The sequence below is a fragment of the Lepus europaeus genome, chromosome 21 (genome assembly GCF_033115175.1).
Source record: "Lepus europaeus isolate LE1 chromosome 21, mLepTim1.pri, whole genome shotgun sequence".
Taxonomy (NCBI): Eukaryota; Metazoa; Chordata; class Mammalia; order Lagomorpha; family Leporidae; genus Lepus; species Lepus europaeus.
In genome coordinates, this window is record NC_084847.1 from 54,658,136 (window position 1) to 54,901,928 (window position 243,793).

Sequence of the window (243,793 nt, forward strand, 5' to 3'; positions counted from 1 at the left end):
CCCTGGCTATGTCCCCACCCCAGCAGGCCTGCCCCACGTGTCCACCCTCAAATTCACCCTTCAGGGTCTTGCTCTCCTTCTTCACGGACTCGAGGGACTCCAGGGTCTCCTTGATCTTGAAGCTCTCAGGTGTCCATGTGGTGCAGCTTCTGTGAGCCGTGCCCCTCCACCTGCAGCGCCTCACATGCTGCTGCCGCCCAGTCAGCATCGTGGTAAAGGTCCATTGCTTCTTGTCCAGGGTGGCAGCTGCAGTGTTGGCCTGGGGCAAGGTAGAGATTGTGTTCTGGGACCAGACATTTCTGTCTCCTTCCCCTTCCTTCTGTCTCCTACCTAACCTCCTGTCCTTCCATCCCTCAGTAGCTGTGGTGACCATAGACTTCTTAGGAATTGGGATATAATTCAGCGCTCATGGTTTAAGCACAGAACAAAGTCTGCAAATAGCTGGATTCAAGTTCTAAAACATTTTTTTAATTGTTTACTTATTTGAGAGGCAGAGTTACAGACAGAGGGAGAAACAGATTTTCCATCTGCTGGTTCACTCCCCAAATGGCTGCAGTGGCCGGGGCTGGGCTGATCCGAAGCCAGGAGCTTTGTGGGTGCAGGGGCCTAAGTACTTGGGCCATCTTCTACTGTTTTCTCAGGCCACCAGCAGAGAGCTGGATCAGAGGTGGAGCAGCCTGGACTGGAACCGGCGCCCAAATGGGATGCTGGCACCGCAGAGGGAGGCTTAACCTTCTATGCCTTAGCACTGGCTCCCAGTTCTAAAACTTCTGCTGATAGATATGTGACCTCAGACAATCCACTTTATTTCCCCAGGCTAGAATTTTCTCAAACCTTCCCAGATTTATGACACTCGATCCAATTTGCCATAGCATATTTCTCTAGAACACAGTGATATACATTACACATCACTAACTTTAAAAAAACTGACTATTCTTAGACTTTATTTCTGCATGGACTTTTCATGTTTCTCATAACTCCCCAGCAACTGCATATGTATTTACTGTTGTGCAAAAATTAGATTTTGTAAAGTTTTGTTTAACTTCTAAATTTGAGGAACTTAAACTAACCTTTTGGGTTTCAGGCCTTCCCCCCCGCCCCCCGAAGCTTTTTGTGTGGATGGGACCTTCCACCTGTGTGACCCCTGAACCTGGCCACATTCTCCAAATGGGCTGAACATGGCCCCTCAAGGCCTGAATCATGATCCTGTCCAGACCAGACCCAGGTGGGTGTGTGCCAGTGGAAACCTTACTGAATTTGGGAAGGGTCTGGCACATCAGTCCGAACCGGGGGTGCATATGGAGTTATATTTAGCAAGAGAAACGGAGAAGATGCGGCACACCACTTCCTGGGAGCACATTTGACTGTCCTCACGGACCTGTGTAAATGCTGCGGGCCCTCTGCATCCGTGGGCTCTGTGTCCGCAGAGTCAGCCTGCGTGGAGGCTCCGAGCAGCTCCCGATGCAGCTTCTCAGAGCAGGAGGTAGCGATTACAGGAAGGCAGATTTAGACCACTGTAGGAAGGAGCTTTAGAAGGTGTTGCTAGGGCTGGAAGGCACGGCGCACCGGTGCTGCTCGGATCAGCTGAAACTGGAGGCACCAGCAAGCTGGCTGGGGTCCCCTTGGCGCCTGGGCCCTGGGTGTCCCACACACAGGGTCAGCGAGAGTGTAGCTCAGAGCCACAGGCACAGGTCTGCCCTTACTTCCTCAGGGCCATCAAGCACGGTATCTGTCTGCTTCTGTAGTTTTTGAATGGGGAAGAAAGCTCTAAGGAGATGAGGGTGCGTTGCTACAGAGCTGGCAAGCTGGCAGAGCGGAGATCTGTGCCACTGAGCATGGGCCCTGTCCTGCCAGCATTGCCCCCAGCCCGCTGGGTTTCAGTGAAGCCTGGGGATGATTTTTTTTAAGATTTATCTATTTTTATCTATTTATTTGAAAGGCAGAGCTACAGAGAGGCAGAGAGAGAGAGGTCTTCCATCTGCTCGTTCACTCCCCAAATGGGCACAATGGCCAGAGCTGAGCCAATCCAAAGCCAGGAGCCAGGAGCCTCTCCGGGTCACCCACACTAGTGCAGGGGCCCAAGGACTTGGGCCATCTTCTACTGCTTTCCCAGGCCACAGCAGAGAGCTGGATCAGAAGTGGAGCAGCTGGGACTTGAACTGGTGTCCATATGGGATGCGGGCACTGCAGGCAGCGGCTTTACCCACTATGCCACAGCGCCGGCCCGAGGATGCTTCTTGAGCACCTCAGAGTCAGGGAAGCCCTGTCTGGAACCTGAGCCGCAGCTCCCGATGTTCCTGCAGGCAGCCTGAGGGCATCGGGCAGTCCTTAAAGGGGAACCTCAGAGCTGGCAGTGCACAGAGTGGACTCCTTGTCTCATTCTCTGTCCTCTTACAGGAGCCCATCTGTGCGCTTCCTTCTGCTGATCTTGATCCTGGCCCCAGCTGTGGCTGGTTGTCTTGAGCCACCCATGAACACTTCTCGGCCCACCTGTCCAGCCCAGGAGGATGCTCACTTGGTCTCCTCCAGCTCCTCGGTCCTCTGGATGGCATCGGTCTTGGCTTGGTGCTCCAGGTGGTCACCTAGGCTGAGCTTGGACATGAGGTGCTGCAGCTCTGACTTGGCCCCCTGCTCTTCCTCCAGCAGGTCCAGGTCATGCTTGGTGTTGGTGAGACTCACCACAGCCATGCTGTGAGACTGTGGGACAAGCTGGGCAGAAGCCACTGCTTAGGATATACATGACATGGCTCCACAGTGACAGCAGGTAAAGGTGTGATTGTGCGGTACAAACTGTTGGGTTTTGGCCGGCACCGTGGCTTAACAGGCTAATCTTCCGCCTTGTGGCGCCGGCACACCGGGTTCTAGTCCCAGTTGGGGAGCTGGATTCTATCCAGGTTGCCCCTCTTCTAGTCCAGCTCTCTGCTATGGCCCGGGAAGGCAGTGGAGGATGGCCCAAGTCCTTGGGCCCTGCACCCGCGTGGGAGACCAGGAGAAGCACCTGGCTCCTGGCTTCGGATCAGCACAATGCGCCGGCCACTGTGGCCATTGGAGGGTGAACCAACGGCAAAAAGGAAGACCTTTCTCTCTGTCTCTCTCTCTCACTATCCACTCTGCCTGTCAAAAAAAAAAAAAAAAAAAAAAAAAAAAACTGTTGGGTTTTATTTTCCTTTTCTTCCAAGTGTTGGCCATAAGAGTGTATAATTCCGGCCAGCGCCACGGCTCAATAGGCTAATCCTCCGCCTGCAGCGCCGGCACCCCGGGTTCTAGCCCCAGTCGGGGCACCGGATTCTGTCCCAGTTGCCCCTCTTCCAGGCCAGCTCTCTGCTGTGGCCTGGGAGTGCAGTGGAGGATGGCCTAATTCCTTGGGCCCTGCACCCCATGGGAGACCAGGAGAAGCACCTGGCTCCTGGATTCGGATCAGCGCAGTGTGCTGGCCATGGCGGCCATTGGGGGGGTGCACCAACGGCAAAGGGAGACCTTTCTCTCTGTCTCTCTCTCTCTGATTTACTAACTCTGCCTGTCAAAAAAAAAAAGAGTGTATAATTCCATTTAGTCCTACCCATCACATGTTTCAGTTTTGTGGTTAACTTTTTACCTACTACGGTACAATATTATTTTTCATGTTCCGTCTGCAGCTTTATAACCTATGACTTGAGCAGCTCTGTCACCACCAACTCCATCCCCAGATAAACCTTCAACTTTTCATCCAGCTGGCTTTTGTAATCGTCCACTTGCCATGTCAGAGAGGTCTTTACCCAGAGGATTTGATTGAGCCGGCTCTGGGAGTCCTCGTTTTCCCAGCTCAGTTCACTATTTTCGGCTGGGTAAAAAGGGGATGGAAGGAAGAGCAGGTGGAGAACTCTCCCCAGCCAGATCCGGGTTCCCCAGGGCATTTGCTCCTAAAGCACCCAGTCAACATGGTAGCTTGGCCATCCGAGCTGGAAAGGGAGCACAGTGAACCACAACACCACCGCCTAGGTAAGGGTTCCCAGCAAGGGAGCAGTGCCCAAGGGTTGTAGGCATCCATGTCATGTGGGGCCTCAGGTAACAAAGCCCCAGCCCCTGTCAGGAGATACAGCAAAGGACTTGGGACGAAAGAGCGGGGCAGCGTTTACCTTGTCACCACCCCCCAGCCAACTCTCCCGCCAGAGGCTGGGGGAGGTTCACGGTGTGAGGTAGAAGAGCCAGGGCTTCCAGTCCCACTCTGAGTCACGTCAACTCCCTGAGATCTGCTCTTCTTACCCGTCAAGTGGGGATGTTGGTTTGTGGAAGTATTCAGAACGTGGTAAGCCCGGCCTTAGGGAGCCCACAAGTTCTCTTCCTGTCACCGAGCCCTTCCTAGGGCCCCCAGGGAGTACCGAGTTCTCTCGGGGAAGGCACCTCTGACTTTCTGCTTACTCCTGAGGAGAGCAGGGCCTCTGCAGAGGTGGACGGTCACTTGTGTACTCTCACATTGCAAGTGGTTTTTGTCAGAGGCACAAGCTTTCTTCTGTCTACCAAGCTAATCCCAGAGGAGCCAGCGTTACCGTCCTGTAGGCCACAGGGCAGTTTTGCGTGTTTCTTAACCATTCGTTTCCCAGCTGACTGTGTCAATCTCTGCTTCTCAAATGCTCTTTGAAGGCAGCTTTATCCTTTTTCTGGTTCCCTCATTGATGAATTAAATAAAGCCTTGACATGTGTGCACTTTGTATGAGTCTGCCGGTCATATCTTAAAGTGTATAAAAATTGTATCCTCTCGGTATTAACATCCCTCCTGCTGATCTCCTGGAGCAGGTGAGAGAGATCAGAAAATGCTTGCAATGGAGTTCCCTTTTGTACGTTGTGAAGGTGTTACCTGGAGCACTCAACAGGTGGGATCCAGTCCCCTTCTGTCTTCCCACGGGCGTAGGATGTGAGGACCCAGGTACTCCTCCGGTTCCCCTGAGCATCTCTGTTTCTTTCCATGCCCTGCAACTTGAGAACATGGCAGGGAGGAGCAAGCTCACCTTGGAGGCAAGTCCCAATGGTGTTAATTTCCACCTGGTTTCGCTCCAGCTCTGCCACCTTGCCATTGGCTTCTGACAAGCTGTCTTCCAACTTCCCGGCTTGGGCCTCAGCATTCATCAGCTCAGGAGGAGTGAACTCCGTGGAGAGAAGGTGGGGGATAGGGAAGCCACGCCCTTCTGGTTCCTATCAGGACTCTGCCCTGCCTCCCAGCCCTTCCTCCTGGGCGGCCTCCCAGAACGTCCTGGAAACGCCACAGTGGCTCACCGTTTTCTACAACATGAACCCAGAGCCTTTCGGTTGACTTATAGCTCATCATTCTCTGGCCCATTTGCTTATTCCCCCTTTCACAGCCTCCAGGGCTCCTGCAGACCAACCCCCAGTACGATGCAGTGGGCTGATTTAAGAAAACACACCAGGAATAGCACAGGGGTCTGTGGATAAACAGGAACTGTAGATGCCTCAGGCCTGTGGCTGGGCCTGAGATCCTTGAGACATCATCTTCACTTACTTTAGTTTTTTTGTTCTGTTTTATTTTTGTTGTTTTGACAGGCAGAGTGGACAGTGAGAGCGAGAGACAGAGAGAAAGGTCTTCCTTTTGCCGTTGGTGCACCCCCCAAATGGCTGCCACGGCCAGTGTGCTGCGGGTGGCGTGCTGCGCCAATCTGAAGCCAGGAGCTAGGTGCTTCCTCCTGCTCTCCCATGCGGGTGTAGGGCCCAAGCACTTGGGCCATCCTCCTCTGCCTTCCTGGGCCACAGCAGAGAGCTGGACTGGAAGAGGAGCAACCGGGACAGAATCCGGCGCCCAGATCCGGAACTAGAACCCCGGGGTGCCGGTGCCACAGGCAGAGGATTAGCCTATTGAGTCGCGGCACCGGCCCAGTGTCCTGTTCTAATATATACCCACCTGTCTAGAGCCCACCCCTACAGCCACTTCCTGTGTGGGCTTCTCACCTTCTACTACCCACCTCCCCCGGTCACTCTCCAATAATAGTGGATAGGCTGTCATCAACCTGCCCCAATCACTGTCCAGTAATAGTGGATAGGCCATTGTCCACTTGCCCAATCATTCTCCAGTAATAGTGGGTAGGCCTTCGTCCACCTGTCCTAATCACTATCCAGTAATAGTGGGTAGGCCGTCATCTACCTGCCCTAATCACTATCCAGTAATAGTGGGTAGGCCTTCGTCCACCTGTCCTAATCACTATCCAGTAATAGTGGGTAGGCCATCGTCCACCTGCCCTAGTCACTGTCCAGTAATAGTGGATAGGCCATCGTCCACCTGCCCTAATCACTATCCAGTAATAGTGGATAGGCTGTCGTCCACCTGTCCTAATCATTCTCCAGTAATAGTGGGTAGGCCATCGTCCACCTGCCCTAATCACTGTCCAGTAATAGTGGATAGGCCCTAATCGTTCTCCAGTAATAGTGGATAGGCCGTCGTCCACCTGTCCTAATCATTATCTAGTAATAGTGGATAGGCCGTCGTCTACCTGTCCTAATCACTGTCCAGGAATAGTGGGTAGGCCGTCATCCACCTGCCCTAATCACTGTCCAGTAATAGTGGATAGGCCGTCGTCTACCTGCCCTAATCGTTCTCCAGTAATAGTGGGTAGGCTGTCGTCTACCTGCCTTTATCATTCTCCAGTAATAGTGGATAGGCCGTCGTCCACCTGTCCTAATCACTATCTAGTAATAGTGGATAGGCCGTCGTCCACCTGCCCTAATCGTTCTCCAGTAATAGTGGATAGGCCGTCGTCCACCTGCCCTAATCACTATCTAGTAATAGTGGATAGGCCGTCGTCCACCTGTCCTAATCACTATCTAGTAATAGTGGATAGGCCGTCGTCCACCTGCCCTAATCACTATCTAGTAATAGTGGATAGGCCATCGTCCACCTTCCCTAATCACTATCTAGTAGTAGTGAATAGGCTATCATCACCTTCCCTAACCACTCCACGGCTGGTGCCAGACTACTAGGCTCATCCCTACTCCCCAGAACTCTCCGGAATTATTCAAACCAGACAATCCTATGCATGCCCACCCTGCCTTGCCTACCCCGCAGAGAGCAAGGTAAAGGCTGTTGCCCACGTTCCCCATCTCTGCTGCCTCGTGACCAACGCCAGTGCTTCCCAGTATGGCCCTGCATGGCGTGTTGGCCCCTTCCTCTGGGGAATGGTAGCACTTATCCCCTGACATGCTGGCCGTACTCTAGCTCACACGTTCTGTTTATTCACTATATTTAAAACACCTGCCGGGCCGGTGCGGTTGTGTGGTAGGTTAATCCTCTGCCTGTGGTGCCACCATATGGATGCCGGTTCATGTCCTGGTTGCTCTTTTTCCTATCCAGCTCCCTGCTAATTCACCCGGGAAAGCAGCGGAAGATGACCCAAGTGCTTGGACCTTTGCATCCACGTGGGAGACTCAGAAGAACCGCCTGGCTCCTGGCTCCAGATTGGCCCAGCTCTGGCCATTGCAGCCATCTGGGGAGTGAACCAGCAGATGGAAGACCTCTCTCTCTGTCTCTCCCTCCCTCTGTGTGCAACTCTGCCTCTCAAACAAGTAAATAAAGAAAGAAATCTTAAAACAAAACAAAACAACACACCTGCCCCTGCATCCAGCTTGTCTCATTACTGAACTATGGAGCCCCAGCAGAAAGCGGACTGAGTCAGCCCCTCTCACACCTACTCTTTCTTTCCATTGGCTTCCCCTCATGTCAGTCCCAGGAACTGAGCAGTCACCAGCTGGTCTTTGTCCTACTGCTCACAACTCTGCCTTCTCTTCCCTTGCAGGCAGGCAGGGCTGGGCACCCCCAGGCCCCTTGGGGATGAGTACCTGAGCAGACGTGACTCCACCACCCTCCTCTCTGTCGCAGAGCTCCGCCAGGTGCCAGGAGAGGTCACTGTGTTGCCTCTCCCCCTGGGCGAGGGTGAATGATGCTGCTGGGAGCCAGCTAGAGCTCCCTTCTCTCCTGTAAAGGCTGTGAGGGCCACCTCATATCTGGGAGGCAGGGGCCTGCACCGGGGGAGCCCTGCACACTGCTCAGTGACGGATGCTGCTCATCTTTCTCCCCACGGGGGTCTGCGCTCCAGCCTCATCTGGCTGAATTTGGAGTTTAGGCGCATTAAGATTCATCTCTCAGCAGCTTCCTGGCCACACTCCCCGAAGGCTCCCCGCCTTCAAGCCTCCCTTCACTCTCTGTTCTTCCTTTTTTTTTTTTTTTTTTTTTTTTTTAAGATTTTATTTATTTGAGAGAGTTACACAGAGAGAGGGAGAGACAGAGAAAGGTCTTCTATCTGCTGGTTCGCTCCCCAAATGGCCAGAGCTGGGCCGATCCAATCCAAAGCCAGGGTTCAGGAGCTTCTTCCAGGTCTCCCATGTGGATGCAGAGGCCCAAGCACTTGGGCCATCTTACACTGCACTCCGAGGCCATACCAGAGAGCTGGATTGGAAGAGGAGCAGCCAGGACATGAATCGGCAACCGTAAGGGATGTGGGCGCCACAGGCAGAGGCTTAGTCCACTATACTTCAGTGCCAACCCCTCTTGCTCTTCCTTAACACATGCTTTCTCCTTTTCCATTTTTTAAATTTTATTTTTTTAAAATTCATTTTATTTGAAAGGCAGAAGGCCAGTATTATGGTGCAGTGGGTTAAGCTATAACCTGCAACACTGGCATCCCATATGGGTGCCGGTTTGAGTCCCAGCTGCTCCACTTCTGATCTAGCTCCCTTCTAATGTACCTGAGAAAGCAGCAGTGGTTGGCCCAGGTACTTGGACCTCTGTCACCCACATGGAAGGCCTGGATAGAATTCTAGGCTCCTGGCTTCAGCCCAGCCTGGCCCTGTCTGTTGTGGCCATTTGGGGAGTAAAGCAGTAGATGGAAGATTTCCCTCTCTGTAACTCTGCCTTTTAAATAAATAAGTAAATCTTTTTTTTTTTTAAAGGCAGAGAAACACACACACACACACACATACACACAGATCTTCTGTACACTGGTTCACTCCCCAAATGTCTGCAACAGCTGGAACTTGGCCTAACCAAAGACAGGAGTCCAGAGCTCAATCTGGGTCTCCCACATGGGTGCATGGGTTGCAGGGGCCCAAGCCCTTGAGCCATCACCTGGTGCCTCCCAGGGTACACATTGACAGGAGGCTGGATTGGAAGCAGAGGAGCCAGGACTCAAGCCAGGCACTCTGACACAGGGTGCGAGTGTCCAGGCAGTGACCTGACTGTGCACCAAATGTCCACCCCCTGCCTTCTCCCTCTACACCTTTGTACCTGTGAGGAAGGTAGGTGCTATTTTATTCCCTTTGCCTAGAAATTCCTTCTACTGTCAGCCTGCTGAATTCGGTTGTCAAGGACAAATATTTCCTCCTTCCAAATGCCCCAGGTAGAACAGGCCTTTTCTTTGGACTCATACCACAAACAGCACTTTTGCATTTCACATCATAATTGATACATGCCTAGCGCATAGCAGGTGCTCAGGAGACAAGTAGGCTTTGTAACTGTCCTCTCTCTTGGTTTCCACTTGTGGTGGGACATGTGCCTGGCAGTAAGTCCTTTGACTAAGAAGTGGGTAAAGGTATTTCGTTTACCGTGGCCGGCATTGCCGTCTCAGCTCCCAATTCTTCCTCCAGCTCTTCAGTTCAGGGCTGGCAGACACACAAGGAGACCAAGGGCAGGATTCATCTGTTCCTTGGGAAGCTAGAAAGTTGCCTGCTTGGCCGAATGGAAAACAGGGGTGGAAGTTGCGGAGGGCACGAGAGGAGCAGGAGCAGCACAGAGGCAAGCGCAAAGGCCTTGAGGCAGGTGTACGTGAGACCCAGTGAGGGGCCAACCTGTCTGGACAGAGTCGGGGCGGGGGAGCAGCAGGTGACGAGGTCAGGCAGGGAGCCGAGATGAGGTCGTGGAGGGCCTCATGACCATCGTGAGGACGTTGGATTTGGCCATGAGTTGATCTCTGTGGCTGCCTTGCTCCTGAGCCGCTCATTGGCAGATGTGAACGAAGGTGCGTTTTGAAGCCTTGGTTGGGGTTTCTCAGTCCTGGCCATACCTGGCATTCCTTGAACTTCTGCTGCAGTGAGGAATTTAGAGACTGTGCATCCTCATATTTAGAGTTGACGGGAACGATTTCCACGGCCCTCCTGCGAGGGAAGAAGGTTTGATCTCCCGATGAAGGGCTCCAAGGGCGGCCCAGCAAGTCGGCGAGGGAGTGGAGCCTGGGCTGCCAGGGGAGGCCTTGAGCCCGTTGAAATCCTCTCATCTTCCATGGTCACAGCCATGGGGTCTCACCCTATGGAGTCATAGCCAGGCCTGTGGAGTCTGCCCCTCAGGCTTTTCATCACTCACTCACTCATTCATTCATTCACATGTTGATCCATGTGACACGTGTGTATTGAGCACCTTCTATGTGCCAGTCATGGCGCGGGGCTCCAGGGACACATCCGTGAGCAAAGGGGACAGGAATCACCACTCCCATGCGGCTGTCACTCAAGGGGCCCACAGCCCCAGTGCTGCTCTGTCTTCTTGCCCAGACTTTCCTATAAATGCTGTGCACCAGGGGCTCCGCCTCCTCTTCATGTGTGCATTGCACGTCCCGAGAGCCACGTGTGAGAACTGAGGTGCCAGGGACCCAGTCGAGGGAGGGGGAGGATGCACAGGGTCACTCACTCTTGCTGGGCGTGCCGAGATACGGGTTTAGCTGCACGTGCCCCTCTGAGCAGTCTGGTGTGTTTTACAACTGCCTTGACCAAATACACTTCCAGGATGCACCATCCACGTTCCACTCCCTAAAAGCTCTCCATATCCAACTCCTGATCTCCATCCCCTCGGCCGCTTAGTTCAGTTCCCTGTCTCACTACCGCAGTGACCCTCACAGCTGACTTCCTGCTTCCGGATTTTCCACACTCCACCTGTCCTCCACATCACCGCCCCTCCACGTCACCGCCAGAGTGACAGTGGTCAAAGTCATCGTTATCCTGAGAGCCTGGTCCACAGGTGTCTGTGAAGTCTCCCTGCCCTGCTTAGTCCTTGGGGTTCCCGGGGCAGTGGATAGGATTGGTCTCACATGTGAGACCGACTGGCAACTCCCTACAGGCACAGCAGCGCCCACTCCTTTGTTTATCCTCCCTGCCAGGCACAATGCCTGGTACACAGCGGGTACTCGAGACGTCAGCACAGTGCCTGACACCTGGCCCCACCCAGGAAGCCCCCACCCCTGCTAGCGTTGTGACAGGCGACGTGCACAACCGTGCAGCTGTCCTTTTGCACCACTCCCTCGAGACTGAGCTTGGAGTGCTCTGTCTCCTGGAGGTTGTCGATGGTCATCTTCAGCTTTCTGAGCCTTTCTCACCTCCTCCCAGCTTTTCTTGCCCTGCTCCCAGGTATCCTCCAGCTACAGAGCCAAAAAAAGCATGGGGAGAATGCAAGGGGCCAACAGGGCTGCTCTCTTAGCTGTGGCATCAGAACGTTCCCCACGTGCTGGGGAATGTGTCATGCTGGTTCCCTGTACCCTGTACCCTGTGTCCTGGGCTGGACCTGGTCCCCAGCTGTAGAAAAGGCCCTAGGAGCTGGGTGTTCCCTGTAGATCTGGGTATTGAGCTTGCTGGTGCTCTTGGTCAAGTGTTTCGTCTTGTCCTCCTCAGCTCAGAGGTCGTCTAGGGTTTCCTGGAAGGAAAGATACACGTGTGTGTCCCATAGGGTACAGCAGGAGCTGCTGGATACACCAGGTACCGGTTGTCACTTCTTAGCTGTATGGCTCCTAGGACTTGGGGACTTGAGTTGAGTTAATGGATAGCTACTGAGCAGCAGCCCTGGGCACTGGGTGAGGCTGGGATACACAGATCTGGGCAGCTTTTGGCTGAAAGTGGGCCCTCAGAGGTCCGTTGGAGGCTCTGGTTCTCCAGGGGACATTTTGGAAATCCATGGGGGTGCTTCCGGTTGGCACAGTGATTGGAGGTCCCACTGATGTTTACTGGTTGATTCCAGGGACACTGGAGGTTCCGCCCTTCACTGGATAAGCACCATGAAGAATAATACTACAGTCCACATGCTTGGTGTTCCACCCAGGCCTTCAGGTGAGTAAAACCAACTGTTCACTTCCATCTAAACCCAGCACCCCAGCACCCTAGCCCACCTGGCCTAGCACATTTCTTTCTCATTTACAACACACTGCACATTTAAAGAATGATTTGCATAAAACCCGGGCATTCTGTTTGCTACTGTTCAAAACTTTCCCAAGAGTTGGCCACCGTTCTGTGATCACGTCTCTGCAGCAGCCATATCTTCCCATCCGATTTGCACCACACCCTCCCGCGCCCATCTGCAGGTGGAGGTGTCTCCTGGTCCATCTGCCCGGGCTCTGACACACTGATGGACGCGTTATTTGTTATGAGTGACTTTGCGTTCATTTCTCGCTTAGATCAAATGGATCACTATTGATGTTTTTGAAGTTGTGTGTTATTTATGTTTTCTATTTCTGGATAGTAAGAGGGCGTTCCAAAATACAGTTGATCCTCATCACTCGTGAATCCTCCGTCTGCAGTCCCAAATCCGTTCTCACGGTGCTTTCCTGGCCAATCGTGCACGTGGCACACATAGGGGGATTCTGGAGTCATCCACCGTGCACGCTCCCAGCTGAGGTCAAAGAAGGCAACACTCTGCCTTCTTACTTCAGCTCCCGTGCTGTGAACAGGGGTCAGTTCTGTGCTCTGTTTGGTGTCATGGCTTCTGCATTTTTCACGACTAGGGTTGGTGATTTCATGGTCTCAGTGGCTCCCAAATGCAGGGCTGAAGTGCTGGCCTGTGTTCCTAGTGCAAGAAGGCTGAAATGGACCCCATGGAGAAAATCTGTCTTTTAGATGTGCTTCACTAAGCCCTGGGTCACAGTGAGTCCAAAGTTAGCAAATCAACCGCGCGTGTTAAAGCAGGCGTCTTTGAAGAGAAGCCCACACACGGGGCTGGCATTGTGGTGCTGTGGGTTAAGCCACGGCCTGTGACATTAGCATCCCGTATGATTACCGGTTTGGCTCCCAGCTGCTCCACTTCTGATCCTGCTCTCTGCCAACGTGCCTGGGAAAGCGTGATGATGGCCTGAGTAGTTGGCTTGCGACCATCCATATGAGAGACCCGGATGGAGGTTCTGCTTCCTGGTAATGCATGTGTTGTAATCATACGTGTTATGCATTGGTTGGTTGACAAAAATGTTAAGAGCAAAGGCTCACAGGAACCTAGCCCTGTACTTCCCCTAGGAGCAATGGTTCATGTTTGCTGACCGGTGTCTGTGGCACCTTTACAGAACACGGCTCCTGTGGATGACAGGAATCGGCGTGTTTGTTATAAAGGGGGCTTCGGGTGTGATGTGGTCAAGAACCACAGTCTAAGAGAGAGGAGCTCAGGGGACGTGTTGTGGATTCATGGTGTCAGCAGGTGCAGCAGTGAGGGTCCCCTGTCCAGCTAGGGGCTTCCACTTGCTCTGTGACCTGTGTCTCCCAGAGCCGCTTTGTGCCCTGGTCAGCCCAGGTGGCCTGTCAGAGCCTGAGCCTGGGAAAGTCGTGGGGGTCTCCTCGTGCCCTCAGGAGCTCCTGACCTGTTGTTGCCGTGGTGTCACTGTGGCTTAGAGCACACGGAGCGCTTCCCTACGCTCCACTTCATGCTCGCAACTCTGGCGAGCACTCTCAAGGTAGCTGGGCCCAACCTCATTCATAATTACTGACGGCTTCCCCACTTCACGCCCAAAGCTCTCCTAGTTGTGATGATAAATGACCTGGTCACCCTCCTGATGACACACCTGGAAGGAAGGTGACAAGCTATGGCCACGCCCACTTCACTGATGAGGGAGTTGAGATGTCATGGAGCCCCCAGCCGAGGGTGGCAAGGGCAGGATTTGAACATGGTCTCCAGCTGCACGTGCAGAGCGTGTTGGGCTAAGCCCCGCCCACCTGCCGAGGGGAGCCCACGGGGGACCCTACCTGGTGCAGCTCCTCCAGAGCCCTCTTCTGGAGCTTGGCCGTGGAATCTTGATGGTGAGAGAGGTCCCTGGGGGGTCAGGGTGCCTGGAGACCTCGGCGGGGAGACAGCTTTGGTGGGGGAAGAGAGGAAGGGCCTCAGCTTGGTGGCAGCCTCGGGTCTCCTGGGAGCTTAAGTGCTGAGGCCAGGGCACATCCCACACCACCCAGGTCAGAATCCCGGGGTGGAGGGGAGGCATTCAGAATGGGGTCCTCATGCCTTAGCAGTTGCTAGGAGTGGGCCAGAAACAGACCCTCGGTTCCCGCCGGTCCTGCCAGTCCAGAGTCCACAGCTTGCCGGTACCCCTGGAGGCATGTGCGCACATCAGAGTCCAGAAGCCGGCGGCTGGTGGTGCGGTGCAGTGGGTAAAGCTGCTGCCTGTGACGCCGGCATCCCACATGGGCGCCGGTTCATGTCTCGGCCACTCCACTTCTGAACCAGCTCCCCGCTAATGTGTCTGGAAAAAGCAGCCCAAGATGGCCCAACCTGGCTCAGCTCTGGCCATTGTAGCCACTCAGGGAGTGAACCAGTTGATGGAAGATGTCTCTCGCTGTCTCTGTCTTTTTCTCTTTCTATGTAACTCTTTCAAACAAATAAATAAAATCTTTAAAAAAAAAAAAAAGCTGAGGAGCACAGGTTGAGGCAGAATCCACCTACCTTGGCTCAGGAAGTCCACCCACTTGTGAGGGCAGAAGGCCTTGGGGGTTGAGGGCAGGCCGATGGCATCAGGAGCCAGAGATCCCCCTCCCCGCCGGGAGCTCCTCAGAGGGGCAGCAACTGCTTGTTTGGGCAGAAACACAACGGCTGAAGGTGACCCCTTCACCACAATGAGGACAGCTCTCAGTCCGCTGGGCCAGCTGCCCGTCCAGCAGAACTTTGTGCAAGGATACTGTGTTGTCCAACGCGGCAGCACTCAACACAGGCTACAGAGCACTCGGCAGGAGGCTGGTGTGGCTGACGAGCTTGTAAAACAGTGCTGAATGAAGTTAAAATAGCCCCCTGTGGCCTGGGGCTGGGGCACTGGGCATTTGCACCAGGGGGCGGGGCATGCACCAGGTGTGTGCAGGTGAGAGGGCTGGGGTGCCCTGGTTCCTCACCTGCTTCTCCCTGTCTGGGCTGGCGTGGTTTCCAGACCCTCCAGGTCCCTCCAGCCTGCGCTTGGTTGCGCTCAATGAGGCCGACGTGCAGGTGGGAGATCTGGCTGCCCAGCTCCACCTGGGTCCTCATCGTCTGGGACAGGCCCTCCTGCGCATCCATCAGGCTGTCTTGTTCCTGTTGGAAGAAAGGGCCCCAGGGAAAGACAGCGTCCTGGGCCCCTCAGGGGACCCAGAGAGCATCATCAATGGAGGACAAGCAAGCCTGGGCTGATGGCCCAAGCAAATGTAGCCCAGAGGCTGGGCTGTCTCAGACTCCATCACCTGCAAGCAGCAAGTTAGGCCGTGCCCCAGACCTGCTCACTGGAATCTGCATCTTAACGAGCCCAGGTGGTGGGAGCAGCTTGGGTCAGTGGGGAGATCCAGGAGAATTGAGGGCGCTCAGGTGGGATGTCACTGTTCGTCAGGCTCTGCCATCTCACCCGCCGACCTCGCAGTACCTGTGCTGGCTACCCACCCAGAATCACACCAAGCTTTGTTTTAGCACCGGCTGTGAAGGAACCAGCCCTGAACTAGGCAAGGCGAGGGGCACCATCAGCTAAGGTTGCAAAAAAGAGGGGATTGAAATTCCAAGGGAGGGCCGGCGCCGCGGCTCACTAGGCTAATCCTCCGCCTGCGGCGCCGGCACACCGGGTTCTATTCCTGGTCGGGGCGCTGGATTCTGTCCCGGTTGCTCCTCTTCCAGTCCAGCTCTCTGCTGTGGTCTGGAAAGGCAGTGGAGGATGGCCCAGGTCCTTGGGCCCTGCGCCCGCATGGGAGACCAGGAGGAAGCACCTGGCTCCTGGCTTCGGATAGGTGCAGTGCGCTGGCCTCAGTGGCCATTTGGGGGGTGAACCAACGGCAAAAGGAAGACCTTTCTCTCTGTCTCTCTCTCTCTCTCTCACTGTCTAACTCTGCCTGTCAAAATAATAAAAGAATAGAAATTCCAAGGGAGATGGAGATTTGCCCAGAGGGGAGGAGGTGGGACTGCCTGGGGTTTCGCAGGATGGGCTCAGAGGTATAAAATAACACAGACCACAGAGTCAAAAATCAGGCCCAGCGCTGTGACTGTGGGCACGTGGCATGGCGAGGCTTCCCTGACGCCGAGTTCTCTGCATGCAGAATAGAGGTCTTCATCCCGAGCCGTAGAGGGATGGCATACTCAGCCTCAGTGTCCACAGACACAGAATGGGGTCAGCAGCTCGAGAAACTTCCCCAGGGTAGGATACAGAGAAAGGAGGTGGGCGCCAGCCCGGGGGACCATGGACAGAAAACGCCAGATGCCCATGGCAAAGCAAGAAGGACCGGTGATGGGATCAGGCCCCTTGCAGTCCTGGGTTTTTTGGTTTTTGTTTTTAACCCATGGGCTTGGGATCTTACTCAGGTTTCTAAATGTTTTCCCTCCCTATAGGATGTGGTGACAGGCAGGCGTCCAAGGAAATCTTTGCAAGGGCCCGGCAGTGAGTGACCGCTGCTGTGCAGGGGCCTTGAGCGAGGATCCCTGCGGAGGCTTTGTCATCAGTACCTCCCTGCTGAGGGTGAGCTGCTGCCGTCACGTGGCAGAGATTGACTCTGGCTCTAGGGGGCGCGCTTGCCACCACATCTTGATGGCATCCCCGGACAATCTCACAGGCGCCCAGCCTGCTGCTAAGTGCAAAGAATCTGATGATTCTTTTTTGGCATTTGAGACAAGGGTGACATTGTAATGAAGGGAAAGAACAAGTCAGGGGATTTCCTTATGGTCTAGAGGGACATGGCTGCCCAGAAAAGCTTCCCCTACCCCCTCCCTAGGTCTGACCGGAGCAACGCTCCGGAGCAGTTGCCAAGGCCGGCCAGCCCCCGCGCTTCCCTCCCAGCACCCGGCGTGCAGCCTGCAGCTGGATGGTGAGGTCATTCTTTTCCTGGCTAAGCGAGGCCAGTCTTCAGATCCTTGACCTTGGGGGTCAGCTCCTGAGTCTCGGCCATGGCATTCCTCAGCTCGCCCTCCTCGGCCTTCATCTCCCCCTCTTGCCGTGCCACGTTCAGGAGCAGCTTGATCTGGGCGATGAGCAACATCAAGGTTCGGAGAGGGGGGCTTTGCTAGGTGGGTAGGGACGGGCTGCAGGGTCTCTGCCTCAGACTTGACCTGGCACCACCAGTATGGGGAGAGTTAAAGAGAAAGAGGCAGAGACAGACAGAGACACACCTACACGCGTGTGGAGAGAGAGAGGGAGAGAGGGAGAGAGGGAGAGAGAGAGAGAGAGAGAGAGGGATTCTGTCTGCTGGTTCACCCCCCAAATGCCCACAGAGTTGGGGCTAGGCAAGGCCAAAGCTGGAACCATCTAGGTGTCCCATGTGGATGGTAGGGACCCAAGAGCTTGAGCCATCATCGGCTTTCCGGGTGAATTAGCAGGAAGCTGATCTGGAAATGTAAAATAGCCAGACCTCAAACCAGGCACCCCAATATGGGATGCAGGCATCCCAAGTGGTGCCTTAACCCACTGAGCCACAAGGCCCACACAGGACCGACTGCCAGCATGCTCTTAACTCTGCGAGACGTAACATTAGGCATTCCTCAGCCCCCAGGTGCCCAGTGTGTCCATCTTTCTGAACGTGGGCATACAGTGGAGGCCCTCCCTCTCTCTCTTACAGATGCCTCCGTCCTTCTGTCTCTGACTCACTGTCTTTCTCTGTTTCTGTTTATTTGTGTCTCTTGACTTTCACTTTCTCGTCAACATGAAGTCCCATCTCTCAATGTGGCCTTCCCGGCCTTCTACGCTGTCGCCCCTGCTCACCCCCTGCCATGGCTCAGCTGATCCTTCCTGCCTCTGGCCTGTGCCCCTGGTGCCCCCAGGAGTGCAGGGCTGAACCTTCTTTGCTGTTCGTCTGGGAGCAGTGACTCCGCTCAGCACCCAGCGTCTCTCTGGACCTCTCAATGCACTTGGCACTTGTTACCCTGCCCCTGAGTCCAGGGTCCCTCGGGCCCCGTCACCAGTGTTCCTCTGCCTGTTGGGCTGCAAGCTGCTTGAAGTGCTCCCTTCTGACCCCTCTGGGTCCCCACAGTACCAAGCAGAGCCTGCTGGACCGGCCCTCGGGGGTATTTCCTGAGCCCATGGGTCCATTTCCCAGGAGGGCAAACACTATGGAAATGGATTTGGGAGGAAGGATCCGCTATCCTGGAAGAAGGTGAAGGCGGTGGGGATCGGGGATGCCACAGTGGCAAAGTTCATGTGAAAGTTGTCACACGTGCTCTGGCAACCGGAAACAGGTTCTGTTCAGTGGATGCCCGCTAAAGTGTGTGCTTTTTTTCGTTGACCCATCCTCTCAGACTTAGTTAAATAAGACAAGAACTTGGTTAAAATACTGAGAGTAAAGGGTTTTTTGAACTAATTAGGATAGAACCTTCTCTGTCACGTATTTAATTAGTAGGGAACAGGGAGGTTCCCAGCCTCTGCCTCCTTGTCACCTGCTCCTCTGAGCTCTGCCCAGAGGCTCTTAGAGGCTGTTGGCCCAGGGCTCTGTGAAGGGGGATGAGCACACCAGCGGCAGGTGGGTTGGATTCAAGCACGACATAGAAGCCCTTTGAGGCTGGGTGCTTGGCACCGTGGTTAAGACACTGCCTGCATCCCATAGCAGAGTGCCTGGGTTCGAGTTCTGCCTCCACTCCCAATCCCAGCTTCCTGCTAGTGTGCACCCTAAGAGGCAGCAGGTGCTGACTCAAGTAGTTGGGTCCCTGTACCCAAGTGGAAGACCTGGATGGAGTTGCTGGCTCCTGGCTTTGGTCTGGCCCAGCCTCAGATGTTCTGGCATTTGGGGAGTGAACCAGCAGATGAGAATTTTTCCTTCCTTCATTCCTTCCCCCTCCCCAAATAAATAAAATAAATAATTTTTTAAAGTAGGGACCCTTTTGATTACATACAAGAGTACTTTAAAATGTTTGTGGGATATTTGTGATGTGAACCCAACTATTTGAGCCATCACCCACAGCCTTCCACTGTATACATCAACAGAAATCTGGAATTGGAAGCAGAGTTGGATTTGAACTCAGGTCCTCTGATCCAGAGTACAGGTTTCCCAAGTGGGTCTTAACTCCTGCACCAAACACTTGCTCCAGGAGTTTGAATGTTTTCACCAAAAAGGAATGAGAAATGTTTGAGGAGGTATCTGTACTTACCCTCATTTGAACTTTGCACCATGTATACATGTATTGAAATATCACATGGTAATCCCATAAAAATGTACATTTTTCTGTGTCAATTAAAAATATTTTAAAGAAGAAAAAAATGTGGGAAACTGGAATTAAAAGATACACTTATTTTTGGTGCAAAAAGCCTTTTGAAATGCATGTATAGTTTTTTCATATGCACATTCTCCATCAACTTTTGAAGACCCTCGGCATGTACAGATTTTGAAATTTTTTGCACTTACAATACAGTTATCTTTTGATTCCACTTTTCCATGAACTCTCTGAGTTGCTCCCGTAACTACTTTAATGAGTAATTAGAAATAGGAAAAAGAACTCGTTGAATCTTCGATATTTGTGGATAATGTTTGTTTAGGATGAGATCCAAGCAGGTCAGGGTACAAATAAAATGTGCAGAATAAAAAAAAAAGTGAGTTGATATAAAGAAAGGTCAGTCGGAGAGCAGGTGGGGCAGCGGCCATACTGTCTGCCAGAGACTGTGCAGTCCCTCCCTTGGTCACATAGCGCTCACCATTTCTCCCTGTCCAGCTGTGATCAGGAGCCAGTGTTGTGGCATAGTGGGTAAAACCGCCACCTGTGACACCAGCATCCCACCTGAGTGCCAGTTCAAGTCCTGGCTGCTTCACTTCCGATCCAGGTCCAGGCTAATGAGCCTGGGAAAGCAGTGGAGGATGGCCCAAGTGCTGGGGTACCTGCCACCCATGTGGGGGACCCAGATGGAGTTCCAGGCTCCTGGCTTCGGTTGCGGCCATTTGGGGAGTGAATCAGCGGATGGAAGATCCTTCTCCGTCTCTCCCTTTCTCTTTGTCTCTCTGTAGTTCTGCCTTTCAAATAAATAAGTAAATCTTTTTTTTTTTTTTTTAATGGAGGGCTTGGGTCACCCAAGAGGACACAGAACTTGTCCCTGTCCCCTGTGTGGCTGCCCCAAACAGGGCTGTCCTCCTCTGTCCTGAACACAGATGCCCTGTGTCCCGCCTCCCTCTCCTGCTGGCCTGTGGCATACTTCTTCTTGATGGTGACCCCAGAGTGGGCCTGACCACCTGCTGTGGCCTGCTCGAGGCCTCCCACATTGGTCGAGGGTGGCCTGGCCTCCCTGGGGTGAGGGCCGGGAGAAAGCAAGCCAGGCAGGGGTTAGAAGGCCACAGATCTGCTTTGTCCAGACGCCCAGCATTGTCCGTGTGGTCTGGGACAGTGAGACTTGGGCTGGGATCAGAGCCCAGCAGCACCTGCAGGAGGCCAAGATGGAGCCTGATGGAGCCAGGCCCCTTCTAGGCACAGGAGGCCGAGACCTTCCACTCCCTCACCAGGAACCAGCCCTGGGTCCCTCACTCCCATCTGTACATAGAATCTAGCTTCTCCTCTCTGGCAGCTTCAGCCATCCTCTCTCAAACCCTTGAGCGCCAAGGCCCTGGGCTGAACGGGGCCTACATCCCACCGCTCAGCCCCTGACTGGCATCCCTGCCTTTGGTAGGGGGTCGTGGAGGGCTAGCCAGAGGGTAATGGGGATCCGTTACTCACTGTGCGTCCACAAAGAGCTGGCGTCAACCAAAGGTCAGTGGGTTGGGCTGGCTACTTTCAGGTGAGCACATTAGGGAGTTGCTAGAAAAGGTGGTTCCCAGTACAGGAGTCTGCAGTGAGAATCCCTGACTCTAGTCCTGACCCTGTGTGAACCAAGCCCAGTCCTTAACCCCACTGACCTGGGTTTCCACATCTGTCCAGTGGGTGTGCTGGCGCTACCACGCCCCAACACCATGTCGTACTATGGGTCAACTGAGGGAAAGGCTGTGAAAGTGACCTGCGAGCTGTGAAGAGAAGGTTTGCATTGTTGGTCCCTGTCAGGGGTTGAGATTTATCCCCTTGCCAAAAGCTGTGTTGAAGTCTTACCACAACCCCACCCACCCCGGACCTGTGACAGTGACGTTATGGGGAAATGGGGACTTAGCAGGTGTAATGAGTTAGAATGAGGTCACACTGGTACAGGGTGGGCCCTTACTCCAACATGTCTGGGCCAGCATGAAGACACAGAGTTACAGGAGGAGGCCATGTGAAGACAGAGTTGTGAGGGAGGCGTCTACAAGCCAGGGAGCACGTGGGGCCATCAGGACAGGAACAGGCAAGAAACCTCCTGCCCCAGAGGCTTTGAGGGGAGCTCGGCCCTGCCAACCCCTGAGGCGGGACTTCCGGCCTCCAGAACGGTAACTGTGGGAGGACAATTTCCTGTTGTCGCCGCCCAGCCCCAGGACCCCGATACTAGCCCAAAATGGGGCTCTTTGGGCCAATAGCAGACACTGATGTCCACCCTTCTCACCACGTGGTGGCGCTATCGGCACTGACCACTGTGTGTGTGTATATGGGTGTGCATGTATGCCTGTGTGCGCATGTTAGTGTGTGTACACGTGTCTCCAGCGGCCCTTCCTCGCTATGTCTGTAGATGCCCCCTTCGTTGCAGCATCTTCTTGACCTCAAGGTTCATGGGGACATGGCAGCAGCATCAAGATCCCGGCCAGACGGTCGACCCTGATGTCTTCAAGCTTGGCCAGGATGCCCGCTGGAGAGAACTCCTGGGGAAGAAACTCTCTTCTGAAAAAGGCCGGCTCTACCCAGGAGCCAGGAAGTCAACTGAGGTCTCCCATGTGGGTAGCAGGGGTCCAACTATTCCAGCCATCGTCACTGCCTTCAAGGGTGCTCGTTAGCTGGAAGCAGGAATCAGGAGCAGAGCTGGGAATCAAACCAGGTACTCCTGTATGGGTCACAGTAGACTGAGCGTCCACCCCGAGGGGGGTTTAAATCAAAGAACCCGAGGGTTGGAAGGGGCCTGAAAAGGTAAAAGGTGATGCTGAGGTCCCTGAAAACAGCTGGCCGCAGCCTGGACACCTCCTGCAGCCGCTCCCCGCCCCGGCCCCAGGACGGCTTCCCTCTTGCCAGGGTTGCCCTCAGATTCGCCGAGAGCCAAACCGGGCTCTAGTCGCGGCCTCACGCTTCCCAGCCGGGCAGCTTGCACACGTATTCTCACCTCCTTGGGCCTCAGCTCCTCACCTGAAGTGGGGGTGCTGATCCCTGATTAGAGATCGTGGGTGGAAAAGTGCTCCGAAGCGCCAAGTAACCCTCACTGTGACGGTGACTGCCCCGTGGCCAGGGTGCCGGGGCCCGCCTTCTTCCCCACCAGACAGAGTCCTTCCTTGGGGAGTGGCCCCATGGGAGCAGGTGTGGGGAGCGGGAGGTGGCGGCGGCGCTGACTTTCTCAGAATAAAGACAGAGCTGTACCAGTGCCACACAATTTCAGGCTTCAAGCTGTGAGGCACCAATGGGACTCATGCCCAGGAAAACCAGGCCAGCTTTGCAGTGTGTGGGAGTGTGTGAGTGTGTGAGTGTGTGTGTATGTGAGTGTGTGAATGAGTGTGAGTGTGTGTGAGTGTGTGTAGGCATGTGTGTGAATGAGTGTGAGTGTGTGTGAGTGTGTCTAAGCGTGTGTGTGAATGACTGTGTGAATGAGTGTGTGAGTGTGTGTGTGAGTGTGGGTTCGTGTGTGTGTGTGTGTGTGTGAGATAAAGAGAGCTGGACGTGCCCAGCCTCGGGGAAATGCGAACTAAGGTCACATGATTCATTTCTTCTCCCTCTTCTTGTAACATTGAAGACGCCTAATAAAACAGGTGTTGGTGGGGATGTGGACCGCGGGGAGAGTGAATTGGCACAAGAATTCTGGAAAAGAGTTTGGCATTCCCTTGCCAGCTTGGAGGGCACCTGTCCCCTGCGGCCTGTGTCTCAGCCCTGGCAGTGCGTCCACACCTGCCTGCAGGGCCTTTGAGAGATGCCGATGCTGGGGTAAGGGATTTCAAACAGATCTCTGGAGTGAGGCTCAGCCATTGCCATTTTTGGAAATCCCTCCCCACGCCAACCCTGGATGATTCCAGTGTACAACAAAAGATGAGAACTTTGTTCTAGAGAAATTCCTAGGCGGAGCGCCGGGCAGGGGTGTTCATAGCAGCATTGTTGGTAGTTGCAGAAAAGGACGAAAAAGCAGGCAACTCACATGCCCACAGACAGAGAAGGGGTATGTGTGGTGTGGCCATGGCCACCGAGGCAGTGTGGTGCAGCAGTGGCAGCGAGTGAGCCTCGTGTACCAAAAAGGACGGGTCTCAGAGACACGACTGGGTGACAGGAGCTCGGCGTAGACGAATGCAACAGAACAGCATCCAGGGTGAGACTCTCAAGATGTGCAAAACCAAGCAAAACCTGGGCCTCTATGCTTCGGTGATACATTTTTTTAAGGCAAGGAAATGGTTAACGTTTCAGGACAGAAGTGCACGCGTGCAGAGGTTATCTTCTGGGTGTTTAAATGGGCTCGGGGACGCTGGGCTGATCGTTATGTCTCAGAATGTGACATCTTTTTACATGCTTCAAAATGAGGCGTGATGGAAACTTCCAGAAGGAGAGAAGACTCCGGGAGACCCACACGCTGGCCTCAGCCCGTCTCAGATGTGCTCAGCACCCTGTCAAGTCGCCCTCCCTTGGGGGGCCTTGGCCTCCTCTCCTGTCCCATGAGAGCCCCAACAGCAGGACCCCTGAGACATCCCGGCTCCGAGAGCCCAGATTCCACACGTGGAGCCAGGGAGTAGAGCCCCCAGCGGAGTCCCGGTGGGAAAAGGATGGGAGAGAGTGCTCCACTCCCTCCACTCCCACCGCCAGAAAAGCACCCCAAGGAACTAGGCTTCAAGTAGAGAAACTGGCCTTGGTTTCCTAAAACCTTTCTTGCTATTTCAGAATTCACTGGCGTTGAGATTTGGTCTTTGAGGCAAGCACGTGGCTGTGAGCGGGGCCCCGTGAGCCGTCATCAAGGACAGGGACCCAGTTCACAGACAGAACCGTCCTGCTCCTGCCGCCAGAGTCTGCCTGCCTCTGGGGACAGCTCAGTCCCCAGCAGCCCCGAGCCTCTCCCCACACCTGAGGTGCCCGAGGCAACCTTGAACCACAGCCAGGCGCCGTCTGCCTGCCCCGGTGATCGCTGTGCCAGATTCCGAAGGTCTCAGCTCAGCTTCCCAGACCACGTGGCCCGCGGCACTGGGGCCTGATGCCTGCTGGGTCCTGCCTGCCTCTGTGAAGTCGGGCCTGCCGCCCCCACCCCTTCACCAGCGTTTCTTAAGCTCTCCGCTTGTCAAAGGTGGGTGGGGAAGCAGGGGCTGCATCTCCAAGGTTCTTTCCGGCTGAAGTCTTCCATGCTGCTGTGATACACCCTCAAGTGTTGCCCCTAAACCCATCCAGCTGTGTGCACGGCAAGTCTTCACCAGGAAGGAGGCCAAAGCAAACAGTGCCAGCAGTGCCACGATTCTGCCAGCACAGAGTGTGATACAGCAAGCCCCAAGAGCTAGAGACTCGTTCTGTTCTCACTGCGAGTCCCTCGAGCCTGGAACCACGCCTGGCACATGGTAGGCGTGCTGTAAGCATTGGCCGAGTGACCAGATGCGTGGGAGGCACAAGCACGCTGGGAGTTCCCACACCAGGCGATGTCACGCGTGAGAAGTGGGGAGGCAAGCCTTCTGCTCCAGGCTGCACAGAGGCAGGCTTTGAGCCCGTCACTCCTGGCCGTGAGGTCCGTGCGCCCGCTCTGCCACCCTGGCTGCCTTGCTGAGTGTAGTCTGATGGGGCAGCTGTAGATGGACACCTTGCGCTGCTGGGCTGGCCAGCTCTTACAATCCCAACCAAACTCTGCGCAGGGCCAGGAAACGGGATAGACGCGGGGTGGCCCAGGCACCGTGAGTCAAGATCAGCCGGGCGCTCTGCCTGAGTCAGCCCTGACTCACCTGCCCGATCAGGGTTCAGGACTTGCCGTGTGGATGGATAGGGAACGTGCCGCTTCGTCACCCAGGCCCTGACCGCTGTCAGGCCTGGCGGGGAAGACCCAGGACCTTGGGCTCTTTTTATTCTCAGAAACTTAGGGCCTACGTAGTGCTAGGAAATCGTCTGCCATTGAGTGGGTGCTTGTTCTGTGTATACTGGGTTCCAGGCACATTGCTGCTGCTCACCCCAGTTCCTGTGAGGTTGGCGTCATTATCCCTGATTGTTCAGAGGGAGGCAATGAGGCTGCCGAGGGACTTGCCCAAGGCAGATGGTTGGCCGACGGCCACGCTGGAATTCACAGTCTGAAGTTCACTGTCTTGGGACAAGGCTGAGCTGGCATAGAGAGGGAGCACCCAGCGGAAGACCCCATCTTGGTGTGTCCAGTTTTGTCTTCATTGTGTCCAGCTAGATGGACTTGAGAAGCGGTTCTTAGACCTTCTTGTTGTCTGTGAACCCTTGGGGACTCACGGGGTCCAGCACTTGGTACCTGACGGGAGAGAGAGGCCTGAGCGTCGTCACTGTCTCAAAGATGCTCCAGCGCATTCAGTTACCCAGTGATCTCTGGGATGGCCTTCAAGACGGGAACTAGACCTGTCTCACAGATGTCCAAGGCAGGAGGGAGACGAGGTTCACAGGAGGCTTTGGGGCCAGAGCCACAGCTTGGGAGAGAGAGCTGGGGCTCACGGAGAAGCCAAAATCCTTTCCTTCTTGGTGGAGTGTGGAGTAGAGAAGAGAGCAGTGGCCCAGACACAGGAGAACAGCTTGCTTTTCTGACCTGTGGGCAGCTCTCTGTGTGACCTTGGGCAAGTCCCTCCCCAGTCCAGGGCTTAGACTGCGTGACCTCTAGTGACATTTCCTGCTTCTTGCATCTGTGGTCAGGTATTCTAGCAAGTGGGGCGTGCAGCAAAAGATCATGCAAGTCGTGTACTTTGGAGGCGGCAGGTGTGGGAAGTGGGCAGGTGGCCAGTCAAAGGCGTGTTATCAAGGCCATTGTCACACGGGGAACTGGGGAGCCTTGGCAGCAGCCATGGCAGCATTTATAACACGGGGATTGGCAGATATGACCAGTCAGGACTTCTCCACCTCCCTGCCCCACCCCCTTTTTTTATTGGTAAACCTGGAGAATGCTTGTTAAACATCTACCACGATGTTGCCCTCTGAGAGCCATTTGGAAAATGCCTCAGCCTTAGTCCATCAGTCATTGGTTGGAGGGTGCTCCTGGAGAAGTGTTAATTCCTGGGACTTTCCACCTGCCAAGGAGGGGCAAAGCAGGATCCGGAAGCTAAAGAAATGCAGGAACTGGGCTGTTGAAAGTTGGACCAGGCCGGCGCCGCGGCTCACTAGGCTAATCCTCCGCCTGTGGCGCCGGCACACCGGGTTCTAGTCCCAGTCGGGGCACCGGATTCTGTCCCGGTTGCTCCTCTTCCAGTCCAGCTCTCTGCTGTGGCCCGGGAAGACAGTGGAGGATGGCGCAAGTGCTTGGGCCCTGCACCTGCATGGGAGACCAGGAGGAAGCACCTGGCTCCTGGCTTTGGATCGGTGCAGCGCGTCGGCCGTGGCAGCCATTTGGGGGGTGAACCAATCGAAGGAAGACCTTTCTCTCTCTCTTTCTCTCTCACTTACTAACTCTGCCTGTTAAAAAAAAAAGTTGGACCAGCCTGCACTGAAGCAGTGATGGTGAGGTGGTACTGACAAGACACCCATAGGGGCCGGCGCTCTGGCATAGCGGGTGAAACTACCTCCTGCAGTGCTGGCATCCCATAGGGGTGCCGGTTCAAGTCCTGGCTACTCCACTTCCGATCTAGCTCTCTGCTATGACCTGGGAAAGCAGTGGAAGATGGCCCAAGTCCTTGGGCCCCTGCACCCACGTGGGATATCTGGATAAAGCTCCTGGCTCCTGGCTTCAGCCATTTGGGGAGTGAACCAATGGATAGATTTTTCTTTCTCTCTGTCTCTCTGTCTTTCTCTCTCTGCCTCTGACTTTCTGTAACTCTGCCTTTCAAATAAATAAATAAATCTTTAAAAAAAGTCACCCATGGGGTCTATGCCAGTGGGACTACACTGGGCAGCTCATCAATCCCGGGAAGACCGAACTCTGCACTCGGGGAGATGCCACTCACCTCTGTTTGAACTCTGGACACTGCGACCTGTTTGGGAAGCCCTTCCTGCAAACACGGATGCCCTCCGGGATGCCATTGCAAGCCAGCTGGTGCATGATCAGGTGGGTTTCCACGACACCCGCCAAGAGGGTGAGCGTAGGGTGGAGAGGGCAGTCCTGCCACTCAACGAGGCTGAACTGAGCGTCTGTGCCATCGACCCTTGTCTCTCTCTGCCACTGCGTGGAGAGGGGGGAGCCCAGACCCCCACAATCCCACCAACTCCTGAAGGCTCTCTGAGTGTGATTTCAGATAACGCAGGCATCACTCTGCTTTATAAAGCAGCTGGGATGTGATTTGGGATGACCCATGGTTGAGGATTCTCTCAAAGACGATATTTTTAAAAAATTTTTTATTTATGTAAATCAAACAGATTTCATGTATCTCATAATACAGTTTTAAATTTTTTAAAGATTTATTTATTTATTTTAAAGTCATATTTACACAGAGGAGAGGCAGAGAGAGAGAGAGAGAGGTCTTCCATCCACTGGTTCACTCCCCAGATGGCCGCAACGGCCAGAGCTGCGCCGGTCCAAAGCTAGGAGCCAGGAGCTTCCTCCGGGTCTCCCATGCAGGTGCAGGGGTCCAAGGTCCTTGGGCCATCTTCTATTGCTTTCCTAGGCCACAGCAGAGAGCTGGATCAGAAGTGGAACAATAGGGACTCAACCAGCGCCCATATGGGATGCCAGCGCTTCAGGCCAGGGCATTAACCCACTGCGCCACAGCACCAATCCCAATGCATACAGTTTTTTAAAAAAGATTTATTTATTTATTTGAAAGTCAGAGTTACACACAGAGAGAAGGAGAGGCAGAGAGAGAGAGAGAGAGAGAGAGAGAGAGAGAGGTCTTCCATTCACGGGTTCACTCCTTGATTGACTGCAACAGCCGGAGCTGTGCCGATCCGAAGCCAGGAGCCAGGAGCTTCTTCTGGGTCTCCCACGCCAGTGAAGGGGCATAAGGACTTGGGCCATCTTCTACCACCTTCCCAGGCCATAGCAGAGAGCTGGATCAGAAGTGGAGTGGCCGGGACTCGAACCGGCACCCTTATGGTCTGGTCCCAAGGTATGCCACAGTGCTGGCCCCTGGAAGCCTTTTGAATCCACAAACTCCTTCCTTATTTAGGCGAGGCCATAAGCAAAGTGGAAGTTCCCTCCTCCCTTCAGAGAAAAGTCATCCTTCTTTGATGGCGACTCCTTTCCACTGGCGTCTCAGAGACTTCTTCATCAGCCCCCAGGTGGTGAAAGGTGGCCATGATTTGGAGCAAACGTGAACTTCACAGACCCTCAGAACTTTCAGCAGAGAGGCACGACCCCATAATGTACTACATGACTGCTGGAACTCACTGGAGACAACACCACAGACAGAATGGGGGGTGGTGCCGTGGAGGGTGGTCATCAGCTTGTCCCCTGCTCCTGGGGAGGGAGGGATATAGAACAAGTAAGTGAAGGGCAGCTCGGTGTGCAGGGCGTCCAGGCTCAGGAGAGGTATTCCTTGAGTAAAACTAGAATTCAGTGCCTCAGCCACTAGCCCTGTGGCATAAAAGAGACCACTCCCATCACTGCAGAAACTCCTAGTGGCACACATGGTCTCCCAGAAGCAGGGCTGGTTCCCTGTAGAGTCTTGATTCTAAGAAGAAACCAGAGGTCTGTGGGTCAGGCCTCTGGCCACTGTTAACCTCTGTACTGGACGCTCATGGACACACACTCTACCCAGGGGCAGCCCAATCCTTGGGAAGTACTGAAATCTTTCTTTGTGTAACATCTCCCCATTGGTTGTGTGTCTGCACCTTGGAAAATATTTCCCGTCACGCGCGAACTTCCCAGAAGATCTGCCAAACCAACTCCAGAATACAAGGTCTTGGGGGCACTGAGATCTTTTTCTTTTTTTTGACAGGCAGAGTTAGTAAGTGAGAGAGAGAGAGACCAAGAGAAAGGTCTTCCTTCCGTTGGTTCACCCCCCCCCCCCCAAATGGCTGCCATGGTCAGCGCGCTGCGCTGATCCAAAGCCAGGAGCCAGGTGCTTCTCCTGGTCTCCTATGCGGAGAGACCACTGCCTTCCCGGGCCACAGCAGAGAGCTGGACTGGAAGAGGGGCAACCGGGACAGAATCCGGTGCCCCAACCAGGATTAGAACCCGGAGTGCTGGCGCTGCAGGCGGAGGATTAGCCTAGTGAGCCACGGCACTGGCTAGGCACTGAGGTCTTGATTTGTTGTGGTGCTCCAGTTCACCCTCCAGGTTTTGGTTGGGTTGGACCTCCTCTGAGGGCCTCCTCCTCCTCCTCCTCCTCCTCCTCCTCTTCTTCTTCTTCTTCTTTTTAAGATTTATTTATTTATTTGACACTCAGAGTTACACAGAGAGAGGAGAGGCAGAGAGAGAAAGAGAGAGAGGTCTTCAGCCCAATGGTTCACTCCCCAGATGGCCGCAATGGCCAGAGCTGCGCTGATCCGAACCCAGGAGCCAGGAGCTTCTTCCAGGTCTCCCATGCAGGTGCAGGGGCCCAAGGACTTGGGCCATCTTTTACTGCTTTCCCAGGCCACAGCAGAGAGCTGGATCAGAAGTGGAGCAGCTGGGACTAGAACCGGTGCCCATATGGGATGCCAGCGCTTCAGCCCAGGGCGTTAACCTGCTGTGCCACAGCGCTGGCCTTGAGGGTCTCTTCTGCCTAGTGGTCCTGTGTGATTCTGTGGCCTCTTCAGAGGGAGAAGAGTTGAGTTACAAAGGCGATTGTAGAGGAATGAAATCATCCTACCCTTGGCCATGAAGCAGCAGTCTGACCACAACACGATTGAAAAGGAGGGTTGGGGCTCCTGGACCCCAGGTGGTCCCTGGGGCAGCCCCTATTGACCCTGTAGAAGTTGGAGTCTGTCATGAAGGAGGACCCTCTCTGCTTCTTGCTTCCAGCTGAGGAAGAGACGAGCATGTTTCTCATCAGGACCCGGCCCAGCAGGGCTCTGTGCCCAGCGCATGGCTTCCCTGGGTTCAAAAAAGCTTACCTTGGGACCAGACCAGTGGGAACCCTCACACCAGGAAATTGAGACCTATTTGGGAGAGGGCAAACGGGCTGGCTGTGGCATCATTGTCAAAAGGGGTGCCGTGTCCCCTGGAGAGTGTGGGGCTGGAGCGAGCTGGCACACACGGCCTGGGGAGAAGAGAGAGTCCACAGACCATCATAGGGAATGTTGCTGAGCCCCAGGAGACTTGGCAGGACAGCCTCCGCTCAGGGCATTCCCCTAGGGGCCACATGAGGGCCACATGGTCCTTACGGGACTACAGGAGGTAAGGCTGGGCACAACAGGGGGTCAGCCACTCCTAGAGCCTCCTCTGCTTTGCAGCAGCGTCAGTTTTTGGAAGACACCCACCACGGTTTCGTTCAGGGGCTCTTTGCTGTCCTCCGGGCAGCCCGTGATATTGTATGTAACCCACCTAGAGGGCAGCAAATGCCAGTGGGTGAGTCTCGGGCTGGTGCTTCCCCACTCAGGCCTCACCGCGGTTCTGCCCTGCTCTGGACTCCCAGGACCCACCCACCTTCAGCCCCTTCTCCTGGACCCACAGTTCTGTTCTGATGACTTGCCTGGTGTCTGGGATGTCCCTGGGCCCAAGGTGGGGCGTGGTGGAATGAGAAGGCCATGCCAAGATGGCCCCTCACAAGTGAGCATCAGTTATTCAGGAATGGCTCGAAATCCACCTGGCAACGGAGCCTGCCTGGCAACAGGCTGTGATTGGTTAGGGAATAAACCGCCCCTTGACCGGATTGGATGCCTTGGCTATTTAAGCTGCTGTACCCACTGAAGTAAACGAGTCTGCAGGCTGCTCGCCTCTGGCCTGCTTTCACCTGGCTCCCAGGGTCTGTGTGGTGACTCTGCGCCTCTTGCCCCCACCGCGCTCCTCCTCTCAGAACAAATCAACCTCAACAGTGGGGGCCCCATCATCTGATTTGTAGTTTGCATGTCTGTGACACCCCGTCTCTGAGCCTTGCCCATGAACCTGGACGCCCTGGCTGCTGTCTCCTGGGCTGTGTAACCTCTTGCGCAGCTTGCTATGCTGGCCACACAGAGCCTTCCTGACTCTTAGTCTCTCTCTGCCCAGGTGAGCATGCCATCAGTGGCCGGCCGAGCCACGGGAAGACATCTCTGCAGGGCTCTGGGTCTTACAGCAGGAGGAGCCCACGTCTCTCGCAGCTCAGCAGGTGGTGGCTGGTAGAAAGGCGTGCTCCAGCCATCCAGACGGGGCTCTGCACACACAGGGGCTGAACGTCTGACAGTGTCTGTCCCATTTTTGCCCGATGGCCCTGGCTGGACGGGTAAGGAGGAAGGAAACTTCCAGTTCCTTCCACCGAGCACAGAGGATGGAGGAGAGTGAATACTCATGGATGGGAAGACCAACTCTGGGCTTTGCATCTCCCACTTGGTATTGACATTCGTCACCTCTGAGCCTCACCTTAGGACTTTTGTGGAAGTGGGCAGGTCCCGTTTGACTTGGAATATTCCATTGCTGTAAAGACAGAGCTCCATGCAGGGAGGGGACATGGAGTGCTGGGATTGATAGCCCCACACCTGCTGTTTGCTGACAGTGGGGGCCTGTCCTCTTTGTGAGTCACGGGCACTGTTTTACGGTTGATAATACCATACGATCCTGACTCCTGCCCTGTGCAACCGTGGCTTTCCTGTCCTCAGGTTGCTCATCTCATGGAGGCTCAGCAAACTCTGTTGGCATCAGGGGCACTGGCCCTTAAGGCGTATTGAAATCCTGAGAAAACGAAACGGGTTTCTTACAAACAGGCTGCACAAAATGTTACCCACCCTGTTAATTATACCAACGGAACCTGAGTCCTGGCTGCACTCAATTTCCCTCCTTCCTGGGGCCGACGCTGTGGCGCAGCGGGTTAACGCCCTGACCTGAAGCACCGGCATCCCATATGGACACCGGTTCTAGTACCGGCTGTTCCACTTCCAATCCAGCTCTCTGCTGTGGCCTGGGAAAGCAGTAGAAAATGGCCCAGGTCCTTGGGCCCCTGCACCGGCGTGGGAGACCTGGAGGAGGCTTCTGGTTCCTGGCTTCAGATCAGCTCAGCTCTGGCTGTTGCAGTCATTTGGGGAGTGAACCAGCAAATGCAAGACCTCTCTGTCTCTGGCTCTACCTCTCTCCGTAATTCTTTCAAATAAGTAAAATAAACCTTAAAAAAAAATTCCCAACCTTCCCAAGGACTAAGTTCACACGAGGGAACAAGTCTCCCCACAGATGTCTCTGTGTGTGGTGGCCACAAGCTGTCAGAGGGGCGACTTGACTCAGTCGGGGGTGACTAGTGGGCTGGTGGAATTTTTTTTTCTTCTTGCAAATGTCATCTCTGGGCGAGGTTGGAATTCGGCTGTCAAACCGAGGAGGGCCATAGACAGTGAGTGGCCCTGGCAGGTCTGACAGTATGGGCCGCAGGCTGCTCGCTGATGGGCCTCCTTGGCTGGATTGCGTTGGCATCGTCAGGTGGAGAAGGGGTGAGGAGGGGGAAGCCAGAGCTGGTTTCAACCGGCTGTTCACCCTGTTATGTCCTGGCTGTGCTCACTGCAAGCAGGAAGCCTCTGGGAGGGTGTGTCAGGTAGACCGGAACAGCAGGAACACACGGTGGCCAGCAGGTGGCTACCGAGGGGGCTCCAACAAGGTTGGTGCTTATGGTGGCTGCATAGGGTACGAGCTCGAAGTGGGCCTCAGGCTCCTTTCCCTTGCCCCACCTGGGCTCAAGGAGGTTGCTGGATTTTCCCAGGTGGTTGTCGTTCTGGGCTGCCTTGAATGTGGCACCCATGGCTTTGTTCCTCCAAGATGGAGAAGATGCCCTTGGGCTGGGAGGGAAGGGGATGACATGGCTTTAGAGGAGGCTGCAAATCCCAAAGAGGCCACCCGGGCACTGGCCGTGGGCCTGGGGCTAAGCTGGAGGTGAGCCAGACACCACGTGGCCTGCCCGAAGCAGGAAACTGGGCGACGACATCTGAGGCTGGCGCCTGGGGCTTCATGGCCTGGTCTTCAAATGCAAGGTCTTTGAGACGTGGATGAGTCTCGGTCCCTTGGCGTCCATCAGAAGAGGCGACTGAGCTCTGAAGGGGCCAGAGAGCTCCTTAAATGTGGGTCCCACCGGAACAGTGGGCAAAGCCAACGACTCCTGTCCACTCCGCTTCTGAGTCTTTGCTGCTGCCCACCCAGGGGCCTTGCTGCTGTCCTGGGTCTCGCCTCATACAAAAACCAAGAAGTTCATCACTGCTGAAGGTGCTCTCTATCCATGGAGGACCTGGGTTTTAAATTTGTGCTTATTTGAGAAGAGGGGGGCGGGATATATTCAGATCTTCTGATTTACTCCCCAAATGCCTGAACTGGCTGGAGCTAGGCTAGGCTAAACTGAGAGTTGGAACTCAATCGAGGTGTCCCACATGGGTGACTCAAGTACTTGAGCCATCCCTGTTGCTTCCCAAGGTCTGCATTAGCTGGAAACTGGAGTCAGGGGCCAGAGCCGGGTGTGCAGCCAGAGACCCGCATGTGGGACAGGAGCGTCCTAACCAACTTCTTAACTGCCAGGCCGAACGCCTGCTCCAAAGAGTTCTGAGTTTTAAGAGAATTCTGGGAGAGGGTAATACTTCACTACAAAGCTCAACATTAGGACTTTTTAATTTTTATTTTTTAAAGATTTATTTATTTGAAAGAGTTATACAGAGAGGGGAAGAGACAGAGAGAAATCTTCCATCCGCTGGTTCTCTCCCCAAATGGCAACAGTAGCCGGGGCTGGACCAGGCCAAAGCCAGGAGTCAGGAGCCTCCTCTGGGTCTCCCACATGGGTGAAGGAGCCCAAGGACTTGGATCATCTTCTGCTGCTTTCCCAGGTGCATTATCAGAGAGCAGCTGGGATTCAAACTGATGTCCACATGGAATGCTGGCGCTGCAGGAGGGGGCTTAACCTGCTATACCACAGCACCGGCCCCATGGTCAGCTCATAAATGCCAATCTCCTTCACGCTGAAGCCCAGCACATCAAAGGCGTCCTGCAAAACTGCGGGGAGGAGCAAAACTGCAGGAATCTCGGCTTCTCATTCCGCATGTGGAGGCCGTTGCAACGTGGGGCCATGCCAGGGGCCTGCTGTGGCAGCATGCAGGAGTCAGAGACCCTGAACAGGGGCAGGGGAGGTCTGTCTGCCTCCAGGCACGCCCAGACCAGAAGCTCTGCATTTTACCTCTTTAACCTCCCTAGCCTCTTGCTTATTGTGTGCAAGATCGGGGTAGCAAGTGACTGTAAGGATAGGGCAGGGTGATGTGTGAAATGTTCAATCCGGTGCTTGAAACGGGCACGTGTTGCTCTGACCACCTTTGTTAGTAGTGGCGAGATCTCCTGACAGCTAGTGGGAGAAGAGAAGGCAAAGATGAGTCGGGCGTCGATCCTGCCGCCAAAGCAGAGAGAGGGCCTCGTGACCCTGCAAGAGGGGGCGCTCGAGGGTAAAACGGGGGCGCTGGGAAGATGAGGGAGAGGAGGAAAAGCCGGGGGTGGGGGAGCGGCCCCTAGGTCTCCATGGGGCTCTAGTTAACTCTGCAAAGAGAAACTGTCTGCAACAAGCGAACTTGGCATCTGTGCCGACAGCTGCTGCAGGACTCTCCAGGTAGAATCCCGCTCCCCGTGGCCCTGCACGGAGGGCTCCAAAGTTTCCGTCCTGGCCCTCCCTGTCCCTCGCAGCCACGCCGGTGTCGGGGATCTGCAGCTTCTCCCCGTTGTCCTTGCTGTCCCCCACGGCAATGTGTTGGCGCATCCTGCAGAATTCCTTTGGGTTGGGCACCACCGCCAGCAGCAGATGTCTCCTCCTAGGGCAGCAGCGCAGGTTAAATGCTCGGCGACACATGGGCTTCATCTCTTTCATTTCTTTTTTTTTTTTTCGACAGGCAGAGTGGACAGTGAGAGAGAGACAGAGAGAAAGGTCTTCCTTTTGCCGTTGGTTCACCCTCCAATGGCCGCTGCGGCCGGCGCACCGTGCTGATCCGATGGCAGGAGCCAGGTGCTTATCCTGGTCTCCCATGGGGTGCAGGGCCCAAGGACTTGGGCCATCCTCCACTGCATTCCCTGGCCACAGCAGAGAGATGGCCTGGAAGAGGGGCAACCGGGACAGGATCGGTGCCCCGACCGGGACTAGAACCTGGTGTGCCGGCGCCGCAAGGCGGAGGATTAGCCTAGTGAGCCGTGGCGCCGGCCCATCTCCTTCATTTCTAAGCAGAGCCTCTCATGTGCCAGGCGTCACGCTGGGCATCGTGGGGGTTCTGGAGTCTTAAGAGCCCAGCCCTCGCCTTCTGGGATCTCTCCGAGTCACAGGGCAGTGAGAACAGCGTCACACGATGAGTGTTGGAGGGGCAAGAGGGTTGTAGGCACAGTACCCAGCACCCCTTGGGCACCCGGTAGATATTTCGGGAATAAATGAATTAATCTCTTTCTCCCTTCTCCTATAAAAAGTGGGTCATATTCTAATGCAAAAGGTAAGACAATGACAGCAGCAGGTGATAGGAGGGCTGGCAGGGTTGTACGGGGAGCCATAGGTTTCCCGTGAGGATGGGCAGAGGAGATGGAGGGCCTCAGAGCTGAATCTCATCGAGGTCCTACGGTTTGGGGCATTTGTGGGGCAGAGGCTTGCTCTGCTGAGGTTCTCTGGACTTCTGCATAGAGGCAGCCAGCGTGGGAATTTGGCTGGGCCAGCAGCCCGGTGGCCAGGATCACCCTGCTGGGTCTCCTTCTCTGGACTTCTTCCTCTCCCTGCTGCTCCTGGGCCGTCCGCGCTCTCACCTGTTCCTCACCAGTCCCCCGTCTCTGCCTGCTCTTCCTGGGCCCCTCAGCCAGTGCACTGGGCCCAGCCCAGGGGCAGTCCTCGAGGCACCTGGGAGGCAGGAGGGCAAGGCCACAGCACCCCTCCTCTCATGGCTGCCCTTGGGTGGCGCTGAGTCCCTCTGTGACTCCAGCCCCGACTTGACTTGAGAATCCCCCACAGGCCCCTCTGCTGCATCCCTCCAGCCTGCACGGGGCTGCCGCTCCCTGCTGCTGCCACTCTCTGGCTCCTGCTGGTGTCTCCACTTCGCAGGCCCTTGATTTAGCTATGGAAGTAGGTTCTGTTTGCTGATGAGACCCCGAGCGATGCTCCTGAAACCTCTGCTGTGACTCCGCCTCCATCCCCGTGCCCGGAATGGGGTCCTGACATGGGTCCCAGCACCCCCAGGGGCCGCAGACACTGCTATTCCGGGTGCTGTTCTGGGTGGTGCTGGTGTTCCCGAAGGCCGCCAGCGCAGCATTGGTCTGGGTGATTCGATCCTCCAGGGACCCCTGGCCCAGACAGAAACCCGGAGTGGGGTGCCCAGCCGTTGTGGCCTGCAGACCCGGGGCCAAAGAACTGGGCTTAGAAATGATGGCGGCTTCTGTGCCAGGAACCCAGGAGGGGACACTGGTACCACGGGAGCAGCAGGCAGTGTCGGTGGGGTGGGGTGGGGTAGCACACTGTCTCTGTGGTCCGGGCTGGCGGGAGGGGAGCCCAGGGACCCTGGCAGCTACCCAGCCCTGACTCTCACCTGCCCGCTCCCTGCGCATTCTCAGGCTTTCTCTGGGTGCTCCCTGTGGCCCTGGGGTGGCCAGGGCCTGTGCAGCAGCTCCACAAGCCATTCTTCACTTAGCCCTGCTCCTCTCCCAAGCATGAACAGCTCTTCCTTGTCCTTCTGGGGCAGATAAGGCTTGGGGCAGCAGAACCAGTCCTGTGAGAGGAGGCTTTGGTCCAGGGCCACCTCGCTGTGTGACCCCACCCAAGTCACTTCTCTAGGACTCAGCCTTGTCATCTGTAAAAGGGGCCCTGCCCCACGGAGCAGCTGTGAGCAGCACACGGCTCTGCCGTGTGTGCCACAGAGGCCTGAAGACGGGAGAGGCCCTGCGTGCACCCAGGGGCCCTACCTTCCTTTCTGGGGACTGCTCGCCCGTTCCTCCGAGGCTGGCAGGGTGCTAAGTGACCTTCTTTGTATTCTCGGTGTCGCCAGCACTGTCCACTGGGAGTGGACAGTGAAGCAGGAGGAGGGGGATTGGCCTCAGAGAAGGGGAGCCACTGAGGCAGAAGGGGAGGCCTTGGGGGCATGGAGACCCCTGACTGGCATAGCAGGTGCAGCCTTACTTGCCCTGCTAAGGCCGCCTGCTGCCTGCTGTGCTCCGTACGAAGTCCCCCAATTAATTCCAAGAGGGCTTAATTATATGTGTAAGACACAGACCTAATTATATGTACATAGACTGAGAGACAGAAGAGACACTTACGTGATTAGCATAGACATTTTCACGATCTGCAGGGAAGAAAACAGAACAGGAAGATCTAATTAGGCAACATTTAGAGACCAGGCGTTTGATCGTACCCCAGCCGAAGAGCCAGTCCTCTCCCGAATCCCAGCGGGCTTGGAGAGTGGCCTCAGCCACACTCAGCCACTCCGTTTCTCCCAGACTGTTCTCCTCGGCCATGGAGCTGCCCGGTTATACGCAACATAGAGAGGAATGGTAATAAATCACTCCATGGCAAAAATCATACCGGTGACAGCTGAGGGCATTGACTTGCGTTCTGGGCAATTGCTTAACTCGGCCTCCTCTGGGTTTGTGAAGCTTGAATTCAGTAGGGCATGAGGTAGGGCTGGTGCTTGGCGAGTGCCCAGTATACTCTCAGAGCACGGGTACCTGGTGCAGACATCTTCACAGCAGAACTTGAATGTGTGTGCAGGCATGTGCGCGTGTGTGTGCACACGCAGCATCTGTTGGGATTGGGGTGCACATGGTCCTACTGCGATTGGAGCCACAGAGGCTCAGGAAGGCTTACCCGCTGCCCTCCCAGCCCCCCACCCCTTCTGGGGCAGGTCGTGGTTGGCATTGTCAGAGAGGGAGAAGAGGTGGGGCGGCATCTCCGTGCGTGTGGGCGACACAGGCCCGGAGCTGGGCAGCCACCTGGAGGGTTGACTGTCACGTAGGACAAGCCCGAGTAGGTCTGGCGGGGAGGAAGGGTGAGGGTTAGTCAGGTCAGCGCCTCTTCCTGTTGCCTGCTGTCCCAGCCGAGCTACCCTGGGGCCCAGCCTATCGCTAAGCAAGCCAAAAACACCACTGATTTCTCTGGAGAGATACGGGATACGGTAATTGATTTTCTTTCCGGGAGCAAAATCTGCAAGACTCTCTTCATTAAGCAAAACACACTTTCTCTTTGATATATATTTGCTTTTTTTTCCCTTTAGGTTTAATCATTCAATTAGCTAGCACAGTGACATACATCCACGGCAAAAAAGTGGCCCCACCTGCCTACCCCTCCCTCCTTGCACAGGTAAGTGTTGCACGTTCACTTCTTATACCCCCTTTGGTGGTTTCTGACTTATATGCAACCAAACCCAGAGGCACTTCCTTAGCCCCTTGATTCTATAGTATCTTGTGTCTCCCACTTACTGTATCTGAGGGATTTTCCATGAGTTCCCTGAGAGACTTCTGGGGTGTTTTAATAACTGTAGAATCTACGCTGCATGGACCCAGTCCCCTCCTGGTGATCATCTGGGCTTGATCTTTTCTTTTTTATATGATGTATTTGTTTGAAAGACAGAGTAGGGGCCAAAACTATGGCGTAGTGGGTAAAGCCGCCACCTGCCGTGCTGGCATCCCATATAGGCGTCAGTTCGAGTCCTGGCTGCTCCACTTCCGATCCAGCTATCTGCTATGGCCTGGGAAAGCAGTAGAAGATGGCCCAAGTCCTTGGGCCCCTGCACCCATGTGGGAGACCTGGAAGAAGTTCCTGGCTCCTGGCTTGGATCAGCACAGCTCCAGCCATTGCAGCCAATTGGGGAGTGAACCGGTGGATGGAAGAGGGGGAGAGGAAAGAGGAGAGAGAGGAGAGGGGAGAGGGAGAGGGAGAGGAACTTCCATCTGCTGGTTTACTTCCCAAATGGCTGCAATTGCCGGAGCTGGACCAATCCAATCCGAAGCCAGGAGCTTTTTCCAGGTCTCCCACTCAGGTGCAGGGGCCCAAGCACTTGGGCCATCTTCTACTGCTTTCCCAGGCCACAGCAGAGAGCTGGATTGGAAGTGGAGCAGCCAGGACTTGAACCAGTGCCCATATGGGATGCCGGCACTGCAGGTGGCGGCTTTACTCGCTACGCCACAGTGCTGGCCCCCAATCTAGTCTTTCAAAGACTTAAAAAAAAACTTCTTTTTACTCCAAGAGTGTAATCTTGTATGAAATCACCCCATAAAAAAAAAAGAACAAAAAACCCAATGAGGTGGGGAAAGAAGTCATCTGAGGGGAGGGGGAATAAGTGAGGACAGGAGGGGGTCAAACTGGTGGGTCCCGAGTCTTCCTTTCTTCTTGCTGGACAGTCACACTGACCACTACACTCCCACGAGGTAAGTCTCCTACTCTGTCCAAGTGGGAGTCCACCCCCTCCCGCAACCCCTGCTTAGCATAGCTGTGATGTGTTGATTCCTGAAGAGGAAATGTTCACTAGCAAATGATCCCGAGAGAGAGACGCAACGAGAAAACCCAGCTGAAGGATCGGGAGTGTGACCCGCCGTGTCTCATCTCGAGACTGCACTCAGTCACTGTCTCCCTGTAGCCCTGCTGCAGCTGGGGGTGGGCGTAGGAGGCGGGTGTGCACCTGTTCTGGTCAGGAGGGGTTCAAGAGGGAAGGAGCTGGCGTTGGGGGAACAGCCCCTGCCTACTGGTTCAATCTGGGTGCATTAATTTTGGGATTGACTCTCCGCCCTAAGCCCTCAGGCCACACTCCACAGAGCCTGCATTCCCTTAGCCCAAAGACATGTGTGGCCATCCACAAGGGACAAAACAAGGGCAGGCATTGTGGCGCCGCAGGTTAAGCTGCCCCTGCGACATCTTTATCCCATATCGGGTGCCAGTTGGAATCCTGGCTACTCTGCATCCTATCCAGCTTTTTGCTAACATGCATGGGAGGCAGCACATGATGGCCCAAGTACTTGGGCCCTTGCCACCACATGGGAAACCCAGACGGAGTCCCTAGATCGTGGCTTCAGCCTGGCCCAGCACTGGCCGTTGTGGGCATTTGAGGAGTGAACCAATGGATGGAAGATGTCTCCTTCTGGCTGTCCCTCTCTCTCTGTCACTCTGTCTTCAAAGGACTTGGCTGCAGAGTGGCCTCAGACTTGGCCAAAGAGTCCACCAGCATTCTCAGCTCAGGCTACAGGCTCAGCCAATGGTGGATGTGGCTCTTCTCAGACCCAAGATCCATGGTTTCTCCCACCAGGCCTAGATATACCTGCATGAGACTTCTTTCTTTTTCTTTTTCTTTTCTTTTCTTCTTTTTTTTTTTTTTTTTTTTTTTGACAGGCAGAGTGGACAGTGAGAGAGAGAGAGAGAGACAGAGAGAAAGGTCTTCCTTTGCTGTTGGTTCACCCTCCAATGGCTGCAGCTGCTGGGGTACCATGCCAATCCGAAGCCAGGAGCCAGGTGCTTCCTCCTGGTCTCCCATGCGGGTGCAGGGCCCAAGAACTTGGGCCATCCTCCACTGCCTGCCCTGGCCACAGCAGAGAGCTGGACTGGAAGAGGGGCAACCGGGACAGAATCCAGCACCCCAACCGGGACTAGAACGCAGTGTGCTGACGCCGCAGGTGGAGGATTAGCCTAGTGAGCCGCAGCGCTGGCCACATCTGCCTTTTTAGTGAAGGCATCCAGAGAGGCAGACGCCAAAACTTTCTTATCTGACTTGGAGTTTAGCCACCAGCACCTTCGGGAAATCATTCTTCTGTGTCAGGATTTCCAAGGTGCTCAGGGCCTTCCTATAACCTGCTGCACTCATAAGCCAAGACAAACAGAAATCGAAGTTCAAGTGTAGGCTGTCACCCTTCCCAAGTCCTGCAGGCTGCACTGAGATCACATTTCCTCATTGTTGAGTGAGTGGATGAATAGATGAATGGATGGGTGGATAGGTGGATGGATGGATAGGTGGATGAATGGATTGACAGATGAATGGATAGACACGTTGAAGGATGGATGGGTGGGTGGATGAACGGATGAATGGATTGACAGATAAGTGGATAGACAGGTTGATGGATGGGTGGGTGGATGAGTGGACGGATGAATGGATGGATGGATAGATGGATAGATAGGTTGATGGATGGATGGATGGAAGGATGGATGAATGGGTGGATGGGTGGATGGATGGATGGATGGATAGATGAATGGATAGGTTGATGGATGGGTGGGTGGGTGGATGGATATATGGATGGATGGATGGGTGGATGGATGGATGAATGGATGGATGGTGGATGGATGGATGGATGGATAGATGGATAGATAGGTTGATGGATGGGTGGGTGGATGGATGGATGGATGGGTGGATGGGAGGATGGATAGATGAATAGATAGGTTGATGGATGGGTGGATGTATGTATGGATGGATGGATAGATGAATAGATAGGTTGATGGATAGGTGGGTGGGTGGATGGATGGATGGATGGATGGGTGGATGGAAGGATGTATGTATGTATGGATGGATGGATAGATGAATAGATAGGTTGATGGATGGATGGATGGATGGATGGGTGGATGGATGGATGAATGGATGGATGGTGGATGGATGGATGGATGGATAGATGGATAGATAGGTTGATGGATGGGTGGGTGGATGGATGGATGGATGGGTGGGTGGGTGGATGGATGGATATATGGATGGATGGAAGGATAAATGGATGGGTGGAGGATGTATAGATTGGTGGATGGGTGAATAGGTGGATGAATGGATGGAGAAGGACTTTTAATAAGACACAGGAAGTCACTAGCAGGGAAATTATGTTTTCACTGGAGAGTTTGAGATGGGGGAGGGACATACGGAGAAGATTTCTGAGGCCATGGCAGCCTTCCTTGCCTCCCCTCTGAAGTGAGGATGACATCAACCTCCTTGGCTGGTTGCTGGGAGAGTCGTATGGCCCTAAGTAGCACCGTGTGAAATACCTTGTAAACTGTGACGCACCCTCCCTGCGCTACAGAGCACTCTTCCAGCCAAGTCCATTCGGGGAGCTGGCCAGAGCTTGATCTCGGGGACACTCGGCAGAGGTGTGACTCTTGGCTCTCGGCCTTGAGAATTAGTGGCAGCTTCATAACAGCAATGAACTTCCTCATTTTTAAAAACAGACTTTTTCTGGCTCCCACCAGTCCACCTTGGAGGATGACATTGAGAGCAGAGCAAAGCAAAGCAGAGCAAAGCAAAAAGGAGGAGAGTGGTGAGTGTTCGGCAGTAGATACGTCAGCTCCTGTGCGAGGCGAGCAACTCCCTTCCCCGCCCTGCACCCCAGTTTCTTCATCTGTAAATGAAAACCAGCACTGTCTCTTAAATTCCGGCATCTGGGACCAAAGCTTAGGACACGTGATCCCGAAAACAAATCTCTTTCAGCTGCCTGCAGCCTTCAACGTGAGGCCGGAGACAAAGAGGGAGATCTGGGACTTTTCAATCATTTACGAGCACCTCAGGCAGATCATTTGCCATCTTGACAGGTCTGGAAAATCCACCCCATCCTGGTGGCCACACCCCTACTAAATCAACCTGGCTTTTATTGAGAGTTCGTTTCCAGATCTCTGGGCCTCGCCCACGAGCAAACACTTCTCTTGGGGCTCCCGCAGAGGTGTGAAGGACTTTGTCTTGATCGTTAAGGTGAGTCAGTGCCAGGGACTCAGTCTGTTCTGTCTCCGACGTGTCTACCACCATGCCCAAAGAAGCCAAGTGTCGTTACCCTTGAATTTGCTTCCAAACTGGGTCTTCTGGGGCTGCCCTCCCATCCCCGCAAATGTTTCTTGCCACGCTGCAACGCTCTGCCCTTTTGAGAAGTATGTTTCCCATGAGAATTGAGCATGGCTTTCCTGCTCGAACCCACTTCCACGCAGCTACAGCCTTGTCTCTCTACTGCCTTCCCCTCTGGAGGCAGGTGTAGGGAAGAGCACAGCTGTTTCAAGTTCTGATGATCAAAGGTCTCTGGCTTCCTATCTGCATCTAACCACAGACCTCACACTCCCCCCCAGGCATAGAGAGCGTGTGGGGATGTGGAGGGGGCATGGGATTTGAGCCGGTTACCGCAGGTTCGAATCCCAGCATCATTTGCTGCCGTGTGTAACTGGGGCAAGGTCCCTAAAGTCCCCTTGATTTTTATTTTTCCATCTTTGCAAAATAGGGCCCATAAGTCCTACTACATTAGGATTAAACCAACTATAAATGCTTCACCAGGGGCCTCCCATAGAGTAGAGGGTTAGGAGTTTAATAAACCAAAAGTTCTACCCACTCTCAAGTCATACCTCACCATTTGATGTGTCGTGTGGACCAACGGACAGGTTGGTGTTGGTACAGCAGCTGTCTGGGGCAAAAAAGCAATCCCTGATTTGTGGCATTTGCCAATTTCCATGGTGTAAATACTCCAGCTGTGGCTGGGAGGCTTCTGAATGTTTAGTGTTGGGTTCCCAGAGCAAGGGGCTCAGAAGTCACCTTGTGTGGCTCACGGAGCTGAAGGGGTCTGTCTCGCATTCCTCGTGTTGTCATGGGCCGTTGGAACGCAGAGGGAGACGGCAGGTGGGAGGGATGCCTGCTCTTGTTATTGTCTTAGAAAACGGATTCTATCTGAGCCCTGGCCCTTGCACACAGGTAGTGTTTTAGAGTGCACAAAAGGTGCTTGCGTGTGTCCTCTCTACTGGGATGGAGCCAAGGCTCAGAAAGGGGACGCATCTTTCCCGGGGCTGCACAGCTTGAATGTGGTTGAGTCCAGGGGCATCGGTTTTCGCCACCCTGCCTCTTGAGCAGAAGCACGTAGAAGCGGCTGGGGTGCCTGCTGCTCCCAAAGCGTGGCTTCACCGTGGGAGTTACTCCCCATACGCCTGGTTGTTGATGTTCTTCACGGTGGCTCCCTCACCCCGCTCAGACAAAACCCCACTTCTCGTCTTTGACCCAGCAGGACCTCTCCATGTCATGGGGCTTGTTCACGGCTTCAGTCCTCTCCCTGTCAGGAGGTACCAGGAAGGGCCTAGGGTCCCCACAGTCCCCACATTCCCCTTTGTACCCAGCAGGCATCGCGGCCCGGCTGGGGGAGGAGCAGGAAGGAACTGAGGGCAGGGACCAGAACGTCCCTGGGTGCTGGGGAGGGAAGCAGAGACAGGCTGGCGAGGCTGAGGTCCAGGCGGCAGGAAACACCCCGACAGGGAGAGGCTTGCTTCTCTCAGGTCCCTCGGGATGCCGTTAGGGCTTCGTAACCGGGAATAAGAAAGATGCCAATAACTCCATGCAGAACGCTGTTTCTCTCACGTCGTGCATATCTCAGAGCACGGCTAGGAAGTAGCAGCCAGGAAGCCAGGGGTTTCTAGCCAGGGCCCATGAAATGGAAAGAAAAGGCAGTTACCACGCGGCTTCAGTTTTCTTCAAGCCTGAGCAGAGACCGCAGCATACCGCACTGCCCACAGCTTGCCCCCGGCAGGAACCACCACCATACCCTGCTCACTTCTGGGTGGTCACAGACATCTCGTCTCCACTTGGAAACTTGGCCCCGTTAGATGCTCAGATGTTGTTAGTTAGATCTATTTGGTGAAGATGGACATTTACTATTACTGTAGCACAGATTCAATTTTTTTAATATTTGAGAACAGTGTTTTCAATGTATTTTATGCATTTAAAAACACTATGGATGTTCCCTGACTTACGATGGTTCAACTGAGATGTTTTGACTTTACAACCATTGTTTTTCCCTTTAAAGTATCCAATAATCAGTGATATTTTCAATACTTCATTATAAAATAAACCTTGGGTTAGGTATTTGGCCCCACTGTAAGCGTTAGGAGTATGTTTAAGGCAGGCTTGCTAAATGATGGTGTTCAATAGGTGAGGTGTATTAAGTGCACTTTGGAGGATGGGTTTATTGGGACATAGCCCCATGGCACACTGGGGGACATCTGTAATCTGAGCGGGGTGTGGAGATGTTGTCAGACATCAAGCAGGTCCCTGGTACACAGCAAGTGCCTGGTCAATGATTAGCTCTCTCTGGTAATGAGGCCGGCCTGGGGTCAGGCCTGGCCCCTTTGTTTTCCAAACCCCAGACAGTTTCACCAGGAAGGAATGAAGCTGGGGATTCGAGGGAACAAAGAGAGAAGTCTGGGGTCTCCCTGGTTTGTCTTAGTGGGTGAAGGACCTTCCCGGAAGCTTAGGGAGCTTTTGACTCTGAGAGCAGTGCTGTTCTCAAGGCCAAGAGTGCAGCTCCATCTCTAAATAACCCAGCTGTGCCCCAGGGCCTCTGCTGTCCTGGGCTTAAACCCCTGGTGTTTCCAAAAGAGGCTGAGGTCAGGCAAGCAGTGGAGGCAACGCCAGACCCCTTCTCCTCTTCTCACGTCAGCTCCCTGTTCGCCTGGTGTAGAGTTCTGGTGAAGCCTGGATTCTGTACCCTCCAGGGTGGGCCACTGAGCAGAAAACAAGAATGAGAGGAAAAGGGTGGGGGTCTTGTGTCCTCTGGGCTCACCTGTTGATGCCTGTGGTCCTGCTAGACAAGATGTTTCAAGTTCAGGTGGAAAAACAGAGGCCTACCCAGGACACCAATGACATTGAAAGGTAATTATCAAAACACTAAACACGCAAGGTGTAGTCGTGTCTGCGCCTCTCTACAAATGCATCAAACAACGTGATTTAGCGGCAGGTCTAACGAGCCTGTAGTTTGGAAGCAAGAGTGAGAATTAACGATATTTGGGTCCATCTGTAACAACTGCCATATGCTACGAAAATAGTGATTTCTGCTGCCGAGGCAAGCGCAGGTACTGCTACGAAAATCTCAATCGAATTGTTTGCTCATTGAAGACTCCCGAGCCTCTATCTAATCTCTCCTGGGCTGGGAGTCCTGACAGCACTGAATAGTCTTCGTCTAGCACCTGTGAGACCTAGCTGCTGCCATGAGTCACCTTGGGCAGCTCGGTCACCTTGAAGAGACTTCCTCCTCCCCCTTCTAGAAGCTAATGTTGCTCAACATCAACCTCCTTTGGTCATTGGCTGCCCCGATGGCTCATCTTGTCACCATCTCATGTCTCTGTTCCACTTAACATATATGGAAGTCACCCTGGAGATGAGACTGAAACCCGAATGCAGTGGGGATACAGGTATCAGCAGTCAGGTCAGTGAAACCAAAAAATGTCTGTCCGTCCCCCGCACGAGCTGAGCTGCCTTTCAGTTGGTCCAACGTGGGTTGGGACAAGACATTCTCTGTTTTTTATACAAATTAGTCTGCTGGTATTTTTTTTAACGGTGACTCTGCTATGGACCTCAAGCTCGATGCCATTGTTGCTGTCCTGGTTGGGTGGCTTGTGCCACAGACAACAGGCAGGCCTCTGACACCAGCTTCCACATCTTCCATTGTCCACCTGCCTCCTGCTTGGGGGGAGATATCCTCTCCCAGGCCCCCTTGCATCCAAACCACTCTGGTCCTCCAAGACAACAGGCATCTTTGATTTTCAAGCCCTCCCCCTTCACACGTGCACACACACACACACACACGAGCTCAAAACACACAAAACATTTCACTTGCAGAAAGCAAAAGTTAAAAGGGTTCTTCTAGGGAAAAGACACATAGCTGAGTAGGGAAGGGCGAGGCTAGGGCTGAACCCAGTGTGAACTCAGCCCCCTATCTTGACTTCAAGGGAAGCAGGTTTTTTTTTAAAAGATTTATTTTATTTATTTGAAAGAGTTACAGAGAGAGGTAGAGACACAGAGAGAGGTCTTCCATCTGCTGGTTCACTCCCCAGATGGCTGCAACGGCCGGAGCTGCACCGATCCAAAGCCAGGAGCCAGGCACCTCTTCCGGGTCTCCCATGTGGGCGCAGGGGCCCAAGGACCTGGGCCATCCTCCACTGCTATCCCTGGCCATAGCAGAGAGCTGGATCGGAAGAGGAGCAGCTGGGACTAGAACCGGTGCCCATATGGGATGCCGATGCCTCAGGGCAGGGCTTTAACCCACTGCGCCACAGCACGGGGCCCGGGAATCGGGTTTGAACCCTGGCTGCTCGTGTCTCGCTGTGGATGCCGTGTGAGCCCCGGCAGCTCTCTGGACTTGTCACCTTACCGGGACATCCAAAGGGCAAGAAGTATGGGCAGCTGGTCCCCTCTGCAGCACACACTCCTGTCCCCCATACCCCCTGCATCCCGTGGTACCCGAGACCTCACTGGAATGGACTGGGTGCCTCACTGAGCCTGGCCTTTCCTTTTTATACCTGCCCAACAGGTCTGAACCGCAAAACCTTCATAAAGGAAAGAACCCTTTAGGGCTCTGAGACTAGCTGGCCTTGGCTTCCGGGGCCCGGCTGGATGCACCTGGGTCCCTCAGGGCAGACGGGTGAGTGCCCCGTGTCTAAGACACTCACCTTCCTCCCAGCGCCCTCGTGGGGAAACTGATGGCTCAGCTGGGAGTGCGGGAGGTGGGCAGGCACAGAACAGCCAGGGAAGGAGTTTTCCTCTGAGAAGCGGCAGCTGCTGCCCTCAGGGACGCCGACTCATGGGGGAATCCTGGGCTGACTCATCTGCCTGAGCCCAGGGAACCACCTGGATGGTGACTTTGCACCTTCCTGTGTTCAGGCCAGAGGCCCGGTTCAGCTTGGACTTCGCCCTTCTGATCACGGCCATGGACCCCCTCAGACCCCGAGGCTGGTGGAGGCCAGGTGGTGGTGTCATGGTGGCTTCCAGGCACGGTATGGCCTTGAGCAAGTCTCTGCTCCCTCTGGGCTTGCTCTTCCCATCTGTAAAATGGGTCTCTGGACAGATGGCTGTAGCAGTCCTCTGTGCACTTGTCAAGTTTGGAGGGAACAGCTGGCTGGGGGATGTTCTCCCTGGCACCCGCCACCATCGTATCAACCCTCCAAGTCCCCAATTCACATTTTCAAAATAATGGGCATCGGGGTTGCTTCCACCTGTCGGCTGCTGTGAATGAACCCTGCTGCTGTGATCAGTTCTTCCCGACATTTACGAAGGAGTGGAGTTGTTGGATCGGGTAGCGATCCTCTGTGGAGCTTTTTGAAGAGCCACCCATTGTTTCTCTGCAGTAGCTGAATCATTTCACACTCCCGTCAGAGTTCCAGCTCTTCTGTATCCTCTCCAACACATGCCAAGGCGTCTTGAAAAAGTTTGTGGAAGATCTGGGCTGTGAAAAAAATCATGTGTGGATTTCAAAAGTTTTTGCACTCAAATAGACCTATCTTTTAGTTCCGTTTTCCACAGTCTTTTTGAGGTGGCCTCATGTCATTTTTCATTTTATGGCTTACAGCCACCCTGGCGGGTGTGAACTGGTGTCTCAGGGTCCTTCTGATTCGCATGCCCTGAATGACCAGTCATGTTGAGCATCCTCTCCTGTACTTGTTCGGCATTTCTGTGTCTTCTTTGGAGAAGTGTCTACTCAAGTCCTTTGCCATTTATTTGTTTATTTATGCAAAAGACAGAGCAACAGAGAGAAAAAGAGACTAAGAGATGTCTTCCATCCACTGCTTCACTCCCCGAATGGCCATAACAGCCAGGTCTGGGCCAGACCAAAACCAGGAGCCAGGAACTCCACGCAGGTCTCCCATGTGGGCACAGGGGCCCAAGGACTTGGGCCATCTTCCGCTATTTTCCCAGGTGCATTAGTAGGGAGCTGGATCAGAAGTGGAGCAGCAAGACTCAAACCAGGGCTCTGATATGGGATGCCAGCATTGCATGTGGCACTTTAACCTGCTGTGCCATAACACCAGCCTCCTAACCCCCCATATAAATGTTTTACAGTGCTTTCTATTATCATCTGACCCTTTCAGCAATCTCTCTTTTTTTTAAATGATATTGACTCACTTTAATTTCATCTATTTTAATGTCCTTGTGAGCACATTCTTTCTTTCTTTTTTTTTTTTTTTTTGAGATTTATTTTATTTATTTGAAAGAGTTGCGGAGAGAGGTAGAGACAGAGAGAGGTCTTCCATCTGCTGGTTCAGTCCCCAGATGGCTGCAACGGCCGGAGATGCACCAATCCGAAGCCAGGAGCCAGGAGCTTCTTCTGGGTCTCCCACGTGGATGCAGGAGCCCAGGACTTGGGCCATCTTCTACTGCTTTCCCAGGCCATAGCAGAGAGCTGGATCAGGAGAGGAGCAGCTGGGACTAGAACCGGTGCCCATATGGGATGCCGGTGCTTCAGGCCAGGGTGTTAACCCACTGCAGCACAGCACTGGCCCAGCAATCTCTTTAGAGGCATGTTATTGTATTCTACTACTGGGATCTGCATTGAGGAATCATTAATAAGCAGTCGTGACATTAGCCCTTTGCCAAGCGCCTGCTCTGCCTGAATATTTCATACCTGAGGATGAACCACATAGCCTTTTAAAAAATTTATTTTATTTGAGAAAGAGAGAGAGAATGACAGAGAAAGATCTTCAGTCCCCAAGTGCTTGGAATAGCAGAGCTGGCTGGGCCAGGCTGAAGCCAGGAGCCAGCAACTGCAAAAGCACCCTCACATGGGTAGCAGGGCCCCACCTACCTATCACCTGCTACTTCCAAGGCCACACATCAGTAGGAAGCTGGAGTCAGGAGCAGAGCAGGAACTCAAACCCAAGCATTGCAACATGGGATGCTGGCATCCCAAGTGGATTCTTAACCACTGCACCGAAATCCCACCTCTGGCTGCAGAGTTCTTTTTTCTTTTCTTTTTTTTTTTTTTTTTAAGATTTATTCATTTATCTGAAAGTCAGAGTTACACAGAGAGGAGAGGCAGAGAGAGAGAGAGAGAGAGAGAGAGAGAGAGAGAGGTCTTCCATCCACTGGTTCACTCCCCAGTTGGCCGCAATGGCCAGAGCTGAGCTGATCCAAAGGCAGGAGCCAGGAGCTTCTGGGTCTCCCATGTGGGTGCAGGGGCCCAAGGCCTTGGCTCATCTTCTACTGCTTTCCCAGGCCATAGCAAAGAGCTGGACTGGAAGTGGAGCAGTCGGGACTTGAACCAGTTCCCATATGGGATGCTGACACTGCAAGTTGGCAGCTTTTACCCACTATGCCAGAGCGCTGGCCCCCTGCAGAATTCTTAATGGGCAGGTCCTTGTGCGGAGGTCTGCTTTGTAGATAGAAAACAGTGGAGAGCCTCTGGGTAAAGCAAGGGAGAGGCTTCTTCATACCTCATCCTTCCTGGGGCCTGTGAGGGCTGTGCCAGATATCCTGGAGAGGCTGCAGGTGCCTGGGGTCCATCCTTGGGACACCCTGCTCAAAGCATGGGCCCCGAGGTGCTGGCAGCCTATCCCTGTATGCCCGTCACCCTCTGGCTATTGAGAGCAGACGCCAGTGGGAAGAAACGGGACCCTGCCCGCCGTGACTCTGGGAGCGGGTGTTCCCAGCACGAGGTTTTCTTCCTGCCCCAATCCAGGTCCCACAGGAAGGAGCCTGCTCCAGTGAGGTCACTGCCTTGAGTGTGATGAGAAGACAGCTTACGAGCTGGGGCAGGGTTCCGAGAAGCCAGTGGGATGGCCACCACACCCAGAGATATGGCTGTAGAAGGAGGTGGCCCTCGGGGACAGTCCAGCTACCGCCCCCAGACCTTGCGCCTCCCTCAGGCTCAATCTTCTCATTTTTGCATCTTTCTTTAAAAAAATATTTTAGGAGTGGGCATTTAGCCTAGTGGTTAAAATGCCTATACCCCACTTCAGAGTACCTGGCTCTGGCTCCTGACTTCAGCTTCCTGCTCACATGCACCCTGGGAGACAGTGATGATGGCTCAACTAATTGGTTCTCTGCCACCCACATGGGAGACCTGGATAGAGTTCCTGGCCCCTGGCTTTGGCCTGGCCCAGTCCTGGTTATTGTGACGATTCGGGGAGTGGACCATCAGTGGAGAGAACATCTCTCCCACTCTCCCTCTGCCTTTCAAATACATAAATAAAGTTGAAAAAAGAAAGTCCATGGAAAGATAGAAGCAAAAGATGCATTTATGTTGGTGCAGAAAAAAATTGAAATCTTATTCACAGTTTTCTTCGTAATACACATTTTCCATGAACTTCTGCGTAAGTTCTTCTGTGAAGATCTCATAATCATATACACAGTGTATATAGTGATGAGGTTGGAGTAATTGATATATCCATCACCTCAAAAATTTAGCGTTCTTTCATGTTGGGAGACATTCATGATCCTCTCTACTGGCTACTTTGAAATGCGCAATTGTCAACCATAGTTGTTCTGCTGTGCTGTAGAATACTGGGAGCTCTTCTTATCCCACTGCTCACCTGCACCTGTTACGTGTCACCTCCCTCCTCCCTTCCCCCACCCCTTCTCTGGCTCTAGGAACCATTTTTCTATGCTCTACTTGGATCACCTTTTTAGCTTCCACATCCGTGAGTATGTGAGAACGTGCAGTGTTTGTCTTTCTCTGCATGACTTAATTCTCCCCACACTGTCTCCAATGGCCAAATCCAGCCAGCAGCCAGAGAGCAGGGACTGGGGCAGGCGGCCTTCCAGGACACAGAACAGGGCGGCAAGTGGACCCGCAGCACATGTCGGGCATTAAGAGCTGCCCCTTGGTTTCCTGTGGCTTGAGCTTCTCTCAGGGCAAGAGGGGGCTTTTACTGGTTGGCATTCTAGAAAGCTCCATCTCATAAAATGCACTTGTTTTGCCAAAGACCCCCAAGATGACTGCCAGGTGACGGGGACCTCCCAAGGGTGTGTGGGCACACCCAACACTCTCTGTGTCTGAAAACACAGCAGGAAGGGCACTGAGTTCAGGCCATCTGGGGAAACTCGAGTGACACTCTTCTTATTTTTTTTTAGGAAGCTTTTATTTAATGAATACAAATTTCATAGGTACAGCTTTAGGAATATAGCAGTTCTTTCCCCCATACCCACCCTCCCACCTCCTACTCCCTCTTCCATCCTAATCTTCACTAAGATTCATTTTTAATTATCTTTATATACAGAAGACCAACTCTATACTAAGTAAAGATTTCAACCGTTTGCACCCACACAGACACACCAGGTATAAAGTATATAAAGTACTATTTGAAGACAAGTTTTACTGTCAATTCTCATAGTACAACTCACTAAGGACAGAGGTCCTACATGGGGAGCAGGTGCACAATGTCTCCCGTTGTTGATTTAACAATTGACACTCTTACTTATAATGTCAGTGATCACCCAGTGCTCTTGTCATGAGCTTCCAAGGATATGGAAGCCTCTTGAGTTCACAAACTCTGATCTTGCTTAGACAAGGCCATAATAAAAGTGGAAGTTCTCCCTTCAGAGAAAAGTACCTCCTTTTTTGATGGACTCTTCTTTCCACTAGGATCTCACTCACAGAGATCCTTCATGTAGATCATTTTTTGCCGTAGGCTTTCCATGCCTGAAATGTTCTCATGGGCTTTTCAGCCAGATCCGAATGCCTTAAGAGCTGATTCTGAGGTCAGAGTGCTGTTTAGGGCATTTGTCATCCTATGAGTCTGTTGTGTGGCCTGCTTCCCATGTTGGATCATTCTCTCCTTTTAAAAAATTCTATCTATTGTTATTACTAGACACTTGGTCTTATTTATGTGATCCCTTTGACCCTTAATCCTATCTATATGATCAGTTACACACTTAATATGATCACTTTAACATGTAAAATGGCATCAGTACCACCCAGCTTAATGGGTTTTGGAGTCCCATGGAAAGTTTTTAGCTTTACCCTTAGGGATAAGTCTGTGGGAAAGTGTGCTGAACTATATACATCTCCTCCCTCTCTTATTCCCACTCTTATTTTTTACTGGAATCTATTTTCAATTGCATTTAAACATCTATGAATAATTCTGTGTTAAGTAGAGTTCAACCAATGGTATTAAGTAGAAAAAGAAAATAGTAAAAAAAAATAATAATAAACTCTTCCTCGACAGTCAAGACAAGGACTGTTCAAGTCATTGCTTCTCACAGTGTCAGTTTCACTTCTACAGGTTTCCTTTTAGGTGCTCAGTTAGTTGTCACAGATCAGGGAGAACATATGATATTTGTCCCTTTGGGACTGGCTTGTTTCATTAAGTTTGATGTTTTCCAGGTTCATCCATTTTATAACCAGACCTTTTTTTTTTTAACTACTGTGTAATATTCTGTACAGTACATATCCCATACTTTCTTTATCCAGTCTTCAGTTGATGGGCATGTAGGTTGATTCCACGTCTTAGCTATTGTGAATCGAGCTGCAGTAAACATGGAGGTGCAGACAGCTCATTTATTTGCTGATTTCATTTCTCTGGGTAAATTCCAAGGAGTGGGATGGTTGAGTCATGTGGTAGGACTTCATTCAGATTTCTGAGGAATCTCCAAGCTGATTTCCATAGGGGCTCAACCGGTTTACATTCCCACCAGCAGTGGATTAGGGTACCTTTTACCTACATCCTCGCCAGCATTTGTTGTTTATTGATTTCTGTATGAAAGCCGTTCTAACTGGGGTGGGGTGAAACCTCATTGTGGTTTTGATTTGCATTTTCCTGATAGCTAGTGATCCTGAGCATTTTTTCATGTGTCTGTTGACCTTTTGGATTTCTTCTTTTGAAAAATATCTGTTTAAGTCCTTGGCCCATCTCTTAACTGGGTTGTTTGTTTTGTTGTTATGGAGTTTCTTGATCTCTTTGTAGATTCTGGTTATTAATCCTTTATCAGTTGCATAGTTGGCAAATATTTTCTCCCATTCTGTCAGTTCCTCTTCACTTTCCTGTTTCTTTTGCAGTACAGAAACTTCGCAATTTGATGCAATCCCAATTGTTAATTTTGGCTTTGACTGCCTATGCCTCTGAGTTTTTTCCCAAGAAGTCTTTGCCTGTGTCTATAGCTTGCAGGGTTTCTCTGATGTTCTCTAATAATTTGATGGTGACAGATTGTAGATTTAGATCTTTAATCCATATTGAGTTGATTTTTGTGTAAGGTGTAAGGTAGGGGTCTTGCTTCATGCTTCTGCACGTGGAAATCCAGTTTTCCCAGCACCATTTGTTGAAGAGACTGTCCTTGCTCCAGGGATTGGTGTTAGCTCCTTGATCAAATATAAGTTGGTTGTAGATGTTTGGATTGATTTCTGGTGTTTCCATTCTGTTCCATTGGTCTATCCATCTATTTTGTACCAGTACCAGGCTGTTTTGATTATAACTGCTCTGTAGTATGTCTTGAAATCTGGTATTGATTCTGGCTTTATTTTTGTTGTATAAGTTTGATTTAGCTATTTGAGGTCTCCTGTGCCTCCATATGAATTTCAGCAGCATTTTTTCTAGATCTGAGAAGATGTCTTTGGTATTTTGATTGGTATCACATTGAATCTGTAAATTGCTTTTGGAAGAATGGACATTTTGATGATATTGATTCTTCTAATCCATGAACATGGAAGATTTTCCATTTTTTTTGGTATCTTCTTCTATTTCTTTAATGTTTTGTAATTCTCATCGTAGGGATCTTTGACATCCTTAGTTAAATTTATTCCAAGGTATTTGATTTCTTTGTAGCTATTGTGAATGAGATTGATCTTAGAAGTTCTTTCTCAGCTGTGGCATTGTCTGTGTATACAAAGGCTGTTTTTTTTTTTTTTTTAAGATTTATTTATTTACTTGAAAGTCAGAGTTAAACGAAGAGAGGAGAGACAGAGAGAGAGAGAGGTCTTCCATCCGCTGGTTCACTCCTCAGATGGCTGTGACAGCTGGAGCTGTGCCAATCTGAAGCCAGGAGCCAGGGGACTCCTCTGGGTCTCCCACGTGGGTGCAGGGGCCCAAGGACTTGGGCCATCTTCTACTGCTTTCCCAGTCCCTGGCAGAGAGCTGGGTCAGTTGTGGAGCAGCCAGGCCTCAAACAGGTACCCACATGGGATGCCGGCGCTTCAGGCCAGGGTGTTACCCCACTGTGCCACAGTGCCAGCCCCCAGGTTGTTGATTTTTGTGTATTGATTTTATATCCTGCTGCTTTACCAAACTCTTCTATGAATTCCAATAGTCTCTTAATGGAGTTTTTTTTCTTGATTCCCTATATATAGAATCATGTCATCTGTAAATAGGGATAGTTTGACTTCCTCCTTCCCAATTTGTATCCCTTTGATTCTTTTTCTTGCCTAATGGCTCTGGCTAAAAGTCCCAGGACTATACTGAATAGCAATGGTGAGAGTGGGCATGCTTGTCTGGTTCCAGATCTCAGTGGGAATGCTTCCCACTTTTTCTCCATTCAATATGATGCTGGCTGTGGGTTTGTCATAAATTGCCTTGATATTTGTTGAGGAATGTTCCTTCTATACCCAATTTGCTTAGAGTTTTCATCATGAAAGGGTGTTGTATTTTATCGAATGCTTTCTCTGCATCTATTGAGATAATCATATGGTTTTTCTTCTGCAGTTTGTTAATGTGATGTATCACATTGACTGATTTGCAAATGTTGAATCATCCCTGCATACCAGGGATAAATCCCACTTGGTCTGGGTGGATGATCTTTCTGATGTGTTGTTGCATTCGACAGGCTAGAATTTTGTTGAGGATTTTGGCATCTGTGTTCATCAGGAAAATTGGTCTGTAATTCTCTTTCTCTGTTGCATTTTTTTCAGGTTTAGGAATTAAGGTGATGCTGGCTTCATAGAAACAATTTGGGAGGATTCTCTCCCTTTCAATTGTTTTTGAATAACTTGAGAAGAATTGGGGTTAGTTCTACTTTAAATATCTGGTAGAATTCAGCAGTGAATCCATCTGGTCCTGGCCTTTTCTTTGTTGGGAGGGCCTTTATTACTGATTCAATTTCTGTCTTGGTTATGGGTCTGTTTATGTTTTCTTTGTCTTCATGGCTCAATTTAAGTAGGTTTTATGTGTCTAGGAATCTATACATTTCTTCTAGGTTTCCCAGTTGTTGGCATACAGCTCTTTGTAGTAATTTCTGATGATTATTTTTATTTCTGTAGTGTCTTGTTATATTTCCTTTTTCATCTCTGATTTTATTGATTTGGGTCTTCTCTCTCCGTTTTTTTTGGTTAGTTGGGCCAATAGTGTGTCAATTTTGTTTAATTTTTCAAAAAACCAGCTCTTTGTTTTGCTTATCTTTATATTTTTTGATTCAATTTTGTTGATATCTTGTCTAATTTTAATTATTTCTTTTCTCCTACTAGGTTTGGGTCTGGTTTGCTGTTGTTTTTCTAGATCCTTGAGCTCATTTATTTGGTGCCTTTCCAATTTCTTGATGTAGGCACCTATTGCTATAAACTTTCCTCTTAACTCTGCTTTTTCTGTATCCCATAAGTTTGATATGTTGTGTTGTTATCCTCATTTACTTCCTGAAAGTTTTTGATTTATCTTTTGATTTCTTCTATGACCCAGTGTTCATTCAGGAGCATGTTGTTCAGTCTCCGTGTGTTTGCATATGCTCTAGGGATTCCTGAGTTGCTAATTTCCAGCTTCATTCTATTGTGGTCTGAGAAGATGCATGGTATGATTTCAAATTTTTTTTTAATTTGCTGAGACTTGCTTTATGACCTAGCATGTGGTCAATCCTAGAGAAAGTTCCATGTGTATTCTTCAAGTGTAGGATGAAAAGTTCTGTAGATGTTAGATCCATTTGGTCTATATGTTGATTAAATCCACTGTTTTCTTGTAGATTTTCTGTCTGGTTGATCTGTCCATTACTGAAAGTGGAGTATAGAAGTCCCCAACACTATTGTATTGTAGTCTAAGTCTCTCTTTAAATACCTTAATATTTCTTTTAAATAGCCAGGTACCCTGTAATTAAGTGCATATACATTTATATTAGTTATATCTTCCTGTTGAATTGATCCCTTTATCATAATATTGTGCCCTTCTTTGTCTTCTTAAACAGGTTTTGTGTTAAAGTCTATCTTGTCTGATATTAGGATGGCTACACCAGCTCTTCTTTGGTTTCTGTTGGCATGGAGTATCTTTTTCCAGCCTTTCACTTTCAGTCTGCATGCATCTTTGTTGGAAAGATGTGTTTCTTGTAGGCATCAAATATAGATGGGTTTTGTTTTTAATCCATTCAGCCAGTCTGTGTCTTTTAACTGGGGAGTTGTGGCTATTTACATTCAAGGTGACTATTGATAAATAATGACTTTGCCTTGCCATTTTTCCAAAAATATTCCCATTTTTAATTTTGATTTTCATTTGAACTTTCACTGAGAGATTTTCTTTCTTTACCTTATTTTGTAGTGATGACCATGTTCTGTGTTTCAGTGTGCAGCACATCCTTAAGCATCTTTTGCAGGGCTGGATGGGTGGTGACAAATTCTTTCAATTTCTGTTTGTTATGACAGGTCTTTATTTCACCTTCATTCATAAGTGAGAGCTTTGCAGGATATGATATTCTGGGATGACAGTTTATTTCTCTTAAGACCTGGACTATATCTAGGCTTGCCCTCCTAGCCTGTAGGGTTTCTGATGAGAAGTCAGCTGTGAGTCTAATTGGAGACCCTCTGAGAGTAATCTGCATTTCTCTTGTGTGCATTTTAGAATCTTCTCTTTATGTTTTACTGTGGTGAGTTTGATTACAATGTGTCATGGTGAGGATCTTTTCTGGTCATGTCCATTAGGAGTTCTGTGTGCTTCCTGTACTTGGACGTCCCTTTCTTTATCCAAACTAGGGAAGTTTTCTGTTATTATTTCACTAAAAAGGACTTCTAATCCTTTCTCTCTTTCCATGCCTGCAGGAACTCCTAGATTATATATTGGGTCTTTTTAAAGTATCCTGTAGATTGTCAACAGTGTTTTTTAGCTTTCTAATTTCCTCTTCTTGTCTTTGGCTTGACTGTATACTTTCCTGTGCTTTGTATTCTAAGTCCGATATTCTTTCTTCTGCTTCACCAATTCTGTTGTTAAGGCTCTCCGCTACATTTTTTAGTTGCTCTATTGAATTCTTCATTTCATTTTGATTTCTCTTTAAGATCTCAATTTCATGGGAGAAATTTTCTTTCATGTCCTGTACAGATTTCAGTAGTTCATGCGTTTGCTTTTGATTACTTCTGTGTAATCTTATGATCAGTGTTTTGAATTCCATTTCTTGCATTTCTTCTATCTCATCATCTTCACAATCTAGTATTGAGTATCGTGTTCTTTTGGGGGCATCATGTTGTCTTCCTTATTTTTGTTTCTTGAATTGGGGCATTTGTTGTTTGGCATTTGTGGAGATACTTGTTGCTTTTTTTTTTTTTTTTCTTTTTCTCTCTCTCGCTCTCTCTTTTTTTTCTTTTTCTTTTTCTTTTTTTTTTTTTTTTTTTGCTGGTGGTTTATATTTCTATATCTCTGTACTATGACTAATGAGTGGAATGTCTGTTTTCAGTGAATATCTAGAGGCTTGTGGTAGGTGTGGCCAGAGAGCTCTGTTCAGTTCTCCAGGGCTAAGGGCGTGTCTAAGGTGGCACACCCAGGTTTTGCATGGTAAATCTTCTCTCTCTCTCTTTCTCTTTTAATCAGAAGGAAAATTTATTCTGCTCAGCTGAGCTCCTCTCCTCAGTGGAGACCAGTGCCTGAGTGCTAGCCCCAGTGCATGTAACATTTGTCTGCTCTGTCCCAAGGACCACACAAAGGATCTGTGCAGTCCTCTGTGTGAGTTCAGGTTCCCCAGCAATGTCTCTCACCAGGTAACCAGGAACCCCTGAGCTTGTGGAGTCTCCCAATGAGACTGCTCAAGGTCCCAGCCACACCGTGAGTGCTCCCACACACCCTCAGTTTTTTCACAGTCCCGGTTCAGAAGCTTCAACAGTCACAAGCTCCTAGCCCCCTGTTATTTCTCCCCACCAGTCAGGAGTCTCCACTCGGCTGGTTGCGGGGCGCAGACATGAGCTGGCGCAGCTGTTACATATGTCTAAAATGGCGCCCACTCTATCGGCCTGTTACAGGACGCTGTTGTAAAGTGACTGGGGAGAGAAACGTGTCCGTCCCATCCTTCTATTTTTTCTCTCCTCTAGTTTGGCTGGTACACTTTCCCCCATGGGGCTCCACGCTGGGTTCCCTCTAGGGTCTTCCTGCATGTAGCTTTTTCGCCAGTGGTTTGGGATGCTGTGGTATGGTCTCACCTCACTTTTCAGCACTGGTGCGTAGGCTCCTGGCTGCTGGAGTCCCGAGCCGTGGGCACCCATGCCCTCCACGTAGGTCCACCGTGTCTCTCTAATTTTGGTAGAATTTCCTCTGCCGTTTTCTCCCTAACTCTTCTCTGAGACTATACTCTCTCCACTTTTTTAAAACTATCTTCCCCTGGGCTAGAGCAGTAAGCTCCCTCCCTATTCCACTATCTTGGAACCGCCAACTGAGTGGCCGTCTTCTGTGGGTAGCAAATGGACAAATGCCCTGGAGGCAGCACTCCCTGGAGTCACAGGTTGGTGTCCAAGGGCTCCTGTGTCCAGATCAGCTCACTGTGATCCTTCCAACAGCCTGGACAGGGAGGCAGGTGGATGTGTTCACAGTGGTGTACCTATTTGCCCAGAGACACGCAGGGAGTGAGTCAGCGTCTGAGATGCGGCTCCCTCTCTGTCTCCTGCCAGCTTTTCCAGCACCCAACAGCACATTGCCTATTGATCATCCCACGGCTTGGCTCTTTGCCTCCCAGAGCTGCCCGAGTGGTCAGGGCAGGGGTTGGGCTGCGGGGATGGGAAAGCAAACAGTGCTTCTTCTGTGTTCACACCCAGCACAGCACTTATGGGGCCACGCGTGGGAAGGTTCTTCATGCTCCGTGGGCACCAACTGGGTGTCCAAAGATTCAGCCGGATTCTGACACTCACTGGAGTTAGTGCAGACCTCCAGGTTGAGGGCTCAGTCCTCCAGGGCTGATCCTCACGGCAGAGGCCGGTCACAAGCAGTCTTCCATCTACTGATTTATTCCCCAGTTCCCTGCAACAGCCAGGAGTGGGCCAGGCCAAAGCCAGGAGCCAGGAACTCCATCTGGTTCTCTTACCTGGGCAGCAGGAACCCAAGTAATTGAGCCGTCATCTGCTGCCTCCCAGGCCTGTTAGCAGGAAGTGGGATCAGAAGCAGAGGTGAGACTTGAACCCAGGGACTCCTGTATGGGATGTGAGTATCCCAGACCCACTGTATCACAACGCCTACCTCATATTTGTTCATTTGTGAATAAGTGGTTGGATTTATTATTGTTATTTTATTAATTTGAGAGGGAAGCAAAGGGAGAGGGATACGGGGAGAGAGAGACAGAGAGAGAGACAGAGAGAGGTCCCACTCACTAGTTCAGTCCTGAAATGTTTGCAATGGCTGGAGCTTGGCCAGGCTGAAACTGGGAGCTGGGAACTCAGTCCAGGTCTTCCACATGGGTGGCAGGGACCCAGTCATTGGAGCCGTCACCTGCTGTCTCCCAGCGTCTGTATTAGCAGGAAGCTGGAGTGAGGAACAGGAGAGCTGGGATTCGAACCAGGCACCCCTCCCCCCCCCCCCCCCCCAGCATCTTACCTGCTAGGCCAAATGTACCCTCCCCTTTTTTTTTTTAGTTTCAAGAGCTCTTTCTATATTCTAGATAAAATACCACTGCTGAAATGTGATTTCTAGGTATTTTCTCCTGGTCTGTGGCTTGTCTGTGACTTGCATGTCAAGGGTCTCCTCAAATGACTCAGAGTGGAGATTCCAAGACGTCCCAACTCCGTCCATCTCTGGGCCCCTCCCTTGGAGCACACTGGGCTCCCCAAGCCAGGTCAAGGGTTGGAGCCCTGAGTTCTGGTAACTCAGCAGAGGACTGGGCTGGGAGGGCTGGGCCAGGTGGGAATATATTTGCCATCCTTGTGTTTCTGGGGGGCCCCATGCATTGCACCCTGCTCCCCAGCCCTCAAGGGAGCAGCCACCTCGCTGACCTCTCAGCTCCACAGGCTTTGGATGTGCAGGTTATTGTCAGCTTGCTGGGGCAGAGACAGGCTGGGGTGTTCAGGTTCCAGACCACTCTGATATGGAGAAGGGTGGGGTGAGACAGGCAGGAGGCTGCTCATAGCCTCTTCCTCCTGCCCTGAGCCCAGCGCAGCCCCTCACCAGGCACAGCCCACCTTGGCCTCCCTCCTCTTTGGGAGACACCGAAATGAGTCCTTCCTCCACTTCCTCCCTCCTGCTCTTTATCGAGCACCTGCTCTCTCGAAGACACGGACGTGGACAGAACCTGACGAAACCCCTGGCTCTGGAAGCTTCCACCCTGGTGGAACAGGTGCACGCAGAGCCGGGAACGGGATTAGGGAGTATCGGGGGTTGTGCCGAGATTTTAAACGGGGCTCTCTTTGAGGGTGCCACGCGGGCAGGGACTGTGTGGAAGCAGAGAGGGAGGCAGGAGAGAATCCAGAGGTGCTGACCTGGGCAGAGCAGGTGGTCTGGGCTGGGTGTGCCCAGTGCTGGAGGAACAGCAGGGAGGCAGGGCCACTGGAGGACGGGCTGATGCTGGGGTTGGCAGGGGCCCCTGAGGAGTGGAGCAGGGCTGTGTTCTGCCTCCTGCCCACCCGCCGTGTCACCCCCAGTTCGGACGTGTTCACCAGATGGCATCTTGGTAACGAAGTCCCTTCCAGACTGGGCCACAGGAAGCCCAGTCACAGACCCAGGCTCCTTGACCTCCAAGTCCCTCCTCCATCCTCAGCATGTAGTTCTAGAGGGTCCCGGTCCCCAGCTGCAGGCTCCTAGCCGGGGACGCCTGCTGCTTCGAGTGAGCCCACAAGCCCCAGGGGTCCACCTGTTGTGGACTGTGTGTCAGGATGCAGATCCCCAGGCCACACCCTCGGCCCGTCAACTCAGACTCTGGGGTCGGGGGGCCCAGGAACCTGCATTCTCACAAGCTCCCCGGGATCCTCACATTTGGTCACCCTGATGACAGGACATGGTCGGTAGGTGCCCAGTGAGCAGCGTGACTGTAGGCACTGCCTCCACGTCATCTCCGTTCTGGGAACACTGAGAGGTGACAGGCCTGGAGTATAGCTGAGGCTCTATAGGGGATGCCTCGTGTGATTCTTACTATTTTAAACTTTTCCCTCGCCAGCCAGTCTGCTCCCCAAGGGCACTGCCCTTGTGCTCCCAGAAGCCGCCTACCTGGAGCCAGGCTGCAGCCCCACCACTGAGCGGGCAGGAGAAATCTCCTGAGCCCCTGGGTTGCTGTGTAAACGCTGAGCCCCTCCCAGCCCTCAGGAAACCCAGAGAGGAGGCCCGGGGCTGGTTTTGTGGAGAGGGGAGCAGAGGGAGGAATTCTGCAGGCAGCTGGGCCATCACACAGTGAGAATGCAAAGCTGGAAGCAACCCAAGTGTTGGCGCAGGGGGGACGAGTTAAATCAAAGTGCCTCCCTACCTCGGAACATTTTTGAAACGAGGATGTAAATGCAAGTTCCCTGATGTGGAACCAAGGCCCACAAACACTTGTTTTGTTTTTACAGTAGATTCCAGAACCACTCAATTCCATGTTTGCTTCTCTGACCAGTGAGGTCAGATCGGCATTTATCTGGAAGTCATTCAGCCAGGGAGCACACGGGTCCGCTCTGGGAGGGGGGAGATGGCATGATTTTTTTTTTTTTTTAATGTTCTTTAAACTTAATCAGGGTTGCCTGAAGTTTTCTTGAGAAGGACTATTTTTAGGATTTGAAGTTATTTTTAATAGAACAGAGGAAACAAATTCCAGCGATGCCAGGACGCCCCCTTTGGTTTTGCGCCTGCCCCAGGGACGGTTGTGGTGGGAGGGTCCTTCCTGGCTGGCACTTCGGAAGGCACATTCTCAGCTGTTGTTTGCCACCGTGGAGGGAGGAGGAAGGGGAGCAGTGCCCTCCCAGGAGGAGGCCTTGGCAGGTGCACCGTGTTCTCCTTGAAGGCCAAACATGGACACGAGCCTGGGCCCAGAAATAGCCCCTTGCCGGGAGACCCCTGGACTTCTGTGAGGTCATCCCCGAGAGGTGAGAGCCCATGCAGGCCGCTGCCAGAACCTCCCTTGGAACCTGGACGAGGAGTTCTCCAAAGTCAGCCCAGCTCGAAGAGTCCCCGTTTCCAGGCCAAATGGAGATTTCCCAACGGATATGAATTCCACGTGGAGGTCAAGGTCAGTCGGAAGATGGATTTCTCCAGGCTGCATTTGGATCTATAGCTCAGTTTGATTTCATTTGGCACCAAAGCACAATTTCCATTTTATTATCTTGAGAATATTCCCAACAACCTGTTGAATTTTTCAGCCCGTGCACCCTGGCATCAATCCCCTTGTGGAGAATTTTACTTTGTATTTTCCAAAGAGGGAGGCGCGTTACTTTCCACGTCTCTCAAGGGCAGACAAAGCCAGGCCCTGGGAAAACCCAGGTGGCTTCTCAGCCCAGCTCCGTTGGGCAGCTGGCACTGTGTGGCGCTCCTCCCAGGGCCTGGGGCTGGGCTGGAGTGAACCTTGGCCCTGTTCTGCACTGTGAGGACATCACACGGTGTCTTTAGGGCCTGCCTTGTGGGACAGTCTGCAAAAAACAGATGGAGTAGTGGATGTCAGGGCACATCCTACAGTGCTGTTTGGGATGCCCACATTCCTGATAGGAGTCTCTGGATTTGGTCCCGGCTCTATTCCCTATTCCAGCTTCCTGCTAATGTACACCCCGGGGGACAGCAAGGGATGCCCCCCGTGTGGGAGACCTGGATGCAGTTCCTCGCTCCTGGCTTTGGCCTGGTCCAGCCCCAGCTGTTGTGGGCATTTGGGAATGAACCAAAGGATGGGAGATATTCCTCTCTCTCTCTCTCTCCCTCCCTCCTTCCCTCTCAAATTAATACAAATATGCTTTTAAAGATTATTTTTTTTACACTTGATCTTAGCCAAAAGGCCAAGAAACGATTAAAGATTATTTTTTTAAAGATGTATTTATTTATTTGAAAGTTAGGCAGAGAGAAAGAGAGGTTTTCCATCCGTTGGTCCACTTCCCAGATGGCCACAATGGCCGAAGCTGTGTTGATCAGAAGCCAGGAGCCAGGAGCTTCTTCCGGGTCTCCCACATGGCTGCAGGGGCCCAAGGATTTGGACCATCTTCTACCGCTTTCCCAGGCCATAGCAGAGAGCTGGATCGGAAGTGGAGCAGCCGGGACTCGAACTGGCGCCCAAATGGGATATCGGCACTGTAGGCGGCAGTGTCAGCTTTACCTGCTATGCCACAGTGCCGGCCCCTTTAAAGATAATTTTTAAAAAGTCATGCTCCAGGGACCTGCCCTGTGGCACAGCGGGTAAAGCCGCTGCAGTGCCGGCATCCCACATGGGTCCTGGTTTGAGACTCCTCTGCCCCACTTCCAATTCAGCTCTCTACTATGGGCTAGGAAAGCAGTAAAAGTTGGGGAACCTGCACCTGTGTGGGAGACCCTGAAGAAGCTCCTGGCTCCTGGCTTCGGATCAGCCCAGCTCTGGTTGTTGTGGCCATGGAGAATCAGCGATTGAAAGATCTCTCTCTCTCTCTCTCTCTCTCTCTCTCTCTCTCTCTCTGCCTCTGATTCTCTGCAACTGTGCCTTTGAAATAAATAAATAAACCTGGGGTGAGGGGAGAGAAAGTGATACTCTGGACACATATGGCTCATGGAACAGGGAGACTCGTGGTACAGAAGTGAGGGCCATTGCCCTCTCCTCAACCTTGGCTCTGCAGCTTGCTCCAGGGCACATGGTTTAATCTGGTACCTCAGTTACCCCATATACAATGTGGGCACAGCAGTGGCTTGAGTGCCCCCCAGAAGTTCTTGTACTGGGCCCTTGGTTGCTCTGTGGGGTGTGTTGGGTCGGGTGGATCCCTCATGAATGGGCTGATGCTCTTCTTGAGGAAGGCGTCAGCTGTCACGGGGGCTCAGCTCCCTTTTCCTTTTCTGTAGCTTTTCACCAGCTTGCCTGGCCCTTGCCTTTCTGCTTTCTGCCATGAGTCGAAGCAGCAGGAGGCCCTCACCAGAAGCCGAGAAAATGCTGTTCTCATGACCTTCCCAACTGTGATCCAAAATAAACCCATGTCCTTTTAATGTATTTTTAAAGATTTGTTTATTTATTTGAGAGGTAGATTAATAGAGAGGCTGTGACAGAGGGGGAGAGAGAGAGAAGAGAGCTTCTATCTATTGATTCAGTCCCCAAATGGCTACAACAGCCAGGGCTGGGCCAGGCTGAAGCCAGGAGCCTGGAACTCCATCTGGGTCTGCCACATGGGTGCAGGGTCCAAGTGCTCCGGCTGCTTCCCCAGACAGATTAGCAGGAGCCTGGATCAGAAGTAGAGCAGTCAGGACTCGAACCTGCGCTCTAATATGGAATGCCGGAGTCTCAAGCAGCGGCTTACTCTGCTGAGCCACACAGCGGCCTCTCCTTTCCTTTTTAAATCATCCTGCCCTGATACTGTTACCGCAGCAGAGCATGGGCTAACACACACCCATCTCACAAACACTACTTCAGTGAGAGAAAACACTCTCCTAGGACACAGGAGGTGCCCTGCAGGGGTCGGCGCTCACTGATGTCAGGTGATGCTGGGTCACAAGTCTCCCAGGTGCCTCTTCACCCTTCCAGGCCCCTCTGCGTCAGGATGCAGCCCGAGGGAGAGTGGGGGCCGTGGATCGCTCATCTTGGCTAAAGGCTGCAAAGCAGGAACGTCAACGACCCAGCTCTCCATCACGATGCTTGGTGAGGTCAGTCTGGGCAAAGGAATCGAGTCTGCCTCTTCCGGCTTCTCGGTCGAGAAAGACCAGGGTGGCCTGGAGTGATGGAAACCAGGACCCATCACCACCATCCCAACTGGGGAAAGCATGTCCCAGGGTTCTCACATTTCTGTTTTCTTAGGGCGCGACCCAGGCTCCGTGGGAAGGGAGCCACTTTCCAGTTCCCATGTCTCCCCTCCCCGGGACCACGCAGAAAGCTTCAGGCTGAGCTGCCAGATCCCGTCCCACCCCACCCCAGGCTCCTTTGCTGCAGCCTGGTCAGGATCCTATCAGCAGATCGTCCGCTCCAGGAGCCCTGGGTGCTGTGTCCTCCGCTCCATGCTCAGGGCTTGATGAAGAGAAGGTTAAATTCATGAAATGATGATTTCACGCAGCCCATCCCACGCACCTCTCCAGTGATCACTGTCCTCTTTGGCATCAGCCCACCCGCTGCTCCCCACAGCCCACCCTGTGGGAGTTGAAGGCCAGGAGGACCCTCTGGCATGGCCGTGAGTTGACCACACTGGCCCGCTTTCTCACTCCTCTGCCGTGTCCTCTTGCGTGCCCAGTGTCCATGCATCTGCCAAGGTCATCCATCCCCGTACATCCCCCTTCCCTGTGGACAGACTCCTGACGTCAGCCCAACAGGGCGGGCACACACACACATGCATACACACAGCCTCTCATTTCTCCCATCTCTCTTGGATTCTCACAGTGCTTTGTGTCTCTGAAGAAACTTGCAATGGCCTACCTTGGTCCTGGCCTGTCGGAGTCTCCCATCGATTTCTTTCTTTCTTTTTTTTTTTCAAGATTTATTTATTTGAAAATCAGAGTTACACAGAGAGAGGAGAGCAAGAGAGAGAGGTCTTCCATCTGCTGGTTCACTCCCCAATTGGCCACAATGGCTGCAGCTATGCCAATCTGAATCCAGGAGCCAGGAGCTTCTTCTGGGTCTCCCATGTAGGTGCAGGGGCCCAACCACTTGGGCCATCTTCTATGGCTTTCCCAGTAGCAGAGAGCTGGATCAGAAGTGGAGCAGCCAGGACTTGAACTGCACCCATATGGGATGCCGGCACTGCCGAAGGCGGCTTTACCCGCTATGCCACAGCGCCAGCCCCTCCACTCAATTTTCAAAATGCTGGATGAGTATTTGGTGTGACAGTTAAGCCACTGCTTGGGACACCCTCGTCCCATATCAGGATGCCTGGTTTGAGTCTCAAGTCCTTGGTTTCCAAACCAGCTCCTAGCTAATGTGTGCCTTGGGAGGCATCAGCCGATGGCCTGAGGGTTTGGGTCCATGCCATCCTCATAGGCCCAGCTGGAGCTCCAGGCTCTTGGCTTCAGCCTACCTGGGCATTTGGGGTGAGGGGTGTGAACCTGTGGATGGAAGATCCTCTTCTTCTCTGGCTTTCCCTCCCTCTCTGTCTTTCAAATAAGTAAATTTAAAGTTTTAAGATAAAAGTACTAAAGAAGCCATCACCTGCTGCGTGCAGGCTCCCATGGTACAGGTGTGACTGTCCCAACAGCGAGGCCAACAGGCAGGTAAGGAGGCTGCAACAAGCATAAAGAATACAACCGTGGAAGCACGGGGGGCTTAGAGGGGCAGCGCAGAGGGAGCCGCTGGCTCGGTGGGGTGTGGGGGGTACAGTCGCCAGCGAGGAGTGGAGGGGTGTTCCAGGCACAGTGACCACCGTGGCAGAGGCGACCGGCACTGTGCCAGGCCATGGTCTGTCGCAGCACCAGACCGTCCTAGTTAGAGCCCTGAGTTCTAGAACCCTAGCCTAGCTGCTCACTGTGAGTTGTGAGCCATTGCATTTCTGTCATCCCTTGCTATCTGGAGGGGCCTGGGTCCAGGACTGTCCCACAGATAGTGACATGCACAGATGTTTGAGTCCCTGGATGTAACATGGTATGGTGAGGCAGGTGCCACCACACAGTGGGCTGAACTGCCACTTGCAATGCCAACATCCCACATCAGAGGGCCAGATCAAGGCCCGGCTGCTCCACTTCTCATCCAGATCCCTGCTAATGCGCCTGGGAAAGCCGTGGAGGACGGCTGAAGTACTTGGGCCTCTGTCACCCAAGTGGGAGACGCAGGTGGAATTCTGGGTTCCTGGCTTTGGACTGGATAAGACCTGGTTATTGCAGACATTTGGAGGGTGAACCTCTGTCACTGTGCCTTTCTATTAACTAAATAATTGATTTGTTTATTTGGAAGGCAGAGTGATGGAGAGGCAGAGGCAGAGAGAGAGAGAGAGATTTTAACCCATAGCTGGCTGAATCTTTGGCTGTAGAACACGTGGATATGGAGAGCTGACTGATCCAATCTCATGAGGTTCTTGTCGCAGTGGACAGAAGGACCCAGGTGACTCCTCACGTAGACCAGGTGCTGCAGCCCGGCTGGCCGTAAGTTCTAAGCAGCGGCCATGTCTGGCTTAGTCCTGCGCCTCAGAGACCAGCATGGAGCAGGCGCCCACTCCTGCCCCCCACCATGGAGCCTTGTCCATGACCTGGCTCCTGAGGTCAGAGGGTATTAGGAGAAAGCCACACTTGACCCTGGACACCGGGTGTGATCTGTGCTTCTGCTTTTCAGCAGCTCTTGTTATAGACTGCCCCATGCCCCAGCAAAGGAGCGGCTTGGGCAGTTAGGTAGGTGAGAAAGCTGGGAGAGGGGCCGGCGCTGAAGCAGAGCCAATGAAGCCACGGCCTGCAATGCCAGCCTCCCCGTGGGCACCACATGAAGTGCCGGCTGCTCCACTTCCAACCCAGCTCCCTGCTGATGTGCCTGGGAAAGCAGAGGAAGGTGGTCCAAGTGCTTGGGCCCCTGCACCCACATGGGAGACCCGGTTGGAGTTCCAAGCTCCAGGCTTTGGCCTGACCCAGCCCCAGCTGTTACAGCCATTTAGGGAGTGAACCAGCAGATGAAATCCGTCTCTCCATCTCCCTCTCTCTCTCCTGAGTCCCCTCAAGAACGCTGTGATCTGAGTTCGTAAGAAAGTTCTTGTATTGTTTTTTATTTTAGATTTATTTATTTATTTAAAAGCAGAGCAACAGAGAGAGAGAGAGAGAGAGAGAGAGAGAGAGAACACTCCCATCCACTGGTTCACACACCCTACATGACTACAACAGGTAGGGCAAAGTCAGGCTGAAGCCAGAATCTAGGAACTCATCCGGGTCTCCAGGTGGGTGGCAGGGACTCAGATACTAAGCCGTCACCTGCTGCTCGCAGGGTGTGTATCAGCAGGAATCAGGACCAGAGCCGGGACTCAAAGCCACGCACTCCAACAGAGGACGCTGGTGTCCCAAGCTGCAGCTTAACTGCTGTGCCAAATGCTCACCCCATTAAACCTCTTTTTATATTAATAACATTATAAATGAGTGTTTATGTATTAGCAACCTCTGGTGTACCAAGTTGGAGTGGCCGGAGTACTCGGCCAGGGGGGTACATGGACAGGGCAGGAACGTGAACCGAGCGGGCCACAGGCTGCCTCGTACACCCTGCTGTGGCAGCGCCAATGGAGTCAGCGCCACTCGCCGCTCCTGCGGGGGAGGACTGTGCCCACATGGCGCCATGCTGGGCATGACACAAGCAAGAAAACCGTTTTTGTTTTAGAGAAAGGAATCAGACGGCAGGGAATCCTACGCGTGCTCTGACATGGGCGGGCGTAGACACCATGAAGACACCGTGCAGTGAAAGAAGCGCAGAGTGCGTGGGTCCCAGGTACAGGAGGTCCCAGCAGGGGTCTGCTGTGTGGAGACCGAGACAGGCTGCTGTGCACTGGGGGAGCCAGAAGGGAATGTTTAATGGGTGCGGTTTGGGGAGATGAGAAAGTTCTGGAAACGGGCGGTGGCACCACAGTGTGATATGCTTGATGCCACGGAAACGTACACTTGAAAGTGGCCCACGTGGTAAGTTTGGTGTGCATGTAACCAGGGTCTCAGAAAAGGCAGGGGCAGGGCTGGCGCTGCCTTTGTGGCACTAACATAGCGTACCGACGCGCTGGTTCAAGTCCCTGCTAAAGCGCCCGGGGAAGCAGCAGCAGAACGTGGCCCAATTGCGTGGGCCCCTGCCACCCACGTGGGAGACTGGGGTGGAGTTCCAGACTCCTGGCTTTGTCCTGGCCCAGCGCTGGCTGTTGCAGTCATTTGAGGAGTGAACCAGTGGATAGAAGGTCGATCTCTCTCTCTCTCCCTCTCTCTCTCTCTCTCTGTTTCTTCCTATCTGTAACTCTGCACTTCAAATAAATAAAATAACTTCTTTTTTTTCAATTTTTATTTATTTATTTATTTATTTTTTGACAGGCAGAGTGGACAGTGAGAGAGACAGAGAGAAAGGTCTTCCTTTTTGCCATTGGTTCACCCTCCAATGGCCGCCGCGGCTGGCGCGCTGCGGCCGGCGCACCGCATCGATCTGATGGCAGGAGCCAGGTGCTTCTCCTGGTCTCCCATGGGATGCAGGGCCCAAGCACTTGGGCCATCCTCCACTGCACTCCCTGACCACAGCAAAGAGCTGGCCTGGAAGAGGGGCAACCGGGACAGAATCCAGTGCCCTGACCGGGACTAGAACCTGGTGTGCCGGTGCCGCAAGGCGGAGGATTAGCCTAATGAGCCGTGGCGCCGGCTATAAATAAAATAACTTCTAAAAGGAAGGCAGGAGGGCAGGAGGGAGGCCCGGTCTCTGCGTCCGGCAACAGAGTCAGCGTGAGAACACACTCACAAAGTCCTGGGCAGGTCACGCTGATGGGCGCCCCCTTAGTCTGCTGCTCTGTGAAGTGGGAAGAGGCTCCTGGCTCCTGGCTCCTGGCTCCAGATCGGTCCAGCTCCAGCCGTTGTGGCCAACTGGGGAGTGAATCAGTGGATAGAAGACCTCTCTCTCTCTGCCTTTCCTTCTTTCTCTGTGTAACTCTGACTTTCAAATAAATAAATAAATCTTTAAAAAAAAAAATGCATTGTGGGGCTGGTGTTGTGGCACAGTGGGTTATGCTGCTGCTTGTGACCCATGTCCCACGTTGGAGCACCTGTTTGAATCCCAGCTGCTCTGCTTCTGATCCAGTTCTCCGCTAACGTGCCTAGGAAATCAGCAAAAGATGGTCCAAGTGCTTGGGTCCCTGCCACCCTTGTGGGAGACCCAGATGGTACTCTGGACTCCTGGCTTTGGCTCGGCACAGTCCCAGCCATTGTGGCCAACTGTGGAGTGAACCAGTGGATGGAAGATTTCTCTCTCTCTGTGTCTATCTCTCCCTCTCTCTGTGCCATTCTGCCTTTCAAATAAATAACTCTTAGTAAAAGGCAGAGTTACAGAGAGGCAGAAAGAGAGAGAGATACTCCATCTGCTGGTTTATTCCCCAAAATGGCCACAACAGCTAGAGCTGGGCCAAGCTGGAGCCAGGAGCCAGGAGCTTCTTCCTGGTCTCCCATGCAGGTGCAGGGGCCCAAGGACTCGGGCCATCCTCCACTGCCTTCCCGGGCCATAGCAGAGAGCTGGATCGGAAGTGGCACAGCCAGGACTCGAACTGGCGCCCATGTGGAATGCCGGCACTGCAGCCGGTGGCTGTACCCACTATGCCACAGCGCCGGCCCCAGGAATGAACTGGCAGTGGTTCATCAGGATGTAACCCCACAGCGAGCAGAGGGACGTCTGACTTGGTTTTATTTGGTCTGATCAGAGTGTTTCGGCTTTAGCTCTCTGCTGGAGAAGCGTTTAGCGGTGAAACAATACATCTGAGATTTCCTCTCAGACAGACCCTCAAAACGCAACAAATACAAAATAAAGAAGGCACAGAAAAGGGAGCAGACCCGGACCCGCGCCGAGCTGGGCATGGGGGCCATCCGTGTGTGCTGTGTCCTGTCGCTCTTGTGGATCATCCGCAGTCACGACAGTGCAGACAGGCGCACAGCGCTTGCTCCCGGGAGGGGTCCAAACGCTGCCACGGACTTTGGAGCAAGGTGGCGTGGGCGCTGCCCGGCCCGCAGCTCCCTGATGGCGCGCCTCGATTTCGGTGTTCATAGATAGCCGGCGGACCCTTCGTCGGCTTTGGTACCGATTATAAATCCCCCGTAGACAGTGCGACCCCTTATCTCCTGGACCGGTGGGGACACACCCCGCTGTCTCTGCCCTGCACACCCGGCCATCTTTGTCCCCACACCTGGCCCCCTCATCTCCTTAGCAACACGAAGAGCCTCTTTTTCTAAGGGAAACCATGGCCATTTTTCTTGCTTCCATTCCCTCTGCTTGGAACATCTTTTTATTTCTTTAAAGGTTTATTTATTTGAAAGGCAGAGTTGGAGAGGGAGAGAGAGGGACAGAGAGATCTTCTGTTCACTGGCGGACTCCCCCACATTGGCTGTAATGGGTGGGGCTGGGCCAGGCCGATGCCAAGAGCCTAGAACTCCATTAGGGTCTCTCACATGGACAAGCGCTTCGGCCGTCTTCCGCTGCTCTCCCAGGTGCCTTAGCAGGGAGCTGGATCAGACGTGGAGCAGCCAATGCTTAAACAGGCACTCCTATATGAGGCGCTGGTGTCACAGGCAGTAGCTTAAGCCCCCGGCCCTTGGAGCGTCGTCTTTTCCCTCACGGTTTGTCATTTGCTAATTCACACTTTTACTAAGGACTTGGCTTAGGCATCACCTCCTCTGGGAAGCCCTCCCTGACTTCCCCTGTTGCCTGCCCGTTTGCTGTCTTGCTGTCTCTTGGCTAGGAGGTCCATCTCTGTCCCTGGCTGGGACCAGGTAGTTGGTTCACTTTTGCATTGTGGGGGCCTGGCACACAGGAAGGACTTGAAATAGTTGTTGGTGAAATACCTAAAGTTTTGTTCTCATTTCTGTTTCTCTATGAAACAGATCTCGCCGCCGCCCAGTATCCTCACCTGCCTGGGGGGTTTTGAGCCCAATGCCCAATTTGAAGAAGCGGCCACTCAACCTGGCCAGGTCTCAGGGGCTTTTTTTTTTTTTTTTCCTTTTAAGATTAATTTAATTTTAGGCCGGCGCTGTAGCTCAACAGGCTAATCCTCCGCCTGCGGCGCCGGCACACCGGGTTCTAGTCCTGGTCGGGGCGCCGGATTCTATCCCGTTACCCCTCTTCCAGGCCAGCTCTCTGCTGTGGCCAGGGAGTGCAGTGGAGGATGGCCCAAGTCCTTGGGCCCTGCACCCCATGGGAGACCAGGAGAAGCACCTGGCTCCTGCCTTCGGATCAGCGTGGTGTGCCGGCCGCAGCAGCCATTGTGGGGTAAACCAACGGAAAAGGAAGACCTTTCTCTCTGTCTCTCTCTTTCACTTTCCACTCTGCCTGTCCAAAAAAAAAAAAAAAAAAAAAAGATTAATTTTTAAAAAGACAGAGCAACAGAGAGAAAGGGTTGGTGGTGGGGGGTTGGTCCAGGCTGAAGCCAGGAACTCCATGCAGGTCTCCAGGTGGGTGGCAGGGCCCAAGCACTTGGACCATTGCTGCTTTCCCAGGTGCACTAGCAGGGAGCCGGACAGGAAGTGGAGCAGCCAGGACTCAGCTGGTGCACTGATATGGGCTGTGGGCATGGAGGGTGCAGCTTAACCCGCTGCCCGGCCCCGGGGCCTTTAACCATGCTAAATACAGATGCTTCCCTGGAAGTTGAAGCCCCCACCCCCTCTCACCTTCTGATAGTTTATCCGAGGCCTCAAACGGCTACAGCTGAGGAGGCCCAGGGTGCGTGTGCCTCCAAGGGCTCACCTGGGCATTGTCCTGAGGTGAGACTCACCTGGAGACCTGGGCCGCTTGTCTCTACCCAGGTGGTCAGGGCTCCCCAGGTGGTTCCTATGAGCATCCAGGCTAAGGGCCGTGCACTTGAGTCAGAAACCAGCCAGGCGGGGGAGGGGCAATGCTGCGAAACACCTGCATTTAAGGCTGACGTGGGGGCGGGAGGCCACGGTTCTCTGCCAGGTAAGTGAGGCTGCGTCGTGGCTCGTCCCTGTGCGTGTGGGTGCTGGGGCGCCTGGTGTGGCTGTCGATCCCCCTGTCTGGGAGCTGACTGCTCCTGTTCAGGGTGTGAGCTGGGCCGCTGTTTGGAGGCTGCCATGGCCTTGCCTTCCACAGTGGAGGCACCGTTCAGAGCTCTCCCCGCAGGTGGGGGGACAGCCCCAACAAGCTGGCTGCGGTCTGGCCTGTAGAAATTGGCCTTGACGTACGGACCCTGTGCTCAGCGGCCCGTGGTGAATAGGGCAGAAGAGGCAGTTGCTGGGTGTCCATCGGCTCTGCTGCTCCCAGGCCCGCAGGCTTGCAGGGGGCCCGAGTGAGTCTAGCCTCCCTCGCCCTGGCCTGGACATCCAGGGAGCCTGTGGCTATGTTCCCCCTCCCTGAGGCACCTCTCAGGGCGCTCTCACCTGTGGGGACTGACCCCTGGATTAAGTGCCCTTCCCTAACCTTGGAGGTGGCCTGGCTGGAAGACCTGGGCCCCTGCCTCCCTTGGTGGGCTCCCGGGAATCCTGTGTACTCCCCAGCACGGAATCTGGGCTCTGCAACTCTCAGGGATGTCCTGTCTATGTCACTAAATCCCCTCAGAGAGCTGGAGAACGGCCAGTGGGTCCTGCCCCCTCCCAGGCTGCCCCATTCTGTGCCCAGGTGCTACACCCATGTGTGGCTTTAGCTTGAAGCAAATCCAACTTATTATTCTTAAAAAAGATTAAACTATGTGCTTTTATTTGAAAGGGAAAGAGGGTTTCTATCTTCTACCTGCTGGCTCACTCCCCAGAGTGCCCCATGCTGGGAAGCCAGGACCCCGGAGTTCTCTCTGGGTTTCCCATGTGAGCAGCAGGGGCCCCAGGACTTGGGCCATCTTCACTGCTTTTCCAGGTCCATCAGCAGGGACTCCAGCCCATACTCCGATATGGGATGCCAGTGTTGGAGGTGGCAGCTCAGCTCCTTGTGCCACAGCACCGGCCCTGAGACAAATCCTACTTTGAAATCGTGGCTGCCAGTGATGTGGTTCTGAACGTATTGGCATCAAACGATCACCAGGGTGCAGAGGAAGTGGGGAAACCGCCTGGCAGAGCCGTGTGGCTGTCCGGACCCAGTTCTGTGACGTGGGATTGGTGCAGTGGGCAGGGCATGTATGGAGCGGTGTGGGCTTGTGTGGGTTAATTTGGAGGAAGGGGTCATTGGGAGTTAACGTTCCATATCCTTCCAAAGTCTTCACATTTGTAAAGCTGTGAGCATGCATTACTTTAAAATGCAAAGAATAGTGTTTGATCAGGGCCAACTCTCGGATGACAAGACATGTCTTAATTAAAAATGGTTCTTGGTTCATGCAAGATGGCGCACAGCGAAAGCTCAGGTCTGGGAAAGTATAGAAAAACCAAAAATGGCCTGAAATGCCCCAACCAGGGAAAGTGATTTAGCACCAATATTGAATTGCATGTTCCCTGGCATCTCCTCACCCAAAATGATTGAAAGAGCAGCTCGGGAGCCTTGGGAGATGTTGGGCATGGCCACAGTCCCTTGGCTGGGCCTCTGCCACCAGGGCAGGGCGGGGGGTGTCTCTGCTTGTGGCAGGGGAGCAGTAGAGCTGGCCTGAGGCTCCAGGAGGTGACCTGTGCCTAAATCCCCTGCGTGGCTTCTTTGGATCTCGGAGAACCTGTAGAGAAAGGCACTGACTGATTTTGTGCGTGGCTCATAGTCTCTGGCTTGGCACTTCCCAGACTGCTGGTAATGAATGGGGGGCGGGGGGCAGCCAGCTCTCCCAGACACCACAAGCAGCAGCGTGAGGGGAGGAAGCGCGTTCTGAGCTGTGTCTAGAGGAGCCTGCGGGTGGCAGGCGGGGTTTGCCGCAGAGTGGCCCCACGGGCAGTGCTCTGGCTAAATCTGTGACTTTGAACCAGCTCCCTAAAGATGCCTCAGGGAGAGAGGGGGCCCCTATCGGAGCCAAAGCTGAGCTTCCTCTGCTTCAGCCCTCCCGTAGGATATTGGGCTGGGAGGAAGGGGGCAAACATCTGAAGCCCTGAGTCCGTGTCCAGGGTTCCCTGCAGCCACACCTCCCAGGATGTGACGGAAGAGCAGGTGGTGCCCTTGGCCATGGTCCCAGAGCTGGGCACTGCCTTGGGGCTCCCCAGAAGCAAAAGCATTTCATCCCTTGGTTGCAAACTGGCCTCTTCCAAACTTGCATCCCAGACAGCCTTGTTCGTGGGGGTGGTCTTGTCATGTCCAGATGAGATGCAGCTGTGAGGTGGTCCCCAGAGCAGAGGGTTTCAGAAGTGGCTTTCGTCACCTGGATGGCTTGAAACAGGTGCCTTGGGCCAACATCATCCCGAGCATCAGGTGCCACCCACGATGGTGACTTTGGGCTTTCCTAATTGGACCTTGTTACAGACTTTAAAATCTTTATCCTTTGTATTTGAAAGTTAGAGAAACAAAGTTCCCGTCGATCAGTTCACTCCCCCAAGTGCCTATAACGGCCCAGGGCGCCAAAGCTGGAAGCCAGGAGCTCAGTCCATCTCCTGTGTGTGTGGGTGGCAGGAACCCAACTATTAAGCCATCGTCCACTGCCTCCCAAGGTGAGCATTTGCAGGAAGCTGGGAATCGGAGAGGATGTGGGCCTTCCAACTGCTGGGTCAGATGCCTGCCCTTTGTTGCAGAATATTGGCTGCCAAGGTCAGTGACCAATAGAATGGACGCAGGGGTCGGCCGTGAGAACTTCGGTTCCTCAGCCTGCAAGCTGGAGATTTCTCTGCCCTGCTGCTAGGTTTGCCTCGTTACGTCTTCAGCGCCGAGCATTCCGGGCACGTGATGCTGTCGGCCATCGCTCCCCCAGATAGGCCTGTGATTCTGGTCTACTGTGTAGGTTTGTAAAACACAGTGAGCGTTCACTCTTCCAGACCCAAGAGGGAGCTTCTCATTTAAAGCAAGCCTCCAGCTCCACCTGGCGAGCCTCCTGACGCCGTCGAGGACAGCGACTCGGAAAGGCGTTCTCGCGATGGTGTTTGAGGGGATGACGTAGCCACGGTGCAGCCCTAATAAGAGATGCTTCTCTTCACTGGGGGAGACGTCGTTACTTTCCGGCCTGAGCTCCCAGAGCTGAGCCTGTCTGACTACACAGTTCTCTCCTCTTTTGGGTGTGCTGAGTTCTGGTGTCCGAGCGCTGCGGAGGAAAGCTACCTCCACCTTGAACTTGTATAGAACTAACCTAGAGCCTGAGGTTGTCTTGGCCAATTTTTTTTTTTATTTTTTATTTTTTTTTATTTTTGACAGGCAGAGTGGACAGTGAGAGAGAAAGGTCTTCTTTTGCCATTGGTTCACCCTCCAATGGCCGCCACGGTAGGCGCACCGCGCTGATCCGATGGCAGGAGCCAGGTGCTTCTCCTGGTCTCCCATGGGGTGCAGGGCCCAAGGACTTGGGCCATCCTCCACTGCACTCCCTGGCCACAGCAGAGAGCTGGCCTGGAAGAGGGGCAACCGGGACAGGATCGGTGCCCCGACCGGGACTAGAACCCGGTGTGCCGGCACCACAAGGCAGAGGATTAGCCTAGTGAGCCACGGCGCCGGCCCAATTTTTTTTTTTTTTTAAGAGGCAGCAACTGAGGGACTTGGGATGGCACTGAGGCCCCATAGCACAGCTCTGACTGGGGCATGGGAGGCAGCCAGCATAACTAGCCGAACGATTGAGGGTTTTGTTCGGATTTGAACCGTGTGTCTCGCTGTGTCTCTCCCGCTCTGAGCTGCAGGGAGGGGGAGAGGTCGGTCAGTTCTAGGAAGTAATTTGCATTTCCCATTCTCAGAGTTGCAGACACAGTGTGGGCTCTTCTTGCCCAAGCTCTTGAAGGGATTAATGCTTTAAAGCAGGCACAGGAGCAGGCATTGGCCAAGCAGTTAAAACCCCGAAGGCCCACGGGGCAGTGCCTGGGTCCCATATCTGCCTCTGGCTGCTGACTCCAGCTTCCCTCTAGTGCAGACCCTGGGAGGCAGCAGTGATGCGTCAAGCGGTTGGGTCCCTGCCACCCACACGGAAGACTTGGTTTGAGTTCCTAGCTCTAGGCTTTGTCCCAGCCCTACCCTATCCATTATAGGCACTGGAGAGTGAACCAGCAAATGGGAGCTCTCTCTCTCTCTCTTTTAAATAAACCATTGATTTACTAAACCTTTTTTAGAAAAATATTTCTTTGGGAGGCAGAGTTACAGAGAGGAAGGGGAGAGGCAGAGATCCTGTATCTGCTAGTTCACTCCCCAAATGGCCCTAATGGCCAGGGCTGGGCCATGCCGATGCCGGGAACTTCATATGGGTCTCCCATATGGGTGGCAGGGGCCATGTTCATTGCTTTCCGAGGCCATTAGCAGGGAGCTGGATCAGAAGCAGGCAGTGGTTTAACCTGCTGTATCACAACACTGTCCCTAAATGATTGATTTAAAAAGCGGGCAGTGGGGCTGGTGCTGTGGTGTAGCAGATAAAGCCAGCACCTGCAGTGCTGGCATCCCATATGGGCACTGGTTCGAGTCCTGGTTGCTCCGCTTCTGATCCAGCTCTCTGCTATGGCCTGGGAAAGCAGTAGAAGATGAGCCAAGGCCTTGGGCCCCTGGATCCATGTGGGAGACCTGGAAGAAGCTCCTGGCTCCTGGCTTTGAATCAGCTCAGCTCCAGCTATTGAGGCCATTTGGGAAGCGAAGCAGCAGATGGAAGACCGATCCATTCTCATTTTCATTCTCATTCATTTCTCTCTCTCTGTAACATTGCCTTTCAAAGAAATAATAAATCTTTAAAAATAAGTAAAAGGCAGGCAGAGTTAGCAGGAAGAGGCCCCAGAGAGACCATGTGGGATGTTAGTTCTGCTCTGCCCTGAGACTCGGCTGCAGCTCCTGCCCTGCTGTGGTCCGAGCGTGGGTGGCGCTTTGCTTCAGGGACTTGGCCCAGATGTGGCCACCTCTGACACTGCCACGTTCTGAGTCCCCTCTTTGTGCTGCTCCTTCGCTGGGTCTTCGTCCTCGTGAGGCCTAAGGGAAGCGTCATCAGGTCTTGCTCTTATCTCACAGCTTGTCTTTTTTTCTTAAGTCATCCATCTTGGCTCTAAACTCACTTACACAATTCTCCAGGTTGTCTCCACTGGCCCTTCCAAATCCACTTGCTTTCCAGAATCGTCAGCTGTGATCCACTGAAGACTCGGATCTGTTGGCCTTCCTTGTGCAGTTCTGTCTTTGCTGTGATGTGGTCTGGACTGTCTTGCGTGTTCAGGAACAGGTGGAGTTCACCGCACCCGAGTGCGTGAGAGTCCCTGCTGCCTCACGGAAAGCTCGCCCTCCGCCTGCTTGCAAGAGGCTCCTCCCACTGCGCACCAGTTCCCTTTGCCGCTGTGTCCCCCACGCCCTCCTGCAGCCAGCATTCGAGAACCTCCTACCTGCTGTACATTATTTTTATATTTACTTATTTGAAAGGCAGAATTGGAGAGGAGGAGAAAATGTTTGATCTGCTGGTTTGTTCCCCAAATGAGCCAGCAACAGATGGAGCTGTGCAGATCTGAAGCCAGGAGCCAGGAGCTTCTTCCAGGTCTCCCACACAGGTGCAGGGGCCCGAGGACTTGGGCCATCTTCTATTGCTTTCCCAGGCCATTCCAGAGAGCTGGATCAGAAGAGGAGCAGTTGGGACTAGAACCGGCGCCCACGTGGGATGCCAGCACCACAGCAGGTGGCAGCTTTACCTGCTGTGCCACAGGGCTGGCCCCTTGTTGTGAAGGAGCCGGGGGAGTTGCACCTAAAGCACACATGGCGCTGCTGCCAACAGGAGCACAGAGGGAAATATGGATAAGCAAGAAGAGGTCCGATCACAGTGAACGCTGAAAGTCCAAGAGGCTCCTTGGGCAGCTGCCCGGACTTCTTGTGGGAAAGCCTTTCACAGGTGGTGACTGAGCTGAGCCCCAAGGAGCCAGCGACACCCAGATTCTGAGAGGAACAACTGGTTCCGAGGCCCCTGCAGGGGTGGTCACAAAGGCCCAAGAGTTGGCGCAGGCATCTGGCCTGGAGGTTGATGCCCAGGGCCGGCATCCGAGTGCCTGGGTTTTGTTCCTGGCTCTGATTCCAGCTTCCTGCCAACGCAGGCCTGGGGAGGCAGTGGTGACGGATTGAGTGACTTGATCCCTGCCACCCACAAGGCAGACCCGGATTGAGTTCCTGGCCATCAGCATTGGCCAGAGCCAACCCCGGCTTTTGGAGGCATTTGGGGGAGTGAGTCAAAGACGAACTCTGTGTCTCTTCTGACTCTTTGCTTCCCAAATAAAGAAAAAAATAATAAATCTTTTCAAAAAGTTTAATTTGAAAGGCAGAGTTGCAGAGAGGGAAGGAGACACAGATCTTCCATTCACTGGTTCACTCCCCACACGGCCACATTGACCAGGGCTGGGCCAGGCTGATGCCAGGAGCTTCTTCTGGGTGGGTGCAGGGGCACAAGCGCTTGAGCCATCTTCTGCTTTCCCAGGCACATTAGGCAGGGAGCTGGATAGGAAGTGGAACAGCTGGGACAGGAACCAGTGCTCAAATAGGATGCTGGCATTGTAGGCAGGAGCTTAACCCACTGTGCCAGAATACTGGCCCCAGGAAAAAAACGAAACATTCTTAAATCCCAGGAAAGCCAGAAGGCTTAGAGCAGAGAGATCAGGAGAAAGTGTTTTAGTGGCGTGGGCTGGGGCAGCTCCTCGGCACCACAGGGAGTTTGGGTTTTCTTTTGACATCCGTGGATAGCCAGGCGAGGGTTTTTAAGCTGGGGAGCTACGTGGTTAGATTCGTTCTTCCTAACCTTCTCTTGCTTTCTTGGTTTTTGTTGTTGTTTGTTGAGAAGCACAGAGCTCGCATTTGCTGGTATAATTGCCAAAATGAAATTCCTGCAACGGCAGGAGCTGGGAGCTGTGTGGGTGACACGAGCCTAATTGCCTACCTCCTCCCAGGGTACATGTGAGCTGGAAGTCGGAGTTGGGGAACAGGGCCAGATACTGAACTCGTGTAGTCTGACGTGGGGTGCAGACACCCTAACCACCAGGCCAGACACCTGCCCCCATGATCGGTGTCGGCTGCTGTACAGACAGCATGGGACATCTGTAGTAGTGAGAGCTGATGTAGCCTGGGACCCCCATGCTGGTGGGCTGGGTGTGAGAGGAGAGCGGTGTCTTCCTGGTGCACCTGCGTGGCCTCCTGCCCACCGGGCACAGGTTGCAGCTCCCAGGACAGCAGGTCTGAAAAGCTTCTGTTTTCTGTCCAGCGCACCCCAGTGATGGGAGGGCCAGCCTGAGCCAGACTGCTTCTAGAAGATTCTCCTTAGGACTGGAGCCCAGGACTGGTCCCCTCGTTGCCCCTGTGTTGCTTAGTGCTTACCCCCCCTTAAGGGGCTCCCGGGCCGTCGAGGGGGCTGGTGTAGGGATGCTTCTAGAAGCCGACATACTGAGTCTGCTCCACGGGGGGGAGCACACGCTGGGCTCTGAAGCGCCCCCTGGGGTTGTTCTTCCCGCAGGCAATTTCCTCCTGCCAGTGACCATGCCCACCTTGGACGTCCCGGAGGAGAGGCTGAGGAAGTTTAAGTACCGGGGCAAAGAGGCATCTGTGAGTATTCAGCGGTCTCCCAGGGACCGGAGGTTGAAGTGCATTAAACATGGGATGGAGCGGACTGGGGGACAGAGGGAAACCCAGCAAAATCTTCTTCCAGATAGGCTCGTGGTGGTTCACTGGGACGTTCCTGAAACTTTGTGGATGTATGAAATTTTCACAAGATGTTGAGTTGAGGATGGGGAGGAAGGACAAAAGGACGTGAGCCCGGGAGCCAGACAGCTGTGGAGACAAACCGGGGTTACCGTGTGACTGCTTTTTTTTTTTCCGTACTTTGTTAGAATGGCAGAGAGGGGCTGGTGGTGTGGCACAGCAGATGAAGCCACTGCTTGCGATGCCAGCATTCCACACCGGGGTGCTGGTTCAAGGTGCAGCCGTTCTGCTTCACCCCAGCTTCCTGCTAATGTGCCTGGGACGGCACCAGGTGATGACCCTAATACTTGGGCCACTGCCACCCATCTGGAAGACCACAGTGGAGTTTATGGCTTTGGCCTGGCCCAATCCAGCCGTTGGTGGCCATTTGAGTAGTGAACCGGTGATCAGAAACACTCGTGCAATCTCTGTCACTCTGCCTTTCAGATTAAAAAAAAAAAGAGAGAGAGAGGGACCTGCGCTGTGGCACAGTGGGTTAAAGCCCTGGCCTGAAGCACCAGCATCCCATATGGGCACCCGTTCTAGTCCTGGCTGCTCCACTTCCGATCCAGCTCTCTGCTATGGCCTAGGAATGCAGTAGAATATGGCGTGAGTCCTTGGGCCCCTGCACCCACATGGGAGACTTGGAAGAAGCTCCTGGCTCCAGATCGGTGCAGCTCCGGCCATTGCAGCCATCAGGGAAGTGAACCAGCAGATGGGAGACCTCTCTTTCTTTCTCTCTACCTCTCTCTGTAACTCTTTCAAGTAAATAAAATCTTAAATAAGGCAGAGAAACAGATGGGAAAAATGATCTTCTAACTACTGGTTCACTCCTCACATGCCTGCAGCAGTCAGGGCTGGACCAGGGTAAAGCCAGGAGCCCAGAATTCTATCCAGGTCTTCCCAGGGGTGGCAGGGACCCAAGGACTTGAGTCATCACCTGCTGCTTCCCAGAGTGCGCATCAGCAGGATGCTGGATTAGAAGCAGAGCAGAACTCGCACCCAGGCACTCAGATATGGGATGTGGGCAACCAAACACCCACCCCCAGAGCCAAATCACCCTTAACGTATCCTGTCCATCAAGTGTGGCTGTCTGGCCCTCAAGACCACCCAGATGAATGGAAACGAAGGAGCTGAACAAGTTTCAGAAACATGGTATTCGTTGTTAGGGATGCAACAGGCTGGAAGGATTGAGATCACACAGTAGCTGGGAGAGCAGCAGGAAGGGCCAGCTGATGAGAGAGAACTGCAAGGCACAATACCCTCTGTCCCCAGGGAGGGCCCCTTCAGTGAGGGGACAGCACCACGGCCAGCTCAGTGGGCCTTACCGTGCAACACCACGATGGCCCTATTTTCAAGCAATGATTGAGTGGATAGCTTGCTTCAGGAACCAGAGTATCTGATACAGATTGGCTTCCTTGTACAGTCACACGCCACATAACGAAGTCTTCGTCAGTGATGGGCCGCATAGACAGCAGTGGCCTCGTGAGATCCTATCACTTGGTGGTGTCAGCACTGCCTCGTTTGTGTAAGTGCGCTCTGATGTTTGCACAATGATGAAATCGCCTGATCATGCCTTTCTTAGAACTTATCTCCGTTGTTACATCATGCATGTCGGTAATTATCACCCAAAAGTCTTCGTCCTCAACTTGTCTATCCAGAAAGGTTAGGTTGTCTCCTGAATATTGGCAATATGATCCAGTCCAAGTTCTCGACTGATGTGAGCATATGTCCAAGAGTGTGTGAGGGCCGATGTTCTGGTGCGGCAGGTTAAACCACAGTGCATAACCAGCATCCCATGTCCAGCCCCCTGCTAATGTGCCTGGGAAAGTAGGGGAAGATGGCCCATGTGCTTTGGGCCCCCGGCCACACATGTGGGTGCCCTGGATGTATTTCTAGGCTCCTGGCTGTTGCAGCCATCTGGGGAGTGAACCAGCAGATGGCAAATCTTTTTCTTTCTGTCCCTTGCTCTCTGACACTCTGGCTTTCAAATAAGTCTCTTTTTTAAAGAAGTTTATGCAAAAATTAAATTTTTAGTGCAAAAATATTTGTAATCCATGTTTAGAATTTTGTTCAAAGATTTTTGTATTTTTATTTTAAAGTCAGAGTTACAGTGAGGGGGAGAGACAGAGATCTTCCATCTGCTGGTTCGCTCCCCAGATGGCCACAACGGCTGGAACTGGGTCAGGCAGAAGCCAGGAGCCTGGAGCTTCCTCAGGGTCTCCCAGGAGGATAGCAGAGGCCCAAACACCTGGGCCATCTTCTGCTGCTTTTCCCAGGCCATTAACAAGGAAGTGGATTGGAAATGGAGCAGCTGGGACTTGAATTGGCACTGATATGGGATGGTGTTTACCTACTTTGCAACATGGTCTCCTAGAGTTTCATTATATGCATTTTTCATGACTATGCATTATATTGTCATTATATTGTACATTTTTCACAATAGGGATGATTTCAAACTTTGTAAAAAGGTTTGCTTTATTGGAAAGGCAGAGTTACAGAGAGAGAAGAAGGGAGAGAGAAGAGATTCTATCTGCTCAAAAATTTTTACACCAAAATAAATGGATCTTTTAATTGTACTTTCCAGGAACATTTTAAAAATATTTTTTAAATGGGCCAGCGCCGTGGCTCAACAGGCTAATCCTCCGCCTTGCGGCGCCGGCACACCGGGTTCTAGTCCCGGTCGGGGCACCGATCCTGTCCCGGTTGTCCCTCTTCCAGGCCAGCTCTCTGCTGTGGCCAGGGAGTGCAGTGGAGGATGGCCCAAGTGCTTGGGCCCTGCACCCCATGGGAGACCAGGAGAAGCACCTGGCTCCTGCCATCGGAACAGCGCGGTGCGCCGGCCGCAGCGCGCTACCGCGGCGGCCATTAGAGGGTGAACCAACGGCAAAGGAAGACCTTTCTCTCTGTCTCTCTCTCTCTCTCTCACTGTCCACTCTGCCTGTCAAAAATTAAAAATATATATATATATATATTTTAAATGACTTTACCTGATTTATTTGAAAAGCAGAGAGAGAGAAGGAAAGAGATCTTCCATCTACTTGTTCACTCCCCAAATGTCAACATCCAGGACTGAACCAGGCCAGAGCTAGGAGCCAGGAACTCCATCTGGATCTCCCACGTGGTGGCGGGAACCCAAATGCTCAAGCCATCACCTGCTGCCTCCCAGGTGTGCATTAGCAGAGCCGGGACTGGAAACCCGGCATCCAACATGGGCTCCTGACACCACGAGCAGCGGCTTCATCGCTGGACCAAACACTCGCCCGACTAGGAGCATTTTGCAGTGCCCTCCTACAAGGGTTAGATTGAATCTCCTTCAGGCTGCTGTTGGACTTGACCGAGGCCTTGAGAGGCCTGTGGGCTGACTTCACACACAGTGGAACTGGTCGGGGCCTGTGTCTGGGACACAGGGACGTCTCTGAATCGCCCCCAGCCCCACCTATCTGCCTGGCCACTGCTCGAAGGCCCTGGGCCCATCCTGGAAGCAGCCAACTCGGGCACTCATGGGGCGATGGGTGGCTTTGCAGTCTTCACAGCGATGGCCGCAAGGATGCGCATGATTTTCCTTGACCTGGAGAGGAGGAGGAGGAGGAGGAGGGGCAGAGCCGAGTGGGCTCACTGTGATCTTACCTCTCCCAGCCGGTTGCAGCTACGTGCAGAGGCTTAGAAACGGTTTGGAAGGCTAAGCAGGGTGACCATCCTGTCTCTCCTGCTCTGACGCCTCCAATTCTGTCTTTTCCTTCCCAGGTGAGACGGCAGCAGCGCATGGCGGTCAGCCTGGAGCTGCGGAAGGCCAGGAAAGAGGAGCAGGCCTTAAAGAGACGGAACATCACGGCTTGCTCCCCCGAGCCAGCTTCTGAAAAACCCGCCAAAGGGGTGCGTCCCAGCACGGCGGGCGTTCCGGCAGCTGGAAACCGCTGCACGGTTCAGAGCCACAAACTCCCGTTCAGGGCCTTTAAGTGGGGGTGGGGAGACCGTGGTGCACCTTACCTGCCTTTCTCAAAAGCTAAGCGTTGTTTCCCTCGCTGTCGGGAGTCTGTGGGATCCGTGTTCCAAAGGGGAGTGGAGAAGGCGCTGCTTCTGATGGAGGATTTGCTGTGGGCTCTGAGCCTGGGGGCCCAGGAAGAGAGGGTCAGAGAGGGTTAACTCTAACCCTAGTGAGGGTCGTTTCTTGGTGGAGGCATCTAGTCCGCGGACGGGTCACGTCTTCCCTAGGAAGTGAATTCCATCTTTCGTCTTCTGTCTCCATCTGCTCCAGCCTCGCTAAATGCCCGTGCCAGGTTGACTTCAGCGTGCGTCCTATTTTTGTGAATGCAGGAATCGAGCTTCCTGGTCCTTCAGTGACGCTGTATCCCATGTCTCTTGTGGGACTTCACTGTCTGTGTCCTGTCTGTACTGTCCATGGCTGTCGTTTGCACCTGCTGGGCAGGCAGAGAGGGATGGATTCAGTGACTGAGATGGGCCCAGTGGTTCTGTGACTGGCCAGTGGCTTCAGAGCTGTGTGTCTAGTTCACTTGTCTGGGGCAGTCCCTAGGGACCAACCATACACATGTGTACACACACGTACACACATACATACACGTACATACGCACACATACACACACACACACACACATACACCAGCCCAAGAAGGTATGAAACACAACAATGAAAAAAGGGGTTGTTTGCCTTTTTGTCCTATACTAGCATGTTTTTTTTTAAATTCAGGCAGAATTCATATAAACCAAAATTGACCCCTTTAAAGTGTACAACTGCTGGTTGCTAGTACAGTCACCAGGTTGTACTGCCGTCTCCTCAAAAAGTTCCAGAACAGACTCAACAGATGGAGACCCCGGACCCGTTCGGCAGTCACTCCTCCTCCTTCATCCCCACAGCCTTGGGTCTTTATGGATTTACCTTTTCTGGACTTTTCTTGTTAATGGAACTGTGCAATGTGTGATCTTTTGTGTCCAGTTGCTTTCACTCAGCCTGGGGTTTTCACGGTGTCTTGGTGTTGCACGGTGTATCAGTACCTTGTTCCTTTGTGGCTTGCTCCACTCCATTGTGTGGCTAACCCGTGTTCTGCTTGCCCACTCATTAGCTGGTACCCACTCGTTATTGGTTTTGTTCCTGCTTTTTGGCTGTCGGAACTGCTGCTGCTGTGAACAGTTATGTACAAGTTTGAGTGGAAAAATGTTTTCAATGCCGTTGGGAGTAACATTGCTGGGTTACGTGCTAATTCTATGTTGGACTCGTTGTGGTGGGCCAAATCACACCTCCCCCGCCCCCAATCTGCACATTCCTCATCTCAAGAAATGGTCACCTGTGACAACAGGGACTTTGCAGGATGTGGTTAAGTTAAGCATCTTGAGATTTGGAAATCGTCCTGGACGATCTGGTGGGCCTGGAATAATCAGTTGCTCTGCCAAGGAGGAGGAAGGGGGAGACGGGGAAGCAAGCACTGTGGCAGGGGAGGCGTGAGGCGAGGGGTGCACGTGTCCTCCAGAAGCTGGGAAAGGCAAGGAAGCGGGTTCTCCCCTCTGGGCCTCCGGGGGGACCGGCCCTGCCCACACCTTGGCTTTAGCCCCTGACACTGATGATGAACTTGGGACGTTCCGAACCATTAGAAGAAAGCTTGCATGATTTGAAGTCACTAACTTTGTGGTAATTTTTATAGCAGCAGTAGGAAACTAACACACTGCCAAACTGCATTCCAGAGTGGCTGACCTTGTACATTGTGACATTCTTAGTAGGACTTGTATGATCCACTTGTAGACATCCAATTGGTAAGAAGGGATATGTTGAAATTTTCATTAGTATTTTCTTTTTTTAAAAGATTTATTTTTATTTATTTGAAAGAGTTAGAGAGGTAGAGACAGAGGTCTTCCATCTGTTGGTCCGCTCCCCAGATGGCCACAACAGATGGAGCTGCGCCAATACAAAGCCAGGAGCTTCATCCAGGTCTCCCACACAGGTGCAAGGGCCCAAGGGCTTGGGCCATCTTCTACTGCTTTCCCAGGTGATAGCAGGGAGCTGGATCAGAAGTGGAGCTGCTGGTTCTACCGGTGCCCACGTGGGATGCCGGCACTCAGGCCAGGGCTTTAACCTGCTGCACCACATTGCTGACCCCATTAATATTTTCTTAATAGTTGATGAGAATCTTTTCATGTTCTAGTTACGTGTGTGAGTTTGTATGTATAGACACATGTATGTATAGAAGAAGGGAAATGTCTGTTCAGACTATTTTATAAGTAACTTTTTATTGAGCTGTAGGAGTTACTAATATTTTCTAGATAGTAGACTCATTACCTAATACAAGGTCACAAAGACTTAGACCTGTGTTTCCTTCTAAGTGTTCTGTAGTTTTAACTCTTAGGTTTATATTTAAGCCTTTGATCCATTTTTTTCCCAAAAGATTTTTTTTTTGAAAGAGTTACAGAGAGAAAGGGAGAACAAGAGAGATCTTCTACCCATTGGTCCACTCCCCAAATGGCTATAGCGGTTGGGCTGGGCCAGGAACCAGGTCTCCCACATGGGTGCAGGGGCCAAGGACTTGGGCCATCTTCCACTGCTTTTGCAGGTGCATTAGCAAGGAACTAGATTGGAAGTAGAGTAGCCAGGATACAAACAGGCACTTACATGGAATGCCAGCATTGCAGGCAGTCACTTAACCCCTTTCGCCACAATGCCGGCTCCCTTTGATCCATTTTGAGTTAAATGAAGTCAACAGGGATGTAACTTCGTTCTTCTGTGTGTTATCCAGTTGTCTCCACACATTTGTTCATTGATTTGAGATGCAGAGAGACCAAGTGTTCCCATCTGCTGGTTCACTCCTCAGATGACTTAACAGTGATCACTTGGGTGGGCTGTAGCTGTTTGAGTTAGGAATTCAATCCCGGTCTCCCACCTGCAGTGCAGGAACCCAAGCACTGCTAGGGTCTACACTAGCAAGAAGCTGGAATTGAGAGCTAGAGCCAGGTATTGAGGACAGATATTCCAATGTGGCATGGGAACTTCTTAAATGGTGTGTTTACCATTGGACAAAACAACTGTCCCTACCATTTTTTTTTAAAGTCTTTTCTCTACCCATTGAGTGACCTTGGTACCCTTGTCAAAAAAAAAAAAATCAGTTGGCCATAAATGTGATGGTTTACTTGTGGATTTTAATTCTCTTCTGTTGGTCTACCTTTTTATCTCGATGCCTGTACAATTGAGATTTGGTTATTGTAGCCTCGTAAGTTTTGAAATGGAGAAATGCAAGTCTTCCAACTTTGTCCTTCTCCAGGTTATTAGGGCTATTCTGGATCACTTGTACCTCCATATGAATTTTTGTATCCGCTCTTCAGTTACTTCAATAGAGACAGCTTGGATTTTGGTGGAAATCGCATCAAATCTGTAGAGCGGTTTGTGGAATAATGCCACCTTAACCATGTTAGGTCTTTGAATTCATGAACATAAGATGTCTTTTCATTTAAGCTCTCCTTAATTTTTTTAATTTTTTTTATTTTTTGACAGGTAGAGTTGATAGACAGAGAAAGGTCTTCCTTTTTGCCGTTGGTTCACCCTCCAATGGCCGCCGCGGCTGGCACGCTATGGCCGGCGCACTGCACTGATCCAAAGCCCAGAGCCAGGTGCTTCTCCTGGTCTCCCATGGGGTGCAGGGCCCAAGCACTTGGGCCATGCTCCACTGCACTCCCAGGCCACAGCAGAGAGCTGGCCTGGAAGAGGGGCAACCAGGACAGAATCCGGTGTGCTGGCGCCGCAGGCAGAGGATTAGCCTATTGAGCCACGGCGCCAGCCTTTTTTAGTATTTTTTAAAAAGATTTTTATTTGTTTATTTGACAGGTAGAGTTACAGTGAGAGAGAAGGGGGGGGGGGTGAGGGAAGGTCTTCCTTCCATTGGTTCACTCCCCAAATGGCCGCCATGGCCGGAGCTGTGCCGATCTGAAGCCAGGAGCCAGGTGCTTCTTTCTTGTCTCCCATGTCGGTGCAGGGCCCAAGCACTTGGGCCATCCTCCACTGCCCTCCCAGGCCACAGCAGAGAGCTGGACTGGAAGAGGAGCAACCAGGGCTAGAATCCGACACCCATATGGGATGCTGGTGCCGCAGGCGGAAGATTAACCTAGTGTGCCACCATGCCGGCCCCAAGCTCTCCTTAATTTTAAAAACGGCTTTTAGCATGTAAGTCTTATGCTTCTTATTCCTGAATATTTGGTTCTTTTTGATGCTGTTATGAATTTTGTGGATTCTGGTTTTGGGATTGTCCATTTCTAATGTATAGAAATAAAAGTGATTTTGTCTATTAATCCTATAAACTAGCTGTACTTGTTTATTAGCTCTAAATATCTTAGTGTCTTGAATTCCTTAGGAATTGCAAATATGGTTTTACTTCCTATTTTGGATGCACGTTATTAAATAACTTAGAAGTTCCAATTCCATGTTGAACAAAACTGGCAAGAGCAAACACCTTGTCTGAATCTTGATCCTGTAGGGAAAACCTTTAGTCTTTTGCTATTAAATATTATTTTAAAAATATTGATTACATATTATTAAAGATGCTAGCTGTGGGATTTCTGTAGCTGCCTTTATCGGGAATGAGGAAGTTACCTATTATTCCCAGCTTGTTGAATGTTTTTCTATCATGGAAAAGTGTTGGATTTTTGTCAAATGCTTTCTCTGCATTTTCTAAGATGTTCATGTGGGTCCACCCACCCCATTTATTATCACAGGGTGTTGAGTTGGTTGGTTTCATATGCTGACCTACTCCTGTATTGCATTTTTGGGTTAAATGACAGATGATCATGATGCTGATCATGTTTAACCTCAGGATGTGTTTGGTTTCCTAGTATTCTATTGAGGATTTTCACATTTGTAGTCATAAAGGACATTGATGCATACTTTTATTTTCTTGTAAATGTGTTTATCTGGTTTAGTATCAAGGTAATCCTGGCCTCAAAGGATAGCTTGGGAAGTTCTCACTACTCCTTTTTTTTTTTTTTTCTTGTAAGAGTTTGTGAAAGATTAATGTTAACTCTTTTTAAATGTTTGAGAAAATTTACCATTGAAATCATGTGGACCCAGATTTCTCTTTGTAAAATATTTTAAGTATGATGTTGATGGTGATTTCTTGGGTCACTTTAGTAGCTATGTCTCTAGGAATTTTCTAGTTTGTCTTCATTATGTAATTTGTTGGCATTCATCTGTTCAGATCCACCCCCCCCCTTTTAAGATCGATTTATTTATTTGAAAGGCAGAGTTATAGAGAGGGAGAGAGAGAGCTCGAGGTCTTCCATCCACTGATTCACTTCCAAATGGCCTCAATGGCCAGAACTGACTGATCCAAAGCCAGGAGCCAGGAGCTTCTTCCGGGTCTCCCACGTGGGTGCAGGAGCCCAAGGCCTTGGGCAGTCCTCCACTGCTTTCCCAGGCCACAGCAGAGAGCCAAATTGGAAATAGAGCAGCCGGGACTTGAACCGGTGGCCATATGGGATGCCAGCACTGCAGGTGGTGGTTTTACCCGCTACGCCACAGCGCTGGACCCCCGATTCCCCTTTCTAGAGTTCAGTAATAATGATTCCACTTTAATTCCTGGTTGGATAATGTAAGTCTTCTCTCCCTCCACCCCCTCCCCTTCTCTTGGGAAGTTTAGCTAGAGGTTTGTCATTTTTGTTTATTTTTATTCAAGAACCAACTTTTCATTTTGTTTTCTGTTTTCTTTATCTCTAATATTATTTGCTTTTTTATACTTAGTTGGCGTTTATTTTTCTAGTCTTTAAAGATTGAAACTTGAGCTGTAGTTTTAGGATCGATATTCTGTTACAGCAGATGTGTTATTGCTACACATTTGCCTCTAAGTCCTGCTTTGGCTGCATCCCATTGTGTTGGTATGTTGTGTTTTTGTTTCATTCATCTTGGAGTATTTTCTAATTTCTCTTATGAGTTCTTCTTTGACCCTTTGATTATCTAGGAATGTGTTGTTTAACTTCCTCATGTTTGTGAATGTCCCAGATCTTCTGTTTGTAGTGTATAATTTCATTCCATTGTGATTAGAGAACACACTTGATTGATTTTAGTCCTTTTAAATGTATTGATGTGTGTATTGTCCATAGGCACTGGAGAATGTTCCACATATTCTTAAAGAATATGCATTCTGCTAGTTGGGGTAGGTATCTGTGTGGCTGGGATGGTTTATAGTGTGAATGTCTTCTGTTTCCTTTTTTTAACATGAAATCAATCAAATACAATTTCTAAAAGCACAAATCTAGAGTCATAACACAGATGTCGAGGACAAAGGGTAGGTATCTTTTTTTTTTTTTTAATTATTTATGTGAAAGGCAGAGTTACACAGAGAGAGTCTTCCATACACTGGTTCACTCCCCAGCTGGCCTCAATGGCTGGAGCTGTGCTGAGCTGAAGCCAGGAGCCAGGACCTTCTTCCGGGTCTCCCACATGGGTGCATGGGCCCAAGGACTTGGGCAGTCTTCTGCTTTCCCAGGCCATAGCAGAGAGCTGGATTGGAAGTGGAGCAGCAGGGACTCAAACTGTCACCTGTATGGGATGCCAGCACTGTAGGTGGCAGCTTTACCTGTTGTGCCATGGTGCTGACCCTGGTATGTTGTTTTTAATTCTTTGACTTTTAACCTTTTTGTGTTATTCAACCTAAAGTGTGACCCTTGCAGATAGCATATAATGGGATGGGATTTTTTTTTTTTTTTTTTTTTTTTGGACAGGCAGAGTGGATAGTGAGAGAGAGAGAAAGGGAGAAAGGTCTTCCTTTTTGCCGTTGGTTCACCCTCCAGTGGCCACTGCGGCCGGCGCACCACGCCCATCCAAAGCCAGGAGCCAGGTGCTTCTCCTGGTCTCCCATGCAGGTGCAGGGCCCAAGCACTTGGGCCATCCTCCACTGCCTTCCCGGGCCATAGCAGAGAGCTGGCCTGGAAGAGGGGCAACCGGGATAGAATCCGGCGCCCCGACCGGGACTAGAACCCGGTGTGCCGGCGCCGCAAGGCGGAGGATTAGCCTGTTAAGCCACGGCGCCGGCCGGGATGGGATTTTTTTTTTTTTAACCCATTCTACAAATCCTTGTCATTTACTGGGAGTGTTTAAATCATTTTCATGTAATATAATTAGTGATAAGGTTGGCTTTACATCTGCCATTTTGCTATTTGTTTTTCCATAGATCTTAGTCTTTTTTTTCCTTCCTCTATTTCTCCATCTTTCCCTTTTGTGTTAAACTATTAAACTAGAAAGTATATGTTTAATTTCCCAGTTTCTTTTACTATTTTATAAAAAGTGTTAGTGTTTGTCCTGGGTATAATTAACATCTGGTAGCAATCTAGTTTGGAGGAAGACCAGCTTAATCTCAATAGTCTACAAAACTTGGCTCCTTTATAGCTTTATTCTCTCCCCTGTACCTCTGCTCTTATTGTTGACAAGTTACAGCTTCATACCGTGTGTGTCCATCTACATAGATTTCCAATTATTGCCTTAGGCCATTGTCTTTTTAAGTCAAATAGTTTTAATTTTGCAAAAACAAAAATCATGTGTACTGTATTTCATATTTGCCAATATGCAGTAATGACCTGTACTGGTGTTTATTTCTTCATGTGAAGGTTATTGTCTACTTCCCATTACCTGAAAGACTTCTTTTAGCATTTCTTGTATGGTGAGTTTGCTAACAATGGCTTCTCTTTATCAAGGAATGTCTTAGTGCCTCCTCCATTTTAGCAGGATAGCTTGCTGGACAGAGAGTTCTTGGTCAGTCATCTTTCTCCTTCAGCATTTTGACAATGCCGTTCCACTGCTTCTTGACCTCCATGCTCCCTGATGAGAATTCAGCTGTTAATCTCACTAAGGCCTCGTATATGAAGAGTCGCTTCACTTTTATGGGTTTCAGGAGTCTGCTTTTAGCTTTCAGCAGTTGATGATGTGTCTGGGTATAGATCTTTGAGATTTATCCTATTTGGAGTTCACTGAGCTTCTCGGATGTATAGATTAATTTTTTTCATCAAATTTGGGAAAGTCTTGGCCATCTCTCGTCAAGTATACTTCTCAAATATATCTTTAAATATACTCTGTGCCCCTTTGTCTTTTTACTCACGTTAGGTCATGTCAGTAGGCTTGATGGGGGTCCTAGGAGCTCTGAGACCAGCTGATTCCCATCTTTGGTCTTTTTTCCCTTTATATTCCTCAGACTGGTCATATCAGTTGGCCATCTGCAACTTGACTAGTTCTTCAATTGTTCAAATCTGTTTTTCAGCTCCCAAAGTGATTTTTTAAAATTTCAGTTATATTCTCCAGTTCCAGGATGTCCATATCTTCCATGATAAACTTTATTTGAGGCATTGCTCTCCTACTTTCCTTTAGTTCTTTGAACATGTTTAACGCCTTTGTCTAGTAAGTCCAACATCTGGGTGCCTCAGTGACTGTATTGACTGTGCCATCCCAGGTAACTATGTCATATTTATGTCTTTATATGTCTTACACTTTGTAAAAAGTCAGTTATTTAAAGTATAACATGAAAATTCTGGATATCAGATTCCTCCTTGCCCCAGGGTTTGTTGTTGCTGGATGGTGCTGCTTATTTAGTGGTTTCTGATTTAATTCTGCAAAATATGTATTCTTTGTCACATGTGGCCACAGAAATCGCTCCCAAGTTTGCTTAATGGCTGGCAAATGGCTAGACATAGTTTTATTATTTTTTTTTTTTAGATTTATTTATTTGAAAGCCAGAGCTACAGAGAGAAGGAGAGGCAGAGAGAGAGAGAGAGAGAGAGAGAGGTCTTCCATCCACTGGTTCACTCCCCAATTGGCCACAACAGCCAGAGTTGCACCAATCTGGAGCCATGAGCCTCTTCCAAGTCTCCCATGTGGGTGGCCCAAGGACTGGGTCATCTTCCACTGCTTTCCCAGGCCATAGCAGAGAGCTGGATCGGAAGTGGAGCAGCTGGGACTTGAACTGGCACCCATATGGGATGCTGGCACTGCAGGTGGAGGATTTACCTGCTACACTACAGCACTGGCCCCATAGTTTCAACTTAACACTTGAAACCAACAGAGAAAAAAATGTACCCAATTTTTGCCAAGCTGTTCCGTGTACATACTGGGGCATGTGTCCAGTGCTTAACCACACGTTGAACAGGCTATCTTAAGCCTTTCCATCCTGTTTACACCGAGCCTCAAGGTCGGTTAGTGGTATGAGTTTAGGGTCGTCTTAGGTTTTTGTGAGCCTGTGCCCAGTCCTACACACACACTTGGTCTTCTAGATTCTCTGGAGTATGTCGGAGCTTTCCAAACCCCAAATGGACATCTCCTTCCTCGTATTTTCCCCGTAAGTTTTTTGTTTGATTGTTCGGTCTATTGTTTACCCTGTTATCCAGCCTCTTAGCTGTGAAGTTAAACAAGTTCCTCGAGTTGTCTTCAACAAACATTTCCAGGGAGAAGCCTTCACACTGAGTGGGCTGTCAGTCAAAGGAAAGAGTTCCACAAGTGGGGTCATTCAGGGAACTGCTGGACAGGTCAAACAGCAGGTCTTCCAGAGAGAGACTTCGAAGGAGGGCCTACTCATTCTGACTCCCGTGGTGCCTGGGGGGCTATTGCATTTTCATGTACCGCTGGCTTTTTTCCCTTTTTTAAGATTTATTTTATTTAATTGGAAGAATTAGAGAAAAGTATAGACAGAGGTGCCGCGGCTCAATAGGCTAATCCTCCGCCTGTGGCCCCAGCACACCGGGTTCTAGTCCCGGTCGGGGCACCGAATTGTGTCCTGGTTGCCCCTCTTCCAGGCCAGCTCTCTGCTGTGGCCAGGAAGGCAGTGGAGGATGGCCCAGGTGCTTGGGCCCTGCACTCCATGGGAGACCAGGAGAAGCACCTGGCTCCTGGCTTCGGATCAGCATGATGCGCTGGCCATGGCGGCCATTGGAGGGTGAACCAACGGCAAAGGAAGACCTTTCTCTCTGTCTCTCTCTCTCACTGTCCACTCTGCCTGTCAAAAAAAAAAAAAAAAAGTATAGACAGAGAGTGTCTGCCATCCGCTGATTCACTCCCCAGATGGCCACAACGACTGGGGCTGGGCCAGGCCGAAGCCAGGAGCTTCTTCCAGGTCCCCCACAAGGGTGCAGGGGCTCAAGCACTGCCATCTTCCACTGTTTTCCTAGGCACATTAGCAGGGAGCTGGATCGGAAGCAGAGCAGCTGGGACTCGAACTGGTACCCATGTAGGATGCAGGCCGGGGCTTCACCCCACTGCGCCACAGCGCCGTCCCGCACTGTTGGCTTTCAAGGCTCCATGGAGTTGGGGTGGTGGGAATACGGCAAGTTAAAGTAATACAAAGCTCAGAATTGTACTGAGATTTAATTGTTTTTCGTAAATAAACACCTCCTGGCTTGGCTTTCCAAAAAATGCTGCAAGCCTTTGATCAGCTTCTACAGAGCTGAAAAATCTGAGTCTGACAATTCTTGTTTCAGTTTTCTGCAGCTTTTATGGAGGAGAGAACTTTTGGAAGTTTATACTGTACCTTCTTTTTTTTTTTTTTTTTCCCCTGATTTCCACTAGCATAGGATAAAACGTGGCTAGAAAGCCATGTGGTCCGGGCGCGGGGCGTGTCCCACAGACCTGTGCTACCTATGGATGACCGGGAGTTCTTCCCTGATACTGAAGAGCGCAGGGCGGGGCATCCTGTTGGAGCCGGTTCTAACCGGAAGGGTGACAGGACCAGGTGGTGGTTGTGGTTCGTTTCAGCTGCAGCCCTGACCTGCATGTTGTCTCCTCACAGGTGAGCCTCTCCCTGGATGACATAGTCAGAGGTGTGAACAGCTCAGACCCACTGCTTTGTTTCCAGGCCACCCAGGCCGCCAGGTATTGCCAAGCACGCTTTTGCTCTGTGCAACAAACTCCAGGGCCCCGTTGGGTTTCTTGACGCTGGCAAGCTGCCCACAAAGAGAGGAGGAGCCTAGGGCATCCCAAAGCAAGGCCAGGCTGCTATTCTACACCGTGCTTGGGGTGAGAGAATGTGTTGTCAGAGATGAATCGGTTAATTTGCCTCTACAAGATTTGGGCTCCTGGATAATACCTGATAGTGGGCAGGGAGATGTTGCTTTGTCAGTGCCGAGTGCCATAGGCTGAACTCTGGGAGGTCAAGCGGCTCTGGCCCAGCTGTTGGTCTCATTCGATGGTTCAGAACACCAGCAATATCTGTAAAGGAGGTGTTTTTTGTTTTTTTTTTTTTTTTTTTTTTTTAAGATTTATTTGAAAGGCAGAGTTGGGGAGGTCTTCCATCCACTGGCTCACTCCCCAAATGGTCACAATGGCCAGAGCTGAGCCAATTCAAAGCCAAGAACCAGGAGCTTCTTCCTGGTTTCCCATGTGGGTACAGGGGCCCAAGTACTTGGGCCATCCTCCACTGCTTTCCTAGGTGCATTAGCAGGGAGCTGGATTGGAAGAGGAGCAGCTGGGACTCGAACCGGAGCCTGTGGGGGACGCTGGGTTTTAACCCACTACACCACAGTACTGGCCCCTAAAGGAGCTTCTTGCTACCTCCCAACATGGTGTGACGCTCCTTCTACCCTGTGTCCATTTCATTGCTTAGGAAAATGCTCTCCCGGGAAAGGAACCCTCCCCTAAAGTTGATCATCGACGCGGGGCTCATCCCCAGGCTGGTGGAGTTCCTGAAGTCATCGCTTCACCCCCACCTGCAGTTCGAGGCAGCCTGGGCTCTGACCAACATTGCTTCCGGGACTTCAGAGCAGACGCGAGCCGTCGTGGAAGCAGGCGCCATCCAGCCTCTGATCGAGCTCCTGTCTTCCCCCTGTGTGGCCGTGTGCGAGCAGGCCGTGTGGGCTCTTGGTAACATAGCCGGTGAGCATCTTGCCCCTGAGCAGGCTAAGAAAACGGTGGACGGCGGATGTGGCATGCCGCGGGGTGTTCTTTGGCTAGGGTGGTATTGTCAGCATTCTGGAACTTTACCCCCATTTATGTACCTGCAAATACTAGGAAAGGTACGAGGAGCTGTTGCAAAAATTCAGAGCCAAGTTTTGTTTTGTTTTATGATTTATTTGAAAGGCAGAGTTATAAAGACAGGGAGAGGCAGAGAGAAATCTTCCATCTGCTGGTTTACTCTCCAAATGGCTGTGACAGGGCTGGGCCAGGCCGAAGCCAGGAGCTTTATCCGGGTCTCATGTGAGAGCAGGGGCCAGGTACTTGGGGCACCTTCCACTGATTTTCCCAGGTGCACTAGCAGGGAGCTGGATCAGAAGTGGAACAACCAGGCCTGGAACCGGCACCCATATGGGATGGCGGTGACTTAACTCACTACATCACAGTGCTGGCCCCAGACAGAGCCAAATTTAGAGGCCAAAAATTGGAGCTGAAACTGGATGATGAAGTCCATCCTGGAGCTCCATGCTGCCTAGGAACATGAGGGGTCCCACAGCCTCAGGCCTTCATGGCTTCAGGAATAGAAGACAAGGCTCTGGCCCCTGCAGTGTGGGCATATATGATGGTCCCTTGCCTAACTCGGGGACCCTAAAAGCACTTTTTCTCCAGGGAAAGTTGCTAAGGAAACACGATAATGTCTCCTCAGCTTCGGGTAAAAAAAAAAAAAAAAAAAGTCTTCCTTGAGAACATAATTCCAAGACTCCGCTCAAGGATTTGAGCCCGGATGTGTTGTGGGCTCTGTGGTCGGAAGCAGGAGCTGTGGCATTAGGGCCGCAGCATTGGAAGCTCCTGGATTCCTGGCAGAAAGCAATCTGAGTGCTCGCCAGTGTTTGGGGGTGGGGGAGGGGAGACTCAATTGGGCCCCTCAGGATTTTGGCAAAAGCTCAGCTAAATATTAGCAATGTCAAGTCCAGAGTAGCAACAACCGGCCGTGACTGAGCCAGCAGAAGCAAACAGCACTGATTAGACCTCCAAGGACTTCAGGTCTCGGTATTAGCAAGCAGAATGTAGAGTAACTGCTGTACGATGGGGGCCGGAGCGAAGCGCGGGTGGAGGGACGTCCTCTGTTATTTTGCTTGGTTCCATGAGGAACAGGCCGGACAGGGTGGAGTGAAGTGGCTCAGGCCGTGCCCCCATGACTGAAGAGTGCTGGCTTCTAGGGGCTAAAGTGGCATTTGGGCCAAAGTAGCAGACGGCTGATTGTCGGCAGCAATGTGTCCCCAGGCTTTGTCCTGAGTTCGGTCTGGATGTTGCCACCCCATAGGCCAGAGCCTTCTGGAAAGACGGCTTGGTCCACACTAGCCTCCGTCTTGCCGACAGTGGTGCCGTGGGAGGCCACCAGTGTTTCCCGAGCACTGCTGGGGCAGTGTCCACAGCCCCTGCTGAGAGCAGCTGCTCTGTGGTGCGTGCTTGTCCACCCAGCAGACACCATGGAGAGGCAGGATCCTAGTACGTGGCTATACCATCTACTTGCCAGACCCTGGAATAAAAGTCGCTCTCCTACCCCTTGTGTAGACGTTTATAAAATTAACCACCCACTTCAGGATCCCCACGGTTCCCTCTCTGACTGTCACGCTCCGATCCGTTTGTAGGCGATGGCCCACAGTTCAGAGATGTTGTTATTTCGAGCAATGCCATCCCACATCTGCTGGCCCTGGTTTCATCAGCTGTACCGGTGAGTGTCATTGAATGAAAAAACCTAGCTAGCCGGCAAGTCTTGTGGCTGGGAAATTCAGGCAAGTACTTCCAGATCAACGCCAGATCCGTGACTGCTGCCAGCCGGCTGCTGGCGGCACACGACAGCATGGCCCCGGGCTGAGTAGCGTTTCATGTGCAATCGACCCAAATCTGTCCTTAAGGGCAAGTTTCACCGCTACTTTTTTTTTTTTTTTCCTAAGATTTACTTAATTATTTTGAAAGTCAGAGTTTGAGGGAGAGACACAAAGAGGTCTTCCATCTGCTGCTTCACTCCCCAGATGGCTGCAACCGCTGGCACTGGGCCAGGCTGAAGCTGGGAGCCAGGAGCTCCTTCCATGCCTCCCGCATGGCTATTAGGGGTCCAAACACTTGGGCCATCATCCACTGCCCTTCCTAGGCCATTAACAGGGAGCTGAGTTAGAAGTGGAGCAGCTGGGACTCGAACCAGCGCCCATATGGAATGCCAGCACTGCAGATGACAGCTTTACCCGTTATGCCACAATCGCAGGCCCTGCATATTTCTCTGGAGGGCATTAGAAAGGGTACATTTGTCTGTCACCCTAGCATAGTGAAAGCCATTGCCTGCAGTGCCAGCATCCCATATGGGCGCTGGTTCAAGTCCCAGCTGCTCTACTTTCCATCCAGCTCTCTGCTGATGGCCTGGGAAAGCAGTGGAGGATGGCCCAAGTGCTTGGGTCCCTGCACCCACGTGGGAGACCTGGAAGAAGCTCCAGGTTCCTGGTTTTGGATCAGCCCAGCTCCAGCCATCTGGGGAGTGAACGAGCAGATGGAAGACCTCTCTCCCTCTCTGCCTCTGCCTCTGTGTAACTCTCTTTCAAATAAATAAATAAATCTTTAAAAGAAAAAGAAAAACCTTAAGGTTTTCCAGAGCTGAACATCCTGAAAGTAGATGCTTGATGTCTCCACACAAAGTGCACAGAGATGGAACGGTTTGGCAGTGCTGTCCGTGGGTCATAACTAGGGTCTGAGTCTGAAGCTTACAGTCGGAGTTGGTTGAGGTGGCAACAGTAGAGGACTCCCAGGTTTAGGAATCGGGTTCTAGATTTGCCTCAAACAAAAATAAAGCGAGGCCAAGGGAGGCATGCAAACGAGGAGTGAGAACCCCTGACATGGCTGAGCCGGGGAAGGCCAGCCGTGACCGAGGGAGTTTGCAGAGGGAGCAGTGCAGAGGACCCAGACATGGTCCCGGGGTTCACGGGGAGCCCTGAGAGGGTGGCCAGGCGGGAAGTGGAGTGGTCTCGTCTTCCACAAAGACCCTTGGCGGCTGCTGGGGTGGAGAGCAGAGGGAGCTGGCAAAGGGGAGGCTTGGGGGGGGGGTTTGCTGTGCATGGGAGGGAAGAGGAGGGAACCAGGTGCTTCCATGTCTCAGGTTAGGTTGTTTCCACGACCACTCCCCTAGAGAAGGGGGAAGATGGAAGGAGAAAGATCGGCGCGTTCTCCGTGGTGTTAACCAAGGCAAGTTAGAGGCACCGTGACCGCAATGCCAGGTCGGTGCGTGTGCGGCTGTGCACAGTTGGGTGCTCCATGACGTCCAGCTGGGCGAGGTCAGCCAGAGGAGGGCTCGGGACATCTCACCTGACTGGCTGCTTGTGGCTTATTTGTTTCGAGAGGGGATATGAGTGAGAGGAAAGGGACAGAGAGAGCTCTCACCTGCTGGTTCACTTCCCACATGACTACAATCTAGGACTCCCAAGCCAGACACCAGGGGCTCAAAGTCTTCCATGTGAGTGACAGGAGTATAGTTTCTGTATCCCAGGTGTGCACTAGCAGGAAGCTGGAATTGTAGGTGGAGCTAGGACTCGAACTCGGGCCCTTTGATGTGGGATGTAGGCATCTCATTAAGTGGCTAAACACCTGCCTCCAGCCACTTTTTCTTATTTCAAAGGCAGATAGAGAGAGATCTTCCATCCACTGGTTCACTCCCCAGATGGCCACAATGGTCAGGGCTGGGCAATACCAAAGCCAGGAGCCAGGAACTCCATCCAGGTCTCCCATGTGGTTACAGGGACCCAAGGGCTTGGGCCATCCTCCACAGCTTTCCCAGGCACATGAGCAGGGAGCTGGATTGGAAGCAGAGAACCTGGGACTAAAACCAGCCAGCACTCTGATCTGGAGAGCTGGCTGACCTTGTAGGTGGCAGCTTAGCTCACTGTGCCATAACACGGGCCTCACGCCTGTTTTTTAAATGTTTTACTGGTGCACAGCTGTGCCTATTTATCCACGTGTTGTCTGCAATCATTTTGTGCTGCAAGGGCAAAGTTGAGTAGTTGCAACAGCAGTTGCAAACATAGGGCCCACAAGGCCAGAAATGTTTACTATCTGGTCCTTGACAGTAACGTTGGCCAACTCCTGACCTAGAGCATACAAAGGCCCCAGGACCACGAACTGGGAGCTCTGCTGTACAGACATCTGGCAGAGCCTCCAACACACAGCCCGTTCAGCAGCAGAAAACCAGGGGTGGTGTCGCTGGGGCCGAGAAGGGATTTGTCAAAAGGGAATGACTGACAGCTAATTCTAACACAGAGGGACGGTAGCTTAAGGACTGAGCGGCAGCCGCTGGGTTTGGTAACCTGGAAGGAACTGATTTCTATCGCTAACTACAAAGAAGTAGGGGCGGAAACCAGATGAGAATGGCTTGAAGAACAGATGGAAGCTACGAAAAAGATGGTGAATATAAATGTCTCCTTGAGTACAAACTCTGAAAACTAGAAGTGGGGGATGGCTGGGGAGGGGCCCAGGGCAGTCAGAGGGGAGGGGCTGGGGTCCCAGAGTGTGTTTCCAAATTGGTGGGAGGGAATTATGGGAGTGAGGTGCTCCTGGGGGCAGGATCTTTGCAGGCAGAATGTTCTGTGCCCAAAGGCAAGGTAGGAAGATGGCCCCTAAAATAAAAATCAGAACGGTGCTTACAACAGTGGAGTTTTTTTTTTTTTTAAGATTTATTTATTTATTTCAAAGTCAGAGTTACACAGAGAGAGGAGAGGCAGAGAGAGAGAGAGAGAAGGGTCTTCCATCCAACAGTTTGTTTACTCCCTAAATGGCCGCAATGGCCGGAGCTGCGCCGATTTGAAGCCAGGAGCCAGGAGCTTCTGGGTCTCCCACGTAGGTGCAGGGGCCCAAGCAATTAGGCCATCTTCTACTGCTTTCCCAGGCCACAGCAGAGAGCTGGATAGGAAGTGGAGCAGCCGGGTCTCAAACCGGTGCCCCTATGGGATGCCAGCACTGCAGGCCAGGGCGTTCACCCGCTATGCCACAGCACTGGCCCCTACAACAGTGGAGTTACAGAATGGTGGGAAGGCCAAGTAACTACTGTTTGATCTCTTTGTCAATGAAACATGAAATCGGGCGAGCCATTGAGCAAAGTGGAGAAGGACACTTTGGAGACCGTAGGAAACCTCCATCCAACCTGTGACTAGGAAAAGCGAAGCTCATTTGTGTCCTTGACGCACAGCACTGCTTAGCACAGGTTCTGATTGGAAGCTCACAAGCTCCGGTTCCCGCTGATCCATAGCGTTGACCAGAGAAGGTGAGGGCACACTGCCATTCGCGGTTTTCTCTCCTTGGCCCCCGATGCTGAGAGCAGTCTCCCCGTTACAGATCACATTTCTGCGGAACATCACATGGACCTTGTCCAACCTGTGCCGGAACAAGAACCCGTACCCTTGCGAGGAAGCCGTAAAGCAGCTGCTGCCGGTCCTCCTGCACCTCCTGCAGCACCATGACAGCGAGGTCCTCTCAGACACCTGCTGGGCCTTGTCCTACCTCACCGATGGCTGCAATGAGCGCATCGGCCGAGTGGTTGACACAGGGGTCTTGCCCAGGCTGGTGGAGCTCATGACCAGCTTGGAACTCTGTGTCTTGGTAAATGGCGACCTCGGGCCTGTTTCTTGGGCGGGTCCTGCTGAGTGGCGTCCGTGACTTCTGCAGGTTCTGTGCCCCTTGCCCCGGGTCTTCAAAGTCAGCTGTAAACCCGTGCCCAGAACAAAGGTTGGCACCGGCATTGCCTGGGATTTGCCACTCCTAGTCGAAGACTTGAATCTGTTTTGATCTAAAATCCTACTGGGCGTTAAGTAATGCAACTTTCTTCATTTGAAAAGTAGGACAATATAGGAAAATGCCGAGTGAAAATTGCTTATAATCCCAAGACCCAGGAACTATGCTTAGTATTCTTTCCTTCTAGTGGTCTCTACTTGTAGATTTCAACGGATTGGCTTATACTGTATATGTGTGTAAAGCTCATTATAACGTTTAAATTTCTTACACGAGCATAAAAGAAAATTCCTCTATCTTCTCCCTCATTGGTTTTTAGATACTTCAGATACAGACCAAAGGCAAATTAAAACCATTATCAGATGCTTTGCTAGATAATTAAACGTGATCCACTGACATAAACGACTTTGAAAGATGGGTATATGAGGGCACTTAAATTCATGGAAAAAATCTTTTCGAAAATTCTGCTCCACTATAAACGGATCTTTTACGCCCGTGCGTTTCCATGAACTTTTTGAAGACCCCTCAGATGATATAGCAGACGCCTTTACTCTGCCCCTCTTGCTTTCTGCTCTTACTGTGTAGCCGTGCAGTCTGGGTGATGCTGCGTTCTGAGAATAGCCTAGTATCTCCCCACGTCAAAGTAGGTTTGGGGAGTAGTGGTGAGGCATGTGGAGAATGCAAAGAGAGAGAAAAGGCGATTTCTATAGCAGTGGCTTCTCCTGGGGTCCTGGAGCCGACTGGAGCCCTCCTGCGAGGCCGCTACTTTGAGCTCTCGCCGGAGTAGCAGGTATGAAGCCCAGGAGGCGAGGAAGACTCTAGAGCTGTCGATGGGCTTCACTGAGGCTGCCACGGCTGTGCAGAGAAGCCCGAATTCAGCCCTCTGAGACCCAGTTGTAGACCCGGCATGGGGGGACCTCCAGTTACTGTGAAGGGGCTCGTGAATACCCCCCAAGAAATGTCAGAGGAATCGCATAAGCTCCAGTTAACTATACAACCAACGTTTGACACTGGTGCCAAATACAAATCCAGTGGATGCTATTCGTGATAAACGCTGTAATTGATGTAGCATTTCCCCATGGAAAGGGCAGCAGCACTTACGATAAAATTATCATTCAACCTCCATCCCACTTGAGCCAGAACTACTGGGAAGCTGGCAAGTATCGGGAAACTGTGTCAGAACAGCCGAGGACACTGAATTAGTAAGATCGTGGACATAGCCGTTGCCCACGGGCTTCTGGGGTATGGTCAGTGTGGCGTGGCTGGTGTCTGGGAAGGCACAGGACCGGGTGGGGTTGCCACTTTACCGTCATGGACTCGCAGCGCTAGCCTTGTTCTTGCAGACTCCTTCTCTGCGCACCGTGGGGAACATCGTCACGGGAACCGATCAGCAGACCCAGATGGCCATCGACGCAGGCATGCTGAGGGTGCTGCCCCAGCTCCTGAGGCACCCCAAATCCTCCATCCAGAAGGAGGCCGCCTGGGCCCTGAGCAACGTGGCCGCAGGGCCCCATCAGCACATCCAGCAGCTGATTACTTACAACTTGCTGCCTCCCTTGGTGGCTCTGTTGAAAAACGTAAGTGGCACCCTTGGCGTCCACCACCCAAGACCCCCTTCCACGGCCCCATGTTGAGCTCCTTCAAACATCCAGACACAGCAAAGCTGTGAGATGATGGATTCTTAGCTCTGCCTGGGGAAAGGGTGAGGCGATCCGTTCTGAGGAACCCATCACACGTGTGGGAGACCAGGCTAGCACTGGTCAATGAAAAGGTGCTGCCCATGGCTCAAACATCCAGAAAAATCATGAGCTGGCAAATAGTAATTTATCTCCAGAGATAGTGCCATCTACCCTCTACCTGTACAAAGACGGAGGTTTTGTTTTAGGAGAAAAAAATGTGTCCCGCTGTGGTGATGTCATGTGATGAAATGGTGTACAAATTAAACTGATTGAATAGAAAATTCAAACAAAAGCTAGAACCATAATAATGTTTCCCTCTTCCTCCTGTACATCACACCAGCCCGTTTTGGTGTGTGAGTTGTGGTTGAACCACCTGCAGTCAGGTTTCTTCCAGTGAGGGTGGGGGAGCAGGTGGTGGAGTGGCGGTGGGGAAAGGCTGTGCTCCTGTTCTCAGCCTGGTCCGTGCCAGGTATGGGAATAAGGCAAGAGGAAAAGGCCAGGTGTATAGTTCAAACCCAGCATCCTCCAATCGATTGGATACTGCCTATCCTGCTTTCTCCCATGAGTCCATACATGGTCTAATAAGAAACATCTAGCAATGCATCAGAGTCCTCACATTTCCTCTTTGTTTTTCATTTTTACTGTTAAAGAGAACAGGTTTCATGTATTTCTTCATTTTTAATATTTCAGCTTGACTTCTTTTCAGGATCTGTTGGCAGAATTTTTCATCCATGTCATAGATTTGTTTAACTCCTTTGTTTGCATAATCTTGTGATCATTCCTTTCTATTCCTTTTCAGGCATTTTGTCACTGTCTTCACATTCATGTTGTAGTGTTGCGTTCCTTTTGGGGGAATCATGTAGTCTTCCTTATTCATGTTTCTTGCATTTCTACATTCTTTTTTTTTTTTTTTTTTGGACAGGCAGAGTGAGAAAGGTCTTCCTTCCATTGGTTCACCCCCCAAGTGGCTGCTATGGCCAGGGCACTGCGCTGCTCTGAAGCCAGAAGCCAGGTGCTTCTTCCTGGTCTCCCATGTGGGTGCAGGGCCCAAGCACTTGGGCCATCCTTCACTGCACTCCTGGGCCACAGCAGAGAACTGGAATGGAAGAGGGGCAACCGGGACAGAACTGGCGCCCCAGCCGGGACTAGAACCCAGAGTACCGGCGCTGCAGGCGGAGGATTAGCCTAATGAGCTGTGGCGCTGGCCTCTATATTTATTCTTAGGCATGTGTATAAAGACCTGTTCATTTTCTCCTCTGACAGCTCTTATCTTTCAAAATGCCTCTGAGGCTTAGTGGAGTGTCTGCTCCGGCAGTGGATATCCAAAGGCGTGTGCTGGGTGGGGCCAGGGAGCTCTGGCCAGTGCTCAGCAGTGGGGCTAGAGTCCAGGCCATGGTAGATCTCCTTTATCATCAGTGGGGAGGGTATGATTGTGTCAGCTCACGTGATCACAGCATAAGCTCTCTCTGCCAAGGTGAGCCCACAGTGTCCAGGCACCTCACCGTCACAGGTACATGAACCACACAGAGGCTCTGTGTAAGCCAGAACCGTGAGCCTCTGAAGCCAGACACAATGACTTCCAAAGGCCCAGCCACACCCCGTCTCATGCCCTGTTGTAGTCACAGGGAGCGTGGGATCCACTCCCAGCCCCACAAGCCTCCCCAGTCCACAGAAAGAGCTGTGGTGTTCCCTGAGTCAGCTGCCTAACCAATAGTGAGTAGACAGGGGTGCTTTATGGGCCTAAGTGGATGCCCTACTGTCCACCGAACCTCCAGGCCAGGTTCAAAGTCAGCAGGGCCTGTGGATTTCTCCCTCTAACAAAATCTCACAGCAGCCTCTACTCGCCTTCATGAGGTGGCGTTTCCTGCCAGCCGGCTGCCAGGTGCTTGCTCCAAGAAGATAGGTCCCCTCCAGCCCCTGGTGTCCTGCTCACTGCTTCTGTACTGTCCCCACTGCTCCACAGGTCTCTCTTCCCGTAGAGTTTCCACTGTGAACGTCTCTGCAGCTGCCCCCTGGGAGTGCTGTCCCTTTTCTTCCGTTACCTTCCTGTGGTCAGATTCGGCATGTATTTTGCTTAATCATCCACCTTGGATCTCTGAGCCCTCACATTTCAGACTGTGTCTTTTGAACTTTAACTTGCTGGCTTGGAGCCATAAGTCACTTGCTTTGTTTTCGCTTTCCTCAAAGGTCGCAATTTGCCCCAGCCATAAAAGGGGACTAAGTTCTTCTGCCCAGGGCTGGAAGGATCCACAATAAATGACTCTGATATCTTTGGGCCAAGGGCTTTTTATAAATGCAGGTCATTCATTGAGGGATGCTTTGGTGATGAGTTGCTCCTCTGTCACTGCTGGTCTAGCCCAGTCTCCTAGAACACATCTGTGTCCCTAGCTACCTAGCTTCTTGCGCAGAATTTCATTGGGTGGCTGGCCGGCGCCGCGGCTCAGTAGGCTAATCCTCCGCCTTGCGGCGCCGGCACACCGGGTTCTAGTCCCGGTTGGGGCACCGGATTCTGTCCCGGTTGCCCCTCTTCCAGGCCAGCTCTCTGCTGTGGCCAGGGAGTGCAGTGGAGGATGGCCCAAGTGCTTGGGCCCTGCACCCCATGGGAGACCAGGATAAGTACCTGGCTCCTGCCATCGGATCAGCGCGGTGCGGCCGTGGCGGCCATTGGAGGGTGCACCAACGGCAAAAGGAAGACCTTTCTCTCTCTCTCTCACTGTCCACTCTGCCTGTCAAAAATTAAAAAAAAAAAAATTTCATTGGGTGGGAAAGACTAGGAATGTAAATATAGGCCCCTCTCAGCTTAAACCCCGAGCATATGCCCTAGTCTACACAGGTTAAGATTAGTTTACGTTCTGTTTTCCCCGTAGCCTGACACAGGAACATGAGTTTACCTTGACCTTGGAACTTCCCTCTGAGACCCCGTTTGAGTCTGCCCACCTGCTCCTTGGCTCCTCTGCTACCCAAAGATGCTCTCTTCTCCTGAAGAACTGGAGGCCAGCAGCCGAGGTGTCCGGTGTAGATGGCACGTACAGCCCTTGCTGCCACCTGCCTACCTGGAGAGTAACCCAGGGTGGCACTGCTGTATTGAGGTTCTGGGAGACCTGGACTGAACGTGACTGTTTGCTTTCTGCAGGGGGAGTTCAGAGTCCAGAAAGAGGCTGTCTGGATGGTGGCCAACTTCACAATGGGGGCCACCGTGAACCAGTTGTTCCAGCTGCTCCACTCGGGGGTCCTGGAGCCCCTGATGAGGCTCCTTACTGCCCCAGATGTTAAAATTGTCGTCCTCATCCTCGATGTCATCTCCTACTTCCTCCAGGTGAGCTGTTCTGAACACGTGGGTTCGTAATGGCCGTCTCCAACTGATTAAGACACTGAACTTTGGGCTGGTGCCGTGGCTTAACAGGCTAATCCTCCGCCTTGCGGCGCCAGCACACCGGGTTCTAGTCCTGGTCGGGGCTCCGGATTCTATCCTGGTTGCCCCTCTTCCAGGCCAGCTCTCTGCTATGGCCTGGGAAGGCAGTGGAGGATGGCCCAAGTGCTTGGGCCCTGCACCCGCATGGGAGACCAGGAGAAGCACCTGGCTTCGGATCAGCGCGATGCGCCGGCCACAGCGGCCATTGAAGGGTGAACCAACGGCAAAAAGGAAGACCTTTCTCCCTGTCTCTCTCTCTCACTATCCACTCTGCCTGTCAAAAGATTTCAGGGCCAGAACACCACATTTACCTGGCATTACTGAAACACCCTTTCAAACCGGATTTAACACCATTTCCTTTAACTAGAAGGAGCTACCCACCAAATGCGACGTATTTGTGGGCAACAATGTATTTGGCCCCAAATCCATCCCTTAAGATAGTCTAGAAGCATTGTATTTGATACAACGGAAATAAATGTTTATAAAAGTCAACATATTTATGTTGCATAAGTGTGTTGTACATACATGTGTCTATAGCTTACATACACATATACATACATTGTCAGATCTTGGCAGTATCTAAGATGGGGGGAAGCGCTTACAGCTATCAATGCATTTGGGAAAAGGGACAATGCAACTCCCCTTTCTGGAACGGTGGCCTTTGGTCTCGTCCGGCTGAGCCCCGAGGACTGGCAAGGGTTCTGTCGACCGAGGACCCCTGCCCAGGGTCTCCTGTTCTCTTGTGTGGCTCCCAGGAGGCTGAGAAGCTGTACGAGAAGGACAACCTGTGTCTCCTGATAGAAGAACTCGGCGGGATAGACCGGATCGAGGCCTTGCAGCTGCACGAGAACCGGCAGATCGCCCAAACCGCTCTGAGCATCATCGAGAAGCACTTCACGGAGGTCAGTGACTTCGGAGCGGACACAGGGGCCCTCTGGTGGGGCGCCACCTTGGCAGGTCACCACCGGGGAGGCAGTAGACGGGCAGGCTTCACACACACACACACACACCATAGGAGCTTCGCTTCACTTTGCTCACTTCTTTTTTTGGAGGGGTACAGGCAAGGCGAGAGCATGATAAAGTCATTTTTCTCTTTTTGAGAGGCAGAAAGAGCGTTCCCATCCATTGGTTCATCCTCAAATGCCTGCAATGGCTGGGGCTGAAACTGGGAGCTAGGAACTCCACCCAGGTCTCCCGTAAGGGTGGCAGGAACCCAATGACTTGAACTGTCACCACTGCCTCCCAGGGTGTGCACTGGCAGGAAGTCGGGGTTGGGAGCCAAAGCCAGGTATTGACCTCAGGTGTGGGCAGTCTGGCTGGGGGTCTAACTGCTAGGGTAAAGCCCTACCCCAAGGGTGCAGACATCAGAGGCAGCACCAGCTTGAAGAACATTTTGCCACTGACTGGATTTAGTCTCTTTCCAAAATACAGTGGGATGAAATTTCCCAGAGACTCCCGAGCTTTCCATAGGAGCAAGAAAGAGCTCGGGTAGCATGAGACATCTTTAGAGGCTTTTGGGAGGTATTTTAGCTGTTCGTGAAATATACAGCTCTATGATGTGAAGTGCAAACATCATCGCCACCCCTACATTTTCATTCTCCCAAGACGGAACTCCATGCCTCTCAAGCAACTCATCACCCCCTCCCCTCAGCCCTTGGTGTAACCACCATTCTCCTTTCCATCTCTCTGGAAGTGTTTTTTTTTTTAAATTAATATTTATGTATTCAAAAGGCAGAATGAGGGCAAGAGAGACAGAGCTCGCTCAATCTGCCACCTGCTAGTTCAGTCCTCAAATGGCCACAACAGCCAGGGCTGGGCCAGGCCAGAGCCAGGAGCTTCATCTGGGTCTCCCACATGGGTGGCAGGGACCCACATACTTGGGCTGTCCTCTGCCACTTTCCTGGGTGCATTAGCAGGGAGCTGGATTGGAAGCGGAGCAGCTGGGACTCAAGCTGGAGATCCGATATGGGATTGAGCTGCCAGTATCACAAGCGGTAGCTTAACCGTCTGTGCTGCAGCACCGGCCCCCATCTCTGTGAACTGAACTCCTCTACAGACCTGATATAAAATCATACACAGATCCAGGATCATACATAGAGTTGCACCCTATTTGTCCTTTTGTGACGAACTTGTTTCCCCTGAGCTCAAGGTCTTCAGGGTTCACCCACGTTGTGCTGCATGTCAGAACTTCATACTCCTTGAAGGCTGAATACTACTCCATTGAATGTAGGACCATAAACCACACGCACCCATCTACCCACCGATGGGCCCCCGGATGCTTTGTTGGCTATTGGGAGCAATGCTGTTATGGACGTATCTACTAGAATCTGTTAGCAGTTCTTTCCGGCCTAGACCCAGAAGCAGCACTGCTGGATCATGTGGTGATTCTAGTTTTAACTTTTGCAGAAGCACCACGCCACTTTCCATTGCACACCCCCACCAGCAGTACGTAGCGTTCGACTTTGCATCCCCAACGATATCCGTTTGTTTTCTGATTTTTTTTTTTTTTTTTTTTTTTTTTTTGCCAACAGCCACTCTAGTGTAGATCAAGTGGTAGCTCCTTTTTCATAGGAGCAAAGGGATCTGAGTTCCTCAGGGACCAGGTAAACTCGGGATGAGAGGTTTGCGGAGGGAGGGACGTTCCCGTTAAGTGTCAGACGGGAATCAGCAGCCTAATCCAGAGCAGTCGCATCAATACGACCAGCTTGGCGTTATTGCTAATTGGAAGCAGCCTGCTCTCAAAGCTGAGAAGACTGAAATGGAAATGAGCATCTTCTAAGCCAGTGGTTCCTGTGACAGTCTCACGAAAGGAGACTCACTCCTTAAAGGCAGTGAGATCCCTGGGGCTCACCAAGAACCCCAGGTTAAAGACCTCTGACCTAGAAGTAACAGCTATGTCGTTATATTCCCACTAACTGGAAGGACGGTGTCCCATGTATAGCAAACCTGCATTGAGAAATCGGCCAGTGAAGGGGTGGGCATTGTGGCACTGCAGCCAAGCCGCCACTTGGGACTTCTGCATCTTATATAAGGGTGCCAGGTTCAAGTCCTGGATGGTCTACTTCTGATCCAGCTTCCTGATAATGCACTGGAAGGCAGCAGCAGGTGACTTGGCCATCTGGATCCTTGTCATATATGTGGGAAACCCAAACTGAGCTCGGGGCTCCTAGTTTCAGCCTGGCCCAGACCTGGCTGTTGGAGTGAACTGGTGGATGGAATCCTTCTCTCTCACTCTCTGTGTGTATATCAGCCTTTCAAATAAAAGGAAGAAATTTTAATTCATATTGTTAAAACAAAAAGCCAGTCAAAAAAAAAAGTATATGACTCTACCTATTCAAGAGTACTTCAAATGGTCATGAAAAATTGAATTATAGGATGTTCGCTTAATGTGCAAAATTTTTAAAGTCCATAGTTTTTTCCATTATGTGACTTTTTGAAGATCCTTGTATGTGGCTATATGTTGTATATAATCAAATCCACAAAGAAAGTAGAATGGACGTTGCCCAGGCTGGGTAGAAGGGGAGGATGAGGAAGTTACTGTTTGATGGGGGCAGAGTTTCAGCTTATTAAGATTGAAAGATTTATATGAAAGTCAAGTGACAGGTCTTCCATCCACTGGTTCATTCTGCAGTCACAATGGCTGGCACTGGGCCAGGCCAAAGCCAGGAGCCTCTTCTGGTCTCCCACATGGGTGCAGGGGCCCAAGCACTTGTGCCATCTTGGCTCCTTGCTTTTCCCAGGCCATGAGCAGGGAGCTGGATTGGAAGTGGAACAGTCGTGACACAAACTGGCACGTATTTGGATTACTGGTGTGGCAGGAGGCAGCTTAACCCACTATGCCATGACGCCGGCCCCAGAGCTTCAGTTTTGCAAGATGAAGTTCTGTGGTGGGTGATGGTGATGGTTGCCCAACCATGTGAATGCGTTTAATGCCACTGCACTGTCGGTTGTGAAGGCAGAACATTGTGTTACGTGTGTCCTGGCACACACACAACCCTGAGAAATGTCTAAATGCTCCCCCTTTCAGCCTCTCCCTCGGAGGGACCTCGAGGCCCAATTAGAGCAAATTCTAATCCATAGAAGGTGTTAAGGGGTCAATGTGCGGTAAGAACCTTCTAGAGCCCAGAGGTTATAACAGTGCCTGTTCTCCCCTGAAGGAAGAAGATGATGGCATCGTTTTACCTGTCCGGGACAAAGACTATAAATGGAGAGCGTTCGTAGAAAAATGATGGCAAAGCACCCCAGCTTCTAAACCAATAACCAAACCCAAGGGGTACCATCTTCGTGACACAGCTCTCCTCTCTTAGTGAATCACCAATGTAAAGCTTTTAAAATCCATGTTAATAAAAGGTTCAGCACTTTACTCCTGCTCTCTGAAAACTTAAACCACTTGTGTCAGGACAATGGAGGGGATTTCCTCTTAAGAACGTTAGCTTTGGAGTTGACCTTGGAGGATCTGAGTTAAGGAACTTCAAACCAGTTGAGTGGTCCATGACAAGCAAGAAAAACTGACTTGCATATGTGACCTCACTGGTCCCCCATGCCTGGGCGGACAGTACTATCTATACCTAGGCTTTCTTAGCTCTGGCCATTAGTCTCTTGGCATTCTAGAAAGTTCTAAAATGATCCTGGAAACTCAAAATTTCTTAGCTTTCATGGAAAGTTTGAGTTTTTTTTTTTTTAATAGTTTTAGGGTAATGATTCTCAAATTTGAGTGTGTATCTGTACCTCCAGGGGTGCTTATTGGACCACAGACGGCTGGGCCCACCCCACAGAGGTTCTGACTCAGAGCCGAGCCTGAACACCTCATATCTCGGGAGTCCTCAGGTGATGCTGATGCCACTGTTGTCAGCAGCCATCTGGCTTGGGGACCAAAGTCAGCCCACTGCCTGTTCTGTAAATAAACACTCATAGGAGACAGCTACACGCTGTCCCTGGGTCACAGCATTTTATACTACCGTGGCTACAGGGACCCAGTGGCTTACAGAGCTGAAAATATTTACTGTCTGGTTCTTTACAAAAATGATTCATTGACTCTCTACATGGCAAGTTAACATGCCAGTGTGCGCTATCCCCCACCCCCACCCCAGCCCTCTCCTGGCTGATCACTTGGGTGTTTGATCTTTCAGAAAGACCTGTGTCACTTCAACGCGATGCACCCATCGAGGTGTACAGGTGTGATTAGGAAGGGGCCGGGGGTCTGTGTCTTATGTTGGGCCCCGAGTTGTCTCCAGGCGCCCACGACAGCAGCAGGAAGACTGTGCTCCCGACAGCCACCAAGGTCGTTGCCTTCAGAAAGTTCACGTCCCCTGCCCTGAGCAGGCCACAAGAGGTGGCGAGGGACTTACAAGATCCAAAGTCAGATCGGCCACCTGTTTTATGTTGCTGCAGCAGGCGGCCACTGATTGGGCCATGTATAAAGGAAAACAATGGATTTCTCAGTTTTGGAGGCCGGGAAATCCAACATCAAGATGCCAGAGTGTGTCAAGGGCTCTCTGGCTGTGTTGTCATATGGGGCGGGAGCCATGTGGTGGGAATGAGGGAGCTTGCATGGTCACCTCTAACTTCTCACAAAGCCACTGATGCCGTCATGACCGCGTCTAACCCTAATTACCCTCCCAAAGCCCCCCCTCTAAATAACATCGACAGGGTTGGTGTTGTGCCGTGGTGGGTTAGGCTGCCACTCGTAATGCCGTTGGTATCCAATGTCAGAGTGCTGGTTCAAGTCCCAGCTGTTCCACTGCTGATCCAGCTCCCTGCTAATGTGCCTGAGAATCGGGCAGCAGAAGATGGCCCAAGTGCTTGGGCCCCTGCCACCCACATGAGAGGCCAGAATGAAGCTCCTGGCTCTTGGCTCTAGCCTGAACCAGCAATCCTGGCTGTAGTAGCCATTTGGGGAGTGAACCAATGGGTGGAAGATCTTTCTCCCGCTGTCTTTCAAATCTTTTTAAAAATACCATCAACATAGGAATTTGGATGTATTTTTAAAGATTTATTTATTTGGGGGCTGGTGCTGTGGTGCAGTGGGTTAAAGCCCTGGCCTGCCGCGCCAGCATCCCATTATGGGCGCCAGTTCAAGTCCTGCCTGCTCCTCTTTCCTATCCAGCTCTCTGCTAATGCTCCTGGGAAAACAGCAGAAGATAGCCCAGATCCTTGGGCCCCTGCACTCACGTGGGAAACCCGGAAGAAGCTCCTGGCTTTGGATTGGCTCAGCTCCAGCCATTGCAGCCATTTAGGGAGGGAACCAGTAGATGGAAGACCTCCCTCTCTCTCTGTCTCTACCTCTCTGTAACTGTTTCAAATAAAATAAATCTAAAATAACTAACATTTATTTATTTGAAAATCAGATTTATACAGAGAAAGTGAGAGACAAGCAGAGTTTTTCTATCTGCTGATTCACTCCTCAGATGGCCACAATGGCCAGGGCTGGGCCAGACTGAAGCCAGGAGCCAGGTCTTCCAGGTTGCCCACGTGGGTAATAGGGGTTCAGGCACTTAGGACATCTTCCATTGCTTTTCCCAGGGCAATACAAGGAGCTGGATCAGAAGTGGAGCATCTGGGACATGAACCAAAGCCCAAAAGGGATGGTGGCATTGCCAGTGGTGGTTTTACTCATGACACCGCAACACCAGCCCTGAGATTAAGTTTTTGATACATGAACTTGGGATATATTCAGACCCCAGCACTACCCAACTACTAAGGCATGTGGGGTGTAGATACTCAGTCTCACTCTTGGAACCGTGGTTTTCTCTCTGCAGGGGAAGGAATGTCAAGAATTAGATACTCATAGTGTAGGAGAGGTTCAAGGGCTTGAATTCCTGCACCCATGTGGGAGACTCGAACGCAGTTCCTGGCTCCTAGCTTTGGCCTGGCCCAGCCTGGGCTGTCGCAGGTATTTGGGGAGTGACTCAGTAGACAGAGGACTAATTTCTCTCTCTGTCACTCTGCCTTTCAAATGGATAAATCTTAGGTTTTGGATTGTGTTGCATTTTCAGATCAGGCTTGCTCAACCTGTGATATGCTTATCAACTTCAGACCATCTTCTGATGTCCTTAATGCCTGGAGAGAATGAGTTTAACACCAAGCACTACCCTCTGTCCTACCATCGTCATTGGACCTCTTACTGGTCACCTTTATGTTTTAAACAGTACGCTTGTCCCGACATTTCTTCCTCATCAACTTTATTTACTTAGTATTTTTCTTCATCTTAGCGGCAGATTAATTGCAAAAACAGACCCAGTTTTCTGCCTCTCCCCATTTCCATGTGGTTTTTTGTTTTTGTTTTTTTTTTTGTTTTGTTTTGTTTTGATAGGCAGAGTGGATAGTGAGACAGACAGAGAGAAAGGTCTTCCTTTTTGCCTTTGGTTCACCCTCCAATGGCCACTGCGGCTGGCGCATCGCGCTGATCCGAAGCCAGGAGCCAGGTGCTTCTCCCGGTCTCCCATGCTGGTGCAGGGCCCAAGCACTTGGGCCATCCTTCACTGCCTTCCAGGGCCATAGCAGAGAGCTGGCCTGGAAGAGGGGCAACTGGGATAGAATCCGGCGCCCTGACCGGGACTAGAGCCCGGTGTGCCGGAGCCGCAAGGCGGAGGATTAGCCTGTTGAGCCACGGCGCCGGCCATTTCCATGTGTTTTGCAATGTGACTTTACACAAGTCGTCAAGAGGCAGAATCTGTTTTCCTACCCCTTGCGTCTGGTTTTGGCCATGGACATGTGTTGGCCACCAGGATGTGGCTAACACGGTGTGGTGGGGGGACTTGCGTTTGCCGCCAGGTGTGGCTAACACAGTGTGTAGCATCAGCCTCTGGGTTCTTGCACTCTGCTTCTGCTCTCAGGAGCTCTGCCAGCACCGCTCCCCGGGCTAGGGCCGGCCTGCTGGGGGAGGAGTGGCCAGGCCAGAGCGCTGACCTCTAGACAAGCATGAGCCCTCTGTGACCGAAAGAACTGCATCTGTGCCCAGGTGAGGTGAGGATTCTGGCTGACCCGTCACACTTGGGAAGAGGAGTAAATGCTTACTGTTTATTGCCACTGGGCTTAGGGTACTTGATTACTCAACAGTAACTGAATAATAATTTGAGTCAGCCTCTTCCCCTGCCTTTCTTCATCCTTACTTCTCTCAGATGCTATTTTATTTCATCAATAATTTGCCATCTGCTCTAGACTTCAGCAAGGCTCTTGGTGCTTCAGATGTATTCAAATTGAAACTCAAATGGCATTGACATAGTTACAAGGAAACTGTTTAATACTGAGTTTAGGGGTGGCTCCAGGATTATAATTCTTTCTCTCTGGGTCCAATTTTATGACTTTGACATTGAGGTTGCTCAAAAAAAAAAAAAAAGTTCTCATTCTCAAAGTTAAATGTACTTGGTCTGGCGCTGTGGCATAATAAGTTACGCTTCTATGTGAGGCACTGACGGTCATATGGACGCCAGTTTATGTCCTGGCTGCTCCACTTCCGATCCAGCTCTCTGCTGTGGCCTGGAAAAGCAGCGAGAGATGGCCCAAGTCCTTGGGCCCCTGCACCCATGTGGGAGACCTGGAAGAAGCTCCTGGCTCCTGGCTTCAGATCAGCCCAGCTCCTGCCATTGAAACCATTTGGGGAGTGGACCAGCGGATAGAAGACCTCTCTCTTCCTCTCCCTGTCTAACTCTGCTTCTCAAATAAATAAATAAATCTTTTTTTTTCCAAGTTAAATGTACAAGGGGACTTCAAAAAGTTTGTGGAAAATGCAGTTAAAAGATAAATCTGAGGGGCCTGTGCTGTGGCGCAGTAGGTTAATCCTCTGCCTGTAGCACCAGTATCCCATATGGACGCCGGTTCTAGTCCCGGCTGCCCCTCTTCCAATCCAACTCTCTGTGATGGCCTGGGAATGCAGTAGAAGATGGCCCAAGTCCTTGGGCCCCTGTGCCCACATGGGAGACCGGGAAGAAACACCTGGCTCCTGGCTTCGGACTGGCACAGCTCTGGCCGTTGTGGCCATTTGGGGAGTGAACCAACGGAAGGAAGACTTTTCTCTCTGTCCCTCTCACTGTTTGTAACTCTCTCTCTCAAATAAATATATAAAATATTTAAAAAAAAAAAAAGATAAATCTGATAGAAAACCATTTGTATTCTGTGCAGATTTTTCATAATGAGCACTTTTCACAATCTTTTCAAATACCCCTCAAATATATGGATTTCAGGGTTTTTATGCCAAAATAAATATCTTTTAATGTGATTCTTCCATTAACTTTGGAAATGCACTCATTTCTGATGGTTCACACACACACATACACACAAATAGAAACCTGCATGGGCCATGCTTTTCCTATACACATACATACCCACCCATGATAAAATATATTGTGTAAATTGGGCACAGCAGGAGATTATGAACAGCTCAGTATTCAGTCTAACTGTCCCGGAATCTGTGTAAGCCTCTCTTCCTTGCAGTAATTGGCTGCAGTCATTCTCTTCATCCCTCGCTAGTGTTTGTAACAAGGCTCAGTGCTCTGGAGCAACACACGATGTCAGTTGGAATGTGTTTTCTGTTCACATCTTCCTCCCACAAACGCAATGCCTTTGCCATACTAACCAAACACTATCACTGTGGTTATAACCTCTACAGCTGAGGGCAAGGTAGAAAAACCAGAACGAATCTCAATCTCTCTCTCTCATTTATTTATTTATTTATTTATTTATTTATTTATTTATTTGAAAGGCAGAGTTAGAGAAGGAAAGACCGATCTTCCATCTCCTGGTTCACTCACCAAATGGCCGCAACAGCCAGGGCTGGGCCAGCAGAAGCCAGGAGCTTCTTCCGGGTCTCCCACATGGGTGCAGGGGGCCATCTTCTTCTGCTTTCCCAGGCCATGGCAGAGAGCTGGATCAGAAGTGGAGCAGCCGGGACTTGCACTGGCGCCCATAAGGGCTGCTGCTGCTGCGTCTGTAGGCTGTGGCTTCACCCACTGTGCCACAGTGCCAGCCCCATCTCCCTCTCTCTCTTTAATTAGAGACAGTACTCCTACTTGCTCGTTCATTCCTCAGATGTCCACAACAGCTGAAGTCGAGCTGGAACCAAAACCAGGAACAAAGAACACAACCCAGGTTTCCCACGTGGATGGCCGGAAGCCAGTTAAGCCATCCCAGCCGCCCCTCAGGGTTACACATTAGCGGGAAGCTGGAGTCAGGAGCCAGAGCCGGGTTTGGGGCCCAGGCACTCTGACCTGGGGTGGAGGCATCTTAACTGCCTGCCAACTCTGAAGATAACGGGGGCTCACTGCCGTGCGTCTGCTCATGGGGCTGCCCGCCGCCGGGCTCTCCACGCCTCCCTGCCGTCCTGTGTACCCGCCAGCGCTCTCCGGCACGGTCCCTGTTTGTTCGGCAGTTTCTGCGCTTGCAGTTGAAGAATGTTAACGGATAGGTACGAGCACTGAAAAACTAGACCCTTACTCCAGCTGTTCAACTAGAGTTATTAAATCACATCAGTTTAGAAACATTACATAGAAAACTGGGAATTTTAAAATAGAACTACAATGTAAAAAATTACATATGTATAATACATCATGTTAATAGTATGCATATTCAAAATCTAGTATGTAATATTTGTAAAAATGTATTAAAAATTTTAAAACGGGCTGCTGTTGTGGCTGCTACCAGCACCATCAGCATCCCATGTCCGAGCACTGGTTCGAGTCCCGGCTGCTCCACTTCTGATCCAGCTCCTGGATAATGTGCCTGAGAAAGCAGCAGAAGATGGCCCAAGTGCTTGGGTCCCTGCGCCCGTGTGGGATGTCCAGGTGGAGTTCCAGGCTCCTGGCTTCAGCTTGACCCAGCCCCAATTCTTGGGGCCATTTTGGGGAGGGAACCAGTGGATGGAAGATACCTCTCCCTCTTTCTTTTTATCTCTCTAACTTTCAAATAAATAATATATAAAATAAGTCTTTAAATTTTTTAAAATTTTTATTTATTTTTTTTGACAGGCAGAGTGGACAGTGAGAGAGACAGAGAGAAAGGTCTTCCTTTTCCATTGGTTCACCGCACAATGGCTGCTGCAAGCCACAGCAGAGAGCTGGCCTGGAAGAGGAGCAACCGGGACAGAATCCGGTGCCCCGACCAGGACTAGAACCTGGTGTGCCGTCGCCACAGACGGAAGATTAGCCTAGTAAGCCATGGTGCCAGCCGGTCTTTAAAAATTTTTAAGACTAAGAATGAAAAAAATGGCTCTACCTCTCCAACACAACTATTTTTTAAATGCTATCTTAAAAATTTTTTTAAATTTATTTACTTGAGTGGTAGAGTTAGAGAGAGGGAGAGACAGAGAGAAAGGTCTTCCATCCACTGATTCCCCAAATGGCTACAATGGCTGGAGCTGGGCCAATCTGAAGCCAAGAGCCAGGAGCTTCTTCTAGGTCTCTCACGTGGGTGCAGGGACCCAAGCACTTGGGCCATCTTCGACTGGTTTCCCAGGGCATTAGCAGAGAGCTAGATCAGAAGAGGAGTACCAGGGATAGAAACTGGTGCCCATATAGAATGCTAGTGCCTCAGGTGGAGGCTTAGCCTACTATGCCACACCATCCCAGCCGCTATCTTTCTTTCTTTTTAAAAAGATTTATTTATTTGAAAGGCAGAGAGCCAGAGAAAGAGAGAGGTCTTCCATCCACTGGTTCATTCCCCAAATGGCTACAATGGGCGGAGCTGGGCCGATTGGAAGCCAGGAGCCAGGAGCTTCTTCTGGGTCTCCCACACGGGTGCAGGGGCCATGGACTTTGGCCATCTTCTGCTTTCCCAGGCCACGGCAGAAAGATGTATTGGAAGTGGAGCAGCTGGGACTTGAACCAGCGCCCATTTTGGGTGCCAGCACCACAGGTGATGGCTTCACACACTACACCACAGTGCCAGGCCCTCTTTTTAAATTTTTTTTAATGCTTATTTTCATCTACATGAAATGCAGAGTGATAGAGAAAGATGTCTTCCATCCTCTGATTCACTCCTCAAAAGCCTGCAACAGCCAGGGCTGGGCCAAGCCAAAGTCAGGAGCCTGGAATTCTACATGGGTCTCCCACATGGGTGGCAGGTACCCAAGTACTTGGGCCAGCCTCCTCTGTCTCCCAGGTTCATTAGCAGGGAGCTGGATTGGAAGCGGAGCAGCCTGGGCTCCAGCAGGGATGTGGGAGTTACAAACAGAGCTTAACCAACTGTACTACAGTGCCTGCCCCCAACCAAACTATTTCTGTTTGTATTTTCCATTCTAGTTTGAGTCTATGTACAAATTTTGAGGGTCTTAAAATGCTCTTGGTAAACTCATATCATGAAAAAGCTATACCTAGATTTTAGAACTTCTTTGTACCCAAATAAACTGATATTTTGATTCCATTATCCATGAACTTTTTGGAATACTTCTGTATGTTTTTAATCTGTTTGGGATCACATTGTTTTCCAATATTTTAAGCATCATTTCTCACCCCCTCTTGCAGTAAACTGAACTTGAGGGGAGGCAGTAGTGTGTTTTACAAAACATATGTACTGGGGCCCACACTGTGGCACAGCATGTTAACGCCCTGGCCTGAATCACCGGCATCCCATATGGGTGCCGGTTCTAGTCCTGGCTGCTCCACTTACAATCCAGCTCTCTGCTATGGCCTGGGAAAACAGTAGAAGATGGCCCAATCCTTGGGCTCCTGCATCCACGTGGGAGACCTGGAAGAAGCTCCTGGCTCTTGGCTTTGGATCGGCGCAGCTCTGGCCGTTGCGGCCAGTTGGGGAGTGAACCAGCGGATGGAAGACTTTCTCTCTCTCTCTCTCTCTCTTTCTTTCTCTCTCTGTAACTCTGACTTTCAAATAAATAAATAAATCTTTAAAAAACAAAACATATGTCTTGAAGAAAAAAAAGTATTAAAGTTTCTGGTGTTGTGTGGCTGGTTAAGCTGCCGCCAGCTATGCCAGCATCCCATATCAGAGTTCAGGTCCTAGTCCTGCTGCTCTGCTTTAGATCTGGCTTCCTGCTGATGCTCCTGGAAAAAGCAGTGGAAAAGAGCTAAGTACTTGGGCCCCTGGTACCCAGGTGGGAGACCCAGATGGAGTTCTGGGTCCCCGGCTTTGGCCTGGCTCAATGCTAGCCTTTGCAGCCATTTGGGGAGTGAACCAGAGAGTGGAAGACCTCTCTCTCTCCATCTCTCTCTCTCTCTCACTCTCACTCTCACTCTCACTCTCACTCTCACTCTCATTCTCACTCACTCACTCTGCCTTTCAAATATTTTTTTTTAAAGAAGAAGTCTGAAACCCGGTGGAGCTTAGACACCATTGCCCGAGTGGTCTGACCACACAGGCTCAGCATACTGCCCGCCTCTTCCTCCTCCTCTCTTAGCCAGCCATTCTTCACATCACCTAACAAAGGAGCATTTGTCAAGTGGAAATACTGATACCAACCTGTCTAGCCAGCTTTACAAAAAGGAGCTATTTGCCTTTTGTGCAGGGTCTGGGTGCCATGAGATGTGTTAGTCACCTCCTGGCGAGGTGCCCATGTGAACTCTGCACCTTGTGGTGAGTGGCAGGGCCAGGAGGGGAGGTAGGAGGTGTGGCTGGCCAGAGCTCGGCTTACAGCACCAAAGGGGAACTAGAACACCCAGGCCTTGGCATCGGCCCCCGGTTTTCCATGTAATGAGAAGGATTGGGGCTCTCTGGGTTAGCCACGTTTTCTGAAACATGGACTGTGTTTAAAGATAATAGCATGTAAGGCACAAGATACTTTGGGCCTCGCAGGGAAAAATGACTTAATTTGGAGCCACAAGCCCCGGGTTCCAGTCCGGGCTCTTCCTCTTCACAGTTCAAGCCTGGACAAGTTGTGCAATTCTCTTCTCCATTCAGTGCCGCCTCTCAATTCCTTTGATCTGCAGTTTTCCACCCATAACATAAGAAAGTCAGAAGTCAAAGCAGTGAGGCAAAAATGTTCATTCTCAATTTCCAATAGATGGGAGCCCAGCAGGTCAGCTGACGCACTGTGCATCTGGCCAGGGGTTCCTACCAGTGACCAGCAGAGCAGGGACTGTGGCTCAAAGCCCCATGTGTAGGTTAACTGTGCGTGATCCATTTCTCCAAAATTTAACAGTTAAAACAAAATTGAACCTGGTTTTTGTGTGCAGAGCATCTGAAGACAGTTAAGTTGAGTGGTTCTAGTTCAAAATCTTTCCTAAATAAATCTTGAAAAACAAAATAAAAAAAGAAAGGGACCAGCATTGTAGCGCTACCTAAAATGCTGGCATCTCATGTGGGCATCAGTTTGAGTCCCGGCTGCTCCACTTCCAATCCAACTCTCTGCTGTGGCCTGGGAAAGCAGTAGAAGATGACACAAATCCTTGGGCCCCTTCACCCACGTGGGAGACCCAGAAGAAGCTCCTGGCCTCAACCTGGCCCAGCCCTGGCCATTGTGGCCATTGGAGGAGTGAACCAGTGGATGGAAGATCTTGCTCTCTCTCTTTTCTCCCCCAACTCTGCCTTTTAAATAAATAAATATTTATTTATTTTTTGAAGTCTTTCCTGAGGTTGCAGTCAAACTTCTGCTCAGAATTGTCACTCAGGTATAATCTGAAGGCACCGATTGGGGAGGATCTACGTGGACATTCACTGAGGTAGTGGTTAGCAGGCTTCAGTCCTCACTGGCTGAGCTGGGGATTTCAGGTCACTGCCCATGGGCCTCCCCCTTGGCTCCTTACATTTCCTGACGATAGGGTAGCTTGCTTCTACCAGAGCAAGTGATCCAGGAGTGTGTGTGTGTGTGTGTATAAGAGAGAACACCCAAGACAAAAGCCACAGTCCTTGAGGACCTAATCTTAGAAGTGACACACCAAGGTGGGCATTTAGCCTGCTGCTAAGATGTCAGTTAACACACACTTGTCCCCACACTGGTGTGCCTTGGTTCAGTTTCTGGCTCCGACTGCTGACTCTGGCTCCTTCCAATGCCAGCTACAGGAGGCATGGTGGTGCCTCTAGAGGTTGGGTTGCTTTCATCCATATGGGAGACCTGGATTGAGTTCTTGGCTCCTGTCCTGACTGTTGCAGGCATTTCGGGGAGTGAACCAGCTGTTTCTTTTCTGTAAAAAATATTTTTTTTTGACAGGCAGAGTGGATAGTGAGAGAGAGAGAGACAGAGAGAAAGGTCTTCCTTTGCCATTGGTTCACCCTCCAATGGCCGCTGCGGCTGGCACATCTCGCTGATCCAAAGCCAGGAGCCAGGTGCTTCTCCTGGTCTCCCATGCGGGTGCAGGGCCCAAGCACTTGGGCCATCCTCCACTGCCTTCCTGGGCCATAGCAGAGAGCTGGCCTGGAAGAGGGGCAACCGGGATAGAATCCGGCGCCCCAACCGGGACTAGAACCCAGTGTGCCGGCGCTGCAAGGCGGAGGATTAGCCTGTTAAGCCACGGCGCTAGCCGTAAAAAATATTTTTTAAATATTTATTTTATTTATTTGAAAGAAAGTTACAGAGTGAGATAGAGATAGAGATAGAGATAGAGGTCTTTCATACGCTGGTTCACTCCCCAGATGGCTGTGATAGCCAGAGCTGTGCCAATCCGGAGCCAGGAGCTTCTTCCGGTCTCCCACGTGGGTGCAGGGGCTCAAGGACTTGGGCCATCTCCTACTGCTTTCCCAGGCCAGAGCAAAGAGCTGGATCAGAAATGGAGCAGCCAGGACTAGAACTGGTGCTCATATGGGATGCTGGCACTTCAGGTCAGGGCTTTAACCCGCTGCGCCACAGCGCCGGCCCCTAAAAAAAAATAATTTTTTTAAAAGACATGACATACCATTACTCAACCATATGCTGTTGGTGGTGCACACTAACCCTGGTAGGATATGGGAAGGGCTACACAGAGATGTAAAGATGTGAAGACAAGGAGACAAGAATCACCTGGGAGGCTGGCTACACGCTCTTCCACTCTGCTGTGGATTCTTATTTGAAAAACATCATTTAGATGATAACTCAGGGTCTTTGGAGTCTCAGCAAAGAAGTAGAAGATACAAGTAGAAATACTAGAAATGAAAAATACAATAAATGAAAGAGAAATTTCTGGATGGGCTCAACAGCAGAATGGAGGAGACAGGAAAGAATTAGTGAACTTGAAGATGGATAATGGAAGGAAACCATTAAACCTCCAGGTTTTAATACCAACTTACAGGAAATGTAGATGAGAAACATACTAAATACACTCAGAGCTATAGTCAGCAAAATGAATACTAATAAACTCTGTAGGACAGGCCGGCGCCGAGGCTCAATAGGCTAATCCTCCGCCTGCAGCGCCAGCACCCGAGGTTCTAGTCCCAGTTGGGGTGCCAGATTATGTCCCAGTTGCCCCTCTTCCAGTCCAGCTCTCTGCTGTGGCCCGGGAGTGCAGTGGAGGATGGCCCAAGTGCTTGGGCCCTGCACCCACATGGGAGACCAGGAGGAAGCACCTGGCTCCTGGCTTCGGATCAGTGCAGCGGCCATTTGGGGGATGAACCAACAGAAAGGAAGACCTTTCTCTCTGTCTCTTTCACTGTCTAACTCTGCCTGTCAAAATAAATAAATAAATAAATAGATAGATAGATAAACAAACAAACTCTGTAGGACAAACAACTCAGTTTCTTCATCTAATAAATTCCAACCAAAAAAATTGCTCATGGGGAAACTAGAAAGATTTTAAAGACTTGTTTTTTTTTTTTTTTTTTTTAAGGTTTGTTTATTTATTTGAAAGGCAGTGTCACAGAGAGAGAAGGAGAGACAGAGAGAGAGGTCTTCCATCTGCTGGTTCACTACCAAAGTAGCTGCAACAGCCAGGACTGGGCTAGGCCAAAGCCAGGAGTCAGAAAATTCTTCTAGGTCTCTCTCACATGAGTACAGGGGCCCAAACACTGGGGCCATCCTCCACTGCTTTCCCACACACATTAGCAGGGAACTGGATCAGAAGTGGAGCAACCAGGACTTGAACCGGAGCCTATATGGAATGCCAGCACTGCAGGCCATGGCTTTAACCTGCTGAGCCACTGCGCCAGCCCCTTTAAAGACATGTTGGTCAGCCAGAATGTTTAGACTTTATTGGTATTCTGATTCCAACAAATGTAAAAATAAATACATAATACATTTATGAGACAATTAGAAACTCGAACATTGAAGGTTAGGTAATATTAAAAAAATATTGTGAGGATTTTTTAGGTTTAATCATTGCATTGGGGTTATTTAAAACCACGTTCCTCTTGTACAGGGTGATTACCGACGAAATGATGTGTAGAATTTGTTTCCAAGTATTATGGGAAGTAGAAGAGCGACATAACATGGGAAGTAGAAGAGCGACATAACACGGGAAGTAGAAGAGCGACATACTCACGTGGAGGAAAGATTGGCAATGGGATGATGGTTGTTATGGCAGGTGCTGGGTCCATGGGGAGGGTTATGTTCTATGGTGTCTTTCTGTGGATGCTCGAAGTTCTCCATAACAAACATTTAAAAAGAAGAGAGAGGCTGACATCGTGGGGCAGTAGGTTAAGCTGCTGCCTATGATGCTGGCATCCCATACTAGAATGCCAGTTTACATCCTGGCTGCTCCACTTCCAACCCAGCTTCCTGCTAATGCACCTGGGAAGGCAGCAGAAGATGGCTTAAGTGCTTGGGGCTCTGCCACCCATGTCCTAGGTATGTTAGTAGGGAGCTAGATAGAAAGCGGAGCCGAAGTGGAGCATCTGGGATTCGAACAGGCACCCATATGGGATACCAACAACACAGGCAGTAGCTTAACACACTGCGCCACAATGCCTGTCCCAGTATCATTCTTAAATGAACAAGAACAAGAACCAGGAACTGGGGCTGGCACTGTAGCATAGTGGGTAAAGCCACTGCCTGCAGTGGTGACATCCCAGTTGGGTGCCAGTTCCAATATAACTCTCTGCTGTGGCCTGGGAAAGCAGTAGAAGATGGCCCAAGTTCTTGGGCCCCTGCATCCACGTGGGAGACCTGGAAGAAGCTCCTGGCTCCTGATTTCAGATCAGCGCAGCTCTGTGAACCAGCAGATGGAAGACCTCTCTCTTTCTCTCTCTCTCTCTCTGTGTCTCTCACATAAATAAATCTTAAAAAAACCAAACAAACAAACAAAAAAACTAGCAAACATCACCAGACATTTGAAGAAGGCCTCTGACATAATAGGTATATTGCTGAACAACACGCCAAACTAGTTGGAGGAGTTGCTGTAGAACCCCCAAACTCGGTCCACTTATCTGACACACAGAGAGCCAGTCACTGACTTTGGGGTAGTGGAAGGAAGTAGGTATTTACGACAAAGCACAGAGCAAGGACTTGGGCAGCTATTGCTTAATTCCCGGGCTCCCTAAGGAGTTGGGGGTGAAGGTTCTTAAGGAAGACCTTTCTCTCTGTCTCTCTCTCTCACTGTCCACTCTGCCTGTCCAAAAAAAAAAAAAAAGAAAGAAAGAAAGAAAGAAAGAAAGAAATTGGGGCTGATGGTGTGTGATGAGCTTGTGTCCAAGTTCCTGGTCATCCAGCGGTGCTCGGGAGCTTCCTTTGATTTGGTCAGTGATGATGGCCAGGTGGGCTCCAGTCAGTCTGGAGGTTCTGTGAAGGTGGCAGCTATATTCTGCCCTGACCTGGAACTCCCCTATACGAATCGCCCCAGGACAATACTGGCCATCAAGGTTCTTATTTATTGAAGAAGCAAATGACTCCTTGAGTCTGGTGGTAATTAGGGCCTTGTAAGGCCAGCTGGACCACTCCCTCAAGTCAGTGAATTCCTTTTGGTAAAGGACACGAAGGGACATTTTTTTTTTTTTTATTTGACAGATAGAGTTAGTGAGAGAGAAAGACAGAGTGAAAGGTCTTCCTTCCGTTGGTTCACCCCCCAAATGGCTGCCATGGCTGGAGCTATGCCGATCTGAAGCCAGGAGCCAGTGCTTCCTCCTGGTCTCCCAAGCAGGTGCAGGGGCCCAAGTACTTGGACCATCCTCCACTGCCCTCCCGGGCCACAGCAGAGAGCTGGACTGGAAGAGAACCAGGACTAGAACCCAGTGCCCATATGGGATGCCGGCGCTGCAGGTGGAGGATTAACCAAGTGAGCCACGGCGCCAGCCCCAGGAAGGGACATCTTGTGTTAAGGGAGATAGACAAGAGGCTGGGTCCTGGTTTCACATTATAGGGGTTTGGTTTCAAGTATAAGAACAAATGAGGGAGAGGAAAGAACTAGAAAAAAAAGAAGCCATGTAAGGAAAAGAAAATTAAACAAATCTACTCTAGTATCATTAATAAACACAAGAGATAACAGAAGACATCGCTGTCATGAAGCAGAAGCAATGGTATTTTAAAAATTTCCAAGAACAAAAAGGACTCTTGGAAATAAAAAAAATATGATAATAGAAATGAAAAGCTCAACAACAGGATGGGAAGATAATACTGAAGCAATCTCCCATAAGGCAGCGCAAAATGGCAGAAATAAAAATAACAAAGAGGAGATTCTGTCAAATTGATCAAGTGTGAACGGAATTATCTTCGAAGTAGAGAGTGGAAAACGATGGAGGAAAATTGTCCAAGAACGCATTTCCCCCGAAAGGAAGGAAAGTGATTTATTTTCACAATGAGTGGCCCAGAAAAAAATGATGAAAACTGACTTATGCCAAAGCACATCATTGCGAAATTTCAAAACTATGGTAAAAGAGAAGATTCTACAAATTTCCAGAGGGTGAAGACAAGGCATGTATGAAAGATCAAGAGTCACAAAGGCTTTCCCGCTCAGCTGCCAACCAAGAAGCTACCCTACACCCAAGGGCTTTTAGGTCCATTCCGAAGTTCTGGGAGGAATTTTAAGAATGTCTGGCCCAGGGAGCCGGGAGGAGGAGGGAGGGGGTATGGAGACATACCCAAGTCCATACCAACTCCAGTCTGGCTGGGCTCAGTCCAGGCTGGGCTCTCCGTTCTTCCTGAGATGCCCACCTGGTCTCCCAGGTGTACTCGCTTCCTTTTTTCTTTTCATTAAACTTTGCTTAAATATATTTTTTTAAAACATCTTTTATCACATCCATAGCTAATTTATTCCTGAGCCAGTCCTAATGGGAACACATAGACATGTACACACAAGAAGAAATTTGCACAAATTATCCAGAATAATCAGCTCTGGCTCCCGCTCTTAAATATTAATGATCACACAGCAGAAGAAAACCAGCATGATGACAGAAAAAGGCCAAGGCACAGGAACACCAACGACTGTCACCAGAAAAAAAAAAATCACAATTCAGAGACACCAGGGAAATTTGACAGCCCTCTGATTCATATTCTCAGCAGATTTGAGAATATGTTATGAAAAACGAACAATCTCAGAAATAATTGTCGGAAAAAAACACTCAAGAAGAAAAGGGTTTGAAGAGAAAGTTAAGGAAGTCTTTCAGACTATAGACCAGAGGGTGCCATACCAATGTTGTGGGTTAAGCCACAGCTTGCACCACCTACATCCCATATCAGGGTGCTGGTTTGGGGCCCGGCTTCTCTGATTCCAACCCAGCTCCTTATTAATACGCCTGGGAGGCAGCAGATGATGGCTCAAGAGCTCGGGCCCCTGCACCCACGTGGGAGACCTGGGTGACTCCCACCTGGTCCAGCCCTGGCCATTTGTGGAGGGAACCTCTGGATGGAATAGTCTGTCTCCGTCTCTGTGTGTCACTCTGCCTTTCATATAAATATATAAATAAATATATTTTTTAAAGCCATACAAAACTCAGACCAGAAAGTTAACAAAGAGCAGAAAAGGTTAGGGGGAAAATAAGAGACAGGGAAGATCAATTCAGAAGGCTCTCTCTCTCTCTCTGAGTAACTGGAATTCCAGAAAATAACAACAACAACAAAAAATCCTGGAAAAGACAGTATCAAAGAAATCATAGAAGAAAATTTGTCAGAACTGAAGGAAGTGGGTGGTTAGTCTAGGAAGTCACTGAATGCCAAGCAGAATAAATGAAAACATCAATCCTGGATTCAGTGTGGTAAAGTTATAGAACACCAAGAATAAACAAGTGTCCAGACATGGAAAAGAGGTCGCCTGCAAAAGAGTGAGACTCGGATGAGCGACAGATTTCTCTTTGGAGACAATGAATGCTGGAAGATAAAGGGAAAATGCTTTCAAATTCTGAGGTAAAATTATTTAGAACCTGGCCTTTATATACTATATATAACGTGAATAATAATTTATATATATATTTATATAATTTATATATATTTATATATATATACATATATATATACACATATACTACGTATACATAAGCTCAAAAGTATTACCTTTCAGGTTCTAAGTTGCTTGAGAAAACACTCCGTCAAACAAAGATGAAAATAATCTATTTTCTCCTTGGTCAGAAAGAGAAAAAAGGCCAGCGCCGTGGCTTAACAGGCTAATCCTCTGCCTTGCGGTGCCGGCACACTGGGTTCTAGTCTGGTTGGGGTGCCGGATTCTATCCCAGTTGCCCCTCTTCCAGGCAGCTCTCTGCTATGGCCCGGGAAGGCAGTGGAGGATGGCCCAAGTCTTTGGGCCCTGCACCCCATGGGAGACCAGGAGGAAGCACCTGGCTCCTGGCTTCGGATCAGTGCCGATGAGCTGGCCGCAGCGGCCATTGGAGGGTGAACCAACGGCAAAAAGGAAGACCTTCCTCTCTGTCTCTCTCTCTCTCTCTCACTATCCACTCTGCCTGTCAAAAAAAAAGAGAGAAAGAGAGAAAAAATACAAGAAATGGCAGAACCTACCCAGGGCATCACTGAAAAGCAATCCCAGGAAGGCAGAGAGCTCTGGGCAGGCATTGTGGTGTGGTGGGTTGAACCACTTGGGACAGCTGCATGCCACATTAGGGTGCCTGGGATTGGCTTCCAGCTCCTCCCCTTCTGATGCCCCTGGGAGGTGGAATGATGGCCCAAGTGCTTGGATCCCTGCCACACATTTGGGAACATCAGATGGATTTCATGGCTTCTGGCTTCAGGGTGGCCCAATGTTGGCTGTTACAGGCATTTGGGGAATGAACAGGTGGATTTAAATCTCAACCTCTCTCTCGCCCGCATGCACACTCTCATTCTGAGGAAGAGAGGGTAGAAGGGAAGGAGGGAAACTTAAAAAAAAAAAAAAAAAAGAATCCAAGCCAATAGAATGGCTAAGAGGCCAGATGTTATTAATGACATGATGAAGAAAACATTAAGTCCATTTCTTCCATTGTCAGAAGAAAGTGAGACAATTAGAAACAACAGGAAGAAATTTGCATAAGAAACTCATGGTCCAAATATAAAGTAAACAAAATAAGGTACGACCTTTATCTTGATTCCAAAACAATTCTTAGACTCAACAGACAAAACAGTTGACACAATTGTGCATACCGAAGAGAATGCAAATATTGTCATTCTTGATACTGTCCAGTTCAGCTGACAGAAGATGGAGGTAGGAGTGTAGACAAGTGGAACAGAGGGAGAAGTTTAGGCACCAACATCTTTGTCCAACATGGAGGGGGTCGCAAGTTACAAGCTGATAGAAGATGAAGCACCTGTTCAGAAAATCACTTAAAAGTACCAATAGGGGGCTGGCGCTGTGGCGTAGCAGCTAAAGCTACGGCCTGCAGTGCTGGCATCCTCTGGGCGCCTGTCAATTCCCCACTGCTTCACTTCCTCTATGATCTGGGAAAGCAGTAGAAGATGCCCCGAGTCCGTGGGCCCCTGAACCCATGTTGTACACCTGGAAGAAGCTCCAGGCTTCTGGCTTTGGATTGGCCCAGCTCTGACCGTTGCGGTCATTTGGAGAGTGAACCAGTGGATGGAAGATCTCTCCCTCCCTCTCTTTGCCTCTGCCTCTCTATAACTCTGCCTTTCAAATAAACTAATTAATTAAAAAAATACAAAGAGAAGAACTGAAAATAGTAACTACAAAAATGCAGGCAACGAGACAGCTGTAAAAATCCAGTTCAGAGACTCATGTCCCATATCCGGGTTCAAGTTCTGGCTCTAGCGCCTGACTCCAGCTCTCCGGGAAGCTCTGGGTCTATGATTGTGATGGCTCAAGTTAGAGGATTTGTTCCACCTATATGGGAGACCTCAATTACTTTCCTGGCTCCAGGGTTCAGCCTCACCCCATTCCCAGCTGCTGAGGGTTTCTCCGTGTTGTTATTGGTAGTTTTCTTAGTCATTGGGACATTTTACAAACCTTCAAACACATTGGAACTGTGTAACGTGTATGACACAGCTGTGGGTTCCAGAGCTCCATTCCTGAAGCGTGACTCGTGCAGTGAGAGCTGGACGGCGGCTTGGGAATTACCTGCATAGAAGGTGTTCCAGTGCCAGCAGCCTCCTCCACGATGAGCTCTCACTTCCGCTGGCTCATAAGTGGGAAAATATTCCGCATCCCAGATATCGTTGTCTTTGTGTTGAAAGATTTATGGATTTGAAAGAGCGACAGACAGAGAGAGGGAGATTCTTCCATCTCTTGGCTCACTCTCCAAGTGGCCACAACAGTCAGGGCTGGCCAGGCTGAATCCAGGAGCCAGGAACTCCATCCTGGTCTCCCCCGTGGAGGGCAGGGACCCAAGTACTTGGGCCACCTTCCACTGCCTTCCCAGGCACACTAACAGGAAGCTGGATATAGCAGAACATCTGGGACTTGAATTGGCACCCTGATGTGGGATGTTGGCGTCACAGGCAGCAGTTTAACTTGATGTTTCACAATGTCATCCCCAGCATAGTTGTCTTTCAAAGTTTTGAAATGTATGAGAGAAAGAGAAAAGGCTCCTATCTGCTGGTTCACTTTCCAAATACTCACAAATGACCAGGGCTGGGAGCCAGGAGTTCCATCCAGGTCCTGTGTCAGGATCCAGTTACTTGAGCCATGACCTACTCATTCCCAGGGTGTGCATGAGCAGGAAGCTGGATTGGGAGTGGAGCTGGGATTCCAACCCAGATACTCCCATATGGGATGCGGGTGTCCCAAGTGGTGCCTTAACCACTAATCCAAGTGGTCACCCTGTAGCTGTCTTAGAGAAATATGATGGTTTAGAACAATTATTAAAAATTATGGGAAATCTGGCCGGCGCCATGGCTTAATAGGCTAATCCTCCGCCTGCGGCGCCAGCACACCGGGTTCTAGTCCTGGTCGGGGCACCAGATTCTGTCCTGGTTGCCCCTCTTCCAGGCCAGCTCTCTGCTGTGGCCTGGGAAGGCAGTGGAGGACGGCCCAGGTCCTTGGGCCCTGCACCCGCATGGGAGACCAGGAGAAGCACCTGGCTCCTGGCTTCGGATCAGTGAGATGCGCCGGCCGCAGCGGCCATTGGAGGGTGAACCAACGGCAAAAAGGAAGACCTTTCTCTCTGTCTCTCTCTCTCTCTCACTATCCACTCTGCCTGTCCAAAAAAAAAAAAAAATTATGGGAAATCTTATTTCTCTGGTTCTGGTCACTATGCATTCAGCTGGGTAATATATGAAGCAAATTACCGTCTCTTTCTATAGACTTAAGTGTAAGCACTCAGACCAAGAACTACCATTTGTCTGAGATCTGTACAAAGTCCTTTCACAGTATCATCTTCTGCCCTTGTCCTGCTTTTCATGACAATGTGCTGTTGCTGTTGTCTGTTTTATAGACGCAGAAAGTGAAATCAGATATAGGAGACTCGCCCAAGGTCACATGACTAGCAAGTAGGAGAGTACTCAAGTCCATTCTATCAATTCCAAGGCTCCTACAGGTTACATCTCTACAATGGAAAGTGTCTGGAAGCTAATTGTTCTAGTGTTAACCCTCGTGCTTAGATACCTTGGGTTTCTAGTTCTCCGTGCATTTTAAGGGAGAGAAATTGTGGTGTTTGTTGACTTTTTACCAGTCTCTGCTATGCTTCTGGTTTCTTTCTTTTTTTAGATTATTTATTTGTTTATCTCCCATCCGCTGGTTTGCTCCCCCAAATGCCTGCAACAGCTAGGGCTGGATCTGGGGACTGCATCCAGGATGCCAGATCTCCCATGTGGGTGGCAGGGACCTGCTGCCTCCCAGGGTGTGCGTCAGCAGGACGCTGGAATCGGAAATGGAGTGGGGACTCTAACCCAGGCAGTACCCCAGGCAGCAGCTTAAATCATTTACACAGTTACTGCCTCATGCCTCTAGTTTTTATGAAAAGTGGAGAGAGTAAAACTTGGGTGATCAGCAAATAAGAGCCCAAAGGAGGCACAAAAGCCTGATCTTTATGGGATTTCTCTCAAAGGATTTTCAGGAAATACCCTCCCCCGAATTGCCACAGTATAACCTGTAGCTGTAGGCTTTGCGGTTGCCCACAGCCACACTCCTGGCTTCCTCAGCGTATGCCATCTTCTGCTACCAAAACCCTAGGACTGTTCTCATCTAAGTGGCCTCGAGTCAAAGCTGCGACCTCTTCTGTTGAACTTCCAGGCCAATTCGTTTGGACAAAACAACCTAGTGCTGCCCAAACGCCACGCTGCAGACAGCCAGTAGGTTCACAGCCGTGCACTCTCCTTCACCGTTGGCACTGGTGCCCCACCCCTTCCCTTTCTCCTCCCGCCTCTGTAAACATTGTCCGAAAAGGGCTTCATTCAGGGAGTGGAAACTCCTCCGGGTTGAAGACAGCCTTAGCCCAGCGGGTTCCATGAGATGTTCCCAGTGCTGCCCAGCCCCACCCTCTCTCCAAGCCAAGGTGTCCTCCTATGCCCAGAGTTTTCCATTCAGGTACACAGTGACTATTAACATTCAAGCCTTCTCATTTTTTTTTTTTTCATGGATTTCAGAATCCAACACTAAATCAAAGGTTGCGTTGATGTTTTCATTTTTAAAGATTTATTTATTTATTTGAAAGGCAGAGTTAGAAAGAGGGAGAGAGAGGGAAAGGGAAATCCCAAATGGCTGCAAAGGCCAGGACTGAAGAAGGCCAAAGCCAGGAGCCTGAGACTCAGAGCCCCAAGCACTTAGGCCATGTTCTGCTGCTTTCCTAGGCTCATTAGCAAGGAGCTGGATTGGAAGTGGAGCAGCCGGGACTTGAACCAGTGCTCTGATATGAGAAATGGTGGGTTAACCTGCTGCAACCCAAGGCCAATCCCTACAAGATTCTTCACAGGTGGTTTCTTAATATTCTACAGTGCAACAAAGGTGGAAAATAATATAGTAATAGTTGCATTCGAATGACATAACTGCTTTCTAAAATATGGTTCCTGGGAAGAAAAAGAATTGAAGACTTGACTCCACTGATGTGGGCTGATGGGACAAAGTGTAGCTCTCGGGACAGTGCAGTGCTAGGACAGGCGCCGAGCAAAGGGGTTGAACTAGGCTGGAAACATCCATCCTTGAACATCTTTATCGTGTTCACTACGCAGGAAGGGTGGCTGGTAATTACAGAGCATCCCTCCCTCACACACCCCAGATGCTGTAAAACCCCAAATTGACTTAATTTGTTTACAGCGATGCCTTCCAGTAGAGAAGTACTGTTTCCACCCCTCTGTCGGCAAAAGGGGAATCGATGTCACATGTATCGGCGCTTGTTTCTATTTTTGCACAATCAGGGTGCCCTGAGAGCCTTGCCCGATCTCAGCAGAATGATGGGTTTGATTTCCAGACTGAGCAGCACGCTTGGAACGATGACTGGGTTCTGGGTTCCGCGTGTCTGCAGGGCGGGGACACTGGGTTCTAAGCCATGGCCCGTTATTGCACGGCCAGGACTCCTTCGGATAATTAGTGCAGGAGTGTCTGATTCATGAATGTTCCAGCTTGTTTAAAATCACAGACTCCCTCAGCCTTTCTTCTCCTTGGGCCACCAGCACCTCCGCTTCAGCACCCTAGAGTGCGTAGGGAATCAGAGGTGGAGTTCTCATCTCAGTGTGGGTTTGAGTTAAAACAAATGACAGGAAATACACCTGTTGCCCACCTACCCCAACCTTGTAACAGGCAGACATGACCATTTGGGGCTTCTATTCTCCTTCCTAAGTTGTGGAAAAATAAATCCCAGTGTGTGCATCCAGGGCAGGAAGCATAGCCCCAGTTCCACTAGAAGCGTAAAGGGAACCTCATCTTTTTGTGTTCTTTTTTTTCAAATTTATTTGCATTTTTAACTTGAAAAGCAGAGAGATTTTTCCATCTGCTGGTTCACTTCCCAAATGCCCCCAACAGCCAGGGCTGGGCCAGGCTGAAGCCACCAAGAGTTCAGAACTTGTGGAGCACTTGGCTGTCACCTCCTACCTCCCGGGGTGTGCATCAGCAGGAAGTTGGCATTGGAAGTGGAGGAGCTGGGACTCGAACCAGGCACTCTTGTGTGGGATGCAGGAGTCCCAAGCAGTGACTAAACTGCTTCACTAAATGCCTGCCTTCCTCTTTCCTTCTCGCTACCCCCAGCCAGCCTCAGCTGTATGTAGAAATATGCTGACTATGCTTTTTCTAGTATAGAATCTAGCAAGGATTCTGTTACCTCTTTGAAGTTTTTCAAATACTAAGTTACCTAAATACCTTTTTATTTAAAAAAAAAAAAAATGAGGGACTGGCATTGTGGCACAGCAGGTTAAGCCACAGCTTGAGATGCTGGCCTCCTATATTGGTGCACTGGTTGGAGTCCTGGACGCTCTGCTTCTGATCCAGCTCCCTGCTAAGGTATCTGGGAAAGCAGCAGAGGATGGCTCCAATGTTCGGGCCTCTGCCACTCATGTGGGAGACCTGGATGGAGCTCATGGCTTCAGCCTAACCCAGCCCTGGCTGTTGCAGTCATTTGGGGAGTGAGCCAGCGGATGGGAGATGTCTGTCATTCTGCCTTTCAAGTAAAGTAAGTAAACCTTAAAAAAAAAAAAATCATTTACATCGCTGCTCTCTTTTTGAGTTAGATCAGTAAAAAGGCAATTGCGTGCATCCAACAGTAGCTCTCGAACATTAACCTCCCCCGAATCACCTGGAGGACTCTTTGAAACCCAGGTTGCTCGGCCGTACCTCCTGGGTTTCTGATGCACTGTCTGGGGTGGGACCCAAGAAGGTGCATTTCTTTTTCTTTTTTAAAAATTTATTTATTTATTTAAAAGTCCGAGTTACCGAGAGAAGAGAAAAGCAGAGATGGAGAGAGAGAATCTTCCATTGGCTGATTCACTTTCCAGATGGCTGTAATGGCTGGGGCTGAAGCTGGGAGCCAGGAGCCAGGAGCTTCATCTGGGCCTCCCACGTGGGTGGCAGGGGCCCAAGCACTCAGGCCATCTGCTGCTGCTTTCCCAGGTGCATTAGAAGGGAGCTGGGTCACAAGTGGAGCAGCCAAGGCTTAAACCAGTGCCAATGTGGGATGCCAGAGTTGCAGGTGGCAGCTTTACCTGCTACGCCACAATGCTGGCCCCTGGAATTATAGTTTCTAATGAATACTAGCAGTTCAATGATTTTCCTGTTTTCACTCATGTCCTTAGCTGTTTCTGAACATAGACTGTGGGGGTTCCACTAGGGTCTTTAAAGAATTCGGGGAAGGGATCTCAGAGCTGACAGTCAACAAGTGGGACTTCACTAAGGACCAGATTACAGAGTTCAAGGGAGTCTTCCAGGTGTTGGGCCAGACAGGTGACAGCAAGACCCTGTACAGCCAGTGTGGGGATGTGATGAGGGCCGGGACCCCCCCAGCACCAAGGTGTCCAAGGCCCTGGGGAAACCCCAAGAGTGACAAGATAAATATGAGGGTGCTGGACTTTGAGTACTTCCTGCCTATGCTGCCTACTGTGGCCAAGAACCAGGACCACTGGGACCCTGTGAGGATGATTCTGAATGCCTTTGGGGTTCGACAAGAAAGGGAACAGCACTGTCACGGGTGCTGAAATCTCACGTCCTTGTCACACGGGGTGAGAACATGACAGAGCAAGTAGAGCTGCTGGTGGCAGTGCAGGAGGACAGCAACGGTTCTATCAGCTATGAAGGGCGTGTCCGTGTGGGCCTGTGTCCATCCCAGGATGCCCACGCCATTCCCTGGGGGAGACTTCGTATCTCTGGTCTCAGCCTCTTTTTGAGCTGGTCTCTCTTGAATGATGTCTGCCATCAGTGTTGACTAAAGACTTGCTCTGTGGCTGGTTGGGGGAAAAAAACCTTTGGATTGATTTATTACCACCATCCCTAATTACCTGCATATATTTGAAGAAATAATCTGTATTTCATGCAACCTCACAGCCATAAAACATACTATGACATGTCCATGAGAATGGCTAAAATAAAAAATACAACACCCGACGTTGAGAAACACTGCTGGTGGGAAAGTCAAATGCTAGACTCTGGAAAACAGGCAGTTTTTAAAATAAAAACGTGCATTTTCTCTATGACTCAGCAATTGCAGTCTCGGGCGCTTATCCCAGAGAAGTGTTCACGTTAAGACTGGTACGTACCTGAGTGTTTGTGGTCGTTTATTTGCAGTGGCCCAGCACTGGAGTGGCAGTAGTGACACAGCTCACTGTGTGCATGTATGCCACGGGATACTGCAGAGCAATAAGGGGGGGGGGGCTGTTGATCCATGTAACAGTCATGCTGAGTGGGGGGAAAAACAGTCCCCAAAGACTGCCTCCTGGATGAGTACAGATAGAATATTTTTGACTTGGAAGCTACTTGGCGGAGTGTGGGGCTATCAAAGGGCAACAGGAGTGACCCGTGGGGTGTCGGAAGTGTTCACTGTTTTGATTGCGATAGTGAAGACATGAACCTACATGTGTGAAACTACACTATTTTAATTAACTACAAGTGCACTTCAGGGCAAGTGAAACTGGGAAAGTCTAAGGTCATTATACAAGGATGCTTCAAGGTCGGTGAGGGGTGGCCCCTGTGGTGCAGTGGGTTAAGCTGATGGTTAGGACGCCTGAATCCCATACTGAGTGCCTGGCTACGTTGGACTTCCGATCCAGCTGCCAGTGAATATGCTGGGAGGTAGCTGACGATAGCCCAAGTATTTGGGTTCTTGTTGCCCGTGTGGGAGACCCTCATGTAGTTTCTGGCTCCCAGCTCCCTGCTAAGGTACCTGGGAAAGCAGCAGAGGATGGCTCAAATGTGTGGGCCTCTGCTACCCACGTGGGAGATGTGGATGGAGCTCATGGCTTCAGCCTGGCCCAGACCTGGCTGTTGCTGGCATTTGGGGAGTGAACCCCTGGGTGGAGGTGTGTACTCAGGAAGGTTCTGTCAACTCTCCCTTTCTTGTAGATGAAAGCAAATATTTAAAAATTACCTTAAACAAAAAATTTGTGGAAAAAAGGAATTAAAGTTTATTTTGGTGTATTTTTTCGGGGGGAAATCCATGTATCGATTCCTTTATAACACACATTTTCAGTGGAGGCTTTGATGCACTTGCATAGTACAGACTTGCAAAGTGATGCCACTATGGAAAGGCACAGTGTACCAAGTGCCTCTGTACTAACTTTTTTTACAGCTGCCTGTGAATCTACAATGATCTCAATAAAAATTTCAATGACCAAAACCAAGTAATAACCTTTACCAAGGATAGTAATTTCCCCAGGCTTGCACATTGGTAATATTTAGGTTGCGAAGACTCCAAAGACCTCGGGGCATGGAAGAATAAACAGAAGTCCTAATTAATGCCAGTTTTGTACATCTAGTGTTACTTTTTAAAATGATTTATTTATTTGGAAGGCAGAGCAAGAGATGGAGACACACACACACACACACAGGCAGAGTAAGACAGTGATTTTCCATCTGCTGGTTCACTCACCAGATGCTTGCAACAGCCCAGACTGGGCCAGGCTGCAGCCATGAGGCTGGGCCTCCATCCTGGTCTCCCACATGGGTGCAGAGGCCCAAGCACTTGGGTCATCTTTAGTTGCTTTCCCAGAAGCGTTAGCAGGGAGCTGGAATGGAAGTGGCACAGCTGGGACTCGAACTAGCACTTTGCTGTGGGCTGCTGGTGTTGCAGGCAGTGGCTTAACCAGCTTTACCACAATGCTGGTCCCATCCAGTTGTTTTGAAAATGTGATGTGCAGGTGAAAAGCAAAAGCAGCACAGATTTTGGGTGTAGAAAAGACCTGAAGGCGAATCCGTAGGAGCTGCTGGCCTTGGCAGCACCAGCTGGACGAGGGGTGAACGCTCAGAGGCCGTTGTTACAGCTGACCCCTCTCACCAAGGACCTCCTGCGGTCTCCCAGGCAGATCTCTGCAGGGTGACAGCACTAGCAGGTATGGGAGCCATGTCTAACACGCACTTTGTCCTAATACGAGCTACCATTTAACAAGGCCATGCGGTATTTGCCAGATCTGTGCCCCTGATTTAACTGGCGCCTCACTGAGAAATGTTCAGGCAGAGGCAGCATTGACCCCATTTTACAGATGGTACACAGTAGTACACCAGTGCAGAGTGTGGGTCTGTGCAGGCCGCAGCTGCCCTCCGCGGTACACCCCTTCTCTTTACAAGTGGCTGTTACTGCCCTTGCTCCTGAACACATATGTTTTGGACATTCCCTGTTCCTTGTTTCATCACTTGCTTTACGCGCTCTTAGCCTAGGGACCATGGGCCCTTACAGCATCCACAAGTTGGTTTCAGGAGTTCATAAACCCACTGAAATTAGATGCAAAATTTGGTGTGTGTTTCTTACGTATGAATTTTTCTGGGGGAAAGGCTGCAGAGCTTCCAGAAGATTCTCGAAGAGGTTTGGGACAAACACAAGTTAGAGGCTCCTGCAGTTAGATCCAAAGAAAGATCCTCCCCTCTCTCCACTGGGAAACATTTCAAATACCTGTTATCACTGACAGGGAGAAGTGATGCACTTGGGGTTACATAAACTCAGCTTCCAAAGCCTTATTGGAAGCAGGGACGGACACCTGCACCTGAAGGGCTCAGCTGAGTGCACCCCTGTCTGAGCGAAAGCTTTTCCATTTCCTAGCTATCCCAGGCAGCTTTAGAAGATGGGTGTTCCTGCCAACTCTGACGCGTGATGAAGGCACCTTAAGGTATGCTTGAAGTTCAATGAAGGCTGGGCTGCACAGCCTGAAGACAAAATAGTGGCTCATGGTTCTCTTTTTACTATTTATCTGAAAGGCATAGTGAGAGGCAGAGAGAGAGAGGCAAAGAGAGAGAGAGAGAGAGAGACCTGATTTGCATTTGCTACTTCATTCCCCAAACGCCTGCGACATCTGGGGCTCAGCCAACCGGGGCTCATGTCAGGAGGCGGAACTCCATTCAGGTCTCCCTTGTGGGTGGCAGGGACCCAAGTCCTTAAGCCCTCACCGCTGCCTCCCAGGCTACACACACACAGCGGAAGCTGGATGAGATGCAGAACAAGGGCTTGAACCCAGGCACTCTGATATAGGATACAGTGGCCCAAGCTGGGTCTTAAGTATTTGCCAAATATCTCTCACCTCCCCGCCTCCAGTGATTTTTTTTAAGGGGACAAAGATCTTTTCAGTAGCATGAGGCGCATGGACAGAGGGTTCAGTAGCTGTGTGACTGCACTTAGACGGACAACTGCCAGGAAATGCATTGGTGCTCATGTTTTTGCATAGTCTGTTCCCTGTCTAGAATGCCCTTCGCCACTTCTTTGCCTAGCGAACTTGAAAACTGCCTTTCGTTACACTCTAGGTCAAGGTCTTCTCCCTTCTGAGATGGCCCCCATCTCTCCCCTCCAGCAGAAGGGTTCTATCACGGGTGCCTTAGCCTTCTGCACACAGCCTATCACCAGCTCGTCATCAGCTGATGTCTGGATCGCCCAGTGAGCCGAGCCTCTGGGATGGATTTCTTTTGTGTCTTGTTCCCAGGCACACAGTAGGTGGCCCATGTTTGCTGAATGAAGGAAATCGCTTCCCTTGGAGGTGCTCCCTGGCAGGTGGGTGGAAGCCGTTAAGTGACAAGCGCAGCCATTGTTAGCAAGAAGTGGCTTCCAAAGACTGCCTGATGGGCGTGTTGAGGAAACCATCAATGGACAGGAGTGGGGTTGGGGGCACACTGGCCCGCCGGACAGAAGAGTGGGGATCCCTGGAGACCCTAAAGGTGCCTGCGAACGGGAACATGGCTGGGTCCTGGTCCCCTGCTTTGCTGCTTGGACACAGCTTGTATTCCCTGCACTTGTCACCAGGATCGCTCACAGTCTCGGCTGTGCGGGGCCACAGGCACGGTCCAGGGCAGGCGCCGAGCCCCGAGCCCCGAGCCCCGAGCCCTTGCATCCAGCCCGGCAGGCGCGTGCAGGTGCCCCCGGCCTCCCCGAGGGGTGCGACCTCAGGAAAGGCCCAGGGCCCGCGCTGCTGGGCACACGGACGCGATCCAGGCCTGGTGACGAATTCGTGCACTGGCCGCTGCGGTGTCTGGGCAGCCCGTGGGCACCGTCCACCCCGCTCCTGTCCCCACGCGCGGCGCCGGCCACTCCGCGATGGGCCATGGGGCGCACACACACACACACACACACGGCCTCTCCTCACACACCGGGCCGCCAGCCCGTGAGGAGGAGCCGCCCGGAGCGCGACACCCGCGGACGCCCCGTCTGCCCACCTCAGCGTCCGCAGCCGCAGATCCCCTCAGCTGCCGCGGGAGCCCCCGGCCCGCCGGCTGCAGGCCCGGCGCGCGCCCGAGGAGCGGGCGGGCGGGCTGGCGGCGGCGTGCCCCGCCCCCGACGTACCGCGGCCGCGCGCACGCACACAGGCGCGGGGGCGCACGGCGGCGGGCGCGCGCAGGGCCGGGCCCGCACGGCGGCGGGCGCGCGCGCGGCTCCGGGAGGCGGCGGCGGCGGCGGAAGCGGCGAGGGCGGCAGGCGTCCGGCTCCGAGGTGGTGGAGGCGGCGGCGGCGGCGACTCAGGACTGGGCTCGGTGGGAGCCACGAGGGTCCGGGCGCCGGGCCGAGCGCCGATCCCCTGGGCTCCGCCGCCCGGACGCCTGGGCCGCGGAGTTTGTGTCCCGGCTCGGACCCCGGCGCCCAGCCCGGAGCCGTAACCTTGAGGCGGCGGCGGCGGCGGCGGCGGCGGGGCCGGGCCGGGCCGGGTCGGGGGGCGGCGGCGGCGCTGGATCCGCGGCTGCCCGAGCGTTGGCGGGAGATGTCGAACCCCGGGACGCGCAGAAACGGCTCCAGCATCAAGATCCGTCTGACAGGTAGGGCGGGCGGGAGGCCCACCCGCGCCGCGGGCGCCCCCTCGGGCCCCCGGAGCCCCCTCGGGGGCGCCCACCCCTACGCCGGCCGTTGTCCCGGGACCTCGTCTCCCCCCGCCCCCCCCCGGCGTGCGCCCCTCGCCGCTCCCGGCCGGCCCCGCCCCCTCGCCGCGGCCGGCCCCGCCCCCTCCGCGCGCCCCCTGACTCCCCGGGCCCCGCGCCCCCGGCGTCTGCCCCCACCTGTCCCCTCGCCGCAGCCCGGCCTTCCTGCTCCCTGTCCCCGGGCCCCCAGCGCCCGTCTCTCGCCCCCTCCTCCGTCTTCTCTCCCCTCCTCCCCCTCCCCCTGGGTCCCAGCCCCTTCCTCACCCCCCCCCCACCGCCTGCTGCTCCCCCGTCCCGCCCCCCGCCCCGCATTTTGTGCTGGCCCCGCCCCTCGCTGGGGTCTCCCGGCCTCCACCCTTTTCTTCCCGGAGCCGGGTCTCCCGGTTCTTTCTCACTTCCCGCCAGGTCCCGAGACGGCGGCGGCTGCCCGGGCCGCGGCCTGCGCCCGCCTAGGTCCCCCCCACCCCGGCCCCTCTGCATTGCACTTGACCCCCGCCGGCCGCGGCGCGGGCTCCGCGGTTCCTCCCGCTGTGTCCTCGCCCGGCGGCGGGGCTGGGGGCGGGGGGCGTGGACGCCTCCCTCCCTCGCCGGCCCCCGGCGTCTGTCCGCACCCTGCGGGGCTTACCGGACCCCGGCCCTGCGGAGTGGGGTCCCCGCCGGGGTGGGCCCGCGGGTCTCTGTGTGCGAGGACCCCCGGGCCGGGGCTCAAGGGGTCGCAACGCCCGCTTTTGAGGCCCAGCTGTCGTCGGTCAAATCCGCGAAAACGACAATGGGTGATTTTTCTTCCCCCCTCAAAGTCAGTTTTACTTTGAAAAGTTCCGAGTGGCTGCACGAGCCCTCTTTCTGGTTTGAGTTTCGAAACATTGGCACAGCGGCGTAAGATCAGGGAACGGTTAGGCCCAACGCTGACCCTGGCTCTGTGAACAAGCAGGTGCACCCGCCGGCGCGGGGGCAGAGAGGGAGCACCTGTCCCGCGTGGAGGCAGCGCCTTGCCACCTCGGTGGGCACTGGCCACTCCCGCTTGGTTCTGGTCTGCAACGTGATCTGTAATTGGCTTCGCGGTGGTTTGTTCTGTTAATCAGCAGAGGGACTTGATTTGGGGAGTTGGGTGGAGATGGAATCGGTGTTTCAGGTGCGCGTGTGTGAACGCGGCCGGGCAGGGACCCCTGGTTTCTCCTCCCAGGTTGTTGCTGGGCTCAGGAACGAGGCGTGCCACGTGCAGACGTGCTCCCGGGTGGCGTTGGTGGGCGGGGGCTCTCGGGAACACCGGGTGTCCAGTGGTTTGAGTGTGGTCTCCCTCGCAGCGGAGGGGGGAAGGGGTGCTGTTATCTTCCGAGCCTTACCTTGGGTGGAAATGCTGGAACTTGGTGTTTAGTTGATGATGGAATAGATTTTGGTCTGGTCTTTATGGTTTTCAGGGGAATTTGAAATCTCGCTAATGGCATTTGTGGATAACAATGATCTTTCAAAGAGTTGAGTAATTAAGTTATGGGTTTCAAAGATCTCATTTCCGTGTTTGATATTTGAACACAATGACTTTTCACAATGGAGGGTATTCTAACCAGTGTGTGAATGCCACACAGAGCGCAATTCATTGGAAAGACAAGGGAGACGCTGGAACTAGAAGGGAGCACTCGGAACGCTTGGGTCCACAGCCGTATCTGGTGGTGACTGGAGTGGGGAAATGTGTGGTCCGGAGACAGGGAACACTTTCACCTCCCTGGGGCCCGTGGGAGTCCGGCCATTGTGACATCCTTCGATCTCCTGTTCACAGGCTCTGTCAGTCTGTCTACTGATTTCACAGCGTGGCTGGGCATGTATCCTTTCTGTTCCCAATCCTGGTATTCAGAAATCCGTGTTCAAGCATGGCACTTGTGTTTGACTTATGCCTCGCATTCATATGATGTATTGTTTATGAGTGTTTTTGCCTGTGGGACTTTTTAAAAAAAAAAAACAACTTGTGGATAATATGCTGAGCTGCTCTAGAAATCTGGTCTAAACAGAAGAATGTCCTCTTTAAAAATGGAAATAAAAATGTTTGTTTTCATCCCCCTTGAAAAGCTGAGGAAGGGAGTGAGAGGGAGAGAGTGCCCTGATGCACTTTCCCGAATGACTGCAACAGCTCAGGATGGGCCGGGCTGAAGCCCGGAGCCGGCTCTCCTGCAGGGGCCCCAGCGCTTGAGCCATTACCGGCTGCCTCCCAGGGTGAATGAGCTGGGAGCTGGGCTGGAAGTGGAGTGGCCCAGACTTGAACTGGCGCTCTGATACAGGATTCGGGGTCTGAAGCAGCACTTAAACCTCTGGGCCACAATGCCAGCCACTGTTTGAGTCTTTATATTTGAAATAATGTTATTTTGGGGCTGGCATTGTTGTGTAGTGGGTAAGGCTGCTGCCCTCAACTCTGGCATCCTGTATGGGCACTGGTTTGAATCCCGGCTGCTCCACTTCCGATGCAGCTCTCTTCTAATGGCCTGGGAAGAGCAGTGGAAGATGGCACATGTGTTTGGGGCCCTGATACTCACGTGGGAGACCCAGATGAAGCTCCAGGCTCCTGGCTTTGGCCTGGCCTGTGCTGGCCATTGTGGCCATCTGGGGAGTGGACCAGTGGATGAAAGACCTCTGTGTCGTTCCCTCTTTCTATAACTCTTTCAAAAAATAAATAAATCTTTAAAAGATAATGTTATTCAATGAGTGCTGTTGTGATATTTTAGTAGGAAAATAGTTTCTAAGTGGTTTCTGTAGGCTTAGGGGCAAAATATGTGCGAAATCCAGTGTCTTAGAGCATTATTTTGGAGCCGTTTTAGAGTTCCCTGGCAAACCAGATATTTTGGAAACATTTTGATGTAAAACTCAAGCAAGATTTGCAAAAACTTCTCACATGGTATAGAGATGAACTCAGGTTACATTATTTAAGCCATTTTGGGTGAAAGAATGGGATTCTGAGCTCTACGGGTTCCACAGTGCTCTTCAGGAGAACGAAGTTCGGCTGTGCGGCAGCCAGGGAAACACCACGTGCTTTCCTGCCTTGAACCGCTCGCTGGCCTGGTGTCTTTGGAGCGTGACTGTGCGCTGCGAAGAGGAGAATCCACATCCACGCAGAGAGAAGGAGACCTTCCTCGATAGCACATGGAGATGTGCGACTGCCTTGGAAGTTAGCACAAGCTGTGTCACACCGCCTTGTGTCTCGGCTTTGCTGCTAACACACATGGAAGAGAAATACGGTTAATAATGGCTGTTTTTAATTGATCAGTAACAGGTGATCAAACAGTTGATTCAAAGATTTAAGTTTCTCTTAAGAAAGATTAAGAGGGCTGGTGCTGTGGCTCCCTTGGCTAATCCTCCGCCTGCAGGGCCGGCATCCCATGTGGGTGCCGGGTTCTAGTCCCGGCTGCTCCTCTTCCAGGCCAGCTCTCTGCTGTGGCCCGGGAGGGCAGTGGAGTATGGCCCAGGTCTTTGGGTCCTGCACCCCATGGGAGACCAGGGGGAAGCACCTGGCTCCTGGCTTCAGATCAGCGCAGGTGCCGGCTGTGGCGGCCATTTGGGGAGTGAAGCAACCGAAGGAAGACCTTTTTCTCTGTCTCTCTTTCTCACTGTCTCTAACTCTACCTGCCACAGTGCCAGCCCCCAGGCAGAACTTTTGTTTCAACAACTGTAACCTGGTTGCTGGGGTGAGGTGGAGTAGTGATTAGTTGATAGCCAGTGGGTACCACAGTTTTCTTAAGGCCCTCGTTAAATGTAGGAGGGTACAGCCTAGGCAGTCTTTGAGCCAGATTATCTAAAGATGTAGGATGGGTTAGTTCTGCTTCCTGGCCCTCTGGCTAAGATCAAGTGTAGGATGGGTTAGTTCTGCTTCCTGGCCCTCTGGCTAAGATCAAGTGTAGGATGGGTTAGTTCCAACGCTGTGGCAAACCTCAGGTTGCAGTTTTATACTTTCAAAGCAATCACGTTCTTTTTTTTTTTTTTTGACAGGCAGAGTGGACAGTAAGAGAGAGAGAGACAGAGAGAAAGGTCTTCCTTTTTGCCGTTGGTTCACCCTCCAGTGGCTGCCGCGGCCAGTGTGCTGCAGCCGGCGCACTGCGCTGATCCGAAGGCAGGAGCCAGGTGCTTCTCCTGGTCTCCCATGGGGTGCAGGGCCCAAGCACTTGGGTCATCCTCCACTGCACTCCCTGACCACAGCAGAGAGCTGGCCTGGAAGAGGGACAACCGGGATAGAATCCAGCGCCCCGACTGGGACTAGAACCCGGTGTGCCGGCGCCGCAAGGCCGAGGTTAGCCTATGGAGCCGCAGCGCCAGCCGAAAGTAATCATATTCTGCCCAGTGCCAGTGCAGGTTCTATCAGCGATTTTGTGATTTGATCACATTTCTGTTGTCTTAAAAAAAAAAAAAAAATTCCACCCTCAAAATCCTTTTCTCCTTGTAATCTTATTGACCTGCCTAAGTGACTTGAAACATTAAATCTTTTTTTTTTTTTAAGATTCATTTATTTATTTAAAAGTCAGAGTTACACAGAGAGAAGGAGAGGCAGAGAGAGAGAGAGGTCTTCTATATGCTGGTTCACTCTCCAATTGGCCACAATGGCCTGGAGCTGCACTGATTCGAAGCTAGGAGTTTCCTCCGGGTCTCCCACGCAGGTGCAGGGGCCCAAGAACTTGGGTCATTCTCTACTGCTTTCCCAGGTCATAGCAGAGAGCTGGATTGGAAGCGGAGCAGCTGGAACTCTGTGCCCATATGGGATGCCTGTACTGCAGGCAGCGGCTTCACCCACTATACCACAGCCCAGCCCCAAAACATGAAATCTTTCATAGACTTTATTTCCATATGTGTTTTCAAAGTAGTTGTGATGTATCAGACCAGAATTTTTTACTCTAAGAGTTCAGAATGCCTGTTGTTTGTAACTAAGGAAGTTGTTTTTTTTTTTTTTTTTAATTTGACAGAGTTGACAGTGAGAGAGAGAGAGACAAAGGTCTTCCTTTTATGGGTTCACTTCCCAAATGGCCGCCACGGCCAGTGCTGCACCTATCCGAAGCCAGGAGCCAGGTGCTTCTTCCTGGTCTCCCATGCGGGTGCAGGGCCCAAGGATGTAAGCCATCCTCCACTGCCCTCCCAGGCCACAGCAGAGAGCTGGCCTGGAAGAGGAGCAACCAGGACTAGAACACGGCGCCCATATGGGATGCCAGCACTGCAGGCGGAGGATTAACCAAGTGAGCCATGGCGCCGGCCCCAGGAAGTTGGTTCTGAATCTCAGGTTTTTCTTTCTCTTCTATAAATGTTCGTTTTCTTGGTTTGGTTGAGGGGAAGTTCTGGAGGCTGAGTTACTGGTGAGGTATTTTCTCATGAATTAAGAAAAAAAGAAAGAAGTAAGGAAACACTGACCCATAATATTTCAACATCAACCCAATGATCCGGGTAATTAGCCTGGCTGTTTTGAAACATTTTTATGAGTACTGGCCAAATAGCACATTTTATTGTGTGGTTCACAAAGTTCAGATGGATGAAGTATTTTGATATCGTTACATTGCTCTGATTGTCTAGTGGAGAAAGGCTTTAAGGGCTCTTAATTTAGGATTCAAATATTTGTAATCTCAAAACCGTTTTAGAAGTATTTTTAAACAAATAAGGAATGTGAAGAATCCGGTCTTGTCCCTGCGCCTGAAATGACTGCTTTGCTTGCTGTTTTTGAGTGAATTTCCTAGAGAAAGCTCCCAGCTTGGAATGGCCGCGCGATCCCAGGCCCTCTGGGAGGCCCCTCCCGCTCTAACAGAGCCCGAGGAGCTGTGTCTAAAACAAAGGCGCCTAGCATGCGGTTGGGGCACATCCTCTTCAAACGTTCCAGTTAGGGCCGTGTCTCCAGATGCAATTGAATCCATTTAAATAGTTACACTAAGTGGAATGCTGTTTCCACATTTCTGGATTAAAGGGAAAAAGCCCTTTTATTGTTTTAAAACCAGGCTTCAGTGGTGTACAGCCAGTGCCTCCGGTGCTGCGCCCCGCGCTGCCCTTCCAGCTGCCTGCACCTCCACAGAAAGGAATTCTAATTGGCTGAGGAATGTCGGCCACGCCGCGCAGCCCTGAGCCTGCACCTACTCCGCTGGCTGCGGGTGCTGCGCCTCAGATGTCTGCAGCTCCGAGCTTGCTCTCGGGATGCTGTGAAGCTGTCGTAGACGGCAGCCTGCTTTCTCCTTTGTATGCTGGGCGGCCGCTGGGCTGTCTGGAGCCTTGGTGTTTCCTGGGGCTTAGATGCTGGAGTAGGAATCAGAAGGCCTGAATTTCATTTCTCACTACAGAAGTAACCTCAGTGAGAGGGGGAGGGTGTGCGTAGAATCGCGATCTTTGCATGACTCTGCCTTCCTGGCTGTACTGTGAGATACCTGCTTGCTTTTATACTGCCCAAGACCTGATGAAGATGGATTCAGTATTTTAATGAGTGCTTATGAATTATTTATAGACTAGCATGCTGGAAGTACAGTGATGGGTTGCTGTTATTTCTTAGGCCTAAGTAACCATGTAAACGATAAAGCTAGTGCTGTACTTTGACATGGAAGAAAACACATGGAACCGACTGCTGATCCTGGCACAGTAGTGCTCAGGAATGGATTGTCACATTCTCTGTGAACGCAGAGACCTTCCTGAGAGAACTAGTGTTGCAAACCGAAGCCAGCCTCCTCTTCAAAGGGGAAGCCTTGGCCGCGTTCCTGCTCGAACCTGGAGCCATCAGGGACGCACACAGTCACGTAAGACGTCAGAGTGCGGGCAGCCACCCTGCTGCTGTTCACGGTGACATGACGGTGTAGCTATCTGCACGGAGCGAAGAGCAGCTGAAAACGCTTACAGACAGTAAAGCCCTTAGTAAAGTAGCTGGATAGGAAATTTCGTCTTGTAAAAATAGGATAAAATCAATGTGCATTTGCAGACTAGGGAAAGCAGTTTTAATCGATGTGAAAATGAAAGTCTGGTTCTCTCTTTTTCTTTTTAAGATTTATTTATTTATTTGAAAATTAGACTTACTCTGAAAGAGAAGGAGAGGCAGAGAGAGAGAGAGAGAATCTTCCATCTGCTGGTTCACTCCCCAGTTGGCCACAGCAGCCAGAGCTGCGCCGATCAGGAGCCAGGAGCTAGGAGCCCTACTCGTACTAAATAAAATACACGTCAGAACTCAGGATGAAACACTTCTTCATCTCTCAGATGGTCAGACCAAAGAGTTCTGAAACTATTGAGCGCTCACCAGGGAGTGGCCGAGCAGGGGCTCCTTTATACAGTTGGTCGGGAAGGTAAATGGCGCAGTAGCGATGGAGAGCAGTTCTTGGTAAGATGAATGTCTGTGCCCTTGGACCCAGCGGTTCTGCCCCTAGGGTTTCTTCCTTACAGATGTATTTGCGTATCTATTGAAAGTTTTCTGTGCAAAATGATTGCAGCATTGTTTGAAGACTGAAATCAACCCACACGTGCGTGCGTCAGCAGAGCACTAGGTAAGCAGATTATCCTATAACCCCAAGGACATGTGGCTGTCCAGAAGAGTAAGGCACCGCGCTTACTCTGAGACGGAGTGTTCTCCAAGATGCAGCCCTGAGTGGGGAAAAATTCTGACTTGGAAAAGTGGATAGTGTGTGTACTGTGTGTGCAATACGTAGAACAGAAAGTGCAAGGTTTATAATGGGCTGTCTGTATAGGCAGGCTCTCAGTGGAAGAATCGTGTTGGGAATACTGTGATTCCCTCTGGGGAGGAACTGGGAGCCTGGAGGAGGAGAAACAGGGGTGTGTGTGTGTGTGTGTGTGTGAGAGAGAGAGAGAGAGAGAGAGAGAAAGAGAGAAGGGGGTACTGGGACTACATTGGATTCCTTTTATGTTGTTTAATCTCTTTCCTCCTCTGACCTCCTTGAGCATATATTGCTTTTCAATAATTAAAAATGTTAAAAACAAAAAAGAACCTATGGCTCTTAAGAAGAAAAGGGTTTCTTGGGGCAACTGGTATGTTAATTGTGAACAGTAATTGCTTTAAAATGCCGATGTTCTGCAAATTGAAAATAACTGTACCGAGAGTGCTGTGACGGGCTGAGAGCACGCGCGGCTGGCGTCTTGGCTGTGCCCAGTTTCTGGCACTTCCTCTCCAGGACGGCTCCTGGCTCCTGCAGGATAAACTTTCATACTTGCCGGGTAGCTCTGAACAAACTCCTTTTCCTAGAGGCTGGGTTTATTCTGATACTGAGAGCTCCTCCCTAAAAGGCTTGTTGAAGACCCCAATGACCCGAATGACCCTTCCCCCTTCAGGAATTCAGAGCTGGTAACCACTGCTCTGCCTTTTGGCTAAGATCAAGTGTAAGAATTTGGAGCTAACCCCTAAGACCCAGGTCATAGAGGGAGCTCTTTGAAAAACTGGGGCCTTGATTATGAATAGTAGTGCTGGCTCATATAATTTACTTGGAATATCATTTGGTGTTACCTCTGACTGCTTTTGTAAAATAATCTCATCCCTGAAGCGGAGGTGAGGAAGCTCACTTGCCTAAGCCAGTAGTAATTAGTACATTTTCAAATCAATACGTGTGCTGTGAACTTTTTAAAGGCTTGTTCTTAATTTTAACAGTGCCTAAAAAAGAAATATTGATATCCGATTCTGTAAGAGTACAAAGAGTGGGAACCCTTTGCAGTAGATGGCTTTTTTTTTTCCTCTTAGATCTTTAGGTTAAAAAAAAGTCCCAAAGTTTTACTCAATTGGATTTCGGCAAATATTCCTTACAAACGGCGGGTTTGCGGATTTCTTGGTGCCCGTTCATACATGTCAGTGACACCGAGGCCTTGGATGTGCGCAGTGCTTTGTCGTTTCCAAAGGATTCTCATCTGTGATTCCTCCCTGGAGCCAAGATATGAAGCCAAGCTCCAAAAGGGCTTTTCTGGGGTGTGTATTTTTATTTCTAAGTTAAAAAATTAGCATGCAGTTTGTTTTATTCCCTAAAAGCACATTGTACAGCAGGGAAGAGGGTTGTTTTGTCTGTCCTGAATTGATACCATCTCCTGCGCAGGTACAGAAATACTCCAGAGGCTTCATCCAGCTGTAATGAATCCGAATGGGTTACAATAATCAATAGTCACGTGTAGGAAAAGTACGGAGAGACCTGGATCTAGATCAAGAAATGGAATGATACTGGGACCTGGAAAGCCCCGTAAACTGGGAGTTTCTGCTTCCTCACTTCTACCCTCTCAGCCGCCAATGCTAATCACTGTCCTGACTTGTGAAACCCTGATTTGAGGTTGATGTTAATGGAACCATACCACGTATGCTCCTCTGATTGGCTTTTTAAAGACTTATTTATTTGAAAGACTTATTTACTTATTTATTTTTTGACAGGCAGAGTTAGACAGTGAGAGAGAGACAGAGAGAAAGGTTTTCCTTTGGTTGGTTCACCCCCCAAATGGCCGCTACGGCCAGCGCACTGCGCCGATCTGAAGTCAGGAACCAGGTGCTTCCTCCTGGTCTCCCATGTGGGTGCAGGACCCAAGCATTTGGGCCATCCTCCACTGCCTTCCCGGGCCACAGCAGAGAGCTGGACTGGAAGAGGAACAACCGGGACAGAACCGGCGCCCCAACCGGGACTAGAACCCGGTGTGCCGGCACCGCAGGCGGAGGATTAGCCTAGTGAGCCGGGAAAGACGTATTTATTGAAACGCCCTCGGGGTGGGCATTAGCAGGAAGCTGGAGTTGGAAGTGGAGTAGGGAGGTGAAGCCGGGTCCTCTGATATGGGGTGTGGGTATCCCAAGTGGCATCTTAACCGCTGTGCCAAACGCTGTCTCCTAGTTGGCCTGTTTTGTCCAGCGTTACGTGAGATCTGTCTGTATTGTTGTTTGTGTCCTCTCTGATGGTCAGTGTTCCCTTGGGTGGCGATGCCGTAATCTATCCCTCTGCCTGATGGGTAACTGGGTGCTCTCTAAAGACATTTGGGTGGGTGTCTTTTGGTGAGTGAGTGCATACAGTTCTGGTGGATCTATACTTAGGAATAGAATTGCTGGGTGAGGGGGCTGGTGTTGTGGCAAAGCAGGTGAAGCCTCCGCCTGCCATGCCAGCATCCCATATGGGCGCTGGTTTGCATTCCAGCCACTCCACTGCCCATTCCTGCTAATAGCCTAGGAAAAGCAGTAGAAGGTGACCCAAGTGGTTGGGCTCCTGCCACCTATGTGGGAGACCTGGAAGAAGTTCTTGACTCCTGACTTTGGCCTGGCCCAGTGCTGGCTGTTGGGCCTTCGGGGGAGTGAACCAGCAGGTAGAAGACTTCTGTCTGTCTCTGTCTCTCCATAACTCTTTTATTTTTTATTTTATTTATTTATTTTTTTGACAGAGTGGACAGTGAGAGAGAGAGAGAGAGAGAGACGGAGAGAAAGGTCTTCCTTTTGCCATTGGTTCACCCTCCAATGGCTGCCGCGGCTGGCGCACTGTGGCCGGCGCACCATGCTGATCCGAAGCCAGGAGCCAGGTGCTTCTCCTGGTTTCCCCTGGGGTGCAGGGCCCAAGGACTTGGGCCATCCTCCACTGCACTCCCGGGCCACAGCAGAGAGCTGGACAGGAAGAGGAGCAACCGGGACGGAATCTGGCGCCCCGACTGGGACTAGAACCCGGTGTGCCGGCGCCGCAGGTGGAGGATTAGCCTATTGAGCCGCGGTGCCGGCCGTCTCCATAACTCTTTCAAATAAAAATAAATAAATCTTAAAAAAGACAAGGCTTGCTTCGTCATAGGGTAGACCTGTGTTCAGCTTTATCAAACCTTGCCAAACTCTGTGCCGGTGTGGTTGTACCAGTTTCCATTCCCACCAGCAATGCGTGAGAGTTCAGTTGCTCCGTATTTTTGCCAACCTTGGTGTTTTCTCTTATTTTAACCGTTTCAGTGGGCGTGGCTTGGAGTCACATTGTTCTTTTTCTACTTTTACTTTTCTTCAATCGATACTTTAAATGGCAGCCTCAGAATTTTGAAGCCATTGTAGATTCCTAGAAGGTTGGAGAAGAATGTACAGGGAGGTCCGCCGTACCCCCAAGCTTTTCCCCTCCGCAGCGTCGTGTGTAACCACGGCGTGATAGCAAAACCAGGAGACGGACGGCTTATTTAGCTCTCCCCAGTCCTGCGTGCCGTGTTTGCGTGTGTGCAGTGTTTTCACACGTGCAGGTCCTGTAACCACCGCCACAGCTGTGACACAGCATTGCACTGCAGCGCAGGCTCCTTCCCCTTGTAGGCACCTCCTGCCCCACTCCCCCATCCCTGGGGCCCCAGGAACCGCTAATCTGGTCACCAGCTCCGTGCTCCGAGAGCATACGGCAGATCAGATCGTGTCACTCCCTTCCCAGAGCCCTCTGGTGCTGCCTTCCTAGGATCAGATCGGCGTCCCCCGGGATCCTACGGTTGGCCCCCCGGGTGCCCGTCTGCGTTCCTCTGAGGCCCACAGCCACCCTGGTCCTAAACGTGGCAGGCTTGTTCCGGCTTGAGGGCTTCAGTTTGACTTAGTTTGCCCTCCCTCCCTGCCCCCTCCCCTGTGAAAGGCTCTAATCCTCTTCCTCTCCGTGCTCCCTCACGTCACTCAGATCTCTGCGTTTGTGAGCCCTTCTCTGGCTGGAGCCATCGCTCCTCCCTCACTGCCGCACTCCTCACGATGCGTCTGCTGGCTTATCCATCACCCTCCGGCTGTCCCAGCAGCATAGTTTTCCGTCTCTGCTCCTGGCGTACAGGTTCCGTGAAGCCAAGGGTCCTGCAGAGCGCTGCTTGGCACATGGTGCTCGCAGGCGCTGGATGGATGACTTAATGAGCTCCTTAGTGACTGGGCCTGTGCTGTGGCTGCGCTGGGCAGCGTTGTGCCAGTCGGGAGCCTGGGCACTGGGCAGCCATGGGCTGCTGTCCACCGGGCCTGGGGTTTCTTTGACCAGGTGACACCTGAGGGCCTAGCCTGCCTTCTCCTGGGTGCCTGGGTGATTCCAGGGGCTCCGACGAAAAGCCTGGCATTTTCTCAAGTGCAGGACCTGGCCCAGTTTTAGTCTTTGGTTTCCTGGCCTTCTCCTGAGCCTCCCCAGGGGCTGCTGGCAATAGTTGCATGGGGTGGGAGACATCATTGCCTGCTCTCGGCAGGCTCTGCAGGTGCAGCATTTTCAGGCTGACAAGGTTTGGGATTGGCCTGGGGAGCGGGGTCCTCTTGGTCCCCCACCCCACAGTCTTACCCCCTGTGCAGCCCACCCTTCGCTCCCTGTCTCTGCTGCTCCCTCTCTCCGTGCCCCTTGGTTTCCCTGGGTTGCAGTGTGTCGCAAGAAGGCCCCTTGGAGCAAAGACACACCCACCCTCTTCACCTGTCCTTCCAGGACAAGTAGGCAGGGCACCTGGGTATTGTGACTCTTGTCCCAGGTCCCCTGGTCCTCCCTGTAGTCTTGAAGGCAACCTCAGGCCCCTGTCTGATTATTTCTCTCAGACAATAAGGGTAGTTACCTTCTCAGGCTGGGCCCGTGAGGCGCCTCTTGGCTTTTGCCTTGCTTCCTTTCTTCAGCCAATTTGCATCTCTAGTTCTGTCTTCTATTTTTAATACCGCTTGTCCTGATACCATTTTATTATCATTTTTTAAAAAGCAGGATGCTCTCAGATGTAAGGAACAGAAAGCTACCTTAAATTGGCCCAGTAGAATTTTCTTCAGTTAATTAACTGGAAATGCGAAGATGGTGCCAATGGGACCAAAGATGGTGCCAGGGGGACGGTGACCTCACACCCTGCTCTCCTCTCCTTGCTCCTGGGAGGACGCTGCTGCAGCCCTCATGGCTCTTTGCTCCTGGTGTTAATTCCAGCACAAAGGTTACAGTGGGCTTCCTGAGCAGCCCAGTCCTGGAGTTAAGTCTTGTTGGGTGATTGGCCTGGTTTGGGTCAAGTCCTATCTGTGAACCAGCCATCAGGGCCAGGCTGGTGGAATGGATTGGCCAGACAGTGAAGTGAAGGTGCATCCTGGGAGCTGATGATAGACGGGACTGCGAAGACAATTGAGCAGAGAGCTGGGTCACACCAGCTGTCTAAGACTAGCTCTATCTGCACACTTAGTGTAAGGGAAGTAACGCTTCCGCTTACTGCATGTCTGAGAAAGAAGTGTAACCTCTCTAGTGTGTAGCAAAGGGTGTGTTCTTAGGAAAGTGTCAAGGGTTTTTGCCAAGGGTTGAGTGGTAACTGGCCATGTGAACTTACCCCAGTAGGTTTCATTGTCGACTTGTACCATAGAATGTTCCTGCATTGCTGTGTACAGTTGTTTTATTTGGAAGTATTTTAATAGTAAAATTTAAATGAAATTCAGATACAGGTTTTAGGAATATGTCCTTACATTATTTCTTAGAGATTGTAGGGAATTTTTAAGAAGTAGAAATCCATGTTAATTGCTTGGAAATTAATTTCAGGAAGTATTGGAAGAGAAAATAATTCGGTTTCTTTGCACGAATATAATTTATTATAAGATAAGGGACTCTTAACATTTTCCTATACTAAATGCTTTGGACTAATGCCTGAGTTTTATATTCGGAGCTCTGCGTTTGCACTCTTGTAAGACGCGTGGCTGCGCTCACAGGACCCCTTGGCGCTGTCAGGCCGCCTTGCTCAGGCTGAGGGCTGCACCGCACCACCTGTGCCTTCAGACAAGTGGCCTCCCTTCTTTGTTTGCTTCTTAGAGATACAGGGGAATAATTGGAGCCACGTCAGGGTGTTGGTACTACATGAAGCGCTGTCTGGTACCTACAAAGTGTTTAGTACACGTTAGTGTTAGATCGTCTTACCTCCCGGAATCCAAAATGGCTTTGCTTGAAAGTTACACACGAACACAGTTCACACCACAGTGTGCAGCTCATGGGAGAGTCACGCAGTAACACGGACCACACCACAGCACCTGGTTCATGGGGGAGTCACACAGTAACACGGGTCACACCACAGCACCTGGTTCATGGGGGAGTCACACAGTAACACGGGTCACACCACAGCACCTGGTTCATGGGGGAGTCACACAGTAACATGGGTCACACCACAGCACCTGGTTCATGGGGGAGTCACATGGTAACATGGATCACACCCCAGCTCCTGGTTCATGGGGAGTCACACAGTAACACGGGTCACACCACAGCACCTGGCTCATGGGGGAGTCACACAGTAACACAGACCATACCACAGCACCTGGTTCATGGGGGAGTCGCGCAGTAACACGGGTCACACCACAGCACCTGGTTCATGGGGGAGTCACATGGTAACATGGATCACACCCCAGCTCCTGGTTCATGGGGAGTCACACAGTAACACGGGTCACACCACAGCACCTGGCTCATGGGGGAGTCACACAGTAACACGGGTCACACCACAGCACCTGGTTCATGGGGGAGTCGCGCAGTAACACGGGTCACACCACAGCACCTGGTTCATGGGAGAGTCACACAGTAACACGGGTCACACCACAGCACCTGGTTCATGGGGGAGTCACACAGTAACACGGGTCACACCACAGCACCTGGTTCATGGGGGAGTCACATGGTAACACGGATCACACCCCAACACCTGGTTCATGGGGAGTCACACAGTAACACGGGTCACACCCCAGCACCTGGTTCATGGGGAGTCACACAGTAACACGGGTCACACCCCAGTACCTGGTTCATGGGGGAGTCGCGCAGTAACACGGATCACACCCCAGCACCTGGTTCATGGGGGAGTCGTGCAGTAACATGGATCACACCACAGCACCTGGCTCATGGGGGAGTCACGCAGTAACACGGACCACACCACAGCACCTGGTTCATGGGGGAGTCATGCAGTAACACGGGTCACACCACAGCACCTGGTTCATGGGGGAGTCACACAGTAACACAGATCACACCACAGTGTGCGGCTCATGTGGGAGTGACAGTAACACGGATCATATCACAGTGTGCGGCTCGTGGAGATTTTCCAGATGTAAAAATGTAAGGAGATGTGTCTTGGAATCACTGGTCTGCGGTATGGTGACTGCCCCTGCCCTGAAAGTCCTGGAAATTGTCTGCATACCAACAAATTAATGCCATCTGTCTTTTGTCTAAACCTAACGCAGTGCAATCTATAAAGTTCTTTTCATTTTTGTTTTGGTCTGAAATTTGTATTTGGTCTCATGTTGGAAATTTTAATAATCACTGATTGATTCTATAGATGTACATAATGAATTATACAAGATCTAAGATAGCTTGGTAACTTTGGTTATTTGTTTTTCCTTGGTAATTTATGAAAAATGTGAGTTTTTTTGAATCATTAGTTTTGGTTGAATGAACCACTTTGGAAGCAAGAGGCAGGTTAAATGGTGGTGTCTGTACCCTGTGAACTAGCGGTTACTGGTGGAAGCCTGCATAGGGAAACGCCTTTGATTCACCATCCAAGCGCATTCAGTTTACAAAGTGCAATGTTGAGATTTGAAAGCAATGGGTGGTGGTTGACTTTCCACTGAAGTTCATTGTCGAGCTTGAGTGATGGTCACAGGCTATTTAAATGTCAACTTGGTGTACTGAAAAGTTGCTACGGAATGTGCTTAGCATAGATTTAGAAATAAAACCCTTGAGGATGTCATGTAGCCTTGACAGGATGCTGTTTCTCCTGGCACCCTGCCTTTCAGAATGTTGTGATCGGGACAGTCGAAGCCTGGCCGTTTTTTTGTTTTTTTTTTTTGTTTTTTTTTTTTGTTTTTTTTTTTTTTTGCTAGTAGTGTCCAAACGGGTTATGGAAGTCTTTTGGAGGACTTACTGTGTTTACCTGTTACATTGTTTGTGGCTCACCTCATTAGCTGTGTGTGGGCAGCTGCTTTTGTTTCAGTCCACACCAGAGGGGCCAACGCTGTGGCGTAGGGGGTAAAGCTGCCATCTGCATTGCTGTCATCTCATGTGGGCACCGGTTCAAGTCCTGGCTGCTCCACTTGCCATCTCGCTCTCTGCTGTGGCCTGAGAAAGAAGTGAAAGATGGCCCAAGTCCTTGGACCCCTGCACGTGCATGGGAGACCTGGAGGAAGCTCCTGGCGGTTGAGGCCAATTGGGGAGTGAATCAGTGGATGGAAGACCGCTCGCTCGCTCTCTCTGTCTTTCCTTCTGTCCCTGTGTAACTTTCAAATAAATAAATCTTTTTTTTTTTTTTTTAACCACACCAGAGAGGAACATGAGTGCCGCTGGCACTTCTGGCACACGGAGTATTTCAATAGTATTTGAAGGTCCTGATTCTAATTTTGTAAAGTGCGTTCCATGTTCCGGTGCATTCTCAAACAGCAGTGTTTTCTGTTTTGGAAACCGAGGAAGGGTTATTTACTGTATTTTGTAGAGTGCTCAGCTTAACAGTACAAAAACATGGGTGTTATTTTAGAAAAGGAACCTTGTTTTAGAGATGGTACCTAAATTGAAAAAGGAGGCGAGGGAGTCCCGCGTGGAGACAGCTTGTCACCTGGTGCGCTTGTCTATCACCTGCGTAGTAGAGCTCTGTATTTTTAGAGTAGGCAGAGTCAGGCCAGCAGCTCTCAGCACAGCTTCACCAAAGGATGTGATTGTGTCATTGTTACTCCAGGTGTTTAGTTTCGAGCGGTATGAGTCAAGGATTTGAGGTTGCTTGTATTAGAATAGATTGGATTGAGTTCAGAACAGAAAAACCTCATTAATTCACAGTGCACACATGGTAGCCTAAAAAATATTTTGGTTGGTGCTAGTATATAGGCAGCGCGTGCTTGTGATACAGAAAGGCGTCCATTAAAAATGTCTCCAGTCTCCCGACCCCTGGTCAGCTGCTGGCCTGCAGGAAAGGAAGTGGCTCTAGCTTACATCATTCCTTTCTCATGGAGATTTCCTGTCGCCACCTCTTCTCAGGGCTCCCTCCCTGTCTGTTCTCTGCTAACCCGGATGATAACCTCCAGTGCCCCTGGCATACGCCTCGCTTATTTCACCCAGAGCTGGCCCCATCTTCCTACCTGTTGAGCTGCCTCTTCGGCAGGCGTGGGCTCGCAGCATGGCCCCACCCTGCCCTGCTGGCAGTTAGGTGGGACCCCGTGCCTAGTCTGGGTAGGGAGCTGTGGGAAGCCACTTGGGTCCCACTGAGGGCTGAAGCATTCAGAGCCTCCAGCCCTGCTGTGGAGCGCCCTGAGGCCATGTGTCACAGGATGGAGCCTGGAGCCTCCAGCCTCCAGCGGCCTGGGTCCCTGAGTGAGTGCATGGAGGAAGGATGCCTCTTCCTCCCCTCCCCCCCCAGACTCAGCCTGTACTTAACAGGAAGTTATCAGTTTGTATTTTATACCACTGTCTCCTGACTGGCTGACATGGCCTGTTTCCTTCTTTCTTTTTTTAGATGTTTGTTTATTTAATTTATTTGAAAGACAGAGAGAGATCGATCTTATACCCTCTGGTTTATGACCAAAATGTCTGCAGTGTCTGAGGCTGGGCCAGGCCAAAGGCGGGAACTGGGAGCTTAATCTGGGCCTCCCACAAGGGTGCAGGGACCCAAGTCCTTGAGCCATCACCTGCTGCCTCCCAGTGTGTGCATCAGCAGAACGCTGGTTTGGAGATGGAGTCAGAACTCCAACCCAGGGACTTTGACATGGAGAGACTATCCAGGGGCTGGCTTAGCTGCTGCACGGAACGCTTGCCCTGGCCTGCGAAGTGCCCAGCACTTTGAATGAACCCAGTTCAGATCATTTTAAAGTTTGTGAAAGTATGAAAGAACATCTAATTAGAGAATAATTTTATTGTAAATAAGCAAATATCAGATAAATGTACTTTATCCTAGTGTATTGCTATACAAATTTACATATTTTTAAAGGGAATATATCCTTACTGAGTCATAAAGGAGAAATTATTATTTCAATGAGTCTTGATTCTTTAACCTTAGCACTTAGAATTTTTGCATTAGAATTTAATATTAATTTTCTTGCCCAGTTATTTCTAAAGGAAGATGCGTACCGAGGCCATCCACACTCACTATTGAGTGTGATGCGGGATCACGGGTCTCTTGGGATGGAGAGAGAGGCCAGTTCTTGCTCCCAGGAGCCCCGCAGCACACAGGGAAGTGGCATTCACTAGGAGCAGTTAAGTGACAACAGAAGTGCAGATGAAAGGGGAGCTCCTTGCAGGCAGGCGAAGCTGCTGGGGTGGCCAGATTTGAAAGGCCTTTGGAAAGATCTGGATGTACAAAGGGACTCAGAGGAGACAGCACAAGCAGAGGCCTGGTGGAGCGAGAGTGTGGCCATCTTGAAGGTCAGGTGAGAGGCAGAGGCGCAGGCAGGTGGAGGATCAGAGAGCAGGCGACGTCAGTGGGAGGCGCAGGAGTCTGGGAGCGGTGGTGACGCGAGTCAGAGGTTGGATGGGGAGTGAGAAGGCTTGCTGTGTAGGAAGGGCTCATTGTTGCAGGCCCAGAGAGCAGCACGGGATCCACTTAGCCCCAGCTAAGGTGGGGAGCTCGAGGCCAGCAGCCTGGGTGCCAGTCCTGGCTCTGCCACCTTGTAGCCACGGAAAGTGCTGGGCAAAGTTCTGCAGGGTCAGCGGTGGCGGCTGCTCCTGGGGACAAAGAGCACTGTGTAGGAAGGGTGTGAAGGAGGCTTCTCCACCAGGCAGGAAGTGGCATGGCTGTGCTCCTGACGGTTTTTCTAGGGTGTTTTACAAGGCTCCTTCTCTAAGGTTAGCCTGGGTGCTTTACAAAGTTCCTTTTATAAAAATCACTGATTGAGTAACTCCTGTGTGCCAGGTTGTCCGGCAGTGGCATTGGGGCATTGGGAAGGGGGTAGAGGCCAGGGCCAGGAACCACCTCCTGTTTGCCCTTTCTGCAGAGTTACAGAGTCGGCCTAGGGGAGGCAGGGCGAGTCTGAGCAGGGGAAGGTAAGGAGTCCGGGGGCGGGAGGTGCAGATGAAGGGCACCGGGCCCTCAGCCGGGTGCAGTGGGCCCTTCTGCCCGAGGACAGACTCAAGTGTCTTGCTGGGTCGCAGACAGTCATTGCAGCCCACCGTGGCTCCTCCAGTTGATATTTGTATGGTTGCTTTTTTCCTTTTGACCCTGGGCCCACTTCTACTTAGAAGGAGGTACCCTGGGCAAAGCAGGTTGGAACGCAAGTGCACAGGAAAGGGGGAGGCGGGTGCTGGGGAAGCTTCTGGCTGCTTTCCCTCCGCTTAATTCTGCCCTGGATCATCTGTCAATCATCGAGGCCTTTTCTGTTTGCCAGGCAGGAATTGTGCTAAGCACTTGTCCTGAGTTGTATTTGCCCTGCTCCAGGAACTCACGAGATGGACCACAGCCTTGTCCGTGTTTTGGAGACGTACACTGGAGGCAGACAGCCCAGTTCTGCCACATACCGGCAGCCTTGGCCATACCCTGGCTTCATCTTCAGCCTCAGACCATCCCTGTGTGGTCGGGCTGTTGCAAGGGATCGGTGGAGTAACTCAGCGCCCACCTGCTGCCGGCACAGGCCAGGGACCAGCTAGCCTAAGGGTTCACTGAGAGTCTGCTCTGGATGTTCTGTGTCGTCTTTACACGTTGTTGGAAAGAGAGAATCTGGTTTCTGAATCCAGTTCTCGTCTCCAGATTGAAGTGCTCAGCCCATTCAGCTGGGAGCACCGCGTTGGGTCCTCCTTCCAGGAAGGTGACAGCTTGAGGGTGGTTGCACGCAGGGAAGTGGCTTCGCCTGCTTGGGACACAGATGAATAACAATATAACAGAGAAAGAGAACTGTTCTGCAGATGTCTGCCTCCACCCGCTCTTACCAACCTTGATATTTACTTTTCTTGCCATCTACAGCTTGGCCTACACCCCCTATTGATTATTTGCTAAAGATCAGAATAAACATTGCCTTCTTACCTATTGCATGTATATTTTTGAACTCTGCAGAACAAATGCGTGGTTTTGGTACTTGCCGAAGTCTGAAGGCTCTGGTGTACCCCTGGGCTGTTGCTGTTTGGCCTTGACACCATCTTTGTCTGTGCAAGCTCTTTGCTGTATGTTCACTGTAGGAGATGGAGCATCTGTGGTTTTACTTCATCCATCTTTGAACTCATGAAGTTCAAAGTCCAAGTTTAGGCAAGAATTTGTGAGAGTAGGGACCTGTGGGTCCTAGAGACATTTGAGCGGCATCCAAATGCGATACCAGTGGTTGTGCAAGACACGAGAAACGTCAGGTGAAAGTGATCCTGTAAGTCATCGCTCCATGGTGTGGTTGATGGGAGTGCAGTTGAGTCAGCCTTGGAGTAGCACAGAGGCAAGGACACCGACGTTCCAGCAAGTACTGAAGACAGGCTGTTCCGGTTCTTTTTGTGGGTGCTAACAGCGCCAAGCAGCGACCGCGGTGGCACGGCCGTCCCCGCGGCTCCCTGGCTTCTGCGGAGAGTGTTGCTGGAGCTGCTGTGTGAACAGCTGCCCTGGGGTTGGAGGAGCCGGGCCTCGGGCACACGCTTCCTCCGCCGCTTGTAGAGCATCCAGGGTGATGATCCTATCTCCCAGCAATGTTCCAGGAGGCTTTCGTGAAAGTGCGAGACTGCCAAGCCGCCTATCAAACCGAGTTTGAAGAGAGACCTCTTGGGAAAGGACAAACTAAGTACTCTAAGTGGTCTACGATCCAAAGCATTTCCTGGGCTGGGTGTTTATCAAGGCCGAGCGTCCACACTCAGCCGGAGAAGAATCTGGGCAGGTTTCCCAGCGGGTGGGGGAGGGGAGAAGAGGAGGACGCAAGCCTTCCAGAGCCGAGCACACAGCACTCGCTGCTTTTTCTCTCTCACACAGTATCTGCTGGGCGCGGCCTACAGACACGGCTTGCGAAACAGAAGCTGCTTTGAAGCCGAAGTGGAACAACTCTGCTAAACGTTCATTTGAGAATTACATGTAATATTTTAATTTTATTGTGGGAATGCACGTTGGGTAAGATTAGCCTTGAAATGGATCAGCCTTACTCTTGGAGATTAGAAACAGACATGGGAAGCAGCAGCATCTTCCCGTTAACTGGCATTCATCTCAGGTGGCTTTGGTTCTTGTCATCTCAGAGTTCAAGGTGTGTGTTGACACATTCGGGAGGGGGGAGTCCTGGAAAGTGAGTGGCTGCTCTTCCCTCCCTTCTGACTCGGTGTTAGGGAGGTCTGTCGGAAAGCGTGTGTTGAGCTCAGCATCTCGACACCTGATTGGATGGTTGCAGACATCCTGGTATGTGGAGCAGTGTGTTCCTCACTGTATAGAAATCTGGTCAAGAAAACCTGTCTTCCTGATGTCACTGTGCCTCGCCCTAGAAGTGTCTGTCGGTCTTTTGTACCCAAACCTGTCTTCCTGATGTCACTGTGCCTCGCCCTAGAAGTGTCTGTCGGTCTTTTGTACCCTGTTCTCAAGAATTAAGATGTTGGCGATGCCAGGGGACGCTTTCTTTGGGCCGAACGGTGTCAGCTCCACTTCCTGAGCGCTGACACGTTGATGTGTATTTTAAGGCTGGTTTTCCCCTCGCCACTACACTGCACAGCATGTGGGTTCCCGGGCTGCAGAGCCTGGCAGGGATGGTGAAAGACTGGAGTCTAAATTTAGATCCCCTTCAGAGGTTTCGTAGAATACTTCCTTAAATTAAGTCACAGACTGCAAAACCTAAACGGAACTTCCAGTTTTGTCTTTTTTTTTTTATTCAGCCCTAGAAATAAAGATGGGGCAGGAAGGACTGGCCCTCACTCCCCGCTGCTTTGAGGGGGCCCACCATTGCAGACAGAACCACTTGCAGCTTCTGGAATGAACCTTACAGATTAGGAGGGAAGATCTGGTACATCTGACAGAAGCAGGAACCTGGGTCTGAGGGTAGAGGGAGAAACAAGTGGCTTTGTTAGGGTTGCGGGTAGTGACAGTGACGGGTGATGACGGGACTTTTGTCTGAGGCCTGCGACCAAGAGACTTGTAAGGAAACCTGCACTTTGGTTGGTTGGTTTGTTTAAAGATTTGTTTATTTATTTGAGAGGCACGCTTACAGACAGAGCAGTCATCCCTCCACTGGTTCACTCCACAAATGACCACAATGGCTGAACTGGGCCCGTCTGAAGCCAGGGGCCAGGAGCTTCCTCTGGGTCTCCTGCATGGGTGCAGGGGCCCAAGGACTTGGGCCATCTTCTACTGCTTTCCCAGGCCACAGCAGAGAGCTGGATTGGATTGGAGTGGAGCAGCCAGGACTTGGAACTTGCACTCATGTGGGGTGCTTGCACTGTGGACAGAGGCCTAACCTACTGTGCCACAGCGCCAGCCCCACAGATTTGGTTTTGAAAGTTGGTGACGTACTTGGAAGATCTTCAAAGTCAAGAGAGAATTTTTTATTATTTGTTTTATTTATTTGAAAGAGGGACAGGAGAGGCAGATTGAGAAAGACGTCTTCCGTCCTCTGGTTCACTCCGCACGTGGCCGCAGGAGCCAGGTTCGGGCCAGGCCAAAGCCCGGAGCCAGGAACTCCACCTGGTTCTCCAACATAGCTGGCAGGGGCCCAGGTATTTTGGCCATCTTCCCCCGCCTTTGTAGGCGCATTAGCAGGAAGCTGGGTTAGAAGTGGGGTGACCAAGCCCCAAACCAGCACTCCCACAGGGTGCTGCATTGCAAGCAGCGGCTTAACCCACTGTGCTGCGATGCCAGCCCTGAGAGAGTCGAAAGTGGGGTGCTGGTCTGTACACGTGGGTGTTCTGCACGTCTCTCCTTCTCTTTGAGTCCTGGAAATGGGGCCTGCGGGCTCCTTTCAATATAGAGAGCTCCCTTACCTGTTAGCGCTTGCAGACCCCAGAGCCCAGTGCCCTGGAGTGGAAGGAGCAGGGACGATGGAGGCACCTGGCGGGTTTCTGCCCACCCCAGGATGGCTCGCCGTTGTTGTCACATCCGCCAGTTTGATGTGTAAGCATCATACCATCTACCTAATCTTATCTTTGGGAACTGCCTAATTCTATTAAAAATTCACTCCAATATCTGTCACAGTTATATAAACACAAAGAATGTCCTTCCTGGTGTGTTTGCCCCCAGCATGGGTCCACAGCCTTCCCATGAGCATATTTTTGTTTTATCACTGCCCTTTTATTTAAATATTTACTCTTTTCAAAAGGTTAATTTGCTTTGGCGGGGGTGGGGGTGATGGTGGCAATACACACAGCTCAACACTGACACTGTGCAAGATGGCTTCTCTGTGCAGGAGGTCCCTTCACAGCTGCCCTGCTAATTGTCTTCCCCAGAGCCCACTGCAAAGGTGTGTTATCTAAAATACTTGGGTATTCTTCCTGCAGCCCCGCCCCCTGCTAAGCGGGCGCACACTATGTAGATCTTCCCATATCAGTAGAAAATGGGGCTGTTAGTTGTTTTGGTAAAGCAAGGTAAAATTCACATCACATAAAAACCACGTGTGGGGGCCGGCCCCGTGGTGCAGTAGGTTAATCCTCCGCCTGCAGTGCCAGCATCCCCTATGGTTCGAGTCCCGGCTGCTCCTCTTCTAATCCAGCTCTGTGCTGTGGCCTGGGAGAGCAGAAGAAGGTGGCCCAAGTCCTTGGGCCCATGCACCTGCATGGGAGACCAGGAAAAGGCACCTGGCTCCTGGCTTTGGATTGGCGCAGCTCCAGCCGTTGTAGCCATCTGGGGAGTGAACCAACAGAAGGAAACCTTTCTGTCTCCCTCTGTCTATAAATCTACCTCTCAAATAAAAAAATAAAATATTTTTAAAAAGTGTAATCCAGTGGTTTTTAGTACATTCCCACTTTAAATTTTTTTTTTTGGCCAGGCAGAGTTACAGTGAGAGAGAGAGACAGAGAGAGAGTTATAGACAGTGAGAGAGAGAGAGAGAGAAAGGTCTTCCTTCCATTGGTTCACTCCCCTAATGGCCGCTACGGCCAGGAGCCAGGTGCTTCTTCCCTGTCTCCCATGTGAGTGGAAGGACCGATGTACTTGGGCCATCCTCCTCTGCCCTCCCAGGCCACAGCAGAAAGCTGGACTGGAAGAGGAGCAACCGGGACTAGTACCCGGCGCCCCAACCGGGACTAGAACCCGGGGTGCCGGCGCCGCAGACGGAGGATTAGCCTAGTGAGCCACGGCGGCAGCCAAAATTTTTATTTACTAATTTGAAAGGCAGCATACAAGATGAGATCTTCACGGCTCACTAGGCTAATCCTCCGCCTGCGGCACCGGCACACCGGGTTCTAGGCCTGGTTGGGGTGCCAATTCTTTTTTTTTTTTTTTGACAGGCAGAGTGGACAGTGAGAGAGAGAGAGACAGAGAGAAAGGTCTTCCTTTGCCGTTGGTTCACCCTCCAATGGCCGCCGCGGTTGGCGCGCTGCGACCGGCGCACCGCGCTAATCCGATGGCAGGAGCCAGGTGCTTATCCTGGTCTTCCATGGGGTGCAGGGCCCAAGGACTTGGGCCATCCTCCACTGCACTCCCTGGCCACAGCAGAGAACTGGCTTGGAAGAGGGGCAACCGGGACAGAATCCGGTGCCCCGACCGGGACTAGAACCCGGTGTGCCGGCGCCGCAAGGCGGAGGATTAGCCTAGTGAGCTGCGGCGCTGGCCTGGGGTGCCAATTCTGTCCTGGCTGCTCCTCTTCCTGTCCAGCTCTCTGTTATGGCCCGGGAAGGCAGTGGAGGATGGCCCAAGTGCTTGGGCCCTGCACCCGCATGGGAGACCAGGAGAAGCACCTGGCTCCTGGCTTTGGATCGGCGTAGCCAGCCGTAGTGGGCATTTGGGGGGTGAACCAAATGAAGGGAGGACCTTTCTCCTCTCTGTCTCTCTCACTGTCTAACTCTGCCTGTCAAAAAAAAAAAAAAAAAAAAAAAAGAGAAGATCTTCCATCCACTCGGTCACTACCCAAATAGTTGACATGGGCCAAGCTGAAGCTGGGAGCCCGGAACTCCATCCAAGCACTCGGGCCATCTTCCACTGCTTTCCCAGACACATTAGCAGGGAACTGCATTGGAAGTGCTGCAGTCGGGATTCAAACTGGCACTCTTATGGGATGGCAGTGTCGCAGGCGACAGCTTAACGTGTTGTACCTCAGCACTGGCTCCCATTCCCAGTGGGGATGGTTGTTTTCATAACCCTAAAAAGAAACCCAATCCCCGGTGAGCAGTTCTCCATTCTCCCAACCCTAGCCCCGGCACCCGCGGATCTGTGAATTTGCCTATTCTGGACATTTCATGAAAATGGAATACAGTAGGCGGTCTCGGGCCTGGTGCCTTTCCCTGGGGGTAATGTTTCCAAGGCTCGCCCAGGTTGTAATATGGATGTGGAGGTCCTCACTCCACTGCCTTCTGGGATGGGTAATATCTCCTTGTATGGCTCTGCCACATTTGGTTCACGTATTCATGCACTGATTGACGTTTGGGTTGTGTCTGCTTCTGGGCTGTCAGGAAAAGTGCTGCTCTCGACCCTCGGGCAGGTGTCTGTGAGAGCTTGTGTTTTCAGTGCGCATGGGTATCTACCTGGAGAGGAAAGCCTGGGGCATATGGAACTCTGTCTTCACATTTCAGGAACTGCCAAGCTGTTCACGGCGGCTTCATTTCGCCACCCCTCCACATCCTAGCTGAGCCGACATTTCTTATCGCCATTGTTTGTAAAATTTGGTCTTTTGGATTTTTTTTTTGTTAATATTGTAGCTACCATAATGGATATGAAGTGGTATCTTATTGTAGTTTTTATTTATTTGAAAGGCAGAAGGCCGGCGCCGCGGCTCAATAGGCTAATCCTCCGCCTTGCGGCGCCAGCACACCGGGTTCTAGTCCCGGTCGGGGCACTGATCCTGTCCCGGTTGCCCCTCTTCCAGGCCAACTCTCTGCTGTGGCCCGGGAGTGCAGTGGAGGATGGCCCAAGTGCTTGGGCCCTGCACCCCATGGGAGGCCAGGATAAGCACCTGGCTCCTGCCATCGGATCAGCACGGTGCGCCGGTCGCAGCGCGCCTACCGCGGCGGCCATTGGAGGGTGAACCAACGGCAAAAAGGAAGACCTTTCTCTCTGTCTCTCTCTCTCTCACTGTCCACTCTGCCTGTCAAAAAAAAAAAAAAAAAAAAAAAAAAAAAAAAAAAAAAAAAGAAAGGCAGAGTTACAGAGAGGCAGAGAGAGAGAGGTCTTCCACCTGCTGGTTCACTCCCCAAATGGCCACAACGGCCGGAGCTTCGCTAATCCAAAGCCAGGAGCTTCTTCCAGGTCTCCCATGTGGGTGCAGGGGTCCAAGGACTTGGGTCATCTTCTGCTTGGGCCGGGACTCTGACGGCCATATGGGGTGCTGGTGCTGCAGGCAGAGGCTTAAGCTACTGTGCCACATCACTGGCTGCTTTTCTTTTTGATATTACATAAATAGCATTTTCTTAATTTCCTTGGGAGCTCATGATTGCTAGTGTATAGAAACACAACTGATGGTCGTGTGTTGATGCTGTGATCAGTGTAGCAGGGCTCATTCGGTAGCTCCTGTAACTTATGTGTGGATGCTGTAGGTTTTTCTATACATGAGATTTTGTTGTGTTTAGAGATAGTTTTTCTCCTTCCTTTCTGACTGAATGCCTTCTTATTTGGCAAGAACAGACCTGATGGTTTTGTTCCTGCTGCTAGTGGGGAAACCCTCGATCTTTCACTAGTAAGTATTTTTTATAAATGTGCATTTTTTATAAATGCCCTCTAGCTGAGGAAGTTCCCTTCTATTCCTAGGGAGTCAAATATTTTATCATGGAACTTTTTTTTTTTTTTTTTTTTAAGATTTAAAGAAAGAGAAGGAGAGGCAGAGAGAGAGAGAGGTTGTCCATCTTCTGGTTCCCCAGATGGCCCTAATGGCTGGAGCTGCACCGATCCGAAGCCAGGAGCCAACAGCTGCTTCTGAGTCTCCCACGCAGGTTGGGGCCCAAGGACTTGGGCCATCCTCTGCTGCTTTCCCAGGCCACAGCAGAGAGCTGGATAGGAAGTGGAGTGGCTGAGACTCAAACCTGCTCCCATATAGAAGCTGGCACTGCAGGCGGAGGCCCCTTTATCATGGAACTTTTAACTGCATCAATTCAGATGATGCTGAGTGTTTTCCTCCCTTTATTCTGTTAGTGGGGTGTATTACGTGGATAGACGTTTGTATATTAAGCCAACCTTCCATCCCTGGGAAAATCCCTCAGTCATAGTCTATAATTTGTTAGTATTTCGCTGAGGTCTGTGCGTCTGTATTCGTAGGGATGTGTTTGACTTTGATTTCAGTGTGATACTGGCTTCACAGAAAGAGTTAGGAATTGTTTCCTCCTGTTCTGTATTTGGAAGAGTTTATGAAGGATTTTTGTTTCAAAAAAAAAAAGATTTGGTAAAACTGAGCAGTGAAGCTATCTTATCTTGGAGTTGTTCGTTTTTGGAAGTTTTTTGATTGCTGAATCTGTTTGAGTTTGCAGTTTCTTGAGTCAGTTTTGGTGGTACGTGTGCTTTAAAGCCCTTGACTGTCGTTTGGGTTAGCTGATTGGCCGGCGTACGGCTATTCAGAGTGTTCTTATATTCATTATCACATGAGGTCAGTGGTGATGTCCCCACGTCACTGCTTATTTTAGTGTTTGGAATCTTCCTTTTGTTCCTTCTGGTTAGTTTAGCTAAAGGTTGTTGGTGCAAACCTAAAATCCTGCTAAAGCTTGTTGATCTTTTCCCAGGACCAACTTTTGATTTTGGTGATCTCCTTTATCTCTACTGTAAATTTTATTGTTTCTTTCCTTCTTGCTTTGGGTTTAATTTTTTTTTTAATTTTTACATTTTTTAAATTTAATTTTAATTCCTTTAGATGTAAGATTAGGTTAATTATTTGAGCTCTCTCTCCTTTTAGCGCAGGCACTTACAGCTATGAATTTTCCTCTCTGCACTGCGGTTGCTACATCTCATGCATTTTGATACATTGTGCGTTCATTTTTAGTCTTCTCAAAGTATTGTCTAACTTCCTTGTTTGTTTTTTTTTTTTTTTTTGACCCATAGATTGTTTGAGTGTGTAGTGTGTAACTTCACATATTTGTGAATTCTGGGTTTCCATCTGTTTTGTTTTCTAATTTCATTCCTCTGTGGTCAGAGAAAATACTTTGAATGATTCCAGTCTTTTAAAATTTGTTGAAACTTGTTTTGTAACCAGTATAAATGCTGCAGAATGTTTCATGGGGACTTGAAAAGATTCTTTTCTGCTGTTGCTGGGTGAAATGTTCTATACGTGTCTGTTTGGTGGAGTTAGTTTGTAGTATTGTTTAAGTTTCTGTTTCTTTGTTGATCTCTCCATTATTAAAAGTGGCATATTGGGGTCGGCACTGTGGTGCAGTGGGTTAAAGCCCCGGCCTGCAGTGCCGGCATCCCATATGGGCACTGGTTCGAGTCCTGGCTGCTCCTCTCCCAATCCAGCTCTCTGCTGTGGCCTGGGAAAGCAGAAGAGGAAGGCTCAAGTCCTTGGGCCCCTGCACCCACGTGGGAGACCCAGAAGAAGTTCCTGGTTCCTGGCTTCAGATCGGCGCAGCTCTGGCCGTTGCACCCATTTGGGGAGTGAACCATTGGATGGAAGACCTCTCTCTGTCTCTCTCTCTGTCTCTGTCTCTACCTCTCTCTGTAACTCTTTCAAATAAATAAAATAAATTAAAAAAATAAAAGTGGGGTACTGATGTTTGAAACAAATACTGAAGAACTCTCTATTTCTCTCTGTTCTGTCAGCTTTTTCCTTCGTATTTGTAGGGCTCTGTTGTTAGGTAGGTGTACCTAGATTTCTAATTGTTATATTGTCTTAAGACAATTTTGTTTTAAGGTTGATTTTTAAAGAAGATTTATTTATTTGAAAGGCAGAGTGAGAAAGGAAGAGAGAGAGAGAATGAGAATGAGAATATTCCATCTGCCAGTTCACTCCTCAAATGGCTGCAGTGACTGTGGTGGGCCAGACTGAAGCCAGGAGCCAGGAGCTCCATCTGGATCTCCCACGTGGGTAGCAGGGGCTCAGGTACCTGGGCCATCTTTCACTGCTTTCCCAGGCACATTAGCAGGGAGTTGCATTGGAAGCAGAGCCCCCAGGACTGGAACCAACAGTCTAATATGGGATGCCGGCATGGCAGACGGCAGCTTAATCATTTATAGCACAATGTCAGCTCCAAAATTAACTCTTCTGCCATCATTTACTTGTAAGACCTCTCTTTTTCCTTGTAACAACTTTTGTCTTCAAGTCTATTTTGTCTGGGACTGATATAGCCACTTCAGCTGTTGTTACTGTTTGCATGGAATGCCTTTCCCATCCTTTTAACTTTCAACCTACTTGTGTGTTTGGATCTAAAAAGAATCTCTTGCAGACAGGATGTAGTTGGATCCTGTTTTGTTATCAGTTCTGTCAATTCCTCCGTTTTAATTAGAGCTTAGCCTCTTTACATGTATGTGAGTGCTGATAAGGAAGAACGCTCCGATCTCCCGTATGTCTTTGTATGGATTTCTCCATTGTTCAGTTCCTGCCTTGGCTGTATTGAAGTGCTGTTTTCTAGCATACTGCTTGGATTTGCTTTCCATCTCTTTTATGATGAGTTTTTAAATAATTTTCTTAGCAATTGCCCTTCAGATAACAGTGTACATCTTCTTTTGGAACAATGGTTGACTTCATACCAGCCTAGTTTCAATAGTATATAAAAACTTTGCTCCTTTGTAGCTGTGTCCATCTCTTTATCTTGTAATTGTTACAAATTACATCTTTATATATTGTGAGCTCATCACATAGGTTTATGATATTATTTATGCAGTTGTATATTAAATCATATTTTAGGGGCTGGTACTATGGTAGGCTAGGCCTCTGCCTGTGGCACTGGCATCCCATACGGGTGCTGGTTTGTGTCCCGGCTGCTCCTCTAATCCAGCTCTCTGCTTATGGCCTGGGAAAGCAGTGGAAGATGGTCTGAATGTTTGGGCCCCTGTACTCGCCTGGGAGACGTGGAAGAAGCTCCTGGCTCTTGGCTTCGCATCAGCGCCGTTCTGACTGTTGTGGCCAATTGGAGAGTGAACCAGGGTTGGAAGACCTTTGTCTCTGTCTCTCTGTCTGTAACTCTCTCAAATAAATAAATAAAATCTTTAAATCATATTTTAAAAAGAAGAGTTAGAAAGAAATCAAATTTTTAACAATCGGTACTCTGTGTCTTTCTGTGGATAGAGTTGCAGTCCAGTTTCCTTTCGCTTCAGCCTGAAAGGCGTCCTTGGCATCCCTGTGGGGGAGGTCTTCAGTCTACAAACCCTCTTGGTTTTTTTTTTTTTGTTTTTTTTTTTGTTTTGTCTTGTAATATCTTAATTTCTCCTTCATTTTTGAAGGATAGTCTTGCTACACAGAGCATGTTTTGGTTGGCATCGTTTTTCTTCTAGTAATTTGAATCTATCATCCCTCCGTCTCGGCCTCTGTGGCTTCTGATGAGATGTCGGGGGTGACTCTCACCGAGGATTCCCTCTGTATGGTTAGTTGCTTTTTTTCTCTTTGAAGGATTCTCTTTCTCTCAGTCATATGAGTTTAATTATAATGTCAGATGAGATTAATTATAACATGTCCCTATTTAAATCTCTTTTGAGTTTATCCTACTTGAAATTCATTGGATTTCTTAGATGTAGAAATTCATGCTTTCATCATGTTAGAGAAGTTTTGAGTCATTTCTTTAAATATTCTTTCTTTCTCTTTCACTGTCTCTCATTCTAAAATTTCCATTTTGCATGTATTGCTACACTTGTGGGATGGTGGGTTGTTATTATTATTATTATTATTTTTACCATCCTTTCTTCTTCCTATTAGTCAAGCTGGCAGTAGTAAGCGATTCCACCCCCCACCCCCCACCCCCCACCCCCGGTTTGTTGGTGCTTTTCTGCCCATTGAGATTGCTGTTGAAGCTCTCTAGTGAATTTTCTTGTTTTTGTTTCAGTTGTTGTACTTTTTTTTTTTTTTGACAGGCAGAGTGGATAGTAGAGGGAGACAGGGAGAAAGGTCTTCCTTTTTGCCATTGGTTCACCCTCCAATGGCCGCTGCGGCCGGCGCACCGTGCTGATCCGAAGGCAGGTGCCAGGGGCTTCTCCTGGTCTCCCATGGGGTGCAGGGCCCAAGCACTTGGGCCATCCTCCACTGCACTCCCTGGCCACAGCAGGGAGCTGGACTGGAAGAGGGGCAACCGGGACAGGATCGGTGCCCCGACCGGGACTAGAACCCGGTGTGCCGGCGCTGCAAGGTGGAGGATTAGCCTAGTGAGCCACGGCGCCGGCTAGTTGTTGTACTTTTCAACCACAGGACTTTCGTTGGCGTGCTTCTTACACTGCGTGTGTATTGATCTTTTCTGGCTGGCGAGACGTTGTCTCTCATCCCCTAGCTTAGTGGCCGCTGAGTGAATGGTCAGAGGTTTCTGTTAGGCATTGGAGCGAGCGCGCAGAAACTGCCTGGGATTTGCACACGGGCTGTGAGTGCTGGGGCCGCTGTCAGCACCCACCCGGTGGTTCACAGCAGCGTCTGCAGCGCCGCCCGAGGGGGGCTCAGGCCTTCCTGGGTCTTTTTAATGCGTGCACGTGGCGTTCTCCATCCCCTAGAGCATGTGGGAGCTCCTCAGGCGCCACGGTCACGGAAGCCACGTTGGTCGGCCCTTCCTCCTGAGTCAACCTGCTGTTGGCCCCGGGTATTGTCCCCTGCACCACTAGCATTGGCCGCTACGTGTTTGCAACAAACTCTTTGCCTCTGGGCATCGGTCTCAGCCCTGGGAGAGCTCTGAGTTAGCAAAGCAAGGCAGCTCCTCTGAGCCAATCCTCCTGGGAACCACCAGACAGATGGAAAACACTCCTCCACGTGCCTGGAGAACAAGGAGTGTTCTGCTCGCTCCTCTGCTGGCGCCTGGGCTGGTAACCTGGGCCAGCTGTTGTCTTTGAGGCTGGGGAGTGGGGTAGGACCAGGGCCACATTCAGTCCCTCTAAACTGACGTTTACTAACATTTAGTTCTTCATTCTTGATTAAATGTTTCCTTGCTTGCAATAAACTATTTATTATTTCCTAGAGTTCTGAGGAAAGTTGATCATTTTAATCTGTTATTTTTTTAATGGGTGACAGGCTTTTGGGAGTTCCTTACTCTGACACTTGCCCTCTAATTCTTTTTTTTTTTTTTTTTTTAATTTTTTTTTTTTTTTTTGACAGGCAGAGTGGACAGAGAGAGAGAGACAGAAAGAGAAAGGTCTTCCTTTTGCCGTTGGTTCACCCTCCAATGGCCGCCGCGGCCGGCGCGCTGCGGCCGGCACACTGCGCTGATCCGATGGCAGGAGCCAGATGCCTATCCTGGTCTCCCATGGGGTGCAGGGCCCAAGCACTTGGGCCATCCTCCTCTGCACTCCCTGGCCACAGCAGAGAGCTGGCCTGGAAGAGGGGCAGCTGGGACAGAACCGGCGCCCCGACCAGGACTAGAACCTGGTGTGCCGGCGCCGCAAGGCGGAGGATTAGCCTAGTGAGCCACGGCGCCGGCTTTTTTTTTTAATTTTTAAAGATTTATTTATTTTACTTGGAAGTCAGAGTTACACAGAGAGAGAAGGAGAGGAAGAGAAAGAGAGAGAGGTCTTCCATCCACTGGTTCACTCCCCAGATGCCTGCGACAGCAGGAGAGCTGGATGGGAAGTAGAGCAGCTGGGACTAGAACCGGCACCCATATGGGCCTGCCTTTGCCTCAGTCATCCATTCCCCTCTGTCCCTGTAGGTCAGTGTGGAAGCTTTTTGTTAGCGTCGTGTTTATCCTCTCAGTACTTTTCAAAATACAAATAACAAATAAATACATCCATACTTAGCTCCCCGCCTCCTGCACAGACACAACAGCCTGTGTATACCATTTTGCATCTTGATTTTGTCACTGTGTGCTTGGGGATCTCTCCCATCCTTTTTTATAATGACATAAGATTCTGTGGATGTTCCAGAATTCACTCAAACCAGCCCTGTGTTGCTGGACCACTTGGGTTGCTTCCAGGTTCTCGTTCTTATATAATGCGCCGAGTAACCCCACGCCTGTGTCTTTCTGCACAGACCAGTTTGTCATTAACTGCATACCCAAAGTATGACTGCTGAATTAAAAGGCATGTACATTTTAAAAACGACTTTATTTGTTTATTTGAGAGAGAGAGTAACAGAAGGACAGAGTGAAAGGTCTTCCATCTGCTGGTTCACTCCTCAAATGTCCTCAACATTGGAGCTGGAGCTGGGCTGATCCGGAGCCAGGCGCTTCTTCCAGGTCTCCCACGTGGGTGCAGGGGCCCAAGGACTCGCGCCATCTTCTACTGCTTTCCCAGGCCATAGCAGAGAGCTGGATTGGAAGAGGAGCAGCCAGGACTTGAACTGGCACCTATGTGAGATACCAGCACCACAGGCAGAGGTTTAGCTCACTGTTCCACAGTTCTGGCCCCGTAGGAATATACATTTTAAAGCTGTGATTGGGGCCTGACGTGGTGCCCTAGTGGGTTAAGCCTCTGCCTGCAATTCTGGCTTCCTATATGGGCATCAGTTGGAGTCCCAGCTGCTCCACTTCCAAACCAGCTCCCTGCTGACGCACCTGGGAAAGCAGTGTAGGATGGCCCAAGTGCTTGGGCCCCTGAACTCACGAGGCAGACCAGGATGAAGCTCCTGGCTCCTGGCTTCGGGCTGGCCTAGCCCCGGGACATTGTAGCCATCTGAAGAGTAAACTAGCGGATGGAAGATCTCTCTCTTTCTCTCTTTTCCTCTCTCTGTAACTGCCTTTCAAATAAGTACAGTAAATCTTAAAAAAAAAAAAAAAAAAAAAAAAAACTGTGATAGAAATGACCAGATTTCCATATGCAGATGTTTTACATTTTCTTTTCAGATATTCAGGGGCCATTTATATTTATTTTCTGTGAGCTGTCTGTTGATACTTAATCCCCTGTCTTTTCCTCAAGGAAAATCCCATTTAAGTTTTATTCATTTGAAAGGTGTCTGCACGTACGCACACAACACACACACAACAGGTTTTCTGTTCTCTGTTCACTCCCCAAATGGCCACAACAGCCGGTGGTGGGCCACGCAGAAACCAGGAACCTGGACCTGAGGCCAGGGCTCCTGTGTGGGTGGCAGGGACACAGCACCCGAGCTGGCACTGCTGCCCCGAGGTGCGCATCAGCAGGAAGCTGGATCGGAAGTGAAGTTGCATTCAGTGTGGGCAACCCCTAGCTCCTGCGTCACAACACCTGCCCCTCCTGGTGACATTTGAAAGAAATGCGTTGAGTTCTCTAGGTTAGTTTGGGAAATACTGATGAATCTTTTTTTAAAACTGTTATTTAATAACTATAAATTTTCAAAGTCCAACTTTTGAATTATAGTGGCTTTCCCCCCCCATAACCTCCCTCCCACCCACAACCATCCCATCTCCCTCTCCCATCCCATTCTTCATCAAGATTCATTTTCAATTATCTTTATATACAGAAGATCAACTTAGTATATACTAAGTAAAGATTTCAACAGACTGCACCCACAAAGACACACAGAGTACTGTTTGAGTAGTAGTTTTACCATTAATTCTCATAGTACAACACATTAAGGGCAGAGGTCCTACATGGGGAGCAGGTGCACAGTGACTCCCGTTGCTTATTTAACAATGGACATTCTCTTTTATGATGTCAGTAATCACCCGAGGCTCTTGTCATGAGCTGCCAAGGCTCTGGAAGCCTCTTGAGTTCGCCAGCTCCAGTGAATCTTTTTTATCCAAGAACTTAGGTTTTCTCCTGTATCCAACTCTTCACATACAAAGCTTTCTTTATTTCTTTAGTTTATTTGTAGGAATTGCATTTTTCCCCTATTTCATTGCATCTTTGAACTGTTAATGGAAAATGCAAAACCCTGGTAAATAATCACATCATGTGTTTACACACAAAGACGTTTGCTCGCCTTTTCATTTCCAGCTCCTCCTTTTATCCCGTTGGTCGTTAGCGTCTCCCAAGCACTCTTCAGCAGCTTTGGAAGTGCTGCTGGCACTCTGCTTGGTTGCTCTTGACTTTGGAAATGCTTCTAGCATTTCTCCCTGAAACGCTGCATTCGCTTGTGGGTTGAAATATGTGTGCTTTTTCATGTTAGAAACCAAGAGTGGACACTGAATTGGATCAAATGCTTTTTGCTGTGTTTGGTGATTCAGTCAGAGCCCATTCAGAAAAGTAAGCGACTGCAGGTATTTCAGATGGGAGGTTGAATGAGGGATTGGGTTACACAGATGATCAAAGGCCAGCAGAACACACGGGAGGTTGTGCGTGAGTGCCTGGACTCCCGGGGAAGGTTTGTGCCCTGGTGGCTGCCAGGCCACCTGAGGGGGTCAGCTAATGATGACAGCTCTTGGGTGGGGGTGGCCAGACGGTGCCAAGTGTGTCGGAGAAGGTGCGAGCTGGAGCTGGCGTGTGCTGCTGCTGTAGCGAGGCTACAGCGAACAGAGGGCAGGGAGGAGGCCCCCTCTCCTCTTCCTTCAGGCTCTCTGGGACTTCCTCTTGGCCGAAGTTAACAGGGAGGCAGCCACTCGGGCTCTGGGAGAGCAGTTTGTAGAACTCTGGACCCACGCTGTAGCGTAGAGTGTAGCTGAGCGGGCTTGGAGAGGGCAGAGTGTGGAGAAATAACTGTGCAAGAATAAATCCGCTGTTGCCATAACAGATTATTTCCAGACAGGACAACTTCCAATGTGGTGAAGTCCTAACGTCATGTTAGGTGAGATTAATCTTTCCTGCATTACTGATTTACTTATTTGAAAGCCAAAGTTGCACAGAGAAGGAAAGACAGAGAGAAATCTTCCATCCGCTGGTTCACTCCCCAAATGGCCACAACAGTTTGCACTGGGCCAGACTGAAGCCAGGAGCCAGGAACTTCTTCTGGGTCTCCTACATGGGTGCTGGGGCCCAAGGAGTTGGGTGATCTTCCACCACTTTGCCAGGCCATAAACAGAGAGCTGGATTGGAAGAGGTACAGCTGGAACTTGAGCCGACACCCATATGGGATGCTGGCACCGCAGGCCGCGGCCATGTGACTCTTGTAGATAGAAAATCCCTGAAAGTTTGAGTAGCTGAAGTTTGGGGCTGAGGTGAACAGAAGGACCTGCCATCTCAGGCCACATGTGTGTTTATACAGACATGTAAACACTAGATCATCAGCACACACGCCTTCACAGGATGTATATACAGGCCTCCAAACACATGCGCATCCTTATAGGATGTGTTTCTATCTTCAGTGCTGTTCATTTTTAATAAAGGCGTGATTCTTTTCAAGATGAGTGATCCTGTTGGCCTTGAGTGCAAGGGCGTAACAGGGAATGCCTGGTATGAGCCAGCTGCTCAGCCCCGCACAGCTACAATGGCCCAGTGTCCCGTGGGTCATGAGTGGGGCATGACTTTCATTAGGTTTTCTTAAAGCTGTTAGTGAGGTTGGAGGTGTCTGCCATGAATGAGTCTGCAAAAGAATGGCCCTTGGAAGTGTTGTCACAGAGGTAAACGAGGCCAGCAGCCTCGCTTTCCATCCTTCCACACACTCAGAATACTGTCGCGTTTTCTGGGACAGGTATGTGCACTGACACACAGGTTTGCTGTGGAGTGAATGAGAAAGTGTCTCTCTACCCTGGTTTTGTTACCGACGCTCAGGACAGCAAGAGTGAGATGATGTCATTAAGGGCAACTCCCTTTCCCTGGGAATGCCACTCAGTGCCTCTTTGAACTTGGCTTTGGGGAGGCTGCCACGGGCCTGTGGCTGTGTGCTGTTTGGTCCCAGGCCGTCCTGCAGATAGGCCAGAGAGGCCGTGTGCAGGGGTCTCTGGAGGGCGACACCAGCTTCCTCTGTGTTTCTCTGTGTGTGTTAATTGTGTTGGGTTAGGGATTTCCAGGAACTGCCCGTGAGTCTGAATCATAAGGAATCAGCCCAATCAGAGATGTCTTAGTGTCAGTTTTACATTTTTAAAGATTTGTTTATTTATTTGAGGCATAGCAACTTAGAGGGAGAGGGAGAGAGCGAGAGCGAGAGAGAGAGAGAGAGAATGAGCTTTCTCCTGCTGGTTCACTCCCCAAATGGCTGCAGCAGCCGGGGCTGGGCCAGGCTGAAGCCAAGGAGCCTGGAGCTCCATCCGGATCTCACACATGGGCGGCAGGGGCCCAAGTGCTTGGGCCGTCTGTGCTTCCCAGGTGTATTAGCAAGGGAGCTGAACTGGAAGTGGAGTAACTGGGACTGGAACTGGCACTCTGACATGAGCTCCTGGCCTTGCTGCAAGCAGTGGCTTTACCTGCTGCGCCACAACACCAGCCCCTGTGTTGTTTTCAATTGAAGCTCTCCTCCTCCTTGCTTTGTGATGCCCCACGCTCCTCTTGTGAGGCCCCCGTGGTGGGCAGGGGAGCTAATGTGTAGATTTCATTTCCACCCCTTCCTCCGGAGTTGTGGGAGGTTCCCCTCTGCAGGTGGGGTGGATGTGAGGCCCCTTTGTTAAATCAGGTTCCTTTTGGTGACATAGGAATGTACCGTTACCAGCTCACAGAACACCGTCTGTTATCTCCCTTTGGTTAATAACAGGATCACGCTTGGACTTCCTTCTCCCACACTTGCTTGGGGGAATATCTCATTTTCCCTGCAGTGCTGCTGGGGATAAGTCCATTATGAGCAGGTAACTCGAAAACAAAGAGCTGCTCTGCATTGGTTTAATCCCTAGATCCCTGGAGGAAGCCACCGGAAGGGAAAGAAGGTTCTGGAAGGTCATAGAATAAAGTGCGAGGCTGCCACCTGTCTGATTGCCGTCACCACTTGCGGTGGTGGCAGCCGGAGTTTAGGCCTTTTCCCTTGTGGTTTTGTGACCTTGTGTTTCCAGTATTTACCAGATTTTTAAAATAGATTTCCAAAAAATGTCCTCCTTCGTCTGCACACTGCGCGTCCAGACCATACAAGGACCTGTTGAAATGAATCTTGAGCTTCCACAAAGGCCAGTGGGGCTTGGTAGTTCAGTGCTGGGCTGAATTCTTCTAGATCTTTGGATACTTGGGTGGAGAAGCCAACGAGCGCGCTGGCTTCCTTAACTTGAGCAGCCATTAGCCAGCAGCTACTGCTTAGCATCACTTTTTCCCCCCTTCTGTGCACTAGAGGATACCCAGAAGAGGATTTATGAGTGTGGTCCCTGTGTACACTGGGAAGGGACACGTGGGGAGGAAAGCCGTCGATTGCAACCCCTGCTCTGCTGGGGCCAGCAGAACCACGGGAGTGCAGGGGAGGGGCAGTCACTCCAGCTGAGGGGTTTGAGAGGGGCTGAGGGTAGAGGGTGTGGCATTTGAACGGGACCTTGCATGATTGGTCAGAAATAGGGAGATGGGTGATGGGTCGAGAGAGCGTTTGGTTTATTGACTTGTAAAAATGTTGAGAGGCAGCATGCTTATCTGTGGGTTCACTCCAGATACCTGCAGTGGTCGATGGGGCCAGGGTGGACAGCCAGGAACCCCATCCAGGTCTCCCCTGTGGGTACCAAGGAGCCAGCCACTTGAGCCACCACTGCTGCCTCCCGGCGTCTGCGCTAGCAGGAAGCTGGAGTCAGGAGCTGGAGCGAGGAGTGGAACCCAGGCACTCTGATGAGGGATGTGGCATCCTGACCGGTATCTTAACCACTAGGCTGAGTGCCTCCCCGGCTGGGCGAGAGGGCGTTTTAAAGAACGGAAACAGCACAAGCAGAGCCTTAGAAGTAGGCAGTGCTTGGTGTTTGTTGGAGGAAGGGGAGTGCTGTCATTGTGTGCACTGCACCCCTGTTCTTGGTGGGAGAAGCTGCCATGGCACAGGAAGCATCCATCAGAGTCCACCCATGGGGTACATGTCCCCTTGCCGTGTAGACCCTTAGGTGCCGCACAATAATGACAACTTTTCATGATTAGAACTCAGAACTCGCTGGGTGGGCGTGGTGGCTAACTGCACAGATTCTGAAGCTAGATCGCTGGGGTCAGATCCTTAGCTGTGTGACCGTGGGCGCGTTAGTCTGTGTTGCGTGGGTTTCCTCATGTACTGTACATGGACAGTGAGAGGGCCCGTTGCAGGTGAACTGTGACAGTGACGTGGGGTCATGCAAAGTTGTTCTGACAACAACTACTCTACGTAGTCCAGAAGTGTGAGTGAGCCGTGGTAGCAGTGTCAGTATTGGTATTTGGTTTTTACCTCTGAGAAAGCCTGGATGCGTGTTTGCGCAGTGTCTCTGTGCAATTTGGCATCAGTGAAATGATGGCACCCCGGGCTCGGCAGTGCGTGGGCCCCGCAGCAGGCTGTGTCCTGGGCTGATGGCGCCTGTCTGAGAGCCCTTGCCCTTGGCGCTGCTGCCTGCCTCCCTCCTGGGTCGCAGCAGCTTGTGATGGCCTGCTGGTTGTGTTGCTTACCGTTCATGTATGTATATGTGTGCATGTGTGTCCACACACACACACACATCTGTGTGTGTTTCACAGACTTTGAATGAGACAGTTTTGAAACTGATATGAGGTAGTCAAAGACAACGATATCTGGTCTACCAGCAGTGTGTTTTGGTTATAACAATGAAAACAGACTTTAGCTAACTTAAGAATAAGAGGCTTTGTTGGAAGGCTGGTGGCAGCACCTAGAAGGGCTAGGAGACTGGCCACCAAACCTAAGAGAGCAGGCACCCAGGTAGCCCGAGTGGCCCGGAAGCACAGGGCTGGATGGTTGGCCAGCAGAGGGGCGGTGTGTGACCCTGAGCATCCCTGCCGTGCCTGGTGCGTGACGGCACACACCTGGAAGCAGTGTGCGTGCTTAGCAGTAGGATCTGTGGGGGGTGCTTCAGCCCCGCCCCGTCTGCTCTAAGGACATCTCACCCTGAGGACCTTGATCGCAATCCTGATAAGGGGGAATGACAGGAGGATAATCACGTCAGACACCGGTGCTGGGCCTGCTGTGTGGATGAGGAGGCCAAAACTCTGCCTTTCAAATAAATAAATAAAACCTTAAAAAAAAGTCTGAAAGGCTCTGTGTAAAAAAAACAGTAGAAATTCTTATACCTGTGTGGTGAGATTACAGATGCTTTTTTATTATTTGTTTATTCTAATTTCTGTGAAGTGTATATGTTACCTCTGTTGTGAATGAACTGTAAAAATATTAAGTTTTAGAATACTCTCCTGCCAGCTGAAAAGTTATATATCCAGAGATACCCATCTCAAAGTTACCGGTGACTCTCTCCATTAATACGTGAATTTCGCCATTGCACTTGTGGTCACGCAGTACGTTTCTGTCACTGATGGGACAAGCAGTCACCATCGTCCAAGCCAGAGAGTGCTGTTGGAGTGTTGCCGCCTTTCAGGATTACATAAAAGCATGGACAAAATAGCTCCTGCTTTAAATGGAAGACTGAAATCTGTGAAGCTTTTTAAGATTTCTGCTTGTCACGGCTTGGCACAAGTTTCTCATTTGTAAAGTCTGGGTGAGAAGATTCTGGTTTCCATATGTATATTTAAGTACTGAGTCATGGATTCAGATGAGTAATTGACATAATATCTGTATCCAGTTTCTGCTGTGTCATCCCTTACCATGAAGGCAGTGCGTTTACTTTAATAATTGCAGCGGCAAACACATTTAATTGACAACATGCTATTCATTTAAAATACTCGTCCCCAGTGTCTTTTGTAACTTTACAAAAAATTCTACTAGAGTGAACATGTGTGTTTGACTTCCCTGGAAGCTTGAGACAGAGGCCGGCGTGTGTGCAGAGGCTCCTGCGTGCGGCTCTGTGAGTGCTGTGTGTGTATGTGTGTGTGTAGGGGGGTTGGAAGTAAAATGCATGTCCACGTTTCCTCTCCCTTTATGCTATCTCGACTCGGGTCTAAAACCACACAAGTTCTGAGATGTGCAGTTATATACATCACTGGGAGAGAAAAAATGCTGAACTAAATGATGATGCTTTCTAATTCTGTATAGCTGCTTTTTGAAAAAATATTTTTTCTTTATTTAAAAGAGAGAGAGAGGGAGAGGCAGAGATAGAGGAAGAGATGGAAAGACAGAGATAGATAGATACCAATCTTCCATCCGCTGGGTGGCCACAATGGCCAGGGCTGAGCAAGGCTGCAGCCTGGAGCCAGGACTTTGAACCAGGTCTCCCACGTGGGTGGCGGGGGGCCAAGCACTTGGGGGCCTTCCTCCGCTGCTTTCCCAGGCCATTAGCAGGGAGCTGAGTTGGAGTGGAACGGCTGTGAAGGAGCCGGCACCCATACGAGGTACTGGTGTTGCAGGCGCAGCTTTACCCACCGTGCCAGCGTTCCAGCCCTGAGTATCTGTAGTTTTTCTTCATATTTTGAAAGACCCATTTATTTGAGTAGAGATTTTTATTATGCATTGTGCTTGTGCATACATAATTGAAAAGTATAAAAAATAGATTAAAGAATCCCTAAAACATCTTCACATTCAGTGTCCATCTCTTGTGAACCAGGTAGTATTATTCTTTTTTTAAAGATTTATTTATTTATTTGAAAGGCAGAGTGGTATATCTTCCATCACTGGTTCGCTCCCCAAAAGGCCACAACAGTGGGGGCTGGGCTAGGCTAAAGCCAGGAACCAGGAGCTCCATCTGGGTTTCCTTTTTGGGTGTCAGGAGCTCAACTACGTGGGCCATCATCCACTGCTTCCCAGGAATGTTAGCAGGGAGCTTGGTTGGAAGCGGAGCAGCCAGGACTTGAATCGGCACCCCACCGTGGGATGTGAGTGTCGCAGGGGAGGCTTAACCCACTGTGCCCCAGCGTCCACCCTTGAATCAGGTGTTTGACAGAGTCACCAGTGTCTGTTCCCGCGTCCCACGCCCTCAGCAGCGTCGGCAGTTGCGAGTGTTTTAGGAGAGTACACTCTCAAAGTTTTTCAACAGCTTTGTTAAGATATACTTCACATTCCATACAATTTACCCATTTTAAGTATAGAAATTAAGTTAATGGTTCTTGGTATATTACAGAATTCATTTTTTAAAACTGGCAAATACATGTATACTAAAACTTGTCATTTTAAATGAAGATACAAGCCATTGGCATTAATACTTTCAGAATGTTGTGCAACCATCACCACTGTCTATTTCCAAAACTTCAAAAGGTCACCCAAAAGCTGAAACTGTCACCATTAACTGAAACTCTGTCACCATTAACTGATAACTCGCCATTTGTAAGCACCATCTTTGCAAATCAGAACGAGATATAGTCCTTGCACAATTAATGAATTGTCATGAGACCTTGACCTTCCTGTCACTTGGTTTCTTTAGCCAGGTGAATCTAAGAGTAATCACACACACACACACACACACTCTAACAGATAGCAGAACTTTGCCACAATACTGATAGGATTATCAAATAGTAAGTTCTCTTTCAAAACTCTTTTAAGAGATATAGAGGATATTATGCATTTAAAAATTTACTTATTTATTTTGAAAGTCAGAGGAGGGATGAGAGAGATCTTCCATCTACTGGCTCACTCCCCAGATGGCTGCAACGGCCAGTGCTGGGCCAGATCGAAGCCAGGCACCAGGGGCTTCATCTAGGTCACCCATGTGGGTAGCAGGGGCTCAAACACTTGAGTCATCTTCTGTCCCACACAGGCCATCATCTGGGAACTGGATTGGAAGAGGAGCAACCAGGACTTGAACCCATATGGGACGCCAGCATTGTAGGCGGCAGCTTTACCTGCTATGCTACAATGCCAGCCCAAGACAGTCTTAATATGTACAAAGAACAGAAAAATATTGAGAAGATTCTATCAAAATGTTAGTGAGATTTTGGAATGTGTGTAAGTATAAAAATTCATAATTACTTTTTATAGGTTTGTGTTTTCCCCACTTTTGTATGGAGCGCAGTTTTAAGTAAGATATTCATGCTCCTAGTATCCATATGTGACCAACTTATCTTGCCTTTTCTTCTTGGAAATTATTTTTATTTATTTGAAAGCCATAGAGAGAGACAGATATCCCATCTGCTGGTTCATGCCCCAAATTCCCATGGGTGCCAAGGTGGGGGGCGGAGTCTGGGAACTGGGAACTGAACCCTGGTTTCCCACATGGGCAGCAGGGACCCAAGTACTGCAGCCGTCACCTGCTGCCTTCCAGAGTGCACGTTGGCAGTGGAGCCAGGACTCGAACCCAGGCACTCTGGTAAGAGATGTCCCAAGCAGTGACCTAAGCACTGTGCCAGATACCTGCCTCCTGTTGTTGTCTTTTAAAATTTCCAGTGTGCAACACAGTATATTAAAAGTCTTTAAACTTGCCTAGACATGGAGATATTTTGTGTTTCTGTATGAACCTCTTCTCCCATGTTGAGATTGAAGTGTCTGACTTCACATGTAGAATTCCTGTGTCTCCATTTACAAAAAATTGATTGCACATATATTTATGGTGTTTCAGGGTGAACTTTAACCGTGTTCTCTCTTGTGGGGTGCTTAAGTCTCTGCTCCAAGTAGGAGTCAGGAACACGAGTGCAGACCGCCTCGTTCCGTTGACAGCTCCCTACCCCCTCAGCTTTCTTCAGAACTGGATGACGTCATCGCTACTTACCAAGATTCAAGGTCATTGGTAGCTTTTCAGAAAATTGTTCTGAGTTCTTTTTCAAAGATTTTATTTATCGGGGCTGGCATTGTGACATGATTGGTTAAGCTGCCACCTGCAACTTCAGCATCCCATATGTGTACCTGTTCAAGTTCCAGCTGCTCTATTTCCAATCCAACTTCCTGCTGACGTGCCTGGGAAAGCAGTGGAAGATGGCTCAAGTGGTTAGGCCCCTGCACCCACGTGGGAGACCCAGATGGAATTCCAGCATCCTGGCTTCAGCCTCACCCAGCCCCAACCGTTGTGGCCTTTTGGGGGAGTAAACCAGCAGATGGAAGATTTCTCTTTCTCTTTGTCTCTTCTTTTTCCTTGTCTTCCTCCTCCTCCTCTTTTCATTCCTCCTCCTCTTCTCTTTCTCTCTTCTCTCTCTGCCCTTCACATAAATAAACAAATCTTTAAAATACAAATACAAATTGTGTTTCTGTGTTTCATTTGAGAGGCAGAGAGAGAGAGACTGAGTGCACTAGCCAGTAGGTGTGCCTTGATTTGGGGCTGTGCCTGGGCTGGAGCTGGGATTGGGAACTCACTCCAGGTCTCCTTCGTGGGTGGCAGGAAGCCAATTACTTGAGCTCTCGCTGGCTCTTAGGGTCTGGGCCAGCAGGAAGTGGAGTCAGCCAGGGCCGTGTAGCAAATGTACTGAGTGCTAACATGAAAAGAGAGTGAAAAATTGGAGTGTAAACAAAAATTGTTCATCCTTTTCTTTTTAGAAAAAAATTCTTGAAGTCACAGGGTAGTGTGTTGTCCCCCCTGTGTTTCTCTCTGGGCCTCTCTTTCCTGAGTCTGGATTTAACAGTTTGATAGAGGTTATTTTGTATCTCTAACTCCAGATATCTTGTTACTCCATGGGATGTGTATGTGTTAATTTCCTCTCTAAATCTTCCTTCCTCTATCCTTCAAGTCCTAGTTTGGTTATTGATAGAATGTTTCTAGTATTAATTTTGGTTCCTCTGAGTCCATGGTTGCTTTGACAGAGATAGGACTCTCACTCAAATACATCTATCTGCTCCTTTCCAGTCGTGGCCCAAGGGAACTGGTTGTGTGTTTCTGTGATGTGGGGCCCACACTTGGAATTGTGTGTGTGTGTGTGTGTGTTTATTTGACAGGCAGAGTTAGACAGTGAAAGAGAGAGAAAGGTCTTCCTTCAGTTGGTTCACTCCCCAAATGGCCACCACGGCCGGCGCGCTGCGCCGATCCGAAGCCAGGAGCCAGGTGCTTCCTCCTGGTCTCCCATGCAGGTTCAGGGCCTAAGCACTTGGGCCATCCTCCACTGCCCTCCTGGGCCACAGCAGAGAGCTGGCCTGGAAGAGGAGCAGCCTGGATTAGAACCCGGCGCCCATATGGGATGCCTGCGCCGCAGGTGAAGGATTAACCCAGTGAGCCACAGTGCTGGCCCCCAGAATTGTGTGTTTAAACTGAAGTCAAGTTCTGGTGGCTCTCGGCCACATCTTTCCCATGCTAACTTCCTAGGTTTCCTCCGCCTGACAGGTGTCACCCTCAGCACACACCAGTGAATGCTGAGTGTCCATTGGAAGCCTCAGTTCTGAATAATGCTAGTGGACCAGTTGCTTAAAACAAAGGACAGAATCTCTTTCAGTTTCAAGCATAATTTGCTTCAAACCTCTGACTGCAGAAAATGAAAGCCTGTACTTCCATTCTATCCCGACTGATTAAGTTGTTACAGGCTGTGTAGTTTTTCTCTTCCATGTTATTTAGTCCAGATGCGTGAAAGGCCCTGGATTTTTTAAAAACAAGGACTATGGATCAAATGAAGAGATGAACTTGACAGTTTTGAAATAGATCTGACTGTATATTTAGGAAAACCATGTAGCACGTTGACATTATTTCAGGGTAGACTCTTTTATAGACATGTATCCGTGTTGTGGTTTATCATTCCTTTATGATGATTTTCTAGTTTATTTTTCCAAATAATTTTAAGCCAGTTGTTTATAGAAGAAAATGTAGCCTGTTCACACAACCCCCATCTAGTTGACAGACAATAGGAGGGTACTCTCTTTTAAGAGATATACGTAGAGGCTGGTGCTATGGCTTTGCCGGTAAAGCCACTGCCTGTGATGCCAGCATCCCATGTGGGTGATGGTTTGAGTCCCAGCTGCTCCACTTCTGATCTAGCTCCTTGCTATTGGCCTGGGAAAGCAGAAGACGATGGCCCAAGTGCTTGGGCCCCTGGACCCATGTGGGAGACCCAGAGGAAGCTCCTGGCTTCGGCTGGCCCAGCCCTGGCTGTTGTGGTTATTTGGTGAGTGAACCAGCAGATGGAAGATCTGTACATATTCCTTGGAACAAAATGTCTCTTCAGATCCTCTTCCCATATTCAAATTGGGCTGTCTTTTTTTCATTGACTTGCTGTGTTGTTTGTTTTCTGCACCTAAGTTTGTTATCCAGATACGTGATTTGCAACAGTTTTCTCCCATTCTCTGGGTTGTCTTTTTACTTGATGGTGTCCTCTTAAACACAACAGGTGCATTTTAGTAAAGCACAATTTGTCTATTGGTTTTCTTTTGTCAGTATACTTTTGATGACATTGCTAAGTAACTGTTGTCTAACACAAAATCATGAAAACTCATTCCTATGTTTTCTTCTGAGAGTTTTACAATTTTATCTCATTTATTTTATGAGATATCTATTTTGAGTTAATTTTTGTGTATGGTGTGCGGTGCTCTAACTTCATTCTTTTCTTTTCAAGATTTATTTATTTGTTTGAAAGGCAGAGTTACAGAGAGGCAGAGGCAGAGAAAGGGGGGTAGTCTTCCATGCCCTGGTTCACTCCCCAAATGGCCACAATGACTGTAGATGAACAAATCCGAAACCAGGATCCAGTAGCTTCTTCCAGGTCACCCTCATGGGTGCAGGGACCCAAGCACTTGGGACCATCTTCCACTGCTTTCCCAGGCCACAGCAGAGAGTTGGATCAGAAATGGAGCAACTGGGACTTGAACCAGCGCCTGTATGGGATGCTGGCATTGCAGGCTGTGGTTTTACCTGTTATGCCATAGCACTGACCCCTCTTTTTTTTTTTTTTTTTGGACAGAGTTAGAGAGAGAGAGAGAGAAAGGTCTTCCTTTTTCCATTGGTTCACTCCCCAGGTGGCCACTATGGCCGGCATGCTACGCCAATCCGAAGCCAGGAGCCAGGTGCTTCCTCCTGGTCTCCCATGCGGGTGCAGGGCCCAAATACTTGGGCCATTCTTCACCACCTTCCTGGGCCACAGCAGAGAGCTGGACTGGAAGAGGAGCAACTGGGACAGAATCTGGCACCCCAACTGGGACTAGAACCCGGGGTACCAGTGCTGCAGGCAGAGGGTTAGCCTAGTGAGCCGCAGCACTGGCCTCTTTTTTTTTTTTTTTAATAAAGACTTATTTTTATTTATTTGAAAGGCAGAGTTACAGTGGCAGGGTGGTGAGAGATACACAGGAAGGTCTTCCGCCTATTGGTTCACTCCCAAAATGGCTGCCAGCAGCCTGGGCTGGCTCAAGATGAAGCCAGGAACCAGGAGCTTCATCGGGTCTCCAATGTGGGTGCAGGGGCCCAAGCACTTGGGCTGTCTCCTGCTGCTTTCCCAGGCATACTAGCAGGGAGCTGGATGGGAAATGGAGCAGCCAGGACTCCAATCAGTGCCCACATGGGATGCTGGCCTGTGGCAGGCGGTGGGTTTACCCGTGATGCCACAACACTGGACCCCTTGGTTTACATCATTAAAAGATACATGTAGGTATCACCCTGTGGCCAGGCATTGCTTTGCAGTTGTTTGTTTTGTTTTACTTTTTCCACTGAGGTTCTAAGATCCGTGGAGATGTGATCAAATGAAGAACGGAAAATCTGCGAGAATGGGAACTCTCCCGGTCTTAGCTGCGTATTAGAATGGTGTGAGAGGCATTGGTGGTTTTACCAGCATATGCGATGTGGCCTCTTTTCTTTCTATCCTGGGAAACAAATTGTCACCATAGAAAGCGGATAAACTGGGCCAGCTCTGTAGCTCAGCGGGTTAAGCCACCGCCTGGGATATCAGCATCCCAAATGGGAGCCGGTTCCAGTCCCAGCTGCTCCACTTTTTTTTTTTTTTTAAGATTTTTATTTTTTTATTTGAAGGTCAGAGTTACAGAGAGAGAGATCTTCCATCCTCTGTTTCACTCCCCAGATGTTGCAATGCCTGGGGCTCAGCCTCCTGCCTCTCCCCGTTCCTCCTTCTCTTCTCCAGTGCCAGAGTTTGTAGTTGTTGTTTTTGTTTTTGTTTTTTTTTTTAAGAAGGTGGTCCTGTTTGGCTCCTCCTTGCCTATGGGCCAAAGTCCAAATTCCTTAGCCTTGCCTATTTCTAGCATGTTCTAGTCTGGCTCAAGCCTGTGCTCTTACTCCCAACCACGCAGGGACCGCAGGCTCCCGGAAGACCCCTGCCTCCCATACAGTCTTTCCGTGTGTCCCCCGGCCGCTCCTCACCCGTCTGTGGCAGTGCCCTCCCAGTGGTCGCCTGTGCTACACGGGGGGAGGGGCGGGCTGCCACCCGTTCCTCCAGAGGCCCAGGGCTGCTTCCAACGAGTGAGGCAGAGCACCTGCTGGAAGGATCTCAGAATCTAAGGGGAGGAAGATGGTCAGAAGGCTGCCCGTGGTGGCTGTGTGGCTAAAGGGAGAACAGGGCGATGCCTGGCCGAATTCTGCCATTTCTCCTCACCAGACGTGGTATGGATGCCCAGCCCTTGCTGCTGTGTGTGAACGCCGGCCCTCTCTCAGCACACCGCCCAGCTGTCAGCTTTGCTCTCTGCCATCAGTGGAATTCTAGGCAGACAGGTGCCTGTGCCTGGGGGCGCGGGGTGGGGAAGCAGGGCAGAAAAGGAGTCAGTTCATGGCGGAGGTGAGGAAACGCGTGTTGGCTCCACCTGGCATCTTTCTGTTTCTCTGATTGGAGTCAGGTTCTCCCCCAGCCCGCTCACGTTCATAGACTGATGTCCTCCTAACTCGGATGCCCTTTGTGGTGTCCATAAGGACGTGTTCGTCTTGTGATTCGCAGATTATAGCCTCCCCTGGCCCCCACCTCGGTTTCCTTACCTTACTGGAATAAGAGAGAATTGGGGCCAGAGCTACAGCGCTGGCAGCCTGTGTCAGAGCACCTGTTCACGTCCCTGCTGCTCTGCTTCCAGTCCAGCTCCCTGCCGATGCACCCGGGAAGGCAGTGGAAGATGGTACTGGGCCCCTGGCTTCAGACTGGACCATCCCCGGGCGTTTGGGGAGTGAACCAGGAGTTGGAAGATATTCTCTCTTTCTCTCTCTCTCTCTCTGTCACTCTCTCTCTCTCTTTTTCAAATAAATGAAATAAACCCTTTTTTTTTCTTTTAAAAGAATTTAATTATCTATGAGGGGGTCTTCAAATAGTATGGAAAAATACATAGATTTCAAAAATTTTTTGTACCACAAAGAATGTATTTTTTAATTCTGTTTTTCCATGAACTTTTTGAAGCTCCCTCATATATAAAATTTGAGGAGCAGATTTAACTCCTGATAGAAGGAAAAGAGTGTAGGTTATTTGTTTATTCTAATAATAAATTTAGCTATATCGTACGATTACTTTATAAAATGTCACTGGTTGTAAATACTCTTTTTTATGCATGTTTTAAGTAAAAACAGCTCTTGATAAAAAATTATATTGGTGGCTAAGGTTTATTAATCCGTCCACAAAGATCTGTGCTCCATCTTGGTTCTTAAAACCTATTTTTACTGGGTAGAGAGTTCTGGGTGAACGCTTGTCTGGTAGCCGTCCCCCTGTCCTGTGATGTCCGTGGTTGCTTTTGAGAAATCGTCCGGACTTGGAAAGCAACCTTTCCTTTTCCTGTGGCCGCTTCAAAGACCTTTCTCTCTGGCTTTCATTTCCGTGGCTTCACTGTGATGTTGCTGGGGTTTTCCTTTTGTTTCTTCTGCTTGGGACTTTCGAATTCATAGATTGTTGCTTTTCATCATTCTGGAAAATTCTCCGCCATGACCTTTTTCATGGTTGCCTCTGCTCCCTTCCTTCTCGCTCCCTGCACGTTCCGGGACTCTGGCTGAACTGAGGGTTTTTCCCTGAAACAGTTTATTTGCCTTCCTTTGTAAATTTCTTGAGGTAAGTAGCTTAGATTTTTTGATTTGCTGGTCTTCGCCTGGCTGAGGGGCAGGTGTTTGGCGCAGCAGCCAGGTGCCTACGTCCCATGTCAGCGCCGCGGTTTTAGTCCCGATTCTGCTTGGAACTCAGCTGCCTGCTGCTGTGCACCCGACGCGGCAGGTGAGGGCTCATGTACCTGGTCCCTGCCACCTCATGGGGACCTGGATTAAACCCTGGGCTGCCAGAGCTGGCCTGGCTCAGCCCAGTTGCAGCATGTGGGGGAGCGAACCAGCAGGTGGAAGATCTCCCTCTCTCTGCCTTTCAAATAAAATGACAATAATACATAAATTGAAAATGTAATCATAAATGTCCTTTTAAGTTCTGCTTTAGCAAAATTTCACAAATTTTGATACGATATGCTTTTTTTCCCTTCATTTTCCTTTAGTTCTTAGTATTCCTCAAGAAGCTTCCCCTGTACCTGTGGTGTTCAATATTCCAGTGTTTTTTTTTTTTTTTTAATTTATTTATTTATTTGAAGGAGTTACAGAAAAAGACAGAAACAGAGAGAGGTCTTCCATCCACTGGTTCACTCCCCAAATGGCTCCAGCACCAGGCCAGACCGAAGTCAGGAGCCAGGAGTGCGGAGGTGGGAGTGGCCCAAACACTTGGGCATCCTCCTTTGCCATCCCGGGCATGTTAGCCGGGAGCTGGATTGGAAGTTTAGCAGCCCGGACACGAATCGGCACCCAGCCAGGATGCTGGCATAGCAGGCGGCGGTTAACCTACTGTGCCACATGCCGGCCCCCATATCCAAAAGGAACATTTTCCTCTGGCTTCATGCTGCTCTCTAGTCGCTGCTGTCCCATGGCGCTGCATCCGTCGTATGATTTAGATTCTTTTTTGGTTTGCTAAGATTTGTTTTCTGCCTGTTTCTTCCTTGAGAAGAATGTGTATACTGCTGTGACGGGCTGTGAGGTCCGTAAATGTCTGATCCAGTTGTCGGAGGCTGCTCTCCCGTGTCTGACGTTGTCGGAGGCTCTGTTCTCCCTGTGTCTGACGCTGTCTGCTGGTCCGTCCACTGCTGACTGCGGCCGTGACGTGTCTGCTTCTCTTGGAGCTGTGGCAGTCTTTGCTCTATGTGTCTGGGTGACCTGTGGTTTAGTGTGACCCTCCCATGATTGTGTGATGCCCCCTGACCCTCCCTCACGTTCTCAGCGCGGAAGCCTGTGTCTGACATTAGCGTAGCCCTTCCAGCTTTCTGTAGCAGTGTTTGCAAGGAGTGTCCTCCTCTTCCCAACGTGGGCCTTCCTGTGTCGTTCTGGGTTGTGCCCTGAACGTGTTGGCCGTGACGTCAGGAGGCCCCGTGCCGTGCTTAACCACTGTGGAGAGTGTGGCTGTGTTGGCTTTGGCTGGCGGCGGCCCAGGTGAGGCCAGGCGTGTGTTCTCCCCAGCCCTCTGCTGGTTTCCAGAACCTTCGCAGTGCTGTTCGTGCCGAACCTGTCTGTGTGCCACCAAGTGGCTGCCTGGAGCTTTGTCTGCAGCCTGCCCCCTGTTAGGTGCACTGGTTATTTGTACTTGAAAATTACGTATAGAGCCCAGAACCATGGTCTGAGAGTCTTGGCCACCCAGCTGACACCAAGCTGGGTACTCTGAACTCCTACCCGCGCGGTGCTACCTTTCTGTGGGTTAGCCCAAGCTGAGGAGGAATTCCCCAGAGCCCCAGCCTCTGGCTGTCACTCCCTACCCCCTAAAGGACACTGTTCAGCACGACTCCAGGGCCAAAGCAGCTGGACTCCTGGGTTCTGCGTGGGCTCGGGCCTTGGCTCTGGGCTCAGCACGTCTTCGCTGCCTGCTTAGCTATGGGTGCTTTCAGGAAGAAGCTTTGTGTATCTCTCCTAGCTTCTGTTGTCTCCCTGACAACAGGGGGACAGGGACAGGACACAGGGACTGTCATTGTATTGATGGGTGGAATTGGGTCCTTCCAGAGTTAGTGTGTTGAAAGCCTAACCCGCAGTAGCTCCACATGCGATTCCATCTGAAAGTGGGGTCGCCGCGGATGTAACCAGTGGAGAGGAGGCCCTGCTGGAGTGTCCTTCTCAAGGGGGACTTCACCCCCAGCCCTGCTCACGGGGCGCCGAGTACATACGGAGGCGGAGGTCGGGCCGAGGCAGCAGTAAGCCCTGAAGAACCCAGACGCTGTCAGCAGCCACGAGGGGCTGGGCGGAGGCACAACCCTGCCCTTGAGCAAGCAGCCCTGCCGCCCCCTTCCCCGGGCCTGCCGGCCTCCGGAGCCGCCTGGCAGTGAACTTCGTGGGTCCCGTCCCTCAGCCCGTGCTCCTTTGTTAGCAACTTGAGTGCTTGTGTCTGCTCGGCTCCTACGTGGCTCCAGAGAAATCCCTACACATGCACTAAAAATAATCATTTTATGAGAAAAATAAGACTATGGCAGGTCCATCAAAATCAGTGTAACTGGCTAACTCCTAGGAAAAAGAACCGCTCGTACCTCGGGCAGACAGCTCAGTGTGGCTGCACGCTGCTGAAACGGATACTGACAAGGGACGGGGCCGGGCATTGGCACAGTGCGCTCAGCCCCCGCTTGGAAGGCGCACAGCCCATCTGGGAGTATCTCACGCCCGTACCTGGCCACTTCGCTTCTGATCCGGCTCCCTGCTGATGTGCCTGGGAAGCTGTGGATGACGGCTGGAGGACTTGAGCTCCTGCCGCCCATGTGGGAGAACCAATAGAGTGCCTGGCTCTTGGCTGTGGCCTAGCCCGGCCCTGGCCATTGCAGCATTTTGGAGAGTGAACCAGTGGATATGTATATATAATACATATATATAATCTTTTTCTCACTACTTTTTTTTTAAGAAAACTTTTATTTAATAAATATAAATTCTGAAAATACAACTTTTGGATTATAGCGGTTCCCCCCCCCATAACCACCCTCCCACCCACAAACCATCCCATCTCCTACTCCCTCTCCCATCTCATTCTTCATTAAGATTCATTTTTAATTATCTTTATATACAGAAGATCAACTTAGTATATACTAAGATTATATACTAACTATACATATATACTAAGTATATACTAAAGATTTCAACAGTTTGCACCCACACAGACACACAAAGTATAAAGTATAAAGTACTGTTTGATGACTAGTTTTACCATTAATTCTCATGGTACAGCACATTAAGGACAGAGATCCTACATGGGGAGTAAGTACACAGTGACTCCTGTTGTTGATTTAACAATTGACACTCTTATTTATGGCATCAGTAATCACCCGAGGCTCATGTATGAGTTGTCAAGGCTATGGAAGCCTCTTGAGTTCGCCAACTCCGATCTTATTTAGACAAGGCCATAGTCAAAGTGGAAGTTCTCTCCTCCCTTCAGAGAAAGGTACTTCCTCCTTTGATGGCCCGTTCTTTCCACTGGGATCTCACCCACAGAGGTCTTTCATTTAGGTCATTTTTTTGCCACAGTTTCTCACTACCTTTTTTTTTTTTTTAAAGATTTATTTATTTATTTGAAAGTCAGAGTTACACAGAGAGAAGAGAAGCAGAGAGAGAGAGAGAGAGAGAGGTCATCCATCTGCTGGTTCACTCCCCAAATGGCTGCAATGGCCAGAGCTGTGCCGATCCAAAGCCAGGAGCCAGGAGCTTCTTCCGGGTCTCCCATGCGGATGCAGGGGCCCAAGCACTTGGGCCATCTTCCACTGCTTTCCCAGGTCATCAGCTGGGATCCAGATCAAAAGTGGAGCAGCTGGGATTCACACTGGCGCCCATATGGGATGCTAGCACGGCAGGCGGGTGCTTAACCTAGTATACCACAGCACCGGCCCCTCTTTTTATCATTATTATTATTATTATTATTATTATTTTAAGAGTTATTTATTTGAAAGGCAAAGTGACAGAAAGGCAGACACGGACACACAGAGAGATCTTCCATCCTCGGTTCACTCCCTAAATGGCCACATGGCCAGAGCTGAGCCGTGCTGAAGCCAGAAGCCAGGAGTTTAATCTGGAGCTCCCATGTGGATGACAGGGACCCAAGTGCCTGGACCATTTGCCACTGCTCTTCCAGGCACGTTAGCCGGGAGCTGGTTGGGAAGTGGAGCCGCTGGGGCGTGGACCGGCGCCCGTGTGGGGTGGGTTGGGAAGTGGAGCCGCTGGGGCGTGGACCGGCACCCGTGTGGGGGCTGCAGGGGCGGCGTTATCCATTTCGCTCCTACTGAGCTTTCTTACAGAGGAGGTCGCTGTACTCTGATCTTCGCAGTGTGCTTCCCTGAGGTGTCCAGGGTTACTTCTGGGTAGCAGTTGTTGCATTTTGAGGTCAACTCAGCATCTGTCAGTGTTAATCGTGTGCATAAATTCAACTGGGTTATTAATGAAATGCACAATTCGACTTTCATTATCTGCCATTTTTGAAAACCCATGGTAATATATTAAAACCTAGAAAGCCTATTAAATCTTTAATATGTAGACTATAGCTTTTAGTTTTAGCAGATCTACTGAGAATCAATTCATAAGTGAAGAATTGGAGCCTTACCTCAATTCAACCTGGGATATGTAGTTGCTTTGAGGTAGAAATACACATGCAGACCGCTCTGTAAATAGCATCACAGACTTTATGGTAGGGTCATTTTTCCTTCTTCCCTCCCTCCCTCCTTCCCTTTCAAGGTTTTTTTAAGAGGTAGAGTTACAGACAGAGAGAGAGAAAGATCTTCCACCTACTGGTTCACTCTCCAAATGGCCACAATGGCCGGCGCTGAGCCAATTCTAAGCCAGGAGCCTCCTCCGGGTGCCCAGCGTGGGCACAGGGCTCCAAGCACTTAGGCCATCCTCAGCTGCCTTCCCAGGCCACAGCAGAGAGCTGGATTGGAGGAGAACAGCTGGGACTCAAACCAGCACCCATATGGGATTCCGGTGCTGCAGGCAGAGAGGCCTAGCCCAATGCGCCACCGTGCCTGCGCAGCGGGGTCATTTTTCTAAGGAAAAAACTGGTGAACTACGATGCGGAAAGACAGAAGCAGTATGTGACTTGTCATAGACTGATCTCTGCAGGCGACCTTCATGCCTGAAGCTGCAGCAGCGCCGTAGGGTGTGGTGCGGTGCTGTGGACCCCGGCAGTCGTGTAGGGTCGTCATAGTCCGGCTGCGGTGCTGGGGACCCCGGCAGTAGTGTAGGGTCGTCGTAGTCCGGCTGCTGTGTGGTGTTTTAGGGACTCTTTGGCATACATTCCGGGAGACTCCTGCTTTCTCCTAGGACAGAGGTCGGTGTGTCTATGTGGTGCTGGTACTTCACGACCCCTCACCTGGGGCCGGAGCTGCAGGGCCAGCAGGCACTCCGCCAGTGATCAAGGTGTCGGCCTGAAGGCAGCGTTTGCTCTCATGGTACTTTGAGGTGCATTCTGGGGAAGCATTTCCTGAACATTCCGCTGTCAGGGGACACGGAAGCGTGTCCTCCCGTCCGTGGGGAGGGGAGACAGCGCAGTGCGTGCTCTCAGTGTGGCGCCTGCCTTCTCTCCCCCTCCCCCGCCCCAGCTTTTGAGCGGCGCAGCGTCTGCCACCTCATGTCTCCGTTTCCCTCACCCCCATCACGGAGCGTCATGAATGGGGTGACGGAGACCGTGGGAGGGGCCCTGAGGCGGGGCTGAGAGCAGCTCCCACAGGCAGAAGCTGGGCAGTCCCGGCCACCTGCGGTAGGCCTGCCTTGTAACATCGCTGCCAAGCCCAAGCCAGTGGAGGCTGACCCATGGCTGCTGGGGCCAGAACCAGGAGCCAGGAACTCAGTCCAGGTCCCCCATGGGGGTGGCAGGGGCCAAATTACTTGAGCTGTCATTCTGCCTCCCAGAGTCTGCGCTGGCTGGAACTGGCATGGGAAGCCAGGTGCTCTGCTGTGGGCCGCGGGCATCTTAACCGTGACGCCAGGTGCCTGCTCCCAGTCGTGGTGATGTCAGCTGATCAGTAAATAGCCTTGTTTTGTGTGTGCTTCTGTTTAAAGAGACCCTGTTTTACTCGGTGTTATTGCTCCGGTAACACTGAATTCACAGCCAGCAGCTCTGTAACACACGCTCGCACAGGGTTCCTCTAATACACACGTTTTCCCCACAAGGCTCGTCAGCGCCTTCTTAGGCGTGGGGACACAGCGCCCTGCTCGGGGCCATGTTAAATAGCCACGTGACAGCACACGGCACGGACCCGTGAGAAGCAGCTCCCAGCAGCCCCCGCAAAGGCCGCTGCGGACAGGGACACGGCCCCGCTGAGCCGGGAGGGCGGAGCGCCCCTTGTCTGACCCCAGCTGGGGGCGTGCAGAGCAGACCCTCCGTGTTTGCACAGTGCGCTCACCTGCGAGTGGCCAGGGAGTTCGCACAGTGCGCTCACCTGCGAGTGGCCAGGGAGTTCGCACAGTGCGCTCACCTGCGAGTGGCCAGGGAGTTCGCACAGTGCGCTCACCTGCGAGTGGCCAGGGAGTTCGCACAGTGCGCTCACCTGCGAGTGGCCAGGGAGTTCGCACAGTGCGCTCACCTGCGAGTGGCCAGGGAGTTCGCACAGTGCGCTCACCTGCGAGTGGCCAGGGAGTTCGCACAGTGCGCTCACCTGCGAGTGGCCAGGGAAAGGCCTTGAGTGCTGACGCCGGGGCTGCAGGTGCACTGAGCAAGTCGGTGAACTCACAGGTACAGAATCCAGGAAGTGTGGACCGCACCGCTTCACACGTGTTTGCTCCTCTAGCCCGTTCTGTCTCCGTGTGTGTCGAGTGGACAAATCCTGCAATGTCAGAAGCTGGGACCGCTCCTAGGGAAGCTGCCAGGAGGCAAGCTGCTCTCGCTTTGCGGGACGTCTTGAAGGGGTGGAGGTTTTAGGAGTGACTTTTAAAGACAAGCTAGAAACGGTCACAGCAGCTGTCCCATTGCGAGCCTGTTCTGATGCCCACTGTGCTCTGAGAGCAGGAGGCGTCATCTGTAGGGGACAGCGGGGAAGACCCGGGACCGGAGAGGTTGAGGAATTTGCCCCGTGCCACCCACTAGGCAAGTGGTTGACCTGGAGTTTGAACCCAGGACCCCAGATTTCAAAATCTGTGCACGTCTTTCGTCCTGGTGTAGTGCGGGAAGATTACATCCGGCCCCCAGCCGATGCGCCGGAGCCTGCACGTCCTGGCGACGGCAGACGTGGTCAGGGCACGGTGGACGTTGTGGGGAGGGAGGCTGCGCTCGGCGCCCACAGTTGGAGAAATGGGGACAGAGGTGGAGCTCAGAGAGCTCCAGGTGCTGCGTCTTAGCTGCGAAGATGCGCATAACTTAGACTGGGGAAGGAGCCATGGAGACAAGAAGGAGAATAAATAAAAGCGTTGGCTCGGCCGGCTGGGCAGAGGGCCTGGGTACGGGGTGTTTCGTGCTTGAGGGCGTGAAGAACTGGAGACTGCTGGTGTGGGAGGCTTGCGTTGGTCCTCTCCCTCGCCGTCCCCACTGGGCCCGTGAACAATCATGCTTGTGTGGCAGTTGCTTTCCTGTGTGTTTTCTGACTTCGTATGTTCTCACATCGTGGGCAAGGGAGCATTTTGTTCCTCTAGACGACAGACTTAGCTCCCAGGCTCCTTCCAGACACGCTCCTCTCTTTTGAGTGGTGTCATGGCAGAACTTCCTGTGTGCAGGTGGACTGGACCGGGCCCCATCCCGTAGCTCCGGGACCCCTCGGCCCGGCCCCTCTGGGACCTAGAGGCCTCTGCGTGGAGAGGTGCCCAAGCCACTTCTGTCCAGACTCTCAGAGATACGGGCACTTTCCTGTTATTTGCTGCTTGCTCTTCTGCAGATGGTTTTGGGGAGGAGGCCACAGCATAGCAGTTGGAGAGGAATGCTTCATGGTGTTCTCATGGAATGACGGGTGCTTACATCTGCTTCTAGTTGGGAGGTCTGGTGTGTGTGTGTGTGCACATGTGTGTGCATGTGTGTGCGCATGTGTATGTGTGTTTCAACCCCAAGTCAATAAAGGAGCAAGTAGTCAGAAGCCAGGGTGGCATTTTGGGAATGTTGTTCTTACGTTCATGGGTGTGTAGGCAAACTTCTGAAAGGCCCGAGCCGTCAATGTTTTATGCTTTGTGGGCCATATGGGCTCTGTCGCGTACTCCACGCTGCCATTGTAGCTCTAGGTCCTAAGTAAACTGATGAGCGTGGCTGTGTTCCAATCAAACTTTATTTATAACACAGGCAGCCGTTTGCCAACTCCTGACCTAGAATAGAGCCATTGAAAGTTCTTTGTAGAATTCAACTTTTGCAGAAGTCTATGTGTGTGTGTGCAGCATTTTAAAATTTGCTTTATGGCCTTGTGGGGAGGGCAGAGAAAGTAATGTAATATACAAAAACTACTGTCTTCTATAAATTTTACTTTAAAAAAAGACTCTAATAGCAAAGTATTTTCATTGAGCTTAAAAAATTGCTTTTTTTCATTTATTTGAAAGGTAGAGAGACAGAGAGAGCGTCCATCACTAGTTCATCCCCCAGATGGCTGCAACAGCTGGGCCTGGGCCAGGCCAAAGTCAAGAGTCCAGAACTCCATCCGGGTCTTACATGTGAGGAACAGGGACTCATGTGCTGAGCCATCACCTGTGGTCCCAGGGGGCACAGTAGCAGGAAGCTGGATTGGAAGTGGAGGTAGAGTCAGACCTCGTCATGCTGATACGGGATGTGGGTGTCCCCCACGGCAACTTAAACGCTGTACCACAGGACCTGCCTCAATCGAACGTTTTTGTTCAGTTGGTAGTGGGAAAGGAAAACTAAAACTGAATACAGGTTCACCAACAGCTTGTTCATACCGCACTAGGGTTTGTTTTTTTTTTTTGTTTTTTGTTTTTTGTTTTTTTCTATTAAGAAGAGAGCATTTAATGGTAAGCTCTGGGCACAGTAATCCTCCGTGTCCGTGGGGAATAAGAGCCCCAGTGGATGCCTGAGGCTATGGGTAGTACTGAATGCCACACATACTGTTTTTCCTTTACATTCACACTTAGGATCAAGTTTAATTTCTAAATTGGGCCCAGTGAAAGATGGAAAGAAATAATTAATAAAGTAGGAAAATTGTGGCAGTATACGGTACTAGAATTATATGAAGGGAATTTCTCTAAGATACAGAATTTTCTGTTGAATATTTTTGGGCCTCAGTTGACTGAAGATAATGGAAACAGTGAAAACAACATTAGCTCACTAGGTGCGCCAACCGCAGCAGCCATTTGGGGGGTGAACCAATGGAAGGAAGACCTTCTCTCTGTCTCTCTCTCTCACTGTCTAACTCTGCCTGTCCAAAAAAAAAAAAAAAAAAAAAGCAGATTCTCAGGCTTCTCCCCAGCACTTCTGATTCAAGAGGGCTGAGTTGGGTCCTGGTAGTCAGATGCGGTTTTTTGTTGTTCTTGTTTTTAAGTTTAGTCTATTTGAGGGGTAGAGAGACAGAAAAATAGAAAGATCTCCTGTGCCCTGGGTCACTCTCCAAATGCTCGCAGTGGCCAGGGCTGGGCTGAGGCTGGAGCTAGGAGCCAGGAACTCAATCCAGATCTCCCCCTGGTGCCTGCCAGGGTCTGTGTTAGCAGGAAGCTGGAGCCAGGAGTTGGACCTTGGCATTGAGCCCAGATATTCTGATGTGGAATGCCTTAACCACTAGACTAAATGCCCACTCCAAAAATGTGTAGTTGCCAATCTTTGTAAATTTATGTTGTTATTTTTTAGGGGTGGTGGTTACAAAGAGTTTTTCTTTCTTTTAAATGTGTCATAGGCTCATGTGCTTTAAGCATTTCTGGTATTCCTACTATGAAGAATGAATATCACACATACATTGTCTATTTGGAGCTTTAAGATAAGTGAGCAAAAACACAGCAGTTAAGACCCATGAAGATGGACTGACAGAACAGTTAATCCAAGACCCCATTCCTGGTGAGAGAAAACTTTGACTCCTGGCCCTGCCACTGCAGGCTTTGAGTTAAGTGGATCAACTCTAGTTTACTTTCCAGCTGTATTTTGATGAACAGCATGAATATATATATATTTTTTTCTGACAGGCAGAGTGGACAGTGAGAGAGAGAGACAGAGAGAAAGGTCTTCCTTTTGCCATTGGTTCACCCTCCAATGGCCGCCGCGGTAGGCGCGCTGCGGCTGGCGCACCACGCTGATCCGATGGCAGGAGCCAGGTGCTTCTCCTGGTCTCCCATGGGGTGCAGGGCCCAAGCACTTGGGCCATCCTCCACTGCACTCCCTGACCACAGCAGAGAGCTGGCCTGGAAGAGGGGCAACCGGGACGGAATCCGGTGCCCCGACCGGGACTAGAACCCGGTGTGCTGGCGCCACAAGGCGGAGGATTCAGCATGAATATTTTTAAGGCTGGAGCTGGCATCGTGGTACAGTGGTGCCACTGGTGATGCCAACATCTCATTTGAGCACCAGGTCGAATCCTGGCTGCTCCACCTCCAATCCAGCTCCCTGCTGGTGTACCTAGGAAGGCAGCAGCACATGGCCCAGGTGTTTGGGCCCCTGCCACCCGTGTGGAAAACCTGGAGTGGAGTTTCTGGCTCCTGGCTTTGGGCTGGCATATTGCTGTCCCTTGTAGCTATTTGGGGAATGAACCAGAAGGTAGAAGCTCGATCTTTCTCTGTCTCTCTGACACTGTGCCTTTCAGATAAGTAAATAAATCTTGTAAAACTTTTTTGAAAGGCTTTACAAGACAAAACAATGGATCAGTTTGAAAGATTGAGGCATATTTTTAAGATTCAATTTGGGGACCAGAGGTGTGCGTAGCGTGTAAGGCTGCTACCTGTAGTGCTAGCATCCCATATGGGTGCTGGTTTGAGTCCTGGCTGCTCCACTTCCAATCCAGCTCTCTGCTGTGGCCAGTGGAAGATGGCCCAAGTCCTTAGGCCCCTGCACCCCTGTGGGAGACCTGGGGGAAGCTCCTGGCTCCTGATCGGTGTAGTTCCGGGCATTGTGGCCATCTGGGGAGTGAACCAGCAGATGTAAGGCGCCCCCCCCCCCCCCGCCTCTGTCTCTTTGTATCTTTGACTTTCAAATAAGTAAAACAAATCTTTTTTTTTTTTTTTTTTTTAAAGATTCAGTTTGTATCTGTGTCTAGGTCTGCCTTCCCACATGCATGACCCCGACCCTGGGATGAGGTTCTCCCGCGGGAGGCACAGTCTGCTTCGCCTCTGCCAACCGACTTCCCGACCGTCGCACTGTAGCCTTGTCTCTCTGACTCCTGGTGATCCGCCTGCGCGGCTCCTTGTGCGGGCTTGACCCTGTGGGTCGGTGTTTACTGTTTCCGACCCTCACCATGGGTTCTGCTTCCGATGAGCTTAAAATCTGTTTGGAGAAGCATTTAAATAATTAATAATAAAAAAAGTCAGTAACTTCACAGGGCAGTAAAGGTCAGGTGATTGGAGGCAGGAGGCCTGAGTAGGCCTGGAGGGGGCAGAGGTGCCCATGGGCCCGGAGGAGCCCGGGGGCAGTGAGCGGAGCAGTCTGACTGGGGTGGATGGGCCGGAGACCAGAGGTGGGCGGGATCGGGGGACAGAAACCGCAAGTGCTGCGTGCTAGATAGAGATTTGTGCTCTTAACAAGACGACTCTCGATTTTAAAGGAATTCATACTCGGTAGGTGGTGCTGAGCCAGGGTTTATAAGTAGAAGAATTCTGTAATGACTGCTTCATTCATTTGTCCAACAGATAATTATTTCACGATGAAAATGAATCAGAGAAAGGAGATGCCAGTGCCTTTTGTCACGCGGCAGGCGTGAGATGAGCGTGGCCTGGAGCTGAGCCGGGCGGGGGCCTCAGGGAGGAGGTGGGGAGGGGCACAGAGGCGGCATTGACGGCACTGGGTGAGCAGCAGCGACCTGCCTGCGCTGCTGTTTGCTTCCCTTGGTGGTGCGCTGTGTCTGTGCAGCTCAACTGTGCACGCCAGAGGAGCGGGCGCTGTGTTTTCTCCCCCTTTTGCAATAGATGCCTGTTGTCTTTTTATTTCTGTTTAAGGAGTGCGTTTAACACCTGCCATTCCAGGCAACATGGCATTTGAGACTCTTAAAACTAACTCTCTAGCCTGAAAAAGCTGACAGAAGGGCTTGTCTTAAATGCAATAAGTATGGCTTACCTCAGTCTTCAGGTCACTGCTGCATTCAGTTGGGTAGTGAGGTAAGGCTGTCATCCCCAGAGGTTCATCCTTTAAATTCCCTGTTTTTATATATTCAGAGAGATGTACACCAGCGCTAATTCCAGAACCTCTTCGTTGCAGCACAAAGACGGCCCTGTGGTTTAGCAATCACCCCCTGTTCTTGCCCTCAAACCCTGGTTACCACAAGTCCACTGTCCATCTCTGTAGATGGCCGGTACTGGCACTCTGGTTAGTGGGAGCAGGCGTTCTTGGACTTGAGGATCTGACTTCTTTCCTTTGCCCACTATGTGTGTGGGATACCCACGCTGTAGCCTATGTCGGCATTCTGTTGCTTTTTTTATGGGTGAGTAATACTCCATTGTATGGATTTGCCCCATTTTGTCCATCTGATGCTAACTAATGCCACCGTGAACATTAGTGTCAGACTTTGTGTGACCCTGGGTTTTAATTCTCTTGGATCTTGTTTTTAAAGATTTATCTATTTATTTGAAAGGCAGAGTTACAGAGAGGGAGAGGCAGAGAAAATCTTCCATCTGCTGGTTCACTCCCCAAATGGGTGCAACCGCCAGGGCTGGGCCAGATTGAAGCCAAGAGACAAGAGCTTCCTCTGGGTCTCCCATGTGGGTGCAGGGGCCCAAGGGCTTGGGCCATCTTCTGCTGCTTTCCCTGGTGCAATAGCAGGGAGCTGGATCAGAGGTGGAGCAGCTGGGACTCAAACCAGCGCTCATGTGGATGCCGGCACTGCAAATGGTGGCTCCACTTGCTCCAGCACAGCACATCATCACCTGTGACATGGATGGTACTGCGAGTGGGGGGAGGAGGTACGCGTCATTGTACCTGGACATGGCCACCTCTACCTGTGTCCGCATGGTTCATCACCTGTGACAAAGTGCTGCCCCGGTGTGGGATGTTGATAGTGGGGGAGGCTGTGTGTGTGCTGGGGCGGGGGTGGGGTGGGCAGGGAGTAATAAGGAACCCTCTGTGCCGGCGCTCTAGCATTTGGTGATATGAGAGTATAGATGTGTGTCAGAGGCCGGAAGTACTGCAGAGAGCAGATAATTATTACTGACCATAGCGATCGGGCGGAGACAGAAGTGAGCTGGAACCCAAGACTGAGCGGGATTTCAGTCACCAGACAGTGGCCCAGTGCGTGCAGCCCTGGGCGGGTGTCCTCTGGGACCCTTGGTTTCTTCAGGGGGTTCGGGGCGGGAATGCAGGAGCTGATGCAGGGACCACGGCATGCAGCAAGGAGCCCTGCTCGCCAGGGCCCAGCTTAGTGCCGTGCCGTGGAGCCCACACTCTGGCGCAGGAAGTAGTGGTCAGGTGTCAGAGCAGGGGGACAACGTGCTTCACACAGGAAGGCCAGGGCATAACACTCGCCTTGTTGTGCTCTGTGGTCTGGTAAGGAAACCGATCTGGATGACCATGTTGGGAAAGTAGATCAAGAGAAACTGGGTTTTGCGCTTTGAGCTCCAGAGAAAGCCATTTGTAGGCCCTGGGGGCCCTGGAAGGATCAAGAAGGATTTTGATAAAGTTTTAAGAACATCTGGACTTGAATCGCTATCAGCAGCAGAGATTTTAGTTGAGGGACTATTTTAGTAGTTTTGAAATCATGGCCCAAGACTTTAGTTAGTTTAATGGGAGGGTTATTTATTTTTTTAATCTAAAATGTACTTAATCAACATTCTACCTAATAATTTGCGGGGAGGGAGGAGGCTACCAAGTCAGGAGAGAGAAGTGGATCAGGTGTTCTGTTGCATAGTGGGGTAGCTGTGGATAAAATAATGCACCCTGCTTGTGTTTTCTAAAAATCTAGATGGAAAGATTTGGAATGTTTTCACCAAAGAAATGATAAGTGTTTGAGGAGATAGATATGTTTACCTGAGTTTTTAAAAGTTTGTTTATTATATTACTATTTTTAAAAGAGATTTATTTATTTAAAAGGCAGAGTTAACGGAGGGAGGGAGGGAGGGAGGAAGGGAAGGGGAGGGGAGAGAGAGAGAGAGAGAGAGAGGCCTTCCATCCGTTGTTTCACTCCCCAAATGACTGCACAGCTTGCAGCTGGGCCAATCCGAAGCCAGGAGCTTCCTCTGGGTCTCCCATGTGGGTGCAGGGCCCAAGGACTTCTGCTGCTTTCCCAGGCCACAGCAGAGAGCTGGATCAGGAGAGAAGCAGCCAGACCTGAACTGGCACCCGTTTGGGATGCCCACACTGCAGGCGGCAGCTTTACCCGCTACGCCACAGCGCCGGCCCCTGTCTACCTGATTCACAATTACACGGTCTATACGTGTATTGAAACATCACACACATAGGTATGTGCAAGTTTTGTGTGGTAGTTAAAACGTTCGGAAAGCAAATAACAAGGGTGTGTTTTCCTTCCTCTAGTCAGTATTGTGACAGTCCTTCCAGCCTTGGTCTCGGGCTGTCTGGGGACTGGAGCCACCAGCTCTGCTCGGCAGATCGCAGCTGGAGCTCGTTCAGCTGCTCTCTGGACGCGAACCTGGAGGGCGCCAGTCCGTGGCCTCGGCTGGCTGCTCTGCCAGTCTGCACTTGATGCTGGGTTCTAGACTTGTCTTACAGGGTAGGTACATGCATTGAGTCAGGCTTAAACAATACAGACTTGGGTCTGAAGATCAGCCTACTGGAAATTGAAGAATACCTCTTGAAAGTCAAAGGAGCCTGTCTTGATTAACAGGTGGGCAGGGACTCAGTGTTCCCACTGGATGTCTTAGCCAAAAGGCCGAGAAACGATGCCCACTGGATGTCACTAATAGGCGGGGAATCGACTCAGTGACTCAGTTCCCATCTTGGCCGCACGGTGGAGAGCTCACTCGTTCCTAACAGGAGCAGTGTCTGGTAGCCGCGTCCTTGGCCGTCACCTGGGTGACAGAAGCCCAAGTACTTGGGCCATCTTCTGCTGCCTCCCCAGGTACATTCACAGGGAGCTGGATTGGAAGTGGATCAGCCAGGACTCAGACTGTCACTCTGATATGGGATGCCAGCATCTCAGGGGGCTGCTTAACCTGCTGTGCCCCCTGCCAGCCCCGGGCCTGGAACCTTAGGTATAAGAACACAAGCACAAATAACAAGAGAAAACATGCATGTATTGGATTGCATCAAAAAGAAAAGCTTTTGTGCTTCAAAGGATACTTCAAGAAAGTGAAAAGACAACCCAAAGAATAGTAGAAAACATTCGCACCTTGTGAGTCTGGTAAGACATACGTATCCAGAATATATAAAGAACTCTCACAATTCCACAATACAAAAAACCCAAGAGCGTCAGTTTTGAACATGAGCAAAGGATCTGAAAGGGCATCTCTCCAGGGAAGGCCGGTAGCCATCAACACCTCTAAGATGCTTGATGAGAGTCCTCAGAGACAGGCAAAGCAAAACCACGACATCGGCAAGACTGGTGGGTGTTGGGAGGATGGGGATGGAGAAATGGAGCCCCCCTGTGTTTGTGCAGCCACCTTGGCTAACGGTCTTATGGTCCCGCAAGATATTGAACGCAGTTACCCTGTCTGTGGTCTGGATTTAGCTTGAGTGTGTTTCCCGAAGCTCCGTGTGCTGGCAGCTCGGGCCACTGTGTGGCCAGGTCAGGAGGCGGTGGACACAGTGGGAGGTAGTCAGGTCATTGTGGGTGTCACCTGCCGATTGACGCTGCTCTCTCTGAATGAAGAGTGAGTTCTCGTGAGAGTGAGTAGTTGGAAAGTGAAGCCACCCCATGCACGGCCCCTTCAGCACACGCCCGCTTCTGCTTCTCTTCCCGTCTTTCTGCCGTGCTGTGATGCGGCCACGGGCGCTGGCAGCATCCGGTGTGGACCTCTGGCCGCCGGGATGGTGAGCCAGACAAACCTTTCTAAGTACCCAGCTTCCGCAGCTGGAAATGGACTGCTGGGCCATGTGACCCAGCCAGCTCTGCCTCTGGTTGAACAGGCAAGAAAATGAAACAGGAGAGAATCCACCCAAAACCTTGTGACGCGAATATGTATGGCGTCCTTCACCTGCGTGGGTAAACAAACGTAGTGTGTCCTCACAAGGAACCACTACTTGGCAGTTACACAGAAATGAAATTCTAACATCTGTCCCAGCGTGAATGAGGCGAGCGGACTTTGAAGACAGGACGCTAAGAGAAAGAAGCCAGTGCTACAAGGCCACCACTGAACGAGGTCATTATCTACATGCAGGTTAGAGACAGGACGCGGGCCCGGGGTGGCCAGGGCTGGAGAGGAGAGGACTGGGCGAGGAGCTGGCCGTGACGGTGGGCAGCCGTGCCGCTGCGCTGAAGGCCAGGCGTGAGTTCTGTCTGGGAGCTGTGTGCTGGATGCTTGATGAGCCACCGTCGCTTTACAGTTCTCATGTCATTCTCCAGCTAGAGGTAGGACCTCGCAGAGTCCTCTTGTTACTTTTTTGAGTCACATTTGTTTGCTTTTCAGAACATATGTTGCTTCGGGGCCTTCTGGCTTCCTTATGTCGTCTGTCAATCTGTCGCCGTAGTTACACCTTTCCAGAAAGGCGCGGCGCGGCAGCCAGACGCTGTTTCCTCTCACAGCGTGGTCCTGGGCAAGTGACGCCCTCCTACCTAGGCTCGCTTTCCCTATCTGTCTTGAGTGTCAGATACGATAGGGTGTGGTGATAGTTTTTGCCACATAATAAGCTTTCAAAAATTTGAGTGCTTATGGTTGTTGGTCTTGCAGTTGGTGATTATTAACCTACCTGCAGCGGGTTAAGCCAGCACTTGGACGCCCACATCCACACTGGAGTGCCTGGTGGAGCCCTGGCTAATCCATGCTTCCAGGCTAGATCGCTGCTAGTGTGCCTCAGAGACGGGGGATGGTAGCCCAAATCCCAAATCCCTGGCCTCTGCCAGCGCCGTGGGAGGCCCAGATGGAATCCTTGGCTCCTGGCTTTGGCCTGGCCTTGCCCTGGCAGTGGTGCGCACTTGGGGAGTGAACCAGCAGACGGAAGATATTCTCTCTCTCTCCCTCCCCCTCCCCCTTTCAAATCAATAAATAAATCCTAATATATATATATATATATATTGACCTACCTTCAGATATATCTGTCCACACTGGGGACCTTGCTTCCTATAAAACCCAGCCTAACACTTTTTTGAAAGAGCAATCTATCATGCTTATTTCTCCCCTAGTTTAAAAAGAAGGTAAACAGAGGGCAATGCACCAGTACATAGCTTAGTCTCCGTCTATTAACAGGATCATTCCAAGAGCTCTCCCGAGCTGAGATTCTGCCAGTGCTGTGAGCTTCTTCTCCAGGTGTTAAATTTCCAGACTTTGTTCCCTGTCTCCTGTCTGTCCCCGCCCCTCCCCACGCCCCACTCCCGCCTTCTCGGACCAGCATGATTTACTTTCAAAGCAGAAGCACTAAGTAGCTACTTTCTCTGTGTGGAATGACAACAACGTCGGCCAAGTCCCCCCTGTCTGCCAGCTCCAAGCCTGCTTTCCTCCTGCGCTGCTGGCCCCTTGAACTCTCGCCCATGCGTGCAGTGAGTCGGTGGGGGCTGCTCACTGCTCACAGCCGTTCAGACATCAGGGGTCCACTGGGCCCCACCTCAGTGGCTCCAGGCTGCGCAGAGGCGTGGAGCTGGCTCACCTGCCGTTTGGTGCGTTGGCCCGGCAGTGCCATGGGCCCAGGTCCCTGCGCCTGGGCAAGGAGCAGAGGGGACCTCGGGAGCCCTGCGCGTCCTCGCTGCCCGTCCTCGCGGTGCTTTCCTTTCGCGTAGCTGCGTGGTTTCAGCGTCAGCCTCAGAATCTCGGGTGACGCCTCTTGTTCTTTTATTTTTTAATAAAGGGGTAACTGTACCTTGAAATCTTGAGCGCTGTCCGGGTTTGGTGCCTTGTCTCTGCACGTAGCCTTTCAATGACCATCTGTTTCTATGGTTACTGGTAAAGATTTTACTACTTAGGCCGATTTTGGGCATCTTATATGTTCCTAGAAAATTGTTCGTTCTAGCCATGGGTTTAAGTTGTGCTTGTGGTGTGTGTCATTTGTATAATTTCTTGTGATTTTGCTTTCTGCTGTTGTCTTCATGTGGATTATTTATGCTTTTTTCTTGAGCTTATTTATAACGGTTTTAAAAAACAATTTTAATTTTTTTAAAAATATTTATTTTATTTATTTGAAAGGCAAAGTTACAGAGAGGGAGCTCGTCCATCTGCTGGTTCACTCCCCAAATGGGGACAACAGCCAGGGCTGGTTCAGTCTGAAGCCAGGAGCCAGGAGCTTCTTCTCAGTCTCCCACGTGGGTGCAGGGACCCAAGCGCCTGGGCCATCTTCCACTGCTTTCCCAGCGCATTAGCAGGGAGGTGGGTTGGGAGTGGAGCGGTGGAGACCTGAACTGCTACTCTGCAGCACTTTACCCCCCAAAATCCTAATCTACAAGAATCAGCTTCTGGCTTCATTGGCAGCTCTGGTGTTTCTCATTAATGTGTGCTGGTGCTTTTGTTAGTTCCTTCTTTCTGTTTTATTTGGATTTCTCTTGTTTATTTGTCCTGCTGGCTCTGAAGTCTTGGTTGCTCCATTCTCAGTGTTTCTGGGCTTTTACTGGATGGATCTAAGCCTGTGCGTTTTGATGCAGAATATTTTTTGTTCCCATTTGATTCTAATTAGATTCTCATTTGTATTCCGAGTTTCTCTCAGTAATCTAAGAGTTATTTAAAACTTTTAACATTCCCAGATGTGTGGATTTATTTAGGATGGATATTTGGTGTGCCTTTTTGAAAAATTACATTTGGTGAATGAATGGAGACTATGAATGTGGGAAGTCGGGTAAAGTTTCCTGTGTAGCTGGGTATGCAGTCAGCTTTTCTAAGTTCCACATGTTTGGAGGAAAACATTTTAATTGAGTTTGTTTTTCTCTTTCACGCTCTGATTTCCTGTAAAGCAGCTGTGACTTCCTGCTTCTCAGTCAAGGTGCGAGGGCCGAGGGAGGAGGTGGAGGTACTCCACCCACGTTCAGCCCCGTGTCTGCCCCGGACAGAGCCCTGTGGCCCAGAGCCACACTTCCAGACTCTGCCCTCCACAGAGGCGGAGCCAGTGCTGAGTTCCTGACTGTGGGGGCGTGGCCGGGGAGTGGGTGTGCCCTAGAACCCAACTGCACCTGCCACGCGAGCTCAGGGCCCCAGATCCTCACTTGTGGCTGCTGCTGGACCCCTACTTCCCAGCTCCCCGGCCTGCCGTGCCGGGAATGTTGCTTCCACTTTGTGCCATCACAGTTGGCTGCGTGTGGCTGTGTCATCCGTCCGTGGCAGAGTTTTCCCTCATCTCTGAGGGACCCCCTTCGGTGGGTGAGCAGAGCCTGGGGTCTCTCTTTTCTGTCGGTCCTGAGGGGAAGGGGCCGACTGTGGCGTGCATTCTGCTTGTCCGTCCGGAAGCCTCCTCACATGTCCATTTTATTCTGGTTGGAAATGTGAAATTAGGTCGCCAGTTTGGTGCTGCCAGTTTTGGATTCAGTAAATATCAGACAGCAACACAGCATAGTAATTGAACGAACACTATTAGGGCTTTGTGAAAACTGGTTGGTGAATTAATTTTTTTAAAGATTTATTTATTTATTTGATAGTCAAAATTATACAGAGAGAGAAGGAGAGGCAGAGAGCGAGAGAGAGAGAGAGAGAGAGAGAGAGAGACAGACAGACAGACAAAGAGAGGTCTTTCATCCACTGGTTCGCTCTCCGATTGGCTGCAATGGCTGGAACTGCGCCGATCCAAAGCCAAGATACAGGATTTTTCCAGGTCTCCCATGCGGGAGCAGGGGCCCAAGGACTTGGGCCGTCTTCTGTTGCTTTCCCAGGCCATAGCAGAGAGCTGGATTGGGAGTGGAGCAGCCGGGACTCAAACCGACACCCATATGGGATGCTGGCACTGCAGGCGGTGGCTTTACCCGCTACTCCACAGCGCCAGCCTCGGTGAATTAATTTTTGAGAAGTTTCATGCTCAGGAGAGGCTTCAGCATCTTGGTGACTTCCTGCTTTGTCGACCATCGACAGTCCTCTTTCACCCGCTCCCACTGCTCTGACGCCGTGGGCACCCTTCTGACCTGCCCGGTGGTGAGGACCACAGGGCACGTGGACAGTGAGCGCAGGGAGAGAGCGAAGCCGGGAAGCAGGCTTGGGGCCGTGCCGTGCCGAGAGGGGGCCCTCGCTGGCTGTCACTGTGGTCCTTTCCACAGAGCCGGTCGGGTGTTGATTTATAAAGTAAGATTCTGTTTCCCTTCTTGTTTTTCAGTTAGGAAATGTAAAGATTATAACCAGCCAAATAGAAGGTAAATGAGACCACATTGATTTCTGTCATTTCCAGACTTTTAAATACATGTTTTCTGTACACACACACAGGCAAACACAGACACACAATTTTACCCCCAAAAAAGATCACACTGTTTTCTAACTTGTTTTGTTTGGATTTTGTTATTGAAACTTTCTTTTTTAGAGAAGTTTTACCTTATTGTATATTAGGAAGAGCATCAAAGATGGAGGAGGGAGACGTGTTGGAAGAGCATCAAAGATGGAGGAGGGGGACGTGGGGGGCGGGGGGGGGAAGTGTCTTCTGTATGCTGGTTCACTCCCCAGATGGCCACAATAGCCAGGGCTGGGCCAGGCTGAAGCCAGGAGCCAGGAACTTCATCCTGGTCTTCTGGGTGGTGCCAGGTACTTGGGCCATCCACCACTGCCTTCTCGGGCATGTTAGCAGGGAGCTGGCTTGGAAGTGGAGCAGTTGGGACTCATAACTGGTGCTCTGATGCGGCATCGCAGGTGGGAGCTTAACCCTCCGAGCTACCACGCCAGCCCCTAAAACAATTGAGAGGCAAGGAGAGAGATGAAGCTCCCATCCACTGGTTCACTCCCCAGTGTCCTCAATGGCTGGGGCTGGGCTGAGCCAAGGCCAGGAGCCAGGAGCTCAATCCCAGTCTCCCACGCGACACTACTGCTGCCTCCCAGGACTGGGAATCAGGAGGCAGAGGTAGGCATTAAGCTCAGGTCCTGCTATATGGGATGTGAGCATCCTAACTGGCTGCTTAGCTTCTAGGTCACACACTTGCCCCTGAATATTGTTGTTGTTGTTTTAAGGTGCAGTTTGGGCTGTAACCCAGTTCTCCTTTCATTGCTCAGAATGTTCCAGCATTGGCCATCAGGAGCTCTAGCCTGTTTCCTGCATGCCCTTGACATTCATTTTTGAGACTTCCTCGTCCTCTGTAAGAGATGCTCGTCTTGTATGTTGCCCGGTCCCAGTGACGTTAGAAACAGAGCCTGTGTTCAGACCAAGTGCACAGACCCTTCGTGCCATGTTGCTCCGTGTTCTTGCCCGGCACAGAGGTGGTGTTTGTTGTTTGGCTTTTAGTTTCTAAGCTGATGGAAGTGTAGAACATCCGTGTTCAAGGTGCAGACTGTTTCCATCACTCTCACCAAGTCCCAAGGCTTCCCAAACCACCCCTGGACCCATCACCTGGGAATCCAATTTTTATCATTTTTGGTTAGTTTTGCCTGCTTGTTTGAGAGGCAGCAGGAGGGAGGGAGGGAGGGAGAGTTCCCACCTGCTGGTTCACTCCTCAAGTGGGCTGCTGCTGGAGCCAGGAATACAGGCCAGATCTCCCACATGGATAGTAGGAGCCCAGTCACTGGGGCCAACAACAGTGCCTCCCAGATCTGCATTATCAGGAACTGGAGCTAGGAATGGAACCCAGATATGCCAATGTGGGACGCAGGTGCCTTAACCGTTAGGCCAAAGCTCACTCCCAGTATATCCTCTTTATGCTTCTTAACATTTCATAGATGTATCCATGTTGTTGGCGTGTATCCATAATTCTTTTTTTTAATTACTGTTATTCATTGTGTACACACACCATTCTGAACTGCTCCTATGCATAACGTTGGTGATACTATGTGTGTGTGCTTCTCCACACCAGCGACCAGCTCTGATACTACCTGGGCGCCCTGTGATCCAGGTCAGTTCTGACACTACCCAGAGTTAGCACAGACCCACAGGTTAGCGGCTCCGTCTCACAAACAACCCCTGCTTTACGTTCCAGCTGCAAGTCACAGGTTGTCACCTGTCCATCTGATGAGCGAATCGGAGCTTCCCGAACTCCTTCTGCAGTGTCAGTAATTTGCAGGGACCCACTTTGCTTCCTGTTAGTGGTTGTTAAGAAAGCTGCAGCTCGGGAACAGAGGAAGAGATGTACATGTCAAGGGCTGGGGAAGGGATGCAGAACTCCCGCGCCGTCTCTGGGCACGCCATCCTCCCCGTACCTCCATGTGCTCACCAACATGGAGCCTCTTGAGCCCCGTCATTGCAGGAGCTTCTTGGAGGCTTCACTTTAGACTTAATTGTTTAACACTGGCGGTTGTGGATCGGACTCAACCTCAGGTCCCTATCCTCTTCTTGGAAGCCAGAGGGTGGGGCTAACAGTTCTAGCCTTCCAATCATGTCTTAGCTTTTCTAGAGAGCAGCTCTCATCCTGCAGCTACCTGGGGTCCCCAGCCACTGAGCCGCATCACTTGTCGATTCCATGTTGATGGCCGTTGGGTTGGAGTTTTTGGGCATTATTAATAAAGCTGATGTGAACTCTCCCGTGCAGGTGTTTTTGTGGACAAGGGTTTTCATTTCTTCAAGGACAAACCTAGCCATGCAATTAGTAGGTCTTGGGGTAGATGTGGCTGTTGGATTTTATTACTTCCACAGGCACCTCCACATGCTCACCAACACTTGGAACTGTCAGTGTTTTTCATGTTAATGACTCTAACGAGCGTGCAGTAGTTTCTAATTGTAGTTTTCACTCGCATTGCGCTGCCGGTTAGTGACTAGAGCGTGTTTTCAGGTGCTTACTGGCCATTGGGTGACGGACTTGGTGAAGGCTGTTTTTAAATTCAGTAGTCTTTTGTTTGATTATTGAATTTCAAGAGTTCTTTCATTCTGGCTGTAAGTCTCTTGTCATTGTTTGCTTCCAGTCTGTCTCTTGTCTTTAAGGATATTTAGTTTGTATGTTGTAGGAGTTTTTCTATGTAAGTCTGCTCGATTTCGAGTTGGTTTTTGTGTCTGTTGTGAGGTAAGGTTTGAGGTTTGTTGCTACTGTTATTTTTTTCCCATAAGTATATCTCATTTATTCCAGCTGGATGTTCTACTGTGCCATCTGGACCTCCACCCCCCCACCCACATTCCCACCCACACCCCCAGTGAATCATCTTGGCACCTGTGGTAAAATTCATTGACCTGTATTCTTTTTGGACCTTCTGCTTTGGGCCCATTGATGTTTGTGATTGAGTTAGAAATGTGTGTGTGGCTCACCGAACACGCCTGGGTGATCAGCACCCAGGCGTAGGAGGAGAACCTGGCCAGGCCTGCAGGCAGCTTCCTCGTGTCCCTCCCCGTCACCTCCTGCCCTGCTAGAGGATGCCGCTGGCGGTGCTGCCTGTTAGCGTACTTTTATGAATGGTGCCAGACAGCGTGTCTTTCCTTGGGTCTTTCCTTGACTGTCGTGTCTGTGAGATTCGTAGTTGTAGCCTGCTCTTCTTACTGCTGTGGGCTGTCTCTTGTGAATGCCACAGTCATGTTACCCGTTGCCCTGTGGACGGGCATCTCCGTGGGTGTCGATCTCGGATATTCCGCTGGGATCCTGCCCCTGCGTGGTGAGCGTGCCTCTGTGTGCGTCCCCCTGGAGTTCAGACCCAGGGGTAGCATTGCCCGCTCATGGTAGGTTTTATTTCAGAAAAGTTTTAAGCCACTGTCTGAGCCCATTGTTGGCTGCATGGACTTGAAATGATGCTCATTTGTCTTGGTGAAGTGGCTCGATTCAGAGGCCCCTGTTACCACCACCACTGACCGCTGGCTCACCTTCAGCAGTTACCCAGTCTCTCGGCGCCTTGGTTTTTCTCCCCTAAATTGAGCATAATGAGTCTACCTGAAATAAACCATGATGTGAATAACACTAAGCCAAATCATTAGGGGAGATTGTATGACAAAACCAGGCAAAATGCTACTGTTAACTACGTCGGTGTTAGAGAACTCAGCACTTGGAAAGGAAGGATGAGGGCGCTTGTTCTAGAAGACTGCTGTCTGGGGTTTTCCTAACCAGCTGTGCACACTGCCCAACCTTGCCCTCACTCTTGGTCTTTCACCCCATCAAATTCCTAACGTCATCTGGCCACAGGGTAGCTGGCGGAGAGAAAAGGTAGCCTGTGGTATTAGCGATAACTGCTGGGTCCTTTGCCTGGTTTGTTTTAGGTCTCATCGACGATCAGATTGGAGACTAGTTACTTAATTCTAGCTTTTCCTCCCATCAGGCCTTAACTTTGTCTTTTGTCTCAGTACTTCGCAGCAGCTTGATTAACATCACATCGATCCAACAAGAGAACTATCAGTAGTTTTAAGAGTCCGCTGGGGAAGGGTATTCAGACTCACAGGTGACACGTGGTCCCCGCCCTCCGTTAACCCTGGGTTGTCCCTATTGATGGATTTAAGTCACTTACGGTTACATCCACGTTACCCAGAGACGGGCTTCTTGGGGTTCAAATTCATTTCCTCCCCGAAAGGTTTAGTTTTATCCCATGTAACTGTAGGAAGGTACCCCAAGTTTCGGAAGTCAGTTTAAGCAGTTGTGAATAAAAAACGCAAACGAGTGATTCCCCACCTTCCTTCAAAATCAAACCCCGAGGCGTGGGGGAGGCCCCGAGGCTCAGCGCCTTGGGTTTTCTGTGGGCATCCGCAGAGCTGAGGGCGGGCCTGGGGTTTGGTTCGTGGCCGGGAAGCGCTGGTGAAGTGCGTCCCCAGGTCCGCTGCCCAGGAGCCACAGCTTGCTTGGTGAAGCTGCCCGAGGAGATCCGTTGTCTTCTAAGCCCGGGTTTTCTGATGGGTAAGATAACGAGGCAATGGTCTGAGGTGGGCCGCTGAGAACATGCAATCGTGTTGCATTGTAGGCATTCGATGCATTTTAACTGCTGCTCAGTCACACTGAAGGCAGTTAGAGTGCGGCTTTAAAGGCAGACTTTCCAGACTGCTGGGATTCCACTGACAGAGTTCCCTGGGGGTTTTCATAGCCGGGGGTGGGGGTGGGGGTGGGGGTGGTGCGGTCTGCCTGGGAGAGGGTTGGCTTTCTAGGCTGCTGAAGGTTCCTGGTGGAGAACCAGGTAAGCTCTCGCAGCGACCAGATAGCAGACATGGGGCTGAAGTGCTGGCGTCATATAACGCTGTCCCTGTGTCTGGTCTTTGAGGAAAAATAGACAGGTTTAGGGAGACAGTATTAAATGCTGAGCTGACCTGGGAACTGATCGCTTTGAGACTGTAACTTTTAAATATTTAAAACTTTCTCTTGGCTGGTGCTGAGGCTCACTAGGCTAATCCTCCGCCTGCGGCGCCGGCACCCTGGGTTCTAGTCCCAGTTGGGGCGCCAGTTCTGTTCCGGCCGCTCCTCTTCCAGGCCAGCTCTCTGCTGTGGCCCGGGAAGGCAGTGGAGGATGGCCCAAGTGCTTGGGCCCTGCACCCCATGGGAGACCAGGAGGAAGCACCTGGCTCCTGGCTCCGGATCAGCGCAGTGCACCGGTGCGTTGCAGCCAGCCGTAGCAGCCACTTGGGGGTTGAACCAACGGAAAAGGAAGACCTTTCGCTCTGTCTGTCTCTCTCTCTCTCTCACTGTCTAACTCTGCCTGTCAAAAAAAAAAAAAAAATGTTTTTCCTGTGGAGGTAGGCTTTAAATGAGACACGTTTCTTATCCTGCCAACCCTGCTACTGGGGAGGAATCCCGCAGGAGAGCCCTGGCTGGGAGAAGGGCTCCAAGCGTGGCCGGTCGTCTCTTGTCCTACTCCGGGGACCACGTGCTCTGCGTGGCACATGGGGACTGTTAGGACTACAATGTAAACATTAAGTATGTGCCTCAGTGATAGGTTTTCTTGGGACATAATGGCCTAACATGCTTGGAGATTATTCCTTAAGATGTCCTAATGGCTTTTCCATTAAGGAGCATTTTGTCCCCTAAAAACTTGCGAACGCCCTGGGGTTACGACAGCTCCTTGACGGGTGCTGGATTTCTCCCTCATGGTACTATTACTTCTGGCTTGAGGCTGTCAAGCTTGCTTTTCCTTTACGCCAGACAGATGTGCTTACAACATGTTGAGAAATGCAGCTGTCAGGCTGTGGGCAGCTTGTGGAGGATGGGACGGGGGCGAGAGTAGACCGGGCAGCGCCTGGCATTCCACAGAGCTTCCCCAACAGCTGCTGGGCGCTCACTCACGCAGGGCCTTGCCTCTATGGGAGGAGCATCATGGCTCGGAAGACCGAAGTCGGGGCCAGTGTTATGGCCGCCACTATCGACCCCGCATCCCATATGGGCACCAGTTCGAGTCCCGGCTGCCCCACTTCTGGTCCAGCTCCCTGCTAATGTGCCTAGGAAAGTAGTGGGTGACGGCCCATGTGCTTGGGCCCCTGCACCCATGTGGCGAGACCTGAAAGAAGCTCCTGGCTCTGGCCTGACCCAGCCCCTGCTGTAGTGGCCATCTGGGGAGTGAACCAGCAGATGGAAGATGTGTGTGTGTGTGTGTCCCTCTCTTTGTAACTCTGCCTTTCAAATAAGTAAAAAGACTTAAAAAAAAAAAAAAGAGCAAGATTGAAGTCTCGGCCTTCTTGATGCTTGTATTTCAATGAGTTATACAGCTAAAAAAAACCACCGAAGTTATTATGTAATTCATTTATTCAGCAGGCATTTTAATAGCCACCTCTGTGTGCCAGGAACTACACCAGGCCCCAGGGACACAGTGTCACGTACGGACAGGGTCCTCATCCTATGACACTGGACACGAGGCAGTACACGGACAAGAGCTCCCTGCAGGGGTTGTTAAGAGCCGAGCTGCTGCTGGGACCATGTTGAGTAGGGGTGGGGTGGAGGGAGGTGCTGGTGCCTCTGAGTCACGCCGGCTTCCCCCAGTGAGAACCAGGAATGATGCTGAAGAAGAGCTTCTTAGACTGCCAGAGACACACAACTGCTGTCAGGGGTGGGCGACCCATGGGGACAGGCAGAGGAGCAGGCGCGTCACCCCGTCCTTGGAGCCGAGCTGTGCCTTGTGGTGTGTGTGCGTGTGGATTTCCGCCTCGGCCTGCAGGGTGTGGGGGAATGGTCTGAACTCCAACACTGCCCATCTCGACAAGTCCACACGATTTTGTCATTTAAAAATAGTGCAGTGCGTCTGTGGGAGAGGAAGCTGCCAGGCCCGCGGAGCTGTTCCTAGAGCGTGGGTTTCCCCGAGATTTTTCTCGTGCCTCCAAAGCCCATCGGGACGGCTGCCGGGTGCCGAGATGTTTGCTGACTTGGAGGAAGACTGTGTAGAGGGAGCAGTGTGTGTGTCACGCATGCATATTGAGGAGGATTGGGGCTGGGGGGAGTGTGTGTTTCTGGAAGTCGATAATGGAATGGAGTCCGCTTCTGCTGGATGGGCTTACAATTCTTGGTATTTGGAGTCTGTTGATAGAACCGAGTGAGTTTTCCCCTTATTGCACTGCCTGTGGTGCAGTGGCTCTGAACGTGGTGCAGTGGTGAGGCTCGTCGGCTGAAGCCCTTCTGGTTCACCATTGGCAGTGTTTTTTCCCAGGGGAAAACATTTACAGAGTAAGCTTTAGATAGACCGGAGTCCGATGGTGTAGACGGCTAATACTCATGTGGGCATCCCAGGTAATAGGTTATATTTGGTGATCAACAGCAATTTGACTTAGGTGTTTTAAAAACAACTAATACAATGATAGCTTAAGTTTTTATATTTTGGGCCATGTTATTCTTTTCACTTTTTGTTTTTAAAGATTTTATGTATTTGAAAGAGTGACAGAGAAATGGGGGGAGAGGGAGAGAAAGAGAGGGAGGGAATGAAAGAGAGAGAAAGGGAGAGGCATAGGTAGATAGTTCCTCCATTGCCAGAAGGTCTCCCATTCCCAAGTGGCTACAGGGACCAGGGCTGGGCCAGGTGGAAGCCAGGAGCCCAGCTCTGCCCCATCGCCCATGGCACCTGGGCCATCTGCTGCTTTCCTGGGTGCCTCCTAGCAGAGCAGCTGGGACAGACTGGCCCCGTGATGTGGGGTGCGGTGTCGCTGGGCCACAGCGCAGGCCCCTGGGCTTCCTTTTCCTTTCTTACTCGTCACAGGGTCTCTGCGTGCTTGCTGTGTGGCCGGTGCTCCTCTCTAATCAGGTGGAAGGCAAGCGTCCTCCTTCAGAAGGGCTTCACTGGGGCAGAGCCCTTGCGTGGAAAGTCGCTGAGTCTAAACCCAAAGGCTCTTAAAGCAAATTGGACCGGAAGGAGGAGGTGGCTTGTTGGCGGCTGGGCAGTACTTCCCAGATCGGTCCGTGCAGGCACATAAACGTGGACGCCAGCATCATATGCCGGCTTCACGCTCTGCCGAGTCTGCAGAGCCCTGGAACTCCCAGGATTTTGGGGGTGGGCATTTGGCACATTTATGATGCCACTTAAGATGGCCGTGTCCCGTCTGCAAGTGCTGGCTTCGAGTCCAGCGCTGCTCCTGATCTCCGTTTCTTGCTAATGTGTACTCTGTGACACAGCAGTGATGCTAGGTGCTGGTGTCCCTGCCGCCGGGATTGAAGGGGAGTCCTGGATCGAATCCCTGGCTCTTGGACCAGCCCTGGCCGTTGCGGGCATTTTGGGAGTGAACCAGCAAGTGGGAGCTCTCTCTGACTCTCAGCGGCAGCAGCAGCAACAAAATACACTCAGTATTTTTATTGCCTCATTCCATTAAAGAAGACCCTTTAGGGGTAGGGCTGCGGTACAGTGGTTAAGGGCTGCCTGGGACACCTGCAGCCGGGTCTGAATCCCGACTCTGCTCCTGGTCCCGGCTTGCTGATCATGCAGCTCCGGGAGGCAGCTGGTGATGGCTCGAGTCCTTGGTTCCTGCCACCCACGTGGGAGATCTGGACGGAGCTCCTGCTTCCTGACTTGGGCCTGGCCAAGCCCAGGCTGTTGCAGGCATTTGGGAAGTGAATAGGAGATCTTTGTATATTTCTGTCTTTCAAGCAAATAAATTTAAAATTTTTAAATGACATTTTATATTCTTTTGAAGATTTATTTATTTGAAAATTCCAGAGAAAGAGAGAGATCTTCCATCTGCTGGTTCACTCCCCAGGTGGTCAACACGTCCAAGACTGGGCCAGGCTGATGCCAGGAGCTTCTTCCAGGCCTCTCCTGTGGGCAGCGGGGACCCAAGCACTCGGGCCATCTTCCGCTGCTTTCCCCAGGCCATTAGCAGGGGGCTGGATGGGAAGCGAAGCAGCCTGGACATGAACTGGCGTGTGTTTGAGATGCCAGTGTCACAGGCAGTGGCTTTACCCTCTACGCTACAGTGCCAGCTCCAGAAATGACATTTTAACATGAAAAGAGTAGGAAAAACATAGTATCAGAACAAAGACCAGCCATAATGAGTTCCATTTATGAAAACCTCACTTCCTTTTTTTTCTTTGTGGTCATTTGGCCCTGGTGTGAATATTCTCAGAGACGTGTTCGAGAAGCCTGGTTCTGAATGAGGCTTTGCCCAGCCCGGACCAGAAAGACGGCACTGGAGAGAGAGGCGTGGGCAAGGCGCCTATGCAGCAAGCATTAACAGGGCGCTGGATCGGAAGTGGAGAAGCCCCAGCTCGAGCCAGCACTCCCCACATGGCGGTTTAGCCCTCTGCACTGTGACGCAGGCTCTGAGGTTTAAGTCTGGGAAAGATCCGTCTGTCGGGACAGGCACGGGGAGATGGGCGAGGGTGGAAGTGCTAAGAAATCAGCGTAGTGGAGAGGGAGTGTGGAGCGAAAGTACAACACACAGTTTCTGGCTTGTATGGCCGGTGGCTGCAGGCATTCTCTGAGCTAACAGATCCTGGACGAGTGGGAACATCTCACCCTCCGTTTTGGACACCTTTGAGATTGTTTTAAAGATTGATTTATTTATTTGAAGGGCAGAGGGAGAGGGAAAGATAGCTCTTCCATCCGTTGGTTCACTCCCCAAATAGCCACAATGGCTGGGGCTGGGCCAGGCTGAAGCCAAGAGCCAGGACCTCCATCTGGGTCTCCCACGTGGGTGGTAGTGGCCCAAGCATTTGGGCCATCCTCCTCGGCTTTTCTAGGCACATTAGCAGGGAGCTGGATCAGAAGTGGAACAGCCAGGACACAAACTCCGGTGCTCATATGGGATGCTGGTGTCACAGGGGGTGGCTTTACCTGCTGCTCCACAGCACCAGCCCTCCTTGGTGAGTTGTACAGCTGTCAAGACATTCAGAGCTTTGGGCAGTGGAAAGTGACAGGTCCGCGTGTGGAGCGGTCACGCAGGAGGTTGACTGAAGATTGACGTCAGAGAGTTAGCAGCTCCTCGCCATTCAGGGAGCAGTTAGAACACACCTGGACAGGGCGATCCCGCTCGCAATGAGAAGCCTGGAAGCAAGTGCGCACAGCTTTAAGAAATGCGTTAGAACCTCGCTTTAGGTCTCCATAAATGATAAGTCCATTCAAGCATTAGTACACTCGGGATTGTCAAGAGGTAAAAACCCCCCCTCAAATTCCTCTGTGACGTCATTGAGAACTCCCCTGAAGTGACTGTCAAGTCCACTGGGAAGCACACGCGTAGAGACCAGCCAGGCCACTGCTGAGGGGTGCGCAGCGATGCGGTTCCAGAGGCTTGCGTCTTCCAAGTCCGCATTGCTTCTGTACTCAGGGAAACAAAGCAGCAGCGAGCGGTAATGAACCACGACCTGTGCACAAAAGAGACGGAGGTGAGAGGGAAGGCGGGACGATCAGAGTGAAGAGGCAGCACTGCTCACCGGTCAGAAATAAAAAGGAGCATCACGGCGTACATCCCATGCCGGCAAATTGATAACGTGGGTAAAATTAACACATCTCGACAAAGACACAAACTACAAAAGCCAGCCGAGGAAGAAAAGTCTGCGTAGACCTGGAACTTCAAACGCTTCCCACAAAGGAGAGCCCGGAGCAGCATGGCTTCATTGATGACTTCTGTGTGTCAGAGCGGCACTTCTTTATAAACTCTCCCCCCAAAGGAGGGGAGGGACAGTGGCCCACTTCCCTCGTAGCACGAGCATCACTGTGATGCCACAACTGGACGGCGACCACAAAGGCAAGGAAGGCTACAGACCAGGATCCCTTAGGAACGCAGGCATGAAATTCCTCAACAAAACACCAGCAAACTGAACACAACAGCGAATGAAAAGGATTACACGCTGCGGCCAAATGAAACTTATCTCAAAATGCGGAGTTAATTGAACATCTGAAGGCCCATTATGTAATACACTGTGGCAGTAGGCAAAAGACAAACACCAAATGATGCAGAAGGAAGCACCGGACACAATCTCACAGCGCCGAACACTTGCACCAGCAACAGAAGGGAAAAAGTCCTCCACCTGTGAAGAGCATTGTGGAAAACCCGCCGTGGGAGTTGCGCCCCGAGGTTGAAAATTCCCCCCGAGATGGGGAGCAGGCCAGGGACTCCTGCCGTTCCGTGCTCACTATTGCACTGCATGTTCCAGGCAACCAGGAAAGAAAAAGAAAAGGCATCTTGATCAGAAAGGAAAAAGAAACTCTATTTGCAAACCACACGTCTTATATGTAGAAAATGCAGAGAGCCATACACACACATGCAAACTGAGGCCAAGAAATGACCAGCGGGGTCGCAAGATAGGAGTTGAATACACAGAAATCCACTGTATTTCTGCACACTGTCCATGAACAATCTCAAATGATATTAAGAAACAACTCCATTTGTAATAGCATTCAAAAAGAATAAAATGGAAGCCGGTTCATTAAAAGACACACGAAACTTACACTCGGGGCTGGCCTTGTGGCGTAGCCGGTACTGCTGGCATCCTGTATGGGCGCCGCTTCATGTCCCGGCTGCTCTGCTTCCAATCCAGCTCCCTGCTGGATCCTGAAAAAAGCTTATTTATTTGAAAGGTGCAGAGAGAGAGAGAGAAAGAGAAAGTGAGCTTGCATCTGCTGGTTCACTCCCCGAATAGCTGCATCGGCCAGAGCTGAACCTATCCAGAGCCAGGAGCTTCCTCTGGGTCTCCCACGTGGGTGCAGGACTTGGGCCATCCTCTGCTGCTTTTCCAGGTGCATTAGCAGGGAGCTGGATCAGAAGTGGAGCAAGCAGCTGGCTCTCAGACTGGCACCATATGGGACACTGGCACCACAGGCAGCGGCTTTACCCGCTACGCCACAGTGCTGGCACTGATGGATAAATCTTAAAAACAAAAAAAAAACTTATACTTAGAAAACTATAATTCTAAGGGGTTTGTAATAAATGAAACAAAACACAGGTCTGCCTAACTCATACAGGATTATTTCTAATAGCCTCAAGGTGGAAATAACGCAGATGCCCATCAGCTGTGGACAGAAAACGCGGTATACCCGTGCCGCGCGGTGTGCTCAGTCAGGGGGACTGTAGTACCGCAGCAGCCACCTTGAAATGCGCTCCGTGAAAGAAGCGCTCTCCAAGGCCACCCGTGGGCCCACTTACAGGAAGTGTGCAGTTGGCAAATCCTCAGAGGCAGGGTAGCCTGGTGGTGGCCTCAGACTGGGGAGTTTGGATTGAGTGATGAGCGGCCTAGCGAGTCGAGGGTTCCCTCTCACGGTGCTAGCGATGTGATAAAGGCTGTCCGACACCGTGCATAGACCAGAAACCCTTGCTTCTTACCCCGTAGGTGGGCGGGTCGTCTGGTGTATGAATTGTGTCTTGGGAAAGCTGTTAGATAAAAACAGCTAAGTGAAAAGCTCCTAGAACCGTCCGTGGACATGTTCTTGTAGAACAATGGATGCGTTCTTCCTGACACAGTCTGTCCTTGAGTGAGTCAGTGCCGAGAGGCAGGTCCCTGCCCCTTCACCGTGCCTGTTCGCACGGAGCCAGGTTCTTGTGTGCTTCCCACAGTGCCCTAAAGAGGGCGCCATACTTTCCACCACTCTCCCCTTGCGTCCTCTCCAGCATCCCAGAGTGTACATTTACGGTTACAAAATCGGGTTATTAGGACAGCAAAGATGCATAGTGCATTTGGTTGCTATGAAAATATAATACTTCTGGTCTTTATTTGAAGGCTTTTTCGGTGCGCCTGCGTGATTTCACAGAGGCCGTCTGTGTATGTGTTTAAGTGAGAGATTATAAGTTCAACCTAAAGCCTTTCCTACTGGTGATGGCCAGTCCCCAGCTTGAGGGGAAACAGTTGCCGACGTTTTGTTTCGTGTGCTCCTGAACTTGAGAAAATGAATAGTTGGCAAAGTTCATCCTTAGAAAAATTTCCCCTTATTGCAGATGTAGATGACCTCTGGGGAAATCTTGTCCATAACGCTAACCCTCGTATTTTTTCTCATTTTCAGTGTTATGTGCCAAGAACCTTGCAAAGAAGGACTTCTTCCGTAAGTAACACCCATTTTTGCCCTCTTACTTTATTCTTGATGTGTTTCTGAAACTTTACACTTTTTAAAAACCCACCGGGTGCGTTCTCCAGTCTCGCTCTTTCCTGGGTGGAGATCATGGTTTGACAGGTGTCATTTCCCAGCCTAGGGGCCGCCTCCTCAAAGGCTCGGAGCTGCCGAGTGGCACCGAGAAACCTGTCCCGCTGCCAGGCCAGCCACACCCGGGCGCCTCTGCCTCCCCGCCTTGTGGAACCTTGCTTTCTGCTGGCTGGAGTGTTCTCAGCTCAGATACACACGGGAAGGCTTTTCTAAAAAGTAGCTGCGAGTGTCCACCAGTTTAGAATTTCAATCACACTGTGAAAGCCCTGTTGTTAAGGGATTTATAAAAACAGAGAATCCTTTTCCGAAGCCAGGAGCCGCTCCGCTCCCTAACGGAGGGGTGGGGCCTGCAGGCCTGAGTTCACACAGCTCTGGCTCCCAGCGAGGGGTTCAGCTCTCGCGGGGTGTGAGTCCCACGTTCACAGTGAAGACACGTAGGCTCCAAGGCTTTCTCCAAGGAGCTGGGAGACTCCAGGGTGGTGGCTCTCCTCCAGGTCCGGCTCCAAAACCCTCCACCTCGCCACCTGTCTGATCCCATAACCCTGCCTGATTGACCCTCCAGTGCTTAGGCATGTACCCAAGTAAGAGGGAATGCTTGCTTCCAGTGGTGAGACAAAGACCATCCACGGGAATTCTGGGAACTGCTATAGTCTTAGAATAAATGCAATTTATTAGAAGCTCTTTCCTCTCTCTGCATGTAGCCCCCACTCAGTAAGCATGGAAAGCGAAAAGTTGAAGTGAACCCTGTTTTATAGCTTCTGTCCTCTTCAAAGCGGAGGATGAAGGCATACCGGTTTGTCCCACTGAGAACGCAAAATAGAAATGACTTACTTCACCACTGGGAGCTCATCTTAGCTTGGAGGCTGGCAGGCACAGGGGCCCCGTGGCTGGCTGCGCGGCCCGCAGCGTGGCGTGGGCGTGGCTGTCCTCTCTCCCCCAGGGCTCCCGGACCCCTTCGCGAAGATCGTCGTGGACGGGTCTGGCCAGTGCCACTCAACCGACACCGTGAAAAACACGCTGGACCCAAAGTGGAACCAGCATTACGACCTGTGAGTGCCGCGCTCCCCAGCCGTCGGGGGCGCCGCGGGGCGGGGGGGGGGGCTCGCTTTTTCAAGAGAAGCCCTGAGAGAATTAACGAAGACAAAGGTGAATTGCCTCAGTTTCGGATTCATGTGCGTGGATGCTTTCGCCTTTGGTGTTTCATCGGTTTCTGTGGTCTGGCTTTGTAGCGGTGCCCCTTGTCCTTCTCAATCTCCTGGGCATTTTATCAGGAAAAAGAAAAAAGGCCATAGTTCCTGTCCCTTGCGTGCTGTCGTCTCAGGGGACTGTTGAACACTGTAGTTTCTCCCTAAAAGTACATTATGATGATTGTATATATCTGTTGACGTTTTGTCTTTTTTTTTTTCTTTTTCTTTTTGACAGGCAGAGTGGACAGTTGAGAGAGAAAGGCCTTCCTTTTTGCCGTTGGTTCACCCTCCAATGGCCGCTGTGGCCAGCGCATCTTGCTGATCCAAAGCCAGGAGCCAGGTGCTTCTCCTGGTCTCCCATGGGGTGCAGGGCCCAAGCACTTGGGCCATCCTCCACTGCACTCCCTGGCCACAGCAGAGAGCTGGCCTAGAAGAGGGGCAACCGGGATAGAATCCGGCGCCCCAACCGGGACTAGAACCCGGTGTGCCGGCACCGCAAGGCGGAGGATTAGCCTGTTAAGCCACGGCACCGGCAGACGTTTTGTCTTTTTAAGGAAAATCTATCTTGTGCAGGAAGAAACAGTTTTGCATGATTGAATTATATAATTCAATATATGAATTCTGGGTACTACTGTAGTCCTAGAACCATCAGGCAAATTTTTACGTTAATTAAAAAAAAAGGAGTGCGCTTTGCAGCCCACTGTGTTAAGTGCACCCTTGCTGAGAAGTTTCCACCCGAGTGATACCGAATGGTAGCGTTAAGATCGTCAGTAACACGGCTGTGTGGGGTAGGACTATCAGGGGCTATAGCCTGAGCCTGGCTGGAGAAGTGGTTGTCCGGTGCTGTCCTCAAAGCTCCTCTCTCTGGTCGGCGTGCCCTGAGACTCGCTGGAGACTGAATGTCTTAGTATTCTTTTGTGTCCTCTGAATGGCTGTGTGGGGTTATAAGGCGTCCCTTTCTGCAACCCAGTGCTCTGTGTTAGGCCTAATCGGTGGGATTTCTGAGCCCGTAGCCTTCCTGGGGGCTGTTACCGTGGACCGAATCTCCTGAGGTTCCGATCGCCACGTGGTTGTCCACATTTGCCCCTGCGTTGGCGTGCCGTCCTCGCCCAGCCCGCTGACGTTGCTGGGTGTGTCTGCACGTGCCGCGGGTGGGGGGAGAGCCAGGTTCCTTTGCAGTGAGATGGGATGTCCGCGAGAAGGCCTCACGGAGAAGGGCTGTGAAGCAGCGAACCTGGTCTTTGCAGGTACGTGGGGAAGTCGGACTCCATAACCATCAGCGTGTGGAACCACAAGAAGATTCACAAGAAGCAGGGCGCCGGCTTCCTGGGCTGCGTGCGCCTGCTCTCCAACGCCGTCAGCCGGCTCAAAGACACCGGATGTAAGGACCAGAGCCTCTCGGTGCCGCCGGCGGAGGAAGCGTCGGGGGCGTCGGCCGAGTGCGGGACTCCGGCCTCCCTCGTTGTCTTTGCCTGGGTTAAGGTCTGAATTGTGTGTTTGCAGATCAGCGTTTGGATCTATGCAAACTAAACCCCTCGGATACTGACGCAGTTCGTGGCCAAATAGTGGGTAAGAGCTTTCTTTCTCATCTGTATCCGGAGACGCTCTGACCGAGCTCCCCGGTCAGTTCTTCACCCGGGACACGGAGGCCCTGACAGTGGTGACGAGCTGGCCACACGCGGGCCATCCCTGCAGGCCCCGCCCCTCCCTCCTGCCATTCCAAGTTGCAGAAAGAGACAGGGTTGGACTTCTAAATGTCGCTCTGATCGTTACTGGACACTTCCTTTGTGCTACTCAAGGTAGCTGATGAGAATGGTGGCCGCACACGCGAGAGCTGGGCTGCGGTGGCTCCGTCCTATGTATACAAGGCAAAGGCCGTGGGGAAGCATTCCATGCAGCGCCATTTACAGTCAGCGGGCTGCCCCGCTGGGAGGGAGCCACTCACGTGGGCTGATGCCCCCCCAGGCTGGAGGCCTCGGTGGAAGGGAGCTATCTGTGAAGTGGCTCTGAGTGTCTCGGGATGTTCCCAGTGTCACTGCCACTTTTATTTATGGAGAGAATAAGAAATACAGCGTCCCCTCCCGCCCCGCATCTCAAACTGTGTCCTCCGCTACCATGTGTGGTGGCGCACAACTGCCGGGGCACAGTGCTGCCTGGGGAACCCCTATGGTGGGGGGAGGGAGGGGGAAGGGAAAGAGAGAAGGAGATGGGGGGAGAGGGAAGGAGAGAGGGAGAGCGTGAGAACAGGTGCCCTGTTGTGTATGATATAGCACATCCATTGTAGATTCACAACTGCAGAACACCACTGGATTTTAACCCAAGCCGTTCTTTTCTGTTTTAGTCAGCTTACAGACACGAGACAGGATAGGCACCGGCGGGTCCGTGGTAGACTGCAGGGGACTACTAGAAAATGAAGGGTAGGTACGACCATGGCCCCAGGAGCCCTGGGAATACGCGAGGTGTGTTTGGGACTCTGGGACAAAATGATCCAGTTTGTCCATAAAGGAGGCTGTAAGGACCACTGGGATTGTGTCGGAAAGAGGCCAAGATGGGACAGTCTGAGCATCACTAAGAGTTCTCACTGCGGTGACTTGAGACACAGGAAATCAGTTAAGAACCCAGGAGCTCCTAATGACGCGTTGCGGGGAGCCCAAACCCCTAGACCCCGGAGAGCCCGCCCTCCCTGGGTGCGGCCGCCAGTCTGCAGTCCTCGCGGGCCTCGGGCAGAGGCAGGCTGCTGTGCACTTGTTCACGATGTCACAGAGGCGGTGTGGCCTCCACGCGCAGCTCGAAAACCCCGGCACGAGCAGTAGGTCACACAGCCCCTAGCAGACGCCGTAGGCAGCACACAGAATGGCACTCTGGGACGCACAGGTAGCCTGCAGGCCACGCGGGTACCAGGGAGGGAGGGAGAACCCGTAAAAGCCCGGCTAGCGGACACTGAGCTGCAGCAGCTAAATGCAGCGTGCAGCTCCATCCGGGCCCCGACTGACCAGGCGACAGGGAACATCGGAGCCCTTCTGGAACTCGATGCCTGGCAAAGAGGAGTACACACTGCTTGGGTCAGGACGGCGGGAAAAGGCCTTGCATTGTAAAGATAAATTCGGAAATCTGGAAGGCTGAGGCGACCAGGTGTTGGAGTAGCTTTCCAAGTAAGCGAGCAGAGGGGAGGGCCTGGGCAGTGTGGCCGTGACCGTGGCCCGGGCACAGCCCCTCAGTCAGTGTGCGTGTGTCTGCCATGTGCCAGCAGAAGAGATTTTTGCGAAGTGTTTGGTTGTGAGAGAAAACAGCCTCTTAGATTGAGTCGTCGCGCTGTTAAGCTCTTGCGGCCTCGTGGAATTTTACAATAGCAGGAGCCCACCGCAGCGTACAACAGAAGGGGAACGGAGTCTCTGGGTTTCATTTAAGTCAACAACAAGGCTGGGCTCGTCTCCCGAGCTCCTGGCAGGGCCAGGTTGGTTTGAGGGCGGGACCTCTGGACAGGTGCGTCTCTGTCTGACTGGGGTGTGCGGAGCTGCAGGTGGGAGCGCTGAGTGTTGACAGCACAGACGCAGCCGCGGCCCAGGCCCGAACCTTCCATGGTGCTCCATCGGCTCTGTGCTTCTGCCCTGCAGAACCGTGTACGAAGACTCGGGGCCTGGGAGGCCGCTCAGCTGCTTCATGGAGGAGCCAGCCCCTTACACGGATGGCACTGGAGCCTCCGGCGGTGGCGGGAACTGCAGGTTCGTGGAATCCCCGAGTCAAGATCAGAGACTTCAGGCACAACGGCTGCGGAATCCTGAGGTCCGAGGATCGCTCCAAACGCCACAGAACCGACCCCACGGCCACCAGTCCCCGGAACTGCCCGAAGGCTACGGTGAGCGAGTCTGCCGGGGACTGTCCGCGAGCTTGTCTCTGTCCTAAGGCTTTGTGGTAACGTGCACCTGCCTCCACTGTGGAGGAGTGGAGGCCCCACGCGGCCTCGTAGAAGAGATGGTGACCCGAGAGCGGCCGGCACCTGCTGCGCCCTCGCAGAGTCTCCCCGTCTCCTAAAGGAAGTGGACGTTCTAGGGGATGGATACCGCAGCGAAGCGCAGTGGTGGCAGGGCGGCTGCTGGAGGCGCTCTGGGTTGGAGCATGGGGGTCCCCAAGGCTTGTTGGAGAGAGCAGCTGTGGTGGATGACGCTGGCAGGGAGAGCTGTGCGGGGCGGCGGCTCAGTGGGGCCACGGCGCAGGGAACGGGAGCTGTGTGGGAATATGTGGCCGGGGCGTGGGCCTCGACAGAGGTGGGCAGAGGCGAGCTGCAGCCTTTGGCCGCCTCTTCCCTGCGGCTTCAAGGAAGCTCAGCGTCTGTGCGAAGGTCACCAGCGGGTCCTGGCTTGAACTTGTCTCAGTGTCTCCCTAATTTCTTGCGCAGAGCAAAGAACCACAGTCCAGGGCCAAGTGTACTTCCTGCACACACAGACCGGAGTCAGCACGTGGCACGACCCCCGGGTACCCAGGTAGGTTTGCCCACGGGCACGCAGCAGAGCTTGAACAGCGGCTGCCTGCCAGACGGCGTGCCGGCGTCTTAAACTCGAATATTCATGAACGATAAGATGTCTGGGATTTGCTTCAGCTGAGTCGGGGTGGGGGGCGTGCACTGGGGTCGCTGGCCGAGAGATGCCAGTTGTCGAGGTTGATTGCCGGTGGGTCGTGGCGGTCTCTCTGCTTTTCTTGTTGTACTGTGCGTAAAGTTTTCCGTAATAATACGTTGCAAAGCAAGTGCACAGACGCTGTGACCCTTTCTCTCTTCTACCTCACTGTCCCTATCGCCTCAGTCCCTTGGGGACCATTCCTGGGGGAGATGACGCTTTTCTATGCGAGTTCCTTCTCCAAGGCCATACAGCTGAGCCCAGGTCAGAGAGACCCCCGCCCCACCCCGTCACAGAGTTAAGTTGCTTTTCGCTTCGCTTTGCTTTCCTCTCCTTTATTTTTGTTTTCTTCCTAGACTAGCATCACTACTTAATACGATTTCTATTCATGATTTGTTCCATCTGAGAGTAAGCTTCCTGTCTGTGATTTTGCAAGTCTATGTTGAGTTTACGATTCAGTGTCTCTAATAGCGTGGACGCATTGTACCTGCAGTGAATGACCGAGGTGTCTGTAGACCCCCCTGTAGGGAACGGGCAGGCTCTGGGGCTACCTGGGAAAGCGTCGTGGTCGGTAACGCCACGCTCCCCTCGGCCTGGGGATCGCAGTGACATTACCGGTCCCAGGCTTGGCAGGAGAAACACTCGCTTGACAGGAAGGCAACTCTGAGAGGAGGGCGCCTGGCGCGGGTGCGGCCGGTGGAGCTGTGCGCACTGCCCCGCGGTCAGCCCCCAGGAGCGCTCAGCGAGGAAGCCTCCAACCCCGGCCGTGGTGCTGCACCCAGGAATGCAGGCCTTTTCCCACGGTTCTGAGAGTCTGACCCCTGGGGAGGCCCTGTTCCCTGCCATCACTGTCTGTTGGGTGTTGCCGCGGTCCGTGGCACCCAGGCCCGGACCCTGGGCCTCGCCGGGGCCCTCGGTGGCTCCACGCGCAGCTGGACGCACCTGTCTGTGTCTTCGTCCCCTAGAGACCTCAACAGCGTGAACTGTGATGAGCTCGGCCCGCTGCCCCCCGGCTGGGAAGTCAGGAGCACGGTGTCGGGCAGGATCTACTTCGTCGACCACAATAACCGCACCACGCAGTTCACGGACCCGAGGCTGCACCACATCATGAAGTAAGCCTGCCCAAGCGGCCGCCGCGCCCATGGAACCCTTGGGTTGTGCCCATCGTCCCTGGGTGACGCGGGCCTGGGCACGGCCGTGGGCCCGCGGTCGGTGTTCTCCAAACGGAGCGTCCCACGGGCTCCTGTTGCTGAGCTCCTGTCAGCCGCGAGGCCTGAACCAGACAGACGCCCCCCTGTCACCTGCATGTGCTCGTCCCTGTGTCCCGTGGAAGTCTGGGCGTTCAGGCGCGGGCTCCGAGTCTCGGGGATCAGGACGTGGGGTGGCTGCCGGTAGACGGTACTCGGCCGTGGGCTCTGAGCGTGCCACCTCCCTCCGCCGTTCATGAACTCTAGAGTTTCCCATCAGCCCTGCTCCACGCTCGTGCCCAAGGTGGGGCCTGCCGGGTGTGGGACGGGCCCTGGCCGGTTTCCCCGTTCATCTGTGGTCCTAACTGACGGGTGCAGTGAGCGGGCATCCCCGTGACCGTGCCCTCCGCGACTTGCCTTAGGCTGATGGTGGCCGGCAGCCATGCTGGCCCATGTAGAGAAGCGAGGTGGTGGGTGACAGGCTCGCCCCCGGCGCTGTGGCGGGCAGGGCGCTGCTGCTTGTGGCGTGACCTGGCCACTGCTCTCCCCAAGTCACCAGTGCCGGCTGAAGGAGCCCAGCCAGCCCCCGCCCTTGCCCAGCGAAGGCTCGGTGGAGGACGAGGAGCTGCCTGCCCAGAGGTACGAGCGCGACCTCGTCCAGAAGCTCAAAGTCCTCAGGCACGAGCTGTCGCTGCAGCAGCCGCAGGCCGGCCACTGCCGCATCGAAGTTTCCCGAGAAGAAATATTTGAGGTACGGGCTGGAGTGGAGCTGCTGAGCCCCGGGAAGCCCTGGGTGGTGGGTGTGCCCTTCCCCACGCCCCCGGGCCGCCGTGGCAGGGCCAAGGTCTGTGGGGAGAGGCAGGGCTGCACTTCCTCCCAAGGCAGAGCCGAGCACGCGATGGTCTCGGGGCGCCCCTGCTCGGCACGGCGCCTGGTGGGTGCTCCCGCAGTCCTCCTGTGCGTGCAGCGTCAGCTCAGTGCACTTCCGGCTGGCGCTCAGGGCCCCGGGCGGGCTCTCCTCTCAGGAAAAGGGGAGCAGATCGGGCCGTGCCCTGCCCCCTTGGTGGGGACCCTGGCAGAGTCGGGGGGAGGGCGTGGCGCCCAGTTTGGCACGTGGAGCAGACATGGGTGGCTGCCAGGGACAGCAAGGCGCTGAGTGATCGGCGCTGTGCCGCCAGGTCCTTGCTCCTCGTCCCTTCGGCCTCCTCGTGGTGGCATTGGGACTGCGTCAGGTTAAGCGTAGATCAGGGGGAGGTGCCTTCCCCTTGAACTCCGCAGGCGTCCCAGGGGGTCGCCGGCTGGCGGGTGCTGGCCGTGCCTGGGGCGGGCTGCTGTCTCTCCCGGAAGCCTTCTTTCCCTGTGCCACTGGGCAAGCGTGGGAGTCTTTCCCGTCACCCACGAAAGCAGGCCCCGAGCTCCCTAACATTCAGACTTGAATGAGATGGAATCAGTTTGTGTCGAGAAAGCCGGCTCCAGGGACTACGGTTGTCCTCAGTCCTCGGTGACTGTGCCGAGGGCAGCGTCGGTCTCCGCGAGGCCTGCTGCCACCTGCCGCCTGGCGCCGGCTTTGTCTTGCTGTCGTCTGCGGGGGCAGGGCTGCTGGCTGTCCTAGAAGCCGTGTGAACGAATGCTTCCCTCGGATGGGGCCCGTACCCGGAGCTGTGCGCCCCGCGCCCGCCGTCCCCTGAGGCTGTCCTCTCTCACGTAGGAGTCTTACCGCCAGATAATGAAGATGCGCCCGAAGGACTTGAAGAAGCGGCTGATGGTGAAGTTCCGCGGGGAGGAGGGCCTGGACTACGGCGGCGTGGCGAGGTGAGGCCCGGCCTGCGCGGGTGGCAGCGTGCCTCAGGCAGGTGGGGTGCCCCTTCTTCCTCAGCGCCCCTCTCAGAGCGCCCCCTGGCAGCGCGCGTGCTGTGGGCCGGCCTCCGCGCTTTCCTGCAGTTAGACTTCCAGGGAGCAGGTGCACGCCGGCATCAGGACGCACTTCCTGTCGAGCTAGAACTCGACTTTGAAGTCCAGCGCCTTGTCCTGTCGTGTCTGAGCCTGCGACAGACAGACCTGCTCCCGAAGTTCATTGCAGGGTTATCTTTTAAAATATTGAAAAGATTCAAGCATGAAAAGAATTTAGAAAATAACTCATACCTATGTACCCCATCCAGATTTCAAAGCTTTGAGAATTAAAGTTAACATAACTGTAGGATGAGCAGAAATTGTCCCAGACTGGAATGTGTTTCCTGAAGTTCACTGTAGGAAGGGAAGAGTTGTTCGAGAGGTGAGGAAGGGAGACCGAGAAGGCTCAGATCCGCCATCCGCCATCCTGGAATGCCTGCAGCAGTTAGGGCTGCGCCGGCTGAAGTCCAGGGCTTGTGAGTGACAGGGACCCCAGGACTTGGGTCCCTGCTGCCTCCCAGGAGGCTGGATTGGGCCTCCGATGGGGGACGTGGGCATCTCGGCCACTAGCCCAGACGTTTGCCCCTCGCTGCAGATTTAAGATCTAGAGCTAAGTAGGAGAAAGCAGGAAGACGGCCCAGAGCGTCACCCCCTAGCGAGCTAACCACTGCCGCGGTCTCGTGCCGCGCTGCTGTCGGCTCCTAGCGCGCTGTTGACCGCGTCGCCGGGAGTGTGGCTTCGCAGCGTTCAGAGAACACCCATGGCAGGGGAGGCTCGGGTGTTCACGAGTGGTTGCTGGGCCCCTCCTGCGTGCCCTGGGTCCCCCAGACGCGCGGCTCCGTCGGCGTGTGTCCAGCTCCCTGTCGCGTTCTTTCTCCCCAGGGAGTGGCTTTACTTGCTGTGCCATGAGATGCTGAACCCCTACTACGGGCTCTTCCAGTACTCCACGGACAACAGCTACATGCTGCAGATCAACCCCGACTCCTCCATCAACCCCGTGAGTGGCGGGCGGCGTGGGGAGTCTCCCCTCCTGGGCGTGGTGTCAGGACAGCAGGGGAGGCTGGCTGTTGACAGGGTGTCGGAAGTGGCCGCCGCCTCAGTGGCTGATCAGCCACAAGTGTGGCCCCGGGGAGCGCTGTGCCAGGGTCAGCGCTGTGCACAAGGCCCCAGAGGCGCAGTCAGGCAGGAGCTCTGCTTGAGCTCGCAGGTGGGAGGGAGCCTTTGGAAGGGAAGGCAGGGTGGCCCCCACCCCCTGGGAAGATCAGCCATAAGTGGACACACGGGGGGCCCTGGAGGGAAACAGCACCGCCAGGCCCTGGAGTGGCCCCTGCCTCAGCTGGCGCGTGCTCACTTCCTCTGCGCGCCTGTTCCTCCCAGCTCCCAACTTCTCCTCCTCCTTGCGTGTGGGCTGGGGAGGGTGACGGGGAGGAAGCAGGCTCCGTGCTCTGCGGCTGTCCGAGGGCAGCGAGCAGGAATAGGGCCGGCTCCCCGGGCGTGGACTACCTGGTGCACGGGCCCTGTGCCAAGAAGCCTTCCAGCTCGGCTGGGTTCTCTGCTCTCATCACCTCAAGGTTTGCAAAAATGTTTGAGCCGGGGACCCTGTACCAGAAGAAAAAAATATCTGCCTTATCTACCTACCTATTCAGAAGGTCGAGTGACATGTTTTCCGACTGCGGCCTCTGGGGCTGGATCAGACCAAGCCAGGAGCCAGACACTCCATCTGAATCTCCCGCCGGTGGCAGGGGCCCAAGCACCTCCCGGGAGCCTCAGCAGGGAGCTGGCTCGGCAGTGGAGCAGCCGGGACTGGAACCCGTGCTCTGATGTGGAATGTGGTGTACTAGTGGCTCGACCTGCTGTGTCGCCGCCACCCTGGACCTCACGTGCTGTCTCCCCACCCACCCGTTACGCAGCAGTTTAAGAGGATCTGAGCAGACAGAATGCTTTGCGGGCTCTCAGCTCTGGCCACTTCACCAGGGCTCTGTGTCGTGCGTTCCCAAGCCCAGCCTGTGGGTCACTGAGTCCATGTGTGGTGGCTCCGGGACAGCTCTTGCAGCCCTTACCTGACAGATGGGTGTTCTCTGGTGCCCCCTGCAGGACCACCTGTCTTACTTCCACTTCGTGGGCCGGATCATGGGCCTGGCCGTGTTCCACGGGCACTACATCAACGGCGGCTTCACGGTGCCCTTCTACAAGCAGCTGCTGGGGAAGCCCATCCAGCTGTCGGACCTGGAGTCGGTGGACCCGGAGCTGCACAAGAGCCTGGTGTGGATCCTGTGAGTACCCACTCACGACCCCGACGGGTCCCCTCAGTGCCTGCCACAGCCGTGCTTGAAGGTCCAGAGGTGTGTTTATTTGAAAGGCAGAGAGAGAGAGAGCTTCCACGCACTGCTTCACTCTCCAAACCTGGTCGGGCCGGAGCCTGGACCCAGGAACCCCAAACCCAGGGGTGCAGGGGCCCAAGCACTTGGGCCATCATCTGCTGCCCTCCCAGGAGCGCCGGCCTGGAAGCAGAGTAGCCAGGACGGATTCCGATCCAGCTCTCTGCTGTGGTCTGGGAAAGCAGTGGAAGGTGACCCAAGTCCTTGGGCCCCTGCACCTGTGTGGGAGACCCAGGGGAAGCTCCTGGCTTCGGATTGGCTCAGCTCCGGCCGTTGTGGCCATTTGTGGTGTGAACTGGCGATCGAAGACCTCTCTCCCTCTGCTTCTCAAATAAATGAAATTTAGAAAAAAAAAAAAAAATCAGGGTTTTGTGGCACAAAAAACTTTGATATGCATGCCTTGGTTTTTCACACAATGTATTTTCCATGAACCTTTTGGAGACTGTGTTTTGGGGATGATATGAAATTGGAAAAGCCATTGCAACCAGACAACAAGCAGATTTAGCCAGAACCAGGGTACCAGTGGCCCCACTTCCTCCTGGTGTGGCAGCCCGTTCCTCTTCATGACCTGGTTTCTTCTGTTGTTGCCTTGAATTACAAAGGCTTGGCCACAAATGGGAGCAGGCGAGTCCCGGGGCCTGCGTGGCGTGGGAGAGAGGAGCACTCCTCTGTGTCTCCAGGCATCTGTGTAGGGACGGGGGAATAGCAAAGAAAATCACTATTTAGTCACCCTTGCTTTAGAATCACCCTAAACACTCTCTTTAAAAACTTGTTTATTTTCATTGTATTTGAAAAGCAGAGAGACAGATTTTTCCATCCATTGATTAATGCCCCAACTGTCCACGACAGCTAGGCCCTGCCTGCACCAGGTGCTACAAACTCCACCCAGGTCTTCCACGTGGGTGGCAGAGACCCCAGGGACCTCTGCCTCCCAGAGGGTGCGTGAGCAGGAAGTGGAGGAGCCGGGACTCGAACCAGGCACACCAATGGGGGAGGGGGGCGATTTAACTGCTTTGCCAGTGCCCATCCCAGAGCAGGAGGCGCAGGGACAAGATGAACCCGAGGCGTTGCAGGCTCTGGTGGAAGACCTGGGCCCTGGCAAAGGGCAGGAGAGCGGGAGTGGGGCCCTGGACCCCCTGGGCCTGTGCTTTTTCCCCTGCCCTAGCCTAAAGCAAGGCCTCCCCCTCCGTGACCCCCTGTGACGGCCAAGGGCTCCTGGGTTCTGGCCGTTTGCCTGGCTGGGCTCCCGGGGAGGTCGCCTGTCTCCAGGCCACAGGCTGGTGGAGACGCCCTGCAGGTTCCAGTCCTGACACCCAGGCTCCGCACCGGGTGGTGCTGCCCTCGCTGCCTCCCTGACCCCACCCCCCCTTGGGCAGGGAGAACGACATCACGCCGGTGCTGGACCACACGTTCTGCGTGGAGCACAACGCTTTCGGGCGGCTCCTTCAGCATGAACTCAAGCCCAATGGCAGGAACGTGCCCGTCACGGAGGAGAACAAGAAAGAATACGTCCGGTAATGGCCCCTGCGCGGGAGGCTGCCCAGCCCGGGAGCACCTGCCACCACAGCCTCCTCACCAACTGACCACGGGGGCTGTGCGTGGAGGCGCCTGGGTGGTGAGCCCCGGGGCCAGCGGTGGGCCTGGTGGGTTCCCTGCAGTCCATGGCGGGGCTCCTGGCATCCTGTCACGCACCTCTTCCCCGGGGCGCCGACCCAGGGACCCAGGCCCCTGCACTGAGGGTCACAGCATGTGGGCCTGCCCAGGGGCGTCCTCGCACAGCCCGCGATGTCACTGTCACAGGTTAAGCCTCCCCTGATGTTTCAGCGCAAGAGCAGCCTGCACGGGAACCCAGAGGGGAGGCTGGACCCCGGTGGGGGGCGGGGGCTGCACCTGCTGCCCCGCAGGTCTGTGTGCGGCCTGGGAGCTCCAACGGCGCCTCCCCGCAGGCTGTACGTGAACTGGAGGTTCATGCGCGGGATCGAGGCCCAGTTCCTGGCCCTGCAGAAGGGCTTCAGCGAGCTCATCCCTCAGCACCTCCTGAAGCCGTTCGACCAGAAGGAGCTGGAGGTACGCGTGCCCTCGCGGCGGCCTGGACGCACCTGAGGTCCCGGCTGGCGCCTGTGCAGCCACCTGCAGCGGGGAGGGGAATGAGCCCTGGGAAAGCTGGAGGGGAAATGGGAGAATCCCCCACCATGCCGACTGCCGCCCCCCCACCCCGCCCCTTAGCCAAGGTCACGGCCTTGCCATCTTCTCTGGTGGCCCTGGCCTCCCTGTCACCACCACAGTGCCATGTCGCCCAAGCCTCAGCTCGCCCTCGTGGCCTGTCTGTCCCCAGCCCCAGGGGACTCAGCTGATGTTGAGCCCTGCACCCTGGATCTTTAAGAATCCCCGGGGAGGTGGAGCCGGAGCCAGGGCCTGCAGTCGCTGGCTCGGCCCTGTCCTCTCCCCTCCGGTGTGGGAAAAACCCAAACGTGGGCTGTGACGCTGGCTGCAGCTGCCCTCGTGGTCCCCAGGGATGGCACCGGCACCGGGACAGAGCTGCGGCACCTTTCCGATGGTGGGGGCAGGCGCCCGCGGTGGGATGGGCTGCCCCCTTCTGGAGCTCAGGCGCCTTGGAACCCCTCCCCAGTTGATCATAGGCGGCCTGGACAAGATCGACTTGAACGACTGGAAGTCGAACACGCGGCTCAAGCACTGCGTGGCCGACAGCAACATCGTGCGCTGGTTCTGGCAGGCGGTGGAGACCTTCGACGAGGAGCGGAGGGCCCGGCTCCTGCAGTTCGTCACGGGGTCCACGCGCGTGCCGCTCCAAGGCTTCAAGGCCTTGCAAGGTGATTGACGTGGAGGTGGGGCTGGTGCGCGGGGTGGGGTGGGTGCACCAGAGCTCCCCCAGAAAACCGAGGCGCTGTTTGCTTGGAGCGCTTGCTCGGCTCTCCGGCCGCTTCACCCGGCAGGCGCCCCTGGGAGCAGGCGCGGGGTCCCCACCGGGCAGCCCCCTGTGCCTCACCACCTCAAATGCACACCGGGGGGTGGGGGCTATTTCCTGCTCCTGACCCCAAGTGGGCAGCTGAGGGGGAGCCGGCTGCGGGGGAAGCCCGTGGAGTTAGGAGCCACGCCAAGGAGAGCACGGCCCGGTGGCAGCTGTCGCTGTCCCTGTGCCTGGGGCTGGGCGGCAGCGCTGTGCGCTGTCCCAGCTCACTGTGGACCTGAGAGGACCTCAAAGTTCACGGAAAAGTGGAATCCAAAGCTTGAGTTTCTTTTGCTGCACATTGTTTATGAGAAAACCACATGGATTTCAAAAATTCTTTGCCAATTTGTGATTCCATTTTCCGTGACCTTGACAGACCCCTGGCACAGACCAAGGACTTGGATTTCCCAGCTGCCCCGGGGAGGCCAGGCTGAGCCCCCACTGTGGCGCCCCCTGCTGGGCCATCTGTGGGTGGCGCCCGGTGGGCTACCCAGTCCCTCCCAGCTCCCCTGGCCGCCCAGACACTGCTGTCCCCACGACGCAGGCGGAGCCGAGCGCACGGGGCCCGTGGGTGAGGGCGTGGGCACAGCCTGCCTCTGAAGCGCAGTAACTAGAATGTTCTGCCGCAAGGTTCCACAGGCGCCGCAGGGCCCCGGCTGTTCACCATCCACCTGATAGACGCCAACACAGACAATCTTCCCAAAGCGCACACCTGGTAAGAAGCCCCGGGCCGCGCCTGGTCCCGGCTGTTTGCGGTGAGCACAGGGTCTCGGGTGTTTGTGCCCCCGGGACGCGTCAGGAGAGGCGTCCTGGCTGAGTGCATGCGTGCGCACAGGCCTGCGGGGCTCCTCCCGCAGCGGGCAGTTCTCGCCTTGGACCTCCTCCCTCGAGGCTTACATGTTGCTAGCCGGGGTAGAGGATTTGCAAAAACCCACTCTGCACACACTGCGCCTCGGCCCCCGCTGTAGGGACGAGCCGCAACAGGAGCCCACCATCACGTGGCCAAGGCGCTGGCCCAGAGGGTCCTCTCCGGAGCGGAGACCCTCCAGGTGGGATTCGGCGGGTTACCTGATCTCCTAGCCCGACTGTCCGCATCTGTGAAATGGGCGACACTCGACTGCAGGCCCGGGGGTGAGGGCAGCGTGGCTGTGGCTCTCAGGACCGGGATGTGCCTGCGGGCCCGCCAGCCCTTCTCCTCTGGCGTCTGTGCGGTGATGGCTCAATGCGTGGCAGTAAGTGGCCGTGGGGGAAGCTCCAGGAGCGCCAGCCCTGCACCGTGAGGCTTCGTTGTTGAACGCCGGGCCCGCTGGCTCCCAGCTCTGGGCCGTGCACCTGTTACAAGAGAACAGCCATGTTACGGAGGGCTTTCTCTGCATCAGGCCGGGAAGTGCACGTCCCCCCCCCCCCCCCCCCCCGGAAACAGAGGAAACCACCGGGCATCCCCGACTCTCGGGGCCTGGATGTATCCTTGGGGAGCAGTTTGTGTCCTCGGGGAGTCTCCCAGAGTCCTATGTTGGTCTCAGATCAAGGCCCAGGGGACCAGACAACCATGCAGTAGGTGGTTAGTGGTGTCTGGGTTCCCGGGACAGAGAAGCGCTTTCCCCCCGAAGACGAGCGCGCCCCAAGGTGGGGGCTTTGTCCTCCCCCGGCCCCAAGCAGCACTGGCCGCACCGGGCCTGACGGCCTTCGGGCTGCGTTCGCTGCGGAAGCCGGGAAACCTCTGCACTGGGGAGGGGGGACTGGGTCACCGCCAAGCCCGCCCCACACGCCCGTCCTGGCCGCGGCCCGGCCGTGACTCCGGCTCTCTCCCCCAGCTTTAACCGGATCGACATCCCCCCGTACGAGTCCTACGAGAAGCTCTACGAGAAGCTGCTGACCGCGGTGGAGGAGACCTGTGGGTTTGCCGTGGAGTGAAGAGCAGCCCCAGGCAGCCGACTCTAGCTCACGCCCACCAGACCAGCGTACGCGTCTGTGCGCCTCCCGCAGCGCGGGCTGAGGTCCTGGGATTCTGGAAACCCAAGGGACAGGGTCGACTCCCTCCTTCTCACCGGGGAGGGAGGGAGCAGGGACTTGGGTTGGTGGCTCCCACCCGTCATCTTGGTCACAGTCCTCTCCCCTCCATCACCCATCGAATAAAGCGGCCGGCGTAGCCTCTCACCGCCAGTTGCACGTGGCGACCAGGCTCGCTGGCCCCTGCTCCTCCGGGGCCCGAGCCCCGCTGAGGGTCTGGAACCGGCCGCTGGTCCCCCCCGGGGCTCCTGCTCCGTCACTGGCCTGAGGTCTGGAGGCCTGGGCTGCTTCCTGTCCGGGGAGCCTGGCTGAAAGATGTCTCCCAGCCCGGGACCAACTCCTCCTCCTTTGCCGCGTTCTTTATCCCGTGGGAAGGCTTCTCAGTGAGAGTGCCACGCGAGGAAGCCACCAAAGCGCAGGGCAGAGCGGCAGAGGCAGGCCCACCCAGTCCCTGTGTCACAGCCAGGGGCTGTGGGGTCACACTCGCCCAGGCGCCTCCTGGGCAGAGCGAGGCCACAGCCAGGCCACCCCAACGTTCCCAGCCCATTTCCACTGCGCATAGAAGTTCAACAGTGTTCGTTTTCATGGAGCGGCCCAAGTTCTGTGGACACAGGTTCCCCGGGGGGTGTGTTCTCTTGTCTGGGAGCGGGGGCGGGGAGAGTACAGGGTAGTTCATTCGCAAGACATTTCACTGCTGTCGACTTTGAGTTGGGCCCTGGGCGTCCGCCGTGGCCGCCCTGGCTGCTACCGGGCCTGCAGGCGCAGTCTGTGGTTGGGGGGGGCGGGGAACTGGGGTGGGCATGGGCGCTGCACTGCCTGCCTCGCAGGCTCCAGGGTAGAAGGTGGCCCAGGCGGGCCTGGAGGTGGGAGGAAGAGTCCATGCGTTCCGCAAGTCCTGGCGACCCCGTGGGCCTCGTTCCCAAGTTCTGCCTTGCCTGTCGGCTTCTGCGGCTCCTTCCCGTGGTGCCCCGGGCCCCAGCCCTGCGGTAGTATGCGAAGGAAGGCAGGGTCGTGTGGCGTGAGAGACTGCGGGGCGCTAGCTCCAGCGCACTCGGGTGGGGGCACTGCACTGCCGGAGCCTTCAGTTCCTACCATGGTTTGGTCTTCAAACCACCCCAAAGAACGCCGTGGCGGGCATCTGGTCCAAGCCCCTGGGCGCTCCACGTGGACGGGTCCGTGTGAGCTCGTCTGTCGTCCCCTCGCGGTCCCGGGCCCGCCTCACCAGCGGTCGTCAGCCGACACTCAGGGATGCAGCCAGCCACCGCCCTGCCAGCCTCTGGGATGCCAGGCGGCGGCCGGGGACGCCGTGGGGACAGGCGGAGACCAGGCTGTGCCCACGGCAGCCTTCCCGAAACATAGGATGAATTTTTAAAATTTGCTTATTTTTGTTTCTCAACCACTTTATAATGTATTTTTAATTTATTTTGTAATGTCTTGTTTTTAAGTATTGCTGCTATCCTTGTTAATCTTCCCACTGTTTTTATTGCTGATTTATTTTGTGAAAGTTGTACACTAATGTTCTGTTTTATGTCAAAATCAAAAGTATTTAAAGAAATCCTAGTTCTATTTACTGTGGTCATGGAGCCCGCTGGAAACACAAAGCAGACAGCGACTGCACACAGGCTGGCCCCGGGAGGGCAGTTCATTTTGTTACATATGCAATAAACTCACCACTTTCCACTTCCGGAGTCTGTCACTCGGGCGTGGCCAGGAGACTGTGTCTCCAGGGGCGCGAGGACCGGGCGGAGGATGGGCAGGGTCTGCTGAGCGCCGGGGTGGGGTTTTTCCTCTTTCTCTTCTCTGTCAGTCTCGCCACTGGGATGTGTGCACTGGGTCACTTGTCAATTCTGCCGCCGCCACCACTTTCCATACCGAAACCTTGTCATGATCGCCGAGAGGTGCAGGTGCGGGGCCGTCTGTGCCTGTGTCTGGCTCGCTTCCCTCGGCTGGAGCACACGCTGGGATCTCCCCCGCTGGGCTGGCCGTAGGGTATCGGTGCTCA

The 243,793-nt window shown here is 51.8% G+C and overlaps 2 protein-coding genes and 1 pseudogene across 4 annotated transcripts; 2 read left to right on the top strand and 1 right to left on the bottom strand.

The window, feature by feature from the left end:
• Positions 1-63,881: 63,881 nt before the first annotated feature.
• LOC133751117 (U2 spliceosomal RNA) lies at positions 63,882-64,052 on the bottom strand (annotated as a pseudogene).
• A 17,279-nt stretch (positions 64,053-81,331) lies between these two features.
• On the top strand, positions 81,332-142,102 carry KPNA7 (karyopherin subunit alpha 7). The gene is made up of 11 exons (XM_062180131.1): positions 81,332-81,397; positions 85,280-85,408; positions 91,679-91,684; positions 96,286-96,368; positions 97,099-97,367; positions 99,038-99,120; positions 102,759-103,022; positions 104,495-104,728; positions 107,964-108,146; positions 108,998-109,179; positions 141,670-142,102. The coding sequence occupies exons 1-11, from the start codon at positions 81,332-81,334 to the stop codon at positions 142,100-142,102; spliced, it is 1,932 nt and encodes a 643-aa protein (XP_062036115.1).
• A 48-nt stretch (positions 142,103-142,150) lies between these two features.
• Positions 142,151-243,469, top strand: SMURF1 (SMAD specific E3 ubiquitin protein ligase 1). Of its 3 annotated transcripts, XM_062180671.1 has the most exons (19): positions 142,151-142,258; positions 225,421-225,459; positions 226,499-226,607; positions 227,993-228,126; positions 228,249-228,314; positions 229,087-229,162; positions 230,360-230,601; positions 231,142-231,226; positions 231,545-231,622; positions 232,324-232,470; positions 233,098-233,296; positions 234,254-234,357; positions 235,318-235,432; positions 236,530-236,708; positions 238,190-238,327; positions 238,760-238,880; positions 239,443-239,644; positions 240,412-240,496; positions 241,596-243,469. In XM_062180671.1, exons 1-19 carry the CDS (start codon positions 142,204-142,206, stop codon positions 241,693-241,695), a joined length of 2,274 nt encoding a protein of 757 aa, XP_062036655.1. In that variant the 5' UTR covers positions 142,151-142,203; the 3' UTR covers positions 241,696-243,469. The 3 variants fall into 3 exon arrangements, with proteins under 3 accessions (XP_062036655.1, XP_062036653.1, XP_062036654.1); XM_062180669.1 differs by lacking the exon at positions 231,545-231,622; XM_062180670.1 differs by lacking the exon at positions 231,545-231,622 and having other exon boundaries at positions 240,421-240,496.
• Positions 243,470-243,793: the final 324 nt, after the last annotated feature.

Excerpts from the sequence above, each read along its gene's own strand:
- KPNA7 (XM_062180131.1), top strand. The coding sequence starts at position 81,332 with ATGCCCACCTTGGACGTCCCGGAGGAGAGGCTGAGGAAGTTTAAGTAC. Across the intron at positions 97,368-99,037 it reads GGCTCTTGGTAACATAGCCG|GCGATGGCCCACAGTTCAGA; the intron begins GTGAGCATCTTG and ends ATCCGTTTGTAG. Across the intron at positions 108,147-108,997 it reads TCATCTCCTACTTCCTCCAG|GAGGCTGAGAAGCTGTACGA; the intron begins GTGAGCTGTTCT and ends TGTGGCTCCCAG.
- SMURF1 (XM_062180671.1), top strand. The coding sequence starts at position 142,204 with ATGTCGAACCCCGGGACGCGCAGAAACGGCTCCAGCATCAAGATCCGT. Across the intron at positions 233,297-234,253 it reads CCCGAGAAGAAATATTTGAG|GAGTCTTACCGCCAGATAAT; the intron begins GTACGGGCTGGA and ends TCTCTCACGTAG. Across the intron at positions 236,709-238,189 it reads AAGAGCCTGGTGTGGATCCT|GGAGAACGACATCACGCCGG; the intron begins GTGAGTACCCAC and ends CCCCTTGGGCAG.